The sequence below is a fragment of the Calypte anna genome, chromosome 1 (assembly GCF_003957555.1).
Source record: "Calypte anna isolate BGI_N300 chromosome 1, bCalAnn1_v1.p, whole genome shotgun sequence".
NCBI lineage: Eukaryota > Metazoa > Chordata > Aves > Apodiformes > Trochilidae > Calypte > Calypte anna.
The window spans coordinates 49,269,762-49,558,119 of NC_044244.1; the positions used below are offsets into that span (position 1 = coordinate 49,269,762).

The window sequence follows — 288,358 nt, forward strand, 5'->3', positions numbered from 1 at the left end:
CACAGGACAAATTGACTAGATCTCTCCAAAAAGACCTACTGGTCAGTGCATGATTGTCTTCCTACTCTGCCTACCAGTTAAAACCAAAATAGGTAATGAGTGTTGCACATTGGCTGGAAAATATGACACAGTGGATTCAGCAAAGAAGTAAATGAGTGCGTGGAATGGGTTTCTGGTGAGGTATTCAAACCATCTCCAGGATAAGTCTTTGTCCCAGCCTTGTCACTGCTTCAGAGCTGGTTCCCCAGAGTCCAAATAAAGTCACAATGCCAGGGCCTACCGAGGTAAGCAAGAGCAACACCAGGGTTGCCAAGGTACCCAGGGGCACTCATCACCTGGCTTTAGCAGAGTACAACTTCAAACACTTTTCTCTCAGCTCAAACACATGCATACAAACACCTAAGCACACATACAGACTGTGGCAGCACACATACAAACATGTGCAGGCTGCATAAATACACATACCAACATCAACCCACACCTGCCCCCTACAAGTAGACACGTGCAAGAAATACAGACAAGTAGCAACAAGCATGCAACATACACATGGTGATCCCAAGCAGAGGGAACCCTTCTAAGCTATGTTCAAGCATGGTGAGTTCCTGGGAGATGAATCCTGGCAAAATGCATGGCAGGAAGAGGCCCGCACAAGGAAGAGAATCCACAAAAGGCATTCTAGGCATCTCAATCCCTAGGTATATGTTCCAAAAGCTCCTTGAATTTCACAGAAGTTTAGATGCCCATGTTTATGGATCTAGTTCCAAGGCCTGGAAAGAAAACAAAAGGAGAAAAGCGCAAAACTTTCATCTTATTCCCTTGACTGATTCTGGTCTGTTCAGGGCAAGTGTAATCTTTCTCCAGCTGCCATGGGACTCAGCAGACAGTGCCCATGGGCCTTGATGGAAGGCTCATGTGACAGATGAGTTCCCTCTGGACAAGCTGCAAATGTTGCAGATGTGCCAGGTTTATGGCACATTGAATGAGCAAAGGAAACACAGCAAGGAGCCCAGTGACACACAGGGAGGTAACTCACTACTTTTGCCAAAATGGGATGTATAACTGAGCAATGCCTTCCACACAGATGCATTTCTTTGGTGTAGCACCAAATGGGCCAGTGGTTTACAGCTTCACTTATATTTAGTTCTGCCAGGAGTCACTCAAAAGCACATACATACACCTCCTCACAGACTGACAGTACTTGCAGCCATGTATTCACAAGTACACAGGACACTGAGGGACAGCCGTGCCAAGGCCATAGCAAGGGTACATGAGAGGGATGTCCATCCTCATGCCTTTAAGCAGAGCTCTATTCCTATCTGACTGTAGTGCTTTTTACCACTCAGAAACCAGAGATGCAGTCCTGTAATGGCAGGTTGAATAAGAGTTAGTAGCAGAAGGGAGAAGACTGATGCTCTGGATAACCTCTGGTCATTCTGACCCTTCCTATTTCTCCCTCCATTGTCTATATGGTTTCATTCAGTACAATTCAAACTCCCTGAGACCCATGGCACATTGAAACACACAGGCATACATAGAGAGGCTGACTGGCCCTTTTTTAGACTGTGATCAGCAGACCCAGGTGTCTTTGGGGATGAGCAGGCAGTACCAGTGCTGTGGAGGATGGTAGGTTAATGGACATTCATTAAGGAGCAATGTGAGTTGTCCAGAAGGGAAGGAGGGAAAGTGTCTTGACATCTGCCCAGAGCCCCTACCATTTTCACATTGGTTTTGTCTCTACTTACTCACCAAACCACACCTTGTCCCTTTCCTTCCTTACTAAGATGACAGTAGACCACAAACCCTAGGCAGCTAGTGACAAACACTCAGTTACATTGACTTGTCAGACAGAAAGGGACCAAATACTTCCAGACATTCACTCTCAGCTTTTTTTGAAACACAGGAGAATATCATGTAGGTGTTTACAAGCCAATGGTCCCTTGGCAATAAAGGAAGGTAACCCTATGTTTTTAAAAGATAGCATACTTCTCTCCAGCAGCCTTGCATCATTCAGATAGAGTAAAAGTGAAGAAACTCTACTGACCATGATGTGTGGGTCAACTTGGAGTGGATAAAAACTATATTTATCCCTGCTCTAATTCACTAGTTAGCCATCAAGAGCAGAAATTACATTCTTTCTCTTGGGTTTCTCAGAAAAGACAATTTCACTGCTCCTTGTAGTGTCTAATTTGCCAGGACGAGCATTTCTTGTTCTTTGAGTGGGCAAGTGCAGAACACCAGCTCAGTGAAACTGACTGAGAAGTCAAAATTAGCTACCAAGTATAATGTTCTAAAAATCTGGTCAGGGCTAGAATTTTCCAGGAGAGGAGAAGTAAAGGCCTGCCCTTCACTCATCTTCTTCACAGCATTACACAGTCTGATGAAGAGCAACAAGACAGTAATAAGAGGAACAGAGTGGGCAAACAGCCAGTGTAGGTCATTCTGAGGGAAGAGGCATAGAAATGAAATTGAAGAATCAGTGTGAGTAAGATAAGAAATAAGTAGATAAGAGGGCAGAAAGAGATGAGGAAGTCAATTTCTGGAAAGATCAAAACACCTGAAAACAAGGTTCTGCTTAGAGGAAGGCAAGAGAGTTTAAAGGAGAGGAAGCAAAGTGGACAAGAATGGCACAGAGGGTCCAAGACCACACTGCCTCCCCTCCCATTGGTACTGGGAAGGGCACAAAAAGAGGGAGATGGAGGAGTTGGTCAGAAGATGTAGGGCCAGAGAGAGATCACTATAACCCACAGTAACAAATGTACTCTACTGATGTCCCAGGGATAAGACAATGGGGACCAGGGAAGAGAAAGTAATCAAAGAGCAAAGCACATAGAAAAGGAAACAGCCCTGTGCCTCACACAAACAGTCCCTAGCAATCAACACAGCTTTTATTACAGGAAATTATTAACACCCTCTGCTACCCACCACCCCTCGCTAATCCCAAACCTCCCCTCTTTGGGGACCCTTTCTTAGCACACACATATAACATCCAGATAAACTTTCCAAACCAGCAAAAGCAACCACTGAAACAACTTCAAACACCACAGACCAATAAAACCACAATTTAGAAGTTAACTTTCCCAACCCCCCATGCCATTATTTAATAAGGAAATACTGTACAGATATAAAACCCACCCTTTTCCCAACCTGAATATAATTGCTTGAGTTAGTTTCTGTACATATATATATATACACGTATTTACACAGTAATGCTGCAATCAAGAAAGCAGATGATGTAAAAGTCACAAAGTGAATACGTAAATCAAATAGCTACCATTAGAACATTAGGAAAGGTCACGTTGTTCCTACTTGGCAAAAATGCACTGTGGGACAGTGGTTAAGCATACTGCAATGTACAATGAGTGTGTCTGTGTGTCCGTGTGTGAGCGTGCGGGCACGTGAGCCTCTCAGCTTCCTGCTGTGCTGGAATCGTTCACGTGTGTTTCACTACCCCCATACGCCCCATATGTGCACACGTGTGCCCAGAGGAACCCCTGTCCCACAGCATGGGATTTTTTTTCTGATCTGTTGGAATGTTTACCAGTGCTTGATGTGAACCTTTAATGGATGGAGGCCAGCAGGTTAAGAGATCTGTAGCTACTAACACATCACAGAGATCCTCCTTTACCTCAGCTCCCAGGGGACTGTACCCTTGGCATCGACAGACAAGAGTCCTGCTCTCTGCGATAGTTTCACTGCCTTTTTCTATACACAAGATTCATGCTGTGTCAGCTTTGTTGTCAGCGATGACAGAAAGGTGCCAGAATTCACTCAAATGGCATAACTAGGAAAAGAATTTGGGAATGCTCAAGAGATGAAGAAAAAACTCAAAGCCAATCGCAAAGTGGTTTTTGTTGTTGCTGCTGTTGCTGTTCTAATAGCAGACACCCAGGTCTGTCTGCAGTCAGCCCCAGAGAGGTCCAGAGAGCCCATGATGAAGATGAAGCAATAGTATTCGTATTGCCAGTGAGACAGTCAGCGCCCCAGCTTGCCTGTGAAGGGGGGAGGAGGGAAGGAGCTACAGGGAAGTGTAGGTGGGTGAATGCAGCGAGGGTCTATGGCTTGGAAATCTATTTGGCTGCAAATTGAATATAAGCCCTTGTGGGGACAACAGTTGGGTCCCACTAGTTACTATCTCAATGTGCCCTGCAGCATCCAGCAGCATGGTAGGTGTGTTCCAGGTGGACACGCCAGGTGTGTTCAGCAGCAGGGAAGCACTTATGGGAAAGAAGGGGTGCAGACAAGGATCGTTTGGAGTCTGTCCCCATTTGTTGCCAGCAATCCAGTTCCTTTCTCTCACACATCTCCCAGGAGCTCCTGTGGTGAGCTAGGCCTATGCCATGGAGAGGCAGCATAATTGGACCCTACCATTTGCCAGCTAGGATTGAGCAAGAAGGGTGAAGTGCAATTCCTTAGAGCGACAGTGCAGAGAGTGACCACAAAGTCCCTTCATCAACACCCCTCACTTTTATCCTCCCATTTTCTTTTCTTTTTGGCAACCAAAAATATGTGGGAAAGAGTAACCTCCCACCCTTCTCCATGGGAAGGGCTCATCAAAGGTTGCTTGACTGGAGTGGAGGATGTGTGAAAGGCCTAAGTCTGATCATTGGCTGTGTTCCTAGGCTTGCTTCCATCTGTTGATAAGCAATGGAGGTGGGAGGATATGCCACATTTGATAGAAAGCTCTAAAGCAAAGACTTGCCTATAAAGATCCCTGAGGTATCTCTGATCACTCTAACCTGTCACCATCATCAGGCTCATTCTCTGGCTCCCCCTCTCTCTTTTGCTGGCAACATTGCTGTGAAGAATAACCCTGATTTGAATGTACAAAGGGGTTTTATTCAAGAGGGATGCTAGTGTCTTCTTGGAGTGAGGAGCTCAACATCAGCATGCATTGCTGAGGAAGTCAGAAGCAAAGAGGCCCATCCTGTCAACTATTAACTGCTCCACCAAATCCTTCAGAATATCACAAAAGAACCTTCCTCCCCCTACATACTGGAAATGGAAATATCAATTCCCTATGGGCAAAGTTCATACTTGAATATTGCTGAGCATTTTGAACCCACTGGGGTTCTCACCTCAGAGTTCTGACGATGCATGCTGGATTTCAGAGAGAACAGGATGGAGTTTTTGCTGAGGAGGTGGGGCTAGTGTGCTTCATTGTCTCAACTGACAGCAAGTCCTGACTGCAGATTTTCTTTCCTACTTATGATGTGATGTGGCAAGTTTTGATATTGCCTTCACTGGGAGACATGATGGGAGACTGAGAACTACTACACCAGCCTGTGTTGTGTTGCACTACAGTAAAAGCTGGTGTGAATACTCCAAGAAGGTTTATGATGCGGATATCCATGGCTGCAAGTTCTACCTGCCAGCTGCTTTCCACTGTGCATGGCACATTTCTAGTATTTTTTTAATATTTCCTCTGTCTCTTTCATACACATCCTACTTCAGCTGAGTACGCTCCAGTACCACTTCAGCAGAACATGGCTCATGAAAACACCACTCAGAGAGCCATGCCTGAGGCTAGAGTGAGGAGGTGAATGTCAGAAACATTGTCAAAGGAGCCTAATCTTTCCCAGGAGGGTAGCTGCAAATATACAGTAGAGGTCATCAAACTGTAGAGGACGCAATGGTTTTTTCCCAGTATTCATGTGTGCAGAAACCTTCAGAGAGGGGAAATGTTCCAGATGCTGCCCTAAAAAACACTGGTGTTTCTACAGAAGAGGGAGAGAAATGGCAAGGGAGGGGATGTGGAGTTTTGACAGGCTCTGGTATGAAACCCCGTTCTTTTTCTGGACAGGTAATAAACAGCACATGGGTGGTTTTCTAGTATAGACAATACCTGCTGCTAATATTACCTGATTGATTCACTTGAATACTTAGAATGAAAATACACCAAATCTAAAATTCTAAATATATAATCAGAGTTTAATAACATCATTGATTTATTTTCTGGATTATGAATTATACCCTCCCCCCTCCCACACCAACCCTTCATCTCTGTCCCAAAACTTGTTCACCTGTCAGAACTAAAATAAACAAAGCAACCAGAAAAGATTGTTTATAGGAGAAAGGATTAACCTGATGGACACGTGGCCTAATCTGTTATGGGAGAAGGCAAAAATACCAGACTCCTGTGGTTAGACCAGTGGTTCAGTCCAGAATTTCCAGGTCTTCTTTTCTGGTTGCCCTAGAGCATTCATTTGAGTGGTTTGTGGCACAGTTAATATTTGCAGAGCACTCAGAGTGTTAACAGTGCTACAACAGTATCAACACTAGATAATGATTTTGGCAAACTATCATTTGCCAATCAGTGGAACAAGGGACAGACCAGTTCGGAGAAAATACGAATCAATTTTCACCCCGGAACACAAAAATCAGAACCTTTAAGAAGAGATTTGAAAAAAGTTCCATTAACTTCTTTTTGGTTTGTTTTCAGCTTAATTTCCCTGCAGACCCACCCTCCAGGTTTCCTCGTTCCAGGTGGGGAGGGACAGAAAAGTAGCGAGATAACCGCCAGAGATTAGCTGCCCTCGCCAGCTGTCAAGCTCCCCCCCAAGCCCTTAGGAAATACCAGAAATTATCATGAGCTTTCCCAGGTCCAAGATTTCTAAACCAAAGTAGCCATTGGAGAAGTCTCTTAATGTCAAAGTGATGGTCCAACCTGAGCGGCCAACTTGATGGTTCACCCCACAACTATCAAGACAGTGTAGTGCCTTGAGGCCCAAACTCCACAGAGAGATGCTGGTACAGAGAGTTTATTATGCAAAAAGGAATTGGGGGTGTTCCCATCGAAACATGAAACCCTGCTGGCAAGGCTTGAAGTGACGTTCCGGCGTCTTCCATTCATGAAGATAAAGGTGACAGGGCAATATGGGGGGGCCTCAGGGAAACACAACACACATGGGTTTCTCTCTCTCTCTCTCTCTCTCTCTTTTTTTTTCCTCATTCATACGGCCTCGACCCGCGTAAACCGCTTCCAAAAACGCAGCCTGAAAAGTCTTAGAAAACAAACAGAACGGAAACAAACTTCCCCTCCCTCCCACCCCACGACCTGAATATTCACGAGAAGAGAAACACCAATTTATACAAAAACTCAATAAAAAAGAAATATTTACAAATTAAAGGAACGCCTTCTTGGTGGCCACTGTCAGAGGCATCTGACAAGCTGCCGTGTGTTCTGGATTGCAGATCGCTCTGTTAATTTGTTTGGTTTCTTTTTTCTTTTTCCTTTTTTTTCTCTTTTCCTTTTTGTCCTTATAGTAAGAGAAGAGGGAAAGAGGGAAAGAACAAGAAGTTCCCTTACCTCGAAGACTAAGGGGTGGCATGACAAAGATTCTCCCCCTCTTCCCTCCTTAATTTCCTCAGTGAAATATATGAAAATATTCCCCTCACCAACCCTGCCCACCCTCTCCTCACACTATTTGACTTTACAGACAAATCCCACCCTCCCCCCACCCCAGCTTTACAAAATAAAAAAAATAAATAGGCAAATAAATAAATAAATAAAAGGCCTTCTGTTGGCTTAAAAAGAGAAAGATAAAATCAACTAGGGTGCAGTGAGGAATGTGAGAGAGGTGGCTTTCAGGTCCAAGAAATGTGGCTGCCTTCCAGAGTCAGTCCACGGCAGTGGCCCCATGTCCTCAGCACAGGGCTCTCTCAACCCTTCCCCTGCTTGAGCCATGGTCATCGAGACACCGGAACAGACACAGGATAAGCAGGAGAGACTTTGCCACATCTCTCAGAATAGGAGAGATCAGCACAAACCCCCATCCCAGGAGAAAGAAGACATATGGAAGGGGAGTTCAGCTTCTCAGTTCTTCTACCATTGCTCCCTTTCCTTTAGTTTAACTTGCATCTAAAATGATACAATGGAAAGAAAAAAACACTCTTATCGATACTAGGTGCACCAGGAAAGCTGTCACTACAACTGCAGGGATGGGAAACCCTAGGCTATTCCAGCTTTGCACCTGTGCTAGTATCTCTCTCACACACAGAGGCACAAAAACATGTACACATGCATCTCAGCCTTGTACGTCTCATCTTCAGCCCTCAGCACAAGCTTCTGTGCTCTCTGGCATTTATTCAAGCATTTGTCTTCCCAGGAAGACAAGCCATGTACTTCCCCTATACATTCAATAATAAATACACATATGTGTTTCCCATGGGTGTGCACACCCTTCTCCCATTTCCACATGTGAAAGGAGGCATTGAAACAGTCCACCAGCACCACTGCCACCACATGCACCCTTCCATGGCTTTTTTTTTTTTTTTTCTCCAGCACCATGCCAGCATTGGCAGAGGGCACCCTATTCCTTTTGTTCTAACCTGCTGTGTATGGAGGGCAGAAGGATGAAAAACTTCTTTCCTGCCCTACTCACTGAAAGGACATGCCAAAACAGGCTTGGTGTCCCCTGATGTGACAGTGAAAAACTCCCCACCTTTCCCTACTCTTCAGCTCTGTTCCACTGCATTTGTTATCCAGACACCTTAAAGGATTTTGCTTTCTCCACAGACATTTCAAGTATAAAGTTATCGTATATACTCGCGTATAGGCTAACCCATACTATGAGCTGCTCCCACCCTTACAGTATGTCACAACTAGGGAGCAATTCACAGCTACAAACCAAAACTGTGTCCCTTTTCCCAAACTCTTCTTGTTTCAGTGCAAACCAGAATCCACCATCAGATATTCCAGCAGCGCCCCTGATTCCAGGGTTGCTTTCCCAAACTCAGACCCTGATTCCTTTCCTAACACACCAGTCTGCAATAGATTCAATGGCTACAATAGCTGTAGTGAAACTATTAGCCAGACGTGCAGACAGGCCTTCTCTCCCTTCCCCAAGACTCCACAACAGACAATTCAAAATTTTAGAATAAAATTTCTCAGCATATACGCAAATATATATATATATATATTTCAGCCCTAAACCCCCATAGTCTTCACAAAATAACGTAACGAGAACCTCGGTATAGCTAACATATAAGTGCATCATCAAATTAGTTGTGTTATTCATCCTTCGCTTTCTCCATGTCATCAAACACTACTCTTTTCTAGGCAGTTTCAGGAAGAGTTGCCTAAGCAAGCATATTTTCCTGCATGTCCATTACACTGCTTCTGCTGTCTTCTCCTGCCACACACACTCATGTGTGTGCATATGCCTTTCTCTGCCAGGAGCCAGCAAGAATGAAATGCCGGAGTCACTGCCACTCCCCCTCAGCCCACCCCTTCTTGCCCTTTTTCTCCCCTTCCTGAAATCACGAACGAGGATATCCAACTCCAACGTCACTGTAAAGTGCAATGGCCAGGAATGGAGGAGAATGGGAGGAGCGAGAACATGGAAAAAGAGATAAAAGGTGGGATAGAGGAGGAGGAAGAGGGGAAACCAGAGAGGTGGCACTTGTCACCAGTGCTGCACTAATCAGAACTCCAGTATCCCACAAACTAAGGATGACTCAGGAGAGTAGCTGATGGGATTCATCCCACCCCACCCTCCCACACTTCACATACACCCCAAGTCCCTCCCCGCGCTCTTCCCCTCTCACTCAAACATCAGACTCAATACTGGAGAGTTTCTCATAAACATGCCCGTTGCTGGAGCCATTGAAAGCCCTGGGGTTTTTGTTGTTAGGCACACAGGGGTTGGACTGGTTCCCTATACAGATGTCCTTCTGGAAACGGGCTGGCACAGCCCCATGAAGGGCTGAGACCACCGGCTTGTTGGTGGTGACGATGGCTCGGAAGTCTGGCCTGGCTTTGGGCCCTCCTGCCACCACAGGCTGCCTGAAGAAATAAGATTTGCTGCCGTGGAGCAAGCATTGGTCATCCCCAAAAGTGGGGATGAAAGGGTTTTGGGTGACCCGGTCAGGGTAGAGCGACTTGCTGAGCATGTAACCCCCACTGGTGCCGGGGTTGTTGTGGTGGTGGTAGCTGGTGGCGGGCACTGAGGACTTGTTGTTGGCAAAGGTGGTCTCACTGGCTGGCATCTCAAACATGTGGGCGTAGGGGCTCCCCTCCAAAAAGCGGCCCTTGTCCTTGAGGCTGACGCTGCGGGGGGCCAGGACCGAGTCATCCTTCTGCAGGTCCACAAAGGTGTCATAGGAGTGCTGCCGGCGGAGCTTGTTGCGGTTCTTCTTCTGCACCTTGGAGGCAGAATTGGACGGGCTCTGAGGATATTTGGAGGAGGAAGTGGCGCTGGTAGTCACGGGCACAGGGGCAGGTGGCTGGTCCAGTTCTTGGAGCGAGTTGTCCTCACTTATGTCGTACAGATTGCCCGCTTTCTTGCAGGCCTCGCAGCGGATGCAGGCCTGGCGGGTGGAGTTCTGCCCCACCACCGATGGCGTGTAGTTGTGCAGCTTAGAAGGGCAACTGCGGCAGAAATTAGCCCCGGGCCGGTCCTCCCAGTCTAGGTTGGTCAGGTTCTTCTCCCATGGTGCCGGGACCCCACTCACAACACCATGCTTGTGCTCATTGCTTCCACCAAACTCGCCTGAGCCATGCTTGTGGTGGGCCCTGTTGGTGCAGGATCCACCCCCTCCTCCTCCTGTGTCACGCTTAAACTCATCTCCACGTTCTTTGTAGATATCAGTCAAGTCCACATGTTCCCAGTGTGGTGAGTTCTCCTTGGCCCGAAACTGGTCCAGGTAGAAGTCCCGTAGCCCTTCCTTGTCCCTGAAGTAACGCTTGTGGTCAGGCGAGCGGGGCGGGCGCCGGCGGTAGGACAGCTCTATCTCATCGAACTCCCGCCGGGACTTGGCGGAGGCTGGGCGCTTCTTCAGGCTGTCCTTGTACTGCTGCTTCCGCCGCTTGGCCGCGTTGCCCTCTATGTTGCCATAGGTGACCGTGTGAGTGGAAATGTCAGAGACGTCTGAGCGGATCAGGTCATCATGGGCCCCGCTGCCCCCATAGCGGTCGCTCTTGAAGGAGAACTTGCCATAAAGGTCGCCCAGCTGGCTGTGCTTGGCAGGAGGTAACCCCAGGTCCAGTGGCTTCTTCCCAATGGACCGCGACTGGGCGTTGAAGGGCGGGTTGTCACAGTCGTAGAGCCCGTCGATGGAGCTGGTGCTGCCAATGCTGTGGGGGCGGTGGTGGTGGTGGTAGTGGTCCTGATACACATTGCTGTCCTTCAGCTGCAGGTTGCCAAAGGTCCTTTCCACCTCACTAATATAGTCACTAAAGAGGTTCTCCTCGCAGGGGGGGTTGTTGTAGGACTTGCAGTCCGAGTGGGTGAAGCTGCGGCGATGCTCAGAGATATCATAGACAGATGACTCGCGGCGGATGAAGTCCAGGGCACTCTGCGGTGAGCCATTGACCCCTGACAGATTAGCCATGTTCTTGGCTGTCCGAAGCAGGCGGAGAATGTTGGAATGGGTGTTGTTCATAGTTGCTGTGGGGGAGTTCATTGCTGACTGGCGTTCCTCAATGGCCACACCATGGATGCAGCTGTAGATACCCTGAAATGAGAGAAAGCAGGAAGGTGAGTGATCCTGCAAGGAATATATAAAAGGGAGCCTGCAATGGGAAGCACCCTGTGCAGCAACAGCATATTTCCATAGGACAGCAAGACCTGTCAGACTTCCACCATGAAGCCAAATCAAATCAAATTAAATCAGACCTGCTCTACCAACCCTTGCTGTTCTGTCCCTCTTTCTTACCCCTCACATTTTCCTTTTCTCTCCATTCTTCTTCCTCTGCTTTGCTTTATGTCATATCTGTAGGGTGCATGAGCACCTGACTGCATCTGTAAGAGTTACACAGATCTAGTAGGTGTAACACAGAATTGTAAGTGAAGAAAATAACATCCTTGGGGAGAAAAGCATCTAGACAAATGATTCTGTGCAGATGAGAGGAAGAAAATCTGTTCTAGCCTTGGAAATTCATCTGGACATCTGTGAATCAACAAGATGGGAGCTATCTTAAAAAGGGAACAGCTTCATTTGTCATAAAATCAGCTACATTAATCACCACTATGGATTAGAAAAGGAAATGGAGAAAGAGCAGGACTGTCAAATAGGAATTAAGTCTTTTGCATCTTGTTGAGTAAGGTATACTAGAATTTTTAATTGTATTCTACTGATTTAACTGTGATAGGCTCAAAATTGACATCACTGAAAGCAAAAGTCCTCTATTCGACCTCAAATCAGGGAGCAGAAGTGCCTGATTCCTCCACATTCCCCACAGCCTGTATGCAAAGGATACCCCTAGAAGCAGAAAGAAATGGGCTCAGTTATTCCCTGGCCTGCCAAATGGTGCCTACTGATTAGTGCCAGTTGTGAAATGGACACCATCACATCATGTTATCATGGTTTCTCAGCAGCTAGCAGATGATTAACAGTTTTCAGACTTCACCAGCCTGGCCCATGTCTAAAAGATAATCCCAGAAAAAAGGAATCTGTACTTAGCTAAGCATCACCAAACATCTCATCTCCAGATTAAATCAAGTTAGAAACTAATAATACAGAAGAGAGGCTGTGCCCCTGCACTCAAACAGCTTTGTCATTTCCATTCAACAGTGCATTATGTGGCAATTATATACCCCTTGCACAATAAAAGTTAATTCTACTACATTGGACACGGAGGTCAAAAAATGAGAAGATTTGACCTCACTTCAGAATGGATCAGGGGACAGGACTAGTGGCTTAAAAGAAGGGAAAAAAGCTCCAAACAGGACAGTGCTAGCAACACTAATAGCAGAAAAATTACTCAGAAATTACTAGAAACTTCTTTTAAATGTAAATATTATACCATAAGGCAGATTTGCATAAAGCAATTGCTAAGGTCATTTGGTCATCCTTCCTGGAAGGATTTCTTCATGGTTTAGGGAATCGCTTTTGGCTAGAGATGCATGACTGTCCATGACAGCACACTTCTAGTTAACAAAAGGTCATCTGAACAGCTGTAATATGGAGGACAATGACAAGCTCCCGAAGCTCTAATCGTGTTCTCCTCTATTACGTGTTCTATTGCCCCTTAATTTGGCGACCTTAGAATTCACTTTGGAGGAGCAGACACCTACATCAGTTTCTCTTTATACTTCATTTTAATTTCCATGTGAAATTTCCATGACCATAATCCAGAAGAAATGTCACAGAAAAAGATTAAATACTCTTACAACATTAACAGTGAAAAGATGGCAGCCTTCATCCTGCAGGCCACCATTCTATGCCATCTGTGTGTTAGAGTCTCGGTGGATTCCCCTATTTTCAGTACCTAGGACTGTATGAATTAATCCTCTGTTCATCCCTGCTTCCTAATGACACTCACCCTGCTGATGGAGAAGACCACGCCAGGCTTGCCAGAGCAGACACCCATGAAGCAGTGGCGGAATTGCCAGTAGAAGAGATGCTCACAGATGAAAGTGATGAGACTGAGAGCCATGGCTGCTCCCAGCATGTAGAAGACACCTGCCATGTTATCTATATCCAGCTGGCTGCTCATGACCTCATTCTTTTCATTGTGACAAATTCCAGTGAGCCACAGTGCTTCTAGCTCCTCCATCTCCCCTAGAAAGAGAAGGAAACAAACCAGTTAGATAGCCCTCCAGTGGCTAAAGAGCTCAAGCTAGGACAGACTGAAAGCAAGAAGTTGATCTACGGTCACTTCTAGTGGCCACGCTCTTTTTCCACACCTGTTACATCCATGAAATATCCTGACTGCCCTTCTGGTGGAGGCAGGTGCAGTTTGTCACAGAGAAGGCAACAGGATTTTTCCACAGTCACGTATCAGCCACTAGAGCCCCACCACAGGACACAGCTATCACACCTGCTAAATGCCTACAGAGAGATCCTGAAAAAGTTGTCCAAAATGACTGAAGACCTGTCCTTACAAATTTCAACTGTCTTGTTAGGGCAATGAAGGGAAAAATCAGTATCTGGCACTGGTAGACAAAAATGAGTGATTTCTAAATGAGAACATTATACATTTCCAATCTCAAAATTCAAAATGTTGATCTTTTAAAATCAAAATGTCTGATTTTGAATTTGTTTCCACCATATCCACAGCTCATTAAAACTAGGCGCAATGTTCCCAAAAATATTTGTGCATTTATACCTGTTTTTATTCCCTTTCTTTTTGTCCAAATTCAACACCACCAAGCCCTTTGACCAATGAAAAATATTACTAATTTGTATCAGCTAGGAACAAATGTTCTGTAGTCTAATTTCATACCCCACTTACTTCCATTATGGTATTTTCATGAGGGAAGAGAAAGATAAACACTCTCTCTTGCACACACACATACTGAGACATTCAGAAGCAAACTAATTTTGCAGGCTGGCAATTCTTTTCATGCTGTTAGGAAAGTTAGTTTTTCACATTTTCAACCTTCAGTCCAGTGACAGGGGGGGAAAAATCCATTTATTTATGTGGCACCATGGCATTCTTTAAAGCTTTATGGAGAACTTATGTCTTTTTCTGAAATAATACATACTAGGCTGTTTAGGAGACAGAACACTCTATCCATCAGGTTGCAATTTTTCTGCTGAAATCTGTCAAAGCTATATTCTTTCCATATTTACTATAATGCATTTTATTTTCAGATTTCAGGAAAAAAAAGACTTACTAATAAATTCACCTGTGAATTTTACTTATAGAGCAATCTATATTATGGAACGGAAAGGGAAAACAAGGATATCTTCTAAGAAGGAATTCTTTATCCCACAGATATATATATTTTCATAATAGCAATTTCTCTGTAAAGGATGAAATTACCCAGGTAACTATAATATTCTAATTTAAAATTCCAAAATAGGCTTCTTAGTCTCAAGTCCTTTGCTGATTTTTTTAGGTACTGGAAAATTGGAGTTAACTCTTTCATCCAGAAATACTTATCCTTTAATTTTATCCAATCTGCTTGGCTTTATCCTGTCTAGAACTATAAAGCATGGGAATGACCACAGGAAGTCCAGTGTAATTACTCAAAGGTAGTGAAAATTTCACAACAGAAATCTTGATTTTTACAAGACATTCTTCACACAAGACATTTTTCAAACACACATCTGAGCTGGTTCTCTGAAACCTTCACTGTTATTCAGATTGTTTTTGATGATACCACTACCCTGCACCAACAACATAAAATGAGTGACGTCTTCACATTTTTTGGTGTAACACTTCTAACAAATCTTTTTTTTTTCATAAATTCTTGTTCTCAAGACAAATCTGGAGCACCAAAGCTAGGAATTTCTATTTCTTATACGCAAAACTTGGTATGTCATAGGAAAACTCCAGCTTCTCCCTTTAAGACTTACCATCTCCAAAAAGCTGTAGAATGGCAAGATCAACCTGGCGCTTCCATCCTGAGTCCTTTTGGATGGCGATACCATAACCAGTGGAGGCAAACACTTTCCCACTCCCAATTGTCACCAGCTTGCAGCCTTCATCTCTGCCAGCCATGTAGTTTAGCACTGCTGCATCATAAATGAAAGCATCCAACTTCCTGCACGGGTGCAAGAAACAAGAAGGGTATAGTACAGAAAAGACAGAATCTGTAGGACTTCAATGGGGATTTTGTGTAATTAAGGCAGAAATTAACCTCTTTCAGTTAGATTACAACAGTTTACATCCTCACTTTAATCAGAGCCAAATAAAGTCTGGGCCTAGAACCTGTTTACAGGTGAAGCTAGATTGTAAATTAGGACTGTTTATTTCTTTCTTACCCTTTGATACTCATAATTTCTGATCTGAAAGAAAATCTGGAATACAAACACCCTGCAACCTAACGATGAATGAAGAGGAAGCCAAGGGCATCCATAGTGCTAAGAACAGCTTATATTTCTGTACTGCCTTTCATCTCAAAGGAACTTAAGATGATTTATAAAATGTATCAATATTACATAGCAAAGAAGGGGTTGAAGTAAGTAAAATATTCTCTCTGATTCAAACTGCTGCTATGACTTAGCTGAGCAAAATGTGATTATTTTCAAATTAAATACAGTCAGGACACCATTTTTAACTCCTCGCTTACTGTAAAAAGCACTACTGGATATTTATGAATGTCAAGTGGTTATGATACCAACTTTATGTTTTGCATTGATAAGGTAGTTCTTTGATAAAGAGTGCTTAGCTGAAAACCACAAGAAAAATTCTGTTTCAACATAGAGAAATCTCCATTGTGTGCTGATATGTGTAGACAACAACACAGTCTGATAAGAACCTTCCTCTTACTCCAACAAATTTATGTGGGTGTAGGGGGCACTCTCAGGGTGTTGCATCTTCCACATAGCCAAAGACAGCCAATGAGTAAATCCTCTCACTAGGTCTGAAATGAAACACTGTTCAATAAAAGGCCAAAGACCTTCCACCTTGCACATTCTCACACCCATGCCATCTTTTCAGTCCACCTGCTGTACATGTATTTCCAGTGTGGTGAACGTGCATATCTGTAGGGAAGAGAGTCCAAAGGTGGATATGAAGCTAGGATGACATCTACTACAAGAGACGAGCTCTATTTCATCCCTATATTTCCAGGATAGAGCATATTTATTTCCTGGATGATGACTATCCTGGCAAATGTACCTTCCCAGGACGGCATCCAACAATGGTACAATCATTTATAATGGGCTGTGTGATGTCAAACAGGTTTAGGAATATTAAGTTAATCTAGCAATTAAATTGGCTGAACATCTTCATTCGCGCTTTGGAATGAACATTCTCATAAGAGTGCAAGACAAGTGTGAGCTAGAATAGTTTTTTTTTCACTGGGGCTGGGCTCTGACAACCAAAATGGTCACCTCTAGGAGAAGGTCTTTGAAGAAGAAGGCAAAAGCTTGCAGAATGTCATTTTAACTTTGCTCCTTTACAGACACAGTGCCACTAAAATAGAATGAGCTATTCAAACATATTCTTTGCTAACAATTTTCCCCACACCCAAATTACCCAAGGAAATTCTGCCATTCTATATACTTTTTTATTATTCAAACAACATTTTGTTAAGCTCTTGATACTAAAATATCCCAGAGAGAAGAGCTACTTCCAAATTATTTGCTTCAAGCACACCTTCCTTTACACTATATTAGCTAGTGATACACTGGGGTGGGATTAGTCTGACAAGGATTGTTTCAGCTTCCTAATTAACATAATCTTTTATACACAGAAGGAGGGAAAACAAAGGAATTTTCAGATTACAATACAAATGCTATGAAAAAATCTTTGTCCACAGAGGTCTTTTCATGTGAATGCATAAAGACCCACCATCATGAAACAACTTGGTGAAGCAAGGTCTTTGGGACTAACATACACAAGGATAACATATACAAGCATACAGAAGATCCTCTTTTTTATCTTTTGTTTGTTTGTTTTCCTTTTTTTCTTTTTCTTTTTTTTTTTTTCTTTTATAGCCTATAAACACAGAAAAAAACAGAAAATCTAGTGCAGATACTAATAGAAAAGCCTGGCTAAGAGAACCACAGAATTATTATCCTGTGCTGTATATGGTCTTAGTATACTTTGAACCATGGAACAATAATGGAGACTCATTTTTCACACATAATTTCCACAAAAAAATTTCCTAAACAAGCATGCAAAGTAGTCGGGTTTCTGTGTCAAGTAAGCACAGAAGAAAGCCTCACCCAGTCTTCAGTGAGAACAGTGCATCATCCACCCCTCTCTGATTGAACTTCACCATATAGCTGTGCATTTCAGGGTAGTTGTTGCGAATGTTCCTTTCTGTGCTGCCATTGGGAACCGTCCCAAAGCGGAAAGGGGGTGAGAAGTCATTGGGTTTCTGGAACTGGAGAGACAGAAACAGAACATTTCTCACAACCTTTCAGCAAGAAGTAGTCATCTGAATGGGAGAACACACTCTCCTCAGGTTTTATTTTGCTATAATGTAGAAAACATTGTTAAGAAGATAGTAAATTTCACTGTTTTCACAAACAAACATCTCTTCTTAGTGTCTGAGAATCAAGAAATGAATCCAAGCAATCCAGACTTTCTGTCTACTCTGGATTAAGTGCATAAAACATCCAGTGACCAAACACTAAAAGAAGGTTAAATAAAAGAAAAAAGGAAATGAAAAAATTCACAGAAGCTTTGGAACACAGTCAAGGAAAGATTTTTTAATAAAATCTATGTGCATTTTACCCAAAAATTGTGATTTAATTTTTAAGAAGTACCTTTTTCAGCTCTGTTGATGCCTTTGAAGTTCCCGACTCTGAGTAAAGTAGAAACGTAATGGAGATGCAGCTCAGAACACCTGACACCCACTTCACCACATGAATGATCAGCTTTCAGATTTTTGGGCAAATGTCCCAAATGAAATGCTATTAGTGCTACAAGTCACTAGTAACATTTGATGCTCAGAACAGAGTTGGCAGAATACTCCAAAGCTTTTGCTGCTCCCAAGAAATACATTCATCATAACATTCCCTTACGGCTCTATGGCTTTGAGATTTTATGTGCCACTTGCTTAAGTCAGGCCATAATCAATGCTCTCTGGGGATTTATGAGCAGTAAAATTTAGACTGTCAATTACCAAGACTGCTTAAAACCTCTAGAACCAGCAGACAGGAAGAAGTACAGAATTTTAAGCTGGGAAGTGAATAAACAGCAAAGAAAAAAGATGCAGAGGTAGGTTATATGGAGGGAAGCCCCCTCTTCTCTTGATGTATCAAGCTGCAGCTTGCCTGGTGCTAATTCCTGACTCCCAGATGTGACTGTATATTTGGATGTTCTTGAGAAGCATGCTAACAACATGCTAACTGTCAGACCAAATCCATTTGACAGCAACAGTTCACCTGGTACATGAATACATGCAATCATGTCCTACCATCTTCTATACTGGAAATGTGGCTGCAGTCTATAGCTAGAGCTCAAAAAAACATGCAGATGAGGCTTGTTCTTGAGTTCTGCTCAAAGTCATTTTGGAACCTGGTCAACTCAGCTGTGGAGACCAAAGCCACTAAACCAGGGTATCTCATTCACAACATCTCCAACATCTCAGTGATAAGGCCAACCAGGAGCCTTGCCTGTTGGTGGGTGGAAGCACCATTCACATCGCCTGTTTCTCTGTACCAGGCAACTCATCTGGCTCTGCAAGGAGTCACTTCTCCAGTTTGGATGGCAAGATGGGCTGGTTTGTATGGGCACACATCAATGTGTGAGAGAACAAACGCCCTACTGCTTTAAGCCAATAGAAAATAGCAGGACTGTTTTTTGAAACACAGCTTGGCACATCACCAAAAAAAAGAGGTTTTACATAGCATAAAACAGGCAGTAAGGTGGCTCTTAGAACCTTGTCACATCCCCTAGGGATGAAGACAAACTCATAGCTATCAAAACCTGTAATGAAAGCAAACTTTGATGGGAGAAAAATCACTGCAGCGTGCTAAAATTATTCTTCTTTTACCAAGGTGATTATAGCAGCAGCTTAGGGGACCCATCACAAAAAGGACATTGCCATAGCAGGCACAAAGGAACACAGTCTCTCCCCTGACACTCTGAAACAGGAGTTTGCAAAGTGTGAAACTTGCTTCTCCAGAGGCTGCAGAACTAAGACTTTAGAGCAGATGGAGCATCCCCCCATCCACACAGAGGCTTCCAACAGACTACCTGCCTGACTGTAATGAGGCAGGGCTGTGATAAAGGAACTGATTCCACCTCTAAACTATCCTTTGTCCCTTCTGTGTTTGAGTGCCTATCTTAGCAGCCAGAGGTGAAATTCTCCATATTTAATTTTTAACTTCCTGGGCAATCAAAACATAAATGAAAACATTCCCCTTTTCAACAACTGGAAAACCATTTTTCTAGAGCAGGAAGCCAGGATGATGGCTCCTACAAAACCACATACCACTCCTTCACTGATCATCCCGTGCCCTCTGCTCATTCCTCAGTCAGAACAGATCAGAAAAGACAAATTATTATCCACACAACCACATGCACAGACAATTCAACCATAGCCTGGTGGATAATGAGACAGGAAACAGTCTGAAAGGATCTGTTTGGGACCCACACCAGAGGTCTTTAGATTGAATGTCTAAGAGGAACACATCCCCCACTACTGCGACTGGTGTTTGCAAAGCTGAAAGCAGTTGCTGCCCAGCTGACTCCACAGCCTATGGAGCCAGAGATAAGCATCTAACTTCTCCACATTTGAGAAGAAGTAGTGCTACTTGCATGCAGCTTTCTGGTAGGAGATGGCAAGTGAAAAATCCCTGTGTTTGTTGCTCATAGGTAGGCACAAGGCATTCCAGAGATGAGAGGACAGATTTCCAATGAGCTCTCCAGAGTTAGAAATTGGTGCATCTTTCTGAGCTCACTTCTGCTCAAACACACAGCTCATATTGAAGGAGCAAGAAGACATACAATCCCAAAAATACGTGGGAAGGAATGTGTTCTCTCCTGGCAATATAGGGGGGAAACATGTGGAGGATCTGGAGAAGATTCAAAAGGAGGAAAGTCAATTGGCATGCTTTTGTCAATTAAGGAAAGCCACTTGTTTGTCTTCTCCCAAGGGCTGGGTAAGAGTTTCTGTATCAGAAGAGTCAGCCCCAGGGAAGCATGACACTTTGGCAAGCTGGTCTAGAAAGAGCTGGGGAGACATGAGACAGGAGCTGCAGCAAAACGCAGGGGCCATTACATGGAGGCAGCCTGTGCAGAGGTACTGTCAATACCTCAGTAAATATCGGCAAAGGAATCAACCACAAATATTGACGAAAAGTGTCAGAATTTAGATTAATGAGAGAACTTTCCTATCATTTCCTGTACATGTTTCTCCTGCCAGAGCCCTAGGTCACAACTATTCTACCCTAGGCATCAGCAATAAGGACCCTGTGAGGCTTTGGGAAAAAAAAAAAAAAAAAAAAGGTGATAACATGTAAAGTGAAAGACAACCAACTGCACCAGTTGCTGAGCAAACCCTGTTGTGGAGAGTCACAGTGAGAGGCAAACAGGGCTGCAGAAGTTCCCCACTTGTAGGAGCCCCAGCTCACATTTCCCTGCAGCCACAGCCCTGTCCTGCTGCCCCGCTCTCCCTACCACTAGAGGTGACTGCCTGGGGCTCAGCTTCAGCCCTGCACAGAGAAAGCCCTGGGTGGAGGTGTACTCCACCTTGCAGCCTCCCACTTACCCACCATGGGGCCTCATTCAGAAAGGAGATGCTCATACCCAAGGTGAGGTGATACACTGATCCATGAGAGAAAGCCCTTATGGAACTGGCTTCACATCAAATGTTGCAGGGGGAGATGGATGCTACGGATGGGAGTGGGAAGCAGACACCAAGCATTGCCTGAAGGGCTGGGGTAGCTTTAGGACATGAGTCTATGAGCCCAGCAGCTGCTCACTTCTTCATCCCCTTGCTCCACAGATTGAAATCAAGAAGCACTAAGCCCAAATCACACCACGGCTCTGGGAAAGTGACCTCTCAGAGCCAGAGAGCAGAAATCTTCCTGCTCTGGAGACCGATAAACACACAGGCTGGGGGCTATTAGCACATTCAGAGTGAAGAGCCCCTTTCCCACTTCCCCTCACAACTCGCTCTGAGAGCTGTCGGCAGCAGCAGCACGAGCAGTGTAAGTGACTTGTCTGGCAGAGCTGTTCCATTAGCAATTTGGAGCCGTGCCGTGCAGAAAGCGGCATTGTTCTCAGATGTTCGAGTATCAATCTGCATAATGAAACAGGTGGTAGGAGCTCTTCTCATTCAGGCAGCCACAATTGGAGAGGATTCAGGGATGAGGGGAAGGGGGTATGTCTAATTGGCCACAATTAATTTGATGGGAATTTTTTTTTTCAATGCATTGTCTATCACCAAATGGCTCCTACAGAAAAGCGCATCTGCACTTATTTATCTGCCTGATGTAGACCCTGTTTACACTGTAAAGTGCTTGCCAATAGCATTGAAAGCAGTTTCCCAAACTCAGCAAGCTCTTGCAACAAAAAACACTCTTTTTTATCAGTCAATTTACTTTTAGACTGCTTTAAAAAAAAATAAATCAAAAATACCCTGCTGGATAGCTTCTCTGAGAGGACGCCTTTCACTTTGTGAGGTCCAGACTCTCAGTTTAAATAGTCTACAACAGGAAGCTCCACATCTCCAACACACCAAAATAAGGTCCCAGATTCAACTCCTTTGTTAGCTGCATCCTAATGAGCTTGAGTCCATATCACATCACAGAATCATGAGATGGTTTGGGTTGGAAGGGATCTTAAAGACCATCTAGTTCCAAGGCCCCTGCATGGAAAGGGACACTTCCCACTGGAACAGGCTGCTCAAAGTCCCATCTAACTTGGCCTTGAACACTTCTAGGGATGAGGCATCAAAACTTTCACTGGGCAACCTGTTCCAGTGTCTCACCACCTTCATGGTAAAGAATTTCTTCCTAACGTCTAACTTAAATCTACTCTCATTTTAAAGTCATTACCCTTTTTCCTGTCAGCACATGACTTTGTAAAATGTCCTTCCCCAGCTTTCCTGTAGCCACTTCAGGTGTTGAAAGGCTACAATAAGGTCTTCCTGGAACCTTCTCTTCCCCAGGCTGAACAACCCTGATTCTCTCAGTCTGTCTTCATAGAAAAGGTGCTTAAGCCCTCTGATCATCATTGTGGCCTTCCTTTGGATTTACTCCAGGAGATCCATGTTCTTCCTGTACTGGAGGCTCCAGAACTGGGCACAGTAATCCACGAGAGGTCTCAGGAGAGAGTGGAGTGGGAGAATCACCTCCTTTGACCTGCTGACCACACTTCTTTTGACACAACCCAAGACAGAGTTGGCTTTCTCTGGATTCAGTTCATTTGCCCAAGTTGAGATGCCCCAGGGAATTTCACTTTGAGAGCCAGTCCTGCACATTCCCTGTGCCAGATTTGCCAGCCATCTGAGGGTATTTTGCATACTCCAGTGCACATGAATTGGCTCAAGACATCTGTGTGTGCACAGCTGAATCCAGCCACTGGACCATTTGGCCCTCAGGACGGTTTCTCCCACCAAAAGTACTATTCACTGCTATTCACCCCTGTGGAGAGCAGACATCTCAAAGTGCCCAATACTTTCTAGAACCTGATGACCAGGGCATCACTCTCAACCTTTTGAACTTGTCTACCTCAACTATTTGTGCAGGCACCTCTAAGCAGCACTCTGCTCACTCTTTTGGCAGCCATACAACAATTCTGTTGCAGCACAGGGAAAATATCTTTTAAAAAGATGGCATTTATTAGTGAGCTGCAACATAAGATTTAGTAACACCGGGCTAGAAAAGCAAAGCCATGCTCCAGTGCATAACTTCAGCATAACCTCTGCATTTCACAAACATTCCTGATTGTCCCCTCTCGCTGTGGTTCAGCTGCACGTCACTGCAGTCTGCTTGCACCTTTCTTCATTGCCTGAGAATCAAGCCAAGCACAAGCACTTCACACACAACTTGTTAAAAATTAGAGTATGTTAATGGTTCTCAGGGAAATCTGAGGTAGCTCCATGCCTATACTTAATTCTTGATAGACTACACATCTCCACAGCAGCATGTCTTGCCCTCACTGCCTTGCTTCTCTGTCCTCTGTTTCAGACAGGAAATTAATTCCTTCACAGCTAATGGAATTAGCTCTCAAAGCTAATGGCTGACTCTCCTCCTTTCCCACTCCCAAAAGATTTTTTGATCCCAAGCTACATCAGGACTTGCCTTTGGTTGGTGGACATGCTCTCCACCTCCACTGTACCAAGAACAATCTGACCAAGACACCAAGATGCTAAGAGAACATTACACAAAAAAAATCTTGTGGCAAGGAAACAAAAGCATTGCTAGTGAGAATTAAGGCTCATTATTAATCTCTCTAGTGCCTCTATATGTGGTATTCTTTTCCTTCTGTCCTTTAGTTTTGTCATCTGCAGCCTGCAAGATCTTCAAAGCTGTAACTCTGTCCTGATCTATATTCAGGTGGTGACTAGTTTGTTTCTGGAATATCAATCAACGCCACCAGTACCATCTTTTTTGTATTTTTACTGTGTTCTTTTCTTTATCCAGCTTGATCAGGCACACAGGCACATTCAGAGAAATGTGCCTCATGTGGAGCCTGCTCTATTGCTATGTTGGCACAGGGAACTTTTATATTGCTACAATGGCATTACAGCTAGGAATGTGCCACCCAACAACATAGGCAGAAGATCATACTGCAAACCTAAATCATAACACTGATACAGTAAACTGGAAGGAGAGCAGATTAAAGAGACTGTGCTGCATATTACTCATGAATCTCCTGTACAAGATACTTTGCAAGCTTTATTCCTAAAGCATTTGTCTCCCCTCTGCACAGTCACCTAGTTTTGACATTACAGACATCTTTTATTCTTAAGGTAGAAATCACAGACATTTCTAAGCAAGTACAAGTTTTCAGAACTTCCTTTTACCCCAGCTCTGATTTCTTCTCTTCTTCTGCATTCCCTCACAATATCACCATCAACCTCCTGAGCAGCAGCTGTGACTCCTCAAAGCTCAGAATCCAGTTGCCACATGAACTTTTACTGACTGTTCAGTCCAGTCACAGAAATTAGCCCTAAGGTTGCAGTGGCAAAAAAGGGAAGGGAAGGGAAGGGAAGGGAAGGGAAGGGAAGGGAAGGGAAGGGAAGGGAAGGGAAGGGAAGGGAAGGGAAGGAAGGGAAGGGAAGGGAAGGGAAGGGAAGGGAAGGGAAGGGAAGGGAAGGGAAGGAAGGGAAGGGAAGGGAAGGGAAGGGAAGGGAAGGGAAGGGAAGGGAAGGGAAGGGAAGGAAGGGAAGGGAAGGGAAGGGAAGGGAAGGGAAGGGAATGAACAGCATCAAATCCAGTATAAGTCAGTTTTGGGAGGGCATAAAAATACCCTGTGCTCCCTCAGACTTTGACTTTGTGGCTTATCTTATTATTCAATACCCAGTGATGTTTCAAATTCTTGGGTCTTGCTTTGCATAGTGCTTTCACCCATGAATTCCTCTAGATAAGTCTGAAAAAGGAGTTATCAGTCAGAGCAGCTGACTGCAGCAAAGTTGGAAAAGAATTAGATTAAAGTCACTTTTAAAGGAAGATGTAGGGAGGCTCAGACCCACAACCAAGAAGAAAACTACTATGAATGTCTGAAGGTGAAACAGGGACACATGTGGGTCAGGCATGGGAACAGAGCAAACAGAGCAACCTAGAGACAGTGGAGGGGAGAGGGGAGGGCGGGTGAAAGCAAAAGAAAGGTACTCAAATATAGCAACTTTAAAAATAGTTGCCCTTGTAAATAACTGAGATGAAAGCAGAGACCCAATTGGTGGAAGAAGCCACCATCACATGAAGTTATTGCCAGAGCAATGCACACACTAGGACTGTGCACCCTCTTGTTGAGCTGGATTGCTATATGCAGGTCTGAAAAGCGTGACTGAAAACCTTGGGCAGCATAGCATTGCCCCAAACAGATGGCATTCCAGGGGTCTCCCATCTTTCATAGCTAGACCTTGACCCCACATGCTGGGATCACACTGGCTTTCTGCTGACCCAGTCATTACAGATACACCAGGCTTGTGGGGTGACTTTAGGATCACAAGTGGACAGAGCCCACCCATCACCAACATCCAGTCATCTTCTTGGGCTGCCACGTGCATAAGAATTATGCAGAGTCTGTTAAGCTTCTCAACCCCAAAAGTAGCACTGAGGCTTTAAAAAATTCCTCAGGACCCAGGCAGGCTATAGGCTTCATGTCAGTCACACTCTTAGCTGTCCCCCAAGCTTGAACAGAGAACAACACCTGTAGTGGAATCACCAAGTTTCACAAGTCAGAAATGAGAGGTTCTAGCACAGCCATAGTATTAGTAGGTGTGGTATCAGATGAGCACAGTCGTATTTGTTGCGATTAAGTGGGCTATGGGATTTTAGCTACAGTTAACTTCTGCTTGCATGCATGGAGATGGAGATGGAGAATATCTCATTATCCCAGTGTAAAATCATGCCATGTATTCCACCCTTGGAAGACAGCATCCTAGAAGCTAAACACAGTGGGGCAAAAGGCATCTACTGAATAATCCCAGGCTAGAACAAAATAAATCAGTGCGGCAGAAAGACACTGGTTAGTACACTCATGTTACTATCATTAGAAATGTAGATCTTCATTCAGAAGGAGAAAATTAACTGATGAAAAAGACCTTGAGAGGTGAGGTAGCAGCGAAGCACAGAGGAGCTTAAAATCTGCTTTGTTTGTGCATGAGTCAACTGGTAAGCAAATTACGAAACACTGAGAAATTCAGAGGGTGTAGTTTGGTGGGGGGCGCAATTCTTTTTTCATCCATTTTAACTAATAAAGGCAGGTCAGAGCCTCCTATCTTCTGAGTACTAATAGTAGCCAGTAGTAGCTTCAGCACCTCGTATGTAGGTACCAACCACTGGGCAGAAGGGTGAAATCTTGGATAAGTCTGGCAACCTTCCCAAAGACTTCACTGAGGCCAGAATGTTTATTGAAATTATTATAATAGCCTATTCATCACCTCAGTGCAATTTCTTAAGCAACTCTGTAGGCAGGGAGGCAAAGCAATAAGCAGGGAACTTGAGGCAGGGCAGCTGAGGCATCTTAGCACCATGGGACAGGTGTGGGACAATGCCTTCCTTTAGTCTTCTGTGGAAAGCTGCCTCCCATCAGCAAGCTGATAACAGCAGAGGAATGAAAGACATATGGCCACCTTCTGAGTCCTGGGGCACTGAAACAGATACACCTGGTGGGCCACCAGGACTCACAGAATCATGGAATGGTTTGGATTGGAAGGAATTGTAAAGATCATCTAGTTCCAACCCCCTTGTATGGAAAGGAACACCTACCTCTAGAACAGGTCCCATCCAACCTGGCCTTGAACACTGCCAGGGATGAGGCATCAAAAGCTTTCCTGAGCAGCCTGTTCCAGCATCTCACCACCCTTAAGGTAAAGAATTTCTTCCTAACATCTCATCTGAATCTACCCTCTTACAGTTTAAAGCCATTCCCTTTTTCCTGTCTCTACATGTCTTTGTAAAAAGCACCTCCTCAGTTTTCCCATAGCTACTTCAGGATCTGGAAGGCCACTATCAGGTCTCCTCAGAACCTTCTCTTTCCAGACTGAACAATCCCAGTTCTCTCAGCCTGTCTTCATAGGAGAGGTGCTCCAGCCCTCCGATCACTTTTGTGGCCCTTCACAACTCAGGAGAAATTTGACTTGAAAAGACAAAGGCCTGGGAGAAGCAGGAATCCTTTCCACCTCATGAAGTGAAAAGTGCCTAAAAAGATACAACCTGCCAAATATTTATCATGTATATGTATGTACCTATAACTTCAAATGTAACAATTACTAGGCAGAAGCAATGAAATGGTGAGGGGGAATCTATTTTTTTTTTTAAATCTTGTAGAGCTCATCCTCCCATCCCCTTCCCCACCAGCAATTCAGCCATGATTATTAAGATGAAGGAGGCCAGCTCCCATCTTTCAGGCTGCCAAATTCTGGTGGCAGAGCCACTGTCTGTTATTTGACTGCAGAGTGCCAAGTACACTTATGGCATCGTATAAATAATAAATAAAAATATTCATTGCTTCTCTCTCCGTTGACTTATGCTGACATGAGAAGCAGGACAATCCTTTGCTCCCCCCTTCCCTTCCCCCATTATGTAACTCTCTGAAGACAGTGTTTTTCAGACTGCCAAACAATTAGCACAAAATTGACCAAATTTTCCCAGAGCCTCCAAGGGTTAGTTCCAAGAGACAGTTTAAAAGAAGAAAAAAAGGAATAGCCAGTGGTAGATTAAGCCTGGAAAAGGCCAGGAGAGCACGGCAGTGGCAATGCAAAAGCTGCAAGCTAAGGATGGTGCCAGTGCTCCGTAGCTGACATCCCTCACCCAGCAACTCCCATCCCTGCCACCAGCATAGCCGAAGTGGTTGCATTTCTCTCTTTCCAGCAAGGATGAATTAGGCCCACAGTCCAATTCTGAGTAACCCCTCCCCTGGTATCCTTCATGCTTAAGTTCCCTAAACTGCATTTTAACTGGTGCTAATGGTGAAGAGCCCCATTACAAATTTCTACTGCCATTAAATCCCTCCAGATCAACAGAAAAGGGAGAATCCTGAGAGACTGAGCCAAGGCTAAAGCATTGCACAGCCTCCTTACAGCTCTGTACTACACAGCTTAAAAAAAGAGGGAGAATGGCGAAAAAAGTAGGACTGAAGTGGGGGGAGAAAAAGCATGCTTGAAAACCCACTAACTTTAAACATTTATAGCCTTAAAACTACTGAATCGCTTTTAGCACACAGGCATAGAGGTTTGTTCCAATGACAGTCTGATTCTGAAGAGTGAAGAATGACTAAATCTTTGATAAATGTACCCCTCTACAACTGTAAGAATTATCTGAGGTCATACTTATGCACAAAATAAATGTAGGTCACTAGTTAGAAAGATCTATTGCTAACATATGATATTTTAATAGCTCTATATTAATATAAAGATGTTAGTGTAGTATGTGATTACACAGATATATATTGAACTATATATTGCATTTGTAAAGAGCTCATGCTATAGTAATTGATAATTACAAAGAGGTGCAGAGAAATCATCAGATTTTAAGGCATAAAATTTTAGACTATTAGAGTTTTGAGTTTGCTACACCTCATTATAAGCCAGTGTTTGTTACATTAAGCACTAGTTGATACCACTAGTGTTATATAGAAAGATCATATTTAAGCAAAAGATAGAACATAGTTCACCTCTTTTGCAGGAAGATGTCCCCCCAGAGAATCACTGTGGACAGAAATCCATCTCTACCCTATGATGTAAGCTTTGGGTTTGGGGACTTCCTGTTTTTTCTTTTTTTTGTTTTGTTTTTTGTTTGGTTTTGGTTTTGGTTTTGGTTTTGGTTTTTTGTCAAGATAAGTGCACCGGACTCTGCATTAAAAAAAAAAATAAATAAAAATTCTGATTTATCACAGAAGGACAGAGTTGGAAGTGGCATGGTCTTATTTCTGCCTAGCTAATTCATATCTCCACAAAGGTCTCCTGACAATAAAAATCATACTGCTGCGAAAGGACTGCATATTTTCTGCTTTTAGACACAGCCACATAAAACTTCCTTTGTATCATGCAGGAATGCATGAAAGTACCAAGTTTGTTGATAGTAAATTCACAGTCCTGTGGAAGATTTGCACTGCTTCCAAGCCATTCAGTTAGACAATCCACCCAAAAGATTGTACAGACCTTACAAGATACAAGACTGACCCTCACTCTTTGTACCCTTGGTATATTGCTGGTATCACCACTCTGCATCTTTCCCAGACTTCTCCAGGGCAGGTATTTGTTGTACAAAAGCTGCAAGCTCAAAATGGCATTAACTTCAATCATGTGTTTAATAGACCATTGACTTTAATGTCACCACTCATGCAGTCCGAAGTTAAGCACACGCTTAAGTGTTCTGCATATCTGGGATTCTTGTATAATTTAGATTTAATGTGCCACAAAACACAATGTGGGAAATAATTCATTTTTCAGTTTCATGGCCAAGCATCAATTGATGCAGAAATACAGCAGATCCTTTTTTGCATGATTTTCAGTGAGACTTTTGTTTTGCCTGAACTGTTTCATTCACCTCAGAATAATGTGTGTTGCTTTGTATTCCAATTACCTCCTTCCGTCTCTTTCCTTTATTACAGAAAAAAAAACTATTTTTTTTTAAATGTTGTTCAATTCTATGAGTAATGCCTTTAGAAAATGACAAGTCAAAAATACATGTCAGAAATATCAAACATAATTTTTTTTCAAGTATACTAAAGTGAGCTACTTTGGCAAAGATCAGAATTTCCCTCTTCTCTCTTCCACTCTCCCCAGATTTTTTTGTCATTAAAAATATTGGCTAGTTTTAACTCCAAAACTTATTTTTTTAGAAAAAGAAACATATCAGTTGAAAAAAATAGCTAACCTACGCTGCATACAAACAGGCCTTTTGTCTCAACATTTCATTAACATCTTAAAAAGTAAATAAGTCAAATACATGTGAAATTTTCAGCAACCTGTATAAATCTGCAGGCACACAGGAAACCGTTTCTCTCCTCTTCACGTCAATTAGGAAATTACCATTTTGATACTTTACTAACTTCTGTGGCATTTCCAGCTAATTTATATGCATGGATACTATTTTATTATTATTAACCTACCACATTCTACATTATTTTATTTAAATGCCCTGCTGGCTGTCCACATTTTCTTTTACTCTGCACTGCTGTATATGAATGAAAACTCCGTATAGCTACTAGATTACTTCACACATTAGTTTGGTTTGTATAATCCTTCCTGAATTTATTGCCTTCGTTAGACTGAAATACTGCAGGCACTTGTTTCTCTGATGTGTCTGAAGCTCCCCCGTTACTGGAAATTGGGTTATATCTCCTGATTGGAGTCAGATGAAATCCAGACCCAGGAGCTGACTGCAGTATTCTGCGACAGGCTGCCTTACTAGCAGGGATTTCACAGAAGGTCGGGGCCATAGCAGCCCCTACACAGACCCCAGATGGATGCAGCCTGACGGCGCGTGCAAGGATGCTCCAGCTGGGCTGGGGGGCATTTGCACCGAGGGGCAGAGCTCCAGCCAGCAAGTTGACCTGGACAGCATGACTCTACAGCATGACCCTGCTAGGACAGTATCCAGATATTCCACTGAACAAGTTGGGCCTGTGAAGGCAGTCGGTGCTGGTTTGGCATCTGTGCAGGAGGAGAGGTTTTTGGCACCCTGCAAGTGCAGGGAGCTGGAAGGGAGATGCTGTACGAGCAGCTCTTTGCCTGCAAAACTGATGGGGCCAGTGCTCCTCCCTCAAACTGCCCATGGCAGCACCAGTGTTTAGAACTGCAGCTTGGAATATGATTTAACAGCTGCCAAGGGTTAATGTGCAAGAAACAACAGCCACCTTGGGGTGGGTTCCGGGGTCATCTCTGGCACTGTTTTTGGGCCAGCTGAGCACAAAGGGATGGCTCTTTCCTGGGCTAGAGAGAGCATGGCAGAGGTCACTATACTCACTACAGGGTACCTTCCAGTCACCCTCAGTCCAACCTACTACCCTGGCATGGAAGTGTCTGCTCCAGCCCAACTCAGCAGGGCCTGCTCAAGCATACACACAGCACAGCAGGGATATGACATTAGTCACTGTCTTGCATGTCATTAGCAAGTAAATGCTGGGGCACAGCCAAGACACCATCCAAGTCCTCAGACAGTCCTTCAGCCCACTTTTCTGGGGAAGCAGTGGGTCAGCAGCTGTAGGCAACTCTTGGAGCAGCTTTTAAAGAAGAGGGTTCAAGGAGATCATCAGAGTTGCTGTCACAGGGTGTAGCCAGCTTGACCTTGACAAGCGTTCCCCAGCCAGGCACAATAATGGATTTTGTGAGTGCATCTGGCATATTGGCTGCTGTACAGTGCCAGTGGGACACCTTCCCCAGGTACTGTCATGCTACAAAGACATTTGCAAGCAGATCTGGGTCTAGGCAGGTACTAGGAACAATATTGCCTAAAATAACTAGTCCTTTGCTTGTCGGCTTGGATTACATCCTCTGCTGACTCCTTGGTGCTGGACACACATAGCCTTGCTAGCTTATAACAAGCCAGGAGGTTGATCTGCCTCCCTTCTGATATGGACATCAGATTACACACTGGAGATAAAAGAGATGGGAAGCTATAGCTGTTCCTCTGGGACATCTGGAATTGGTCAGTGACTGCCTCGTTTGAAAGTCTGAACTAGGTAATTTAAGGGGGCAAGAAGAGGGAGGAAGAGCACACTACACCTCCATCTCTCCTGGATGTGGCTGCACCCTGCATCCCAGCCAAGCAGTGTATTGAGGGGGTGAGTGAATTGCAAACAGTCTACAGACTTTGGAAGAGAGAAAAGAGGAGACTCAAGACATTGAATTCCTCCTAACCAGGTCATCTTGAAGCAGTGAGACAGATGCCTGGGTGGTTTCTCTCAAACTCTGCAAAGCCTTCTGCTCATTCAGAGTGTGGCAATCCATGAGCCCAGTAGATCAAGCTCATTTCACTTTTGGATGGAGATATTCCCACTGGTCTTTATTCTCAGGAGGCAGCAGTTGGCCTTCAGTTTTTACCAGCCAACTTTCATCTGTTTCTAGTTGCTCTGGTAGGTCGTAATTTTATCCAAATGTTGCAGTAGCACTAGCAGCTCTGTTTGAGGCATACTACAACCATTTGAGTATGTACTGTGCCCTTTCTCTTCCCCAAGAAACAGAGCACATGTGCTTTAGAACTGTAGAAGTAAACACAGATATGCTGGCAAAGAAAAGTAGAAGAAAATTACCTCAATCCAGTACACGCAGGTGGCCCTACAGTGAAATTGACAAAAATACATGAAAAGACCTGTGTCCAAAGGCTCTGTGAAGCTCCAGGAGTTATCACTTTCAATTGATATTTCATGCACATATCTCTGCAGGTATGAAGAATATCTTTAAAAACATTAAGAATGAAAGTGTGGCTCCCTCCATGAGTCTGAAACTGTAGATCACAGGTATGAACTACCCCATTTAGCTCAGATAGCTAAAAACCTAATGATGACAAACTAATGTTAACACTGATAGGGCTGGCTGGTTTTAAACAGTACCTTCCACTCTGAGAGTGTTCACAGATTCTAAGGAGTCTCCACAACAATCTCCACCTGGGAGAAAAGCATCCTCCCCCTCTACCTCAACACAGCACACTGCAAATGTGGAGACAGCAAGAACCAAATTGAGGTTGAAACTAAAACAAATAACAGGAGTCTGTGTCATATTTCATTCCAGGGGAAAAAAAAAAAAACCAACAAAAAAAACCCCAAACCAAACCAAAACAACAAAAAAACATCAAAAGAGAAAAAAAAACAAACCCTCTTAAAAATTAATCCACCTCAGAATTTCCAGCCTACTGCACAGGGCACTGTATACACAGGGGGCCTAGCCATGATTTATTTCTAGACTATCATGGGGGACACAAAAGACAGTAACTGTGACTAGTCTAGCAGTGGCAAACTGACACTTGCAGTCCCGTTCTTGCTATATGTGTGACCTATTGCTATTTGATTGCCCTACAACAGTATGACCCTTTAAGCAGCCCCAGTAATTGAGAAACAAATTCAGCATGGGCAATCAAGCCTCACAACACTCTATTCTGTGTGAGTAACCTCACCACAAACCAAAAATAAAGCAATGTGCAAAGCTTCAGACCTACATGAACCAAACAGTGCTGCCCTCCCTGCATGCATGAGCAATCTCCTCAAAATTCTCAGTGGCCAGAGCCCAGCCAAAAAAAAAAAATGCTCTGCAAGGACAAAACACAGTGCATGTAAACAAGACAGAAAAATACACTCTGAATAGGAAACAATTTCTTGTGCTAAGCTTCCAAAGGCCTTGAACAAATTACAATATAACTTCAAACGCAAGCATTAGTAAATCATCAAAGCCATATCATTTGCCCCGATGGGCAGAACTTGTCCCCATAATAAACTAACAGATCATATTTGCTAGCCTAAAGGACAGCATTCTCACACAGATCAATTATTTCACCCAGAAGAAAACAGGTTACAGCCATTATACACTTTGTCTTCAAAGCTCCATCAATTTATTTCTTGCTGACAATCAAGGTATGGTTTGGGATCATGCAAGCAAGCACAGTTCAGTTTTGCTTCTAATTCATTCTTAAAGTGCTTAAAACATGTAAAAATTGAACCAAATACTAACAAAGAGCAATCGTGCTATTTAAACTGGGAAAAAAACCTGTATACTTTCCCAGTAAATGCAAAAAAGAGAGAGGGAAGCAGCCTCTTCTGTGGAGAAGGCTGTTTTGGGGGGTTGAGTGGATCCATTACCTTTTTGTCGCTCAAGCCAGACACCTGGTCCACGTATTCCTCTTGGATCATGAAGGCAGCCAGGTTGGCAGTGTAGCTGGCCAGAAAGATGACAGCGAAGAAGGCCCACACCGACACCATGATCTTGCTAGTGGTACCCTTGGGATTCTGCACTGGCACAGAGTTGTTGAACACCAGCCCCCACAGCAACCAGATAGCTTTGCCAATGGTGAAAGAGGGACCTCCAGGCTCTGGAGTGATTGAGAGACATAATCCCAGAGTAAGTGGTCTGCATTTCTATCGTATGTGCATCTTCACGTCAGAGTTTAGAGCAGTATCTCCTCACACATGTGAGATAAATGTCTGCAGCTGTGCTCCTCTATGTTCACGGCACCATACCTTGACAAAGTGTGACCCTAAAAAATTATTGCTTTAAAAATGTCCTCAGGCATCCATACTTATTCTTTCTCAAAGATTTCCACTGAAACCTTTTCTGTATCTGATTGGAGTATCTAAAAGCCCAGACATTCCATTTTTGTTCAAGTGTTGTCACCAAATATACAGTTTGATCAGAAAAATTCTGTCTTCATTTGTAGCTATTCAACAGTGACATTGTCCTTGAAGTTTCAGCATACACCTGTGCAAAACACAGCCTTTTACATGTACAGGTGCAAGGAAGAGCACCATCTGAAATACCAGGGCTCCACAAATGCCTTTTCAAGAGGGTTTTATTATCTGTTGAAGACACACAAGCTAGAGAAGAATGTAGCTCCTTCTCTTCATGTTCTGTGTCTAAGGTATGCACCAGATATATATACTCTGGTCTATCTCAGGAAATTCTGCAGCTCTGTCCAGACAGTCCAGGAGCAGATCTAGTGTTTTAAAAGCTATTTTTCTCCTATTCACTTTTCAGTGAGGAAGCTCACTCAAATTCTAAAAGCTGTGTGTGCTCATGAAACACTAGGCCTGAAAACTTGTGAAATCCTGCCTGTATCCCAGGAGTGTCATACACCTGGCATATGCTGGCTACATTAGTGGGAATGCAAATCAAAATTTACTCAACTTTAGCACATGAGGAGCTGTCAGGGAGACAGCAGATGTAATTACTCTGTGGATTCTGCTTCCTACACCAAGATGAACCTCTTAGGACAACAGCCCTCTGGCACAGTTCAAGAGTCTGTCACTTATCCAATGGTGCCAGCCTGGCTCTGCAACCTTTTGGGTTGGCATCTCATGTTTTATCTCCTCCCTTGGGTAGGCTCACTGGTGCCTAGAGCTGCTGCCTGTGGTTAAGGCTGGCTCCAGGAAAGAAAGAAATGGGAAGAAACTTTTGACACTCCTCCAACCCCCTGAGCAGGGAACAGCACACAACATCTGACAGCACTGAGTTACTCTAAATACAACTGCAAGGTGCAAAGGGCTCATTTTGCACCCTGGGAACTGCACACCAAGTTCAAAGCAGAATCATCACCTGGCAAAACTGAGGCCCTGAGATGCCAGGGAGAAACAGTTGCTGTAAGAAACATGGTTCAGCAGTCCTTGTCTTTTTACATGCTGAAGTGGTAGCTTTATATCCTTGGCCACCTAATGAGCCCCAAAACACTTGAGCCTGCAAGTCATCAGTGTAAGGTAAACTTCAGGAGTTCTGTCCTAAACTATTCCTCTCTCCACTGATCACCTCATATGTTTTCACACTTACTCTGTCAGCCACAAATCAAGAAAGCAATAGGAGCCTCCAATCCACACCAAGCTTAGAAACCTTCTGAGCTCTCCAACTTTGAGTTGTCCAACAATAACATAACATCATTTAGGGGCTAGATCAGGGAATGCCTGCCTGACCCTGGAGAGAATATTTTGGTGCCATAAGGAGAAAATGCAGGTACAGAAGGCAGGAGTATGATGTCACAGACTAGTTCAAATGCAGCCAAAGTAATATTATCCATTACCAATATGAACATTAGTTCATTACCAAATAAACACCACAGTCTCTGCAGCAGATTTCTGCATCTTCATGTTACATCTGTCAGGGATAATATCTGCCTGATCATGCAGTACTGTTCAAAATTACTCAGAAATATTGATACTTGCAGCTGCAGTTCCCCTAACTTAATAACTGCACAACTGTCCACCTGCACAAAGAACTGCTTCCAGTTCCATATCTGTTTTAATATTTTTCAGGAGATTCACAGGTTCAACAGTATTTACTTGTGCATGCAGATCCATGTGGTTATGCACAATTGCCATAAAGACCCCACGTAGCTCCATATTAAGAGAGAAATTCTCCACTTCCCCAGTATGTGGTTCTGCTTGCATTCTCATCAACACTTTTTTTTAATACTCTTCTCTGGTGTGATAAGCACTAGATTAGGGAGAAAATGAGTGCATTTTCCAATAGCTGTCTCCTTTCCACTATTCTGAACAAACTATTAAACTCAGAAAAGGTTTGAAAGGCTGATTCATCTGGGGTTGAAGGTATGAAGGTGACAGAAGGCTCAACTTGCTAATTGTCTTCATGTCAATAAGCCAAAAAAGGCTGTCTCTTAGCCTCTCTGTCCATCTTCTTGTCAACACATTGGGCTGTCTCTTGAAGATCAGAACCCCAGAGATGGGTCACTCACTTGTTCCCATCTTTTTCCCATCTCCCTCCCATCACCTACTCCCAGGAAAACAAGCTTCCCACTTTCTCAGATGGAGTCAGCAATCCCGAGAGCCAAGTTGGGGAGGGAGACACTCAGGTGACAGATGTTTAGTCTGGAGGTCATCACGCTATGCTGGCCTGCAAAGTAGCTCACTCTCTGGGGAGATGTACCACTGAAGAATGGATTGACAGCCCTGAGCCCGCTGATTGACTCAGAGAGTGCAGCACAGTAGGGATTGCCAGCAGCAGCTACCAGGATCCACTTTCCCTCAATGCGAAACAAGTTGGAGCTTGTGCATACTTTAGAGATGAAAGGCAACAAAGCTGCATCTCCTGAGCCAAGCAAATTATCCATCTGCTCTCTTCAGAGCCTTTTTTCTGCCTCAATCCCCGCCCTCTTTAGTCTGAATGAAGAACTCGTGTGGGCTAGATCCATATCGTGGTCAGGGAGAGAGAAACAACCTGACTAAGGCACCAGGACTGGAAGTGAGAGAGGATCACAGTAAGGAGGGACTCCTCTTACCTCTGCCATCAGCAAGGCACCGATTATAGCCCACAGGGCTGAAGTACTCAAAGACAAAGACAGCAACCGCAGAGATGATAAGCAGCATCACAAACATCATCACCCATACATCAGCACTGAAAGGCTCTGGAAAGAAAGAGAAAGCCATGGTGAAAGAGCTGATACACCTCTTACTCCTCCCTCTCTACCTTTGCTCTCCAGAGTACCCCAGTGAGAGTGTGGGACAAACTAGGGTGGGGTAAAACAGGAGTTACAACAGCTTCAAGTTCAGCCAATGTTCAAAGAACTTATTGAATTGGGAGAAGCGTAGTTTCTGTCTCTGTAATGACCACATTCCTTCTTGCTTTTACATTTGTGACACATGGCTCCATTTGGAACTACATGCAGCCCATTGTGGCACGCATCGATAAAACATTGTTCCCAGGATGTCCTCCAGCACCATCTGGAGAGAGTGGGGAAAATCAAGCAGAACTGGCAGTGTTTCAGACAAACATCCAACTTTCAAGATGAAACTGAGCCAAAGAACATCTCCAAATTTCTGAGGTTCAGCCATAGTGATAGTAGTTTTTCAGCTATTCCATTCTTGTAGCAATGGGAACACTAGCTCACACCAGAAATGTTAGCATTCACATTCTGCCAGGTTTTCTCCCTCTCCAAGACTGAACAGATTAAGATGGGACTTGAACAAACTTAGAACTTCGCTCCAGACTATAGTCAATATTACAACCTCGGTCAAATTGCAATTTTAAATTTTGGAGTTGACTTTAACATTGTTTTTACACACCCCAGCAATACTGGTGGACTTGGCAAAAGCTAAAACTTCTGAAGAGTAAGCAGTCATGAAACTCCTTCTTAAAAAGATACAGCAAAATTTCTTTACCCATATAAAGATATTGTTTGTAAATGTTCTCAAGATGCTGGCAGAGAGCAGACAGTAATTACACAACTCATATACTGCATTTGCTGCATCATAAAATATTTTATAAAGCCAAATAGTAGATACTAGGAAGACATGGACGTCCTGGGATAATGCAGTCTCATTTCTGACTTCTCTGATCACTCTCCACCACCAAAGGACATTAGAAATCTCTCAGTTGGAAGATACAGTTTCAGCAAAGAAATGATTGCTCAACTCTTCTTCAAAAGCTCTATTAGATCTCTAACTTCTATGAGTTGCTCTGACAAAGGAAGGTCAAGCTAATATCTTCTTTACAAATAATGCCTCTAAACGAATGATTTACTGCTAATTATCATGAAGTACAATGGCATAACAGCTATAAGTCTTGAATCAGTTTTCTGGTCTACACTCCTTGAACATGCTATTAGTGGTGTCACTGGGAAACCATGTGATACCAAGCAGGGGACATCTCTTAGTGAGCCCATTCTTTGCTAGGATTAGGTAATCAATTGCTGAGAAATGCCTTGGAACTCCTAGACAATGTCTATTCGTGTTTGCCCAGATTTTGCTTGTTCGGGATTTAGAACTAAAACATCACAGTTTATTTTTAAATACCTGTCCCACAGGTACTCCCAGAAAGGGATTTTCAGTCTAAGAATCACAAGCAACCTTCACCTAATTTTTGATGAGCATTAGGTGAAGTTTTAATTTTAGATTAAAATGATACCTAAGAAGGCAGAAGGTGAGACAGTTCCATTGCTACGTGACACCATGACACTGATCCCTGTTTCGATGAAGGGCACAGAGAAATCCACCACTTCAGAACGCTCCTCATTAATGGTGAGGGATCCCACAGCCATGTAGGCCCGTTTAGTGACAACCTGGAAGAAGGAAAGAGATCACACACAGGCCTGAGACACCTCTCAAGCAACACAGTCAAGCCCTTTCTTACCTTCCTGCCTTCCCATACAGTCATTTTACTCCTGTAATCCCATTGGCTATATTGTTTCTATCATTTCTTCTTTCTAATCTTTCATCAGGACACCTTCTTTCAGGAAATCTATTGACATTTATCTTCCCCTCAAAGCTGGTATGTGTATAAAAAAATCCATGGAGGTCTTAGGATAAACACATCATCCACCAAGAAGACGTCTTATCTCATTTTTCTGTCCTTGCTTTCTCCTACCTCTAGCACTGCGGAGTTTTATTTATTCTTTATGCACCTTATATGCAATCTAAGCTTAATCTAGGTTGCAGCCTCTCTGGTGCATGGATATTACCCTCTTTCTTCAACTGTGAAGGCCAAATTTGTGACATTATAGAGAATAATAATTAATCATTGAAAAGGAAAGTTGGTCATGGTTAAAGTATCAGAGCAGATTAATTCATTCAGTGTCCAGCAAAGATCCAGGTCAGTCATTTCTATAGTGTCACCACTGTTTCTTCCCTGGAAGAGGACCCAATAATGATGTCAGACCAGACCTGACCCATGTTACCCAGATCAGTGGTGAAGCCCACCCTGCCCTCCCTTTGTTGCTGACCTCTCCAATCATTCCATTCCAAGTCCCATTGATCTTTTTCCCATGCTTGCCATTAGTCACCAAGTAGAGGTCATAGGTGAACTTCACAGACTTAGAGATTTTCTTGAGGATGTCAATGCAGAACCCCTTGCAACATTTCTTCATGTAATCTGGCTCCTCATCGGTTTTGTTCCTGAACCATCACAACAATAATGGGTTAAAAGACTGGGGAAAACTCCCTCAATTCCCTTCTGTTGTCAGTATGTAATCCCCCTCCCACAATATAACGCTGAGAACTTCACTTGTACAATTTGTGCTGGAGGGTGAAGGGAAACACTATGGTGAGTTGACCAATGGGGCTAGTCATGGCCAGGGTGGGCAAAGAGAGGTGACTTTTCTGAAAAGGATTATCAGATTGTAATGGCATTGGCCCAAGAGACTATGCTCTCCTGAGAAAGGTAAGCCCAATAGGAGGAGGAAAAACTCAAGAGTGCATACTCAGTCACTATGCGTTTTTGGCAAGGGACGGTGTTCCTCATGCACGTGCCACTTAGAGGGTCCACATTCTCCACAATGACGAACGGTGCCTCTTCCAAAGTCACAATACTCAGGTGATCATCCTCACGTTCCTCGGAATCAGGATACAGCTCAAAGCGGGGCCACACATAATACTTCATCTGCAACTTTTTTTCCTTCCATTTCCCCACCTGTGGAAACACAAATCACAGAATATAGACTTCTAGGTGCCTCATGCCTCTGCATCAGCTGCAGCTCCAGCAGGCCTGGGCAGGAGGACCACTCTGGAGTACCCATCCCCACAGATCATGTAAGATGGGGACATTTTGTGGAAGAATCACAGAATCATAGAATGATTTGGTTTGGAAGGGACCTTAAAGATCATCTAGTTCCAACTCCCCTGCATAGCAATGGACACCTCCCACTAGATCAGGTTGCTCAAAGTCCCATCAACACTTCCAGGGAGGGGGGAGCCACAATCTCCTTGGCCAACCTGTTCCAGCAAAGGCTATAAGTAAGTGGGTTCAAACCAGGGTGGAGAACAAGAAAGACATCTGGGCTGTCTCAGCTCCATGACGGTCCCACCCTCTGGGAGAGTGAGTGGATGACTAAAGGGATACAACCCCCGTGGTCAAACAGATATGATTTCTTTCAATTTTCTCAGCCAAACAACAGGAATGAAGCTTGTTGGCTTCAGCCTACTGGCCATAATATAAATGGGTTCTCTGCTGCTAAAAAAGAGGAAAAATATATACAAATCCTGAAACAAATGTCATTTTGAAATTGAGAAATTTAAATACTTCACTGGAAAAAATAAAAACAGAACTCCTTTATTTTTTTCAGTATTTTGTCTTCATTTGTTGTCAGTGAAATTTGTCAGACTCATTTTATCCAAACTTGATTTTACTCATCATTAGCTCCTTCTAGTCTGCCCATTTCTAGTTTCATTGCTTTCAAGGAACAAGTAACTGAAGAGGGAGATGTTCTGCACTTTCAGGAGTGTCTTCACAGGAGAAGAACATAGACAGAGATACTTGCTAACAGGAAGTGTTGCTAGCCCCTGCTAAGGCCTTACTGAAATACTTGTTCTTGTCCTTTCCAATTACTTGGTTGCATACCTTAGATGGAAACAAGGAATTGCTCTGTATTTCTGAAGCATAAAAAATAAAATCAGAGTATCTCTGACTTTTTTAATCTTGCTATTTTTCCTTAAGGATATATAGCAGATCTTTTAATTTTCCATTTCCTAATTAATAAGAAAGACCATGAGATCATATCTTCATCAGTCAGAAATGGAAGGTGGGACTCAATTGCCTTACACCTACTGCCACAAAGCAGAAAGCCCCTCCAGACCCTGAAGAAAGGATACATATAGCACACCCACTACCCATGGTAGAACATTCTTTGCAAAAAATTCCAGGAAAAGAAAAAACCCAAGCATCAACTACACTTTCAACTACCAAAGTCTTGCCTCTGTTCTCAATTCCCCCCATCAGAGTTGACACTAATTAGCACCTCGGCTGGCAGCTGAAGCTGAGAGGGCAAGAAACTAACTGGGCTTCAGAAGGAACTTTCCTGCACCATCCTCAAAGCAAGCCCTCCAGGACAGGGCTGAGACACACTGGCTTGATGGCAGAGGCAGTGTGGGTGTGTGGGAAGCTTGCATGCCTGCTCTTAGCGGTGTACCTGCTTAGTGAGTAAACAGAAAAGCTTCTTTCCACTGCAGTCCTACACCACCACCCACCACTCCCAAATTTCAGTCATTTGTTTATTTAAATGACAGGACGGGAGGGAGAAGCACTTATTAGAGGCTCATTAGGTGTCAGCGGTTATTTTGTGAAACTCAAAGCCCAGCTGGGGTCTGGCATTTGAGAGCAGCTAGAATTCACGAAAAAATACTTGTCACCTAAAAAACAAACAAGGAACCATTTCATGTGGCCATAAAAGAAAAAGGCTCTGGGGGCTTGTGGAGGGAGAAGAAATGCAGGAGAAATCACCCAGAGACTGCAGCTTCCCCCTCCATCCCTGCAGCCTGAACATAACACCCCAGAGAGGGCAAGGTTTTGTAAGGAGGGGGGAGGTGGCCAGACAGATGCTCTTATCTTTCCAGGGGCCCTTATGGCCAGCAGTTGGCAAAAAATACCAAAGTGAGCTTGCCCCTAATTTTTCCTCTGCTCCCAGAGTCGTGCTGCTTGGACCAGCAAGCAAAGTACACAGCTATTTTTCCTCTTTTCCTCTCTCTTTTTTTTTTTTTTTAATTTCTTTTTTTCTATTTGTTACTTGAGTGGATGAAGGAGAGCTGTTTTAATTTTTAGATACACTTCAAGAAGCAGGTGAAAGCTGGCAGACTGTAAGCCCCAGGAACTTTTGTCCACAAAAGACGGGTAGTATTGTCTAGGGCAGCAGATGGTCCGTACTCATGCTAATAGCTAAGCCTGGATGCAGAGAGTTCATTTCTGAGGGAATAAAGAGAACACAGCCACATGCTCACCCAGTCTGCTTAGCCCTGGACTTCACAATCACTGACCAAGCAGGTCAGTTCGTCATCACCTGAGTCAGAGATTTGTGCAATGCAACTTTGGCTCTCAAAATCCCAAAAACCAGTGCACCAGACAAGCAGAGTAACTGAACACATGGGGCTCAGTGGGACCAGTGATTAAGATGCTGCACAGAGCAGCTCAGACTTCTGCTCAGTAACATTAACTTATCATAGAAATAAGTGGTTGATGAAAGTGACATCTTGCAGTATCTCAGAAACACTTAGATATCACAGTAATGGGCATGATATAACCCCCTAAGTGATAAATTAGATCAGATAGACAAACTCAAGTCATAATTACTCAGAAGTTCTCTGGGACAGAAAGGGAAGTTCGTCAGGCTGTGTGCCAGGCACGTTTCACAGCATTGTACTACATGGATAACATTATGAAATTAGGATAACAACTACAGTCTTGCCACAACCTTCTGCATGCTGGAGCACCTAACCTGAAAATACAGTAGTAAACATCCTTTCCTTATTATCCCAACAACATAATTCTAAATTGTCCAAAAAGGAGGAAAAATGGAGGATGTAAGGGAATGCTCTGATCTAAATTTTTAAATCAACTGTGGAGTGTTTCAAGAGTACCTGTAAATATTTCATTTTATCGTTCATTAACCTGAATGATCAGGCATGCCATATACTTTCACAAATTCATGGATATGAATAAGGAAGGTCAGAAGAGCTTTGTGATTTAAGAGGGAGCAGACTTATTTTTACACTCGTGCATGCAAGGGTGAAATGTGTATGCATGTAGTTAAAGAAAAGAGAGCTCAAGCAACATGTGGGCAAGGACAGTAAGGATAATAAGAACCACCACATGCGCAGAGGATGGAGATAATGCAAGAGAAAGCAAATAAGTGCCATGAGAGGGAAGGAGCAATTCACTGTGGGGACAAGGTTAGCCACAATAGAATTAAATGTCACAGATTTGTCCAGGTAATGATGCCTACTCTTAAAGAATACAACTTGTCAAGCTGTGCAGAGCAAAGCAAGGCACTTCTGAAATCTCAGGATATTTGGTATTAACAGCTTGTGAACTGTTATTACTTGGGTTTTGCTCAGCGCTTGCCTCAGCAAAAAGAGGAAGAATAAATCATCCCAGGATCGTACAAATTTGTTACCCTGCCGTTTCAAGACCCACTGGGTGTTCTCTGACCAGAGTCTAGTCATCCAGATTTCCACCAGGAGCCCTGGAAAGGTCATAGAATTAGCAAAAGTAAGGATAGTAGGGATCTTTAAAGCTCACAATCTAATCATATTCTCCAGTCCCTGGTATGTTCCTGTATGGCAGGGCACTTAGGAAATTCCCCTTGCTCTGTCTGTACCACATTTGAACTTACAAAGAAGGGAAAGTAAATTTGATTTAAGGATGAATTTTGAGGTGTTGAGGGAACTAACAGCAGCTAACTTTAACCTTAAATAAAAGATCTTGCTTTGGATAACAATGTGCTGGAACTAGAAAGGCAATACATTTGCAAACCAAGATCTATTATAGAATAAAAAGTCAATCACATATGCTATTGTTTTGCCTATTCCATGCAGACATAAGGTAAGAATTGCCTATGCAAGGGGAAAATAAGTAAGAGCCTTCTGAAAGCCTTCCAGCAGGCTGGCAAATTGCCTTAACCGCGGTATAATGCAGCCAGAATAAGTGTTCTGCAGTATGTTAGTGCACATCTTTAATGAAAGTTGTATCATATTAGTTCTCTGGAGCTAATTCTTAACAGAGGCTTTTCTCTCCTCCCAAGGGAAGCTAAGGCTTGTAATAGCTATTTGTGGCAGGTGTTTGTCTGACCTGTCCTGACACTGAAGAGAGCCCACGTTCTCTGTGGGCAGTTTATTCCAGTGCTTAACTATACTTGCCATTAAAAAGGTTTGATTTTTTTCTTTTTTAAGTCGAATCTAAACCTTCCTGTTGCATTATATAGCAGGAGAATTTATTTCCTTATTCTTCTACATGTGTTCTTTTTGGTGTTATCAGGTCAGTCAGATATTTATAACACAGAGGAGTTGGCAGTCTCACTCAATGGACATCTGTGCTATGCTGGCAAAAGCAGCCACCTGTTCAAGTGACCAGCACCCAGTCTCACCATTTACAAAAGCCTTACCCAGATGGGTAGTACAGCCAAGAACAAGCTACTCCCATGAAGTTTCAAAGCTGTCTGTTCCAGCCAGGGCAGAAGCCAACCTCTGGGCTCCTCTTAGTATGTCAAGGTAGGACTTTGGAACACAAGAACAATAACATCTGAAGAACCCTCTAGCTAATGTCAACAGATGGAAAACCAAAACATCCTAGAAATTTGGCTTTCAAGGACTGCCTAGACCTTGCCAGTTCTGCTGCCTAGCTGAATACAATTCTGGATAATAAAAGAAATGTTCAAATACATTTCTTAGGCAAGATTCTCAGAGGAATTGGGTCCATATTTTGGGGTGAAGGTTCAGGAGAAAGCCTAAACCTCCAGACATTTGTTTTTCAACAGGCAGCAGCAGAACCATGCCTGGGCAAAGTCTTTTGATAGTTGTTATTTCATACAGGCTCCCATTTGTACCATGGCTTGCGTCAATCTCTTTCCATTTAAAATCTTCTCTTACTCTCTGCTATTCATGGTATAGGAGAAATACAAAAGGAACAAAAGGGATTTGGTTTCATTTACAGAATAAAATAGAAATCTTTCCAAAGTCATTTAGGACTTGAATCGTTTTTTGCATTTCCCCAAAAGTTCAGTCATTCCTCCCTTATTTTGTTTTTGGGATTTTTGTGGGGGTTTTGTTATTTTGTTTTGGTTTTTTTCCTGGGAGAGCTGAAGGGCTTGAGGGCTTCCCCATTCCAGTGAGGAAGAGCTAAAGCAACAACACAGACCATGAATTAGAAGGCAGAAATTCCCTGTTTCACCAGGGTTCACTGGAACCTGCTCTGCACCCTTGTGCCTCCACTCCACGTTGTATAAAATGGAGATAAAAGTATGTTTTAACCTCTAGGGTGCAATGCAGAGATAAATACAGAAGAGGTTACAAGGCTCACAAACAGTATGGATGAGGGAGGCCACACACATGTCTAAAGCTAAATGAGGGAACATACACATCATGCATCTGTGAGCAGTATAAATATGAAAACTTCCTGTCTTTTATCTTTGCTCTCAGATAGTTAACTGGAAAAAGCTTATGTAACTTTTACACTGGATTTTAATAAAAAGGTAAGATCAAATATAGAAAAGGTAAAGTTAGGATGTTGGGCAGTGAGCAGAAAATAGCAGTGTTATTGGTAATATAGCTGATGGGAAAGCATACCTAACCCTTCTGGGAAGCAGGGAGAGTCCAGGGAGAAACAAAGTGTCCTGTCAGTACAATTCAGAGGAATGAGGACATAGGAAAACCAGAACAACCAGGCAGGACCTGAAAAGGGCTACTGTAGGAATAAGAAAGACACCATAGAAATAGCAAGTATAACTGGGACACTGCCAATGGAAGTATGCACTGCTCAAGGTACATAAAAAGAAAGGTAAACCTGGGGGATGCAGTTTTAACCTTAATGCTGCAGTAGGCTGTGAAGAAACAAATCATGCATAAATAAAGTGGAATCATTTGAGACTGAGATAGTTTTTTGGAAGGCTTCAGGAGATATTCCACCAGGACTGAACTACAGAGATCTACTGTAGCTCCACAGGCTTGGCCTTCAGCCTGAATAGAGATGTCATTACTGTTATTAAGGAGAAATTATATCAGGAAGAAGTCACTATGGGAGACACCGGCTTCATAGAGATAAGGTGGAGAACAAATGCAGATTTTAACAGCAGCACCCTGGTGTCTTTTTCTGGATCTGATAGTTGGCACATTTCTTCACCCCAAAATTACTCAACAGGCAATAGGTCGTGCTGTTTTACATTCAGCTTGGGCAAAGCAGCAAGGAACCTTACAGAAAAGCTAGTTATCAGAAATAACCTTGGATTGAGTGATTAGGGGAATAGAGAGCCTGCCTTTAAGGAGATTAAAAAGCTTGTTTAACCTAGATAAATGAAAGCCATGAGGGGATATGACTGTCCTGCATAAATAAGGGGGGGGACACAGATACACAAGGGAGAAAGAAAAGGGGTTTTAAGCAGAAAATAACAATGCTGGCACAAGAACAACTGGTTGTGAGGAAATTTGCCTTGAAAATCAGATGGATTTTGACCATCAGAGGAGGGAAGTTCTGGAACAGCTGCCCAAAAAGTGCTGTGAAAACAACTAAAAGAGGATCAAAAATAAGTACAGTTCGTAAAGGGCTATATGATGTTGCAGCCTTGAGCAGCAGGAATAAAACCAGATGAGCCTTTCCAGCCCAGTGGCCTTAAGTAAGTAGAATCAAGATGAGGGTTTCCTCTGTGGAAAACCTTTTCTCCTTAACTTTCCAGTCTACAGACATCAAAACTCAGTCTTAATCATTATATGTTGGTTGCCAAGCTAACTCACGTGAACACAAGGACTCTTGTTGTTGATATCTCCACCTTCTATGCTCTACTTTCCCTCCTTCAGCCACAAAACTTTTTTCAGTGCCCTGAGAACATTACACTCAGCCTTCACCCAAGCTGGTTAAATCATGACTCTCACATTTCCAATGCTGACATCATAGCCATTACTAAATGTATAATTCCTGTGATGCTGCAGGTCTGTGTCATCACATAGGCTGGTCTACAGCAGGTGGAGAAGAGATGCCACTGAGAGCAAAAATCTTATGTTTACAGACACTTAAGGTGATTAATTAGCCACATCAGCCAAAGTAGACAAGAAATGGTTGTGAATGCTCCACATGCAAAATTAATTAACACAGAAACAACATTTCTTCCTGTACCTCAAGTTCACCTTCCACAGCCACCTGGGGAAGGTTGCTTTCTTCACTGCACCTGCAAAAGCAGGAATTGCTTCTAATAGCCTTTCAATTAAACATGTAGGCTGCAGGAGATTTTCTTCCCTCTATATTTATACAGCACCTAGCATATGCCAGAGAGAGCTTAGAATACAAACAGGGTGAAGTACTTGCTCTTGCTTTACAATTCACTCTGGGAATAAAAGCTCTTTGCAGAAACACAGCCCCCCAGTTCACCGAGGTCTGGCATTTACACAGCTCTTGCCATTTTTGCTGAAGCATTTCTTTCCTGATGCATTTATGAGCTTTTTGCAGTTGCCGAGTTCCTGTCCCCTGCCATGATTAGCCTGAGAAGGTTAATGAGATATACTTTGAGCACTTCTGACTTCTGCAAAGTCACTGAACTATGGAGCTCCACTGGTGTCACAGAAGGATCAGAGCTGTAAGAATGCCAAAGTGTCTGCTTTGGTAAATCAGTCCTCCCAACCAGGAGGCACCAGGAGATCACTACAGGTGGAACCCATCAAGAATCATCTCATAGCTCCCTCTGGCTCGTGGTGTTGTTCTTGGTGGTAGTGTTAATTTGGCATTACAGGAAAAGCATTAATTCGGGCCAGGCTGCTTCATGGAGCAGCATGGTTTACAGGGATATATACTTGTTCAAGATCCTTAAAGCTACCTGATGTACATATAACCATGATTTATGGGAATGCAGACTGTGATCAGAACAAGCGCAGTTAGGAGACACAAGGGGAGAGGTTAGATGAGGCTGTTTATAGTAGTGTGGGCTGCGATTTGAGCAGGCTATAGGATGTAATTCAGCAAAGCCATACCTTCTAAGGAGAACAAATCAGATGTTAGGATTTTGGAAGAAGAATCAGGAACAAAAAAGCTTTATCTTAACAAACACTGCAGACCAACTGTACCATCTCACATAACCCAACTTCCAGTTAACAGGGAGTGACAGTACCTGACTCAGGCTCTTACTTCAATAATGTTGCATCCTTAGAGCCATCATGTCCTTTTGAAATTACTCTGTGTGAGGAAAGAGGAGCTTAATACAATGTCCTAAACTAAAGCAACATCAGTCTATTCTCATTTTAACCTGGGAAAATAACATCTAAAGTCAGAGAGCTTATATTGCCCCTATCCTTGTTCATCTAAGGTGAAAGAAGGTTTCACCTTGAGCATCTGTACTGCTCTCATCTGCAGAACTATGGGGCAGGAAAAAATGTAGCAGGGATACTGGTAAAGATTTCATGGTTTGTTTCACAGGGGGCTTGGGAATCACAAAAGTTTAAAGGAACATGCAATATTATATGCATGCATAGGCATTTAAATGCTTTATGAAAGCATTTCACAGTCTATAGGAGTGCATCCGCATTGTGCAGGTGTGTATCTGCATCCAGTACGTGTCCATGCATGTAATGCCCTATCTAATGATTTTTCCTCTTGGCTTTCCCTGATGAATGCTGGGCTTGGGTCTGCATTTTGCTGAGCTTTCATTTATTTCACTCAGACTTTTTTTTTACCCCCTAAAACATGTTACACAGAGGGAGGGATCAGCTTGCCAATTCACACTGCAGTCTGGGAGATGGCTTAGAGCTTTGGCTGGTAAGCAAGTCTTGTACAGTGGTGTATAAAACCCCAGCATGTGTACAAAATCCCTTGTTCAAAGACACCTACTCTTCACAGAGAGAGCATCTCTCCCAGCATCTCCTGGGACCTGAGGTTGAAGGAATGTTTAAAAATGCAGATCCAGAGGAAGGCAAAAAATGTTTCCTTGTGCTGAGAAAAGCTAAATGGTGAAGCAGGCCCTGCCTGAAGCAGGCAGTGTTAGGGGAGGTGTCAACATGAAGAGAGGGATGGGTTGCCTAAACCTCACTGGTTCCTAAGATGTGCAAGCATGGCCCAGGGCACTGCTTTGAACAGCATCTCTGAGAAAATCAGATTGATCCTTAACATTCACTGGTGGCGTCACAGTGGGTAACACACCTCTCTATCCTGAATACACCAGCCAGAGCCTCTCCCCTTCTCATGCCAGCCCCGCATTGCCCCCGTGCCGAGATGCATTCCTGCACGGGCAGGCACAGCCACACAAGCAGCCCTCTGCTGCCTGAGTCAGAGTGTTCAGCTGTCCTGGAGCTGGTGAAAAAGGGGCAGAACATGCCTCACGCTGAAGGAATTACTGCACATGTTGGGAGGAAGGTGTCAGGGAAGGCAATTACAGAGCTGCATGCCTCTGTTGCTTTCCTCTCAGCTTTGGGCAGGTAACTGCAAATGCTATTCCCTCCCAACCCCGGCAAACCCCTTGTCCAGATCCTGGTCCTGTGTTTACCCCAGCATAGCCACAGCCACCCCCACACAGCCTACACACCTTCAGGGTGCATCTCTACATGCTACACCTCCCCCTTGTAACTTGGAACAGGGCGGGGGGGGGGGGAGTTGTGCAATGATCCAGGGCTATCCCAAGGGGTAGTGAAACCCAGCCCCTGCTCCAAGTTGTCACTGTTTCAGCAGAAACACCAGTTCTGATCTGGACTCTGGTTGTCTGCCAGGTCTTTGCAAAGTGGCCAGCTGGGAAGCAAAGCTGTGGGATGGGGATGGGAGCAACTAGGGACACCCTTGCTGCTTTCCCTTTATCTCACAGGTGGTTAAAGAGAATAGTCTAAGCCATCTCCCTGGGCTGCCTATTCCAATGCCTAATTACTCTCTTAGTAAAGAATTTCTTCCTCACACCTAGTCTAAATCTCCCCTGATTCAACTTCAGGACATTTCCTCTCGTTCTGTCATTGCATAATGAGAGAAGAGGCCAGCACCCACTTCCCTACCACCTCCTTTCAGGTAGTTGTAGAGAGCAACTAACCTCATGCCTGACTCAGTGTCTCCCTCCTTTGTTTTATATTTACTCAGGTGATTGTCATCTTACAGAGGGACAGTGGATGGGAGAGAATGGAAGCAGATAGCCCCCACCTCACCTGTCTGAGCAGAAAGGTACAGGTGCTTCCATAGTTTCTAACACATCAATAACCCTTGCATCTTTGCTGCCACATGGATCTCCATTCCCTGCCTTCACTGAGGCAGCACACTAAAGTACCTTCCTAGCAAACTGATGTACCCTAAAACATTGGCATGCTTCCCCAAGGCTTATGTCTAGTGAGCCTGGTTTGATTACCCCAAATTAGAGCTCGACTGAATAGTTTGTCCCCACCCCAACAGTGCCCAGACAATAGCCTCACCTTTGTCCTGTAATGACAGGCTGGCCCAAGCCACAGCCATGTCAGTGTCCTCAAGCATTGAGGAATTTTGTCCCATGCTGCTGCAGACCAACCCAGCATATGGGAGAGGCTGCCAGGTCAACCAAAGGTTTCCAGGAGCTGGTGCGGACTGTACTCCCCAGCTGAAGACTCTGACTTATGAGCTCATGCTTCAGCTTCTCTAGTGGGTGATGGCTCCAGAAAGAGAGGCCACAAGGTGCAGGACCCCCATTTGACCCACTGCTACAGCCAAGCACTGTGCTTTGCTTGAAAACCATGGTGCCCTGCCACATTAGAGCCTCCAGCTCTACCAGCACCCTACAAAGAAGACCCCACTCTTGGATGGATCTCACCAGTGGGTCAGCTGGTTCACTGCACACATATTCATTGCTGCCACACTGGCTGGAGCCAGCAAGCACTTTGTGAGCATCAGGGAGTGGCTGTGAAAGCGATTTTGATCCTTTCCCATCCCATACACAGGTGCACACACAAACACACAGAGGTACCCCCAGCAGCAGTTTTTCTAAGCTGATCTGGGCTTGGAGTCCAGGCAGAACTGCCAAGGGCCCAGCTGAGGCCATCTGGGCTGCAAGTCATCTCTGTGCAGCAAGGAGTACAATCAGACCTGAGTATGGATGGAAAGAGAGGTAACCTTGAAATCAGCACTTTGGGGAGGAGAGGCTGCTATGTATTTGCCAATCCTTAAGCCAAGGACTGCTTTTTTGGGAGATGTGGCCTTAGGGAGATAAAATCCTCCCCTTCTCTCATCCCTGATGGACCTCAGGTGCTCCTATTTTTCAAAAGTATTTCTGCCATTTTGTGCCAATACATGTCAACACAAAGCAGATCTTGTGCCATTCCCTTCTACAGCCTGGAAGTAGAACAACAGGCATCACAGAGGCAGTCTTGGAAACATAAGATGAAGCAAAGGCTCTCAGCAGGTCGCAAAATGTCTTTTGTGGCACATGTAAGTCCACATACAGAATGACTTCTTGCAGACTGGAATTAGTTGGATGACTTCGTATGTGCATTTAAATGTGTGCGTATAACTCTGTTATAAGGGGAGTTAGTAGAAGGCCTGTACTTAGGTCCTCTGACACTTTCCATTACAAGAGTCTTTGGGCCAGTTCCCTGAGAAAAGCTCACATCTCCATGTTTTGCAACAGGCATTTGAAAGTCAACAGGGAAAAAACCTTGAGGTTAAGGACATGATTTTTATTTTGGCCCAGCAAATTTCATTCACTCTTAACTGCATTATAAACTGTTAAATAATAATTTATTTTCTGTCACTTTCTTGCAGAAATCCTGATAAACAGCCTAAATGGCATCTGAGCATAAATGTTTTAAAAGCTAAGCTTGGTAAATCAGTGGGGACCACTATGCCCACCAGTGCCACAGTCACCACATTGAACACCTCAGCTTTGGCAGAGCAGGGGAAAGACAAAAGCCCAATTAGGCTGCCCACAAAATGTGGACAAACTATGCAGGTTCTCCTCCACCTTTTAAATGAGGTCCACAGGGAAAAGGTCACTTGCACTCCATCATTTAGGAGAAGAAAGGCAAACTAGTATGAACTGTCATAATTGTGGAAAAATTACAGGTTAGGCATTGAGTTGAAGAGTCTGACTCAATGCTGAAGGCTCAGCATGTATGAGAATGAACAATACATTTCTACAGAAAAGATTTTATGCTTTCCCCTTTAGAATAGAATAAAATAAACCAAAACAAAGCACACACACAAAAAAACCCCAATGATAGTGCAAACTACACTAAAGGAACCTTATTTGGGTTGAAATATTATGAAATGGCAGCTTTATGGTTTCGTTTTCAGCTTTTCTTCCATCCCACTTGTGTGTAGACATTTTGATTCAAGTCCTAATTAGTGAGTGCATACAGCTTTCTCCATGGGGTCCCTGCCTCAATCCCAATACTGCAAAGAAGCTTGAAGAAGCAGAATAAAGGTGGCCCGGGAAACAAGACTGGCATTTCCTAGCTTGACTTCACAAGCTAAAAATTAACTCACTGTTCTTTAACTTCCTGTGTAATTTTTATACAGCTCTGTAAATGTGCATGTGCTCTTACAAAACCAATAAATGGGCCAAGAAAGTATCAGTGAAGATGGAGAAAGAGCTGTCCATGAATCAAACAGCACTGGCAGAGCAAAGGAATAAAGAAATGGCAATGGACAGCAAACCAATCAACCAATGTAAAGATTATGCAATCCCATTTAATGACAGAAGAAGCAGCACCGACTTTGCCAAAGGGTTTAAAGGGGCAAAGAAAGTAGAAGCCAAATTGGAAGGGATCATTGGAGAAATATGGAAGCGGGTCAAGCTGGCAGGTCCCTTACGGTCACGGCGCCCAGAAGGTGAGAGGAAAAGAAGGCACTAAATCAGGCAGATTATGCAGCAGGCAGGTTTCTCAAATTGCAGCAATATGCTTGTAACAGGCTGAGGGAGAGAAAGGGATGGTCTGCACAGCAGGTATGGGCAGAACCAAGATGATCTGTTCTGTGTAACCTTAAGAGTAGAAGCACGAGGGGGCTGGAGAGGGGGTGTAGATGGCATGAGGACACCAAGCCAGTCATGATCCAGATGCTGTCCAGCCACATTAGCCCAGCAGGGCTAAGCTGAGAGCTGAGGCAGCTCGCCAGGTTCACGCAGCTGCCTTGCACCATGCCATGCTGCTGCATCCCTGCGGTGCTGCTCTGTACAGCATGGATTTACCACTGCAAGCCTATGACAGCACATGCAATGCACAACTGGGTTTCACAGGGCAAACTTGCCCTAAGCAGCTGCAGCAGCTGTGCAGAACACTGATGCTTTCTCCCTGAATGCTCAGGAGTGAAGAGACCCAAGTGCTGGCTGTGATCTTGTCCTGTGCTTACTCCATGACCTGAAGCAAGCCACTGAATCTTCCTGAAGCTCAGTTTTCCCTTCTATAAAAGGCTTTTAATAATTCTTCCCCCATTGCAAGGGGGATGAGCATGGACCTAACAGCTGAGAGAAATGACAGAAGTCAGTATCGTCAGGAGATGCCACAGCTCATCCATGCCGAAGGAAATAAAGTAGCTCAGGGCTGCCCCTAAAACACCCTCATGCCCCACACCAAAGGAAGGAGCTTTGCCTTGGAAGGAAGGGTGCTGGTTACTGCAGAGTGTCTGTGTGTGCTGGCAGGCAGCAGTGGAAATCACACTGATTAATGACAGAGCAGCAGTGCAGCAGGTCAGGCGTGTGGATCGGCAGCTGTAAAAGGAACAGTGGGATTTTATATGGTACTCACTAAGAACTAGTTTGGAACCAGGAGATTAGCTAAATCTCAAGAGCCTATTTTTGAGTCTCCTCCAGCTGCTCTGGAAGCTGAAGTGGCACAAGTGACCAGGCAGCTGTTTTTCCTGGCTCTCTGGAGATACCTGTCCTATAAGAGAGAGCAGAGTGATGCTCGAGCTGGAGCCCTCCTGCAAGGATGTTCCCCAGATGCAGCTGAGAGCTGTGGCTCACCAACACGGTGCAGTCTTGCACAAGTAAACAGAGGGAGCCTACAAGACCTGGGCAGCTGAAACAGCCTTGGAGAAAGACCAGCTGATCAGCAGTCCTCAGTGATGAGATAGTCACTGTGGTGGGGTGACCTGCCAGGTGTAGAGCAGCCCCATGGCAAGCCCTAGGCACATACAAGTGCAAATTTACCTCTGTGTCAACTTAAGGCCTGCCTGCGTTTCTGCCGTGCCAAGAATATCCAGTAAGCCAGGCCTTACCCCACCTACAGCAGAAAAGATCATGCTTATGACTGAACATTTATCCCTTCCAGTCTGCTGATTATTTCACCAGGCAACCTTAATGTTCCACTAATATCAGTCTTTGTGGTGCTAAATATATACACTAAGCACATATACAAATACATATAAATACATCTCTATCTAGCAGAGAATCCAATTAAGTGAATATGTCACGCCTTAGCAATTAATGAATTCAACAAGCTGAGCTGCTTCTTGCATATGATTAAAGTTCAAGCAATACCAACCACAACAGCAAAAAGATTCCTGGTTTTCTTACGTTCTATCTACAAAGAGACTGTTAACACTTGAATCAATGGGCAAAATGCAAGTGTGCTTCAAACCTCAGGAAACTCATCTTTCCCACTGACATCAAGCCTGTCCTTCAACTCATTGTAGCCTGTTCTTGCATGCAACATTTCAGACCATTCCTGCCCTCTTATCTTTGTGCAGCATTTTCTGGATGGCAGGTCTGTAAAAATACTGGCATCCTATGGGTCAAAAGAAAGCAAATTCCATGACGGGATGGAGCTGGCTCTCTAATCACTTGACTGGTGCACTTTCTTTCACTTTGTGTTCAGTTGCCAGTTTTTTGTTTGCATTTGTATGTGTGTGTGTTTGTGTGCACGCGTGTGCTTGCATTCTTTTGTACATTAATCCTTTTCAAGGACAAGGCTTTTTAATGCAGTTTCTGCCTCTCAGCAGTAGACAATACGGAGCCCTCTAGGGACAGCTCATTCCCTCCTTCTCTCACAATACCCCGCCTCTGCATTCATAGGACATTCCCCAGGGGCAAGTTCTACATAAATAAATATTTAAGTAGCCACTAACCTCAGAAGATGCCAAAAAAAGTACACAAGGGACTTGGCTGCAGTATTCAGGGCACAGAGGGGAAAGATCAGAGGCATGGCTTGGAGGGCTGGGAGAAGACAAATGTTGATGAGAGTTTGAACTGGAAACACAACTGTCCTCCTCTCTTCCTTCACCCAGACAGCACCAGGCTGGTTTTCACCCTCAGAACAGAGCTGATATAATACAGGTTTTTGGTAGTATAGCTACACAAGCCAGAAATCAAGAGTGTGCCTTACTGGGAGACTCGCAGAAGTGTGTTTTAACTGATACACAAAAGACACACCTAAATAACTCTTCCTCTAATGCTGAGTCTTTTTCACTTTAGTTGTTCTCCAAGTTTGTTTTCATGCTTCATGAAGAGGCCTTGAATGCCGAAGAGCAGGTTGGAGGCTTTTTCTGAGGACCGGTTGGGTCATTTGCAGACAGCGGCCGGGCCTGAGCCCCACTCCTGGTTGTTCCTTTGCCCTCTGAAGCTGAGTACCAGGGGGGACAGCTGGCCATCCTCCAAAGCCCTGCAGCCACTCGCTCATGCTCATCCCTGTTACATGGCTCAGCAGAGGCTGTTATCAGATCAACAGCTCCTTCTAGGCTCACCAGCTCGTGGATCCTACACCCATACAGAATTACTTGTGTCAGCCCACAGCATTGCAGATTACAGAAGTCTCTATGAGATATCAAAGAACAAAGTTTGCATCTTTTTTAGGCTATTTGAGAAACACTGGTTTAAAGGTATATATAATAGGGAGTAGGATATAAAATTAGTTACTTATGTCACCCACAAAAGATGGTAGTTTGAGGGTTAGTGGCCCTAAAAAATATGCCACACTCCAGGAAACACACACTATTTATATGTTTTCCAACATATCTAGAAGAGCTAATAAACTCTCAGAAAATTTAGTCAAGAGCCAGCTTTTTACAGAGCTGTGGGAACACACTCTGGCACTGGCACACAGAGCTCACAGTGGGTACAAGCAGATTTGAAGGACCATTTGTATGGTCAGAATAGTATTTTTTTTTTTTTTGCACTGGCATGGAGCTGTTAGAGTGTGACACTTCAGAGAGATGTGGAGATCTTTCCTTCAGGAGTATGTCCCAGATTTTTTATTTCCCCAGAGCTGAAAAGGTCAAGGAAGCCCCACTTCCAGGTTCACTAGTTTTATATCTTCCTCCAGGTACAAAGATGCTTGCTTTCTGGTAGAAAGCAAGCCATCAATGAAAGCTTTGGGCTGAAAGCAAATGCAAGCAGCCAAAGTCACTTCTTCCATCTGTTTCAGCAATTTCTGCAGGCCGTCTTCTGCCTCAGCAGGGTGATTTTATCACCATTTTACTCTGCTCCACAGCTATGTCCTTGGAGGATGGGAGACACTTTGGGGGAAAAGATCCTTATTGATAACAAGAAAATAACGTTCCCTTCTCTGAATATAGACATCAGAAACCCTGCAGTCTTTGCAGGGAGATGTGCAGTCTTTGCACATAAGCTCAACTGGAATGAGAAAGGAGATGGTTTCTTAACCTGAACTCTGTGCAGTCAGTATAAGAAAGTATACATCCTCCCTAGACAATCTTCTTGCATTACAGGGAGAAGCTCCCTGCCACTCAAAAATTTGAAGAGTGAGAAGAGCCAGAAGTATCCACCAGAACAGTAGATGGAGATGCTTTGTCAGTGTAGCATGTACCACTGAACAGGAAAGACCAGCCCATTCCTTCCATCCATTCCCACTTCTCTGGAAGCAGAATGGAGAATGAAAACATCCTTCCAACAAATATTCATCCAGATGTCAAAGCATAATTGCATTTGCGCAGTTGGGATCCCTTGGGATTTTTCACCCGACACAGATGCCATGGCCGATGATTCCCCAAAGTGGCTGCTGTGTTGTCAGGCTCTTTGCAGTCTGCTTTCTCTGTGGCATCAAGCCCTTTCCACCCAACACCTTCTCTCTGTCTGTAATGACAATTGCCAGCCAGCACTGCAATAAATATATGTATATTTCCAGTTATCTAATTTCTCACTTTACAGAAGTCTCTCTTCTAAAACATGTAGAGTTTCTAATCAGAGCAGAAACTAATATAGAGAACAAACAGGAATTTTTTACAGGTTCATCCATTCTACTCACTATATATCAGGTTACCTGCATTTACAAACTTTTTTCTGCTTCCTGCAGGAGGTTACTGCACTTCTGCAACTCTGACATTGCAAGGCTGTTGTCAAAGGTGCCATGATCTTGTAAGTTAAGAAAAATTCAGGTCTCATATAAGAGCTGGACAAGATATCTGAAATCTACACAAGTCTGATGATGTATAGCAAGCAGCACAACAGTACTGAGAACTCTGTGCTCCCACTCCTGGGTGCAGGAAAGCAAACCCTGCAGCTGGACAGACTGGCTTTTTGGAGGGTAGCACAACCAGGTTCCTGGCTCCACCTTGTCATTAACCGTGAAGGTCTGAGGTATGGGATTAAGACCCAGCTCAGCTGACCTTCACAGACTATCATGGTCCTGCTCTCCCCCTTACTCTATCATCTTTCCACATTATCTGTGATAAATGCCTTGCAGCACCCTCCCCCCTCAACCTCAATCCCCTCCCTACTCAAACTTCCCCCCCCCTCCCCGTACATCTATTCAAAAAGCTTTTTAATAGACCATTTCCCTGATAGCGTTTTTCTCCTGTCTTTTCATTCTTCCTTTGTCTCCCTTCTCAGCTGCACCAAGTGCCTCTTTTCCAAGCCACTTGATGCCTCTAATTCCTCCGTCAGTAACAGAACGTGAATGCTGACCTGCTCCACTTTCTTCAGTAGCCTTCAGTTTTTGCCTTCCCAAATGTCCCATGAATATCAGTGAAGTTTAATCATTGCTTGTCTTCACACCCTACTCTTAAAGCCCCTCTTTTGCTGAGATAGTGGCAGATTATTTGCAACTGTTAAAATGATAAACTTTATCCTCCACAGAACTTTCAAATCCTCACCCATTTTCTTCTTGTATTCCCATAGCAGATCAATGCAAAAATGTTCACTGCTTTTAGTGGATAAAATATGCCATCTCTTTATAGACTTTCCCTAAAGTATGCACAGCAAGAAAATCCTGGATGTTTACTACTGTTCTTAACTTGCCTTGTTCCCTGTCCATTGATCCTTTCATCTGTCTAGGTGACCACATTTTCCCTGCTGACACTTACACAGTCAGCATTTAGTGGCTACAGGCATTATCTTGGTCTCTCAGTGCAGCTCCCAGCACCACGGGGCAGTGGTTAATGGGAGGTCTTTACAGAGACCAGAGTAATGCAAGTCATCAAAATAACCATAAGCTTGTTCTGCACAGCTGATGAGTCAAACTGGCCCAAGTGCTATTCATTACAGTCTTAGTCTCTCTATTTACCCCTCCATTTTCACCCGTTTCCTAAGCAACTGGTTAGCATGGTTTTGCTCTGCTGGAGAGCTGCCACATCTCACCCCAAAGAGGTCTGGCTGCATCTCTGCAGAGGTCAGTGATCTCAGGGACCCCTAAGCTAAGGGGAAATAGGTCTGCAGTGTCAGATTTGTGTCTGCCTGACCCCCTCGAAACTATAGAGACACAGAAAGTCTGTCTTGAATTTATATGAGTCATTTATATATATTAAATCGCAAATGAAAAAATGGCAGAAACTCAAGAAATTTATTTCTATTTTCTTTCATTCATACCTCAAAAACCTCTGTCCCTCCTTCTTCCTGTCCCAGTACAAAACACACCCTTTAAGACACCAGCTGCCCACTGCACGCATTTGACAGACTCAGATTAAACTTCCAGCTAATAACCTTGCAAGGCAAAGCCAAACTTGCAGCAGTACAGGATGTTCTCATCATTGGCTCACAAAAACAGTTCCTTGCCAATAAGAGTCAATCAGTTCTGGCTTTGCCAACCTGCACTTCTACCATTCTCCCCATCCTAGGGTCTGCTGACACAACTTCTTCCCCTGAGAAGGGTTGTGAGGCTCTGAATACAGACAAGAGTTCTGTATTGATTGCTGAATATACCTCAGGTTTGTAAATTAAAATAACTTGTAAAACTTGTAAACCAAGTTTTCAGGGGCCTTCTTTGTTTCCAATGTAAGGGAGGTAAGGGAGTACTAGACTGCAATAGCTGTGAGACAGCATCTGTGGGCTTCGGTCTTCATCTTCCACAGTCTAAGACCTAGGGGCAATAACCATCCTGCCATCCTAACCATCCTGTCAATAACCATCGAGACAATTCAGCTTTGTCTCGACAATGTCTGCTGCAAGGACTCAACACAAATGGCTGCAAAGATGAAGCATAGGGTGTGGAACATGCAGGTTAAGGGAGTGTGTGATTACAAACAGACCTAAAGGGATTTGGAAGGAAGAAAAGGAGAAAAGAAAGTCCCAGGTCACAAGCAAACAGAAAAAGGGGCTTTTAATATGCAGTGATGGAGTGCAGCACTGTCAATAAGACAGACCAAGACAAAGAATGGGTCATTTTGGGGACAGAAACTATTCCATTATGCCTTAGTACCATTCATTTTGATATCTACATTGCAAAAATATACCCCTGACATCAAGCAGTAAACCTACTCTGAAGTCAAAGGAATTGCAGCCATTTATGCCAGAGGTAAGTTTAGCTCCCAAAGGACTTTTCTATGCAATGATTTAGAAAATGACCCTTCAAAGCTTATGCTGCAGTGATAGCATGAGAGAGAGAGGGCCAAAACCCCCGCATCAGAATAACCATCTATCATACTCAAGTCAGAGCTCAGCTAGCCCAGAATGCTGTGAGAAATACTGGAAGTGAATGAGTACCCCTGGAGGAAATCTTACCCTAGGTCTAGCACTACGAAACAGTACAGGTGTGTTAATATAAATGCCTTCACCCAACAGCATCCCAGAATATTTTGCACGGTTAAATACAAGACAGCAAATGGCATGCGGCATAAAAAATAGTAGCTGGTGCACTGAGCAATCATGAGGTAGTGCAAATGGCCATATAATTTTGCCTTTTGAAAGCAACTGCATAAAAGCCCATTCATCCATAAAAATGCTGTGTTTCTGTTTTCTGCCTTTCTAGGAGCTTTCTTTTCTTCCCCCTTTATTGCCAACTGTAGACTTCAGATCTTCTCAAAAGAGTAAGAACAAGCACCTGTCCTTCTCTGCCTCCACATATCAAGGCTGTTTTATATAGCTGCTAAGTATTAGCAGTCAGGGCTAGTCAAAGAGTTCACAGAGCCTCAGACTAATAATATATTTTAAAAGTACTGCATATGACAATGGGCTATGAATACACCCAATAAAAAAAACAGATGTCAAGGCTTTATGTGGTGAATACATTTGGAATTTTGAAGTTAGGAATGAACGCAATATGTTTTCAGGTATCAAGGAAAAAATTGTTTCCTGGTTCCTTTGAGAAGGCAGAATCTGGCACTCTGGCATACAATGAAATCTAGACACCATTTTAAATACCAGGAGACTCTTCAAACTCTATTCAATCATGACGTTTTCCTGAATTGTCAGTCCATCTTAAAAGAGACAGTCAGGCAGCAAGTTACAAGCACCATTCCTTATACTGTAATACACTATAATATACTATACTCATTGCCTCCAAGATCTTCTGCTCCCTCCATATGCATGTTTAGTTTACCTACTCATAGCGTGCAACAGCTTCTTTAAACACTTTGAGAGACTGACCTCTGGAAGGTTCTTTTGCAGTTCCTGATACAAGACGCTGTAACACTAACATGAAAGATATGAGAGGTCAGAGCTGGAAGTCCAAAGTAATTAGTGTAGACCAGATGGAAGAGAACAGAACATGTACAAGAGCAGGACAATGGAAGTTAGGGCAGTCTAACAAACAGACAAGCTAAATCACTGTGGATACACACTATTAATAGACAAATAGGTAGATAGATACACAGATACACATATACAGAAAATGCAGATGATAGAAAAAGGCAAGATCAATACAAAGGCCAAGTAAGGCAAAAAAGATCAAAGCTTAAAGAAAGAAACAGAAGAGAGAATATGAAGCTTTTGTTCCTCCTCCAGGGTTACAGATGCTATGAAGAAGATGGCCTACAAACATTTCAACCTCACTTTGATGACCTCGCCTGGCATGCATCACACATTGTGAGTGTTTCTAAGAACTCTTGGGCCCAAGCAGCCCCATAGCCTAGGTGGAAAAGCTTCTTCATAAAGCCCCGCTCACTTTCCCCTTTCTTTCTCATTAAATCTTTCAGTGCCGTTGGTATTGGACCATGGTCCAAAGAAACTGTTCAAACAGACAAGAACCACATAAACATCCAACCACAGAAGCCCCCATCATACAAATGCTTCTTCCATAAAGGAACTATGTAAGAGCACTGACAGTCACTGTTGCTGTCACTTAGTGCTGTCAAAGGGATTGCTGCAAATGGGAAAGCTCTGAGATTTGGAGTTCATTGCCTGTTGTCCGATCTCTCTTTCTTTTTCCTCAGTCCTTTCACTTTACAATGAAATAATCCCAACTCATTAAATCACTGCTTGTTATGTTTATTTTCTACACCCCTAATTATTCTCTGCTTCCCCCAGACATATTCCAGTTTCTCCCAGATCTTTCTTGAAGATGCTATCCACAGAACCACACGTTTTCAGCCCTTACCATCACCCAGCAGAGCACAGAGATTACATCATGCGCCCTTGCAGGCTAAACTCCTATTATACATCCAAGTACAGCATTTGCCTCTTATCAACAAACACACCAATCGTGTTCAGCTTGTGATCCTCTTTTATCCCCCTCCCTAATCCTTTTCTGCAGAACTGTGATCTAGTTGATCTTTCTCTGCACTTTATTTATGTAGTCCATTATTCCTGCCAAGGTACAATAGTTTGTGCTTGTCTCTATTGAATTACATCCCACTTTTCCAGAGTGTATCTCCAATTTGCCAAGATATTATGAATTCTAATCTTGTTCTCCAACAAATTCACAGTCCCCCCTGATTGCTGTCATCTTCAAATTTGATATGCAAATTCTCCACCCATCATCAAGGCTGTTAAAGAAAACATTGAACTGAACTGAGCACAGGACAGACCATCATGGAACCCCGGTCCATGCTCCTTCCATTTTGACACTCTTGTTCATTTGTATGCATTAGTTACTATCTCTCCTTCAAGACCTTGTTCTTCTAGCTTGCTAACAATGTGTGAGGAGAGAGATGGAAAAAACCTTACTGTAGTCAAAACAGATGACTTTGAAACCTTCAGTTTCATGTTTGTCCACAATGTCTGCTACCCTGTCACAGGAAGGTAACAGATTGATCTGACATGACTTGTTTTCAGCCAGTCCTGGTGGATGTTTACATGCTTCCTCATTATTTTTCAGATGCTGACAAGAACTCAGTTGATCATTCATTTAGGATTTTTTCTGGATACCAGGATTAAACAACAGTGATTCTATAAACCTGAAATTCCCAAGCTCCTTTCCTTTCTGCCCCTCTCCCTGCTCTTTTTTTTAAGGGACAGGTATTCATGTTTCTCCAGTATCTGGCAGATGCTACTTGGGACAGCTTTAAAGGTTCAGATTCAATGCAGTGTGTTCACAGAACACCCTTTCTGTAAATTTTTCTTGGAAAAAGGCTGGGTGTGTAGAGTGTTGTTGCAACAGAAGAAAGGAGGTTGTTACCTTTCCTTGGGAAAAGCGCACCCTTGCCCTTGTGCAAGCCTCCCCTGTCATGCTGACAGCAGGATAGAGACTTGGTATTAATATGCACCAGACCTACTGTCCTACAGCCCTGGCCTGCAGCACATCCAGCTATTTTAGCCCTTAACAGCAATAAGCAGTTCAGCCAATGCACCTTAGACCCCACCTGTAGCATCTCAACTATTTCAGTCCTTCCTCGCACTCCAAATTTTTGGTTTTGTTAATATGACTTTGTCCTGCTCCCCAGCATCTCTGGATACTCAGTTCTGCTTACCCTCTCCCACCCATGTGCTTAGCAGGGACTGATGTTAAGCTGATGGCCTGAATTTTCCCTGAGGTGACAGTTCTCACCCACTCTTCCTCTTTCTCCTTCTCCACATCCTCTGAGACATTTCAACCTGACTTCCCCTCTCCCTCCTGGCAACTGCAGCTGTGTCAGGGCATCTCTCTCTCAATAAAGAACAGCTAATCCCAAGCAGGCAATGAGTTGTACAATATTTTGGGGATGATAAACTGGGCCACGTAAAGCCAAGATTATAACCTGAGGCCTTCTGAACTTGTTTCACTCGTAGCAGAGGACAGGCTAGACAATAGTGGTCAGAAAGCAACCCACTGGAGGAAGGAGTCTGAATTATGCTCTTGTGTGCCAAGTACAAGTCTACAGCCATGTGCTGGGAGCAGACACAAGTCTAGGATGGAAAAGTCAAGCAGCTGAGACCATTGGAGAAAGGAAGTTCTCTATAACTACTGAGAGAACAGTTAACTGGTATCCTGGGGAAACAGGGCTCTTCCAGGGATGCACTCTAATAGGCAAAATAGCATTTTTGTGTACTAAATACCATGTGCACTCTTCAGTGCAGACAAAGACCCAGGTGCTCATCAATTATTGAGCTTGCTTTGAAAAGACATTTAGGAGAGTGTACAAGAGGCCAGTCTGCAGCTCTACCTCAGTCCCAACTGGGCTGCTTTTAGAAATTAAGCCAGTGAGAAGGGAAGAAATGAGAAAGAAAAAAAAATGAAGTAAGGAAGAGAGGAGAGAGAGAAAGGGAAGAATCCAGTAGAGCCTACCCCTTCCAAAGGATATCATGCATGGTACAGAAAAGGCCTTCTTGCTGCATGTAGCATTTTCCTTGTACTATCACCCTCTTTCATTCCTGCCTCATGGAATAAAAACCAGTATTTTTTCCTGTGCGCATCCCACCAATTCCTGAGGCCAACTCTGAGACTGGAAAGAAAACTTTGGATTGAAGTCATGTTGAGGCAAGAGGTACATTGTTGCCTTGTTACCACTGAGAACTGTTACCACATTCCTGACCACTCTACTGTGCTAGACCTCCAATGGACCTTACAGCTTTACTAAGAGCTGTCATTGTCATCCAGCCTCTTCTTAGTCTGCTCCTATTTAAGGGAAAAGAGAGCTCTTACCCCCAAATCAGCTGCCAACATTCAAACTCCCACTTATCAGCTCAACATCTTCACAGCTTCTGCACAGAATCTGTTTCCTGAGCAGAACAAGCCCATGCATTCCTGCAATTTGCCATGCATTGCTGGCCATAGCCAGCATTTAATCTTCTTATTGCTTTGGAGACAAAGCACAACTCTTCAGAAAGTCACATGTGTAGGTGCAGCTCTCTCAGGAGATCCACAGCTGATGTGCCTTCAAAATGAGCAAATGAGAAGAGATCTCAAGGAACAGCTGCAGTCTCAAGGAACATTCACTCACAATCACTCAGAATTTTTCTATTTGTGAACTAGATTTCCTTGGATATAAAAAGTCACTTATGCCATTGAAGTGTGAAGCTAAAATTTGACCAACCACAGAATTATCCCTAGCAATAAATAGTGTGTCTTTGTATTAAAAAAAGACATAGGCTTTTTTCTTTCACAAGAGTAGAACTTGAAAAAATATTTTGTAAGGACAAATTCTAATGCTTTTTTATTTAAGATCTTTGTCATATTTTAGCTTTGAAGAAACTACTTTTGAACGTATATACCAAAATAAAACTATTCTGGATCATCTGATCCCCCAAAGGAAGAGTTTCTAAACTATGAGCTTGTGGAAGACTAGATACACTACAGAAGAAAATGCAAGACAAATGGAAGAATCAAATTGCTTACAAACCAGAAACAAAGTATTATTTTTGAATATGGAGCTTTAAAAATATACACAACTTTATTTTTCTTTTTCATTAATGCTTTTCATTTAGGATCAAATGTACATGCTTTTGGGACTAGGCGAATACCTAGGCTCCACGCACTGGACCACCAGGTTATGGAGCTTGTTGTCATACAGCAACAGTGGGGGGACATGGCTTGATGCCAGTGAGGAAAGGACTGGTTATTCCCAGGATCAGGAACCATTCACAAAATTGCAATGGCAATGATTAGAAAGAAGCAGAGACAAAGAAACTTGGGAGCTATAGGACTGGTAAAAACTCTTGTGATACAGGTTATAAATTGAGACTGAAAGAAGTGAAGGTGGTGATAGGCAGTGCACACATATGCATAGAGAAAGAGGCAGAATAACAGGTGCAAAGTTTTGTCTGCCATCTCACTGAAGTGTGCATCTCTTGGAAACACTGGGGAAACAGGTTTAGAATCCCACCCAGCACCTTCCACTGCCTTTTCACAGTTATGCTGAGGTTTGTTTCTGGGCCTACAATTGGTGGCTTGGGTGTAGCGGCAGGCAAAAGCCAAAGGCTACCCTAGGCAGAGAGAAGTGTCAAGTAGGACACAAGATTCCTGCATCAGACTTTCAAACCTGGCATTCTGAATGCCTGAGATCTTTGGCCATTGAACAGAAGTTCCAGACAGTGACCAAAACAAGAGGGTAAAGAAGATGGGAAAAAAACATTCCCCCAAAGTAAAAACTTGGCTAGTGTTCCCTGAAGTCTAATAATACTGATGGGGAGGGTAGCCCATATTATTATGTTTAAGCCATTCCACAAGTAAATCTGCCCCTGGTGACTTTCTAGGCCTAAGGAAAGCTCTGAAAGAACAGAACTTTCAACGCAAAATTCTTCCAGAAAAGCGCTTGTCTCTAGCACAAAGTTTTCTATCTTTCTCCTGAGCCCCAGGGGATCACACACATAAAATATCCAAGGGACAAGGCCTTGTCCTCTGAGTCCAAATCACTGGACACTTAAATAATTCCACTAGCATTTTTAACTACTCTCAGCATCTGCAGAGGAGCCTGGTATGACAGCCTGGAGATCATACTCACTTTGCTCTCCAGAGAGCATAAGCAAAAGGAGTCCTTGTTACTGAGAAAGTGGGACATTATGTCTTGAACCACTCTGAAGTCTCCCACATCATTTACTGACAATATTAAAACACAATGAACTCAAAAACTCCTGCGGAGATACTACACTTCTAGCCATGGACAGAAAAAGCCTGTAGCACAGAGCAGAAGTTTCTTATCAGATGCAGAAAAAAACTTACTTGTGATTATCAGTGAAAGCCCCAGGAGCTGTGTTCATCATGAAGTGTCAGAGGTGTTGGGCTGAAGGAGATCTTTAGGATTTAACATAGTCTTTCAAACAGTACTTCTCTCAATCACCCCTTTCTCTTGCCACAGTTTAATTTCAGCTGCCATTTCTTCAAGTACCTCTTTCTCAGCAGCTGGGAAAGATGGTTTCTGAGCCCTGTGTGAACAGGAGGGAACTGAAATTGTCACACTAGGACAGCTCCATCTCTCCTCCCTCAGCTTCTCCTAGGGAATTTGAGCACAAATAAAATATAAAGGAGGAGTGAATTGGTATGTACCATATACCACCCATCATAGGCTGCAGGGGTACTACCAGAAGAACCTGGAGCAATCAAGCATTGCCTTTACATAGGTAGCTGCACCTTATCATGTTGCATATAAAATCCACTGCTGCAAAACACATAATAAGCAAAGGACACTTGCCTGAGGCCACAGGTCAGATGATCATTGAGATTCAGAATAGCTGTAGGACAGAGAATTACAAGATGTCAAGACTTTCCTTTTCTCAAGTAAAAAAACTTGCTGGGAATGGGGATACAAAGGAAATTTTTACTCTTGAATGATAAACCTTAATCTGATTTACCCCAGAAATATGCCTTCTTGTAAAATATAATGTCAAAAGACTGAGGATGAAAATCAAATTAAATAAAATTTTGCCTCCTCCAGGTAGATTTAAGAAGTGATCCTCAAAGAAAGATTTGCATCAAAACAGGTTAGGGATTTCCTTTGGATGTGGCAAACTGCAAGAGGTAAGGGATATTGTTGCAAGCTTTGATGTATACTCCTCTTCTACAACCAGGGCTACATACCTGCAAATATTTCCAGATGACCAGTATATAAACAGAAAGGGTTGTCTACACAATACGAAGCACTTCTTTCAACAAGTGCTGATAAAAGCAGTCTGTAGATCAGTCCATCCACAAGCCAGAATGTTCCTTTTTCTGCATCTAACCTCATATACTGCTGCAGCACAAAGGCTTGAGGAGGCCTCCCAGTCTGCTGTCCCTTATTGATCAGGTCCCATTTCCTGGAACTTCTCCTGGAGCAAGCTGTCCACAGTCCAGCAGTCAGCTTGCTAAAAAAACTTAGAGGCCACTTTTTCTGACTGATCTCCCTCTTTTGAATTCTTGATTAACAAATGAGTCAACAAATCCCTCCACTTTGATCTGCCACTTCAAACATTCCACATTTCACTGTTCTTTACCTCCCTTCATCCCCTCTTGTTAAAGTGTGTCTCCCTTGCTCATTGCTCTCTCTGCCATTCCTTAGCACTTCTGGTGCTCACTGTGTGTAAGAGAGAGATCCTGTGACAACTCCTACTCCAGAAGAGGAGCCAGAGGAAAAAGGACTAATAGTTTATTAGCCAACAAGGAGGCTCCAGGAACCACAGATAGAAGATTTCCCAAACCTCATAAGGTTTTATTTGTTTCCCATTCTTCCATTCTGTATACTATTTCGTTCTCTCTAAGTGCAATAGCAATAAAATAGAAAAACATCTGTGAAAACACTCCAATTACCACAAGGTCAGAAAATGACATTAGAGACCTTCACAGCTCATAAAGAAGACACACACCCAACACTTCTCTATACTACCAGACTCTGCAAAAACAGCCTCAGCAAACAGGCAGGCAGTGCAACTTGTCTTAAAGGTCAGCAACATTCATCTACATTTTACCAAAGGCATGGAAGAAAGCATCAGTATCTATCTCCCTGTGCCAAGATCGCATAATTGGTAAGCTACGTGTACAAATCCACAGATTTTTAGCTCAATTAACCTAGCTAATTTCAATCCAGGCTGAAGAAAAAAGCTACAAAATACTCAGGATGCAAAGCCACAAGGGGCTCTGGAGGACAAATTCAGTACCTTCAGCTGCACTAGAAACACAAAAGAAGGTGGGCCCACCACTGAAAAAGAGATGTACTGTAGGGTCACTGCATGAGCTTTATTGAGTGAAATGGCTAAATCTCACTACGACCTTGGCACAGGCTTCTGTACAGTGCTCTGTGGCACCAGATAGCTAGAGAGAGATAATGACTGCAGCAAGAAGGGCACAAAACATAAGCAAAATCAAAAAAAGATATTTTTAAACATCTAGAGTGCTATTTCTTGTCCACGTGTCCAAAACAAAATAGATGGGATACCCTGACACCTAGAGATCAGCCATCCAGGTTCCTGTCATAGGAAAACTGGAACATTGTTTAGTGCTTTTCTAAGCCCTTGTGACTGCTTCCAGCAAGACTCAGCCTTCAAAACTAACACAAAGATACCCCTCACACTCACACAGAGGTCTCCTACCCTGAGCCCAGTGCTCTTATGTAGATAAGCAATTAGCTCAAAGTGAGTGAAGCAGAATGGAGGTGTTAACAGAAGGTCCGTGTCTGACTCAGCAACTGAATCCTGGTTATTATAACATTCATAGCTTCCCTGTTCCCAAACCTAGGCTAAAATAAGTAAAAAAATTAGAGGTCTTCACATCTGTTCCTGCACATTCAACTCAACTCACCTCTCCTTGCAAGGAAGTTCTCTGCCAGGTAGGCAGATGGAGGAAGAGATCATCCGCTTTGAAAGATAGCAGTTTGCAGTATCTCTAAGAATTGCTCACATAAATCTGGTAACGTGTCTCCTCCTCTTTCCACAGAGGTCAGAGGGATGTCAGAAAACCCTTGAAGCCAGTTACAGTTTCCAGTACTGTTGGTTTTATGTTGCATATAGTTGACTGGGCATGTGGCAGTATTTGGTTCAACACTCTGCAAAGTGCAGTAAAAACGGACGACCAACAGAAAAATTCTAATCAGAAATAACCTTGGTTTAGTCTCTTTCCCAAAAGGCAAGTTAGTAGTCAAGGATGCAGTCAAATCTGCTTTCACAGTACTCATTTGTTGATTGTTTTAACCCTTTTGCTACCTTTTGTTACACATCACTTGTTTTTTACTTTTATTTTTCAGAAGCCACCTTGCAAAGATGTAGTGCTGTCTAAATATTTATCATTAATTCTTATACCCCATTCCAATAATTTCTGTGCTCATAAGCCCTCAATAGGGAAAGAGATCACAGCTTCAGATTTGTCCAGGACCTCAACCTTGAACTGGTATCCATCCCTAGCTGTTTTCTCAGAGATAAAGGTTCAGTTGTTCCCTCAGCATCTGCACAACTTTCATTTATCACTGCAGAATCTTCTGAAGCAGAGATGGTAATTTCCTCTGAAGGAGGTACACTGGCTAAGAATATGTTCTTTTTTTAATACCAGAATCATCTGGTATTGTGTTTCTGGCTTCCTGAAACACACAGAAATATTTTAATATAAATGAGAGGAGGTTCCTTAAATTGCAACTTTTGCAACTTCAAAAAATAGCGTTCAAAAATTTGAAACAAAAAAACCAAAATCAATTTCTACCCATTTGTAGCAATAAAAGACTGGAGTTTCTCTTTTCAAACTTCTCAGCCTTCTCACAAGAAGTTGGAGTCTCAAGGAAAACAAGCACCTCATTTAAAAAAAAATATTTTCACTGAAATATTGATTTTCCAGCAAAAAAATTTTCAGAGCATTTTCTGCAAGTTAACTCAATACAAGTTTCTTTGGAGCAGAGTCACTCAAATAGGTATGATGTATATGAAAAACTCTTTCCCAAAGCCTACACATAAGTACTGAAACATGTCAATATCAACAGCTCTTCAGATTATATATCACTGAGGCAAACCCCAATGAGTATAATAGACAAATAAGTCTTAACCAGCACTTCTTCAAGGATAACTGTCACACTTTCATAATATTAATAACCTACACAATATCCCTTTTGGTGCATTTCTCTAAATGAAATGATACTAAGAGTTTGCCTTCAGGGGACAATTTAGCAGCAAAATTGACAAGTCCTCATCTTGAACCCTCTTGCTGATCTTCCATCATCTCTTTAGAAAACCTTCACTACCTTTCACTTCACCTCTGCACAACTATAATTGTTTCAGAAATGGCACCTGAGGTGGGACACAGCACCCAACTTAAGGGCAAAATGGCTGCACACAACATCTCAGGGTCTTGAGACATGGGTTTCATCTTCACTCTGCATCCTTGCGTATCGGCTGTGACCCCAGATCCATTGCAGGCCAAAGCAAACAGAAACCCAACAGCTTCTGGCTCTACAGAGAATTACCAAGACTCCCTTCCCTGGGTGCCTCACCCTGATGCTAGACTAACATTTAATGTCCCCGATTCTATTTTTGCCCACTGCTCCCATTTCTGTCCTCTGTGTTTCTCACTGTGTCCCTTCATATGTGTCACTTAGTGTTGAGGGCTTCTCCTAATCATGTTCTCACCTCCACAGGGGTCGTCCTACTTGGCCTTTGAGCCTCTTCTAAAGCAGCAGCCCCCTGAGGACAACCCCCTGCAGCAGCCCCCAGGGAACGTGTTCACTTCTTGGGGGACAAGTCATCAGTGCAGCTGGTTCTGTGCTGCCAGTCTTTGGCTGCAGTGTTGGCTATGGACATACATAGTCTACGCAGGACCTCTGAAATGCAATGCCAACAAAGGGACAATGCTTCTGAAACAGTGAGGAGATCTTAACAAGGTTTGTCCTCACTATAGCCTGCTGAGGTTGGTCTTTGCAGGCTTCCAAATATCAGAGGAAGCAAAGGTACTTTTGAGCAGGGGGGCTGACAGAAGCCACTCTGAACTGCCTTCTGGAGCAGTCTGTCTCACCACTGGCCACAGATTCAACCATGTAAATTTTGTCTCACTTTCCCCTGTTGTCCTAAGCTCTGAGACTGCTCAGTAGAAGGAGGGCAAGCAGCAGCCCAGCTGCCAGTGAGGCTTTGTGCCAAGATTCCTCTGTCTTGTGAGTATGTGCTCAGAGGTCCTGCCTGTCTTCCTCCATGTCCCTCATCATCATCCACATCCTCTTCCTCCCATAGCAAAAATGCACAAAAAAGGGCCTGTATGGAGCAGGACTTGAAAACATCTAATCCTCCACTCACATTTCATCCATTTCAGATCCTAACTAAATCTTAGGGGACTTTTTGGCTCCCTTATCTACTCCTCTGTCAGAATTATTCAGCTCTCTGAAGCATTACCACATACACTCTGTAGGAAAAGACATGGCAGAAGAAATTAAATAGTATTGTTAGGTATCTATAATTACCCCAAGTCATTTTTCCACAGTGCAGCAATTTCAAATCTCTCACAGCACTCTCTTTGGAAACCAGATGTTGACCATGTCAGCAGTGTGCTAAGAATGCATTTTCATGAGTTACGAATCTTAGAGTTTGAAGAGCGATGGCGGTGGTGAAGGAGGGTGTTCCTGGAAAATTCCACCCACAGAGGCACAGGGTGGGCCCTGTCCCTCTGTAATGGCACAGACTGAGCCCCCTCCCCTCAAGCAGTAGATAAGGAAAATTCTTTCCATGATGTTGTTCACAGAAGTCTAGATCAGATGGTTGGGGCTAGAGCATATCTGGAAGAGTGAGGATTTCTCCCCAGGGTGCTGTGGTGCTTACCCACCAGAACAACACACAGATCAACACAGAACAATGAAAATAAAAAATTTCACGGATTTCTCTCTGGTCAGTTCCTCTCCACCCCCTCCTATTTGGTCTGTCCTATCCAATGAGTTGCAGCATGTTCATCAGGCAACAGTTTTGCCTCTTCTAAAATAATCCACTGATCCCTGCTATTCAATCTAAATGTACTTTTGCTCTACCTCCTGCCTCCTTGTTACTTTTTCATTATACCTGTATTGCCCTAAAGAATTATTCCTTTCTATATTGATTATTCCCTTCAAACACTTGCTGAAAATTATTTTGCTCCCCATCTGGCAAAAATACATACTTGGGAAAAATCTATCCTCAGCAACCCGGCAAGGGTCCAGTATAACACAGGCTACCCAGAGAAAACAGCTTTTAACTAAAGTTCAAGTATCATTGCACAGTAAACCCAGGGAATACTTCAGCATGTTTATTTGAGACAGGGGACTTCTTAATGGAGAAAGTCCTTACTGCAGATTTCACTAGACTGTACTCTTTTAATCTTTTTATTTGTAAGACAGTGTCTCCATTAGTCCCAGACTGGACCAAGGTGTCTGGCCAATGAGCAGGAAAATATATACACACACAGGACTTATTCTGGGACCAAACACAGGAGACAGAGCACGAATGAGAGCAACTGTTCAAATACAGACACACACAGCTCTCTATGGGTCTGTCTGTTCCTCAGACATCCTGAAAGTCAAGACCTCAAATAGCAGCTATCTGTAAGAAAAAGGGACAAGGCATAGAGCTGGTAGAAACCACAAATACAGGCTGACCAATACACAGGAGAAGCTCAACGAAAGCATATGATCACAGGTGGCCCCTGTCAGAGGCAGAAAATCTACCAAAATGAGATGCTACCATAATCCCAGCAGTCTTACAAAGCAAACATAATTAAATGCATCAATACAAAGAACTCTGGCCTCGGTGAAAATGAGCACACATCTAAGAAGGAAAGCAAATAGCTCCCACTTCTAAAAAAGAACAAAAGTAAAGCACTGGCCTGAAAGAAGTGACCTGAGCAACCCACAATTTTTAAAGCACCCCAGTGATGCTTGGAGCAAACAGTTAAACTCACAAGTGCAGGAGCTGATCTCAAGCAGCTAACTGCAGAGAGGGACTCTTTCTGTTATTCCCAGATCACCCAGCTTGGACAGTGAGGCTTGCCAGCACACTGCTTAGAGTGGAAAACATGCAGAACACCTCTACTGTCCGGTGATGCACCCAAAATAAGTTGATATATTGGGAAGCACTATTGCTTCTCAAAAGCCAGAGGATTACCTCATACCATAGTGTGGATCTGCTGGGAGAACAAAAGAATCTTCAGCATCTAATGTCATTGCTTGCTGCAGCATGCACCTCACATTACGTGGTGGGTGGCAAGACACCTTGCTGCAGCTAACCTAGGCTCACAAGGGCAGCCCTTGGATGCCCAAACACTGACCAAGATGGTGTTCTGATTAAGCTCTGAAAAAATTGGGTTTTCAAGGCAAGATCTGGTACAAGAAAACAAATAAATTGAAGGTATTGCTTCAATCTAAACCCAGGTTTGTTCTCTGTTTTCAATTTTCCACTCAGCAAACTTGTCCATTCAATATACACATAAAAATCATGTTGTTTATCAGACATTATTAATAAAAGTGTCTGAAATTTGGATCCAAATAAGCATCTGCAAAGACACTTTGAGTACGCAATGGCAAAAGAGTATCATTTAAGAATAAAAAATAAATTTTAAAAATCCCAATTCCAGAGGCTACAAACCTCTGTCCTGACAGACAGGTGATCGAAGCCACAGTTTAAATCTCTGTTCTGCGTCAGGCAGAAGGAATTCAATGCAGTTTTCCAATTGCCTAGAAATCTGTCCTCACTGTCTGGCTAAGGAGGCTCTGGGAACTGGGGGAAGATGCTGCCATTTCCTCTTCCACATCACCTCTGTGAATGGTATCAAAAGGCAATTGTGAGTCTACATGAAAACACCAAAATATATTTTCATTTAGAGCTATAAAACTTCCAAAATAAATCCACCATATCTGACCAAGATAAATGAATATTTTAATGATCCTGAACTACATTTTCCACATACTCATTTTTTCTTCCCACTTTATTTTTTTAGCCTCGAGAACTATCACCTGGAAAAAGAAGGACAAAGGTCTTCTCACTTCTGGTCTTAAATAGTCCTTGTCATCTTCCCCCAGAAACAGACCTCAGAGACAAAACTGGTTAGAGTCCAACTCAAAATGCTTCACCTCCTTCTGCCTGAGATGCCTCTTTCTTACCCTACATGGCTGTGCAGCACCGTTTTGCATCATTAAACAGCCTAACCCCATTCCACCACATGAGTGGCTTGAACATTACTCAGAATGAAATGTTGCCTGTATGTTAATTCTGCAAAGTGCTTAGGCTCCTTCTCAAAGGAAGGAACAATAGAAATGTAGTCATTATCATGTACAGGAACTGAGGAAATAAACCTAAGGCAAATAAGTACCAGAAAGTATCACACAAAATGCAGGCCAAGTCAAAAGCTTAAACAGGAACAAGAAAAAAGCTGTCAAACAATCTTCCAGGCTTGGCATGGTGGGAGATGTTACAGAAGGCAGCTAGCCCAGCAGAAGGAAATTAAATAAGACTGGAAAGCTGCTGACTCAGCAGAAGACAGCACAACCCCCAGCACATTGTAGAAAGGATCCCAGGTCAGTAAACACCAGAGCCTTTCACAAGGAAGAACCACCAAAGGATAGTGACAGAAACTTAGACACCACTATGAGGCAATGGAAGAGTGAGTGCTGGGATCTAATGTTACCAAAGGCAGTCTGAAAAAACTACAGAGTCGGGGAAAACACAGTTCAGGCAAAGGGAACAAACGATGCTGAAATATTGTATGCTCAAATCGATGACACTAAATGCATGCCAGAGTTCAGTGAGAGTAACTCAAGCACACAGTAGCTTCAGTAACCACAGTTTTAACACTGAGATACCTTTGAAAGCAGCAGAGATGTTAACACGTAACAGTGTGGAGAAAAACACAGGGGAAAGACTGTCCTGGTGTAGTAAAATACTGCCAAGATGCAGGTCAGCATCAAGCCAAGTCAACCGCACAATTAGGATCCAAACTCAAAGCAAGGAGCTTGTGAGAATTGAGCACTGAAGCTCTGGCCAGAATCAGCACCAGTGCACAGAAACTAAGCCAAGGACACCAACAAGCTATTGCTTACTGAATACAAGTCTGAGCAATTTCATATTAAGCATATATTAAAATGCATTCAGAAAAAATTGGCCAGACTTCTATTCCAGGAATCAGACTGCCAAACGAAAAAAAAAAAAAAAAAAAAAGAAGAAAGAGAAAGGAAAAAGGCAAGAGAAGTAGAACAAAGGACACAGCTCTACCTTCTCTCAAGCCCCATGGAAGGAAAACAGAGCCTCCAGTTAAGAATATTCAAGAAATGTAAAAATAGAAAAAGCCAAGGATTCACAGGCATAAAGACATCGCCAACATGAGACAGAGTTCAAACAAATGCAACTGAACAGATGAAAACGAACCCTCAGGCACTGGGGCACATTCACTCACTGTGAGCCTCCTTCAGCAGAATGAGGATGTTAGTGCTCTCTCCAGAGTCAGTTTGGTTCGATGCTTCTTCTCAGCCCTCATCTCTTCTCAAATGTCAAATCTTAAAGGCACTAAAATTCCCATGCTTTCCTCAGTGGTCCTTTCCTGCATGTTCTGGCCACCAAAATCACTTCCAATGGCACTGGGGCAACCTGCATGGTTTCTGGCTGCTACAGACTCCCTGTTGGGCTGATAAATACTCAGTTCATTTACAAATGGAGTTTGGGGAAAAGGTCATTCTTGTGCTTAGACTGAAATTAGGGAAGAGTTTTGGCCTAAGGAAGTACAAGGGGAAGGGATTCTTGGAATGTCAGCATATATCACTTAGGCTTTTCACGATGACATGCTTTGCTTAAAAATGGCAATACACAAAACAAAAGCATTGGAAAATTTCATCTTCACCTTGACATTTTTTATATCAAAACTCGTCTATGTTACAAAATATTTTTACTACATTTAAATGAACTCAATTCCTTTTTTTCATGTGAGAAATATGTTTTGTATAACTTGAAATGTGAATTCGTTTTCATTCACAAAAAAAAAAATTAAAAAACCCAGCTATGTTTCTTTCTTTCATTTCTAACCAAATCAAATCTCCCTTGCTAGTTTTTTAAGGATGTTGTGGACTAGTCAGGGTTGATAGGATGGATCCTTGATATGGAATTGTGACAGGAATATTTAATTACTATACTCAAGCTTGAAAGCCCATCTTCCTGCAGCACCTCAGCTATCACCTGAATTAAGATATAAATATTATTGTCAATATACTGGGATAACATACTCCCACAGTCAAAGAAATGCTCACAATAAAAGGAACACAGATACACAGCAGCATGTGACATGACACAGAAACCTCCACATTGATGGCAAACCATTGATGGGTTTTCAGCCAGAGACAAAGTGTGGCTCTGGCATTAGCACACCACTCCTGCACTGAGATTTGGTGCCACATCACAAGACATAGCCTTACCATTAATATTTTTTATTATTATTCTATTATTATTATCTGTTCTCTGTAAAGTAAGGGTTATTCTCTCGGATGTTGAGAAGACTTTAAATTTTCCAGAAGCATTGGTTATTTTTGACTTATTGCACTCTCTCAGCCTCAGCTTCCCAATTCACAAAAGCACCATTACTGTTTTTTTCCCTTCTGCCCCTCAGATTCTCAATGAGGCCCCCAAAAGCCTGCACAAAGATAGTTATAAATCTCTCCTGCCTATCAAAGCTTTCTCAAGAGTTAGGCAGTTGGTGTGTAAAGCCCGCTGCCTACTATGCTGACTAATGTTGTCTGATTGTTCCCTTGTACTCCCCCGTTGGTCCATCTGTACCCATCTGCTTCCTTTTGTCTTCTAATTACAGAGTAACCACTTTGGGGTGGGAGCCACCTTTCTGGTTAGCGTTCACACAGCTCCCTGCTGAGCAGAGTCCCAAGTCCATAACTGGGTGCTGGGGACAGCAAGGGTGATGTGCAAAGAGGTGGCTGCACCTACAAGCAGCAGGGGAGAACACTGACACCCTTGCTGTGTGGCGTGGGTGAGTGGAAGAAAGCCCTAAAGTAGAGCTCTCATCCAGAGCACCACCAAAGCAGAAGCAGTCTTGTCCTGTGGCTGGGTGATGTTACCACATTAGTACACAGGGCACTGTTCTCGGGGCTGCCCTGTCCAAAGAATCAGGTTGGCAGCCCCAGTAAAGGTCAAATGGCTACAATCACCCTCATCAGCAACACTAGCACAGAAATGGTAGGAGGCATTCTAACTACAGGCCGAGTTTAATAAAGATCTCTAGATTTTCCAATATCTGATTTGCATTAGAGGACAAGGTCTCTCCAAGAAGCTGTCACTGCTTCAATGTAAGAATTCCCTCTGGTAGCCCAGGAGTAGGGCCTGGTGGAGAAGAGCCAGAATATTTTTCTGCAGGCTCATGAATCATACAAACACACTCCAAAATTCAAGCAAGCAAAGTCAGGAACTGCTTCAGCGAGAGGCAAATGGAGCACACAGCTTATATTGACATAATGTACAGTGGTTAGGAGGAGACACCCAACTAGTGTCCTCTTTGGTCAAAGAGATGGACTATCTCATTATCACAGGATGCAGTAATCTAATCTAATGGTCTGATATGATCAATCAGCAAAGATACCATTTGATCAGCATGTCCACAAGATTTATGTAGGAGGCTTTTCAGAAAGATTGTTCCATTTATCGTCTGATAAGGAAAGCTTTGTTTGGCTCTTGCATCTGCCCTTCTTCGAAGTCAGTGTAAGATTTATGTGGCCATAATTAGCCACAAATACACACAGTTACATCCTGGGCAACTGTGAGAAGCCAGGCCAAATCCTGGCAGTGGGTACAGCATAGGTGCACAAATAAAGCCATCTGGCTGTCTGATTGAATCAGGGTCATCAGCAGACCCATCAGATGTGACCTAGATCAGGTATCTAAGGGACACTCACTTGGGACTGGGGTATCCATAAAATATGTATTCTTTGATGCAAGTCTGCTATATAATGAGAAGCAAGGGATTCAGCAAATTACTGTCTCTTAGAGAAATGTCCAGAAAGAATTCTTTACAAATAATGGGGAAAATGCATGTATTGAGTCCCATTCTAATTTCAGCCATATGTGCTTCAATCCAGAAACAGTCCATCTGCCCTAAGTGAAGCTATATCCTTCTAAAAACTGGTTCTATGGGAACAGAATCAGTCACTAACTCTGAGTAGGTTTAAACAAACTCCTATGCCATTTCTCTTCAGGGACAATGAGTCATAAATCCCCATGTACACAAGGAAATTAGCAAAACAAGACTGATTGGCAAAAACAATGCAATCTTGTCTCACCATAAAAGGAATTGGTGGGATAAAAAACAATTCCTCTCTCAAGTCCCTGGACATGCTGTCAAGATGCCAGAACTCCACACACAGAGCAGAACCTGGCCAAAGACAGTGACTTCCACCTCAGGGAGGCAAGTCTACCTGTGCATGCATGTGTAAGTGATCAGAAAGCCTTGCTCAGGTAGGTACCAGACAACAAAAGGAGAAGACTGTCTCAAACAATCTGGTCATCTTTCCAAAGTCAGGGGAGGGCCTTCAGAGAAGATGCTTGGATTTCTACAGCTGCAGTTTTCACCTTACAACCCTACATTCTTCTTTCTCTCTTATTTTTGAAAAGGCTGCCTCAGAAAATGAAATTAAAAAATCTAAATCCTTCCTTCTGCTAGGCAATATCACCAGTACATGATTTATATTGGTTCTTCATGGAATGATCAGTACCATGCTTACTAAAGACCAAGAATACCAATCAGATTTTCCATTTCTTCCCCACTCCTCTGTTATTTCTGCCACTGGGACGTTGAAACACACAAAGAATTTCTTTCAGTGCATGGAAAGACTTGAAATCAGGCCTGAAGTCCATGTCATCATCAAAAGCTACAGCTTTTTCAATGTCTCTGTAGTGTTCATCAGCCCTCCAAAGCTGCAGACTGCAGGAGGTGATAAATGCCTCCAAAAGAGCTTTTGTTTGCAGTCATCCACAATAGCACTCATATGCCAACCACCTGCTCATACAAAAGTTACCTGGTAGAAGCTCACAGAAATTATGTCCTCACTGGACCAGGCTTGAAGCTTTTGCTGATCAGTTTGTCCATAACCCAGTTTTTCTTCCCCATCAAATAAGCAGTCCCCTGTGAGATACTCTCCAGCTTCATCTTGTTCGTCTAATCAAAGAAATATTGGCTAGCAGAGAACCACAAGAGAACACTTACTGCATCCACAGGCTCTGAGTCAAGACAAGTTAGATTTAAGACCTCAGAGTGTTGCATATTTTTCTGTATGTCCTTCAGCAAATGAGCCTCACCGAGCAAATGAGCCTTTACCATGTCCCACCATGGCTAACAATTAGACCAGCTCCCTAAATATCAGGACTGAAATCTTTATGCTTGAAAATTTAGCAAGATGTCTTCTTCTTTCTGCTTACTGTCAACATGAAAAGCAAACTGACCGAAATGTCCTTTTTTCACCAATGATTTGATGCCCAGAGACTTATAGAATCATAGAATAGCTAGGGTTGGAAGGGACCTGGAAAATCACCTAATTCCAACCTCATTACCATACCTTTTTTTAGATAAAACAAACATTATTTTTCCATTTTTCTTCTAAATCCTTGTTTCCTTTCTGTAGATCCCTCACAGATCCTAAGAGAACCCATCCCAAGCACAGTCGTGTATAACACTGTCCTGTCCCAAGCAGGGGACTGGGTCACACATGTTTGAGAACTCATCTTATATGAACTATGATCCAAGCTGAAACACATCTCTGGGAAAGCCCATGTGGCAGAGAGCAGTGGGGCCATTTTTCACCCTGCTGCAGCATTAGAATGTACTAGAAGTCTGCAGTCACTGAGGCAGCTCAAAGCACGTCACAGAAAATGGCCCCATTTCCAGGGAGCAGTAATGTGTGCAGTGGTGGAGGAGAACATGCTAAGAGCAGCCTGTCCTCAAATTTATAATCATGGCCCACAGCGATGGCTTAGAGGAAGCAGAACAGATGCTGTTAATTGATTTTTCAGGAGTTCAAAAGTCAAACACTGTTAATTTTAGGAGCAGCAGCAGGCAAACATTTTATCTGCTGCGGGGGTGAGGGTTGATAGGGGCAGTAGATTAGCACATGCAGCAGGGAGACTGAATCTTTCAGGATATTTGTCCCATCCATTCTCTTCTAAGATGACCAAACTGATCACCTGGGGCTTTGCTGGTCCAGGCAAGAGCAGGAGTTACTGTACTGCACGTGGCAGTGAATAGTGATAGAAGAAATGCAAAACTCACTAGAAATCAAGTTAGAGAAAGAATTCTGAGGAAGGCCTCAGAGACAGTAACATCTGTGTCATCCCTGGGTTTGCTGGGTGAAAGTAAAGCAGCAGACAGGAGGAGCTGAGAGATAACGGGACAGGACTGCTGTGTCCCACCTCAGCAGAGAAGATGGATGTGAGCAAGAGGTGGAAGAAGCACTTGCCAACTTTCATGAAGGGATAATGAACCCAGAAATAAGTTCTCATCATGTGTGGGATTATAGGAGAGCAGAAGAGAAAGGCAATCTGTAAAGCAAAGAAAAAACACTCTTCCCACACAAAACATCAGAACCCACAGACACAAAAATCTAGTGCAGTACCAAGCCTCTGCTTCACCCTGCAAGACCTCTGGCCCTAGCCCATCACCTCTTTAAGGCAGGGCCCCTCATGGAGCATAAGGGTGGACTTTCTTCAAACTCTACATCTGCATACCTGCCCCTCTATTAAATACAACAGGGGTATCTGGGCACCTAAAACACACCTAGGCTGTCTGGACAGAAAAGCAAAGGGCTCTACTAACTAGCTAATTAAAAGGTAGTAAGGAAAGGCATGCAGCCTTGTGTCCCTAAGGAGCAGAGAACAGAGAAGTGAATGAAATGCAGTACATCTGCTTATCACAAGAGTTACTCATGGTGACAGCAGCAGAAGAGCTCAGGTTACTGCCCCTTTCCAGAAAGTGGTTGCTCTATGTGTTCTTTCATGATTGTCAGCCCCACGAGGCTTCAGTCTGTCTAAAAGACACAGGAGAAGATTTATCATCATCTGAGTCTGTGACCAGCTGTAACTCTTCCGGAAAATGAATTCTTGTTCTAAAATAACTGGTGAGTTTTTAAGATAATTCTTCCCAAACTGGAATGAAAAATAAAAATCTCAAAAAATTTCCAGATCTGAAATCCTGGAACAGTTCAGGCACTATCTGTATCCTTGCTGCTCAGAAATTGGAAGCCTTCAATCATGTTTTAAAACATTTCTTTACATATACACATATCCCATGAGATGAACTCCTCACAATCAATTTGCCATCTTTCAAGAATCAACTGCACCAAGCAAACTGTGTCACTAAATCCAGAGAAGACTAATAAAAAATGATCAGAAGACTAGAAAACATGACCTACCAGGAGAGACTGAACAAATTCTTGTTTAATCTACAGCAAAGACGACTGGGAGACAACATGATAGAAGTGTTCAAACATGCATAGGGAAGATAAAAAAAAAGGAAGAGAATAAACAGTTATCTATATCCACTAGGGAGATGCCAAGTCGTAATGGGCTTAAACTGCAGTCAGGGAAATCTAGGTTAGAAATTTGAAAGTCTTTCCAGGGTACCGAGAAAGAAGCCATAGAAGACATTGCCTCAGGATTTCATGGAGTTTCTAGCACTGAAGGACTCTCAGAACAGGTGAGACAAACATCTGCCAGGAATATTTTCAGCCTAGTTGATCCCTCCCTTGGGCATAGGGAGGGACTAAATGACCTCTTGATGTTCCTTCCAGGTACAGTGTCTGATTATGGATAAAAGAGTGCAGTGATGTAATTAAAGACTGAGCTATAGTGAACACACACAAGTGGACTGAATCCCTGGTTCCCACGCAGCCTTTCGTCTCTCATCTCCTACCACCCGACAGTTTGACTTGGAAACTCTCCTGCTCTTTGCGTGGTTTCTTCTGCATATTGCCTTGAAGTTGCCAGGACAAAGCACCCTGCTAAGTTAGCAAAAAATAGTGAGAGTTTGGATGATTCTACGCTGCAAAATGATGCATTTACAAAGGTATTGCATTGTGTGCTAATAATAGATGAATAATTTATGTCTTGTACTGTGGCATTGCCTGGGAGCTGCTGTTAAGGGCTAGCACTCTGCTTTGCCTGAGACTCTGCAAACATGGAACAAAAATATTATCTTTGCCACAAAGAGCTGTTTCACCTTTATATTTCAATATTTGCATTTCAGAGGAATGAAGAAAATTAAGAAAAAGAGTATGAATTTCCAGGTATGAAAGGTATCTGTGATCAGGGAATGTTGGAGATGATTTCTGTATTTTCCAGTTAGAACGTGCCAGTGTCAAATTCAAACGGCTCAGAGTTTGATTATAAAAATCTGATCTTCCCACTGAGATACCCACTTCAAGATAAAATATTTGTTTTCAGGAAGCACTAAGAGCTTTTCATACCACTAATGCCACAGTTTATCATGTCATTTCAATCCAGCTTCTATGAAATGAAGAACTGTTCTGGTTTAACAGATGCCAAGTAGTCCTCACAAACAACAAGGCTCAGGCAGGTGCCAGGTTTAACCCAAACACTCCAGTTCACCAGCATCCCCTCCACTAATTGTCATCTGAGAGACCACAGATACGCTCTCAGACACTGAACAACCTCTCATACTTCTCTTGGAAGTCCCAGAGCCCTCACTGAGTGTTTGATACAGTAATGCATGTGACAAGCAGGACAAAAACAGGATTGCATTTATCTGTGTTTTCCCAAGGTCTGCAAAGTGTTACAGCAACAGATTTCTCACAACCAAGAGAAATAATCCCTAGCAAGATTCACACTGCTGCTGCCTCATTTTCCTGCTCTGATATTGGAGATTTCCTCCATGTGAACAAATTTGGTGCCAGCTAGTAAAAAATCCTGCCAGACTTTGCCTGGTTGGCTTTGGTGAAGTTGTGTGAGGGACAGAGCCTGACGTGAGGTCTCAGAATAGGTCTTTCTGGAAACCAGGCACAAGCTGGGGCCTTTCGCCCTCTCTCTAAACTTCAGCCACTACTGGGAGACCTTAGTGCCTCTCAGGCACTAATGCAATGGTTCTTATGACTTCTCAAAAGTTGTTTCTCCATCCCTTTCCTGAATGAACTTCTCCTGACAGCTCCTTACTTCGTTCTAATTTCCTCATTAATTTCTTCCTGACTCTGGGCATGCAGTCCACTTACACATCCATGCAGAGAAAAAGCAGCCAAGGAAAGAAGGTTTTCTGTGCTTGGTGGGGCATAGGGGCACTTTTCTAAGCCCCTTTCCTACCGTTGACTATAGCCAGGCTAAGCTCTGCTTCATATCCACTGATTGCTCTACTAAATTCTCCTGGCTTTTGCTCTGACTTCTCACCTTCATCACTTTTTTACATCATGTTTTCTTAGCTCTCAGGCTACCCCCCTAGTTCTATTCAAACCTGGGAGTTCATGTTCTGAGCCTCAACCACCAGCATTTATATGGGAGGTGAAATGAACCAAAGCTTTGCACCAACACAGAAATCCACATCATATTCTAAAACACTGTATTGGGTTACATGCAAATTCTTCACAGATATATAAATTTGAATCTTTGAACAACTCAATATGATCTCACATACACATCCTACTTAATGGACCATCCCATTTCAACTTAGAGTGGCCAAATGTATCAAGCACAGTTAACACTGGAATATAGTACCGAAAGTGGCTGTAGCTCATCACATTCATTTATCACATAGAACTTCACTGCCTGCAAGCTATGCAGAGAACTATTTTCTGTCGCTGCCACTGAAACCCATGGCACAGAGGAGACCTCTCCTTTGAAAGGCAGGGAAACTTATGTTCAGCTGCTACAGAAGGGAAGCTGATTAATTTTTTATGCACGCTAATGGAACAATGTAATGCCATCCTGAATGGAGAAGACAGCAACCTGAGTATTGGAGATACCAGTGGTCCAGGATACAAAAAGGAGATTTCCAGCCCTTAATAAGATGTATAGAAAGGTGTGGGGGGGTATTTGCCTGAATCTTTCCTCCATCCTCCTCCCTGAAGCAGTTTGAGAATTACCAAACATGTCCTACCCTCTCCCACTTCCTCTCCTTGGTCAGAAGGATGATCACCAGCTTGGGATGCATCTGGTATCCGTCCTCACTGAACGACAAATTCCTGCCTTCAAAGGTGACATTGATCAGGTACCTGCAGGAGAGAGAAAACAGTAAAGAGAGTGTTAACACTTGGGAACCAAATCTGAAACGAGAGTCTAGTCCCCGCCCTGCAGCTTACACCAGGACAGTAGGAGCAGAATGCAAATGGTATTATGATGCTGGGAACAGCAAAGGAAAATTTAAGAGGGAGGGGGTGGGAGAAGCAGAACAATTATTCCAGGAACTGGGACAATCGGCTAGGCAAGGTAATTGCCCTCATTTTGTGACTGGGATAGGGAAGCGATGTCCCATGTTGGCTCTCAACGAATTCCTGAAAGTACAACTGAGACTCACATGCACACACATGTACCCGTGGTCCTTGATCTCCCCTTACCTCAAAGGGCAGAGGCATCCATAGCAATTACCTGTGTAAACACATATTACAACCTACCCTTTTCTCACTTTCCAAAGGGGATTTCACATGTCATTTCAGGACAGTGATGAGCTACAGGTGAAGCAGTTGGAGACAGCCTCCCCCAGCCCAAACACTGAAGCAATGATAAAGGAGCTGCAGAGAGCAGAGAAAGGAGCAACACATCTCTGGGAAGATCCATCCCTATCAGAACCAGCAAGCCTAGTGAGGCCCAGAGCAATTCTCTGAAGCAGCTTAGGAGTAGGGATAGTGGGTGTTTAGAAAAGTCCTTTTCCCTCAGGACAGAATCATGCCTTATACCCAACAAGATCAAACTAAAGGGTGACCAATCCTGCAAATCCCTGCAGCCAACATTAATGATGCTCTTTGTCTGGAAAGGCCCTGTCACTTCTGCACAAGGCACCCCCCTTTGGGGCATCTCATGTCAGCTGTACAAATGGACTATTAAACAGTCCAGGCATCAATCTTTTTTATCCTAAGGCCTCTTCACTCAGCTCTGGCAGTGGAGAAGACCTTTAAGTGGACCATGATTACAGCTACATTCATTTCAAGGCCTTGCTGCATTGTGAGAGCATGTTAAAAAGGTTTTGCTATAAATGAGAATCAAGTCTATTGTCTTCTTAACTGTCAGAATGTCCAGAATGACACTGTGGGGAAGAGGAGGAGGCAAATACACATTTCACAGTTCAGTGGCTTATATGCCATCTCTGTGGTACTCTGATGGTTTCCCCTGTTAGTATATTTCACTTCAATTTATAATCCTGTTGTATGAAGTAGATTTTACCTTTATACACTTGCTCTGGCACCAATAGCATCACATCACCATGAGAGGTAGAGGTGACCAAGCTGCCTGCAGGGCAGCCACAGGACTCTGCCCTCCATGCTTTGCCCAGTTCTCCTGTAACTTACACAACCAGTATATATTAGAGACATTCTTCTGCTCTATTACACCATAACATCAAGAAACATTTCCTGATATTCAGCTTAAGTTTGTCCCTTCCGAACTTGATTTGAATCAATTTCAAGAAAAAAAGGGTGAAATAAATCTGTTCTTTCAGTGGGTTCACACTTTTGCACTCTGTGCACATAGAAAACTCCCTTGATAATTTAATGGAGGCACTCATCGCAGGGAAACTTTCTCAAAATAATAAAAAAGCAGGTCATGATTTTAGTGTCTCTCTTTCCCCAGTTTTTTTTTTTTTTTTTTTTTTTTTTTGTCCTAATGCCATTAATCAACTAAATCAATCTACTAATTCCCCATTACCAAGTGCAATCAGCAACTAAGTTTACTTCTACCGGGAAGTCCATACTTTCCCATGTTGTGACCTTCAAGGGATGTGCACAGTGTAGCACCCACAGCCATAAGGGATCCCAGTGTGAAACATTTGCAACAGGATGATTTTCAAAGGCGGAGCGCTGTGGTTTTTTGCAGAAGCCAGGCCCATTCAGCACCCAAACACTGAGAGAACCCCACTCACATGGAAAAACTTCACTACATGATTGCTTGTAAAGGTGTAAATCATTCCATATCAGGATGACATAATGCTCTTTTTCTGGCCTTTCCTTCCAAGGCGTTTGCATTGGTCTAGTACTGAGGAATGCCAGGCACAGACCATACCCAGGTATGTGCAGCCTACCAAACCTATGTAAGAGTCTGGTGGTGGGAAAGCACTGCCAGTGGACCAAGATTACCACTACATCTGTTTCATGACTACTCTGCACCAGAAACTAGAGTAAAGACAAAGCAAGGCTACAAGAGGATGAGGATGCAGTTAGCCTGAATGGAGTTGCAGCTTTTTATGTCAGTAGTTAGAAAGCAGTGCCAATATCTAATTAAACAAATAGCAACATTAAACAGTTCTCAGCCCTCTTTCCCCTCCCACCCCAGAATGATGCCACTGTGGGAATCTCCTTTGCACAGCCTGACAAGAAGAGTTCAGAGAAATCAGCAACAGATATGACACAAGAGGGTGTCATTTCTTTTCGTTTTCCAACAGAAAGATTAGAACCACTAATAATAATCAAGGAGGGATCATCAGTGACTCCAATCCTTGGAGCCGCCTTGAGATTTACACTTAAATCGGCACTAAAATCCCTCGCTTCGCACCTTAATGACAGAAATTAGCCTCCAAATTTGGCACAATAACTCTTCAGAGGGTTTTCTCTCAAACCCATTAGCAACATGTTTACCAAAGTTCGCAGAGGGAGTGCAGAAGCAGCAGCTGCCCCCATCTTTCCCAGCACTTCCATGGCTTGCTGGATCCTCTTGTCTACACAGGGATGAAGGATGAGAGCAGCACCCTGCAAGCTGCAGGGCTTGCTCAGGTGTGCTGGGCAAGGGGACACTTGTGTGACAAAATGTAAGGGCTTGGAAGGCTCTCTGGCAGGCCAAGCCTGTGTGTGCTGCAAGGCAGTAACACTCAAAGTGGCTCTGCCCTCCATCACCAGCACAGGGAGTCACCTTCGGCAGCAGCGCTGCCCTGGTACACCAGCTCCACTGCTGCTTGCTCTGGTTAGTGGATTTTTTTTTTCCTCCCTACAGCCTGTACACACTCCAGTCCTCAAAAAGTAACCAGGGATCTGAGATACTCCCTGGGCTGTCTGCACTGAGCCATCAACTGCAACAGGAGCACAGCGTGAGGGCAACAGGCTCCGAATGAAGGTGAGGTAACCCAAGGTGAAGCCGTGCCTGTAAAGGGCTTAATCCATGATTTCCTGGATGTTTTGGACTCCAAGATGGAGAAAGAGAAAGGGGATGTCACGTGGCAGATACAGCAAATTTAATTTAATTTGCTAGAAACACCTTTCAGTAAAGAATTCTGCTCATGCAGAAGCTTCTGGAGCTGTTCAGTGCAAGGGGAGAAGGGCCAAGCCCTTCCTCAGATCCTTGGAGAAGCAGCGGCCACAATACCCAAACTCAGCTGGGTGGGAGCAAAATCCTCATGACACTGTGGAAGTAGGATGACACGGTGAGCCCCGTGGTATGGACGAGCAGTCAGGCATAAAGAAGGAAGGGACCTGGCCCTGGGACACAAAGCAAATCAGACTCAGGAGGACCCGACTCTCCATCCTATCCCCTGACCATTAGGTAACATCACCCACCCTGGATGTGAGGCTGTCAGCCCTGCAAGCTAATGGAGAGTATTTCAAAGGTTGGTTGGCATAGGAAATAGAGCATTAAAACCACATCAGATGGCCAATTTAGGACCAGCAGAGAGATGATGACATTTTAAATGCTTTCAGCTAATTCTGAAGAAAGCCCAGAGAGGCAAATGTGGCAGGCAGAGGGGACTTGAGGGAAGACAAGGGAGGGTGTTAGCTGAATTTTTCTCTTCCCCAGAGACAGATCTGAAGGAGATACATTTGAAATCAGCACTAACTGCTCCTACTTCTGCCTCCAGTGCCTTGCTGGGAATCGGCTCCCTCTGAACCTGCTGACTGGGTGGGCAAATTTAGACATTGCCTTTGCTCATTCCATCACACTCCCTGCCTCACACGTGTGCACACACACGCACACACTCCCCTGTGCCCTGTCAGTGCTTGTTACAATCCAAAGAGACAAGCAGTCTCTCTGAAATGGCAAGATTATCCTAACATCGACTGCTTTCCTAAATAAGACAGGCCATATAAATAAAACAGTCTCTTCCACCATCAGCAATGGGGGGTTATCTCAGCTGTCCAGCAACACGAGGGAAAAGCACAGTGCAGCTGGAGGGTGAGGAAAGAATGGCTATGGAATACCTCTGCCAGGAGGATTTGCATGATAAAAGGCAGGTGGAATGTGATGCAGGATAAGGGGATGGGTATGTAGGCAATCATCAGCCTCTTTAGAATCTCATGGTAATGTGAAACACTGAGGCAGAAAGTAAGAGCTGTGAGATGAAGGCAATCAAAGGCCTTTACCTCACCGAACCTGCAGGGTGAAATAGCCTTTTTCTTTCCCCCAGAGACAGCATTAACTGGGACCAGAGTCCCAGTCAAAGACCATCAGTCAAAGGGACCAGAGACAGGCATAGCTGCCTGCCCAGACCCACTTCATGAACAGGAGAGAGCAAAGACAAATGTGTTGCTGCATTTCAGCAGAAGTGCATAAAGCTCCAAACCGTGTTCCCTCACTCAACACCAACAAGACTTATCCAGACTGGGCAGAGTACATTAGCCCTGCCCTACAGCATGTCCTGCCTGCCCTGCACACCTGATTCTGGACAAGGATGGACAGAGAGAGGAAGGTGGGTGGACTCAAAGGACAGGGAAAGGGAGTTGAGGAGCAGTGTATTTACCTACAAATGGTAATTCTGACCTTCAAGTGGCAAGTGATTGACAAATAAGGTTTAACCAGCACTACCTATGCTGCTAATAGCTTCTGCTCTTGTCTGAGAGACTGAAATAGTGTAAATATTTTTTTAATGAGGAAACTGCAACTGATCCATTCGACTTTCGGTTTAAACCTTCACTCTCCAAAGCTATGGAAAGCTTAAAATAATACAGATATTTTTTCTCCATAATATTGCTTGACATTTCCATGGCTGCCTGTGCCTCAGAGGACAGCCAACACATGCACAACAGTCATCCTGACCCAGCTGTGAGCGCATGAAGTCCCTTGGGATAAGGCATTCTCCACAGGATATCAAACCCAGTTGCTCATCCCCACAAAGGTGATAACAGGCCCTACCCTGGCTTTGGATCAGACCTCTCCATGGCTGGTACTGACCCTGACTGAGCCTTTCAGAGGCTCTCCCATCACTCACTGCCCTGCACCTCCTCCTGCTGCTGCGGTGCCGGTGGCTTCTGGAGTCATGAGAGGCGGGCACATCTGTCTGTGTCTGTGTAACATCTGCCCGGTGTCAGGTACGATTTAGAGCAAAAGGATTCCACACAAAGGGCACAAGTGCAGATGATTTTACATAACAAGGGGCATCGACTTTGTTCTTTCTGCTATCATGAAGACAAAAACAACACGATAGGAAAAAATAGAAGCAACCACTGACCAGGAAAATTAAAACCTAAAGGAACTGTGTCTAACCCTTCATTTGCTCCTTTTCCTCTTACTGTCAATATTACCACTGAAGCTGGGGAGATGCACTGCAAGAAAGAAAGTAAATGTAGAAAAAAGACTGAATTCCGAGTTGTGAAGGGATTCTGCACCAGAAAACCTGTCCAAGTTACAGCCATTTTATACTACTGGGAACCAACCTGACCAGCAGGCTTAGAGAAATGCCCAGAGCTCAGGACTGTTTTCATTAAGCAAAGAGGTTAGGAGAGCATCTAGATTAGAAAACATCCCTCAGGGTACAAGATAACAGAGATATAAGAGATTAATTTGGTTCCTCCCTGCTGTCCACAACCTTTTAAAAGACAACAAGGCAGATATGGGGTTGGAATAAATCACTGATATTCAGTTAGCATCTATGGAGTGATACTGCTTGATCTGCTGAGATTCTGGCCCCTCACATCTAAGAAGATGAATTTTCTTGTTGTTTGATCCTGATCTGTGAAATACCCATTTCTGGTGGAAGACAAATTTCTACTGATCTGTCCTTGCTGTTTCTCTATCACATTCAGCAAAGCTATTTTGAAAACAATGTATATGTGTGCTGAGACCTAAGAGTGACAGCTCCTATATACAGTGGAAGGATGAATCTTTTCCATCACTCCCCCTCTTAGTCACAAAAAAATGGTACTTCCACTTTATTCCCCATTTCTTCTATTTATCTACCATGAATCTGTCATTTCAAAAAGACTCTGAGCTGACAGTTCCTGTGGACTGAGGATATATCTATCCTTAGAGAGTACGTGGGGAGCTAGAACAATGGCAGGGTTGCTTTCCTACACGCATTGCTTGATCCTAATGAGACGGGACCATTGCTCAGAATGAGAAGCGAAGCTCACTTTCCCCAGTCTGTGCAGTCCCCAGCTTCCCTCCTGAAAATGTAAGGGGGAACTCAAGCACCACATCACAGGGTTTTGCAGCATCAACAAATGTCCACTGGGAAGCAGACAGAAGGGGGCCTCTTTGTGTAGGGTCACCAAATGACATTCCCCTCAATGGGGAACATGGGGTCAGATCCAACCTGGGGCAGAAATGACAGTAACAACACCTAGGTGAAAGGCTGTTTGTCCAGCTGCTTCAGGGAGCTTCAGGGTTCCCAAAACACCCTTTTTTTCCATGTACCCAATACCATCTAGGACCTGATGTCGCATTTGCTTTTCATCCTATGCAGTCATTGACTTTGAAAGAAAGGGGGGAAGAGGTGCTGCCACTCAGATCTAGTGGCATTTTATGCTCCCTTTGCTAAGGTTGTGCTAACAGGACCAAGGCAAGATTGTGAAGCTAGGTCACTTGTAGGAAACGTAGGTCTACATTAGGATGAGGTGACCTGTTTATGGAATAGAGGGATGCATAAATCTTCATTTTGCCCCATCTGCTATGTCAGTCACACAGCATCTCGAAAACCCAACCAAAGCCAAATTTTTCTCAAACACAACTTGACTGACCTATTTTCAAAAATGCCAGAGACAGGAAAAATTACCTATCAAAACCACTTTTTAAATGGGAAAGGGGGATAAGAACTTAGCAACAAGATTTTCTCACGAGGAGGTAAACATTTTGTCAGAAATAAAGAGAACCATAAGATCTGAAAACTGTAATGGCATTGGAAAGAAAATGAAGCTTCTGGCTTGGCCATGCTCCCCCACAGTCTGGTCTGTTGTAGGATCCCTTTTGCCCTTTGTTTTATGGACAGTTAAAATACATGTGCAATTTGCCACCTTGAAACAAGTCCTACAAGGAATAGCATCACCTCAAGAGGGGAAGAGATTTCACTAGAGATTTAGTCTGCCCAAGTTTCATGGAGGAGAAACAGGAATATAAACCTCTCATTTTCCTAATGACAAGAGACAGCAAATAGGATTTCCATGTCAGTATGTTCCATTTTAAATCCAAAGCATTTGATTTACAACTTTTCTTACAAAATTACCTTTTTTTTTTTTTTTTTTTTGTTCCCTGGGAAAAATGACAAAGTCCTAAGTAGCTTGAGAATATTCCCCTGCACTTTCTGCCCTCACTGGAAATAAAACAGAGAGAAGGAAAACTGTTTCAAGCATATACTCTGGTTAAAACTGAAAAGATCTATAAATCTCATTGGGAATCGTCTTTTCTCAGAAAGGTTTTTAATCCAAAAAAAGCTTTGATAAAAACAAATATTCTTCTGTATTGACTCACCAAACCTTTAAGTAATAGAAAATAGCTAATAGAAACATAGCTTTAAGGTCAAAATTGTTACAGTGAGTGGATAAAATCAAAACTAAATGTTCAGTCCAAAATTGGATCAAGCTGCAAAGCTTTACTGAGTTAATAAATTCCTACCAGTTACTTTTTTAAAGTTTGGGGATTTTTATTATTGTTACATTTTCCATCCTTCCTTATTCATTAGGAACAGATAATTTATCACTTTCTCCAAAGTAAAACCAGCCTTCAAGGTAATTCTATCTGAAAGAACTAAAAGTCTCCTTACACAGGGCAGTAAAAGCACGGGAAATTGCATTTGTCAGACCAGCTGACAATGGGTCATTATTGTGTCTTGGCATCCACCTAACAGGTCACTGATGGAAGCCATACCAGTAGGAACAGGCAAATACTGAAAAACAAACGATGTCCTTCAGATCTGTTTATCTGTCTTAGGATGCAGTCATCAACTGCAACATTGATAGGACAAGCAGTCACAGAATAGAAGTTAAACAAGGCTCTTCACAGTGATTTTCACCCAGTATAATGCTTTTCAAGCTCTCTCAATTTGCAGAGCCTTAAAAAATATTCCAATTGAACTACGGGCCCCATACAGTGAATTTAACCTCACTGAAAATAGCCTTCCTTTTCTCAATAATTTTTGCACATCCCTTTGAAAACTCCCATGGGCTCAAATGGCTGCGGACCCCAGCAACTGGGGGTCAAGTAAAACAACTGGGCAAGTAAATGTACATGCCAATAGCCCCTTATGTCTTCTGAAGGTGACTCATTTTCTGGTGCACATCGGGACATCTTAGCATTTACCCAGAGCTCATTCCAATTTCTGTCCTGGGAATCAAGACCAGCAACCAGGTCAGCACATCAATTTTTCTCCAGAGCTTTCTTGCTGGTGGAATACCACTCCAATCTGCTAGAAAAGTCCATCTCACTGCTGCCAGAAGACAAGGATAAACTAGCTGGAGCGATTGAAATAAATCCCTTTATTGAATTCTCTGAAAGAGCAGACTAACTTAACTTTTTCGACCCACCAAGAAACCACAAGTGATTTGGGTTTTTTTCAACATTTATAAAGTGTTGAAAGCATTCACGCATTTGCAAGGGCAGCAAATTCACAGTGCTCATGGGAGCAGAGTCCTTGCCTGCAAGGAGACTTGGTCCAAAAAGTGTGACTGGATTTTCCTGGGTCTCTAGCAGTTCAGCCAAGATGGCACCCTCTCACTTCTTTCCCTATCACATCTCCAATCAATTAAACTAAACAAATAGATAATCACTCCTGTCAGTATCAGAGCAGGGGTCTGGAGGCTGCTCTTCCTTTGCCAGAGGAGCCGCTCTCTCTCCACTGCTGCTCACTCTCTTCTCCCTGCTGCTCACTCTCTTCTCCCTTTTTCTCTTCCTCCGTGGGTTGATGTTTCCATGGAAACATGTTCTTTAGTGCCGCTGAAATTACACTGCATTTAAAGCATTAACCCTTCCTTGGGCTGAGGAAGGTCTCAGAACTATTAGGGATCTCTTTTTGTTTTGTTAGTTGGTTGGTTTGTTTGTTCCCCCACTTGAGATTTTTTCCTTTGTAGCACTAGGAAGACCTCATTCTTCCCCAGAAGCCCACTCAGCCATCATTTGTCTGATAAGGGGCACAGGATGCATCACCAGTGAGGTAGTGTCTCATTTAATATTTCTTTTTTACTTTTTTTTCCTACACACAACCATCGATGCATTTCTCTTCACACTACATGCAAACAGAAAAAATGCTGCAGTAGCAAAGTAAGTAAGGAGTGAGACAGAGAAGCAAGCAAGTCATGAGCTGGCACATGTGGAGAATACAGCTTCAGATAATACTGGAGCTGAATGCCTCATAACCCCTCACTGAGCAGCAGCCTTCTCATTGCAAAATGCCATTATCACAGACCTCACTACTCCTCCTTGAGCTTGCCTCCTCTTCCTCTTCACAGTCTTATCACAGACCTCACTACTCCTCCTTGAGCTTGCCTCCTCTTCCTCTTCACAGTCATGTCTGTAATTAGCTACCCTCATCTGCACTTAGCGTTAGCACTCCAAATGCTGCTGTAACACTTACTGCAATCAGTACCCTCCTCACCACCAGCACCCTTCTCTGTGCTGCTGCTTCTCCACCTGAGCCACCACCCCTGCCATCCTTCCTACTGCCTTCCTGTTGCCAACCATCACCTTCACCAGCACTTCCAATGTAGCCATTGCTGGGGCACTTCTGCCTTCACCACAGCCAGCTCAACCACTCTGTTTACCTACAGTGGGCCAACAGAGCTCTGAATGGCAAGATGTCCCCACCCGTGTGCTCGCTAGATGCCAGGTCCCAACTAAAAAAATTATTCTGTGAATCCTTAGCCCTCAGTCTTTGCTTACCCCACTCCAGTCACAGCCATATCCCCTCTGTGCTCTTCTTCCACTGACATAATTCCTTTTTCAAACACTGGGCAACTAAAAAGGGAGATAAATACCAAGAATCTCCTTCCAGTCTTTCACCTGGCTTCCTACACTCAGGCATGCATCCTTTTGTCCCTGAAGTCCCATAACTTCACAGCTTGCAACCCCCTTTTATTACCTCTACCTGCAGAGCTACAAGGTCCATATTCCTTTGCATCACCTATTTTGGGTTTCCCAACACATACTTCATGTTTCAAGGATATCTCACCATTCTTAACTCTTGCCCCAAAAGCCAGAGTGTGAAGCCTCCTGCTTTGAGCAGGGTGCATATGTAGTGCCGTGAGGATGGATCAGTGTGGGAGGAAGATGCTATTCTGAAATGAATTATAAATATGGATAATAAACTCAAGCTAAGTCTTTTCTGCCTGTCTCTAGTGGGTTCCCAGTATGGGAGACAGAAATATCATGGGTACATTTTGAACACGGCTGGGAACACTGCCAAAGTCCTACTCAGAGTTCACACATTTACATCATTTATATCACATCCGACTTATGCCTTGTATTATTAACTTTGTAGAGTGTTTTGTGATGTAGTTTGTAGTCCAGACTCTGTTAAATAAAGTTACATGCCCTCTCTCTCTTCCTTTTGGTATAAGAGGGAGTGATGTCTGAGGCTACTCTTGCTAAGTACCAGGAGGGCAACTGTGTCTGCTGATATGGTCAGTGCACTCCTACGCTCTCATACAACACTCTGGAAAATCTTTTGGGATCCATCCCTGGACCCTGGAAGATGTAAAAAGAAAGGAAATATCTGCCTTCTGGTCAATGGCTCAACTCCAAAACCAGACTGATAGTAACTGAAGATTTTTTTCTCTGCTTCTGGATGTTAAGGAGCCTCTGTGAAACATACAATGGGGTCTACCTGACAGGTGCCCAACATGGCACCGCAACTACTCAGGCTTCTCCCTCAGCAGTCTCAGAAAAGTGATCGAAGACAGCAGAAGACAGACAACCCAGGGCATGGGAATGAAGAGATGTTTGTCTAGAATAGAGTAAGAGCATCCTGGCAAGGGAAAGGGTAGAGCACTGCTGACAAATCAGGCTTTTTGCTTTCTGCGGGACAGATCACAGCCTGCAGAGGCTGAAAATGCATCACCTTCCAGGAATTCGCACAAGAGAAGAGAAGCTACAATGACCCAGCACTGTGACATTATGGTTTTGTAAATCGATAATTTTTCCAGCAGCCAGGAAAAGCTCCAGGTTGTACTCCATCACCTACTCCACATACCCAATTTAGACTCTGGTGAGTCTATGGTGGCACATAAGGCCAGGTGAGCAGTAGGTGACTGAGATGCCTGTTACACACAGAGGTACCTGGGGGGAGATGACTGCAATATGCAGGCTAGGTGACTGCAGCAGGCCTCCTGAATGTAGTTGTCCATATAAAAAAGAAAAAAACCTGCATCCTCAGTGTTTCCTGCACAAGAAACGAGAGAGAAAGAGTAACTTCAGCTCATATTGCTGAAGTAAATGTGAAGTAAATTACTTCTCCAGTGAAGTAAATGTGCCATTTTACTATAGAGCTGCATTTGATCTTGAATTACTCCTTTGCTTCTTCTCCAGGAAAAGGTCAGTTTAAAGAAGCCTCAGGCATGATGCTAATGTTGCATCCAATAGAAGACTCTGGAGGTCTGAAGTAAGTAAAAGGTCCAAATTTGGGATATATTCCCCTTTCCCACCTCCAAACCTCCTTGCTCAAGAGACTTCCAGGACTCCTTGGACCTAGAACTAGTGTGAATTAGGCTTTGAAACACACATCTGAGCAGTGCCTGCTGCAGGAAGCCTGAACACGGTGTAAATGGAAATAGCAAGAGTGCTGGAAGTGAGACAGAACACTGACATGGGGAGTGCAGGAGAGGGTCAATTCCCACATCTATTACTATACCACAGCTGCCTCCAGTTCAGCCAGCTCAGCTGTCCAGCACAGCAAAGCTGTCAGTACATTCCAGTGCTTTTCAGAGATATTGAAGCAATATCATAGAGATATTGAGCAGAAACTTAACTGATTTCACCTTTAATTAATGCTTAAGCTAATAAACTAAAACATAACCCACATACTTTGTCCTGATGGTGTGTGGACATACCCTGAAAGCTTGGGAATTAGCATGAGCACCAGGTGGGATAATGTGGGCTCTAGTTCTGGTCTCACTGGCTACCTTTGGCTACATCATTTCTGCAGCTCTTGCTGTGCACATATTGTGGCAGTGTATGAATTGTCTGCACTATTTTCTGTTGGCAGCACTCACTATGCTCACTTGAGAAAAAGCAGCCTCCAGAGGAGGCACCTTTTAGAAATCTCTCACTCCTCCTTTTTTCTTCAACATGTCTTGGGCACTTAATTGATTCAGAGTTCAGACTCCAGACTACCAATGACAGGGTCCCCTCAAAAAATTGGTCATAACCTCCACTGTCATGTAAGCACTTCTCAAAGCCAAAACCCCGCTGGGGTGCTCATCAGCTGGAGCTTCTCTTTATATCTTCCCACCATCCTCTCTCCTGGAGAACCTCTGAGTCCAAGTCAGACTTCCCTCTTGCCCAGGGATAAGGTTTTGAAGAGGCAGATGGAGCCTCTTCTACCCACACATTAACTGAAAAGCACACTTTTAACACCAAAGGAAAAATAAAACACCCAATGGGTAGAGAGGAATCTGAAATTCTTTGTGGATTATGACTTTTCCATGGCAACAGGCTTGAGAAACAGGAGGGCTGGGGAGGGGGGCGAGGAGAGAGAGAGAGAGAAGGAAAGGAAGGCAGAGCACTGAGGAGGGAGTGAGCAGCACTGGTACATTGCCATGGAAACCCTCTTGCATCAGCAGTCAACTGCCAAAGTCAGTCAGGATCCCAGAAATGGGCTTGGAGGGGAGCCCAGGAGGGGCTGGAGGGTGGGAACCATCACCTAGTGAGCCCCAAGGGCATCGCATCCCTGAAAGCTGTGGCCCTGCTCCTCTCTCCCTTGCCCCCAGCCATGACACTCCTGGTGTCCTCACCTTGGCCAGAGAGAGCCAAATCTGGCTCAGCTGAAGAGCAAGAGAAAATACAGATCAGCAAATGAAACAACTGGGGTGGACAGAAAGGACCAAGGCAAAGAGTGGTAATTTTTGTGATAGCCATTGGTTTGCTTTCCACCTTTCTGGATTAATTTGGACAACACAGACGTGCATGTTTTCACACCCCAGGTGGCTTTAGAAACTGAATGTCACTCCTAATCACTGAAATTGAGGTGGAAATGTTAATTTCCTGCAAACTTAGCTACTGAGGCAAGAAGAAGGGGTACGTCTGACTTAAAAGTTTCCAGATCCACACTTGCATAGGGCCATGTCCCTTTCAACACTGTCTGTCCCACTCAGTACAGCAAATGTCCCAACCTATCTCTAAGATATGACAGATGCCACCATGTTGTGGCCAAGTGAAAAATTAGAGGAGATTCTGCTAATGGAAATGAAGCACACTGTGAAAATGAACTCAAACTGCTTTCTAACCCTCTTCTGCAACACTTGGAGGGCAGACTGCTCAGTCAAATGAGCCATCAGCCATTCACACCTCTTTGCACACTGTATTCCATCAGAAGCCTTTTGCTGCCATAAGAAGCCATCAAAGACAGGCTTTGGAGAAAGAATTTTAAAAGGGCTGGCAACTTCTGTAAACCCTTACTAGTATTTATAGTTGTACCCCTAGGATGGTAAGGGATGGATGAGTCGTTTCAGGCTGCAGACGGCTGCAGACGGCAGGAAGGAACTGACTCCTACTCCAACCACACAACTGGCTAAGCAAATTGTGGAGGAAGATCCCCTTCTCCTGAAGCATCTGTTATCACCCTTCTGATAGCACAATGAATCAGTAGTATGAGGACAGGCTGCTGTGAGGGTGGGGGAAAAGGCAGAGAGAGAGTGCAAATCAGACAATTACAAAGGAAGGAGATGTCAGTTTTCACTTTGTCACAGGAAAGGACATGGACCAAACAGAAAGGGCCTGGTTTGTACACTTCTTAGCTATGTGTTTGGATTAGTACTAACAGTATAGCACCAATGAAGTAGATTAACCATGTTAACAGTAGCTTGGTTTTCCATGCATCTTTGAGAGCAGGGGATCCCAAAGTACTGTCCACTCTAAGCACTTATCTCTCTAAATGATTTGCATTGACAAAATAAAGCAGCTAATGCTGACAATGCTACAGCAGAAGCAAAATCCTTACCCCTGTGCTCCACGCACAGAGCCCAGCCACACCGTGTTGGACCACCAAGTGATTTATCTCCACTGCTTTGCTTACTACTGAGACAGGAGCTAAAGACCAGACCACCAGACCACTTCTGTAACAGTCTCACTGCTCATCATGTTTGATGAGATAAAGGGAATGAGCATGGATAGTGGCAGATTTTTTTCCCAGTCTCCTGATGAGGGGAGAACAGCTGTCTGCCTCTTCCAAGATCCATACCTTCCTAGGTGTCTGATACAAAGATACCACAATGATGCCTCCATGAGCTCAGCATCAGGGTGAAAATTGTCAATATTGGCTGAGGCTCCTTCCTGAACTGTTGATAGAACCTGAAACCAGTTTGCATTTGGGAGGAAGAAAAAGGAATTTATTAAAATAAGCTGCTATGCACTTGAGTAGTAAACTATTCAATGTGGAAAAGAGCCAGCACAGTGATTAGTTTTTTCACATGGACCTTACTTGGGCAGTAACCAACAAATCAATTTCACCTCAGTACTGATTTCCAGATCTATATTGAGAAGATCCTGGTAAACCGATTCAGTTGGGACCAGCTTCAAGCAGGTGAGCTTCCAAGAGATGTTTCTATTCTGGCTGGGCACATTTAAATGCTTGAATTAAGGTAATGGGTGTCATTCTGTTTGCTCATATGAGGGATGATATTTGGGCAGTGTATTAGGTCCATATTAGGCTCATATCTAGCCGTAAGATGTACCATGGGCAGGAGAAAACCGTGAGGGCTCTCTCTCTGCCCTCATTCTGACCCACAAGTTGAGACAACACTGTGACTCCAACCCAGATGACACAAGTTCCCTTCTCTAGCAAAACTGCATGTTCAGCTTCATCAAACTCGATGATGTCTTGAGGTCCCTGCCAACCTCTAACATTCTGGGATTCTGTGATTCCATGGAAGGTGAGGGCAGTACTCAAAGGACACTCCTCCTCTTGGGAGGACAGTTCTCAGCCCAGAGTTCTTCACTGCATACAAAAACAATACTCCAGTAAAGGAGCCAATCCCAAATATTTTATTCCTGACTTCACCATCACACTTACTCTTCAGGAGTACTCTGTAACACAGAATGCGCAAGTTAAAAGGGGAGAAAGTTATTTATTGTGGCTCCAAGTCTTGTTCCAAAGGTGAACTTCTGAGTTCAGCAAGGGCTCAGACCACCCCCAGTTATTTACTGATTTACTGTACCAGGCAGGAGCCTGCCCCTGGAAGCATAACTCCTATGTAATACTTTGTGCCTGGCACTGAACTTTCCTTATCCCTGTATGCCTTCACAGAAATGGACAGGCTATTAAATATGGACTTGTATCACTTACAAGAGCTTTGCTGGCCCATCTGTGAAATTACTCTCTGTCTCTTGAAGGCGTGCACAAGAGACGTTCTCTCCCCCCACTACTCATTCTCCATTGATGGATCGGGTCTGTCAGCTTGTCAGCTCTCATTGGGCACTGTTTGACATCAGTCCACATCGGGGCACTGAAAATCTGTTTGCAGTCAGCTCCTCCAATAGCTCCTGCAGAAGAGGGAAGGCTGATCCACTCCAAAATATGCTGCCTCAGCTGGCTACAAAATGGCCATGGATAATAGCGGTGTTAGAAAACAGCTTGAGCTAGGGTGGCAAAGCTATGGGTTTCTTTAGGGAAAGTTGGGCAGGGCAGGGGGAAGGGTGAAATCTGGGATGGGGACCCCATGGCTCCTGGATCCTATGTGCAAACGTTGGCAGTGACTGAAGAAGTGAAGGTTTGCATGAGGAAAGTTACGCAGGGATGCAGCTCAGTGGCAGGGGCCCTGGAATAATGTTCAGAGTTTTCCTGGCCTCAGAGGTTGCAAATGTCATCTGTCAGTCCCAGGCTCAGTCCTTCTGGAGCAGATCTGACAGGGGTAGTTGAGACAGGACATAAGAGGCTAGGTAAGCCCGCAGTGCCTCCAGAGGGTCGATTGCCGTGGTGCATCAAGTAGCCAGTCATTCAAAATGGGATTTATAGACCCTTCTTTCTCAATGTCTAAAAAAATTACACTGTTTGATATCCTTGAAAATCCTTCTCAGAGTCGTTACAGAAAGCCAGAATCAAGGTGACTGTGGTTACCACAGTGTCTCAGAAGGAAAATATTAACTAGGAATATTGCCCTCATGACCCCCTGGTCTCTGATTCTTTTTATTCCGACATAGGTGGAGTGAGAATTGTGTGAGAATAGCTGGATTTCTAGGAAGGAGCTGAGATGCTATGATGGGCAGTTTAGAGACCAAAAAGACTGAGTGTAGCGCACAGAGATTTTCAAAGGGAACCATTTTGACAGGGAAAGATGGAACTATGCTGAAAAATTCATATCTAGGTCCAGTTTCAGCCTTGCAGTTCCAATTCCAGCTGCAAACCCTCATTTAGCAAACATTGCCTCTGAAAATGTAAAGATTTCGACCCCATTTGGCATTGCAGCCCTTGATTGGCAAAACACTTCTACAGATGAGCTCTTCAAACTGTAATTTTGTGCTCTCCTGCAAAGATTTGTTTAGGCCCTGAAAGCACAAACATTGATTGGATTTTTGTGCCTAGACAACAGGAATCCAGATACTGTCTGATCCCACCACACCATTCACTGTGAGACAAACAAGTAAAAACACACCTCAGGACAAAAATATCACTACAGCAAATGAGATTTTTTAGAGCTATAGAGAAATGCAGGTGAGAAAGCACCTCTGGAAGTAAGTTGGTACAGCCCTCCACTCAGAGGAGGGATAGCTTAGGTCATTTCTTCACAGCCATTTTCCAAATAAACATTGAACTATGATCTTGAGCATCAGGTATTGTTTCATGTCACAGTCACCCACTCTTACACACCTGCATAGTACACACACAGAGTTCTTTAGCACCACATTCAAGAAAATGTGAATAGAAACAATAGTTCTTCCCAGTTACTGTAAAAAAAAATATAATAAAAACCAACTACACAAACAAAAACACTACATCACCCTGAAGTCAGGTATGCTGAGTGAAGAGCTAGAAGGAGTCCAGACTGAAAAAAGGGATGAGTGAACAGCAAAAAGAGCAACTGTAGAAAGAGGTGGATAGAAAGACAGTGTTGTGGTGAAGGAAACCTTTGGATCTCTTTTAGCAGTAGTGAGAAACATGAAAAACCTTTCAGGCAAGACTTAGTTTTTCTGAGTTTCTTAGCCCAGCACTTCAGAGCCAATGTGTATGGACAGTTTTAAGGTAAACAGACATGTTTTAGATCCTGAAGGGAGTTTTCTTGCTTTCAATATCCTTTCTATAGAGCCTCAGAGGTTGCCAGGTGGCTGTTGAGGTCCCTGAGCTCTGCTCTCTGTCCACCTCAGTCAGGAGCTACTCAAAATGTAGGCAGAGGGACCCATGACAGAAACAGCTCAGGTTCACAGCTGTAACGGTGAAAAAAAGATGACTATGAGATTGGAGAAGAAGCTGCAGTTATCTTCATTGTACCCACAGCAGAAAACAAAAAAGGGATGAAAGTCCCAGAATGAATAGTAAGCACATGGCCAGGCTGAGTTACTTAAAGGTGAGCTTGTTTCTCTACCTCACAGCCCTGCCCTGTGTATCAATTTTATCATTATCCATGACAACGGTGACAGAGGATTCCCACCTTCTAACAGAGCTACAAGAGCATCTGCAGCTCCCTCCAGTCACTCCCCAGATAAACTTTCTTGTCTCTGCAGAATGGATGCATGAGCCTTTACTGCTTCAATCATGCTCTGTGTAATAGCTGGGGCTAGTCCTATTCAGAAAGTTGGTTAATCCACTCTGGTATCTTTTTAAGCTATTTGCCATAATATTCCCTTAAAGCAGCTATTTCCATACTTTAATTAGACACTATTTTTAAGTCTTCTTCTTTTAGCCTTTTGCCTTTCACTCATTTTATATTTGCTGTATCTTAAACCTGGGAAATACTATTTGCTCTTGGAATACTGAAGAAGCTGTGGGAGGGTCAAGCAAGGAAGTCACAAGAAATTCATACTGGGATGGAAGTACTATAGCAAATTCTCTCAAAGATAAAGATGGAGCCAATTAAAGGATTGGGAAATACATGTGAAAGAAACAATGTCTTGAGAGCAATCTGCAAAAGGCATCGCCATGGGGTGAGGGGGAAATAGGTGAGAGAAAGGATGCATCTTGTGGTACACACTCTGGTCAATGACCCTTGACAGGGAGATGTTTTTCCAGTGCACCCATGGCAGTCCTGGGCCAGGCTTGGCACTGTCCTTGCCAATTCCCTTTAATAACAGGGCCCTCTTACCCATAAATTTTTGTGAGGTTCTTCTAAAGTCATCAGTATTTCAGCTGACTACCTGAAGAAATTTACTATAAACCATACACCTGGAAAGTTTGCTTGTAAAAAGCAAACCTACCTCCCGGTAATTTCTGATGATGCTTAATAAAAGGAGCTGGGGTGGGGTGGGCTGGGAGAGGGCTGTGAGCCCCCATGCACAAGGCAGGGCACCCCAGCTCTGACTGGCTCTGCAGAGGTGCACAGAGTGCCTGAAGAGCCAGCTTGCTGTTTCAGAGAGCTTCAGGCAACAGTAAGCCCTGCAGCGAAGGGCTCAGCACTCATTTGGGACTGAAAACAGAGCAGTTCTTATTAAGGAGGCTGATGTAAAGCCCAGAGCAGGGGGGCGGGGAGGATGATACGTGAAGAGATGTGATATTCATTCAATAAAAGAAAACCAACAGGTAAAAAAAGGTTTTCCTGCCCTTGAGCATGGAAGCCTAATTGTCCGGGGTGTTTTCTCACGCACACCACATGTCCCATCAGTCTCAGCCTCCCACAGGTGGAAAGAGGTGCAGATCTCCAAACCATAGACTAAGGAGAGGAGCTCTACTGTAAGGAGTGCTTAACTCAAAGCAGGCCTGGTCCTAACCCAGAAATCATCCCCCAGCTCCAGAGCTAGGGGCAGCTTTCCTGATGCCAGCCCCCAAGCAAGCATGCAGCCATTCACTGCAAACTGGAGAGGAGCCACAGTCCCCGTGGGAAGCACATGCAAGGTAGGAACACCCACATCTTCCCTGTATGTCTCTCTTTGTTACTCCTTCTCTTAACCTTCCAGCTTTCCCACTCTCTCTCAAAGCTAAAAGCTCACCCACTACAACTGCCTCTGCCATTCAAGAGACTTAAATGCAGGATGGCTCCCATGGTCCAGCAACCTCTCCCATGGCAAGGGCCCAAAGGAGAATCCTCTCCAGGTCAGGACAGCTGCTAATCCCCAGCCTTCACTCTGTGTAGCTCTGGGCTTGGTCACTGCTGATTCTTTGGCTTCAGCATGTATACTTGGAGCTATCCTCACTGCTTTCTGCCTGTTTATACCTGTTTCCAGATGCTTCTCATCACAAATTGGTCCTGCTCTACCTACTTCTCTCCCCAAGGCACAGTGGAGCCTCTTTGCATGGTGGTACATAGCCCAGAACCCATTATCGCTGTTAACCACATTTGAAAGGGAGAATCAATGGGGAAAGCAAGAAAGTCCATTTTAGTGGCTTCAAGTGACAGCCAGGGAGAGCTAACAAAGACAAAGCAGCAAGGGTGGCAAAGTAAGACAGATGGACAGACAAAGAAGATGGCACAAAATTTATATTTTCTATTACCCAGATGTAAATGGATTTGTTGCCCTGAAGCAATTTACAATAGCTGGAAATTGGTCCACAAAGTCCTGGAAGGAATTAGGATGCTGTAGGGTCCCAAGAGAGCTGAAAAGGTGGATTTAGTGCTGAGCTATTGCTCACTTGCAGTCCTTCTAGATTCACAGACCTGACCAGAAGGACAGAAGAAATCTGCTCCACTGACCATCTTGCTCCTCACACCTGACTCAGCCACGTGAATAACAAACTATTAATTCAGTCATGTTCACCACACTCTCACTGAAGCCCACATGCTCACCCACCTGCTGCCAGAATAGGCACCCCCCCAACACTGGCAGAGTTGGTCAGGCATGTTTCTTCTCCCACTCATGCAGTCCCACTCAGCTCCATGCACACCCTGACTCTGTCTGCCTTTAACAATTATCTCCAGCTCTGGAAAGGAGCAAAGCAGATTTGCATCCCAGATTTCCCTCTAACTGCTCATTTGTTGCATCACAGAAGATGCCCTGAGCTGGAATGAAATTTCACCCTTTGCATATTCTTGCTTATTTAAACTTGCTGCCCATGCTGGTTGCCTAAGGGATAAGAAGAAGGCAGGTTATTAACAAGCTCTTTAACATGATACTTCTTAGAGTATCTGCCATTATCTGCATCCCTGTCTTTTGCTTGAGTGAAAATCAAGCAGTGGACCCACTCAGGACTCCAGTCCTGGCTAGTTTTCTATGCTCACATGGTACTATATGACACATCAGGAATCTGGGCTCAGCTGTTGTCCCGTCGTCTCTAAAAACTAGTGCTCACACACTAGGCTCAAGTTTTACAATGTATGAGACAGGAATCGGTTTCAGACACTCTTCAGAGCTCAAGAGAAGGTGGTTGTTGTGGTTTGAGCCTGGCCGATAACAAAAGACCACGCGGCCGCTCACTCCCCATCCCCCATTTCGAGACTGTGAGGACGAAATCCTCCTAAAAACTCATGGTTCAAGACAAGGACTATGAGGGTTCCATTCACCGATTACGGTAATGTGCAAAAATGACTCAACTTTGGGAAAAAATCAATTTAATTTATCATTAATCAAATCAAAACGGCAAAATTAAAAAAAAAAAAACAAAAAAACAAAACCAACAACCAAACAAAAAACCCCAAGCAACACAGAGCTTAAATACTTTTCTCTCCACCTCTCTCTTCTTCCTGGGTCCAAATAACTTTGTTGCATTATCTCCTTCCTCCTCAGGGAGAAGGATTCCTCACAGTCTTCCCCTGCTCCAGCGTGGGGTCCCTCCCACGGGAGGAAGTCCTTCATGAACCCCTCCAACGTGAGTCCAAGGCACAATCCCTCAGGAGCAAACTGCTCCAGTGCGGGCGGCCCACAAAGCCACGGACCACTTCGGGAGCAGTAACCTCCACGGCTGCAGGCCCACAACATCTGCTATGTGATCATCCAAAGGCTGCAGATCCACAGCTGCTCCAGTGGGATCCTTCAAGGGAAGCAGGTCCACACCCTCTGCTCCATCGTGCTCCTCCACGGGTCGGAGGGGACAGGATGCCGTCTCCCCATGGGATGTAGAGAAAAATCTCTGCTCAGGGTACCTTCTCCCTCTCCTTCCTCATTGACCTTGGTTCTCTCTGCTCTGGCATTGCTCTCTCCTCCCGTGTTGCTCTCTCTGCGTGTTGCTCTTTCTTTCGGTGTTATTCTCTCTCCCACCTGTCTCCTCTGCCCTGAAATGTTACCGCCGAGTATTTCCCCTTCTTGAATATGTTAATCGCACGTCCTTTGTCCTTGATTGCCTCCGGCGGTGCTGGACATTTTGGAGCCGGGGGAGCTTTCAGAAGCTACTTACCCTGGGGCTCCGTTCCCCACTACCAAAAACTGCGCCGCATCAACCCTGAATGGTGATGCTCTTGTGGAGACGGAGCCTTCTACACTTCGCATCCATTCTTCCACATCATTATTCACAGGCCTTCCGATGCACATGTCCTCAGCTCTAGGACAACTGTCTGCCAACAACTGTCTGCTGGACACTTCTACACCACCGAATCTTCACCGGGACAGCTGTATTCAGATCTGCAGATGGCACACGGTGCTGCACCAGCCCTGTGCCCACTGCGGTGCTCCTCCCTGCAGCAGGGCAGCTGCCTACTCCCTGACTCGCTGAGCAAAACCATCCTCTAATTCTCCTCATGCACCTTCCATCCTGGCTGCTTACTAGCTGGCCAAAATTTTATTTTTTTTATTTCAAAACGGCAAGGCGTGTATGACAAAACAGCAGCCTCTCCTGCTAGACAGTGCTCAAGTGTTTGGCTTTCCCCCCCACCTCTTAGCATCTCCTCCTTCTTCCCTTAATCCCATGTCTACTGCAGACAGAGAAGGAACAAGCTCACTGGCAGTCCCCCATCCACTTTCCCCAAGAGACTACTCACTGCCAGGCACACAGGGCTCCCTGCAGGGTGATGCCACCCACTGATGTTCAAGGACTTGGCAGAGCTCACGCAGGGAGGACGGGTGGTTGGTTCAGTGCTATGACTAGTTGGTTCAGAGAGGACCAGCACACCACCATGGACCATCTGTGGTTCTGTGTGCCGTTTTCCTGTAGGAGAGTTGGTGGTGTAGGAGCATCTTGCAGAGAGCGGGCAGGGCTGGGGGAGTTGGCTATGGCAGAGGGCTGGCAGCAGACAGTTGCTCCTTTCTGCTTGTTCTCTGCTCTCTCCACTCCCTTCCTCAAGTCAGTCACCAAGATCTTCCTTTCCCCTCCAAAGAGCCCACTAATTAAAACTCAGCAGCTATTGCACAAGGATCTCAAGTCCTAAATGCCTGACATTTCAGAAAGGATGTCAACAAAGATCTCCCTGGGAAAACCCCCTTAAATTTGAAATTAATCACATATGCTGATGTACAAGAATCTCTCTCCATTCATCTGAATTTTATAGCACAGAAAATACTTATATCTTTGAAGCCTGAGTATGTGGTATCCAAATAGAGAACCTTAGAGTGGGGTACAGTGCCAGGCCCAGCCTGGCTAGGTCTAGATGTAACTCTACAGATAATTAAATATGTGTGTCACCCCTACAGTGGTTGCTCCTTGAGATCACAGAACTAACAAGTTGGATTTTTTCCCTAAAGCAAGCATGTTGTCAGTGGGACCAAACTGATCTTTTCTCCCCCAAGCTCTTCCATCCTTCTCCACTGGAATGTAGCCCAGGCTACTCAGGAACATGAGAGGGAAAAAAAAATGCTCCAACTTTTTTTCCCTGGATGCTGGTTCATGATTGTCATGCTGAGGAATCAGAACAACATACTTTCACTTCTGCCAGCTCACTGAGTTCCCCTTTCCACTGCTAAAGCCACAGAGTAGGATTTTATCTCACCTATGCAGGTAAATCACAGTGACTCCACTTGGTTTTCCAATGCTGCCCAGGTCTTGCTCAGTCTTCCTCATTTTAGACCCTCTGGTATTACAGACTTATGCTGTGACAATTAAGGGTACAGCTTGAGTCTGTCTTCACTGAGATGTGTTTGCTGTAAAAGTGTACAGGGAATTGTACTTTAACGGGCAAATAAACTTTGTGTCCCTAAAGGATCCCAACTGAGACAAAAACTGTACTTCCAATTCATCTTACTGCTATAGTTAAATGTTCATACCTCTCCATTATACACATCTTAATTAATCTGCTGATTGTTTCCATATTCTCCCAGATTAGCATACCTTCTCCTAGAAAACATTAGCTTGTTAACCCCAGCCGCTCCTTCTAAAGTAGTCCCAGAACAGAACATCGCCTACCCAGTAAATACCAAGGTATTCATAATATTCTGATTTACCAAGAGGCATTGCAAAATCTCTCAGAAGTATCTGGGTGTAGGAATAACACACAGGCTCTTTCAGAAGTATCATTAAAACCAGACAAACCCTTCAATTCATTTAGTGAAGTGCCTGGAGGTTGCCTTTCAGAGAGAGGAAACTGAAGTAAATACAGCACACTGAAATTGAATACATGCAGTGCCACAGGCACCAACAGTCTTGCACATCATTTGAGATGCTGATTTTTTTCCTCTTTCCTCTTTTTCTTCAGTCTATACTGAGTACATTTCAGCCTCATATAAGACATCATAGTAGCCCTGGAGCTTTTTTATTTATCCCTGAGAACGGTATAAAGTGGGCAGCAGCCAGGGAAGTTCCCTCTGCTATTTGCTGAATGTCAGCCAGGAAGGATCACTTATCTGTCAGAAGAAGACATTTCCCAGACTCAGCTCCACTCAAGCCCCTGTCCTTTCTGCTATGGAAAACTCATGGGAACTATCTGAGAAAGGGGACTGGCTCAGGAGAGAGAGAATATCAGCTCTGAACCAGACCCAGATACCTTGTTCATCTCACAAGTCCCACCACATTGCCAGTAGCAGGCATGAGTGTTTAGTCAATGCTAGTAGTAAAGTTCAAGGCTGTTCCACCAGTTTCAAAATCCCCTTCCAGAGCAAAGAACTGCCTGTCCTGGAGTCTACAGAAGTGATACTTTCTACTCTCCAAGGCGAGGCCAAGGGAGGGTGCCTGAAGTGTCAAAGGATGCTTGACAAATTTATTTTGTCTCATTCTGACCCCACATTTGTCCCCTGTTCCAATCTGCCACACTCCGTAGCACACAGCCAGAGCTCTCAGCTGGAGTCTGCAGCCTCACCATGCCACTGAGGTCCTTTGTACAAAAAGTGAGGAAAACCAGGAACTCTAGTGTTCAGTTCTCATCAAGGCTTCCTCTGTTTGGGTACAATTCATGAGCTACATGGGTTAACGGGCTTTGGTGCAGGCAGGATTTAGAAATACGGTCCTGTAGCTGAACACCCATAGCTGAAGCAACTATGGAGGGAGAAAAGGAAAAGAGAAAGAAAAAGACGTGGATGACTGGATTTTTTCCACTCTCTCACTGTTTTGTTCTAACTGCTTGGCTGGTTGGTTTTAACTTCCATGCTAGGGACTGGCAGTGATTTTCTTTCACTGTGTGACAGGCATTTCTAAATGAGTATTAAAGGTGCTGAAAGCCTGGGGTAGGCACTTTTTTTTTTTTTTTTTTTTTTTTTTAATAAGAAACCTAGTCTTAAATTCAAAATGAAATAAACCAAACAATTTCTCTGCTTGCTGGCTGAGCCCCAGGTTTAAGCCCCTACAAGGACAAGTTCCGCCACCGAGCTGACCTTCCTTGACCTCCAGCAAGCCCACAGAGGGAGGTGAAAAACTGCATTGCTGGGACTGCTACCACTGTCTCTTCAGGTTGCTCTCTGCTTCTTCTCATAAAGCCTTCCCTACACATTCCTCTAGCTATGCCAAATTTTATCTTTCAGACTGACATTTGCCATATCAGATGCTTATGCCAGGTTTGATATTTGAGGAAAATGGTAGCAAAAGTGGTTCATTCATTTCCAAAAGCAGGCTTGAAGAAGCTATTTTATTATTTATTATTATAGAAGCTATTTTTATTATTGTTCTTTTCATGTCATGTGCTGATTTTTGCCGTACTTGTGAAAACCTAGACAGGTCATAAGCCTTTGGAAAAACTGCAATTTACACCTGTTCAACAGAGACCTAATAGAACTCTTTTTTTCTTTTAAAAAAAACCCAAAACACCAGCTTTCTAAAATTCTCTCCTCACTGGATCTTTCACAGTCTAGGGAATTTTTTCTACATATGAGCTCAAGAAATGCCTACATCTGCACTGGGGAAGCAAGAGAAGGAGGACTGTAGTTCTTGGGATTGCATCTCTGCTGATCCTGCCATTCACACAGGTATCTCTGTAAAAGGAGGCTGGCTAATTCCAAAGCAGTAGGAAAGAGTCAGGAAGGTGGTCAGGATACACTGACTTGAGACTTTGGGAGAAGTGTGGGGCTGAAATGCTACATGAGAAAAGAAAACCGGGAAACAACACTTGGACCATTTGAGCAAAGCAAGTGGGACTTGTTGGGGCTGAGGGTTGGGGAAGACAGGTGGCACAAAGAGACAGAATATAAAATAAGTGGAAATGGATGAAAGCAAGGGACAAGAGTCCAGAAGTGTAAGCAAGTTTTTTCTAGATACAGGTTTAGATGAGACATCTGTGAGGAAGACCCCAGCTTTTCTAGGTAAGAATTAGAATGGGACAAGGAGCCAGAAAGGCAGAAGAGGGAAGCTGGAGGAGACAAGACAAAAGATGTCGGTGGTGGGAAAGAAATCTGAAAAGTTCACTACTACTAAACCATGCACTTCGGCAATGTCTGGGCTTGTTCATTACAGAGCCAAGAACTGCAAAGTGGGGAAATGTCAGCATTATGGTTGTTCAAGCAACCTGAATGTAGTCCAGTTTGCATAACCACTATGAATCAGTCCTGAATGACATAATCAATGACAATTTTTCTTGCAGGACACCTATCTTTTTCAATGCACCAGATAGACTGAACTGGAAATCAAACTTAGCTGTTTGGAAAGTGGGCAGTAATCAAGGGAGAGGTAGAAAATTGCTGGGATAAGCAAGACAATCGCATGGGTAGAGCCAACTGAAAGCTGTACTGCAACACTGGATTTGTCTCTACTTCTGTACAAGGGTCATGGTGATTCCAGTGGAATGGGATGAGATAGAATAGGATAGGATAGATCATTTCCTTGGAAGGGACTTAAAACGATCATCTAGTCCAACAACTGCATGACTGCATCAAGAGCTGACCAAAATCTAAAGCCTGTTAGTAAGGGCATTGTTCAAGTAGCTGTCTAAACACTGACATGCCTGGGCCATCAAGCACCTCTCTAGAAAGCCTGTTTCAGTGCTGGACCACCCTCTCAGTGAAAAAATGCTTCCTAATGTCTAGATTAAATCTCCCCTGGTGCTGCTTTGAACCTTTCCCACACATCCCATCAGTGGATACAAGGGAGAGAGATCAGTAAAATCTCTTAAACCAGATTCTTTGGAAGCAGACACTAAATCTGTGTGCTTCATTTTCTGAATGCGTGACAAAAGCTGGATAAACCCTCTGGCTACTTTTTTTGACTGGTGGCAATTCCAAACAAAAATAAGTACTGTTTTGAGAGCCCAGTTTTGACAAATCAGTAAATATAAAGTTCTTGCTTTGTTGAAACAAAACGTACAGTTCAGCCTGCCTTCTTTTAAATCTGAACATTTAAAAAAAAATTTTTCAAATTAAAGGAAGATACATATTAAAATTATAAACTAATTTGAATAGGAAATTAAATGTTTAATCTAAAACATATTGAAAGAAATAATTCAAGTTAAAATTAAAAAAGGGAAACAGTTTGGAGACTGTTTTCTTTTTCTCCAGGGTTCAAGATGATTTCTGCAAAACAAACAATTAAACAGGGTACAAACAAACAGACCGTATAACTTGCATGCCACCAAATTTCCATTCCTACATTAATAAAAAACTTAATGAAAAATGGTGCTGAGACCTAGTTAGGCTTTGGAAATGGGCAATTCAAGGAACTGCTGATTTGAAGTCAAAGAAGAATTTGCTTTGAACACAGAAAACATCCTGTAACGATCAGTACTTTGAACAATGAGATTCTAGGTGTCTCAGATAAGCCATGAAAAATAAATATACATTTTTGACCTTAATCTTGTTGCACCTCAGTTCTCTGCCTATACAATGGATTTGCATGCAGTAGCCTGCGTCCTCTCATCTCACAGGAATAGGGTAAAAATCCATTAACTTCATGAACTACTGAGATACCACCCTAATGTGTCCCACAAATAACACCTTGAGATGAAGAATCTTTTCTTTGCAGCAGCCTGTGAAAGCAGGCACAAAACAAAGCTTAAGGCTACACATTAAACAAGGTGAAGAAAACAAAATACTGAATCACTGCTGAGTCAGGAAATGTCACCCATCCTGCGTACAGAAGCAGCCAGGGGTTCGGTCTTGAAACTACTGCTTTATAATGCATAGGCACAAGAGTGCCAAATTAAGATTGCAGACATAATCCTGGCATTTTCTTCCGTTTGAAGTGCTTGCCTTTGCAGCCTAAATAATATTCATCTGACACAGTTGTGCGTACGTAATAAATGAAAGGCTTTTGGCTGGCGGGCCTTGGACTTCACAGAACATTGCAGCAGTCCCCCTGAGTTTTCCTCACTGTTTATTTTATTTCCAGCTCATACCGGTTTTGCAGCACCGGATCAGAGTCTCTTTTTTCTGTCCCCTCTGCTTTACCACACTCTGGTCTTCAGACCTGTTTTCTCACCACCAGCCATCCACCCAGCCAGCTGGCCTGAGCTGATTTTCATTGCTGTGTTGTTATTTGCTTGGGCAATCACGATCTTAGGACTCCAAGTACAGACAGAGGTCTCGCTATTTTAGATATAAAGCAGGAAAGGCAACATATAATAGAGGTTTCCCAATTTAAGGGCAGAATTTTAATAGCGTTTAGTTTCTGCATCCTTCCCAGGTCAGGTTCATGATGCAGAGGTGCCTCCAACCATCTCTTGGTCCTCTGTAACCTTACACTCAGTAACTATACCTTGGCTCATCACTCTTGTCTCTAATCACAGTTCTCATGTTCATTCTAGCCCCAGACTCCCAAACATTTTCACTGCTATGTCTCTACCTGAATAGAAGCTGAGCCAACCTCTGCTTCTCACCTGAAGAAGATAAAAAACTCTGGAAACTTCTGTTGGGATAAAACTGCCCTTAACAGAACTTTTGGTATGGTTTCATTCATCCCACAAATTGTGCCCAAAGCATTATGTGAAGACTGTGCAGGTAACACATTTGCATCCCGTGAAACAAAGGAACCATATCAAGGTGAGAATAGGGGCTGATGTTTAAAAAAATTCTATGCAGAAAAATAATTTGGAAACTGCCAAAGAGGAACTACTCAAAATTATATATATATATAAAAAAAACATGGATAATCCTCTTCTCCCTGGCATCATGACACCAGTCAGTGCAAGATTCCTCCTTCACTGACATCCCTTGTCCTGTCCTGTTGTAGATTCCTGTCCTCCACCTTTTTCTTATTCCCTCTCTCCCTTACTTCTCTGTCTTCCGTCTCTCTCCTCTGACTCTCCCTGCTGAACAGTGAGCCTCAAGAAGCATTCCTGGGCTAGAAATTAACATATTAATGAAGAAAGAGCTTGAAGAAGGTTTGAGAGATGGGGAGAAAACAGAGAGATGAGGCAGGCAGAACAAAATAACAAAGGGAAGATATAATGAAGAAGGGACACAGAGCCAAAACACAAAGGGAGTAAAAAAACGCCTTTCTCAGGAACTTCTGCTACTTCAAACACTTCCATGGGAAGAAAAGATGAAAGAGAGGAAAGAAAGGGGGTGGGGAAAATGGGGTGGTTATCTTTTATACCAAGATTTAGTATTTTTGTAGAAAAGAATCCCTAATAAGGGAAGGATGAGAAAGATGGAGAATGGGAGCAATGGAAGGACACAGAGAAGCACAAATGGGACATGACTGGCAACAAGATCAACGGGTTCATTCCTGTCTGTTTGCAAATCAACATAAGCATGGAGGCATGGGTATGTCAGTGCAATCTTAGGGCTTTGCCTATGGGTTATTGCCTCCCCTGCAACCCTCCTATTCTTCCCTTCCATAATGTACTCCTGCAAGCCTGCCCCAACATTATTTTGAAAAGCAGAAAATGTCAATTAGCAAAGACTACTGTTGATCTGGCATGCTCACGAGTCCCACTCCCAACCCCTCTCACATCTCTCTCAGGCAAACAGTGGGAAACTCATTAGGATCAGCAGGTTGAGGAGGAAGTAAAAAAACATATTAGTTCAAACATCTAAGTACTTGTTCAATCATCTGTTCTTCTACTTGACCACCCACCATTTACAACCTTGGTTATATGTGCTGCAGAAGAATATATTCTGAATACTGCAGAAGAATACATTCTAAGTTTGCACTTACCCCAATGGCCAAAACAACCCCATTACTCCGACGCCTGCTAACAAGACAAGAGGGAAAAAAATATATTTCTGCCCTGAAGAAGGAACATAAAGAAATAGCATTTTTAGTGGTGAAATACACAGCAGACATTGCAAAATGAAGAAACATAATGACTTGACTAGGAAAACAAGCTTTTTAGCCTAGGTCTACATCAGTAGAGGTGTGAGCTGTTACCAGAGAGCCATTCCTGTAAAACAGACAGCCCTGTTTATCACCATCTTTCACAGTCCTACCAGCCTGTGCTACCACTGAAGAACTTGTTCCACAGCTTCCTGGTGGTACCAAACTGGCTTCTTGGCACCTCACCAGGGCACTGCTTCACTGAGAGCACCATCAACACCCTGAGTGCTGTGGGCTCACGGTCTTCTGCAGCACCCTCCTGGAAGTGTAACAATTAAGTAAATAGCCATAGGCCCAACAAAATCTCCTACAGCTCTTTTCTTCTGTAATGGTGAGAGGAGTGGACCAACGACCATTTCTCACTCAGCCATCTCCAAAAAAGACCTTAAAGTGCTCAGATTTCTTTTCTGAGGCTGAAAATAAACCTCCAGCATGAGCCTCTGTCACAAATATGACAAATGTTCATGGCTGCTTTCCCTGGACTTCTCAGGAGATACCAGAAGGCTGTGGGAATTCACTGGCATAGGAGCCACTGCTGCATGGCTTTTCAGCAAAATGGCCACAGCCAAGGTCACAGCATCTGTGCAGCTCTCCAGCTTTGGTGCTGCTGCTCTGACCTGTGGCAACTGAAAAGATAAGCTTTATTCCACAGAGAGGAATAAAGGTCATAAAGGTCAGTGCCACCCACAGCTCTCCCTCTTGGGAACCAGCTGTGTGCCATGCTTGCAGTAGTAGCCTGCATGCCCTTCACAGTGAGTGCTGTAAAACTGAGCCCAGTGATGCTTTTTATTTCCCCAAGTGCTCCTCCCTCTGCACTGCATCCCCATATGCTCCTTTGCTGCCTTTCTGTCAGGGACCTTTTCTGGGTGACCTTCTCCCGTGCTGCTGAGTGATGTTTGTGATAAAGGTTTCAAAGTTGCCACAGATGAGCACCAAGAGCCAGGATCCCTTCTCCAGGCTTTGTGAGGATTGAGAAGTGTGTGGGAAAAAGGGAGGAAACCAGCAACAGTGCAAACTAGTCTGAGCCCCAATGGGAGGTGGTGGATGCCTCTTACCTGAGCAGCTCTCCACTCTCCTGTGGCTAGTCCTAGGCCAGAATGATTGTCTTCCCTCTGCACTGGTTTAGATGGTACTTCCACTGTCATCCACTGTTGGGAGTGCCACACTTCTCTCATTTGGCTCCCTTGCTCTGCCAAACTTTCTTGTTAAGCAATTTCATGGAACTATAATGCACTATCCCAAATCAATTTCACAGCATTGCTAAGCCTGGGCCTTCATCAATTCAAACTTGAGCTTTCCATGAAAAATTGCTTGAGAAAAAAATACAAACCAGCAAATAAAGTAAACTTCTCACTCTAGCTGCAGTCAAACTGGGGCCTTTTCCAGAACCAGCATCTTTCCACAGCTACCAGAGAAAATATGACTTGGCACCATCTCCAGGGCACTTGCTTCTGCTGAACAGTAGTCTCACATTGGTAAAAATCAAGACCTCCTCCTCCTCACAGCTACATTCAAACCAAAATAGATCTACAAGCAGAGCTCTCCCAGTATCTCAGCTACCTGCCTAAAAGGATAGTGAAGGAAAAGGAAACTGAGATTAGGGCAGCAGAACATGCAGAACCCTGAAAGATCAGTACCGTTTCAACTCCAGGATCTGAGCAAGTCAAGTTCTAGAAAGCCTAAAACCCCACATGCACCCCTCACTCCCTCATCCACCCCTCAGAACAGCTATTTGACATGAATACATACTGGGCATATTGAAGAACAGTTGCTGTATGATCAAATTTATTCAGAGGCTGTAAGCATCTGTACTTTGCACCTCAAAGCCTTCACAAGTCCCTTGGTGATGGGGGAGAGCATTTTGTCATGGCTTAAGTACTAGCTCTTTTAAGCTCACACCATGCCACACGTCACCACTCAGATGCAGAAAGGCATCGTCAGCATCTTTGAGAGGAGGGTGGAAAGCATTTAATGCAGCAGTCTGTGTTTGAGGTACTTCATGTCACTCACAGGGTTTAATCTGCCAGTGACGCATTGTTTTAAAGGGGAAGAAAGTGATGAAAAACATCCTTTTGGGGGGACCACCTATTATTTATGGCATCTATTACCCATGTGTCTATATCCTCCCAGAGCTTCATTGCAGCAGGCCCTTTTGCTCCCTATCTAGTCCTGGTTATGATTTGCCTGTACCCAGAGGCAGGTACACAGCAGCCTTGTTGCATGTCACCCTCTGCCCAGAGCTGAGTTTCCAGAGAATTTCCTAATTTTGGAGAGTACCAGTGTAGAATATAGGTACATCTGCCCAAAACATGTCATTGCTCTGTGATGAAGGAGGCCTCTGAAAGCAGATATCATCTGCTGGTGATGGCTGTATGCTGGAAAAGCTGCCAACCTCCTTACTGAAACCACTTCTGGAACTGGTGGCTGCCTGCTTTGCATGGGCACATGAGAGGCATGTGTGGCACTGCTGCTAATCTCTTGGGCTTATTAAACAGCCCCAATGTCTTGGCAAAAATACACCTCTAGCAATTTCATTCTGCCAGCTGAAATTCCTCATGCAGCTCCAGTGAGGTGCAGTGTTCATCTCTGCTTCGTACTATGTGCTGTTAAACAGTTGCTCTATTTCACCCCAGAGATGACTGAATTTTAGCAGTGAATTAAGCCATCTCTTTCTACTTTGTAAAGTGCTTTGGAATTGCAGATAAAAGATACTACAGCCTGTCATAAATAAATGTAAGATGCTGACACTGCTACTGGAGGTAGCCATCTTGCTGAAAAGTGATTTCATTTGTGACACTAATAATACAGGGAAGAACGCCTGGCAAGACATTGAAAACTCATTTCCATCTCGTTTTAATGGAGCTTCAAAACCCAGAAAAATGTCAGTGTCGAGTCAGCACTTGTGTGTTTTTAACCACTACCAGGCTACAAAGATACATCGATTTTCAGTCCAGTGTGGCAGCTCTCTTCCACCCTGGCTGCCCCATCAGTGGGTGAACTTTTCATCTGACTACCTGTAGTCTTGACAGATCCGTAGCAAAGACCAACCCTAAGTTCACAAAATCTGTTTTTCAGGCATTTGTCATGGTGCATTACTGCATAAGGGAGCTCTAATCACCCTACAATCTTTACTCAATCAAGACAGGTGTGGAGACCTGTTCAGGGTAATACAGTGTGCTCAGAAATCTCTCCGCAGGGTTGGGAAAGAGCTTTCTTTGTAGGAATTTATCTGTATTGAGTCTGATTGATCATTTCAAGGGCACTGTGGTTAGATTTTAGTATTCATTTTATATGAAGGTGCTTGCAGGCTTCAGTAGGGACATTTTTATTACTTAAATAAGGAGAGAATACATGATGGGAATGACAGAGCAGGCAGTGGACTGGGCACGCTGATAGCTCTCTGCCATTTCCATTTGCTTTGTTACTATTTCACTCACATTTAAGAATTTTTTAAAAATCCATTTCTAGATTATCTTTCATTCAAATACTTCAAGAAACATAGCACCCAGTGAATGTACAATAAAGGAAAAAAAATTACACTAAGGTAGCATATACTATCTTCAAACATTCATATTCAATTCAAAATCATTTCTAACCTTAACAAAGCAAGAATCCCTTGTCTAACACCGCAAACTAATTGTTGAAGTTTGACGTGAAGCTGTCTGTGAGGTATTTGCCCACAACAACGAAAACCCCTTTGCTGAATAATTATTTGAAAGCAGAACAAATACATTAATTTCACATTCTTATAACTCAAAATTGGATGAACAGGATTTTTCTGCTCAGGTTTTTCCGAAGTTTTCACCTTTGGACTGAGAATGAAAATAAAATTTGCAACATATAACAAAATATACTTTAAATACTATAGCTGCTTGAAAATAGGCCAGTGGAGGAGTCTGTCAGCTGCAGAGGTAGGTCTGGATTCTGCACGAATAACAGGTGTTCAAAGCCACAGTTTGGTTTGATGCCATTGAGGTAAGTATTCTAGTGCTCCAAAGATACACAGATCCACATTTTCCCAAAATTTGGATGCAAGATGCAAGTACACCTTTAAAGCAATGAATATGACTGGAATTTCAGCAGCAGCACTCCTAGTCAGAGTGCTCTAAGGCTCGATTCAGCAAAGCACTTAACTGTGAGCTTCGCTTGAAACGTGTACAGCAACTTCTTAGCCGAAGCATACATGGCAAAGATAACTGAACAGCAGGTACCTCTGGAGGAGAGCAGACCAACTCCTTGGCAGGGCTCAGCTCCATCACACAAAGGCGTAGGACAGAAAGGAGAAAATAATATCCCATCAAAATTAAACCTCAGGAATGGCACTAAAACTGCAGAACATGACCCAAAGAAAAAAAAAAAATCTCATTCCAGACACACCAGGGTTAATGCCTCGACTTTCAGCCAAGAAAGGCCACCTGGGTCTTTTGTTTGCTTGCTTGTTTTTTCCTTTTACTTATGAATTCCTGATATTGGTGAAGGCTGTTGTGCCCCTCTTCACCCCACCACCCTCCCCACGTCCCCTTGGGAAGGAGCCACTAGGCGGCGAGCTGGGCTGGTGCCTTGTCAAACTGCATCGTGGACCCAAATTCCATCAAAGAGCAGAGAAGAAGAGAAAGCGGCTCCACAGTTGCACAGGGAGCCATAGCAACGCAGCAGTTCCTATTTTTAAAAACTTGAAAGATAGTAAGAACATTAAGTCTGAGGGGAAAAAAAAAAAAAAAAGCCCACATTTCTATCAGAAAGGAAAAAAAATGCACGTGTTCCTCACAGGCTCTAGTGATGAAACCACATAAGGCTAACATCGATCTGCAGGTGTGCAAATCAGAAAATATCCACAGCCTCAACAAGCCAGTCCCTCAAGGAAAGAGGCTATTTCTCACCTTCCCTCCTCTGATCTACTGAAGCAGGTTTTCAAATTCCCTTGTGTGCTTTAAAACCCACAGGATCCCAACTGTGTTTTGTGATCGGGAGAAGATACTGATGCTAAACCATTATCAGAGCTGGGTTTGCGGTTTCACACTGCTTCCTTCAGCTCCACCGATGAAAGATTTTTATTCACTTTTCATGAAAAGTGGAGAGAGCCTGAATGCACAAGCTAAAGCATATTGTCACCAGCAAGTGAAGTTGCCACGGTATTAGCACTAATTGGACTTGGCTGCGGAGCAGGAGATGTCTCAGAGGGCTGGAAGCAGAACGTGGACATTTTCCCATCTGGAAACTGATGGCGCATACCAAAATTCATTCCCAGCTGGTGGCTTTTGGAGGCCTTTCTGAAAGGGTCTGTCTTCTAATCAAAAGACAACCCTTGCCAAAACCACATCACTTCACTTGAATCCTTCTATCCTATTTTAATTGCAAAGAGGATGAAAAATCCAGCTGTCCACACAGAATAAGTGCTTCCTCTTCCCCTCTGACAAAGCCCTATCCTGAAGGACCATGGCATCCTGTGGCATCTGCTGAAAAACAACCATTTTTGCCATCCCCTATCATACACTCCCTTTGAGAAGTCAGGAGTCTATAGTGTCCTACCAACAGGCTGGACTGGTTTGATGTTAGACCTTCCCCTGCAGGACAGCCATGCCTTCCAGTGACCAAGGGCACTGGTTAAGGGCTGAGCAAAGCAAGCAGGACAGCCAGGCACACACCTCATCCATTGGGCATCTTTAGTAGCCCACCCATACTGGGCTGGGGAGGAGGTGGGTCAAGAGCATGTTATGAAGCTGATTTCACCAGCCTCCTTTAGGGAACAGGCAAAAAGGCGTGAGAAAGCCAACAGTGCCCCTGACATGTGGTGGCACATGTATAAATGCTCCCCCACACACACTGCTCAGCTCCTGACAGCATGACCAACCAGTAGCCCCAGGGTTACAAACCCAGCACCTTCCACCAAGCACTGAACAACCACAGCAGGGAGCAACATGCACACAACAAATGAAATGCATCAAGAGATGCAAGACGGCGAGGTTAAAAAAAAAAAGTGACGGTGGTATGTAAGCAGCAGAGATGCAGAGATGTACAGCAGGGGGGTGTGGGGAAGCAGAGAAACCCCAGCGGAGGCAGGAAGCATGAGCCAGCCCCGACCTCCAGTTGCTGCTGGAGTGGTGACAGGAACAAGCAGCTTTCAGCAGCAGGGATCTCTAATCTGTCAGCAGCACTCACGCCACGTGCTGCCAGCCAGCACCAGCCTGACGGCAGCCGGACACACCAACCAGTGGGGACCTAACAAGCTGCTAACAAGACATTGGCTTAAAGGCCCCAAAAGATCAAAAGTTATATACACTTCCCTCACCCTCCAAGTTTCTGAAAAGGGCAATTTCTGCATCTGTGAGAACATGCCATTTATACCTTCTCTGACCTCCTCCCAGAGTAAAGAAGCAAGCCCAGCAATGTGCCTCCCACTCCTGGATCAGCACTGAGTTTAAGAGCTGGAGAAGGGCTTCCCACCCAGCTGCCAAGCAGGGAGATACAGCTCCACTGAAGCCAGTGAGAACTCAGTGCTGACCAGTGCTCCTCTCTACCCTTAGCATGAAGTTAACCCCCCAATCCTGCGAAGGGAGGAAGGTTAACAAAAATGTTTTTTTCTCCATTCCTACTCTTGGTTCCCTTGCTATGCTGTGTGAAGGTTGGTGGCTCACACCACTAGAAGGTAACACAGAGCAGCTGCATGGTACTACATGCAAATGACATACCCATGGCTGACATGGCAGCTGATAGCTGCCAAGACTGGAGAGAAGAGGAAAGGAGGGTGGGTTGGGAGTGCCCCAGGAAACAAGGAAGGGTACAGCCTGGGCTCTGTCATTGGCACTAACCTAGGGAAAGCAAGTCCAGGATGCTATGGACATGTTGCTGTTCCCAGGTATCAAGGTGACACAACACCTTGAAGGGGCACTGCACCTTTCCAGGGATATGTATAACCCCTATGGTCTTGAGTCTCCAGGGAAGCAATGTATTTGTACAACCCTATTGCATGCAATTCCTCTGCTCACTGACTCACTGCTCAGCTGTCTAAGCCCCAGTAATTCCTAGTTTCCTCTAGGGGAATAAGACCATGTGAGAACAGAACTTGCCTTGGGTGTACCTGGGAAAATAATTTCCAGCCATTCTTCAAAGGCTCTTTTGCATTTTTTAACTGGTTGGTATGGAAAGCTCCAGATGAAAGTTAGTATTTCCCCCAAAGTGGAAGTATCATGTCCAAACCACACACTGAGATAGCTTGCCAGCTGTTTTCATATTTGAGGAATCTGAGGTGCAGAATTGAACCTACCTTTGTTTTCCTCTTAATGTATTTCTTTGCAAAGGCAGTATAATTCCACATTTGTATTTTCATTCCAGAGCAAATGCTTCACTGCACTTTATATTAAGATGAAATCTGGTGTGTGCAGCCTGGTGTTAAATGAGAGACTATTAAAGTCAATGAGTGGAGAACTCATTAGTAACCCTACAACAACAAACTAGTAGTTATGGCCCAGCATTCACAAGCAGCTGTGACAGCCAGTAGGAAGAACCCAGGTCTCATTGAAGGCTATAATAAAACCTCAGCTTATGTAGCCCAACAACTGTGAATATCCATACAAAACAGCTAAGTTTCTATTCCTCAAATATGTGCCAGAAATCATATTCTTTTCTCATGACTCATCCCTGAATTCCACTCCCAAGAATGCTCTTGTCATTTAGTTATTTATTACCATTTCTAAAATGTAATGAGAAGCAACAATCCCAAGCTCAAGGAAATATGTCCCACCAGTTAAAATACCAAAATAAGCAGAAAATTGCCTGTAAACACATCCACCTCTGCCTACTCACTCCTCAGCAGCCATGATGAAGGCAGAATAGATGAGCTTTGCAGAATGCCTAGAAGGTTAGCAACTCTCCTTGGAAGGGCCAATAAGGAAGAGCTTCACATATGAGCATCTCTCCAGAGGAAAACCCTGTTAGAAGCTCCTTTTCAACATTTCTAATCTTCTCATCTGGTAGAATAGAGCACAGAACATAATGGTTTGCTGGGTGCCCATGATAAGACTGGCCATTTAGGTAACTATAAACTTGGTAGGCTTGAATATTCAAGCAAAATTTCTTCCTGGGACAATGAAGGAAGAAATGAACAGGTTTAAATTATTACAAACAAAGCAAAGAATTAAAGAACGTAATTGAATTGGAAAAAACCATTTGAGTATTTGGAATCGAAATGGAATCCATATAATGACTTAAACTCATTGTCTGCATAAATTGAGATAAATCCCTCACTAGAGGAAAACTTCTTCAAGAATTATTCAAAAAGAAAACTGAAGATACTTGTAGATCAAGCCTTTCTCAAAGTATAATTTTCCTACTAGTTAGTGGAGTTATTTCACCAGTGTGTTAATTTCTAGGACAAAATCTTCAAGGTTCAATAGTCATGATCATAATTCTGCAGTTCTTATTTAACACAAAGGAGAGAACTGGTTCCAAGATAGACAAGAAACAGTTGCTATGAGACCATTATTAATACCAGAAGATGCAGACAAAACACCTATATTTACAGGAAACAGCATTTAGATAACAGTCCCCATTGTTTCTTTTTGTGCTTACAGCCACACTTCAAACAAAACTTTGCTTGCACAAGCTTTTTGCAAAAACAAACAAGTGCCAGTGTAAGAAGGGGGGAAGATGTGGGGAAACTGAGCTTTCTTTATAAATCTGTGCAACATTCACTTCACTTCCTTACTCCATTATACATCCAAATAAACCACCAACTGAGTCCACATTGAGCAAGACAATTTGATTTTATCTGCATTTCAGAAAGAGAAAAAAAAGAAGTGGTCAGAGTTCAAAGGCAGATCTTGAGAAATGACTAATTCACAGTCTTAGTGCATAATGTGCCCCAGCTGAACTAAATTACACATTTTTTTAGTTGCATGTGTCACTCTCTGAAGAATAAAAATGTGACAATTCCTTTATCGCACTGCCTCCCAGCTATGAATTTGAAGCACATTGGACCACTTCGGATTAGCTTCAAGAATTTCTGAAACACCAGCTACGTGGTGATGTATTATCTGAGGTCACATACACTTGCCTGTCTCCCCAGACATCAGGCCCCCATAAATAGATTTCTCTATTTTGTGTAGGCATGTGGAGGGGGGAACTGTAAGTTGCAGATGGCTGAAGCTAATATTGCTGGGTCCAGGGCAAGAATAACATTAGTTTTCCAGAACCTTCCATCCAAAGCATGCCAGACCTTGCCCCAGACACGCAGACACCACTGCTCCCTGGTGTGCACAATGCACAAGTGCTGTGGAGTCTTAGTAGCTGGAAAGGGTCCGGGGAGGCATGAAGCAGCCAGGTGTGCACAACTTATGATACTCAAGGATAGACAAAGCATTTCAGGAGATATTTAAAGAACTTAGATAGACAAGGTATATCAGGAGAGGTTTAAAGCTTAGCACATAGTAAATTCCAGAGAGTTCAACAGGACTTGAAGGTATGAACACAGATTACAGCTATTAATCTCTGTTGGTTTTGGCTCAGTCAGGTGAACTCATATCTTCATGTCTGCTGCTTTCCACATCTTGTCCCTCTCCTCTACCTTGCCTCCTGCCCAGACTCCAGGCTGTGAGACTGAGCTTGAAGCTGTCACATTCCTATTGAATCTTTGGATTTGTAAAAGCAACGGCTTATTTCGGACACCACGAGCTTTTATACATCAAAAGATGCTTGAAAGCAATTTCACTGAAACAGAAAACTAAGCACCCAGCTCACAAAGTCAAGTTTTTTAACTACCTGTCTCAGAAGTACAGAGAAGGTGAAAGTATTCTGGGGGTCAGAACCCCTAGACTGGCCGAGTACAGGCCAGCTGTGGGTAAAGCAAATATTTGGATAGTGGTTACAAAAGTAACTGCAACACAGTGTAATTGTGAGCCAGCTCAGGTGCCTGCAGCAATCTAGGCAGTGGCAGAACAGAGACTGGCATGGACTAATTGGCTCTGCTTCTCAGCAAGACTGAAGTCAGTACCCAAACGAATCTGGGTATATTTATATGTATCTGCAGGCATTCCTGTGAATGCTGTGCCCAAAGCAGACAAGGGAGAAGCAACAGCATGAATTGGGCCAGGAAGGTGAGAAGAAAGTATCTTCAAAAGTGACATGAATTGCTTTCATGTGGGGTGCCCAGGCTTCAGGGCACAACTACACTGCACAACAATACTGTCATGTGTAGAGACCCAGCCGTCTCAGAGCTGGACACCTCAATAAAATGCAAAGAAGTGATGTGCAGAGAGATTGCATCAGGTCCTTGAAGCAGTGTAGCTATATGGGTTATATGGCTAATATGGTGTCAACAGAACTAATCAGCAGATCCCTGCAGAACATTGCATCGTATAGCAGTGGACGACAATTTGTTTTCTAGGTAACTGCTGGAAAGACACAATAGAGCTCCCCCCCCCAAAAAAAAGGTCCCTGTTTATTTGGAGTAGAACAACAGCCTGCTGTAATGGTTTCTGATAATTTTGTGTATATTAAATATATTTTACCTGCTTAATCATTCCAGGGATGACTCAAAAGAGCATCAGAAAACATCTCTTACCCTAAGCCTAGCTGGGAAGGAAACTGATAAGTTTTAGGCACCTTTGGTGGTCCCAATGCTTGCAAACAGCCAAAAGCCAATATAGGGAAGAAGTAATAAAACCTGGTAATATGCACATGTATCACAGAGACAAAAAACAAATAGCATATAGCATTATGGATAATATAATGAGTCAAAGAATAGACTTTTCTTTCAGGCTTCAACTTTCAGGCAAAGCAAAATATGCTTTCTTGTCTTCCAGTCCCCCTAACTGCCTTGTATAGTTGACAGTGAGGGGTCACAGCATGCAAACCAATCCATCACCTCTACACTGTTCCATTATTCATCATGACAAATGAAGACACTGAACTCTCTGTAGCCACCTATCCTGATGGCTACTGCCTGGATTCAACCACAAAGGGACCAACCTGCCCAAGGACTTTACATGTAAAACATTGGAGAATCACAGCTGAACAGGTCAGGGGGCATCTGGCTAATTGCAGATCCCATGTCTAATTACCTGGGCTGCTTAGTTAAGAGACTCAGTTGGGACAAAAAGGAAGATTTAGTAATCAGAGCACTGTTCTTGAGGTTGTTCCACCACAGGCATCCTCTATGACCTTAAACAAGTGTCTAAGTACTGTTTTTGAAGAAAATCTGAATTTGGATCAAAAGATCATGTTTATTTTAGTAGGTTTTCCTTAATTTTAAATGTCCTTTTCCATCTAAACCCACTTGCCATTCTGATGGGAGTTGTCTCAGCTCTCTGCATAATGGGCACATGAGTTACTGAGACCCAAACCACTCAAAAGACAGTGGCCAACAAGGTGCCAGTGAGTAGAATGGTAGCACAAGTCCTTCTCTTGGAGGCAAAATGGATCCTTAAGACACCCAAGGGCTTTAAAGGTTTCTGGCATAAAGCAGGGTCTGAGATGAGTTGTTAACTCTTTTTGCAGTTCTAGTTCTCCACAATTCTCTGCACTTCTTTCTCTCCCATAATCATGACAGCAGATGGGCACTTGGTCCTCAGACAACTGGTGTCATGAAACTATTCCCTGTGTGTTACGAACCATCACCTATAAAGGACACTATTAACACAGTGCTGGTGCCTGAAACAGAACCTGGTGCCTCCTGAATTTCAATACAAGCATCTCCAGTGCTTGCAGCAAGGGCCACCCTAGAGTCACAGACCCACTCATGCAAAGACACTCCAAGTTCAGCTCTGTTATAAAAGCAAAATTTTGTGCATTGAGAGGCACACTCAGACTTTTGCACTGTGTCTCCATTGTTCCTTTTCTTCATGCTGGCTTGCCCCCTGTGTTATACAGAGGCTAAGAGAGTGACAGTACTGGCACTCCTGCTGCACAACAACAGGGGTCCCACCATCAGCATGCCTCCTGGTGCACAAGTTCTGGCCAACACCACCTGCTTCCTCAAAGCCCTAGCAGAATTAGTTTGGTTTCAGAGGTCCCCTCCAACCCCTCTTTTGTAAGGCCGGCCCAGCCCCCTCCCTTACCTGTTGAGCATGTTGGACTGGTAGATCCTTTTCTCCTGGGTGTTGTAACAGCTGCTCTTGGGCTCAGGGATGAAGCTGTGTTCAGACAGCATGTCAGAAGCAGCCGTGGTGATTATGGCTATTCCATCCCTCACTCTGGCAGGAAGACCGTAGTCCCATTCATCGTATGAGACAGAAATGAGCCCAGTGGGGAACTCGGATGGCACTGTGTCTGTATCCCCTGCCACCAGGCTGGGCACGATCCACGTGTAACCATAGCCTGTCAGACCCACAGAGTTGGCCACCTCAAAAATGTAGGTGGCCTCTTCCTTTGTGCAGTAGAGGAGGATAACAGGGCTTTGGAGCTTCTTGAGCTGATTCTGGATCTTTGAGTCCCCATCATCCAGGGACATGTCCAACAGGAGAACCTCCTCCAGTTCCCAACCCACGAAGCTGTGCTCAATGGTACTGCGGATCTTGTTCACAAAGTCCTGGTAACCAGGGAAATAAGTAGTGACAATGGAGAAGATGTACCAGTCATATTCTTCCATGATGTTGAGCATGACAGAGGCTTGCTGTTCTATTGATGGGCCAAACTGGAAGAACATGGATGACTCATCCTAGAATAGGAAGTCAAAGAGAGGAAGAGAGAAAACAAGAATAGGTCAAAGGAAATAAACAGCATTCCTAGTCAACCCATTGAGCATGGGAGGGGTAGGCACGCAGTCAGAATCTCACACTTCATGTTTTCGCCAGAGCTTAAGGATTTTTAACTTTTAAAAATTTAAAATTTAAGTGAAGCAAGTGGGAAGGAAGTAAAAGCCTTTTTATGACCAGCTGTCCTTACTTTATTTTTAAGGGCAGGGTGCCAAAATTACTTAAAGGTTTCAAATGTTAGGCATGATTCTAACAGACAGAGAACAAGTGGTACTCAAGTGAGGGCAGAAAAAAAATATTATACAATCATAGAATAAAATTGTAGAATTATTTTAGTTGGAAAATACCTCAAGATCACCAAGTCTATCTGTCAACCTAGCACTGCCAAGTCCACCACTAAGCCATGCCACTAAGCACCAGATCTACACATCTTTTAAATATCTCCAGCGATGGTGATTCAACCGCTTCCCTGGGCAGCTTGTGTCAGTGTTTGACACAATTTCAGTGACGAAATTTTTCCCAATACCCAATTTAAACCTCTTCTGGTGCGACTTAAGGCCATTTCCTCTTGTCCTATCATTTGCTCCCTGGGAGAAAGGACCAGCATCCACCTCACTACAACCTCCTGTCAAGCAGCTGTAGAGAGCTATAAGTTCTCCCCTCACCTTCCTTTTCTCCAGGCTAAACAACCCCAGTTCCCTCAGGTTCTCCTTACAAGACCTGTTCACTAGATCCTTCACCAGCTTTGTTGCCTGTCTTTGGACATGCTCCAGCAAGTCAATGCCTTTCTTGTAGTGAGGAGCCAAAAAACTGAACACAGTAATTGAAGCAGCCTCACCTGTGCTGAGTACAGGGAACAATCACTTCTCTAGTCCTGATGGCCACATTATTCCTAACACAAGCCAGGATGCTGTTGTCCTTGGCCACCTGGTCACATGGGGTTGTTTTTACTCCAGTGCAGGACCCAGCACTTGGCCTTGCTAAACCTCATACAAGTGGCCTCAGCCTATTGATCCAGTCTGTACAGATCCCTCCTTAGAGCCCTTCTGCCCTCAAGCAGATCAACACTCCTGCCCAACATGATGTCACCTGCAAACTTACTAAGGGTTGTACAAATAGTCCACAGCTGCAGAAACTAAAGGCTATGATAATACAGGGCTCACCATCATCTTATATGTAGTATAAATGGGATATCCAGCAGCTCTGATTTTCATTTATTTTTGGGATCTAGTTTGAGTATCCAGACTGAAGCACAACTAGAATAGACAAAACCATTGGACACAATAGCTCTGAAATCCTCCAATGCAAGCTCCTTCCAAAGCAAGTAGTAGCACAAAGTGCTACAACTTTAAAAGCCCAATCTCAGAATATCATAAAATATACTAAAATGAACAAATAGATTTCTAAACTACCATGGGTTTTGCTTATCCTGTGTTTTAGAGAAATGTTAGCGCAATATTTCTCTTGATATTGCTTTTATATCCTTCTACCATACTAAGTTCATATTTGCAAAAATCAGAACTTCCACCATTTTATAATCTTCAAAACTCCAAGGGAGTTCTGTACAGATCTCAGCTCTCCAGTGGCATAATGCATGCGTTTTCCATCTTGGGATTTCACAAGATATCGCATTTTCAATTTGTGACAGATCCAGTTGAATGCTAATCCTTGCTTTTACCCAATTCACAATGGAAAGGAATAGAAAAAGCATTTCCCAATATGTGTCTTATGAATCAACCCTCTATCTTTTAACATCAACTGCAAACTCCCACTGACTTCTGTACAGTATGGTTAGATCACAGACAAATAAACAACAAAAAAAAGACAGAAGTAAATTATATCTCTCTGCAGAGATTCCCATTACAATAAGAAATTTCTCCAAATCTGATCTTCACTTTCAGGAATAAGATAGCAACCTTGCCTTTTCCTAGTGAGCTAGAAGACCTGAAACAGAGATCTAAAAGGAGGTAGTCAGGAGTTTCTGACAGGGAAACTCATTGTGCAGATGCCTTGAGACATCATCTCAAGATAGTCACATTTAGAACAGCTCTCTATCAAATCCACACTCCCACAGCCCAGCAGGTAAAGCTGTTTTTCAGCAGGGATGCCAGTTAATTGTTCATCCTTCCATCCATCCACCCATCCTTTCTTTACTCATGGCTTTGATTACCAATAGCCATTTTGTCTATTGGCAATATATGCCATAGCTCAGCAACTCCAGAATAAAAGCTCTGATCCTGCACCCAGCCTTAGGTTGTTTGTTTCTCCTTCCTAAACTCCCAGTGGGTCTCATCCCAGATCTCCATGCTTCTCCTATGTGGTCTGGTTATTAAACATTGTTCACTTCCTCCATGGAACTCATCAACCAAGTGTAAAAGTACTGATCATTGCTCACTGGAAAAATAAATACACATACATATACACACATACACATAAAAGAAGTGACAACAAATTAGAGGCAAGTCAAAAAGAGAGGAGCAGTACAGGAGCATCTCAATATGTGGCAAACAGCTCATGCTTTCTATCACTGGAATTCAATCCCTTTTCCCAGAATAGTACTCAAGAAAAGAACTTGTTCTTCCAATAAAAAAAATAATTAAAAAAACAACCACAACTTTATATCTTTGAAACTTACTGAGAAAATCAGGAAAGCCAGAGGAAAGATTACAATATTATCAGGGCATCCTCCATAGTTTAAAGGAAGCCTGAACAAGCATCTCCAATACTCTTCATAGCACAGTGTCTTTGAAAGCCACTTGTGACAAACTGAATGCTAGAATGGGAAGATTCAGTCTCACCCTAACATGAAAAGGCAAGGCAGCTACACTGGTGGCTATAATTTATTTTTATATTAAATTTAACAAAATATTTTATACACTTATATATAAGAACCTCTGAACTGACTGCAATTTTCCACAGTTTCAGCAGGAAATTTAAGATTGGAAGGATCTGTCTATTGAATTGCAGGAATATTTGACCCACACCATCTTGAAGTCTTGTCTGAAAAAACAGTGGGTGCTTTCCTCAATGACAAATAGGACTGGGAGATGGTAAATCCACAAGTATTTCAAGGCTGTATGCACACACAGAGGAGTGAGTAGGTGTGATTGTAAAGTACAGGGAGTACTGCCCTCCCCATGATTTTAAATAGGGTCAGGTGCTCCAGTTTAAGTGCCCATTGACAGTTTGTTCCATATCAGTGGAACAGCCTAAATGTTAAAGGAAATTCAGCCCCAAAGACTCGAGGAGAAAATTCAGAGCTCCTCACTAACGAGAGTATATCAGAACATCAAAAATCAATACACCAAATAGACAGCTTTATCACAGTCCAGCTAAACCATTCTCCACTGAAAAATGTCAGCATCCTTCCTTGAACAGCACAGACCACTTGGCTGTGCATGTAATAATTGCTCTTGAGCAACTACTTGTATTTTTATTACAGAATCTTCAAGTAGAGGCAACTTCTATTCAAAATGAGAGCATTAGAGAAGTGCAAGACAATTCATCTTTTTGCTTGCCAAGGTGCCTCTTGGCTCCTGATCACCCCAATACTTTGTCTAGCTGAATGTTCTTCATTCCCTCAGCACTTAGAAAAGAGACGGGCAAGGAAGGATGGACAATGGTATAGGGGAAAGTGTTCTTCTCAAAATAAATGGTAATTGCTGATAGAGCTGAATGGGAATCTCAGTGAGTGCCTTTTGGGGGAAAAAACCTGAGAAAAATACCCGAGAACAAGAATTTCTTCCCTCTCCTTATTTTTGATCACACCTGGTGGAAAGTCAGAAAGAAAGAGAAGGAGCTGAAAGAGAGCCACAGGGCTACCCGACAAAGTAGGAATTTGACCTCACTGTGGTGTCACTAGAAGTAGATCCAAGGCGGGGGGCTGGGTTTACCATTTATACACATATGTACCCCACAGAATCATTACTGCTTTATTACAGTCTAACACCAAAAAAGGAAAATTTCACCCCTCTGGATATTAGAGGCTTTTATAGAACATCACAAGCTCCTATTTTTCTCCTGCAGAAATTTCACACTCTCCACCTCCTTTTTTCACCTTGGAACAGCCAAAACATGGTTCAGCATTTCCATTGGGAGACAGATTTAAGTTTGAGATACAGGAGGGTTTGAGTTCAAAGCAGAATAAGTCCTGTGCATTGCATCTCATCCATGTGGCACACAATTCCCTGACTACAGAATAAGTTTGTCATAATCCTGTAGCCCTTTCACCTGCAAGCCCAGGCTCCTCATAGCTAACTACTGCAAGTGACATCAAGATGCTGCAAGGTGTCCCTCACCCAGTCTGAAAGAGTAGAGGCTCCATTACAGAATCTCAATGCCTTCATAGATCCTAGTACTCCCCCACTGTCACCCTGCAAGGTCAGGGATCTGTAGTTTGCAGAGCTGAACTGGAGGTGGAGCTGATCAATAGACACAGCACCACTCCCCAGCTGACAGATGGCTTCCCACAGAAAATCTGCTCCGAGTTTACCAATGCTGGGACAAGTATTGCCTCCCCCTCCTGCACGTTTAAAGCCCTCGGATAAGGAGGGTGGATTGCATATGGTGTAGGTGCAAAAACACTCACTGTGAAGCCTCCCCTTGGAGACTGGTAGCTGGCAAGTACCTAGGTGGATGGAAGAGAGTTCACAGAGGTGGCACAAGGTTTAGAGAGTAACCAAATACTGTTGTCACCACTTCAAAGTTGCCCAGTGCCTTCTGTCCCTCAAGGGCAGGCTTATACAGGTATCACACAAAGGCCAGGTCTGATTCACACCTTACCCCAGATGCAGCCCCTTGGTGAGGCTACAAGGTGACTATCAGAGCCCTTCTGCAGCTGCACTTCTTAAAACCAGTCACTGCTATTTAACAAACTATTTACCTCAGATGTGGCATAAGAGGTCCCCAGGATGCTTTTCTCACAAGTTAGCAGTCTCTCTGGATGCCCCAGGCAAGCAAAAGTAGTTACTGCCTTACAAACAACATCCTAGTACCCAGAGCAAAACTGATTCTTGGCATGGGGCTGGCAGACTAGAGAACATCCCTAAAGCAGAGGAATGCAAGATCCTCCAAAATGGTTACAGAGAACCAGTCATCTTGAGGGACTAGAGAGCCTTTCACTGAGCCACAGTGCAACTGCTGACTTGGGGAGTGAGGAGATCAGCACTTCCATGCAGCTTGTCTGAATGTAATCTGGTTTTGTGCACTGTGTTCTTGATTACTGGGCCGTGAACAGATTTTTGCTACTGGTGGCAAATTCCTTTAGCTCCAGCCCAAGTGCCAGGCCCCACAAGAGCCAAGTGTGCCAACTTATGCAACAAGGAATTTTTGAGTGAGGAGTAAGTCAATGTGTTTGCTTCTCGGATTTGGAGAAATAAACCATGTCTTTGCAAAATACCTTCGGCTGCTGCCTTTGCAGTGGTGGAGGAGAAATACAATTTGTGCTTATCTGGGAGCAGCCCCTTTTTATTAGGCTTTTGGGAACACCAGTATACCTAAGCCCATTTGCTGCTGCATTAAGCTTCTCACACAGCCATGATTTAACAACTAGGGTCTGCCCTTTCCTTCCTTTCTAATTAGTGAAGACGATCCCACAAGATCCTAACAACTTAAGCCACTATCACTTTCCAAAGCTCTCCTCTTCTCATTTTGCTGACTTAGAAGTAAAGCATATGTGTCCCTAGTTGTCTCAATTTGCAAAGTTCCTCTATGACCTGTAGACAAATCACACAGGCCTCTTGTTTAGACTTTAGCCCTGCCTACCACCCATTCTGTGAGGGCAAAAAGGAGTGAGCAAGCACCAATATCTTCTGGGAAAACATAGACCTTAATTTCCCTACCTATGTATTTCTTCAAAATTGACACACCACTGTGTACCTATTTGTCACAGTCCTGGTGGAATACCTGATTCACTGGGAGTTTTATTGTTTGTGATGGAAAATGCCACAACAGTTCAAAGTCTTATAATTAAATTTTCTATATTTCTGAGTCCCATTTGTTATAACGGATCTGACAGGAAATCAAGATCTTCGTTGCTTAAGTGTTCATTTACTCCTATTTATTCTTACCACAAATGCATCACTGCCTCAGGCTAGCCTGCAGTCAGAATCTTCTGCCTGGTTTTTCTGTCCAGATTTAAATTTTTTTTAAACAGTCATTTTCAATGACTCAATACAACATAACTCTTTTTAATATAATGTGCTGCATCATCCTATGCAAGTCCTTATCTTGAGAGTTTTCAGTAGGGTCTATAAGAACCCACTAACAGTACAGCCCTAGCATAATGTTCCTGTGGTGCAATTGGCACCTTGAACATCTCTGCATCTCTTTTTCACATACATGCTCACATTTCCACAAATACACATACAACAAAACCTACTCAAAATAAGGTTGCAGCACATTGGACTATGTAATTTTTATATGACTCTGCCTATATGACTCTGCCTATATGACTCTGCCTACTAAACTACTGTTTAGTAGGATTTCAAAAGTTTCCTGTCTTACTAGAACAGTTTCCCTGGGTTATTTTACTGATTTTGGCTTGCACTGCAGATGGAGCAGATGACCTGCAATCCTTTCCCAGTGCTCTGATTCACTGATGAGTGAATCGTTTTTGTGAAAATCCTCAGAGCTGCCCTGGGAATGTGCCATCAGTGGGAAGTTCAAATTTTTTAGCTGCAGAAACATGGTTTACATAACTGTATCATTTGTCAGCTCCCTTCCTTATTTTCATAGTAACTACTGAATGCACCTGTTTTATTTGACAGAATGATATATAGTTCAGAGGTGACAGTTACAGAGAACTGATTACAGAAATTGGTGAATGTGTGAAAGGGAGAGACCCAATTCACTGTCCCCACTGGTGGAAAGGCAGGCAGGATATACTGTGATAAATTAGTGGAGAGCTGTAGGTGCCCTGTTTTACAGGACAGTGTGTTGCTGTCCTTCTGGTCCCTGCCAGACAGTGCATACAAGTGGACAAGAATGAAGATCTGAGGCAACTAGGAGAATGGTTGTTGACTCTCTAGGTCATCTCTGAAAGACACAAGCCCTGTAACTGAGTAATTGAGATAAGGAATCTAGAGTTGCTAGTGTAGGTTAATTTTGTTACCCTGGTAAACAGTAACAAATATACCAGCTTCATATGTATAATGATATTAACCATACTCATACAGGACATACACAGATCCCAGTCATGGCTTGGACAGTCATCTCTGTGTAGCAGTGGAAAAAGAACTGCTGCAGAACCCCAGCCCAGGGGCAACCATGTAAATGCTCCAGCACCAAAGATTCCCAAGAGCTGCAATAAAAAGTTCTCTGATTAAAGATCGTTCAAGGACTAAAAACAGCTAATTGATTTCCACTTTCCACTTAAGGGTTCACAGAAATAATTCATTCAAAGCATTCTGCAATGCAAGGAGGCACAAGATACTTTAGATTCTATAATCTTGATTTTAGGATTGTTGCACTCCATTCCACATGCAGTTAATAAAAACGATACAAGAATCAAACACACCAGAGTCATTATCTGACATGTATAATTCAGGGGGAAAAAAAACCCAAAAGTTGCTTGAATAAGGAGAAAGTGCATAATTTATGAATTTTACACACAATTACTGGCCAAAGAGGGCTACTGTATGATGGTATGCCATGCCAGCTTCTCAGAGCATCACATAAGGATGCCAGCACTTTTCCACAGCAGTGAAATGGCAGTTAGCAAGCTGCTAGAGTTTTCACACCAGGCTAATTGCATTTCCATTTTCACCTCTGTATGTGTCTGCTCCTTTGTTTGATGAGCTCACATGGATAGATTAAACTACTGGTCCTTCTGCGTAAATTCTTTCCATCAGGTGTCCTGTTATACCACACTAGCAATCTAGACAGACCAGGCCTAGACCCCCTGTCCCAGCTCTGAGAAGCCCACTAGGCTGGCTTAATATCCTAATTACATTGCCAGCTAATATTAGCTACAGAAAAGTCAGATTGCCCCATTACTCATCCATACAATTACATCATGGTGCTGGCCTGGGGCTTCTTTTCTGGATGTCTTACCCTCCAGACTAAGGACTGAATTTTGACTGTAAGCTGAATGGGATCTCATTGGTATAGTCATGCTAATCAATAACAGCCATAAAACTATCCAGCACTCTTTTAAAAAAAAGTCCAATCACAGTATTTGGCAAGATGTCATTGAATATATTTCTCAAATCAACTATGCAAAGTGGAATACAATTTCTTTTTATCATTCCTAATTTAACTGCTCTTCTATTTCATCAAGTATGCCTTTGGTCTCTTATTATGAGCAAACCTTATTATAAACTGAACCTCCAAAGGTTTACAGAGCCTATTTAGATAAGCCCTGGAAGTTCAGCATAGCATCCAATGCCCTCTGAGCCCCTCAGGAGCTGAATATCTCCTCTGACTGTGGCCCAGATGTAGGACAGGTCAGAGTTTGTCTCTGAGGGCTTCCGTTCCCTCTCTTTCTCATGAAGTACAAACACCCTCTTTTACTCAAATTCTGAATTGTTTACTTAAGCGTTAACCTTTTGCAGGCAATGCTGTTTGTTGTTCAGCATCCTAACATGTGGCACCTGCAGATCTGGTGGTGCCAAGGTCTACTCAGCCTTTATGGACAAAGTGAAGTTGGCTGTGCCCAGGTTCTGAGGTGGCCAAAGCACAGATGAGGCAAAGGGACACACTACACCCATTTTTAAAAAGGGTAGTAAGAAAGACCCTGGAAACTAGCAACCTGTCAACCTCACTTCTGTGCCAGGGAAGTTCATGGAGCAAATTCTCTTATAAGGTCTGATAATAGACAGGAAGGTGATCCTAGACAGCCAGCATGGATTCACTAAGAGCAAACCATGCCTGAAAAACATAGTCACTTTCTATGACAGGGTAACTGCACCAGTGGACAAGGGATGATCTATCGATATGGTCTATCTGGACTTCTGCAAGGCCTTTGGCATGGTCCCTCACAATATCCTACTCATCGAGTTGTAGAGATATAGATTTGATGCGTGAACTGTTCAGTGCATAAGGAATTGGCTGAATGGTCAGATCCAGAGGGTAGTGGTCAATAGCTCAAAGTCCAGATGGACACTAATTACAAGTGGTGTCCCTCAGGGATCCATACTGGGACTTGTATTGTTTAATATTTGTATTAACTACATAGACAGTGGAGTTGAGTGCATAATCAGCAAGGTTGCAGATGACTCCAGGTTGAGTGGTGCTGTTGATAAGCCAGAGGTACAGAATGTCATCCAGATGGACCTGGACAAACTTGAGAGGTGGGCCCAGGTAAATGTCAAGAGGTTCAAAAAGACCAAGCACAGGGTCCTGCACCTGGGTCGGTTGCCCAGGGAGGTACATGGGGCCTCATCTCTGGAAATATTCAGGGTGAGGCTTGATGAGCAATCTGATCTAGTTGAGGATGTCCCTGCTTACTGCAGGGGGGTTGGACTAGATGACTTCTGGGGGTCCCTTCCAACCAAAATTATTCTGTGACTCTTTGATTCTATAAAGTAGTCAATTCAAAGTAATATTGTGTTAGGACTTACCTTTGAATAGAGGCTGGCCTTTTTAACCAGTTTAGACCATTTTCAACACTGATACAGCCCACATACCCTTTGGATCAAAGCTCCTATTCCTCAGAGTGCAAGTGGGCCAGCAGCTGAAGGAAAAGGCTGTGCAGATGTGCCTTCTGCTTTCCTTAGGGCAAGGAGCAATGAAAGAAAAGCCCAGTCAACTAACCAAAAAAACCTTTAGACTGGGAGAGCTCTCTGGCAAGGAGAAAAAACAGGAGCCAAGTTCCAGGTCACAGACTCTACCCACTTCTGCTTCCCACTACCCTGTACCTGCCTCTTCTCTAAGAAGGACATAACTGATGCTCTGAATATTACCCTTGTTTGGTTTTGATTTAAATGAGAAAAAACAATAAAAAGGAAAGCAAAGGTCAGCCCACCACCGCTCCCGTCCCAGTTCAGCAGCGGAGTTTCCCTAGCAACTACACACACGTAGCACATGTGTGCTGTATGCTCCCCGGTGCCAGCCGGCTGCCTGAGGGAGGCCTGGCACCGTTTATGGCAGCTTGGGGCACTGAGTGTTGCTACCATTGCCCCGAAGAGGAACTTGGCCCAGGTCAGCAGGCTGGGGCTGAGGAGGAGGAGGGAGGCTGATGGGCCACCTGCCCGGATCTCTTGTGTTAGGTGATGAGGGGCAGCCAGGAGTCAGGTCATATCACAGAACCATAGAATGGTTTGGGTTGGCAGGGGCCTTAAAGATCATCTGGTTCCAAACACTCTGCTATGGGCAGGGACACCTCCCACTAGACCAGGTTGCTCAAAGCCCCATCCAACCTGGCCTTGAACACTTCCAGGGATGGGGCACCCACAGCCTCCCAGGGCAACCTGTGCCAGTGTCTCACCCGCCTCACAGTGAAGAATTTCTTCCTAATACCTGACCTAAATCTACCTTCTTCCAGTTCAAAGCCTTTACATCTCATCCTATTACTACATGTCCTTGTAAAAAGTCCCTCCACAGCTTTCTTGTAGGTCTCCTTCAGCTACTGGAAGGCTGCTCTCCAGAGCCTTTTCTTCTCCATACAGAGCCCTTCATCTTGCCCACCCAGGCTTCCTTCTCCAAAGCTGGTTCCTTACTGTCTCAGTGTTCCTTGGTGCTGTTTTCCTTGAGAGGAAGGTGTGGAGCGTATGTGCTACTGTCTTTGTTTCCCTTCATTCATGCACTGCTCTTTCCTGGGTATTCAGTCCCACAGCTACAGCCAGGTTTATTCAGTTAGCCCAGGTCACTGGCTCTCTGCCATGAGGCTGCCACAGAACTCAGAGAGCAGCCCACTTTAGCCTGGGAGGAAGCATTCAGTCATTTCATACAGCTTTCTGATCCATGCTAACCTTCACTGCACCCTCCCAGTCAGATACTATCACTTTGGAAAGGAGGTGCTGCTTGCTCAGAATACACCTTCTCCCTCTCTGGAGCTCTCCCAAACCTGACTCACCCCAGCTCACTCCAACCTGTATTTTACAGCACGGGCTGGGACAGGAGCAATGTCGAACCCTTGCTCTGTAGCAGACAAGAAGTCAAGTCTGTGTGGTGCATTTAAGACTGATTTTACCACCTTCCTAATGCTGCTAGGATATTATAAAAGAGCCTGGACATAAAATGCCTAAACATTACCCTGGTATATTTTTGTTTGGACATGCTGCTGGCAAGCAGCTGCCACATTAGCACATAGCATGTATGCACCAGGGAGCAGGAGACACAGAAACCATGAGCTGGCCCTAAAGGATCCTTGCATTAGCACTGTTTGGAAAATCCAGCTCATGTCCCACAGCACTGCTATATCAGGAGACCTAAATAGTACACATATCAGCCTGGATCACCCTGGTGACACTCCCAGTTTCAGATCTAGCAGGGGATTCCCTGAGGAGAAGAACCAGAGATGGAGCCCTGAACCAATGGACCTAGACTCTGGATTGCTTTGGAAAGTGATCGTATCACTGAAGTGTGTTACAAGATTCTTTCACTGGAACAAGCAACACAGATATCAAAATGCAGCCTCATTCATCATGCTTGAAGACCTCATCCCCATCATAGCTGGCTTTGGCCATAGCAAGTTACCTCTTGTGCTCCAGAATGAATGAGAGCATGGTAGCACCTACATTCTCTCTACCCAGCTCTTTCCTAACAACCAGTGAGCAGTGACTCTGTTGGGAAGCTGCTGTCATGCCTGTCTTGCTTATCTAATTGATTCACAAAGTTTTAAACGATTATCGATTCTCCGCTTCCCCACTGTGGAGACTTTGAGACCAATAAAGCACATGGAGTTATTTACACAGATATTAGAAAGGAAAGAAGCTCCCTCCTCAAATGTTCTTTTTGAGCTCCCATCTCTTAAGTCTGAGAAACTCAATAGGGGGTTTCCTACAGCTTTACAGACAGAAGCACTCACAAATACACAAAGTACTCTGCACATAAACATGCCACCCAAACATTTGCAGGATGTTCTGCCACATCCACACTTGGTGAATTATTGCTTTCTATTACCTAGTATTGGGATCATATCTTTTTATTTCCTTTTCTTTGCCCTGATGATTAACATCCATTTGCCATATCCCTTGCTGCAATGAGACTGAGCCAGAAACTGTGGCAAACTTCCTGTTCAAGGAAAAGCCAATGCTGAACTTCAATGAAATGGATGTTGTTCTTGGTAAAAGACTGAACCATAGACTTGCTGAGCTAGAGTTCACAGTTTTCCCCACAGCTCCTGAAACACTTCACAGTCATGGTTGCTGTCATGATTGGTGTTGTAAGGCCCATTACATCTGTCTCCATGATATAAACACATGAACATTTACAGTCCTCAGGGTCTGATGAAGAGGATTTGGGAGAGAGAATCAGTCCATCTGACTTTGCAATAAGGGTGCTATGAGTTCAGTTCTGTAATTCTTTTTGCTTAGGTGGTGAAAGTCAAAAGCCCATTTCTAGTCAGCTTAACTCTGTGCTGGAGCACACATAATTGCATTCATTTTTTTTTTCCCTATACTTACCTGCACATTAGAAAAGTGTCATCTATATATTCAATATGCCCTTGACATGACTTAAAAGCAGCAGCATAATAAATAAGATGATGCTCTTTTTGTACTTGATTTAAAATTTTTCTATCCATATTAGGCTTTGTACTTTTTTTTAACAAAACCCCAGGCTGGTGCTGAACTGCCATATCTTTTTCAAGATCACACACGCACTGAGATTTCTGTCAAGGATCAGCACAGCAGAGAAAGGGATTGATGGAGCAGCAAAAGACTTTGCCACTGCTGGCCAATAATAATAAGAGTAATAAAAGCATCTAAAAGAATAGAAGCCAGGGTAAAGCATGTAAGGTATAGAAATAGCTCTTTGACTGACTCAAAGGCAAAGCTGATGCATCTTGTTTTCCTGCATCTCCCGTTGTCTGTCCTCTTTCTTAATCACACACTCTAGCACAACGGGGGAGTGGGAGTAGATGGAAGCATCAGCAGGAGCTACAGAAAACCGGGGAGAATGAGCTATTCAGCCTGAACATTGCCTGGCCAGGGCCCGTGACAAAAGATGAACCAATAATGATATGAGAAGGGAAAGAAAAAGCCATGACCAGCACTGCACCTTGTGCAAGAGCTGTTGGCTGCAATGCTTTGTTTTTTCCCTCCACTTTGTATCATTCTGTCTCATTATTTTCTGTCTTCTTGCCTACAGCTGCCTCCAGGTTCTTCATTGTGTGCAGGTGTGTGCGTATATATACACATGGAACACATATACATAAGGAATTCTAAATGCAGGATGGCTCAAGATAGGCAAATTGCCTCATCTCCAGTATGGTAGCTCCACTCTAATTCAGGCTGGCAGTACCTGTAGTGAATTAGCTTCTGACCATGATCCCTATGAAATGAGGTGATGGTGCAGTCCAGCTTCACTGAAGATTGGTATCTACATCACCACACATGCGTTCAGAGCTAATTAAGCTGCAGGTTACTGCTCTTAGAAAAGCCAAGGATTACACAGGCTGCCTCACTACACAGACCTGGCCACAGCCCAGAGGATGAGAACTTTCATGCCTACAAATTTTGGATGAAAGCATTGAAGATGTGGTTTTAACATACTTCATTCTTTCTGGCATCAGGACTCATCTTTCATGGAGGCAAGTAGTCAACTAATCAACTAATTAGTGAACAATAAGGGGATCTGGGTTAAAAAAAAATCCTGTCTTTCCTTCAGGCAGGTCAGAAGAAGCATTACGTATAAGAATGAAATAGCCACAGAAAGGTTCGTTTGAGGGTGCAGCTCAGTTGTTTTTTTTTTTGCTAGTAGAAGCAGTGCCTTTTGTTCTGTTCATTCAAAACCTCTGAGTATGAGTATCTGTCTTCTGAGACATACTGAGCTGAAAAATCTTTCCTTCACATCTGATGGCCAGTGCAAGGAGCTCAACCTTTTCATTATCTCAGTGGATGCAGGATGTGTATATTCCTACACTATGCATCCATCAGCACTGCATAGAAGCCTGCAGCAGTAGCAGTGCACCCTTCATCTCAGAGGTTGTTTTCTTCTGTGTGAAGAGTGGAAAAAACAGAGTTTAAGAACTGTGGATGTTCATCATCTTGACATCAGGACTCTTCAGGGTGTGCAGCCTTGCAGAATGGGCATACTTGGTGAATGAAGCACACTGTATAGGAAATATCTCCTTAGTTCTCTACAGCTCATTTGGTGTCCAGCTGCTCTTGTTGCATTACCCAGTAATTTCTAAAGGGCTGACAGTTGATCTCTTTTTTTCCTTTCACCCATCAGGTTAATTCCACTAACTTCAAAACCACACCATACTCTCCTGGTGGAAGTGAGGATGTGTTCAGGCTCCTCATGCATTCAGCAGTAAGCTGTGGACAGAACCTCTCTATTCATCAGTGGGAAAAGATGGCCTTTACAGGTATCACTCGCTGGCCTTCCTTCCCATGGAATTTCTCTTTATGACACAGCTCTAGGATATCCCAGAGAGGAAAAGTATGCAACATTTTTACATATTTACATACTTAAAATGTACATTCCCCATGTATACATAAAGGCCTGAGGATCTTGCATCTCCTTTTTCACAGGGAGCTTTCTGAGAACCATTAGGTCCCCCGCAGTTGTATGTTGTGAAGGACGTCGCACAGCCCACTGATCATTTCTGCTTTTCATTGCTATACAGCAGCAAATGGTTGGTGCCACTTGCCACCAATCTTCCCCAGAAGATTTTCACTTCACTCAACAAGCACCATCATGTCTATTAGAGTGGAGATTAGTCACATGAGCCCTGCCAGCCTTGGACTCCGCTCTTCTCAGGGCTGTCCTAAATAGGGCAATTTACTTCCTTACACAAGTTCAATTGTGTGTTTTGGACTTGAAGGAAGGAAGTCCTCAGTCCTCTGGGGGCACTGACAGCAACATTTTAACAGCACACAGTGAGGGTGCCCTACTGTTTATACTCTAAACTAAAGATGAACAGCATTTCAGGTGGAAGCAGGAGTACTCTAAGCAGGCAAGCCATAATCCCTCCTGCTGGGATGTGGAAAGTAGATATAAGCTGGTCCCATTCTTGGTAGGAGATTTTTCAGGACTGTAAGCAGGCAACAGCTTCCATCCTACAGCTTGCACTTAAACCACCTCCACAGAGTTTAACAGCATATTACAGTCTTTATGGACTCAGAAGAGAAACTACTGCTTCTTGAAGCACCAAGAGCTTTTGCTTCAGCTTCTAAATGTTTTCACTTAAGTGCTCCCCACCAGGTACTGAATGAACTAGGTATTACAACTGAAAAAAATTTCATTTAGCAATTTTTTCTTCTCAGCTGGTGTACTCAATGCAGAGGGAATACAACAGACAAGATCTCTTTGCTCACCCATATCTACATAAGCTTGTTTTAAGCACATGGTATGATTGCTTCAATGTCCCAAAAACAGCCTCCTCACATCACCACAATTTTCAAAACCTTGCCTGGACTGTGTAATGCCACAGCCTCATGTCAGAGATGCTAGAGCATAGACAACAGAGTAAGCCCAGAAGGCACAGCAACACATTGCAGAAGTATTATCTTGGATCCCTGAAGGTGAAGAGTAGTTTGAGCCCAGTCACTGAGCTAAAATTGTGATGATGTGATTGTACCACTCCTAGAACTACCCTGCTGGATGCTACCTAAGGAGCTATGACCTCCTCAAGACTCACTCCCTTCCTGCTATGCCTGTGCACTCCAACATCTCAGGGTGCTTCCCACCATGGCTGCCCTGGGTGACTTACCCTTGCTCTCTGCTCCCTGGACTCCCATTGCCTCCACAACCTCAGCAGAGGTTGTTCACTGCTGTCCATGACCCAGGGAACATCTTACACCTCTGTATCTCAGGCACACCTTGGACCCTTCTCCTGTACCCTCCAGTCCCACAGGATCCTTCGGCACTGGCTCCCATCCTGCCCACCAACCACAGCAAGATGTGACTGACCAGGCCCGGGGCAGCAGGAGATGAGGCCAAAAGGACAGCAGACAGGGGGTTCGTGTCCGCATACATGCGCATCCCGATTAAGGATCCAGTTTTGTTTCCATGGCAACATGCAGAGCCGCAGCAACACGGTCCCTTCCTGCGTGTCGGCGCCTGTGGTGACCGCGCTCTGCACTGCTAAATCCTCCAGCTGCTGCCAGGCTCTGCCAGCAGTGACCTCCTATGTGCTTGCCAAACCCTAGCAGATTAGGGCTTGCAGATTTCCTGGTCGTGATGTGCTGTCCAGAAACAGGCAAATAAGGATGCGCTGACTACTAGCAGTGACAGAAATAACACCACCACCCAGCACAGTCGAGCTGTAAACCCCTTAGAACAGCATTACAGGGAAATGTATTTTCTTTCCTGAAAGCTGGCTCTGATAATCAGCAGAGTGAGGTTTCAGGGAACTAAAAAATTTATTTTTTTCCTACACACAGGTAGCCCCTTAGCACACGACCAAGCAACTACTACTCTCCTAGCTTCAGTGCCAAAGAGCATTTGCAACTAAAGCCAACTCCACCTTTTCAAACAGGTTGTTCCATGCAGCCTACCCTCCCACAGGCCCATACTAATACTCCAAATAAAGATGAGCCTGGGCTGTTCCTCCATTCCATTCAGCCTCTGAAGTAGGGAGGGAAACAAAAGAGAACAGCCTGAAAACTGGGTCTTGGTTGCTTGCACCCTTGACACCATCTCCCCAAGGAGCAGGTAGAAGCATTTTAGGCCTGGACAGATGTTTCTTCAGGCCACCTGCAGTCAGGAAAGCTAGTTGCTGGCTTAGAGCTGAATCACAGGCAGGACTGAAGTACTCATTATTTCTTGGCCATTTCTACTACATGTCTTAAGGGTTGTCTGCTGAGGAGCGATTGGAAAAATTAATCCAAATTAACTTAAGTTGTGAGTTTAGCATGAATTCATTAAATCACATTAGCCTTGAATGGACACAATTCTTCCAAATTAAAGCAACCCTTAGAAGAAAATTGAACTAAACTGAATTAAGGTCCTTTTAATTCTGAAGAACAGAGTGCCTACATGTGGTTTGATGTAATTAAGGAACAGCAGTCTGGAAAGGATGTCCCACCCTCTCTCTCCCACACAGCCTCTCCAGAGCAGTCTTTTTAGGAACCAACTACATTCTTACTGAAGAAGGTTTAGGTTTCTTGCTTTCTCCGTGTGATTTGGAAGCTGAGGAAGAACCTTGCTATATTAACGATTTCTGCTGAAGTCTGTTCCTAGCCAGTTCATTCCTAGTTGCACTTCACCTTGAAGAGCTCTCCTACTGCCAGAGTATTTTCCCTTCACTCTTATTTTAATGGAGGGCAGCCTTTCCTATTCTCTCAGACTGCATTTTGCCAGGTTAGATAAGCAAAACTGTCTAAATCTTCTCTTATAAGGTGTGTTCTCCTTTCTATTAACCAGATAGTTTTCTGACTCCTTTTTGCTTTAATTGGAATAACTGAAATTTTATGCAGAATTGTACACAGAGGAAATTACAGTCAAGCCTTTTACAATGGTACTGGCACTTCCCTGCCTTGGTGGGGAATATCCTGCCTGGCACCTAGGAACATAATTGCCTTTTATGCTGATGTCTCATATCGAAGGCTCAGTCATCACATCAGTAAATAATACTCCCACTTTTTTTTCTTTTTTCATTTGCTCCCAACTGATAATTCCATTGATCTTAGGATCAGTTAGTAGGAATAACAAAGAATCTTCCCGTACAGGCCAGCAGACTGTTCAAAGGCACCTAGACCATCTAGAAGAAATAGAAATATGTTAATGCTGCACCCGCCAAGTGATTTTCATTGCTCAAGTCCTTCAGACCTAGTGTGGGTTCCAACATGTGGCTCCAAACTGGGCACTGCAGAGCTGTATATCTTCATGTGTCTGGACTTAACACTGGTGCACGTCACTCTGTTTGCACACAATAGTCCTAAAGACTGTCCAGTTCTTCCTGCTTGCTCCTTCTTCCACTCTGCACTGAGCAAGCTACTCCTAAGTGTGCACAAGTATCCTCATGAACATGATCCCTCACACTCCTACACCATAAACCAGAGCCAGACATTTGGAAACATTTAAAATTCTGTGTAGAAAGTTTTGGATTAGCCATTTCACCTAGTTTCTGATGTGGGAGGCAGGTGCAGTGAAGACAGGTTAGAAGCAATCCCGTCTCCCATCAGACAAGCACTGCCCACTAAAGGACATGAGCACATTGACAGCACATGAATACAACCAGATTAAAAACCAAACTAAAACAGCAACAACAAAAAAAAAAAGAAAAAACAAACAAAAACCCTTCCTGAGGACTATATATGACTACATAAAATAATTGTACTGAGCAGTAGAAAGAGGCAAAGAGGTAAATTATTAGGTTCTGATTCAACACTCTATTATTGTCATTTAAGATGCTGTTTATGGAGGACCAGGTTTCTTTGCTGTAAAAGTAGACTTTTGTCCCAGTAATTTAGACCCTTTAAAAACATTAATTCACATTTTTTATGCAAAATTGTTTACACCTTGCTTATCTGTGTTTGGTTGCTGTCAATACTTCAGGAGTTTTACCTTCATATTCATGTATGGAAATGTACAAAAACTTGCAGAAGTGTACATCCTCCATGTTCATATGCAAGTATTTAAGCCAGAAGTGCTTGTGTGCTCATTCAACAAGGGAACAGAAACAATACCAAATAGATCTCTCTGACCAACCATAATTAAGCAGTGCAGTCTGTATCAATCCATAGAGTAAATATTTTCCAAGAAGTTCACTGAATAAATTCAAATAAATTTGTGGAAATTATGGTCCACACAATTGATATTCCATGAGCAGAAAAAGAAGCTAAATTCACTGAATAAGTTATGTGTTGTGAATTAGTCCCCCAGCTCTAGCAATTACTATGCCTGGATTATTAAAATAGATTGACAATTTAATAGATAGATAGTCAATAAAATAGATTGACAATAGTACTATTTTTTTGTTCTGGGTACTCACATAATAAAGCTTAGGTGTTCTATAGCACTGCTCAAAATAAATTAAATGGCAGTGTCCCCTTTTTATTGCTTTGTTTTGTTCTTGCTTTTTTTTACAGAGAAAGAAACCAGAGAAACAGTCTTCCTGGCATCAGTTTCTACAGCTCGGCACACCGAAAGAAATAAAATGCAGGTTCCTGAACAGCCAGTTCAATGGCTTCCCTCTAACAAACTGCAGCACAAGAATTAGCTAGGACGTGATCCCTCATGTACCTCTCTCACACCTCTCTACAAGAAAATAACTACATTCAGGATGCAGGAAGAGTAGGGATTCTATTAGCCTAAAGCAACATGCAACAGTTATTGTTTGAAAGTGTCTCACTGCATTTAATGGGCTACTGAGCACTAGATTTGCCCTTTTAGAACAAGTCCTTTGGGAGAATCCATTATTAATTGTGATCTCTTCTGTAGTGTCACCAAACTATGATGTTCAGCAAACTATACTACAGTCTGAAGGGTAAATTAGTTATTGGGAGAGCAAGAAATGAGGCTGGAACCAGCCTGTTACCACAAAATAATTGGGAAGTAATCTGCAGGAGCCTAACTCCCCATTGATCTCTCCGAAACACTTCTCCTTTGACATATCACACACAACTGCTACCCTGTCACAAGAAGTCAAAGGGTGGAGGAGGTCTGAGATGTCCACTGTCTCCTAGAGGGGCTTTCCTAGAGCAGGGGTAGGATGCTGGCCCAAACCATGGGAAATGGGATGGCTGCTGCAGGGCAGCCTTCCCTCAAGTCTGTACCTGAGATGGCAAAGAAAAGAATTTTATTCTGCAAAAAATCAACCGTTTGACACCTTGCACCAGCCTCAAAGCTATTCGGGTTAAAAGAAACACGGCAAGTTCCTGATAATTTCAGTACAAAGAAAATTCTGAGCCCTCCTGACCCTCCCATGAAGCCATGGGTTAGTGCTTGTCCATTCCTTCTTTCCCCAGGTGCTGTGCTGCTGCCACATGCGAGATTAACAAGGAGGTTATATTTAAACTTCCAAGAGGAGCTGCTGTGCGATTATGGGTCTATTTAAAATCCTCCGGGCAGCTGCAGTACATAATAACAAGTCAGCGGGAGAGAGAGAGGGGGGGGGGAAGGAGAAGGAAAGGAGGGGGGTTGGGAACGTCACGGATGGTGTCCAAAAAATTGATTGCCAGAAGATTGCAAGGGGTACAGTCGAGATAAAGGTGCCCCCCCCAGGGACAGAAAGGGAGAGGGGGACATACAAGAGAGGTGCCAGCACCAGGGGAGCACAATGACAGCAGGGGGGATTGTTGAGGCCCACAAGGAAAGCTTCCGGACCTGAAACCTCACTGCCTTGGGCAAGGACATCATTCCCTTAAACCCACTCCAGTGGCTCCGGAGGGCTCTGTCACACGCCACTGGGTGCCTGTCCAGGCTTTCTCAGATCACAGGCGTTCAAATGAGTAAATAGTTATTATTAGACTGTGCTCTCCAGCATGCCCACACACACACACCTCACCTTTAGGCCGACCCAAAACTGCCTCTGAGAAAACACTCCCCCAGAGCTTTACTCAGTCCCACGCTTCCCTATATACCTCAGGAACCTGTTCCCCTGTCTAAATATTAACTAAAGAAGAAGGGCTTCCTCACAAGACCAAAGCAGGGACCCAGTTCTTCTTACCTCACCATAAATTAAATTTTCTGGGTTTTTCCCAATGCTCTCACCAGCTGCCTCCACCATCACCATCCTCTGACACTACAGAAGAGGCATGATGGGCTAAGGCTCCCTAGATGCTCACTGACAAATGTTCTCAGCTACATCACAGCTTAGTGGCATCACATCTGACAAGGTCCTGGGGGCAGCTGTGGAGCAGGTGAGGCACCAGCAGCAGTGGCTGGGCAGGTGGAGGAGGCTGTGCTGGAGGTTCCACCACTGGCTCAACTATGGAAAGGGGCCCTCAGTGCTCCACATCACTGAGAGATGAAGACTAATTCATTCTTAATTGCAGAAATGAGATCTTGCAGCCACAGGTGTGTTTCAGATAAGTCCCACCCCATCACACAGGCTCTCATCTAATGATTTCCCTTTGGTGGCATCGTAGGCTTCTGCCTGCCTGTCCTCTCCTAGTCAAATTTCCATGTCCTTTCAAAGACTTGCTGCAATCCAGCCAAGATGACTGCATTTCAATGCTGACTGGAGTCTTTGCAATGCAGTCTATAAAATACTTTGGGAGCTTTCCAGAGGAAAGATGCTCAGAAAACATCAACATCAGTCACAGCAGTCCACACACCTTCTCCGATACTGTCCTATGTGACCCTTTCCTACTCCTATCTTCTTTCTTCCCAGTCTTCCAGTCCCTACACAGCCATTTTTAGTACTGGAGAGCAGTGCTGCCAGGCAGGGAAGGAGTGTCTTTCCAGAATGAGATTTGCCTTGATTTCCATCAGCAACAGAGAGAAGAGGGGGAAAATGTCCAAATTAAGCTACTTGATTACTGAAATTAATCTTGTCACTTAGCATCCCTGTTCCACAGAACGGGGCCTTTGATTAGCCTCCTTTTTTTCAGAATATTACAAGCAGACATTTATTAAGCAGAAGGCACTTCTTCCACAGGGGGAGAGGGGCAGCTGATTCCCAAGGGAAGACTGCTCTCCAGATAAGAGATGGCCTCAGCTTCACCCCTATCTCTGGCAAGAAAGGGGTGTTGCTCTGACAACACAGCCAGGGCCCCCCCAAGGATTCTCCTCCCAATGTATGACTAAGGCCAATCCTGTTGTTACTGTCATTGGCTTGGTATTTTTAAAACTCACAGCTCTTGCAGCAAGTTATCGCTTATTATTACCATCATCCTGACAGCCCTCAAAGGTTGTGAGGTGCTACATCCCCCTGCCTGGCTCTCTCTGAGTGCTAAGGAAAAACAGTTGGATGGGGAGCACTCCACAGGGCATCTGTCAAACCAGTGGACCTGCACATGGGACCTTCAGAACCTTCTCTTCCCTTCCCGCTTCCTCTCCAGCTCAATGCAGCATCACAAACTGCATAGCTGTGACTTTGCACATCCATGACATCACAAGCATCTACATGCTTTTCCACTCCACAGGACACACCATAGGTGTGGACTGCACTCACTGACCCAATGCAATGTGCCATACTTGCTGGGATGGCTGAAGGGAGAGCTCAGGGCAGCAGGATGCCTCAGGGATGATCTCACAGTACCTAAGTAATTTCAGAGCCCACCTCCCCCTAGGAGGTACCATCTAGGAGCTCTGGAACAAAAACTTGGCATGGCTGGTACAGAAATGAGACAAGAAAGGGTAGAAGGTTTCCTCCTTGGCCTCCTGTGACTCTGGTATTCTCCAGCCAAAGGGTGCTTAGACATAGTTACTGGCATAGGGACATATTCACCAGCATCCCAGCCAGATCACTGACAAATTTTAAGTAAGTTAAACTGATTATTGGGTTCAAGCTGCACTGGTGAAAGTCAGCCAGCAATGAAAGTCTCTAATATCAAAGATTGACATTTACATTATCTTCCTTTTCCTTCCTATGCAAGGGATGTTTTTGGTACTACAAACCTAATGCTCCAAGTATTGCAACTAAAATGTCTGTATTCTTGTCTCTGTGTGCTACCACATCTCAGCCTCAGTCCTCTGTCCTGCAGGAGAAATACAGATCAGAGGGAACACAAGAGTAAGGCCAGTTTAAGCTTAAAGTACAACTTTTCGCCTGCTGCTGACCTGGATGCTGGCAAAATTTGATAGTTTTCTAATCACTTTCACCAGTGGACCACAAACTACTTTCCAAACACTAAGTTTGACAACAGCCCAGACCTTCCAAGTGCTTGCTTGCACTCACCACTGAAGTCAAACTTCCATAGGTCTATGTAGAGTCGTTGCCATCATCATCCCTGTTCTACAGATGGGGAAACTGAGGCACGGGGAACCCAAGTGATTTAGAGAACATCATAAGGATGAGCCAAGAGCAGAAGAGAGCTTTTCTATCTTTGGGTCTTCCTTAGCCCTCTGCATACCCACTCTTTCCAATACAACTACTCAGCTTTAGGCTGCATTTGGCAGCCTATGTATAACAGCAGAACAAAGATCCTGGAACTGATTAAACTTATTTGAACCTCCAAAACTATTCTGAAGGGGCCAGATAAAAGTGAGGACACAGGTGTGCAACCAGCTCTAAATTTAGCTGATTTAAGCATGCTCATCCGTTCCTCCCCTTGGGTGGCAGGCAGGGTGTACAGGCTGAAAGAGAAACTCTGCTCTGATGAGGCATCTACAGGTTTGGTGTGGTTTTGTATGTGGGTTTGCTCTTTCTTGGGTACCAGGGCTGCGTGAGGCATTGAAATTCCACCCTGAACAGCAGTAAGCAGCAGAACCTGGTTTCCATAGCACTGCCATGGAAACCACACTCTGCGAATCTGTGCCTCTGGGCCCCTCTGCGGCTGAAACATCTCTCTGCTCCTCCCCAGCACCCACCTCCACACTACAAGCCCCCAGACCTTCTCATATGTCTTGAAGGATTAAAGGGTGCAGTACATAGGAAAAGCAGGACCCTTCCTGGATCATAATGTGTAAAAGCGACCTTTGAAGAAAAACACTAATAGCATACTTCTTTCCCCATTCTCTCCTCACTTCTACACATAAAAGTAGAAAAACTATGTTAAAATTCCTGAAATGGAAGTTGCACAAGTAAAAATTTGCCTTGTAATATGTTAAGGTGCAAACCAAATAATCTCATGCAATGCATTCTTTAATCTTCCTTTGTCTGGAATACCAGCTTCTAAAAGTGAAGGATTTAATTAGCTGTTAGAATGTAGAACAGGCTCCCCTTAAACTTCTCTTCTGATTTTGGTTGGGTTTTGTATTTTGGCTTTTTGATTGTTTGGGGTTTTTTGTTTTGTTTAGGTTTTTTCTCCCCATCTCATGGCTCACACTGAAAAACTCATGGTAAGGGCTCCATAAAATGGAGGAAGATACCGAGTGTATGCAAGATCCTTATTATTTCCTCCCTGTATCCATTGACTGCTTGGGGAAGTGCACACTACAATGCACATGGAGCTGGCATTTTAGCTTCTCAAAAAGATACAGCCTGTGAGCATTATCGAGCCATCTCCACTGACTGGGAGGCCACAAGGCCACCCAGGAGCTCAAGAGATCAGTCCATAACAGCCTTCGTCATCATAAGGAGCTGATGATGAAGGAGTTTGAATTGTAGTGCTTAGATCCTCTATCCTAGGAATGGGACAGGAAAGTGAACGTCTAAAATTCAGACAACAATACCAGAGAAGCAAGTGACCTAACTGACGGAGCAAAACACAAAAGCTTCTTTTTATGACCCTACACCACATCCAGAGTGAAAGAGAAATCTAGCCTGTCTGCTTTACTCACACTGGGCTCTGGTAACATTATGGAAAAGGATACTTTCATATGGGTAGGCCAGAAAATTTTGTTCCAAGTTGGCTGGAAATCACCCATAACCAATGAACCATAGAATCATGGAATGGTTTGGGTTGGAAGGGACCTTAACGATCATCTAGTTCCAACCACCCTTCCATGGGCCTGGACACCTTCCACTAGATCAGGTTGCTCAAAGCCCCATCCAAACTAGCCTTGAACACTTCCAGGGATGGGGCATCCTGGTAGCAACCTGTATCAGCATCTCACCAATGATACAGACCTGGCTTATGTACCGCCAAAAATGGCAGCTCTCATCTGACATGCATGGAGCAATGAGCCCCTGGATGGAAGAGGTACCAGTTCTAACTGGCTTAGGTCAGGGTCCATCAGGGGCACAGACCCTCACATCTTTACTTTCCAAGCAAGTGTCAGAATAATGGCAGTCAACAAATATCAACCTAATACCAAATTTTGCATATTTATAACTTGTCCAGTGCCTACTCAAACAAGCGCATTGCATTACTCTCTGAGGTGACCTGTGCTGTCACATGGACCAGAATTTCTCTGTGTGCACAACCGAGTTGAGTCTATCAGTCATGTCATGACCAGGCCACATCTCTCTTACCTGCAATGGCTGTAACTCTCAGCTGAAACTTTGCTGAGCAAAATGACTGATCCATTGCATTCTCTTACAGAGCATGGAGAAGATTATGTCTTCCATCATGTCCACCTGACACAACAGTCTACTACAGCAACAGAGCACTTCCTGTGTTGCCAGCTTTTCTTCCCAACATGTATGTGCATAAAAAAATTTCCTGAAGAAAGGAAGCTTCTCAGACCCTTTGAGTGTTTTGGTTTGCCTTAATTGTTCTTTCATATAACTAACTACAAATTTCAATTGACTTTGTCCCCAGTTCTGTACTCCACTTTTCTGTTGAACAAAAAGGCCACAGGAAGCAACTCATTCCATTGATGCCATGCTGAGATTTAAAATAGCTTAATACAGATCTAACTATAACCACCATTCTTTTTTACTCCATTTTTTATTATTTTAATGAGGTTTTCAACCCATCTGTTAAATCATGGATGAAGAAAACTAGCAGCTACATGTCAAAATCCATGCAAATTACCTAAAATTCATGCTTACTAAACTGGCCTACAGTCAGATATTACTAAGTCAGGTGTACTGTTACTGGAAAAACAAATTTGGTATGCATGATCACCTACATATCTGGAGTGTTTTCTAATAAGGTTAACTTGAGGAAGTGAGAATAATAGCTTAGGACAAGTATATACTGAATTGTTTTATTTTTGTGTTATTTAGATTTTGTTTGTTTATTTGTTTCCAGGCAGCAAGAAAAGACCAGTGGCTACTTTGCTGTAAGGGTCCAGCTTTCCTTGTACCACTAAATCTTTCACTTGACATGGCCTACATTTTTGGTATGTGTGGGAAAAGCTTTGACAGCCTCTTCAACACTACTGCTCTTCTGAGCTCAGGATAAAACCTCTTTGGCCCCTCTCAAGTTCCTTTAAAATCCCTAAATTACCTTTGTATAATCTTTAGTCTCTCATCTTGTATTCACTAGGCATCTTTGCTCAGAAGTGCTGTCAAGACCAGGGCTGCTGAAACAAAGTGAGGCACTGATTTTTCTTACAAAAATTGTGGTACATTTTCATTGTCTGTGAGGCAGTATTGGCAATACTGTGATGTACCTACATTAACAAATCTTCACAGTATGTAATTTACATTACACTGGTGCTGGTTCCTCATAAAGCTTCTCAGATCATCAGATAATAGCTTTATGGAGTTTTAATGCAGCTCAAAATCGCCACAGTCTAAGTGTTCATGCCCTCGATATCAGAATTCCTACCCTCACAGTAGCAGGAACTGATCTTTTTAAACATTCATTTACTCTTTCAGATTCTGTGTGTCCAGCTTTACACAGTTCATCACTTGATGATTTCCAGAGGAATAAACTCTTTGATTTACTCTAATCTCCACTTACTACCAAAAGGAAATTTTCTAGAGTCATGAATCATGAGCTGACTTGGCTTTTACCACTCTACCCTGCAGACAGACAGCTTCAATCACCCCAAGAAAATATCCTCAAATGGCACCTTGAGGACACCTTGACTTAGCTGATTTTGGACCTTCCCATGATAGTATTACAGATCATTCCTCCTCAAGTTTGTTGGGCTTTTAGCCATACTTTTAATACAGCCACTTCCTTGCAAAAGACCAACTCGCCTCCATACATCCTGAGTTTTCCTATTCTGTCATTTCCTTCCATTTGTTGTTCTTTCAAGACTAATATAATTTTTTTCTGACATCAGACTAGCATAATCCTTCAAGAAGTATCCCATTTGCTTTAACGTTGACAACAAAATCATCTAGTACTGCAAAACTGTCCTTTGCAGCTAAAAAAGCTGCCCAGTTTTAATGATGATGTAGGCATCTTCTTTAACTATATTGGGAATGCATTTGCAAAGTAAAGCACAGCACTGCAGTTCTAACACCCTTTTCTCAAATGTCGGCATCGGGTTGGTTATTGCTATTTGCTGCAACATCAGTAGTTCCCTGTGTCATTCCTGGTGAACACTGACTTTGAAGGTGGCCAGAGCATGTTTTGCCAATTTCTCCTCTTGCAGCATATCAGATTCCTCACCAAATCCAGGCCTTTTCTGGATTCAGTGAGTCCTCCCCTTGGGAAATTCAGAGTACTCTTCCAACTCTCTCTGACCACCCTCACTGTTTTTCTTTCCCTCCTACCACCATCCATTTTTTTTACCAGGGACTGATTCAACTTCCCAAAAGTGCCAGAGAAGGCCTTCATCCTTTCCACTTTCACAAGCCCTTTCAATTTTTTGTTGTGTTGGTTTTTCTGGGGGGGGTTTGTTTCTGTTTGGTTGGTTGGCTTTTGTTAGCTTGTTTTTTTTTTTATTATTAATACCCTGGTTCAAAACCACAGGTTGAATTTGGAATGGTGTCAGAAGCACTCCATTTATATCCTCCCACTCCAAATGAAATGTCATATGGCTGAAATCCCCTAAGAACAGCCCATGCTCTCAGCTAACCATAGTTTTCATTTTGCTTGCAGGTTTAGGGTTTCTTACCATGCAAGTGTTCCCTTTCATCACCTGCTTCTCCAGAGAGACTCAGTTCTGGCAAGGTTTTTGCCTGCTCTACTCTTCTACTCAGCATGTTTTCTTAGCTCATTTTACTCCTGATACCACGTGCTTTCCAGCAGTCACTCAGAGCCAAGGAGCCAGCTTTGGCTCCTTTCACATTCACAGGCTGCTCCACAGGAGTACGGAGAGCATTCCTGAAACACAACAGCTGGCTACAGCTGGCTCCTGCCAAAGCATCAGAGTTGCATGTCCCCATAAGCCCTGGAGAATGTACCTCTGTGCAAGGGCTTCTTCAGGCAGCTCCTAAATGACGAGTCAAAAGCTGCTCATAATGTAGCACACCTAACAAACCAACATCGCCCTTATGCGCAGGATTTGCCCATGCACGGTCTGTCTTAGAATACATTTCTGCTGAGGGCCAAGCCTTTCTTGGAAAGGCCTGGTGATTGCTCTATTTTCCAAGGGCTTCTGGTCATGCAGAAACACGTGGAGGTACTGTTGATGAGTGATTTGCTACCGTCATTAGAAACTTCGGAAGCAGATTCAGTCATCCGTGCGCAGCTGCAGAACGCACTCCCTTCAGCAGACGAGTCTGGGTCAGTTATTTTATTAACCATGTCCCTCACAGAGCTGTCATTTCTGCACCCTCAGATTCCTTGGATATTATCCATGGCAATGCAGTTTGGACTGACATTGCTTTGCAGGATGACCAAGAAGATCCACAAGGGTCACCCTGCTCAGTCACGTGATGCATCAAGTTACAGATAGGCCCAACTGCAGAATTTAAAATTTTAAGCACCCTGAATAATCACCATACAAAGTCCAAGCAATCTATCTCTGTTACTAACCATGCTACTCATTGGGACTTGGACAGAAGATCACAGACCTACATGGGAAAAGGCTATAACTCTTGCACAGAAGTGGTTTAGATACAGTAGGCTCAGACAGCAGCATATCATAGCAAAAAGCATCATTTTTTTATCTGGACTTTCCTAAAGACATACTTGCAGATATGACATCTTGGATGCACACAAGCTCCCACTGAGAACAGCAGAAGATGCTGTGCAGGACATGTACTGAGCATAGTCCCTCTCTGACCTGCCATGCATGTCTCCTCAGAATAGAAATCTTTGGCTTCTCTGCCCATCCTACCTCCCTATCCCATCTGTCTTGATGTCCCCACACTGCTCCTAACAAACACAGCCCAGTACTGCTGTCACAGATTGCATTATCCCTCATTTACAAGGTTCCACTCCCACATCTCATCCCCCCTCTGTCCCTACAAGCCCCACAGGCCAACACTGTCCCTCAGAATAAGAGATGGCTCCTCAGCAAAGGGAACACTTCAATGAAGGTAGAAAAGTATTAGACAAGGCCTAAACCAAATGAAGGACTCCCAGCAGAAAAAGAAGCACCAAAAGAACCATACAAAATATTTTTTGCCACTCTTCTACACTCCCCATGCTTTCCACAGGTAGCTAACTCTTCCCCTTTGCCCAATTCTACCCAGTACCTAAATATGTCCTCAGGATGGGAAAGCATCCATGCAATGGGTGGTGATGGTAGACCAAGGCTGAGGAGTCTGCAGACCACCAGAATTGAGTGAAAACTTCACTAGCAATAGGCCCTGTGTCTTTTAGGCTTCTGCTGATGAGAAAGGAAACTAAGAGCAGCTTAAGAGGTACAGTGGATTTTGTCTGAAAAGGCACATGTGAGTAATTGTTCTGTATTTCTTGGGCTGGCAAGAAAACAGAACTACTGGGGTTTTTTTGTAGCTGCAGGGTAAAACGTTCTCCCATTAACATATAAGAAAAGTCAAATATTTGACAATTTACAAAAAAAGAAATACCTGAAAATCTCAATTTCCAGGCAAGAAAAAGATTGAATTTTTTCAGCCTGTCATCTACTCAGCTGGCAGGTGAGGGATCTAGAAAAGCCACATCACTTTTCTGCAGAACGACCAACTTGCCTCATTTCCATCCACAATTCTGACAGACATGATACATTCCCAGGGGACTTTTCAAAACTGTACAATCATACTTTTCCAGCCAAGAATTGTTCCACTGGAAAACCTTCAGCCAGCTCTACTATGCATTTAGAAATATTTCATATATCCCAGTGTGCTGAGTGTATAATTCATGCATTAGTGACATTCTGTGTTCTCCAGATAATCTTACTGCTAGTCCCCAGTGAAAGAAAAAAGTAAAACAGGTCCCTTAAAATGCTGATTGCAGTTAAAATGACAAATGATCAGCATGAGCCTTCACAAGAAGAACTCATAGATGGACTCTAATTTTCATTCTTTCCCTTTATCTCCATCCAAAGGCGCTGGTTCCCTCCTCATTTTTGGTTTGCAGAATCTAGCTGATCCTACTGTTGACTGCATAGCAGCTTCTACCATGTCTGTGAAGATCCCCACCGAAGTCAATAAGGACCTGCCAAGGAGTTGGAGGTAGCTGCATTTTACCAGCATGCATTTGAAGCCCAAAAGGCTGACCCTGTATGTTTTCTCCTTCACATGAGCATGTGGATATTGCACCTACATACTGGACTGCAGTCTCTACTTTTTTGAAAAGCTTTCCTTCTTGAAAGCTTTCCTTATCCCCATGAGCTCTTTCCTGTGGGACTCCATGGCTCAAAAAAATAAACTTTTGTTTCTTTCAAATGCTACGTCTCTGCTTTTCCTAGAGGCAGCTACAATTCTGTGATTTGAAACTGCAGCAACAATTATATTTCCTATTTTGTTCACTGTAGTTGACTGTTTTGGCAGGCATTCTGTAGCAGTAATCCACACATAAAGAGTCATATTGCATTTTTCAATCCACTTTAAAAGGAATTTTTTTCTCAAGGAAAGCAAGGGGTGAAAAGGTTCCCCTCTGGCAAAAACTTCAAGTACTTGGGTATTACATGCAAAAATTTTGCCTACTTGCCTTAGTCATCATTGCATTTTACAAGCATTAATTTAAATTCGTTGTACTTCTAGCGAGTCTTGAGAGTTTCTTCACATTACTTTTCCCTTTGTCCTCCCTCGAATCTCCCAGACACTCAGGAAGAGAACTTCCATTCCCTCTTCCAGATGATGGCTCTGAGCACTGAGTGTTCCTGTTTTATTCCAGGGCTATTTGTTTGTTCTAGACCATGGGAAAGGATGCAGTAAAAATTAAGCAGGAATGAAGTAGAGGGCAAGGAAATAATTATTCATTATTGCCATCAGCTCTTTCTCTTGGTTTCATTTACACAAGTTGCCCCAAAGTTTTCCTTCTAATTATTTTCCCTGAAATACCCAAAAGCCTTTAATAACGGCATTTACACATATAATGTAACATTATTAATACTAAACAAAGTCTTTGAAATCCCCTCCATTCTGCAAGTCCCATTCCCTTTCACAACAAACTATTTTCACAGTAACCTTTCTCAAACACACACACTACCGCTATTTTGTTGAGTCACAGAATCACAGACCAAGTACTTTTTCCAATTCCCTGTTCATTTTCAATTTCAATATTCCCCAAGTCACGAAGACAGAAGAGCAGCACAACAATGAAGATGCTTGGTCCAGAAATAGTTAGGATGAGGGCAGATATAAAATAAGGTAACTAGAATTTTAGCCTTGAAATCTCATATGTTGCAACTCTTGAAGCTACCTCTGAATTCCAGATAGGACAAGCAAAGGATAATGGCATTAAAAGACAGACAAGTTTCAGGATCTCTCAGGAAAAACTAGAAGAAGGAAGTATTGAAAGTTTATGAAGCAGAACTCCTGTTTAGGAAACATCCTGCCTCCACATCCCAGCACATCTAAGTTTTCAGCTATCTTTCCAGCTTGTGCCACCAAAAGCTGCTCATCACCTGAAGAAGCTTCAGATCCATCTGTTGCAGTTACAGGAAGTCTTAGGAGCTTTGCACTGTTCGTTTTAATTGTTGATTGAATTGGCTTTCCCCTCTCACAGACATGCAATCATTCAGAAAGCAACTGTTTCTGCAAGATCTCTGCTGCATCCCCACCCTGTGACCAAGCTGCTGCTCTGCTCAGCAAACCAATCTCACTCCAAGATACACCCCATGCTTTACTCTCTGCTAGCATCCCCATGCAGCAGGGCAGGCAGCGTTGGCAGGCCACAGATGGGAGGCTGATGGTAACATCAAGACACTTGCTCAGCAGAGATACAGCACATCACAGCCTCCCAGGGATAAAGGATCCTCACAGAGCACAAAGCATCTTCCTGCTCAGCATCACAGCCCAAATGCTTTCTGCGTGCTCGCTAAAGGGAAGCAGCAAAGGGACAAAACCTTAATAGATCAATGCAAATATAAACTGAAATCACAGGGAAGAAAATAGAGTCACAGAGAGGTTTTTTTGTACAATAAGGGAAATGATTAAAAGTTTCTGCACCTCAGACTTCTGGGGCATCTTAATGCCATTTCATATCATCACAGAAATCCTGGCAAGACAGAGCCTTGAAGGATCCCCTTGCAACAAGATCAAGACCATCACCAACACTAGAGCCAGTCAGCTGACCTTGGAGCACTCGCTCCAGCACCGTACCACCCTGTTACTCAGATTTTTTCCCTGATGCCCAAGAAGCATGGTTTCTCATTATGCTGTCTGGCACTACCAAGGACAGTTTTACTCCACTATTTTTGTAACTGCCGTTCAGACAGTGATGGGCACTGACACTTCTTACCCACATCTCAGAGGACAGAGACAAAAACAATCTCTCTGGACAGCACAGTGCATGTTGTATCTGTGTCAGGGTCAGCTCAGACACCTCAAGTAATACCCATGGTCTACAGATCTGGAGTACTGTGTCCAGTTCTGGGGCCTCCAACATAATAAGGACATAGAGGTACTGGAGAGAGTCCAGAGGAGGGCCACAAAGATGATCAGAGGGCTGGAGCACTTCTCTTATAAAGACAAAGAGAATGGGGGTTGTTCAACCTGCAGAAGAGAAAGCTCTGGGGAGACCTCATAGCAGCTTTCCAGTACATGAAGGGGCCTACAGGAAAGCTGGGGAGGGTGTTTTAAACAAAAGATGTATAAGCATCGTTACAAAAAGATATCTAAATTAACATCTACCAGACAACCTAAAAACTAGTGGGACAGTATAGAAAAATTCCTACCACTACAGGGTAAACAATTTACAAGTCTACCCACCACTTTTTATTTAAACACCACATCACTAAACAGAATCAGGACTTTTTGCTTCCTGGAGAACAGGAGTGTTCCTGATCACCCTGTTAGTCCAGCAAGACATTGCTGTCATCCCAAGGCAGTCAAAGTTTCAGAGCAGCTGGGATGAAGCCCAAGGACTTCAACCATGGCTCATCACTCTGCTACACTCTTCACTTCACAGCCAGCTGCCCTCAGGTTCAGAGCATCTTTTCTGAAAAAGAGCAACACCATACCATGGCCAGGACAGAACAGGCTTTGAGGCCAGTCATCTTCTCAACTAAATTTTACACCTTTGTCTCCACACCAAACATTCACAATCCATTATTTTTGCCCTGCCCTGATTTTCTGCCCTCTGCTATCTGTAAAAGTCCCAAAACACACCACAAGGTTTAAAAACTGGCCTTGGGGTAGTAGCCCATTTGGCCAAGGGAAGAATGAGCAAGGGAGCCTCTTCCCATCACTTCTTCATTCCTGTCCTGATGGGTAGGAAGTGATGGACCATATTGATCTACCATGCACTGTCGTGTTGGTATTCCACTGGGACAGTCAGAGGCACCAAGCTTCTGACAACTCTCAGCCACCCAGACCTGCCCACCATAAACAGACCTCTGTTTCTGCAAATTTCTAGCACTGCTTTTGCCAACTCCTTTCTCTTCCTACTCCTTTGGGTCAGAGGTGTAGGCCAGGGAAGACAGTTTGTCTGAGGGCATCTCTGACCAGTCCCAGCTGCCACAGGGGCCCTGGGAGTCCATCAGCCATCAGAACAAACCAAAGTGGGTCTGACCCACACCAAATCCCAAGCCAGCAATGCAAATATACAGGTGCTGAAGTGGTGTAAAGCCACCTGTCTGCTTCAATGTGTTGATGTGCACCAGGCATATCTCAGCATATCCATGGGACAAAGCCCAGCAGCACAACACCCCAAAGAAACAGATGACTCCTGTGATGCCACTGCAGGTACCTGTTCCATAAAAGGTGGGACCTCGAGGGTGCATGCCAGCACATTTATGTTCACCCCACACTTATTCCACTCACTTTTCTAGTCCTAAAATGTATTTTAGGTTAAGCAGCTTTCACCCCAGCACCCAGCTCCAGAGAGCCCCAGCAGCACCCAGGCAGAGAGGCAGTGGTGTACCAAGCAGGGAATAAGCACACCATGGTCACACACTGCTGTCCCCCACTAACTTCACCATCTTTACTCCCCTCCTACCCCTTCTATCCTGATCCTGCAGTGAATTCGTTGAGGAGCAGAAAGTTGGTCCTCACAGAGCACGGGCTTCAGAGGAATTAATTCAGACGGGCAAAGTCTGATCTCTTTCAGGAAGCGTGCGAGAGAGGAGGCAGCGCTCAGCACTTCAGACATCAAGGGAGAGTAAGAGAAAAAGAGATGAGAGAAAGCCTCACATAGGAAAGGCAGCAGGAAAAATGTCCTAATTTGGAAAGACAGGCCTCATTGCCATGGCAACCCAGAATCGCCCCAGAGCGTCCAGATCCGACTTTGTATGTGGTGTTAAACGATTCAACCATTAAGGGAAAATACTAAGGGAAAAAAATAATGCAACTGTGGAAAGGAAAGTATTTGGAAACTAAGAGTGTTCCTCTGGGGACACTTGGGCAATTGCAGTGAACCTTTTTTGTCTTAAGTTGTATTTTTTCCACCATCTTTAGGTGCAGACACGTTTTTCCTTTGTTTCTGTAGAGTGAGTCACTCCTTCCTTGCAGCACTGCCTTCCCTTCCCAGCCTGGTGCTCACCAGTCATGGGGTCAGATCCTGCCTCCTGGGCATCAAGAGGAGAAATGGAAACAGAACCCCCCTGTCCTTTCTCTAAAGCCCCCTGTAAAGACCTCCTGGGACATGGCAAAAACTGGGAATTCATGACAAATCACACAGAGATAGTGCAGGGTGGCAGCACATGTCATCAAGGAGATTACAATATGATGCAGGTTGGCAGTAGTCACCAGCAGCTCCAGCCTCTCATTCCTGGTTTTGAGAAGACACAGGATGTTTGCAAGAGAGCTGAAGGTTGCTGAGCACATCTGCCAAGGGGTAAATGAGAGAAGCAGCAGGAAAGATACAGTCCCTAAAAGTCACACAATGCATGTATTGCTGGCTGAGAGAGAAAGATGCATCCCTGCAGTCATTAATTAAATATCTGATCTCATCCTGAGACCTTTCTGCCTGCTTCAGTCTATGAATTACTCTGAACATCACATCAAACCCTCTCTTTCTACACCCTTGCCTTCTTCCACCCTCACTCTTGGGGTGCCCTAAGCCCTCATCACTGCTGCCTCTTTTGTCAGTCACCCCCATTCAGCAGATCTCATTCTTTTCTTATTCCTGAGAATAAGAAATGAGAAGTCCCACACATTCTGCAGGGGCTAGACCTCAAAGTGTGCTAGCTCTAGGAGGTGGACCAGTTTGGAGAATAACATGGCCAGGTGAGTAGCAAGGAACGAATATCAGTATATGACTTTATCCTCTGGAAGCTCCTTCCTTGTAACTGAAGGAACAAATCCCAGGAGATGAGTTCCCAGGGGGCCATCCCTCACAGATTCCTAAGTTCAAAGAGGTAAATTGTTGCAACAAGATCCTTTTCACCTTGTGTCTAACATACTTGTGTAGCTCATTTCCCTATCCAGTTTATTCACCAAACAGAAAAAAAACATTTGGCCAAAAGGATTCCTTGATAGCAGGGACACATGCAGCATAGAGGAGAGAACATGCTTCTGCACATGTATGGTTACAGCAGCAAAGCCACAAATCCACCTCATGCTGTTACCCATTCGCATACAAAACCACTTCTCCCCTGCCACAGAAACCCAAAAACACCTTCTCCTATTATTGCAGTCTAGACTAGAGCAGGAGAGGGGGAAATGGAAAAAATAAACTCACTCCTCTACTACCAAACAAAAAAGCCATCAATGTATGATTCAGGAGATTTGTGTATTTTATAGCAGTGGCACGGTAGGAGCTGCTTGCTGCTTACTGGCACTCTGGAAACATGAAATGCTTCCCCATGGTTTGTATTGTATATTACTGAATATTAGTACAGGCATGTCTCAAGACACAGAGCAACACACTGCTGGACCAGTACCATGACTAGTGAGCAACACTGTCAAATGGAAATGTGGCCCCAAGCACAGCAGGAAACAAATACCACTCAACCTCCATTTCTCCTCCCAGTGGTCAGTATCACAGCATGCTTTTGTCAGCCCATTTTGCCTCTGGTGAGGAAGCTGCCAGGCACAGCTTCAGTTTATAACAATTAAGCAGTTGAAACTTTAAATCCACATCTGCAGTTAAGTCTTCCAAGGGAACTCAGGCAAGGACAGAAGAATCACACAGAGAGAATGGCTGTAACAAGCCACAGTAAGCTGAGCCCCGTAGCCTCACACCTGGAGGACATGGAGACAGTGAAGGTAAACAGCACCGTGGCTCATTTGGGGAGAATGGACACTGGGTGCAAGAAAAGGCACAGCCCAATGAGTTCTCCAGACATTCCCTAAATGAATCAGTTCCACCATCTGCAGGCGAACGCACTTTTGTATTAAACATTTTGCATGAAGTCCTAATTAATGGAGCTCAAAGTGACTTGTTAAATATAAATTAAGGAACCAACTAACTAGCAAAAAAAAAAAAAAAAAAATTACATCTCTAGCCAAGTAATGGCTGCGTTGAACATTTGGATGTGCCCAGAGCCAAGCAAAATTCACCAGGCAGATTCTAAATGAACACAAGTTTTCCAAAAGATAACCAGAGACTTTTAAAACAAAAGAGAAGAAAGGCACATGAGTTTGGGCAGTCTGTTAGACAAGCAAAACTAGCAGAATGAGAGGGCTGCTTCATCTTTTTCTAGTTACTCCTTATCTCCTTCAGCCTCAGATGTTTTGTCTCCAGCAGGTATGCACATACACCAAAACTCTCTCTGTCTATAATTATTTTAGTGTTCAGACTGTAACTGCAGATTTTCAGCCCATAGAGCCAGGGAGAACTCCCTACTCAGATACATGCCTAAAGTTTTCTGTTCACTTTGTCACCCAACATTTCATCTCATTAGGCCTTTCAGATTTTCCTATCTTTCCCCCTCCCAGGGGTTCAGCCCTTTCAGCACACACACTCCCCTAAATGAAGGAATACGTATTCCCTTATTTTCACCTTCAGGTTGATTCCTCCTCAGCCCACCCAAGGCACCTGCTGGTTAGAGCATGCACAGGTCTCCTTCAGTGCCACTTGAGGAACCCAAACCACCACAGTTTGCTGTAGCCTGGCCACAAAGCTAATAATACATTTAGACAGAAAGCTCAGCCAGCCCAAAGACAGGAAAAAAGCGAGGCAGAAAACAAAGAAAACTGAGGTGCACTTCACATTTTAAAGTGCACTTTTTAAGTCTCCCCATCAAACATATAAAGGTACGCGCCCCTCCTCTTCCACAAAGGATACAAACGGAATAATCCAATTACTGCTGCTGTCATCAGGCTAATTTCTTCCCTCGAGAGGCCTGCTTTTGGATAGAAACATCCAAACCTCCAAGCTGTGTTCTCCTTGAAAATCTAACCGATAGGAGCACACGACACCGAGCCCGCTCATGACTTTCTGTCTCATTTGCCACAGGGGCGCGGCAGCCCCAGTCACAGGGCACACGCACGTGTGCACCCAGCACAAGCATGAACCAGGGAGCGGGGCCGTGCTGGGGTGGGTGACTCAGAGCAAGTCACCGTGGATGGGGCCACACGGCGGGGAGGGCGTGGGCGCTGCAAGCGAGTTTGGGACACGGCACGCATGGGTCACTCGTGCAGGAATAGCAGCTCCAGAGACGCAGGGCTTCGCCTGCCTTCTGTGTGCATTTTAATCTTGTTTTCCCAAGGAAACGAGGCTCTGGCAAACCTGGCGTGTGTTTGTGCGTATGCCAGTCAGGCTTCCCAGTAACTCTCAAACCTGCTGGCCAGTTTCCACCTGACTTGACAAAGGGGCAGAGGCCTCAAGGAGAATTAAATTCTTACAGTGCTGTACCAAATGCAGCCCGCAACTGCATACAGTTGCAAAACCTCTTTCTGGCCTTACAGCAGCGTGTGTGATTCACCGACTCGCAGTCAAAGTCTCACCAGTCAGTCAAACTTCAACATGACCTGGCAGCAAGCCTGTAGTGGACAACACCTATCCTCTCTCTTTTGCCCAGCCAGCAGGTATAAAAGACAGAGGAAACTGGAAGAAAAGCAATGGGAGACCTGGGGACTGTTGCAGAGAGAAGGTGTAGCAAGCTCCTGAAAATCTGAAGCTGCTGTGGGCACACCCCCTTATTTGGGACTGGACATCTAGTTCAAACAGGGCAGTGGGTGAAGAAATTAAATTCTTTTAATCCCCCCAGTACCCAACACTGGGGGAGGGATGGGTTCAGCTTTTCTCAAATCTCTCACCCAGCTCAGGTTCTCTCCTCTGTGGACTCTCTGGTGTCTACTATGGGATGAGCTCACATTAGAGTCTTAGTATATAATTCAGTTAAAGAGTCAATTAACCATGAGATGTGAATCCACTGAAAACAGGATTCATTCATTTGAGAGCTGACAAAATTACTTGTTCCATCACCCTTCTACTCACTCTGTCTTCTCAACAAGCTGTTCCAATGTCAGATCATAAAATTCACTTTCAAGTGTGCCAGATATGGGGTGGGAAAGGAAAAAAGAAAAGAAAAGAAAAGCCTCCAGCATGGATTGCAAAAGCAATGAGGGACTCCGGGAGTCCATTCAGAGATACAACATGAAAGGCCCAATTTCCAGAAGAAGTCGGACAGTGTTTTTTCAAATTTGTGCTGCCTTATCCTGTCTCATGTTGGAGGTCAGGGAAAAAAAAAAAAGGTACCTATAATTACTATTCACACTCAGAAGACTTTAGCCTACTTCTTCAATTGCCATTGCTTCCTGGGAGGTGGGCAGAGCCCATCCAGATAGCAGGTGTCCTGCTCCTGGCAGCTTGGCAGGCAGTGCTGGGTAGAAAAGACGCTCCACTCCACCAGCCCCGATGCCACCTGTTACCAACCCTCCCACCGCCCACCCAGCCCTGCCTTGGAACAGGCTGAGCCTGGCCCACAGCCCAGGCCACAGAGGAGCCCAACTGGAGCCAGGCAACTTTGAGATGTGAAAAGCAGGCAGTTCTGATGGCCTCTCCAGTATTATCTGAAAAATGCACCATCATCCAACAAGAGCCATTCTCTCCTCTTCCTGAGTGACTGTATACTTTGTTAAGAATCCATTGATCTTTCTTTTTTATCTGCAGCACCTTCAGAAGAGGATCATCTTCCTTAAGTTTCTCATGAGCTCACTGGGAGGTCTGCGAGGAATTTTAACTCCCTCTAGTAGATAAACAAACTTATTTGTAACTATTAGCTTAGTTCTTGTCATGAAGGAAAGCACATACTCTCCTCTTTCAACCTCCTTCCACACTGCACCAGCAACAGGAGATTCTCTGCTCCCCACAAGACTTAGTGAACTAGAAGCAATCAAAACACTTTATTTCCAGTGGGCCAAGTCTCAGCAAAAGGAGGGCATCCCCTTAGGATGAAAATTTCAGTTATTTCAAGAGGGTCAGAGCTACATGTGGCCACTTACAACGAAGAACATTTCTGGCAATAGTGATTTTACCTTGTGGTCAGCCTCTTGCAGGGTGTTTGAAGCCTATGATTTGATAGGCTTAAATAGAAGTTAAGACTATAAATCCCTCCCAGATCGATCAATGTGAAGAGCTAACACTGAAACTTCAGCTCAAGTAGGCTTGTACTGGAAGGAGCCCTGTCAGCCGGGAGCCACAAACACTCACCACATACCACATCCTCCAGGGCAGCTCTGCCCCAGCTGAGATGGCACCACATGTTGCCCCTGGACAGGTCCCCATGGGCTCAGCAGCCTTGTCCATTAGCCTGAGGGGAATAACCAGCAATGTGCAAGGCTGTCACAAGCCTTTCCTCAAGCTTCACCTCCCCTTACCTAGTCATCCATGATGTGGCACAGAGAACACTAGATCGTGTTCGGCTGAGGTGAGAGGATCACCAGCTTGACAAGCTGGTGATGTGGAGAACAGTATTAACTGAGTAATTAAATCATTTCTGTAATTACTCTCACACAGCTATAAATAATGTAAGCCCTCACATTCTTTCTGGAAGCCACAATAGCGAGAGAAGAAAGGGTAAGGATGCAAATGAAAAAAGGGAAATAATAATAATAACAACAACACCTAACATTTATACAGCACACTACATTTTCAAAATGCAGTGCAAACAATAATTAAGAAATGTGTTGAGTGACAGACAGGAGAGGCTGAGATGAAGGAAGCAGGAGAAGAAAAACGAGGGGAATGGAAGCAGAGGTGGAGCAGGATTTGAGACCCAGCAAGGGTTAGCAGCCGGGTGGACCACACCATGTGGCTCTTCAGCCCACACCTCTGCATTGCTGCAGCAAAACAGGCCACAAGGACACAGCTCTGTCTCCACAGAAAGTGAGCGGCAAAGCAAGGGCCCAAACAGGAACCAGGACCAAGCACACACGGAGGGGGCTGCATCTCTGTCACAGAGCATCCTCATAACAGCTTCTGTCCAGCCGCTTTGATGGAAAGGCTTGCGTGTGACCATGCTGGCAGCCAGAGAAGGCTGTGAGCAGCTCATCCCCTGCTCTCAGGAGTTTTTCCCTCTCCCCACCAGTCCTGAGGCCCCAGCACAGGGCATGCTGGCTAATGCAGGGCACAGGCATGCTTTGAGGGACCTGCTGGATTTTCGTCAGGTGAAAGCAGGGATGCCAGTGTCCCTGTTGTTACCACAGGAGCCATTTCTGACTCAGTGTAGAGCAAGGAGGGAATATTTCTGCCTGACTAGTGAGGAAGGCAAGGAAAGCATCACTGCTCAATCCCAACCGCTCTCTGCCCTGCCTCAGCCCAGGCCTACTCTCCTCACCCAGTCACCACCCAACAGCTTCCCAGACCCCTTTTACAACCCACATCCTGTTTGCTCAGTGGTTCGTTCTACCACCCCTGCTCCCCAGCTCTTCCTCACATGGAAAGCCAGGCAGCATCACCTAGGCAGGCACATATCATCTTCCCTCTCTATCTCTGCTTTTTCCTATTCCTCATCTCCTGCTTCCCACCTTTGTCCAACCCCCCTCCTCCTCTCTTTTCAGGATCTCTTCCAAATTCTCCTCCTCCACACTGGCTCATCACACCCTCCAATCCCCACCGCCTCACCCATGATCCAGCCCAGATTATCCTGCTGTATAGTGCATTTCTCTCAGTCCACTGGTCCCCCTGGGGCCCCTCAGAAGAGCCCCCAGCTCCAGCATGGCCAGTGCAGCCCAAGATCCAGTGCAGTTTTGAGTCACAGCTTGCAAGGACAAGATTGCTTTTAGAGATGCATGGCAAACATCTAAAAAGACTACTGCGTATATGCATTTTTCACATTTATAACAAGGCTAAACTTGGGACAACATATGCACTGACAGCAAAAGAACACTTCTGGTTAAAAGTCCTCCCCTACAAGGTACCATCCCCAAACCTGGGCTCTCTCTCCCAGGGCCACTAGTGGTCAGGCAGAACCTTCAGAGGAAAACATGCCAGCACTTGCAACATGGGTAAATCACATCTCTCCCTCAGCCACATTTTCAGAAAGAGCTGTTTCATTTTCCAAATAAATAGTGAAATAAATCAATCAGCTTGAGGCATACACCTGGCATAGGAAACTTTGCTCAAACACTCATAGTCTGGCAAAGGTACAGGAAACCCCCAAGAGGACTTTATAATAGGGAATGCTGGGCAAGCTTACAATAGACAGTGCTATCAGCCCTGCATACAATAAGCTCTCCTGCATGCTGTAGCTATTAAGCCACCTCTAATGGGGGTTACAGCTTCCCCTCCTGGAGGTCAGATTTTCATATCAAGCATTGTATTTACTTCAGCTAGAAAAATCCATTAATTGCTCCCTAGCAATTAGGTAGCCTTTGCCTTTTGTAAAGCTCAAAGTACTTTACAAAAACATTGTCACAGTCTTCTTGCAAAGGGCAAATTGCTGTAGTTAGAAGTTGAACAATTGTCTTAAAAGACATGTTTTATAGCAGAGCTGCAGCAAGGACTCAGGTCCACAAGTCCTGCTTGATTCTGCTGGCACCCTTCGGGCCAGTCCTCCTCATTGTGTTTGACCACCTTGAGACTCTTCATGTCTTTCATTCCTTCTGCCCCCTACCTCTGAAATATATGTTTATTGTTATTATCAGGAACCTCAGGCACACAGCTAAAAGCTATTGCCAAAGCACAGGAAAAAGCTGCCTCAATAGTCTTTGTGTATTTTTTGTTTCAGTCACTCCCAGAACTTTCTTCAATCAAGCCCTCTCTTTTTCCCCACTCCCCTGAAGTCCTAGATTCAGGAAAAGCTTTCTTGTCTGTCTCATCTTGTTCATCCTCTTTCTCCTCCACTCAAGCTAAAGATCATTCTCCACTGTTTAATCTAGTCCTGCTTGAAAACATCTGAAGCAACGTGGTTTTCACACTCTTCCCCAAGCAGACTAAAGCATATCCTAATAAAACACAGTGCTTGAACTTTTTTCTTGATACACAGAAATATAATTCAATATTATCATTTAGCATATCATAATATGTCATTTAGTATCTCTGCTCAACTTTATCCTGTCTCTCCTACTTCTACTTCTGGCAGCCACAGCAAGCATTATTTTCTCTAATCTTAGCCTACCTCTATCCACTGCACATATAAATCATACCCTGACTCATTGTTCAGCCAGCCTACAAATACAAACCTATAGCTGTTTCAGTCTTCCTTCATATATCACTTCCTCCAGACCCTTAACAGAGTCACAGACTACAATCAAATCTTTTTCTGTACCCTCCTTTTTTTTTTCCAGCCTGTCTCTATGCAATTCTGTCAACTTCCTTCATAATCCAAACCCTCCAAAATTATTTAATGAGGCAAAAATAAAGGCAAAGAGAATAAAAGATTCCCTGGAAAGAACTGTTCCTCTCTGTCCCGCGGTTACTGGGCAATGACATACGGATCTAAAGCAGCAGCATCAGGCAATTTCACACTCTGTGTTTTCAATTTCATTTTGAGGACAGTTTAGGGTAGGGACAAATTTGAGTGTAATTAATTTAGATTTTGTGAGACAAGTAACCGCTTGGGGTTGTAATAAAGGAGTGCCTGCTCCAGAATGGAGAAACTAATCTCCTTGTCCGGCTGGGGATGGCACAAATTGATTTAATACTTTTGTGTTAAGTTCTTTGTTTGAAGACAGTGGTTATAATAATGATTATAAATAACTGTGGGTCAGCTCTCATCAGGTTCTCAGATTTTCTTCAAGTAAGTGCTCAGAGATTTGGAGATCCACTTAAACATCATCAGTGCAAAAGTCAGGATTAGAAATCTAGGGAAAAAAAACTTTTTCAAAAAAAGCCAGATTACTTGCCAGGTCCAAGCTGTGTGGAAAACAACCTTTTCCTCACAGATATTTTTAATACTTCTATTTCCAGGTAGGCAATGGCAACACCACCTTTAAACATTATTAGGGAAAAGGTTAATTCAAATTCTCTTTCCCTCAGATAGGTTGCAGTGGTTGTGTTCAGAGATAGGCAAGGAAAGGTCTTCTGTCACTCAAAGGAAAACATCTCTACAACAGAAGAAAACTAACACTCAGTACTCCTAGAAGAAAAATTCTATGACCTAAAATAAAGCAGCTTATAAATAGCTACAAAAAACTGATTTAAAGGAATCAGACTTCAGTTTTGCTTGACGTTTGTTGTCTGGAACAACTCCTGCCAAGGGAAGGCACCCACACTTCTTCTTCAGTATCCCATCCCTGCCCCACCACTGCCTCTGCTCACAAGCACCCCGGGCACCTCAGCAGGGTGTGGGCCTCACCAGGGTTCCTCCAGGTTTGTGACACTCAAGTCAAGATGGTACCTTCAGGCTTCAGCTGTCCAAGGCTCTGCATTTCCAAGGCAGATATGAAATGAAATCCCATAGAAATTATCTGGGGAGATGGGGGAGGGAAGCAGTGGGAATACTTCAGGGAAAGTGATGTTTCTGTAAAATGACTGTTTTTTAAAGAGGGATTTTTGGTTTTGTTTTGTTTTTTTTTTAACCGTCTCCATTCTTTTTCTTGTGACTCTTCAGAATCATTCACTGAAAAAAAGTGAGGCCTTGAAATGGGGTTCCTCCCAAGCATATCAGAGATAAAATAAGGGAAAATTAAAATTTTTTGAAGCAGACTATTTTAATAGGGTATTTAATATAAGCAGCAATATATTTCTTTGACAAAAAAAAATTTCATTGAAATAATATTGACGAGACCACTTGACCTTTTGTTTGGAAAATTACAGTTAATATTGCAGGATTTAATGGCCCTGGGGAGAGGTTAAAGCTCTTAAAAGTTCATTTCCAGGTTTCCTAATATCTGAGGGATTTTAAGTGCTGTAATTTATTTGTAAAGTAATAAAAGTTGTTCCAGGGATATTCTCAGATGTTAATTAAACTCCACAGAAATATGCTAGTTATATTCACTTTCTTTATATGAAAAAAATGTAATTCTGTATGGACAGAATTAGGTACAGATGTAAAAATAAATTACAGCTCCACCTGGCCTGTGTGTACATGTGTACACTCAAGGGAAAAACAGCATCAGCATACAAAGCTGTCTGTTATTCTCTGTATCTCTGTGACCTACCTTTCTTTTCCCTCTCCAACTTTTGCAGCAAACTCGTAATTTGAGAACACATGATATTTAGTTCATTATTTGTGAGCTACACAGAGCTTTCATCTGGCTGCAGAAGGAAACAAATACCAAAAAGCAGAATAAGTCTATCAATCATATACCCAAGAAAGTTATTAAAAGCTTGATGGGAAACTGCTTGGGTTTTAATTTTATTTTTTAAGATCACTAGATAAGTCTAAGTAAGATTTATTCTAACAAGGGGTAATGGGTGTAAATTGGAGCATAGGAGGTTCAAGTTGAATATTCGAAAAAAAATTTTTACTGTAAGGGTGACAGAGCCCTGGAACAGGCTGCCCAGGGGGGTCGTGGAGTCTCCTTCACTGGAGACATTCAAAACCCGTCTGGACACGTTCCTATGTGATGTACTCTAGGTGGCCCTGCTCTGGCAGGGGGGGTTGGACTAGATGATCTTTCGAGGTCCCTTCCAACCCCTAGGATTCTGTGATTCTGTGATTCTGTGATACTATCATCAAATGCAGTTTCAGAGAAATGAAAATACTTTGTGAAAATTACATTAGCTGCATACATTTTGCTTTGGAGAAAAGGATGGGGGGAAAAAAAAAAAATAAATATGGAAATCTCCTAACATTGAATTATTTCTATTTCAATGTTTGCAGATCAAAATAAATTTTTTTTCCTAAGTAGTATTTTGTTCTTAGAGAATTTATTTCTCTTCACTTCATATAATCTATTCAAAGGGAACTTTTCTTTCAAGGGCTCTCGAAATTTCAGCCATCATCCCTAATGGAAACGAAACAAATTTACATCGAAAAAATGAGGTTTGCATTCCCCATGCATTTCTATTATTTAACCTTTTGAAACCTAGGAGTGAAAGTGCTTTCCTTTTAATTACAGATGTTCTGCTTTTAGCAGCACTGTCCCCGTGTCTTTGACTTTGTCCTGGTTTCAGTGTGTATCTAGGTGCTCAGCCTATCCAACTAGTTTTGGTTTCTCTCGACCTGCAGCATCATTCAACTCTCCTCTGACCAGCAGCTGATGCTCTACTTCCTAATAATGCTCTACACCTATTCTCTGAGTCTGAACTTGCTCCTCACCAAAATACCACAGAAAACTCTTGCTGGTGCTGCAGCAGCATAGCCCTGGCATGGAGCAGTCACAACAGCCTTCAATACTGAAGGAGAAAAAGACAATATGTCGTAGAAAAATTAAGAAGAAAAATGTTGCGGTTTTGGGGGGGGTTTTTTTGTTTGTTTGGTTGGTTTTTTTTTGACAGAAAACCAAAAAAAACCAGGACATGGATTTTGGAAGGGAAAGGTGAAAGAGAAATTTCAGCTTTGGTGTGAATAGGGAGTGGAGAGAAGAGCAGAAAATTCAGTTCTGTGTGCTGTATGAGAAAAGGAAAGAGAATCTGGCCTAGAAAGGATCACAGATTTTAGTTTTCAGGTTAGTTTCATGCAGCTTTTATACAGATTTTACTACGGTCACAGTCCAGTTTAATAGAGCATTCTGACTATTTTATTTCCATCATTATGGCTACCCTGCAAGGGCAAATCCTGGAGAAAATAGCAAGGGATGCAGAGACAGAGGGAAATGATTTTCAGATGGGAAAACAATCATTCTCTTTTTCCAATATTTTTTCTGAATACTGACACCACTGTGTTACTATAAAACTGCACAGGACAAGAAGCCTTGGCAAAATAACATGACTGTTCATGCAAGGGACAGTTCCAGAATTGATGGTAACTATATGTGCTATAAGAGAACCTAAGGCATTTTCTCCTCTTACCTTTTCTGCTTTCTGTATCTCCAAGTTGATCTTCTCTGTTATTTTAAAAAATGAACAGTCTGTCATTACAGAACAGACCAGTCAGCCAATTGGCATGGTCATTTTTTAGGCAAGAAGCTAAATGTTTTCCAGCAGAGTAAGTGCCCTAAATATGAACAATTCCCTCTTCTCCAAAGATACCTATAGATGTACATTAGGGTGGTTTGGTTTGGGTTTTTTTTTTTGTTTTGTTTTGTTTTTTTTCTGTTTCTGGAGCTGCTCCTCTACCTCCTAGTTCTAGAGGTAATAATGAAAACATAATGAAGAAAATGGTGCAGATTTCCAGTCTCAGGTCTGCAAACACAAGATACTGGTATGCATGCTTATCTGAACCAAAGCTTGGTTTGCAGCCTTGTTTCCTTTCACCATCAGTCTCCTAACACAGAGCAAGCTCATCTGTCAGCTATTTCCACACTGTGGTAGGCTTGAATTTCTGCTTTCAAAACAACTGAGGAGAAAGGAGAAATAATTTTAAATACTGGAATGGGAGCAGATGTACTCACCAGTCACGAGTGCATTGCAGTCCTCTGGACAAAGCAAACTAATTCTTAAGTTCAGTCAACACAAAACTATAAAAAGAAAGGTCAGTCCAGCAACTTCAGGCAAACTGAAGAGACCAGGGAGCTTTAACAAGCAAAGTTTTTGGATCACATGATTTGGGCATTGGTGGTGGTGCATATTTCTCTCCTTTCCATTTCATGAATTCCACACTGAACACCGATCACCTGTGATCAGTGTTATTCCCTTTCTCATCAGGGGTCCAATTGAAACGATGCTGTTTTCTTAGTCCCTTTTCAATGGGTCAGCCCCAAAACAAGGACCAGGCATTGCTTTGCTGGGGCTGTAAGAATGCAGCATCTTTTCTACCTTGCCTCACAACTTCAGAGCTTCCTTCTCTTGGAGGAGCTACAGTAGAAGCTATTGGACCTCCACAGCACTCCCAGGCTACCCAACCCTGACAAAATTACTGCTGCAGTTCCCACTGTTTGGCATCACTGCCAACACACTTGTCAGAAACTAAAGGGAGCAAACCAGCTATGACAAGGCTCCCTCAGCAAAGTGGTGTCTTCAGAGATCAAGTGAGGCACATCGTGTGTCTCTGCTTCACTGTTTTCCTGGAATTCAAACCTAGACCATGGTGTGCATACAGATCAACTGGTGGTTTTCTTCTGATGCCAAATTAGACAGAAATTTCATGTAGCACTTTGTAACAGCTAAGCAGGTGAGATTAGAGACCTAAACACCAAGAAGCACAGCAGCAAAAATATGTGCAAATGAGTCCATTCTTCTTCAGAAGAAGAAAATGGCAAAACAGTGGGAAAACATTATGATAGAAGAAACGTCTACAAAATCTAATCAAATGCAATACTAAAGAGCATAAGTTTGAATAAAACAAGAAGGAAAGCCAGATGTTATACTTTCAGCTACATACCTCTACTTTCTACGCTACACCAAGAGCAGGATTCATAGCATTTATGATAAGGCATTACAAGCAATTCAAAGTACATCCTTTATCAGTAAGCACTGGGGAAATACAGTGACATTCCCAGAAGTATTTCTCTGCACCTTAGGATGGGTGGGGTGGATTGTCTTCAGAGAGTGCCTCCTTCCCCACTGATTGTAATGATGCTTAGACCTCCAGCTGGCAGGTAGCAAACATCCAGCTGCAAGTTAATTGAGATGAAGCCAACCTATGGTGCACATTATATGGTGTATATATATATAAAGGAGAAAAGAAAATTCAGGAAAAAAAAATTTTTTTTACCCCTTTTTTTTCCTTTTTTTTTTTTTTTTTAAACCTGTCCTGTCATGTTTCAGTTTACCAGTATACTACAAAGCCCTTTTTACACATGAACCCAGATTTCCTCTCAGACCCACTGATTTAACCCTCATTGAAGGTGAAACAAAATTTCACCTGCTACTCCAGGGAAGGTGGTTGAACTGAGGACATTTTTTGCATTAACCTCCAGTGAAGAGAGTCTTATCTGTCACACCAAGGCATAAGTGGTTTTATAGTGTTCTTTAGGTTTGCATTGGTGCTACTGATCACAAACACACAGGGAGCATAACGAAGCTGTAAGTGGAGGTCTGAAGCTGTGAAATGCTGAGCAAGTTCAATCACAGCTGACTGCTGTGGGTGTCGAGGGGATGCTGAAAGCAGCAATCCACCCTGGCAGGATCAAACCCCAGCCACACAACTCATCTGCAAATAACATGACAAAGAGTCACTAAAAGCAAAACCTCTGTCAAAGACGTCCCTGGAAAATAGATTGTTTAAGGGCTTACCAGGCTGACTTCAGTATATTTAGTAGAATGTCTGTGTATTTACTCTCTACCATATTTTAATTCAATTCTTCAAATAAATATTACCCAATAAAGATTATGCACCTGTGAATCAGAAGCTGTAAAGGTCAGCCTTTTTCTATTTAAGCTTAAAAGAAATCTTGGCCTTTCCTAAAACTGCATATCTTTGTATGTAACCTGCTGCTTCTGATTGCAAAACTAAAAAAAAAAAAAAAAAAAGGGTATGTTTGATGAAGCAGAGGTCTCCATTCATAACGCTTCCACCTTTGAGCTCCCCATGGGCTGCCTGCCTGCCAGAACGCTCTTTAGAAGTGAGCCAGTGGGGTATACAGGGCAGACACAGGAGATGCTGCCTTCCCAAGGACAGACTAGAGATAGGTAGACAGGAAAATCTTTGCAGAGTTCAATAGGTCAAATTCCTCTTTGAATTACAGCAGCGTAAATCTGATCTAATTCTGCCAAAGGCAACAGGGCTATAGCTGGATTTACGCTGTGGGAATCTGAAATCAGAATTTGGCCTGCCACATTCAAAGTCACAAGGACCTTTTCCAAATGCTTAGGAGGTCTGGCATCAGTAACACTCACACTTGCTCAAAAAAAATGTAAAACGCCGTCAAAAGTGTGAAATGCAGCACTCAAGTAATGCTTCAGACCTGTTTCCCACAGCCAACAGAGATCATGCCACGCAACAAGCAGGAGAGCATCAAGATGCAGCATTGTTTCCTGACTGTCCTCTAAGACCAAAAATTCATTGTGAGTGGAATGGGGCAGAATGAGTTTATCATGTATGCAGCTACTCAAGTACAGAGAGAAAAAACTGCCCATGATTATTTTATTCAGTGACTAATGTAGTTCAAAGGCTGATAAGAGAACATAACACTGCATCGCTGGTCAGAGTGAGAAAATAATTTCTGATTAATTTATTTCCATCTACTCCCTTATGGTAACCTGCACTGGACTAATCATTCACAAGATAAATAAAGCAGGAAGTATCAGGATTTCTCAGCCCACTAGATCTCTTGCTGAGGAAAAGCTGCCACAGAGGCTAGCTTAATTCTCCCCCCTCATTCAATTAGACCCAATTCTGCCTAGTTAAATGTCTCAGATTCACTTAAGAATGACCTGTAAAAGAAAAAGGCTGTCAGCTTGCATCGCTGTTTACTTCTTTGTGATGCACAAAGTGTTGTAAAGAGGGTCTTCTCAGTAAAGGGTTTGGCACCAACTCTGTCTGGCACTGAGCCTGCAGGGAAAGGAGCAGCCCACTTCTCTGGGATATTCCCACTGGCTCACAGCAGCCCAGAGGCCACTGTTAGCCACACCAGCTGGCCAGATGCACACTCAGGCATGAATTTCTGGGTCCCCTGTTCCTCCCAGGGTGAAGGTTTTTATCAGGTTCAGCTGCACACCACAGAGGCTCCTCTAAGCTGAGAGTTAGACGGCCAAAGATGCTGCTCTCTCTGCACCCTGCCCTTTTTATATGAAGTACATTAATTACCCAGAAGACTGCATGGGACCTGATAAACAGTGAAATGTCAGCAATATGAAGGAATAAAGTAGTGCAGTAGAAACAAAGGCTTAACTGAACTGGTTCAGACTGGTCAGTTGCTTTAGCTAACATCTATTTAGCTTCAGGAGCTAATGAACACTTCTGAGAGAGGTTGGCTTTATTAAAGATTCAATTATTTTCCAATTAAGATGTCAGAGCTGTATTAAACATTACTGAAAATACCACAGTGTCCTCCAGCTGCCTGCAGGAAAACCCAAGCTAACAGCCTTGGCTCTCCTAAGGTAAAACACAAGCAAAAATAAAATTTTTTAAAAAAAATTAAAATAAATAAATCACAGTTGTCAGGGGTTCTTTACCCTCTCTAAGGAAGAAGAAAAGGGCAGATTCTTTTGCAGCTCTCTTCTACCTACTCCTCTCCCTCCTCAATTTTTCTCTGTTGCAGATAATTCCACATGATTAATAGACTCTTCTCAGTGGTGCTTCACACAGTTAGCCCTTTTAATCTCTTTTTGAATCTGAGACTCTCTAATCCCCCAACCCTTTGGCCCCATGAGACTACACCTGAGGATCACAGAATAAGATATTTCTTTCTATTTTAAGTTTTCTATCTGTAGGTCTGTATTAGAAAAAAGCTGAAATGTACCTTATCTGCCATGATCATAGAGGAGCCTCCATGGATGCCCAGGATGGGAGTGAGGGTCTGGGCAGAGATGAAGTCCAGGATCTGGGCAATGGCTTCCTGGTCTGTGTCATCAGCAAATACCACCCCTTGAATCTTCCGATCTGACATGAGGTCACAGATGCGGGTGATGATGCTCTTGGGATCTGTCTCATTCATGGCCACCAGCTCCACCCGAGGCACCACTGACAGGTGGTGGAAGTCATCTTTCTCGTGGGCATCTTTGATGGCCACTTCGTCTGAGGTCCCCACCAGGATGACCGCAATGCCAATGCTCGGGTGGTTTTTCTGGGCATGGGCCCCGCTCCCTGTTGTTGCGAGGATTGCCAGCACCAGCCAAAACCTTGGAGAGTAGCACTCTGCCCTGGGCCTCATCTTCAGCTCTTACACTCCCTGAGTGATGAATAAAAAAAGGAAAGGGAAAAAGTAAGAGAAAGGGAAAGCGATTAATTGACAAGTCAATCATTCACTCAGCCTTCAAGGCAGATCCACTGTTATTCCTCAGCCAGTAGCCCTCCTTCCACCAGTCCTTCTTGCCTGACCCCCAGCCCTTTGGCTACATTCAAGGCTCTGTTCAAGTCACGGGGGTCAGAGCAATCCAGCCTCTACTTCAGAGTTTGGAGTCACTTCAGAGAACAGCTGTCAGTGGAAGATGGGATCATGTCATGTCTCAGGTCCCACATCACTCTGAGACCCAAGTCAAAAATATTGTCCTTTGATGGCTCATCAGCTGTCTTTGTGAAACTAATTGCTTATGTCAAGCCCATGTCTGAGTGCTACCCCTCAACACAAAGGGATTACTGGTGCTTGTAATCAGTTTGGCCTTCTGCTGGAGGTATAAGCAGGGAGGCTGAAGGTACCAGGCAGATAAGGACTCCCTTTATTTACTCAGCACTCCAGAATAAAGTGAGGACAAATGGGCAAGGCCACTGGATGTATATGTACTTGTCTATCCCTTGTGTACAACATTCCTATCACCAGGACATACACACAGCTTCAGTCTGTAGTACAGGCAGCCATATGCCCTTGATCCATACAAGGTTAATTTATTTTTAAAAAGACAGGAATACAAAATTTCCCTGTGGTTGTGGCCAAAACTGGATCAGTGTAGTGTGGGGAAGACATTCCCTCCAAGCCCATATGACAGATATTTTTCCCAGGAGCAAAAATACCCACAGAGTTTACAAAGGTTCACCCCCAGCTACTACAGCCAGGAGTGTCACACCAATCTTTTCCCTGAACATGTCCAATTTATTTTCTAATCATAACAGTAAAAATGGAAAAACCCAATGAGGTCATATTTCTAGCCCCTGCCTGAGTGGGCTGCCAATCCCTGTGGGATTGGTCCTGGCTCTTTCTTTATTCAGTCTTGTTTTAAGAATAGTTCACATTTCCAAAGCACTTTTCATCCTCAAGGCACTTTAAAAACATGAACGAATTAATCCTTGCAGCACCTATGCAGCATAAATATCAAAACCTTATCAGGTCTGGAGGCAAAAAAAAGGCAAAAAGTGTCCCCCCAGATGCCCACTATCCCTGTGGGAGGCAGCACAGCTCAGTGCCCAGTCAGTGCCATGATGCTGTCCCAAGGAGATTTCAGGTATTTCGAATTAAAGATGACTTTCCCTTTGCACAAAAGGTCCTCCTCAGCTATCCATGCCTATAAATCTGTTCTTCAGCAGCCAGGCTTACTTCAAACAAAGACACCAGCCCTGCATTTCTTTGCACCACACCTCTGGTCTTGGGGGTCCAGCAATGGGACCCTTCCATACTGTTTGCTGTATGTGCCTTTATCAAATGGACTAAAAGCCACAGCAGCAGGGACAAGTCTGGCAAGACCTTGGGAAAGCTGGAAGTCCATGAAACAGCCCTACCTGGCACCAGCCATGCAAAGGGAGAGGGTGCAAGGGGCCCCATCTTGCCCTGCCCAGGAGAACACAGGCTCAGTACCTGCTCAGTTGCCATGCAGAGAGAATGTAGCCTACACTGATATTAGCAGATAAATAAGCAGATAATAAAATAGATAATAAATATGCATCAGAGGAACCAAATCCACTTAGGAGGATAAAAGGGACCACGGATGTGAAGTGCCAATCGATTCTAAACTCTGACGGATCCACTTTCTGAGAGATGCCCACAAGGAGAACCAAGAGACTTTGAGAGTTTGGCAAAATGAACAACTAACTTCATTCTGGCAGGACACTTATCCTCCAATTACGAATCACTAAATTAGATTCCTTCACAGTGAAATGCAGTCCCCATTCCTGCAATGCTTTGTTAACTTTAATGCACTCTATACGCTCTCCGTCTCTCACTCTCTTCCTCACTCACTTTAATGCCATACTTGTTCTCTTTAAAATATGTCTCCTGTGATCCCGCTGCATAGTTTCACACAGCATATTACGCTTGGTTAAGCAATGGCTAGCTGTGATGCCCAGGGAGCAGAATGTAGGTTTTTTCCAGCCCCTCTCCCACTGGCAATATTTTACAGGCCTTCCAGCCCAGGACTCAGTCAGCAGCAATGCAGGAACTGCGACTGTGGCAGCTGTTTGTCTTCACACCCAAGCACAGACTTCTCCCATTGGGAAAAATGCTGGCCAAGAAACCCTTTCCCTTTCTCTTCACCTGTATCAAAGCCAATAAATCTTTATCAACTACCTACCAGCCCAGACCCTGAAGAGCACTTTGGTGTTAGATACCGGCTTGGTATCTAACTCATGGGATGCACATCCAAAGGAGATTTTTCCATTCAGCACCAGATGATGGGAATTCTTGTACAATGCCACATCTTCAGGGTTTGGCTAGATATGCAGGGAGCAGCCAGGGCTAGGAAGAGGCTGAAGAGGAGGTCATCATTGCCTCCAAAGGCAACCTGACACCCCCACTTTGTTTCCTCAGCTGCAAGCCCTCTCCCTGAAAACAGCAATGCTCAGATAGCCTGTGCTGTACACTACCCAAGACACCTCTCCCTCAACCTCTTGTTCACACATAACACTTTGGTCACTCTCACAATGTGTCTCAGGCACTTAGTGGCAGTCTGCATGCCAAGGACCAGTGTCCTTCTGAAAGAATGGCAGGTGCCATATCCAGGCTGCGCTCCTTCCTAGGATGCAGCCCAGGAATGTGATAAGGCTGAAGAACCCCAATAAATAACACCTGACCCGGGGTTCCCAACACCCCGTTAGCTGAGGGGTGGCCTTCACCCTTCAGCCCCAGCACACTGCCACAAGACAGCAGCAGGTTCATAGTAGAGACAAGATACTCAAACAGGGGAGTTCACAGTACTTACATCCCTTACACTCCTTGGGTGACTTCTGTTCACAAGTGGTAGCTACTATCCACACTCCCGCTCACATACAAATGCTAGCTGCTGGAGGAAAAGACATGTCCCAGCACCTCTTTCCTCCTCTGTTCTGGCTCACTACAAGCCCCTTTTGAAGGTGTGGTAGTAGAGGAGAGGCAGGGGTGAATACGTACAGTGAATATGCGTGGAGAAATTCATAAGCACCTGATAAGCCTGTAGTTCTAAAACATTTGCCCTTAGTTGTTTCAAGTAACTTTTGTATCACTAGAGTTTAATTTCACCAGTTGAGTATGATTTTGTAAACCTGCCAGCATATTTTATTAAAAAGTATTTTATATGAGTAGGTTTTTCCTTTGGTGATGGTGGAGGTAACCCAGTGCTTAGGAGTCTTTTCTATGATTTTGCCACTCAAAAACAATTTAGCAAATCCCAAACTCCAGTCTGGCAAATAAAATCCTTTACACATTACTCCACACTATTATATTGTCCTTTACTCCCTGGAACATAATATACGACAGAGCCATTAGACAAGGTGGTTTTACAAACATAACTATATTTAGGTATAAGTATGCCTGTAAAACCATTATACCTCTAGAATATCATTTTACTTACCAATAAAACATATCCACCATTGTAGAGAAATGAAGCATCTACTTAGTGCTGCAGAGCACTGTTACACAATCACAGTTAGAATGGGAAGGCAAAGCTAACTTCTCCAATTGAAAATGCAGGAGGAATGTAGGTAGTCAGACAGTCATTATTCAGATTGGAATTTGGCCAGGACCAAAGGTTAGATTGCTTAAAAATATCATGAGAACCTTATTTGCCACTGTATTTTTATGTGGATCAGATCTAAGGTAAGTATTAATAGAAAATTATTAGGCTGCACAGGCAAAATACAGCTCAGCACTTAGAGATATTCCTGGACGATATTTCAGAATACAGAAAGTACACAAATAGGTCACTGTGCATTCAACCAGGCTAACTGTAAATAAAGTACTACTCAGGCAGTGTTCAGCAAAGCTAAACAATCTTCAGGTCAGATAAAGAAACTGAGGCAGAACATGGGCTGGTCCCAGGAGTTTGGGCGCAGTTTGATTATGTGCCAGTAGTGTTACCTCCTTCTGCTTCAGCTGTGCCAGCTGGGCAGCCTTGCACAATTGGCCCCTGGGAGAGTATTTCCAGGCCCTCAAAACCCCATCTCCAAGCTCAAGACAGCAAGGAGTGGAAGACCTGTAGTACTGCACTCTCAGACATAAAGCTGTCTTGAAGGTAGCTTCTAATAATTAGAAGGAAAAAGTTTTTTGGGACAGGAGGCTGAGCATCACACACTAGCCACCACCAAAGGGAATTTCACAGGGACACTGGTATCATCTACCTTCAGCTTTCCCTGTCTGTACTTCCCTGGAGGGCCATGGGGAAGTTCATATCCCAGTGTTCTCTGAACTCTGCTGATTGGGAGTTATGATGAGGTCCCAGCACTAGTTAGAAGACTTCAAGCCACAGAATCTGACTTCTACAAGCTAATTTTGCATCTGCAACAACTGTGCTACTAATTCCCAGTCCATTTCAGATCCCTAACCCACTTCAAGGCCCCACAACCTCCCACAGCCCTGCTATTACCTACAGACAGATGTTACCTGCTAGCCCCAGCATTAGCCATCAGTGTTACCATGCCCTTCACATTTGCTCATCTTTGACATCACCTTAATTCACACTTAATTTCTCAGATAGTTTGAGCAGTATGAGGTAATGAATCAAAAAGCAATCCTTGTGTTTCAGTTCCTAGTTGAGGGTAGGAAAAAATCCATCTCACCTGTGAGATACTCTACAAAGCTGAAAGGTGCTTTGTGCCTAGTATCCAATACACTACCAGGGGATAATGGCAAGTGCACTAAAAGAAGCAGCAGTTAACGTTAACATTACCGTAGCCATGCTGCTGGGCTGTCTGGCAAGGAAACGCCTGTATGTCCAAGCCAAAGAAGAACAGTATTTCTGCGTTTACCAACGCAGAAGACTGATGCCTATTTAATCTTTGTCTGCTACCTGCCTTATGGGTAAACTGCAGGAGCTAGGATAACCAGCATGGGGAAATAGACAGGACTGATTGCAGCTCCATAAACTATTAATCCTAGGGGCTGGGGTTAAGCCTGTAAATCATACCATGTATTACACCTAAGTTTCTCTAATTCACTGACTTTTGGCTACCCAATTTCAGCGGACAGCTTCCTGTTCTCAGGGTCAGTACCATTTCCACAGTCCCTTTGCATACAGTGTACCTCTGAAAAGGCATTCCTCATGGTCCCACTGCTTCAACCTTGCCCTACCACACCTTCATCCCAGGCTCTTTGTACACTGACACCACTTGCACTGCTGTTCCCCATATTACTGCTTACCAGGAAGGTGACGTAAGTGCCCATAAATCTTCTGGCTCACAGCCCTGTTGTTCCAGGAATTTTGTAAACAGAAATTAAAAGAGAGGTGGATCTGGGGTACTATGGATGTGTCTTGGAAGCACCTGCATACTTCAGGTGCTGATAAACAGAATGAATGATGCTGCAGGAAAGTCCCCATACACTCAGAGATCGAAGATGGCAGAGACTAGAGACACTGGAAAGTGCTGTGCACAGTGATGAATGCAAGAGCAATCCAGCACCTGGGTCAAAATTGTTCATCACAGTGACTCTGAGTAAACATCCTCCCCAAGGACATTTAAGTAGTTTTAAATTAAAACTGTTACAATTTAGTTTATTTTAAGTAGCTCTGAACATCACTTATATTCTCATTCTGATACATAAACACTCCAATAACAGTGGTAGAAACATTTCTCCAAAGCATTTTGGGCAGGTCTTTTTTGCTGCTCTTCACAGCCTTTGTCCTTGCCTGTAATGCCCCACAGATTCATTCCATCTAACTTATAAAATGCTGATTCTTTTATCTTACTTCTTTCAAGTCAGCCTTTTTCTTTTAGGGAATGCATCACACACCCCCAGCCAAAGCCTTCCAAGATCTTGGAGCTCTCTCATTATCTCACTATTAGTTTTCCTTCCATGGACATGGGAAAGAAAGTAGCACATAAGCTTAATTCTATTCTCTATTTATTTTCTTCCAGATAGTTCTTTCTTTATTAAATGAGGCACAATCTCATCCCTGACTAGGCTAGTGCCATGCTGATTACATATTCATACCTTCCCACCTCTGACAGCTAGTTTTCCTCTGTATATTCAACAGGTCTAAGAACAAGGTGAAAAAGGCTTCCCCTTTTTCTGCCCCATGCAAAGAAGAAGAGCATTTCTCTCCCTGCACTTAAGGCAGTACAAAGAATGCTTTGATCATCAATTAGACCCGTATCATTCCCAACAGATGAAGAACTATGTCTCATTATTGTAAGCTTGCCCTAGGGTAAGTTCCCAGTGTCCTTCCCACTTGCACCCACCCACATATTTTACATATTATGGCTGATAGCTGATACAGCCACAGCCTGTGAGCTTCTGGAGCGACCAATACCCAGTGATTCATAGAAATTACAAATGAAGATCCTCTTCTTAATAGTCTTGCCCTTCCCCCCGTCACTTCAGGATTGCTGTCTATGGCATCTGCTTTAGCACACTACCTGTTCTGAAATGACTCAAACAATAGGATTACCAGTGCTAAGAGACAACTCCAAGGCTCACATTTAGAAGCATTTCCCTAAACTCAGCCCAATTTTTCCTTTTGCTCAGCTATCCATTTACATTCACAATATCTCCTTCATTCAATCTAAACAATTTCTTCTTCTTGACTCACCGTTTCTACCCTGAAAATGCTTGTAGATGGTTATCTGATCACCCCTTGGGACTTCCCTCTGCTGCATCAGAAGTTCAGCTGTGTTCATCCCTCCTCACAAGTTGAGTCCCCTTGGGTCCTCAGCAGGATAAGCAAAGGATGATGAAGATAAGGGAGAGCAAGAGTGAGTCTGACCTGCTTACCCAGGCTGGCACACACGTACAGATCTGCAGGAGTCAGTGTCACACACAAAAGCCATTAAGTGAGACAGCAGGTCAGTCTGGCATTGCCCAGTGCCAGCTTCTAAATGCCAGGGCATAAAGTCTTGGCACAGCCATCACTCTCTGCAAGCCTGGCGTGCGGAGCCGGGCTGGAGCCACTGTTCCCCTGCCAGGAGCTCACCCTCCCCCAGCATCCCGCTTGGACAAGTTTGGAGGGATGAGACAGGCCCTCTCTGCCAGAGACTGAAATATCCTCACCACCTGGAGGGTTCAGTTGCCACAGCTGTCGCTCTGTGTATGCTCCATTTGAAGCAAGGGTTTCAAAGCTTATGAGATGAGCACCGTTTCCCACTTCCGACTGTTGCCTGCCCTACCTCAGGACTTAATCCAGGTTCAGAGCAAGATCCTCCAAAGCAAGGGACATGCCACTGGGTGCCTGTGGTCCCTCCAAAGGGATTTCAGCCTGGCTGAAAGCAGCTTTTCCTCCTGAAGACCAGGGTTACTCAGACAGCAGAACACTGTACCCAGAACACTCATTTTGCCAATTAAATCAAACTGGAACAATTCCATAATCCATGCTGCAATCCCTTCCTTCCTTTCTTAATTCTCCACGTAGTTTTCCTTTCCAAGCAGGAATCAACAGCACATTAATAATGTAAGGACATTAAAGATCATGATTTCCAAGAGCAAAGGATTTAAATATCTCAAGTCCATTAATATCCATGAGAAATACAAGTTTAACTTCACTTGGATGGTCTGGAGAAGCACATCCTCAGCATTTCTCACTATTTTCTGTATTCATTTGACGTTTTCTAATTAATCTTAATCAGCTCTGCATTTTGTGCGTTAGCAAATTTACATTGAACTTCAAAAGTTAAAAAATTAGAATTTTTGCTTCCAAGTGTGGAAGGACTTCCCCATTCCCCAGATGTTCTCAGGCACCTCACTTGGTACCTGTTCACTCCCTGTATCATTTCCTTAGAGGGAAAACACAGAGCAGGCAGACAGAGACTGCACTGTCTCCTGAAGGCAGCTGCCAAACACCACACCAGTGCTGAAATCCCATGGGTTATTCAAAGTCTCACATGAAGAGACAGTCTTAAGTTCTTTTGATGCCAGATGTAAACACTGTGAAAGCCAAATCACAAAGGTTTCTTAAAACACACTGTAAGAGGGAAGGAATATTTTTCTATTTTCTTAGGCAAAAATTGAGTGATTCCTTCTTCAACAATACTGAGAATTCCAAAAAGGGCATCTTATGATGCCTAGACAGAAACAGCCTTAAACTACACCTACACTTTGGATACAGCCAGCCAGTTTGCTGCCCACCTTCTCAAATACAATGTATGACATGGTACAAAGCTTTAAAACAAAAACCTGTTCAGCCCCTAGGAAAGATCTTCCTGCGTGTGCAAAGAGCCAGCTTTGTTTGTGAAATGAGACAGGGAATTATACTGGAAGTGAGAGGGACCTAGAGCTGGTTTTAGCATGCCACAGCCATTGGAGCCATGAGATATCAAAAGCTGGCTCTGGTCAGTCCACTAGAAAGGATGGATGAGTACCCAAACCTTATTGCCAGTCTCCTTCCTTTTATTTTTTTGCCCCCTGTCCCTTCCCTATTCTTCACTCTGATCCTTGGTAAAGGAATTTGATGTCTATTTTATGTATAGTTATCACAATAAGAGAACACAACCATGAAATAAATAAATAAATAAATATACAAACAAGCAAACAAAAAATTATAGAGTAGAAGTAACAAGAGAAATTCAATGTGTGACACCAGAAAGAGAGCCATTCGAGATGTTTGGAGTTGTACACTCCCAACCTAGAAGCAACCCATAATACACTCATCCCTTCAGAAAAACTTTGTCCTTATAATAAATACCAAAGCCAGGATGATGGGAGAATTGGTAACTGCAAATCAGGAATTTTTTTGGGTGATCTCATTTTTGTTCTCCTTTTGTTTCTTCCTTTCCCTCTTTAGTGTCCTCACCCAACACATTCCCTTTTCCTTATCTTTCTTCCCTGAATTCAGTGGCCAGTAAGGCACCAGCCATCAAGCTGCTGGATACAATATGCTTTCACAGTACATTAGTGCTGTGCACCAGACCATGCTGTGCCTGCGATTGTATGACAGGTCAGAGCCGATTCCTCTTACTGAGACCTTCAATCAGTAGTCCCCAGAAAGCTTTCCCAGCTGGAGGGACTGAGCCGAGCAGCCACTGACCTCTCATGCTGCTCAGTACTCAATCATATTTATAGAGCTGGAATGACAGAAACATACACAGGTCCACATCTGGACCACAGCTAGTCACTGGCTGTGGGTGCTTCAGGGACAGGGCCCCATCCAGTCCAAGCATTTTTTTCCTCTACTCTATTTTCTCCGGCCTATCAAACTCATTTTGACTTGAGGTTACTGATTGGTGAGAAGCTCAACATGAGCCAGTAATGTGAGCTTGCAGCCCAGAAAGACAGCTATATCCTGGGCTCCATCAAAAGAAGTGTGGCCAGCAGGGTGAGGGACAGCTTCAACCCGTCTCCCCTTATAATCCACTCTCATGACACCCCACCTGGAGTACTATGTCCACTTCTGGAGTCCCTAACACAGGAAGACATGGAATGTGGAAGTCTAGAGCAAGCCTAAAGGAGGGCCACAAAGATGATCAGAGGGCTGAAGCACCTCTCCTGTGAAGACAGGCTGAAAGTGTTGGGGTTGCTCAGCCTGGAGAAGAGAAGGTTCCAGGGAGACCTTGTAGCAGCCTTCCAGTACCTGAAAGGGAGCTACAGGAAAACTGGGGAGGGACTTGCTATGGACCATGTAGTGGCAGGATGAGAGGTAATGGTTTCAAGCTGATAGAGGGTAGATTTAGATTAGATATTAGGAAGAAATGTTTCACTATGAGGGTGGTGAGACACTGGCACAGGTTGTCCAGGGAGGCTGTGGGTGCCCCATCCCTGGAAGTGTTCAAGGCCAAGTTGAATGGGGCCTTGAGCAACCTAGTCTGGTGGGAGGTGTCCCTGCCTATGCAAGGGGGTTGGACCAGATGATCTTTAAGGTCCATGCCAATCCCAAACCATTCTATGATTCATTCATGTTGGTTGCTTCAGTCACTTTTCCTGGCTGTCCACGTAGACTTTCTATGCCTTCCTGCCAATGCATACAAAGGAGATAACCCACCCCTGCCTTCTCCTAGCCCACCACCATCACAGGCTTCCTCATGGTGCAGCTCAGTCTCCTTGGCCACAACTCTTACACAAAACTCACTCTAGCTTGTATTTGCAGCAGGGAAAAAAAATTAGCAGGGAGAGAAAAAACAAAACAAAACCAGACAACTGTTACAGTAAAGAATACCCTAAAAGTAAATAAAAAATACTATGGATGAAGTGCAGCCATGAGTTATTGTTGTGGTTCAGGCCCAGTTGGCAACAAAGAACCACACAGCCCCTCCCTCACTCTCCCCTCACTGTGGGATGGTGAGGAGAAAATATAACAAAAAGCTGATGGGCTAAGACAAGGACAGGGAGGGTTCACTCACCAGTTATGGTGATGTGCAAACCAGGCTGGACTTAGGGAAAAGAAATCTATTTATCACCAATCAAATCAGAGTAGCACAACGAAAACCAAAACCAGATCTTAAAAATAGTTACATTCCTCTCACCCTCTCCCTAGGCCCAAATTACTTCTTTCTCGATTTCTCTGCCTCCTCCCCACCACTAGTGCAGGGGGACAGGGAGCAGAGGTTGTGGTCAATTTATCACGTGTTGTTTTCTGTCACTCCTTCCTCGTCAGGGGGAGGACTCCTCACAGCTTTCCCCTGCTCCAATGTAGGGTCCTTCACAAACCCCTCTGACATGAGTCCCTCCCACAGGTGCAGTCCCTCAGGCACAGACTGCTCCAGCCTGGGCTGCACACAGAGTCACGGCTGCTTTGGGAACAGTCACCTCCCCTGGTGTGGGGTCCTACACAGCTGCAGGTCCATATCTGCTCCACTGTGCTCCTTGATGAGACAGCCTGCCCTCTGAGCACAGGCTGCAGAGGAACCTCAGCTCAGGCACCTCTCCCCCTACCCTGCTTCCTTGCTGACACCAGAATCTCTGCTCAAACATTGCTCTCATTCCCCCCTCTCCTCTCCCATACAGGTACTTTCACAGCCTCCTTTTCCCCTTCCTAAATAGGCCAGTCAGAGAGGCATCCTCACTGTCGCTGGTGGGCTTGGCCTTGACCAGAGGTAGGTCTGGCTTTGGAGCTGGGGGAGCTTCCAGCAGCTTCCCACTTGAAGCGGGGAGATATATGTTATACATTAGAACAAAATTCTTTCCTGTGAGGGTGTCCTGTGAGACACTGGAACAGGTTTCCCAAGGAAGTTGTGTCTGTCTCCTCATTGGAAGTGTTCAAGGACAGGCTGAATGGGGCCTTGAGCAATCTGGTCTAATGGAAGGCGTTGCTGCCCATGCTAGGGGGTTGGAACTAGATGATTTTTAAGGTCTCTTCCAATGCTAGCCACTCTATGATTCTAGGATAGAAGTCCAGAATTTCAATATTCTCAATGAGCTTCCTTCAGACTACAATGTATGCCCCAATCTATTGCCCTGCTCAGTTTTTTCACCCATCATTTCAATACATTTTTTGCTCTCCATGGCTCCCACAATCATTACATTCCTCACTTTAAGCACCATTTTATTTTTGGTTCATCCTTGCTACCTCTTAAGTCCCTTGTATTCATACAGTTCGCTATCTGGTTTCAAATACTAAAAGCACTGAGGGAATGAGCCACAACAAGCAAAGCTTTGTTCTAATCACTCATACCACCATGTAAAATCAATAAGCATTTTTTGAAAGCGTAAACAACATTGCTTTCTTCCTTACCCTTTGCCTTATTCTCCTCATCAGAAAGATGGAGATGCATCTTCTCTGCTTCATGGAGTTAGAAGGTTTAATTATTTATAGTATTTAAAGTACTGTTGGCTCTCAAGTGATAGAAACTACAGGAGCCGAGATTATTATTATTGCTTTCCCTTGCGCTTCCCTGAAGGCAGCAATGTCTTCTTGCGAGATCATACCCAACATTACTCACAGGATCCCAAGAGAGTGTATTAAAACCTGCATGTCCAAGATCTTCAGGACAGTAAATCCTAGTTTAGCTGGGAGCAGAGAGAAAGGAATTGCTGTAATACCATAAACAGTTGTAAGTTTCCAAGCAAAATCTCTGATATTCAATATCGACTTTGCCATATTGACTCAAACTGCAAAATACTGCTGATCAACAGGTTGTCAGCAAAAGATGGTTTGTTACTCCTATTCTCACATTTCAACTCATGACACATTTTCACCTACTCCAAAGCAATTTCCTGATGGCAAGGAAGAGCAAGAGCTATGTAGAACTTTGGAGAGCAAAGTGGATCTAGCCTCCAGGGCCTGAGTTGGAGGTGCAGCTGTTCTGAGCACCAGACTCCACCCATCTGGAAATTTTAATCCAGACCTAAAAATCTCCTGTTCCATCAAGAAATCTGCCCTGTGGTTCTGCCAGAAATTCAGAGAGTCTCATTCCAACAGCTCTTGGACAGTGGAAGAGTAAAGTCCATCTCTATCTTAATTCACTTGGAGAATCTCAAAATACAAGAGCATGTAGATTTTGTAAGTGAAGACCCTCATACTCTCGATTTAAACACATCAGGAAGAGTTTGCCAGACTGGAGTTGCCAAGCTTTTTATAGAGTCCCAAGCCCTGGGAGCTCTGGTTCCCTCTAAACAAGAATCATTGTCTTATACCAGAGAGCCCAGAGGACCCTGACAGTCCTGGCTGGGGATATGGAGATTGAGATGCTAGAAATCTGGGATTCATAGAGAAGTCCTCAGATATAATTCTGAGGGCCTACTACCTTTAGCTAAGCCATTAGTGAAAGTGCCCTACAGCCGCAAACCCTACAAGCTACGGGAGCCAGGAGAGGAAATAAATGGTCTTATGAGTTTCGATGGAGTTTTAAGTCCCTTTTATTGGTTCCTCTGAACTTGCAGTTCCCCAATATTTCCAGCTTGCAAGGAGGGAACTTTGTCATTAAGTTGAGACTTGAACTAAATTTCTTGTTCTTAAGGTCCCCCTGATTAAAAATACTGTTCAGAGGCAGCTATCTTGTGATATTGTTGGACTTAGCCTTGTGGACTTACTGTTGGAGATAGTCATTTAAGATTAGAGTAGTTCTGGAGAGAAGAAATATAGTTTAGCCAAATGCAAATTCTTCTTCCTGTTCCCATCACTTCCTAGGGTTCACTCCCATAGGGCAATGTTGAAAGACTGGTGCATTCCTAGTTCAGAATTAAGTACAAAGTAAAATGAGGGTGTGTATGTGAATTTTAATATATTTTAACATACACACTATAGATATTTATTTTTACAAAAATATAAATATATTTTTGTTTATTTTTATATATATATAATGAGCATATATGCAGTATGTATATAAAAAGAGTATATATCCATCTCATCTTGGACCTGCAGTCAGGGTTGTACTTCCTTGAAGTAGAAAAGCAGGTAGAAGAAAGAGCTCTTTGTGGGATGGTCAGTAACCTGTTTCCCACTGGATCTGAAATGCCACCAGTTCCTAAAGGCATTAAACCAGGAAAACTCAAAAATGACCCTGGGAAGGAGACACAAGAGAAAGAGAGGGGGGGAAAAGAAAAAAAACTGGAGACAACAAGACAACATTCAGCATCGCCATCCTTTTACTGGTCCTTGTGGGAACTCACCTCCCTGACAGAAACCCAAGCCATGCTGCTGTGCCAGATATACCCCTGGCACACAGCAGCTACTCTGCCTCCTGGGAGTTGTTTCCTGGGTGGAGGCAGGGGTGCTGCCCAGCCAAGAGGTGGGGGCTTAATGGATATGGTGCCAATGCTGCTTTCACACTGCCTGTGCTGAAGTGTTTGGAGTAACACTGAGACACCAGTCCTGTTTTGTGGAGGGCTTATGTGCAATCCTGAGCTTATAGCACCCTATAACCATCCAGTTAAAGCATCCAGTCAGCAACAGGCTACAATCTGTATGTAGGTCTCAGCCTTGTTTGTATATGACAGAACCAGTATTAACATCCTGAAAAGCCAAAGATTGTATGCTTCAAGCTTCACCCAGCCCCAAAAGTGAAGCAGAGAAAGCAAAAGTAAATCAGAGAAAGCAAACCAGATTGCCTGTGTGAATTCTCTTCAAACTTGGCCTTGAGCACACCACTCATTTCCCTGTAGCTCTCTGGGGATACTCTCACTTTAGGGTTGCTTTGTTTCTCCTTCACTCCACAGTTCATGGAATCATAGAACGGTTTGGGTTGGAAGGGACCTTAAACATCATCTTGTTCCAAACCTGCTGCATGGGCAAGGGACACCTCCCATCAGACCAGGTTGTTCAAAGCCCCATCCAACCTGGCCTTGAGCAGTTTCAGGGAGGGGGCAGCCACAACTTCCTTGGGCAACCCGTTCTAGTGTCTCACCACCCTCACAAGAAAGAATTTCTTTCTAATGTCTAACCTAAATCTTCCTTCTTCAAGTTTGAAACCTTGTTTTCTCACTACACACAAGTGTAAAAAGCCCTACCCCAGTTTTCTTGTAGTCTCCCTTCAGATATTGGAAGGTTGCTTTAAGGTCACCTCGGAGCAGAGCCTCCTTTTCTCCAGGCTGAACAACCGCAACTTCCTCAGCCCTCATAGGGAGATGCTCCAGCCCTCTGATAATTTTAGTGGCTCTCCTCTGGACATACTCAAGGAGCTCCATGTCCTTCTTATGCTGAGGACTCCAGAACTGGACACAGTCCTCCAGGTGGGATCTCACAAGAGCAGAGTAGAGAGGGAGAATCACCTCCCTCAACCTACTGTCTGTGATCCTTTTGATGCAGCCCAGGACCCAGTGTGCTTTCTGAGCTGCAAGCACACACTGATGGCTCATGTTGAGCTTCTGGTCCACCACCACCCCCAAGTCCTCCTCCTCCTCAGGGCTGCACACAATCCTTTCTCCTCCCAACCTGTATTCATGTATAAGATTGCCTCTACCCAGGTGCAGAACCTTGCACTTAGATTTGTTCAACTACATGCAGTTTGCATTAGTCCACTTCTAAAGCCTGTCAAGGTCCCTCTGGATGGTATCCCTTCCCTCTAGAGTGTTGCCCAGTTCTCACACTTCTCTGGGCTAAGTCAAGGTCACAGGGCTGAACTGCAACCCCCCGTGGTCACGAGTTTCAATTAAAAAAACAAACAATTTTTTAAAAACAAATCAGCCCTTAGATGCCATGCTGGCTTTCTTCCACATCTTTTTGACACTGCTCCTGCTTTGGTGTGCTGTCAGGATGACACTGAGACAGGACTTCATTTCCAAATCAGGAGGCATTTTTGCATGCATCTGCATCCATCATTATATATATGAAGATACCCAAGTACAGTAAAGCTTCCAGCAGCCACTGAACTATGCATTACCACTACCCTTCTGCCAAAGAGATGCAAAGCCCCTTGGATCTGATGTGGCAGCATTTTAAACCCACTTTGCACAGGTGTTAACACCTTTGTGAGGCACTGGATGCCACAGGAGGGGGCTCATGATCTGTAAACACAGCACACATCCAGAGAGCAGCCTCTTGCCATGCTCCTCATCATATTTGTCTCAGGAGAGAGAGGGAAAAGCTGGAACAAACAAGCCATGTATGCATTATCACCTGACTACATTGCCCCACTGTTGCTCTGGGATCCCTTACCTCTTGTTTGTACTTTATCTTCTGAGCCTACAAAGCTTCAGGGACCCTGAACCACCTCCCTGACCATATTCCTATCACAGCCTTGTCACTGCCCCATCCAGAGGCCAGAGATACTTCAGTAAGACTAAAAGTAATACCCATTTATCACTCCTCCTTTCCTAATTAAAGAGATCAGAGGACACATCAGATCGCAGCTGAGCTCCTGGCCCTGGAGCTGAGAGGAGTTGGTGGGCAAGCTGTGCAGCCCCTCTGGCTGATTCATTTACTCAGGCTGGCCTGGCATGTGGCTGAGGGATTGTCCTCTCCAGATCCATCTGCTTTACAGTTTCACCCACTGCTAAAATTTGAATTTATTTATAAAGAGCAATTGTCTAAAAGTATACATTTAAAATAAAATTAAAATAAAGAAAAAAAAATGTCCTGATATTAGGGACAGAAAACGCATTCAGGCAGTGCACAAATTTCCCAAGGGAGGTGCTCAGGCGTGAGTTACTGTCAAGATGACATCTGTAGGGCAACAAGCCATAAGATGCAGGAAAGTGGACTAAAGGGGCCCAGAGCACAGGAAAAGGGATTTAAAAAAAAAAAAAACAAAACAAAAAACAAACCAAAACCAAACCAACCAGACAAGCAAACAAACCCAAGAGAGCAATAAAACAAGAAATTAATCAGGCTGGTTTACCCATCACTAGCTATTAGGCTTTACAGAATTTACAGGTGTCCTTCACTCCTTATCATTGTTGAAGCATCTTCCCAAATATCCTAATACCTTCTTCAAACTACTTGGTCTGCCACACCCCATCCCAGCAGACTCCCAGCCAAAAAGTCTTCAATGCCTGTTGTGGCAGAGCAAAAAAACCCAGCCATCTTCTCCAGTCCCTGTGACCTGATTCTCCTCACCACCTAACAGGTCTTCACTTCTCTCATAAGCAAAAACCATCTCATGCACAAAGATGCACATCCCAGCTTCCAAAGCAATGCACCTCTTTGATCATCCCCTTGGCAGCTGCCATGAAGACACAGTCCCATCTCCCTCATGTCCTCAAGTCTACACTGGTGGTGTGAACAGAGGATACATCCCATGCCAGTAGGAATGTGAAATGAAGAAGATGATGTTTCACCAGATGGCTTCAGATTTGTCTCAGCAGGGAGAGAAACCCATTTTAAAAATCTGGCCCTGGCACTAATCAGGATCTTCTGGACTGGTAGCAGAGGACCACTGGAGCAGTTGGGGCTGAGTACAAGATGTGAGACAAAAGGAATGTGGAACAGCAAACACACAGGGAGAACATGGAGGCAGAAGCAGTAGCTTCCTCTGGGACTGAAATGCTGTGTTCAGGCAGGCAGCGTGCTTGAAGCAAGAGCAGAAGAAAAGATGCACGTCCTAAGCAGTCAAGGGAGCAGGGTAATGAAGAGTCAAACCATCTGACCATATCTTATAATGAATAGCATAAAATCATTGCAAGCAAAGGATGAAAAGAGAAGAGCAAGCTCCAGAAGGCTCCGCAGCACAAGACATGCGGTACACCAGGCTGCCTGTGGAGCTCAGCTAGCTCAGGACACTTTATCCTCTCCAACCCAGTATCAGTCCAGAGTCACCCATGGGGATGGATGTGACCTTGCTTTCAGCTGGGTGACTGAGCCCATTCACTTTTCTCCTAGAAAGGCTTTGACCAGAAAGGGACTAAAAGGGAAAAAAAGGTTGCCCCATAGTCACAGTCCCAGAGCAGCTGCCGCATGTGCAAAAAGCAAGACAGATAGTGCTTGCAGACAGATGAGCTGTCACGAAGAGGGATGTTAGAACTGTGTTCCCTTTTGTTGTCCTCAGAGCTCTTCCCTGCATCAATCAGTACCCATTCCCCAGAGAGACCATCAACCTGCACCCTCCTCTTGGTGTGCATGCTTTTCCAAGGAGGTAGTAATGCTCAGATAGATACAGCCAGTACCTCCTTTTCTCCATCCCAGGCCGACATCCATTCCAGGCGCAGTGTACACAACCACACACCAGTGAACAATGATCAGAGAGAGAGGTGAAAAGCTAAGGGGGAGGAAAGGGCAGAGGAAGCGGGGACAAGAACAGAAGTGAAAAGTGAGACGGACAGTGGAAAGAGGAGATAAGGATGGGAGACAGAGTGGAGAGAGAGTTACTTTGCAAGTGGTAGCTAAAAAACTCCCAGTGTTTATGGCAAATGATGCATGAAATACACTGTCAGGAATGTGATGCCCAGAACCTATTACTGCTAAATATTTAATCCGATTGGCAAGGAGCTGTTAAAACATCAGTGTCTGGATTGCAGGCTTCTACAGAGCAACAGGTAAAGTAAATAACATCAACATGCAGCAATTCACCTTGGGTGCCATCAGCCTTTCCAACCTGCAGCATTGTGCAGGAAAAGAGTTGTCAGTGGACACAAGCAGCAGCAGAACAGGGCTACATACAGGAAAGACACAGCTTATGTACCTTGGCTCCCGCTGCAAACTAAAGTCAAGTGGAAAGTGGACATGCTGCATGTCTCATTCAGTACTAACAAGACGCTGCTGCAAGGATCTCACATGGTGTAGTTCATGCCTCTCAAGCCCTATAAAGTCCTGTAGAACTGTGGCACATCGAGGCTGCAGCTTTAACGTCCCACACTTCCCTGCATGTAATCCCCGAAGCCAATTTGCAAGCAGACCAAAGGCTGCCTCCAGCAATCAGCTTCTACTGTCTGTCAAGCATGAAACAGGTCAGAATGTCCTATATATGTACCTCCTAGGAGAGCACAGCAGGGCTGGCTGGGTGCATACAGGTATGCATGCATACCTACTCCTCTGGGGTAGGAGACCTCATGAGCCAACCCTGCAAGCAGGGTGAGAGGACAACAGGACATCCAGCTGCTAGCAGGGGCATACACATGTGTACATTTGCACATCCAGTGCAGACTCCCACTTTGCTGACTCTACACATGCACCGTTTAGGGCTGCCCGCATCAGATCTGGTGTCCCTAAGCTGGCACCTGAGCTGAGTTTGTGCTCCCAAACAGCCACTTTTTGGAGCTCTGCAGAGGAGAAGGGTTGTGTTTAGGCAAAGCTTTTTTTGCAGTTTCAAACGACAACTGTGTTTGGACTCGGAGACAAACCTGGGCACTCAGAGATAGTCTGGGGAAAGAAATAGACTTTCTTCTTAACCATTTTCAAATGTTCAAAACAAAATGTTCATTTCTAGACTGAGGATGCTGGGGGGTTATTTATTTAGGTATTTGATTTTTCCAAAGCTAATTTAAAGGTAGAAATATTCTGCTCTGCTGTGGAGAGCTCAAGACCAAGCTCCTCACCATTATCCAGTGCACAAGCAAAAGGAGTGCAGCTCTCCCTAGGGGCTCTACAGGTCCAGGGCATGTGGCTGACCTACTGCACTGTCACTGACAAGTCATAAATTGCATGAGCCCATTGTCTGCCTTCCAAAAATTAATAAATAGAAAGACAAATACATATGAAGTGGAAAGTAATGACAGAAATGCCTGGAAAAGCCACGTTCTCCATACTTTTTTCACAGACAATATAGAATTTGACTGTATCCAAAATCCCATATCACACTGGACACCTGCAAACCCAACACTGACTGCAGAGCCTGGGAAGCCTGGGATGAAGGCTTGACAGGTGACACAGCACTGAAGAGCAAGTTTTTCTGTAGGCATAAATCCTGCAGGACTAGTCCAATCATAGACTGATATTCACCAGCACAAATCTCCCATCATCTTCCCCTTTGTCTATTTCTGGTTGCTTCCTTGTCCCTGTCACAGCTGTTCAAGGAGCTGACTTCATCAGAATATGCTTTGTGAAGTGGATTTCTGCTCTGGATGATGCTTTTGCTTTATTTCTTTTCTAAGTGCCAAACGGCTGAAGGATGCCAAGGGTAGAGCTCTGAAAGTCATGACCAAGAAAAGAGTATTTTTCTGTGGCATTATAAGCTGAAAAGTCTCAGGGCGTTTAACAGACACAAAAGAAATTGGGGCTTTTAAATACAGCTGTCCAGTGTTTGTGCCCATCATCCTAGCTTACAGATGAACAGGTATGCTGAGCAACAGTGTTCAACCGTAATACTTTTTAAAACTTGGCCTACCCCAGCTGGCCACAGTCATCAGAAGATACTGCCTGTAAGCTGCAAAACTGGAGACATATGCCTGCATTTCAGCCACTCCACACACACTCCACAGCCTGACACACTATCCTCAACCAGCAATGAAGGTGGGTTTGCCAGAACTGCTGCAGGAAAAACCTGCTGGAGCAGGGAAGGGAAACGACTTTATTGACTACAGAACTTTGTTAACTGAATAAGAGCCAATGCATAGAAAAGTCAGATATGGCACTCTGTTAACCTGGCTCCTATCTTCACCACAAGACTAGTCTTTCCTCTAGGCCAGGACAGCACAGCCTCACTTGCCTGCAGTGTTTCAGACTCTGCCTTAAAAGCTCCTCTTCTGAGCTTATAGCAAGAACCTGTTTCCCTGATCACTCCTTGAACTCCCTCATAAAACTGCCCAAAAACTTGCTGTGTGACTGGGACATAGAAACCATCATGCAGGGAGCTAAGCTGAAGCATTTATCTTACAAACAGTCCTCTAAACAGGTACCACAAAAGAATACATTTAGGATGCTCTTCACATCAGATTTGACAGAGCCAATTCACCCTGAGAAACTGGGGCTACCAGCTGCACAGGTGCATAGTTCTATTTCTTATTCTCACCTCTTCATTTCATCTGGGAATATTCTCAGTCTTAAAAGCAGATCAGGAAATGAATATTTGCAAGTACAGAAGAGCCTCCTAACATCTGAAAATGGCCTTTCTATGAAAAATGTGCAGGATTTTTAAGTGCAACTGGATGAGAAACACATGAGGTCTTGGTTTGTGATATTTTCCCATGCCTGTCAAAATAAGGAGTTATGGTACTGCACAGAGACTCTTTTTTATTCTTTTTTTTTTTTTTTTTTTTTGAAAGCTAATTAAAGTCATTTGATACCTCAGAAAATGTTCATATCAAAGGGGCCAAAAATCCCCAGCTAATCCACACTCTGCTGGAACTAGCTCCTCAGTGCATTTTATATGAGAAGTGTGCATGTCACCATAGTCCCTCCATTGCAAAACAGCAGTATTCAAACAGATCCATAATCACAGAAGAAAACAATTTAAAAGAAACATTAACAGACACATCCCAAACAAATAACCTACAAGGGAAGAGCACCACAGCACTAGGGTCATTTACAAACTCAATAGCCTTTTAAAGACTATGAAATTATGCAAAATTTTTCTGAAATGAGATCAGTTTCCTGATCCCCTGATAAGTGTCTAATGTCAGCCCCTGGTATCTATACTCACAGCAATTCCCCTGCCCCCTCCTTGCCTCCTTGTCACCCCAACACTTAGGCTTCTCCTTCTAACAGATCCACATTTTCCCAGCTTCAGCTAAAGGCTCAGTTTCGTACAAATCTGCCCTTAGTGAATGAAGAAAATAATTTGCCCCTGCTCTCTCTTTATAACATTCCTTTAAGGATCTGCAGACAGGTAGGTTTCCGCCCACAGTTATCTTTCCTCTAGAATGAACATACCTGTCTCTCATAGCATTGCTTATAGGACTTAGTGTATACTGTCACCTACCCATCCAGCCTGCAAACACAGCACACCCCAACATGGATGCAACACAACAAGAGGATAGGGGAGAAAGTATCTACAGACCCAGCAAATCAGAGGGAGAGGGCTCCTGCAGGACCACGACATCCTTTCCCTGGAGGATTTTGGATGCTCTTTGTAGCAAAGCTCTCAGGGCTACTTTCCTTCTCTTTCCATCACTTTCCTGGGAATGGTACTTCATGCTCTGCCAGGTTTCACAGTGGGAATTGTGCTGTCTGCTCATTGCTTCCTTTTGTACCGTTTGCTGCTATTGTTTGGTTACAGCTACTTCTCCTTCTGTTCTAGTTAGACTCCTACACAACTCCCCTAGCAGTTGCAGGCTGGGCATCTAACCAACCGCTGCTCCAGCAGCACTAAACAATTCCTTGCTCTCTTTCTATGTCCTCAGTGTTTATATTCTTAAGCACACACTTTAAGGCAGTCATCACATCTCTCTTTTAATTGTCACTTGGCCAAGCTAAATGTAATTAGTTACTTTAATCTTCCTGCTCAGATCAATCCCTCCAGCATCTTAATCATTTTGGTTGCTCCACTGAATTTGTTCTAATTTGCTGCCATCTTTGGGACAGCAAGCTCTCCAGAAATGAACTCAATAGCCTAAGTACACTCAGACCAGGCACAAGAGAACAGAGCTAGAAACACATAGAAAGCATTTCCTTTTTCCCAGATGCAGTAGTTCTGTTTATGCAATCCAGAAATCACATCATCTTCTTTGCTGCCACATTGTATTGTAAGCCCATATCTCATTTGCTAACCAGTGTAACCCCAGTGTCATTTCTGGAATTACGGCTTTCCAGGGGTGTACCTCTCATCTCTGCTTTCTTTCCCAGTGCAGTCTGATTTTAACTCCTACTATTCAATTTATTATCCACTCTGCTAATCCTCAAATCCTATTCTGAGGTATGACTGCTTAGCCAGCTATATATCTCAAATCTCTTTGATTTCCAATGGAAATACTCTCAAAAAGAAAAAAAGTATGGGGTTTGTCAGAGTCAAATCAAAACACATCCCTAAATTCAAAAAAAACCCCAAAACAAAACGGATTTTTAACACACCTGTCTCATTCATCTGTCCCTCACCACAAATTCCCAAATGATTTTCAAATGCTGCAGTTCAGTTTCAGTGGTATAAAAACATTGTGCCTCTGTGCAACAGCTTTGTATCAAACCCTGATGCTCTTAGAAAAAACAGTGGCCCCTGAAGACCCAGACATGGCCCTGCGAGAACAACTGGGAGCACTGAGCAAGTGCCAGTTAATTGTCACCCACCAAATGTACCACTGCTGTACACTGCCTTTCCCTCTCCACACCCTCAAGTTTGGGCATGGCATCTTCTTAGCAGCCCACACACCAGCTTCCTCCAAGTGGTGATGTCAAAGACTCCTCTCCGTTTTCATCCCAAAGCTTCCTTTGGTCCTTTCTGCAAGACACCACATGGCTGCAAAGCTCCCTAGCCACTGCCTCAGCAATGGGCAGTCACAAGTGCAGGACCTTAGTGCAAAGAAGTTTTAGGATGCTGAAGAACACACTTTTCCCCCTCCTGCAGACCTTTTCACTCGGAAATCTCCTCCAAAACTCTGCCGCTGCCCCGCAACTCCCTTGCAGACACCAGGACTCCAACAGCTCCCAGAATAGTTCAAAGGCACTGAGACAGGGTGGCTTTGCCCCCCAGTCACACCCATCACCTGCAGGGCTGCTCTGACCTCAAGCTGGGAGTGATGGCACAAAGTTCAGTGGGCTTGTCAAGCCTGCTGAAGGAGGGAAGACAATGGAAAAGCAAGGAGAAGGTGGGGTGCTGCATGGATGGGAGTGCATGGAGAGCTAGCCCTGGGCTGTGTTGATGCATCATCTCTGTGATGTTCAGCTCTGTGAGGAAGATGCTACTCAGACCAGTTCTGCTCCCACTAGCCACAAGGCAGCTAAATGAAAGCATCTTAACGAAGTGGGGCTGGGGGTCCTCGCCACTATGCCTCTGGCTGTGCTGCCAGGGGGGCTGCTCTCCTCTGCTCTGGGCCCCAGATGAAGGAGGGGAACACCTACCCACACCCAAGAGGCTGTAGCATCAATTTCTCTCTTCCCAGCAAACAGCAAAATAAAGCACTGACTACTCCCTCCCACCCTCTTCCATGCATATGTACTGCTAGTGCAGGTAAATTTATGAGTCAGCTCTCTCAGTTTCTCATGACCTAGCTTTCTCAGGACCAGAATGCAATTACTGACAGTGAAATTCTGATGAAGTGTACAAACCTGCCCTCCTGTCACCAACTATTCTCATGACCCATGTCAGCCCACTTCCACCCCACCAGCAGGAAGAAAGTTCTTCTGTTTGACTTTCCAGTCTCATGGGCCAACAGAAAGAACAGGAAAGAGGCACAGCACAACTCAAGTCACTTAAAAAGCCACAACATGTGTGAATTGTTTGAATTCGTGACTTTATTCCCAGTATTTAGTGCCACCACAAAGATCCTCACTAAAAGTGACAGGATCAGCTTGAGCAGAGGAAAAACAAAGCAGGTTGAATAAGAGTACAGAACTGCAGTCCCCCCCCTTTGGATGTTGAGAAAATGAGACATGCACACATACACCTCTCACACCTCTATACTTTGCACTTACTTGAAGCCCATGGGTCTGCCTTGCAGGAAACTATTCCACAAGACCTTGGGATGCTTTTAGCCTGAAAAGACCAGACTTACGCATACATCTAGAAGAGAACTCCAGCCAAACTGCCTGACCGTATCTCCTGGCACAGGCAGTGAGCATTTTCTGCCAAATGCTGGTCAGCATATACTAGACCAGTTTGGCCAGGATGAAGAAGGTCAGCTTGGCTTCAGCCAACTGGGAACTGACTATGGCCAAGAAAAAACTTAGCATGGTTTTTACCATCCTGCTCTAGCAAGCAATGAGACAGTTCTCACATATTCTTCAAGCCCTCCAAGCCATTTGCAAGAAGCAAAACCACCTATTCAGTGATCTGCAAGGGGTGCTTAAGGTTGTATGCTTGTTCTGCAGCATGGTTTCTTAGCTACTCATATGAATGCATTATGGGGTTTTTTTCCAGTTATATTAAGTGGCACAGCTTAGCTGCTGCTTCTAAGGGAAATTTGCCTTCTCATTGCTGTTCTGATCTTCCATTGAATGGACTACCTCAGAATGCTTTTATACAAGTTTTGTATCTCTTCAGCTGGTATGATAAATGCAGCATTTCAGTAAAGTCAATGTTTGAGGGAAATCTTTTGCATAAGAACCTCTCTAAACCCCAGGTTTCACCCAAAGAATGTAGTTTTGTCATATCCAGGAGGAATACCAGAACAAACTCTTTCTGCCATCTCCTTTAAGTTCACTAAATATTTAGACAACCTCCAATATAGGAAATGAGGGGTTTTAAAGGGCATTTCAGCCTTTAACTCTTTATTGTCCCTCTGGATCTCTGGCAGTAAAATCAATTTCTGTGATTTTTTTCCATTAGGTTTTGTTCTGCAACTTTTAAACCATTGTTTTATATCGCTCTTCCAAAGTCATTCACATTATGAGAAAATGTCGTCAATTTAAAAGTCTCAAATTCTGTTCAAATGGAAATTTCAGCTATGCCAAATACAGCCATTTTAAGCAGTTCTTATGAGAGAGTCATTGATTTTTTTCCTCCAGGCACAGTCCACAAGGATTTGAGGAAGGAAACTTGATACAACTTAATTTGATCCCAAAACTAGATGTCAACCATTTTCTATACTTATTGATACTTTATACCAAAGGAAAAGCAGCATGTGAGGTGATCAAGAAGGTACCTGAAAACTTATAATGCAAAAGAAACATTTTTGAATCTGTTGGTATCCTTAAAATCACATAACTTAATGCTTGAAAAACAAGGGAATCATTGAGTATGAAGACAAAAAATGACACCCATTGTATGCAGCTAACATCAAGGATTTATACAGCATTCATTGCAGGCATCAAAATAGAAATCTAGACAGTACCTCAATAGCTCTTCAAAATGTTCCCCAGTTGCCAAAAGTAAACAAGTTTATAAACAATAATATTTTGAAATTAGGATGATTCAAAGAAATATTTCAAACCCTTGAGATTTTTACCACAGAGCAGTCATCCAAAGTCAATCCAATCCTCACCACAGCCAATGCTAAGATTCTGCCCATCTTCAAAGGGACAGCAGATCCAGCCTTTGGGCTGCAGCTGAACCCCTGTGTAGGTTCACATTGCAATTCGTCCTGCCACACTTGCTGAACTACAGCACCACAGAACACTGTCATGTCAGAGAAGATACATGGATTTCTGTGTTACCGTGTCCACTTAGAAGGACACAGTTAGGCTGCTAGGGCAAACCCTCTAATTTTCTGTTTTGTTCAGTATTTATGCTTCATCGTGCAAGCAATATTTTTTTATGAAACATCTTTCTTATACACTACTTCTAAATACATGGAGGCAAAGATGTACAAAGACGTATAACTAAGTGTCATTCTTACACCAGCTCCCTCCTGGCACACGGTGGTTATAGAAAAAGCAAACCCTGGACATCTCTCTTTAGCCTTCCTGTAGCATCCTGAAGAACAGGTCTCTGGGGGGTGGCAAGGACCAGACCTATGATACCCAGTCATGTCAAGGGGCCTTTTATGGCAACTTACTACTTTTTGGCTTGAAACTAAGGTCTGAAATGTTCAGAAATCATGGCTAGGCTATATAGACATTGCCATTTCTTGCAAATTCAAATTACGCTTAAGAGTCATCTGTATTGAAGCCAGACTACGGGATCTCCAGGCCTTCATGTACAAAAAGAGATGGACTATCAGGTAGCCACTTCTCTTACAGTAGGAAAATACAAGGCCAATTAGGAGATTCTGGACTTGTCCTTGATAGTGACTGTTTTCATAGAATCATAGAAAGTTAGGGGTTGGAGGGGACCTCAAAAGATCATCTGGTCTAAGCACCTGCCAGAGCAGGGTCACCTACAGCAGATCACACAGGAGTACATCCAGTTGGGCTTTGAATGTCTTCAGGGAAAGAAACTCCACAACCTTCCTGGGCAGCCTGTGCCAATGTTCTGTCACTCTCCAAGTGAAAAAATTCTTCCTTATATTTATATGGAACCACCTGTGCTCTGATGTCCCATCTCCTGTTGTTAGTCAGCCCTGAGAAAACTTGACTCCATCCTCCTTGTGCTCACCCCTTACATATTTATAAACATTGATGAGGTCCCCCCTCATTCTCCTCTTCTCCAAGCTGAAGAGACCCAGCTCCCTCAGCCTTTCCTCATAAGGGAGATGTTCCACTCCCTTCATCATCTTGGTTGCTCTGTGCTGGACTCTTTCAAGCTGTTCCCAGTCCTTCTGGAACTCAGGGGCCCAGGACTGGACACAATATTCCAGCTGCAGCCTCACCAGGGCAGAGCAGCAGGGGAGGAGAACCTCTCTCGATCTACTAACCACCCCTTCTAATGCACCCCAGGATGCCATTGGGCTTCTTGGCCACAAGGGCACATTTTTGGCTCGTGGTCATCCTTCCATCCACCAGTACCCCCAGACCCCTTTCACCTATGCTGTTCTCCCTCAACCTATACTGGTACCTGGAGTTGTTCTTTCCCATATGCAGGACTTTGCCCTTGCCCTTGTTGTAATACATTAAATTTCCCCATGCCCAACTCTCCAGCCTGTCCAGGTCCCTCTGAATGGCAGCACAGCGTTCTGAGGTGTCCACCACTCCACCCAATTTTGTGTCATCAGCAAATTTGCTGATACTACACTCTATTCCCTCATCCAGGTCATCAGTAAATATATTGAATAGCACTGGTCCCAGTACTGACCCTTGAGGGACTCCATTAGAAAAAGACTTCCAACTAGACTCCATCCCATTCACTACAACTCTGGCCTCTATCTTTCAACCACTACCTGATCATGCAGGCCACACTTCTTAAGTTTAGCTCCAAGGATTCTGATGGTGTCAAATGCCTTACTGAAATAAAGATACACTGTCCACTGCTCTGCCATCACCCATCCACCTAGGCTATCAGGCTGGTCAGACATGACTTCCCCTTAGTAAAGCCATGTTGACTGCTCCTGATAAGCCTCCTGTCCTTGATATGCCTGAGAACAGCACCACAAATGAGTTGTTCAATCACTTTCCCAGGGATGAAGGTGAGGCTGAACAGCCTGTAGTTACCCAGGTCCTCTTTCTTGCCTTTCTTAAAGGCTGGAGTGACATTTGCTTTCCTTCAGTCCTCATACACCTCTCCAGTTCCCAAAGATGATGGAGAGCAGCCTAGCAATGACATCTGCCAGTTCCCTCAGAACCCATGGGTACATCCCGTCAGGAACCAGATGGGATGCAAATTTGCAAAAGTTTCCAAACTGGGTAGTGAAAGAGGGGTATATTAGTACAAGTCCTGTCTCTTCCAGCCCCCAACATCCTTAACAAGCACACACACAGAAAAAAGAGACAGACTTAAAAGCCTTCAGGTACCTCACCTAAATAGGCTGCCTTTGTAGTCAATAGGGATTAGCTTCTCCAGAGGGTAAGCTGGAGCACTTCTATTGGGCTCCTATTCTGCACTACCCCTCAAAGAATCCCTTTTCTCCACTGACCCCTGGAGATCCTCTGGAAACGAGTCTCCCACAGCTAGTGTTCACTTCTGGAACACTCCACTTTCCATACAACTATCAAACATCTCACCGAGCCTATAAAAGCAAACGTAAAATGAACAATAGGAGAGAACATACCAAGGGATACAAACTGCAGCAATGAAAATCTCAAGTGATTTTAAAGATCCAGAGACAATTTTAAAGAGCTACCTGCACATTATAAGACATGATAAAAATTTTCATTGAAGCCATAATTCCATTTTCCTATCACGGAGCCTCTGAAGTTCTCATCCCTCATCCTTTGTTGGAGAGCATTTGCTTGAGGATCAAGTCTTTGTTCCCTGGGAATTCACCTCCTCCTGCCACTTTTTCACCTACCTGGAGTCTGAACTGGAGCTGGATACTGGATGAAATATTTTTTTGCTATTGGGAAAAAGAAATGTATCCAAAGCAAAACAAGAACAAACTTGTGCTGCCTAATTTGGAGGGAGAATTAGCTCCCGTGTCTCCCAAATCTCAGAGGACTCCACAGCCTCTGGGCTATGGAGCCTGCTTCTCCATTTCTTTCATGCTGAAGTCATTTCCCTCTTATAGAAGTAATTACTTTATATCAGGCCAAAGAAACAAACTATGTCCACAGCCCAGTCATTAGAACACTCCCTCTCCAGCACCATGAATAGGCATTTATATAAAGAGAAACAGCTCCAACTGGAAAAGCTCCAATTGAGAAAGCATTACTGCAGAGGACCCAGTAGTCTGGGCCATCGTGTTGGCCAGGACAGCCTCGGGGCCAAGTCCCCTCTCCAAAGCATGCAGAATAAGAATGCATCACCCAAACCCCAGTTCCTTTTCTGCTTACCAGGCTACCTGCTATTCTGGGCTTATCTCTTCTTTCTCACGAAAACACCATCAAAAGCTGTCACTAATTGCAACACACAACTACCAAAATCTATGAAACTGATGGGGAGGGAGAGCAGTAAACCTATTTCCTGCCACATTCACTCTGTTACAAATCTCTCCTGTCAAAAACCTTAATCACCACGTCTAGCCTCAAAACCTGAAGTCAGGGATCTCTCTGACAAGCTGTGAATAAGAAACATGATTTCACCTCAATCTCCTAACAAAACAAAACAAAACGAAAAAAAAAGGTAAGAGTATTAAGGCAAGGTAAGTCGTTAATCAGTAGTCATCTCCTTTGTGTCTCTCCTGGTTTCTGGAAGTTATTCCTCCCTCCAGTAAGAATAACCTCACCCAGAAAGGGTTGTGCTCATGTCAGATACCCACTCTGAGCATCCAGCTTCTGCTTCAGAGAGCACAGAGGCACAGGCACTCAGCTCCCATGAGTTCTATGAGCCCTGAAGTTCAGAAGCCTTCTAGCTGCTTTATTCCCCATGGAAATGTCACAAATTAAAAGTGGGTAAAGCATGAACCTTACAGCTCCTCTCTGAATCCCTGGATTGGAAGTTTGCAAACTTTCAAACCAGGGATTCAAAGACAGTTTTCTGTAAAAGTTACTGTATCTTTCAAGGCAGGCATCCCTCAGCGATCCTATTTTTCTAAGCTACTTAGTTTTTATCTTTTCCTGCTTAAGAGTGCAGTCTCCCCATCACATAATGAAACGATTGAAATGTCTTTTTCTGAGATTTCATTTATGCTTTTGTGCCATTTACCACTTTGTTACTTCCAGATGGAGTCTTAAAAGCTTCCTCACAGAGTAATCAAATACATGGTACTTTATGCCATATCCAAGCTGCTTTTGTACTTCAGCTTTCAACATTTCAGGACACTATCTTTGCAATTTTAATTACATATAATATTCACCTTTTCAGTAATAAATTAGAGGGTAATTTCAAGTTGCACCGAGAATGTGGAGAGCTGAAGAGGAGAGACTGTGAGAACAGATTATGTCATTCTGTCGCTTTCATTAGTCTCTCCCTTGGGAATTGTCAGCCTCTGATGTTTCAGCTTGCCTCTGCTAAAACACGTCTGACACGAGGGAATCTCCCCCGAGATGCTTAGGCCACTGACTACAGCAGCCAGCAGTAACAGAATTACAGAGGAGGAGAGAGAGAGAGGGGTGCAGGGATATGCAGATCCCTCCCTCGTGCTTTCCACGCAAGCGTAAGCCTACATGCGAGTAGCTGTGAGCCAGTGCATTTTTGTGCATTTCCTCTGCCACAGTGCACTTCAAATGCATTTCTCAACAGAGTCCTGTGACAGAAATTCCCCAGCAATCCATCCATCCATGTGTAAATTAATTAAAATCCCACTTTACCTGGCACAAAGAGATTCACAGCAATGACCCTTTCTCCATCTTCCTCTTGGAGTGGCTGGTGGGCACCTCTACACCTCTCCACGCAGTGGTGGAGACACTCTTCTCACTGCATGGGCTTCAAATGCACCTGCCTCCAGGTGCTGTGAAGATTTAGGATCCCTTGGAACCAGAGCCAGATATAGGTTGCTAGCAGATCTTCTGCATTTCACTTCCAGGCAGTATTCACTTAAGGCCTCTGTCTCTCACATTCCAAGCACCCACTGTGTATCCCCAGGACCTCATTCCCAGCTGGGGTTGCTGCAGTAGCAGAGGTTCCATGTAACAGAGGGAGACCTCAATCCCCTGCTATGACAGACTACAACCCCTCAGCTACCCATATCCCCTTGTGTCTTGTTCACTGCCCACAGCTGGGGGCAAAGCAGGGCCACTGCTCTCTTCAGCTATCATGAGGCTATTATGCCTATCACCTGAAAACAATTTTCTATTCATTAGGCAATCAGCTGTGATGTAGGACATGGCATTTGTGCTGGTAAATTATCAGCAAATTCATGACACCAAATCTTATCTGTCTCAGCTGGCTCCTAGTAACCATCTCACCTTCCTATTTTGTTCTGAAATGGAGAATTTAATAAGTTTTACATTTGTTTCCTTTTGCAAAATCCTCCAAATTCTTCAGCTGTCATACAAGCAGGAAACCACATCCATGTGAAAGAGTTGTGCATATTAGTTCCTCAACAGTGCATGCCAGCCCTAACTAAGAGATTAAGAGAGGAGGTCAAACAAAAATGCTAAATCCAAGTATAATAAAAAAGAGAGATTATGGTGTCATTTCCTTAATTTGAGTTTCAGTTTGTCCTGGACACTTGTATAGAAAAGTCCTGATTCTTACAAAAAACACCAGAGGTCAGGATTACACAGATGTTGCTCTGCCAAAAAATGGTGTAAGCCACCAGAAAGGTTGTCCCACAGTCCCCAGTTCTGCAGATGCACAGGTGGATATACAGTGGCGTAGGCTCAAGGCCACACAGCATGTTTCCACTGCTGGACAAACTCGCAGTCCCAAAATGGCACTTCCAGCCCTCTCAGCTACTGGCAGGGGAATCTCTACTCACTTAAAACAGGGACACCCCTCTCTGAATCCATTAACAGAGCTGCCCATTCAAACTTCAGCCATGCACAGGAAGCTCTTCCAAACTCAAAGCACTGAGAGGTGCAACTGTGAAGCCAGGGATTCTCAGAAACCATGATGCTCATGGCTCCCTAAATCCCATTTTATCTTCTGGAAGAAGCAGACATGAGTAAACAGGAGGCACCTTTAAACTGCAGTTCATCTTGTGAGACAAAAGAATGACATCATGAAATAGCAAGGTGTGTATTTTCACATTGTGTGTGATGATAAACGTCACCTCCCCTTGCAGTATCAGGTTTTGGCACAGGATCTATTCAGATGCTGTGATAGTGTAAAACCTTGAAAGTGATAGCTACAGATGGTGAAGATTCTTAATGAAAGGATCATGATCTCAATCTAGAACAGCCCAACTTATCCCAGGATCTGGGAACTGTGTCTGCAAAAGCTAAAGCATCATTCACGTGGGACAGGTTTGTTAAGTTTCTTACATACTGATTTCTATACTGAAGAGCTAGCCGTCCCCCAGGACAGGACACAACATCACAACATACAAGAGGTTTTGCAAACTGGACATCTTTGGGGAGCTCCTGATATACTGAAGGTTTGTGACAAGTCAGCACCATCATGTTAGCTCCCACGGGTACCATATGTGATTTGGAGCACAGGACAAAACCCAGTCAGGTGGGGAGGGATTCGCCAATGGGACAGTCAGTCCCTCCCTCCTGCACACAGAACAGATCAACCTCATTATCTGTCTTCCAAAGTTGTTTGGTGAGGCCTGCAAATATCATGATCTATGGTTTATTTGAGACAGACTTTATTAGGTACAAAATCTTGATAATTCAGCACCTACGTCTAGCTTTAAATATCTCAAATCACAGCAGTTCTGCCATATTTATCAGCACCTTCCTGTCAATAGAACACTATTTCGGTAAACATTTAATTTGATATTTAATCTGCATTCTCTCTGCTTCATCTTAAACTCATTTATTTCCTGATCTGTCCTCAGTGACTAATGATAATAATTGGCCCCTGTCCTCTTTCTGTAATGGTCTTTAATGTATTTTCAGACAGTTAGGTATCCACCCACAACTGTTTTCTCTCCAGACTGAGCTTGCCCAGATCTCCCAACCTTTCTTCACAGGCCTTGTTTCTCTGTGATCGTTGTCTTTGTTCGCTCCCCCGCACTCTCCTCAGTCCTTCCCTCTCAGAATTGCATCCCCCAAACAGAATGCAGTTATCTAAGCAAGGCTTAACACATTCGTAAATAAGTGTTAGAGACATCATTTTGCCATTTTGAACAAAAGAGAATTGCATACAGAGATTGCACATGGGCTGGACAGCAAGTCTAGTAGAGAATCTTGAAAGGTAAAGTGATTAAGTTCTTAATTGGTGGTTCAAATCCAAACTAGGAGTGTAGAAAAAAATGAGAACTGTTCCTATTTCACAACTAGATAGCTACACCCAGACAAAGCACTCTAGGCTGACTGCTACCTTAAAAAATAACTTAGGAGTTTGTTACATGAAGAGTTAACTGGATGTGAGCTCCTACTGTGTCTAGCATGCCAGGGGAGAGATGGAGTGACAGAATAATGTCTCACGGATTATTCAGGTCAGCTAAACTGGTGGCTCCACACCCATTTTGGTGGATGAGAAATCAGCAGAAACAAGCCACCAAGCAGACCATGAAGGCAAAATTCCTATTTTCCTCTTACAAGTGTTTCTTCCCTATAAATGTTTCAGCGCAGCCATGCACACCAATATTAATGACACTGTATGTGCACTGGGAATGCAGAAACATCTTCAATATTCAGAGCTGGCAACCTAGCATGTTACCTGAGCCACTTACAGTGACTCTCTTCAGTTTTGAATCTTCCTCATGGATGGGGTTAGAGGGTTTAGAGAGTGAATGTTGCAGAGGTCTCCACTTAGTATCCCTTTCACTTTAAGCCAGTAACCATGCTCTCATTCAAAATATCTCTTTTTTTTCCAGATGCCTAATTAATCCATCTATATTGGTCTGAAATATGATCTTGGATTCCTTGTATTAGAAAGGGAAGGGAGCCACCCAGCATACTTTACAGTGCACAAATACCCTCTGTATTAGGAAGTATCAGCTGACGGTGAGCATTGGAACATGTTCCCTTTCTCTCTCCCCTTTTTAGTGGCTCTGAGTACAGAAAAAGAAGTATTTTATTTCCCTCACATTAAGCATATTAATGTATGCCTAAAAGCTAAAGAAAGAGAAGTCAGTACTTCCTCCTTCCTAGACCCAGCATTCTCTCCTGCTTCTATGAAACACTAAGCAAAAAGCAGCCTTGCCTCGAGAGGCCAAAATTAGCCATAGTTTGAATTTACTTGATCACAGCATAGTTTGTACACTGCCTAGCACCATGCATTTGTTTCTGAGAGCATGGAGAGGTTTTTATCTCTGCAGCTGACCTCCAACAGCTGTAGGTTCTTTGCCTGGTTTGCACAGCTCACCACCGAGCACTTGGTCGACTTTGTCTACAAACACCAGTTCACACCCTGATCCATGATTCTAGCTGGGAGCTGGTGGTTTGCAGCTGAAGGAAGCCATGAGCTCTTCAGCTACATAGGGTGGGTATATCTGGATTTTTTTTTCCTCCCAATATGAAAGGTAGCTTTGATATTTAACCCAGCTGGGACAGTGTACTTGTTCCCAGGCCGTTAGCACCATGCCACTCATCTTGCCAGAGCAAGCTCCAGTCCATACCTGCCAGGAACCTCCTCAGCTGTCTTCCCATGAGCAGACGAGCAGGACGGGTAAGTCAGAGGGATGGTGGATCCCCCTTCATAGCTGGAGAAATGGTCTTTTTAGTTCCCATTATGACGCACTTAGCTGAAGCAGAAACACAAGGCGCAGAGGAAGGGAGAAGGCAATGGTAGCAGGAGGGCCATGTTTGGCTTTAAATATCTTATTTTCCTCTGATCTCCCTTCCACATATTTCAGTGGTGCAATCTTCAAACTGCCATTTCATCTCATGCAGGGAGACACCCAGGGCAGTAGCTACTCTGCCTGACTGCGGCGAAGCAACAAAATGAAAAGAGTTGATTCACTGTGGTCTAAGGTATTTTTGTGGATGGGTGGGTGGAGGATAGATCAGGGTAACAGCAGATAACTTAGCAGCCATGTTTCTCCCAACCACTCCCTGCTTTTCTATCAAGTGTAAATATATCACACAGAAGGCTAATTACAGAACTGCCAAAGATTCAGGCAGTCCTAGAGCTCCGATGTCAGGCAGAGCAGGTACTATCACCATCCCATTGTAGATTAGGCAGTCGCAGTACATCCCTCTCAAAAAGATCATCTTGTCAGTCTCTCGCAGTAACTAATCCATTTCTTTGTGAAAAATTTCAGCTTGTACAAAGAACAAGAAAATAAATTAATAAATAAAACCCGCATATTCTCCATCTGCAAGATAGTTCTCTCTCCCCACTGCTCACCAAGCCATGCTGAGAACCAGAGTACAGCCAGAGTAGATCTGTGGCTTCCGTGAAGGCCAAGAAGATTGAAGGTCTAGGGACCAGCTCTCAGCCTGGACTATCTCACAGGCAGATTTTGTGCATCCTAAGGAGTGAAAGACAGGAGCAGGGACTGGAGCCCATTGCAGAGGCAAGCAGTGCTGTCTGTACAGCACTCCCATCCTTTGCCAGCTTGGGGGGAATGAGAAAACAGCACTGGGAATCAAATCCAGACCTCCTACATGGTACTGCAGAGACACTGATTCCCAGTGCCAGCTCAGGAAATATAAGTCCAGTGTGGGAATCCAAGCTCAGCTCTGCACTCTAGCACCAGAGCTGGGATACACCTGCACTCTTCCAAACCAGGCACAAGAAACAGCTCCAACAGCAAAAGAAACACAGAAATTAATGCTGCCACCTCTTCTCCCTGCAGGCAAATGCTTGGAGATAGGATGCCGGTTCATAAATTTATAGAATGTTTATACAGGAGCAGTTGATAATCCAAAATAAGAATAAAATAAATCAAAGCCTAAATTGTTGAATAGGGATGAAGGTTTGGGATTTTCACCCCTGCTCTGTATTTTCCATCTCCCCACAATCTCCTTCTGCTCTTGCTCACACAGGTAACAATGTAAAAATCTGCTATCAGTGCAGATATCTTGAGAACCTGCCCAGGACAAGATTGCTTTGCCCATAGCTATGGTCTGACTGGCAAAGGAATCATAAGAGGCACCAGGACTGGTGCAGACTGAGCTGGACTGGTGTGGCAGGAATGTGTCACCAGATCAGAGCCGGGGGTCTCTGGGAAGATGACTAGTGGCTTTGACCATTCTTCTTTCGTTTTGCCTGCTGAGATCTTCCCCACTCTGTCCTCAACCTGCTCCATCCTGTCCCAGCCCTCTGAGACACCCACCCAGGAGTGGGAGACAGGCTGGCATGGTGGGAGAACAGAGAAAACCAGGATGTGTGGAGGTCACATGAGCTGCTGCTTTGGGGTGGCGTGGGTGAGATCTTCAAAAATGCCCATGCCCACATCTCTTAAAGAGCACCCTGCTGCACCCACACACACACACTGCTGCTCTCCCCAGAGCTGCAGTCAGGGCACACCAGGTCACCCTACACCCCCAGATAGCACACACTTGCTCAGCTCCCCAAAGTCTTGGGTAGTGAGGCATTACTGAACCCCATGGGCTGGGAGTACTGCATACCCAGGACTCCCTGCATTCCTCAGGAAGGACCAGCTTCCCCCCACCCCCTTGCACTGGTTACAAGACCTGAGGTGGCTTTGCTTGATGGTAGGGGCAACATTTTTTTGCCCAAGCTGGAATTGTCAGGGAAGGAGAAGAAAAGTCCCAGATAAAGGTAGCAGCAAAAGACGCTGGGAGTTAAAGGTTGGATGTGGGCCTGTGCTCCCTGTCCCCACAGATGCGCATCAGATCTGCAAGACACCCTCCCCAGTTCTCATCTGCCCTGCTCTACCTCTGCTCCAACCTGTCCCAGGTCACAGCTGGGAAGGGCGGTGGCCAAGGATGTGGCACCTGCCTGGGCACGATGCCCTGCAGGCAGGGCTGGTGGCTGGGGCGGGCACAGGGTGGGCAGCACTCTGCAAAGGAGCACATAGCCTGACAAGGCTACCCACCTTGCTGGTACCCCCCCAAGGCAAGTTCCCCTTCTTCCCTCTGACAAGGCAGGGTGAGGAGTCAGAGGAGCAGGGGCTGATCCGGGGTCACCTACCATCTACTTTCCCTTTGCCCCGCTCCTTGAGGGAGTGGGGATACATCTCCCCCTCGCCCCTCTCACCCTCCCACCCCTACCCCACCATCCCCCCCAAGCCCTGCTGGCATCCCTCCGGGAGCTTTGCTTTTAGGAGCTCTCACTGGGAAATGAGACCCAAAAGAGGGGACTACATCCCCCTGTCCCCCGGTCTCGGGTGGATCTGGCAGAAACCGGGAGCTGTGAGGCCTGAGAAATTCCTCCTGAAAAAGGGAGAAAGACTGCCATACGCCCTCCTCTCCGCACAGGTAAACTTTTTACTCCCACTTGCGGAGGGAGCGGGAGGGAGGGAGCGCTCTGACAGGGAGGATCCAGGCGTGGATAAACCCTGGGAAGCCTTCGATATTTATAGAAGCATAGGCAGAATATGGCAGGAAAGGTGGCTCTCAACCCCTCGACAGGGAGCCGCTCGTGGTTTTTAACAAAAGCTAGACAAAAAAAACTCGGAAATGTGGGAAAGAGCCACCGGAGGGATCGAGGAGAGGGAGGGGGTGGGAGAGGCGCGCCTCCGCCGCAGGATGCTCCAGATGCTTCAAGGGCTGGGGGCCACCGCCCCAGCCCCCCGGGCTCTCCCGACGGCAGGGCTTGGGGGGCCGCCCTTCTTCCTCCTTCTCGTGCTGTGGGGTGAGCCCACTGCTCTCTATTGTCTCCCCCCACCCACTCTCAGATCCCCGGTCTGCTGTAGAGAAGAGAGGCAGAGGAAGGCGGGCCGGTGGGAAACCAGGCAGGGGATGATGGTGAGGGAGAGGGTGGCGGGGGTTCGCCCCCGGGGAAGGAGGGTTTGCAGCAGCTCGTCCCTATCCACACCCCCCGTACCTCCCCCGCATCTCTCGGCGGGGGATTACGCAGCCCCACGCGTACCGGGCGAAGCCGCGCGGCGGCCACGGGCTGAGGCTTAAAATAACCCCGAGACGTTCAACACCTTGTGCCCGGCGGGGCGCGGCGACCGCGGGTTCCCGCACCCCCCGGCGCTCCGGTCCCTTTGTCTTGCCACCATCTTACGGAAAGACTCACATGTCACATTACGGTCGGGATGCACCGATGTCTCTCTCTCGCGTATCTACAGCCGAGCGGCACGATAGCCATTTTGCATCCCTCCCAGGTGGGCTGGGGAAGGGGCTGCCTGCTTGAGGGGTGGATGCGGGGTGCAAGGGAGAGGTGGGGGGAGGGGGAGAGGGGGCGGGGCGGAGAGGGTCCACGGTGCCCGCTGACAGCACCAGGGGAACGGGGATAAATGAAAGCCCGTGAAGTTTCCTGAATAAGAGCGCCTCGTAGGTTCAGGTTAAGTGTCTTGACGTGCTTGGACTTAAAATAGCCCTTCACCTCCACGCAAGCAGCCGCGCTCGCCCCGGCGATGGGCGGGCTCCTGCCGCGGTGCCAGGGGCGGCCCCGGTCCCCCCGGCCCCCGCGTTAGGCCGCTCACGACCGAGAGGCCGGCGTGGGTTTTAAGTAATGCACCACCCTCCTCGGCAACAAGCAGGTCCCTACGTCCGGTTGCTCCTAATGAGCTCTATTTCCACATCAAAGCGTGACACGGAGCCGCTGGACCAGTGAAAAGAAAGAGGCAATTTGTGGATGGATGGGTGGATGGATGGGTGGATAGAGAAAGGGATGGATGGATGGATGGATGGATGGGAATTACCTTCTTTTTCACCCTTTTTCAAAACCATGTTTTTCCTCCCGTGTCTCCCCCAACCCCACCTGCCCATCCCCAAAAAATATTCATGACACTTTCCCCCTGTTCACGACGAGGTATGTAACTCAAAGCACCTCTCTAGACCTCTCTAGCCTTCCCTTTATGTCCTATTTGATGAGCCAAGAGGGAATCAACATGTCTGGTGAATGTTTCCTTTTTTTTTTTTTTTTTTTTTTTTTTCTTTTTTTTCCCTTTTCCTTTATCTGCTTCTAAGAACAGCATCCATAAACCTTTTGTTCTACCGTGAGTGGTCTTCCCTCGGCAAACCCGTGTACCAAAATGAGCTGCCACCTAAACCACAGAAACAGGAATTTCCCTACCTTGGTTTGTAGAAGCAGAACCTCTAGACGGACAGATCAAGGGAGAGAGCATGTTGGGAATGTCCAGTCTCCTCTTCTTGCTTGCATATCCACATAAGAAGAATAAGGGTCGGGGGGCAAAGGTGGGAGAATGATTTTAAAAAATCCTATTTGGCTGTAAAAAAAATAGAGGATTCTTTGTGGCAATCTTGCGTCTTGAAGTGGTGCAAATTCAAAAGCCGGAGAGAATCACTTGAGAGGATATTCAGTGTGAGCGGTGAGGATCGTCAAATGCAGGTTCCAGAGTAAGCATTCCTTTCGCCTTTTTAATGATTATTCTTGAAATTATTCTCTTTTTTTTTCTTTTTTCTTTTTTTTTTTCCCCTGGAGCCCTAGTGGAGAAGGTTTTGTTTAAAGCAACTGGATGTCGGTGCCGTTCTTCTGTGAAGCATGATTATCCTCAAAGCGTCCCCTTCCTGAAGGGAAAAATAAGCATCAATTTTGTATTAGAGGGGTCTGAAGGGGATAAAACCCTCTCCCCAACAAAGACATTAATATATTGAGAAGAAAGGGACGCAAAACGCATTTCCCAACAGTGCACACAAGGGTAATAAAAATTAAAAAAAAAAAATCTTAAGGAAAAAAAAAACAGCTGGCACGGGTCTATAAATAATTCAGATACGGGCTGACTACACCATTCCCGGGATAGGCATGCATACGAGACGGCAAAGCGGGCGCGATGTGAATCGCTGAGAGAAAGCGAGCTCCCCCCCCCTCCCCGCGGCCCCCTCCCCACGCACGCACAGCATTTCGCCCACCCCCGGGCCCAGCCCCCGGGAGGGCTGGCGAGGGCCGTGCCCACCCCTCTGCAGTGCTCCCGGCACCGCTGCCCGCCCCGCTCGGCTCAATGGGCAGCGCGGGGCGCGCTCGGCACACACACAGGCACAGCCACGGGGGGTCTGGGGGGGACTATTTCATAGACACCCCCTCCCCATCGCTCCCGGGAACACAACCCTTGGCTCCCTGGGGTTTGGGTTGGGTTGGGCCTTTTTTAATATATGTATATATATATATTTTATTTTTTTTTTTAAATCCTAAGGGTGGGTTGATGGCTGGGGGACTCTCCCCCCACCATAACCTCCACCACACGCGGACAGGGGTTTACAGCGATGCAGACATTTATTTAATGAACTCGCAGGTTTGGGGTTTGGGTTCCTTTCCCCCTCCCATATCGCACGGAAAACAATTCACACTTACAGCTGTCATAAAATACAGACCCACATACATACCAGCAAATCCTGCTTCAAGCACACGGGGCTGCTCTGAGCAGCTACTGCCCCCCTCTCTCCCCGCAAGGCTGATCCATCTCAGACATGCTCAACTTCTTCAGTGTCTTCTCTTGACACTGCCAGGGTAGGAGATATGGGGCGGGGAGGGGGAAGTGTTCAGAGCATCACCCTAAAATACATTTTAAAAAAAAATAAAATCATCCGCAATATAAAAGCTCCGAGCGCTCTTCCCGAAGGTGGAGAAAGCATAGGAAGGTGAACTAATAAAACAGCTTAATGCTTGATAATAAAAAAAGATACAGGAGAAAAATGGTGGGGAGGGGGGGAATCAAAGCTCGAGGGCGGAGGGGGGGAGGGGGGCTTTGCGAGAAAGCAGCGGGGAAAATGGGGGGAAAGGGGGAGGAGGAGAGACCGTGCAGGGAACAGGAGATCAACCCCTCCCCACCGCCGAAGGGGGCAGGTCTCAGCCTCCGACACCCGGCAGGGGTGAAGGGGGACGAGAAGCGGGCGGCACCGGTGCCTTCTGCCGGGCCGGGACTGAGGCTGAGCCGCAGCAGCTGGGGCCGAGAAGCTCCGCGCAGCACCGCGGGAGAGGCCAGGGCTCCGCGGGTCCAGACCCCGCCCGCCCCCAGGGACCCCCGCGGGGAGGGGCTGCGGGCGACCCGAGCAGTCGGAAGAGACGGAGAGAAGGAATTATTTCAATATATACATATATACATATTTATATATATAATAAATAACCATGAAATAGTAATAATAAGAAGAAAGGAACGGGCGCCCAGGCAGCAGGCAGGCAGCAGAACTGGATTTGAACAAAAAGAAAGCAGTGCAGAGATAACGTTAATACCCTAATTGGATACTACACAATTAAACTCGGTGCTTTAATTGTTACTCTCAGAGCCCCCTGGAACCTAAACAACGAGAAATCACATCGAGCAGACCGTCAAGGTGCGTTTGCATGCTCCTCCCTGCCCGCACTCCCCTGCCCGCGGGTGCCTGCGCCCTTTCTGCCCTGGGTGCTCTCAGCCTCGCCCCTGCAGTGCGATCTGCTCTGTGGTCACGGATCCGTCTTTTTCCCCTCCCATGCCTGGGTTTAGCTCTGGGTGGCCTGAGCAGAACACAGCAGAACGCGCCCACCCGCCCTCCACAGCACTGCAAAGCGGCCCTGAGGGAATCCTGCCCCAAACCAGGGCAAGCTGGATCAGAGAAACGAGGCAGGACCCTTCCCGAGTGGATGTGTCAAGTGCACCCTTCAGGATGTGTAGTCACTCTAGGGTCAGAAACGTCCTCCCTATCACACTGGCTGGATCTTGGTAAAAGGCTTGGAAAGGGCTCGTCCAGGACTTAGTGACCCATAAAAACAAAAGCAATGAGGAAAGCCGCCACCTGCTACCCCCCCACCCCAATGCAGCCCTGCCTGCCACACTTATCCTGCAGGAAATTCAGTCCTCAGGCCAAACACCCTGGGCTCTGCTGATCTGGGCTGCATTGCCCAGCCTTTGCATCCCTCTCACTGAAAGCACCCTCCAAGGAAAGCACAGCAGCCCGTACCTATCTAGGGATGCCCTTTGTCCAGGGGTGTTGAGGAAGATATCCCTCAAACAACAGGCAAGGAAGTATGAATCCCTCATGCCAAAGAGCTGTAGTCCAGCAAGCAGCCAAGCACGCCCCAGCTCAGTGCTAGCCCTTGGTTGCAGGCATGTATGTATGTATGTATGTATGTGCAAAAAGACAAAGGTCTACACTTGCATGGCTGAAGTTCTTGCGGGAGAACAGTCTCCTGAAAGCACCACAGTAGCTCTGAACTCTCTCAGCTCCTGGGCCCTGCCAGTTTGTACCTCAGAATAGATCCACATGGTTCAAAAAGGGTTTGTTGGTCTGTAGGAGAGGTTATGGATGTCAGTGTGGCTGTAGCATCATGTGCACCTATCAATATGCCACCTGGAGCTTGAATGAATTGCTGTGTACATGTGCAGTGGGTGTACAACGATGTTCTTCATGTAGCTGGGGTGACCACAAGCAATACCAATCTGTGCTTGAGCTCCTTGCCAAAAGTAGACACCAAGATTTTCATTTCCACAGCCAGGATCTTCCTGAAGATGCTGGTAAGGTCTGTTCTGTTAGAAAGATTTTCCTGACATTTTTAGGCATGCTTAAAAAAGTGACTATGATATTTTTCATTCCAATTTCAGTAAAAAGGGAAGACACACTAGCCAAAGCCTGAAGTAATCTGAAATTATCTCAGAACAGTTGGAGGGAAGCAATGTAGAGCCATACTTACATATAGAAGTTGCTAATAGCTGAAGATATTAGTCATTTGACTTTCCCATTCCTTTCACTGAATGATACAAGAATAGCAGGCAGGATTTGGCCAAGGGTTGTTTTTCTTTTCTGGATGCCAAGAAGGGTCCTTCTTCATTGTTCTGTATAAAACAAGTGCAGAAGGAGCTTGACAAAAAAGAGAGGGAATGGTTTTTAGCCAGCATTTTACTTAGAAACATAAAATGGAGGGTTAAGAAGTATCTTTTTTTAAAAATTTCTTAAAATCAGCCTATTAATCAGAAGAGAACAGCTGCAATTATTTTAAGCAAGTCAGCAATATTTTAGATTACCATTCTCTGTGACCTTAAGATGAAGGAATTAATCAACTGCAAGTTTTCTTTCTGAAAAAACACAACTCCTCAGTTACATCATTCATGGCAGTTTGTGTTGTTGCTTTCTTACAAGGATAAGGCTAATTGCCTTTCTACTCAATACATGTACATCCTATATAAATATTATACATATGTATATTTATCATTATCCCCTAAGCAAATCATAAGGGCCAACTTCCTTTTAGTGATTAGGGTCCTGAGTGTCTAATCTGTTACCTTCTTCAAAGGAAGATGATCCCTTCCTCCTGACCAAAGAAATTGGGCTCAAAAGTGTTTGAAGTTGGTCACACAAAAATGGCTGTTGCTTCAGAATTATCTTCTGCTCAAGATTCTGCATAACATCTAACTCTCAAATTACATTTACATTGAGTGCAACATTTATTGTAAATAACAGTGAGGATGTAGGCTCCTAATAAAAACTGTTACAAAATCTCCAGCAGCATAGTGTTGTGACAGGGCTTACTCCCACTCACTGGGGTTGGCTTTATTTTTTCTCCAATCAACAAAGATGAATGAACTGCATAAAATGAAATTAATAGCATCTCTGACAGGTAATTGTTTTTTTTCAAACATCTCTTCAATTCAAAACCACTTAAATGTTATTTGTAACACGAAGTGGGGGATTTATTTTAAATGTGTCTGCGCTTACTATAAATTAAGGCCCATATTATACTTGTCCTGCCTAAGATAAAAGAACATGGATGAAAGTTCTCATATGAAAAGCAGCCAGGGCTGGATGTGGCAGTGACAGTGTTGAGGAAAATGCAGAGCCTTTCTGCCACCACTCAACAGCATCTGCCAGCCCAAACCAGGATCAAAGACTCCACAGTATCTTCAACCTTTAATAAATGCCCCGATGGCTTCATAAAATCAGAGTTCACTTCCAGTGCAGTACGTCCCCAGATAAATGAGGTCTGCAGCTAAGGGAAAGAACTGGTCATTCATATGTCATCTGCACAAACACAGATATGGCTGCATCAGTATCAGTGTTAAGAAGAGCCATGCCTATGAAGAGTAATTCCTTGTAATCAATGAAATAGATCAATTGCTCTGGATAATTTGCAGCATAGAAAGGTTTTTCATAGTAGCGTTCATCTGGGTGTTTGCATCTGGGCTGCAGAGCATTGGAACAGATCAGTTTCCAGCTGCTTTTATACAGTGCTCTGTGCCCTCCTCCACTCACCTAACTTGACTGTGAAGTGGCCATATACCTCGTATACCTCTATGGCCATGTCCCACGTCTTCCCATTGTCTCTGACACAGTGGGAATCCTGGTGTTCAGGAGCTAGAGCTATGAATTTTTTGGAAGATGACCATAACATTGGCCACACAGGTCCACAAGCAAGGGTGCTACATCTTGCTGCATGAAGAACAGAATTTTGTTAGATAATTAAAAAGAAAGAGAACAGAGAAACAAGCACAAAAACCTGATAGCATCACAGCTACCTGGCTGAGGAACTCAAGTGGATTTTGGTATGAAACCTTTTGTCCTTTCTTCTGCACATGGCTCAGGACCAAGATATGCTTGAGCAGGGCTAAGCCAGAAGCCACTGGTGGGGAGTTCTAGGCAGTCTCTTGCAAAGACACCCAGGCACAAGGAGATGGCTCTCTTTGTTTGCTATCTAAGAGGACACTCATCCTGCCAGTATCTGTTCAGAAGAGGATCCTGAGCACTGTAGTATTTGCTTTGAAGTGATATACACATTCTCTCAGCTGTCAAACCAGGACACTTAGCTGAGCTCTTATCATTTTACATCGCAATAATTGCGGCATCCCTTACTATCTCTGCCATGGTCAGTCTGTCCCCAGAAATGCTAAACAACTAATGGGCTGGTTTTCTGTCACACAGAATCAAAAAAAGTGCAAAATAGATTAAAGGAGAAATAGCTTTCTCTGTGTCTTTATAGACTTGGTTTATGCTTTTGAGTACAGAACGTCAGGCTCACTGAAATTGGTTTCCCTGAATGGTCATTTATATATGAAATACATACACATTAAACTAAGGAACTGTGGAGTTCTTTCTTTCAAATGGAAATGTGTTGGTTTTTAACTGCAGAAGCACAGACAGCATTTCAGACCAACGCTGTCACTTTTTTAAGATGATATCTGGCTCCTCTACCTGTAGCATATCCAAACTGAAGAACCTATTTTCAGTCAAAAGCCACCACGTCTAATAAGTAATCATCATCAGGTGCCGTGTTGTATGCCATTAAAGCGTGCTACAAGCACTAGCCATGTTTGCCATCCCTTTTGACATACCTCCCAGAAGCATAAAGGAAAGGTCAAAGCACTGTTTTCCACCACTCTGAGAATGAAGACTTTCTCCTCATCTCTAAGGTGCAAAAATTATTCCAGTGGCTAGAGATTTTGCCCCACTTCACTGGTCTTAAACAGGCACAGTTTCCTGACACACATGAATGAATGGAAAACCATAGCCCAGCTTCTGGCAGTCATCTTCATCCTGTTCCAACCCTAACAAACAGATTATCTGTTGGTTCGGGTTTTTTTTCTGAAATCAACTTTCCGCTTGATGGAAACCTTACTGGTTCTTTCCAGATTTAAGTGATGACACTCTTTCTTCTCTTTACTGGAGGAGCTGCAAAATGGATTAGGCAGATTGCCTTCATGGTTTAAAGGAAACCAGAAAACTGCTTTCAGTAAGAGATAAGGTGTAGCTTTTGCCAGCTTATCATGATGAAAAGCTAAAAAAAAAAAGAGACTCTTCAAGATAGTGCCTGCATTCACCTACTCTCCGTACAGGGAATACAGCAGCCAGAAAAATCGCCCTTATGTCTGAAACCCATCTTCAGTGTTCTAGTAGAAGATCCATCAGAGCTTTCAAAACTAAATTAAAATCCCAAGGAGGAATAGGGGATTTAATTCTAGGATTAAGCTTTGAAGCTTCTCCCAGGAAATAAATTATTATTGGATGAGAACCAACACACCAATTATCTAGTTTACTGCTCATGCTACTAAGAGCTGCTGCACACACCCTCAGGGATTGAATGCTGCAGCTCTACCTAGCCAGTCTCATCTTTGATGCAATACTCACATGAAGACAAAAGCTCAGCTAGTTGCATTCCAAGAAACTTACCTTCCCTGCTCCCAGTATTAACAGGGAACTTGTCTGCTACAAAAATTTAGAGCAGTACGATTCAGTCAAACTCCCTGCCTTCTTACCTTTTATCTTGCTTTGTTGTAGATAGTGGAATATTTAATAACATGCCACTTCTTTTCTCTCTCTGTTATAGCTGGGTCAAAGTGTGCTACCATAAATAAGCACATTTCTTTTTCTTACACAGAAGGCCTACATGCTAGTCAAGTAGTGGGCAGGCCCTGCTCCATCAAATGGTGTCAAGACAAAGTAGTGGGACATATCCAGCTTTTTCACTTGCTGTTTCACTTGCTTTAATTTTTTCATGATACCCAAATACCTCATCATCACTTACACAGCCTCAATGGTTGTTCAATGGGACAACATGAACTACCTCCTGTGGAAGGACTAAGGAAAATTAAAGAGCTCCAAGACTGATAAAAGTGTCTGGAGCAAAGAGGAGTACAGACATCAGCGCTGATATTTCACTCAAACTAAATGTTACCAGTTAATCAGTACTATTATAAACTCATCCAGAACATTAAGTTACTGTGAGTAAAAAATAAATCCTTCTCACTGAAATATTTAAGTGTCACCACTGAGGCAAAAGTTGGCAGCATCGGTGTACACAAATATTTGGTTTTCTCCCAAAGAATGTATTTTTTGTTTAAATACCTCGTGACCTAAAAATACTGCCACCAAAGCATCATTATGCTCTTTCCTCCCATGGATTCCTTTCAGTCCTTAACACAGAGAAACAATGTAAGCAAAGCAAAGATGAAATCCCACCCACCTCCTGTGTTCTCCTTTACCTGCAAGCTCTGTCAGAACATTTGATGCCACAAACACATGTAGATACAGAGTGGGACATATCCAGAGAGAGGAGTCACTTAAATGGGAATGTGGCAGAGTGGAGACACTGGTTAACATCACCATCCAAGCTCCCTAAAGGCACAGCACTCCTGACAAGTCCCATCGCTCAAGACCTTCTAACAGACCCAGCTTTTTTCAGAAGAATTCAGGGTGAATAACAGAATTGATTCTCTCTCTGTTCTTCTCATTCCTCCTTCAGGTGAAGCAGATGGTATTGCAAATAACTCACCAAGACAGTGCGCAGGGAGAAATGATAGTGAAGGCAAATACTATGTGTGCAGGCAAAGATGCTAAACAAAGAGCTGCGTGATGTTAGAAAAGCAGATCACTTTTCAGACATAGATATGGGTCTGAAAGCATTCCGTGAAACAGAAGAAAGAATGATTTCACCAGTGAGCCAAGAGCCTGTGAGCAGGGGATGTTCCCACAGGGTTTGGGCTAGGTGCTCACTCCAGCATTTACTGTGCATTTGTATTGACCATCTAATTTAAGACAAATGTTTTCTGTAGACACATTTTAAAGTGAAAAATTATCTCAGTTAGCATGCATCTGTGGTCCCTGAGATATCTCCATGCCCAGGGGCAAAGAGAAGAGAGATGTTAATGAGCTTAAAAGCAGCTCTAAAAACCACCATGTGCATGGTCAGTTGGAGCCAGCAAGATCAGTCACTCACTCTGATGCCTATCTATTTAGTTGCAAAGGTCAAAAAGCATGAGTTAAACCTGAATATTTACAGAGCAGGGTGAAAATATCTACCCCCAATGTTATAACATTGCCCCATCACCACCACACCTTCCTGAAGAAAAGATGCCTACCCTTGGCAAAATACTTTATGCAGATGGAGCCAGATTCCCTTTGCCTGAGCTGTTTCCAAGTGAGCCAACTGACTCAATAGTTCAGCCCTCTAGCTGGAAGAAGTATTAAGATTTCAGTCAGATTGCTCTATATCCTAAAGATAACTGCCACCTTCTTCCCTCCTTCCTTCAGGAAGAGGCAGTAAGCAAACTACTTCTGGTACATCTCAGCTACCTTTTAATCTACCATCGAATTGACATGGAGGACATTTATATCAACTACTCTGAGGCCCTGCAGCCCATTTTTGCTCTCCTGTTAAGTCTGACTCAAACTCAAACCTCAATGTCTTGATTGCATTCACTAACCCCTGACTGGTTCATATTCTAGTTAATTTTTATTTTTTTTTGCCCAGAAAAGGGACCTTACTCAAATACAAAATTTCTTTTTTCTCTACAGTGCTTATGAACTCAAGAGAGTGAGGTCTCTCCAGATGACCAGCCTCCAGCCATCCTGCTAATTTACCCTCTCTCCCACATGTTACTGCCAGGACACAAGTGCTGACTGTGTGTCCATGGCCTGGCAGTGGGGAAAATGAAGAGCATGAACCCTTCCCATGCACAGTGTGTGCCTCTTCCTCATCCCGTACCAAGCACTGAATTCAGAAATGCACATGCCGTTCTGTCCCTCTCCCCTCATCATCTTTAGAAAATGTCCACCTAGAACTTTGGCCACACTCTGGCAACTTTCCCAGCCCAAGGACAGAGGATGGGCATTAGAGCAAGGCGACATTTATTTGGAAGGACAGCTCAAAGCAGCTCACAGTGAAATTTTTTGCTTCCTCTGGTCCTCCTAAATAGATTTTTTGAGAAAGGGGAAATCTGTGATTATATTCTATGCTCTTTTTACGCTGTACCCCTTTATTTATGCTGTTGAATTGTTTGCTTTTACAACAAGGCCATTTGTCCTTTTTGTGCCCTTTTGATTCATGTACTGAAAGCTCCCGTGGAGCTGTGGCTTGTTCCCCAAGCAAAAGAGCAGCTGGGCATCTCTGCTCCAGCCTCGGTGTTGGTCAAGAGTCAGTACTCTGGGCTTACCTTGATATCAAGGCTTTCTCATGCTGACAAAGAGCAAGCCTTCAGGCTGTTGTGTCCTTGCTGGTCATGTCCTTATTCTAGGTCAAGGATGGCCATGTGTTCTCATACTACTTGAAGGAATTGTACATTCTTGTGAACTTATCTGTGTCTCACATAACTTTACTTCCACAGGCCTCCATCTTCTTGCCTTTGCCAGCTCACAGCTTTGTAAGATTGGAGCACAGCCTCTGCAGAAGACACTGTTTCAGTCACATAGGTGGCACAAGGGATATTCCATGATCCCATGAAGGAAAAGCATAGGGAAAAGGGGACATAGTTAAAGCCACTTTTCAGACATATTTTTATCTTTGGAATCATCAGAGGAGGTCTGTGTCTAACTTATAATGTTCCCTGGTGGCACGCCACAAGATGCAGAAAGAAGATGTTAGGAATGGATAATGAGAATGGTAGGAAGGAACAGCCATTAATTATCAATTATGTTATAATTGTGAATTGTTACTCTACTCCTTTTTGCCATGGACACTTATATTATCAAGAGGAGCCTTTCCCTACCAAGAGTCACCTAATGCTGGTGGCTCTGTTGGGTTAAGCGAAATAAAAATAAAAAATAATAATAAAAAAAATCCAGTATGGATGGAATGGCTCCTTGTTGGCCTTGCCATCTTATGATATCCAGAACAGGATACAGAAATGTCAGCAAATCTGAGGATGCTGTTAGAGGTAACTGGAAGAACATGCACGTTATGGCATCAACAGAAGCTGAAGTTCTAGTGTAACATCTGAAATGTCCAGGGATGTTCAGGAAGAGATGGCTTGGGTTGGAAAGGCCCTTAAAGATCATCTAGTTCCAGCCCCCCTGATATGGGCAGGGACACCTCCCACTAGATCAGGTTGCTCAAGGCCCCATCCAACCTGTCCTTAAACACTTCCAGGGAAGAGCATCCACCATACCTGCTGATGACTTTCCCAAAGGCAGAGAACAACACGGTCCTATGGAATGTTGGTCCAGAAATTATGACCTACAGCAGAGGCAGATATCAGCTGGTCAAGTGAAACTAAAAGTAGATCCCAAAAACAGATGGAGCCAGAACTGCTTTTTCTCTATTTCCAGACATACTGGATCCTAGAGTTGAGGATAGATATAACTCCAGAAAAGGTCTTGCTCCTGACCCAGATCCTCACCAGAAGAACAACCAGAAGCCCACACACATAGGATTCCTGAAAAAAAAAAAAAAAAAATAAAAAAAATTAGCATCATATAAGGCCTGGGTGCAGGAATCCAGGGACTGTAAAATAAGCAGTTGAGTCCAAGCTTTTCTCTATTCCTCAGATTATTCCCACTGTTTCCCTCAATCTTTATGCCCCAAAATGCAAATCCAGTGTTTTTCCTCTCTGAGCATACTCAGGAAAGACTAAGGGACCATAAGTGCCACAAAGAAAGTTGAACTTCAGCTGCCACTGTTCCAAACACATAAATCTCCAAAGGAGAAGTGAGCAGGACTGTCCAAGTGACTACAGGAATCCCCATCTAAAATGGTCATAGATGCCAAAGGGCACAAGACACAAGTGAACCATTCTGGTTGCCAGGAGCTGGAGTCAGGCTGCTGTTTAATAGATCACCAGGCACCAGACAGTGCCACTGCTTTGCAACCTGGTGCTCAGCTTTTCTGAGAAGCACTGGGCTACCAGAACACAATGCTTACACGGAGCACAGGTAGGTATCTCCTGTAAAGCAGTGTCCTGGTTTGGGCCAGGATAAAGGTGATTTTCTGCCTTGTACTTTTGCTTTCAGCTAAGTCTCTTGTAAGTAGTTGCACTTGCTGAAATTAACAGCAAGTTTCTCAGACAGTGTGTGCTTCTAGGACTGCTAACACTCAATGTTTATAGTTACGGCTGGAGACTGGTGTGCAGAACCAAGGATACTGCTCAGCTCTGAGGAATGCTTTACCCTCCAGAAGGAATAAAGAAGTCCCGCACCTGCAGCCCTCCTCTGGGGAGGAACAGACAAGATAGATGCCAGAATTGACCAAACAGAGTATTCCATCCCATACACGTCATACTCAGTATAAATTTGAGGGATCACAAGGGTCAAGCCAGTTTCCAGTTTCCTGCTTCCCTTTCTTCACCCGTTCCCTGTTTCCTTCGGCATCCTGAGAGGATTCCATCCCTTCATCTGCCTGTGTTCCTGATCTGTCCCAGCCCATATCTGTGTGTTCCTGCCTCCAGTTCCCAACTGCTGCTGACTCCAGGAGTCCAGCCTGGACTTCCCCAGGGCTGCCCTGCAGCCTCAGTGGTGACGTGAGAATTATTGAGGGAAAAAGGGGAAGGAACATGATATCAATTTTCCTGTATATTTGTATATATTTAGTAATTTTTCCTATTTATCATTACTGTTTCATTAAAGTTGTGTAGTTTATTTTCCAACCCATAAGTCTTTCTCCCTTGTTCTCTCTCCTTTCTATATCAGGGAGGAGAGGGAGATTAATAGAGAGCATCTGTCACTTGGTTTAATTGCCAGGCCAGTGTTAAAATGTGACAAGCAGCCACAAAAACTGTGAGCAGGTAAGCTGGCTGTTATCGTCTACTTCTACAATATCTGGGGAAACAAGTCCTCAGGTACATCAGCTATAAACAAATGGGCTCACACAAAAGATAGAGTGAGATGTACAGGTGGTTTCTTTGCTTAGTGGAAAGAGCATGGCTACACCACTGAGATTGGCCAGCCTCCTGGGCCACAAAACAGCAATGCCAGGCTGGTGACAGCCCCATCACCCCAAAACTGTAACCAGGATTTGCATTACTCTTCTGTAAAGCTAGCAGCAGATGAATAGAATAGAAATAACTAATCACACAATTTCAGGTAATAATGGTAGGCCTCAAGTTCTATGATTGCAAGCATCAAATATATCTACAGATTATAAATGTCCCCTGGAGTTCCTGCTCAAAAGACCAATTTCAGAGTTTTCATCAGAAAGGACTCCTTAAAAACCTGTTCTTTCTTTTGAAGTCTGACAGAGGTCAGAACTGCCTGCTGTCTTGATGTGTTGCAATGAAAGGAGAGCAATCTCCTTTAAAGAGGTAAGGAACAATTGGTTTCATTATCATTTCATATCTGACTCTCATTGCATATGTGACGTTTTTGGTTTAAAATTTCTCTTGATGGCCACATGGGTTAGAAACTGCAAAGGTGTTACAGTGACCTGAGGTACTTGGCTCTATGGGCATCTTGCAGAGCAGTGACATAAGAACAGCAGTCCATCATCATGTTTCATCATCATGAAAACATGGGATCATACAGTAATTCATGTTGGGAGGCTCCTCAGAAGACTCCAGTCTCAGAAGACTCCAGTCCAACCTTATGCTCAAAACAGTGTCAGCTGTGGGATCAGATCAGGTTGCTCAGGACTTAAACTAGTTGGGTCTTGAAAATATCCCAGGATGGAGACTGCACAGACAACCTGTCCCATTACTTTCCTATTGTCAGTCAGTTTCTGCAGAAGTATAGAAGTACGATCTGCACGGTCTTTGAGACTGAACTTCTAAGAGAGCCCATATTTAGCAGTGTGCCTTCTCAAGGTCAGAGGAAGGCATGCTCCATGGTCCCCACACCCTCATGCTCCGTATATTTCTTAAAAAACCCAGGCTGCTAACAAGACAGGATGCCCAGCCTCCTCATCAACTGTCTGCCCACATCCCTGAACAGCCGCAAGATGCTCACCAGCTTCCTATCCCCACTACACCCATGAGGGACTACACAGCCAGCCATAATCAGACCCAGTGCTTTCTCTACCACACAGCCTTAGCAAAGCACTAGTGTGGACCACTTCAGTTATTGTACTTAACCTCCTCCACTAACTCCCAGTTCCCCTCCCAGGAGCAGTGTCCTCCAAAGTGCCCTCTCCTCAGATATCACTGGCTGAACCATGACAACAGGGTTGCCAAGCAACATACATCCTCCAAGCAACTAACTAAGGTAGATCACAGCAACTCATCATAGATCAACTCAAGAGCTGATAGGGCTGTCACCATTTTAGCTCTCGGCAGCTCTTCCTCCCAGCCATAGCCAGCATATACTCAGGTCCATTCTCTTCTCTTCCTTCATCCGCCAAGGGGAGTGGCCCAGGCATTCATGCCATTGCCCAGTAGCCAGTATGCCCACAACAAATGAACTCATACTCCCACCACACACAGACTCAGAGGCCAAGGGAGTCCAGCCAGGAATGGCCTTCATAAAAGCATCAAGCACTTCCCTGTCTTGCATGGATCACCATCCTTCTGTCTTCCCTCTTGTGTCTTTCCCCTAAACTTGATGGTCACACACTGAAGGTGGTCAGAACACTGCTGCACATCATCCACAAAAAGGTGTCTCATCTCCCAATTGCCTGCACTGCAAGTTCTCCACTACAAGGGTGGTGAGACAGTGGCACAGGTTGACCAGAGAGGTGGTGGAAGCCCCATCCCTGGGAGTTTCTAAGGCCAGGCTGGATGAGGCTCTGAGCAACCTGATCCAGTGGGAGGTGTCCCTGCCCCTGGCAGGGGGGAGTTGGAACTAAATAATCTTTAAGGTCCCTGCCAACCCTGAAAAGTCTATGATTTGCAGAATACCAATGAGGGCAACTTGGGATAGCAGCCATGTTTGCAACACAGGTCTTCCCCAATCTTTCCAAAAGAACCAAAATGCTTTTATCTGCCTTTGGAAACACACCTGGTCATTGCAGACCCTCAGGAGGTATAAGGGTATGATCAGCCTGAAGGGTGGGTCAACCAGGCACCCAAGCCATGGGATAGGCAGACCCCAGTTTCTCCTAGACACTTTTGTACTCAGCTCCCCAGGGCATTTAAGCCGCAATGGCAGAACACACACAGCAGCAAGATCCACAAATGACTATTGCCGCAGCCCCTCCCTGCTCTTTCTTTCATCTTTCCCTTCTGCTTAAGAGAGTGGTAGCCACAGCATCTCCAAGGACAAGCACTAGTGTGTCCCAAACACCAGATCTCACCTCACCATCACGCAGCTTACTTGTACAAGAGAGCTGGAGACAGAAGATCCTGTCTGTATCTGTACTTCACTGTCCTAGAGATTTTAAGCAAATAGCTTGAGCAAGTGGGAGGCAGCAAACTCTTGGAAGGTTTTCATAGAACTCAGAAAAAATTGAAAGTTTGGCTCTGCTGCCTGCCATCAGCTGAGTTCAGAGAAAGTGAAGATCTTGGAGTGGGTCGTGTGCTGTGTGTACTCAGCACAGCCTGAGAAAGAGGCTTTCCAGTCTAACTTGGGCTTAGAAGATTCATAGAATAGTTGGAGTTGGAAGGGACCCCTAAAGATCATCTAGTTTCAATTGCCCTGCCATGGCCAGGGACACATTCTACTAGCCCAGGCTGCTCCAAGTCCCATCCAGCCTGGCCTTGAACATTTCCAGGCAGGGGGCACCGACAACTTCCCTGGACAACCTGTTCCAATGTCTCATCACCCTCATAGTGAAGTTTCTTCCTAATTTCTAAGCTTAATCGACCCTTTTACAGTTTAAAGCCTTGTGCCCCTTGTCCTATCTCTACACACTCTTGTTCAAGGCCACAAGCTCTGATCAACAGGCAGTGCCAAAAGGAGACTTTCAGGAGAGGCATGACAGAACCTCTTCTCTTGGTGTTATTTGTGGTTTACTTCATGTCATATCATGCATGTCCCAAGGAAGACAAAGATCTCCCTGTCACAAGCATTGAGAAGAACCTGTGCAACAAGAGAGGGCAATGAGGCTGCAGAAAGACTCATTCATCATCCACAGACATGAGTAATGAAAGCAAAGTTTTTTCAGCCTATTAGTAAACCTAAGGGTTTACTTCTTTCCAATGCATGTTGCCTTGTGTCAGACTGAGAGACCTGAGGAAGGATTTTTGTCCCCAGATTACATGCTAGGTTTGATGAGGCTACACTGCTCCATGGTACTGTACACTGATACCTAAAAATCTTAAGTGTGACACATCATGATGATTGTGTGGTATTGCCCCATCATTAGTCAGCTCAGGTACTGATATGAACTCTGAACTTTGTCTATCCAGACCAAGCGTAGGTATCCCTACCCCCAATGACTGTGCAGACATCATCTTGCAGAGATTCCTCTTAACCAAAGCAGACAGAAAGGATTCAGATTAAGTAAATCAAATCTCCCAAATAAAGGGGATGCATAGACTTAATTAAACTGATAACTGGGCCAAAAGTAGACAAAGCTTTCTTTTTCTTTTAAAATCATTAACTAATCCACATTCTGAGCAGCACAAACTGCATGGTAACAAATGTGAAGCCTCAGTCCAGTCTTCTAGTGTCTTCACCTGGCCTCAAATGGAAGAGTTGAGCACAGTCCTGATCCTGCCCTCAGAATTCATATTTAGTGAGTTCTTACCAGAGCTCCAAAAGACCCCATAAGATTGCTGATTTTTTCCATAAAAACAGCTTTATGGAAGTATCTATATAACCATTCCTCACAGAGGAATCTGAGCAAGGCTCAGTCTTACAGAGAAGCTATCATTTCTGAAGGAGCAGCAATTAACCATATCATTCTGTTCCAGCATCTCATCTATGGGACCTGTATAGGGATGATGGTATTATCCTATTTTTCCTTCTCAGCTAGTTAATAAGAAATCCCCTTTCAAAGGTAATTTCCATTTTAAATCACCCACATTAAGAGAGACATGTTTAATACCAATAAATCCGCTTTCTTAAAAGAGAGAGAAGCCAGGCTCATCAGCTGACTAAATCCTTTCCCCCACCCTCATTCCTGCCATGAAATCTGTAGATCTTGCAGAAGGGCCATCTAAGACAGCTGTAGTTAGCTAGCTACACTTCTGAGCACTAAGCTGCTCCTCGTTTTGTATTCAGTCCATGCCAAATCAAGGTCATAAGGACACAAGGAGCTAAACCACTTTTCTCATTGTAAGAGAATGGGACTCTCAGGCAGATATGCTCAGAGGCCAGGTTTCCACACACCTCCCATAGGAGCCTCTCCTTACACCATTCTCCCACTACAAGTAAGCATGGAGCGGGTGATATCTAAAAGTTCTGCAGGCAAAATTACTGTCTCTCCTCAAAGCTTCTTATAGCAGAGCTAGAAGAACAAGCCACCAATTCTCAGAGGGATCTCTGTGCCCAAAACACATGCCCTGAGAGCTCCTCCTCTGCTATGGGGACCCTACTCCATCCCCACTATCATCGCTTCTCCTCTCCAGAAGGATTTTGAGCCTCATCAATCTTGCAGACAGTTTTACCACAGCTTTGGCAGAGAAGCATGTGGCATCCTTTCCAAGACTCTTGCATGCTTAAAGCAGCAGCCAGCAGTGTGGGTAATGCTAAAGTAATGCTACATCAGCACCCAGATGAGGGTAACCTCAAAGGATCCCTCTCCAAGGTCAGGACTGCACCAGCACCAGGGTGGTGGCACCTACACCTCTCTCACCTGACAGGAAGAGACACAGCTAACTAAGCAGGGGGGGTGGATGCAGAGCTCTGAAACCTGAAAAAATTCTGTCCTCCCTCCCACTGCTGTGACAAGTATCAAGAGAAAAAGCTACAAAGTAAGATGAGGCTTGAGGGAAACACAAAAAACAAGGTACAGCAGCAAACCTTGGTCTGGATGCCCTTGGTGATGCCAAGAAAAGAACTGAAGCCACCCTTGTGTTATTCTCCTGCCTCTTCATGGAGCTCCAATAACCAGACCTTCCACTGGCAGGTACAATCCTGTGTTGCTGCAATGGTCTTACTGTGGACAGACCAGCCAGCTCCACCCCTGAGCAGAGGTCATGACACAGTCATAGGAATCCTGAAAATTACTTTGAAATCTTCTGAGGCATATGTTGGAGACAGAGTAGCATTCATCATATATTTTTTCCCGTTGAAAGACTGAACACCTTATCCAGCAAAACAGTTTTTGTTGCTTTGACAGCAAACGGGTCCATTTGCTCCAGACACATCCATGTTTCTACAGTATGCAGGCTCCAGCTCTGCAAGCACCCCTGTAGGTTCCTATAGCTATGCACGTGCAAGCCAGAAACAGTGTACCCATCACCCGTAAAAAACAGGGTCTCCTAGGTTAGGGACTGAGCCCAGTGACCTAGGAGGTCCCTGCAGTGGCGTTCCAATCCTACAAAAAAACCCTTACAGCCAGGTCCTTCCCTTCCAAGAACACTGCTTGGGCAAAGCCTGTTGACAGAGGAACATTTCAAAAAACAGCACAGTGAGGCTGGGGAAGGGATTAAGGGGAAAGTTTTATAAAGAGAGGTTGAGGGAGCTGGGGTTGTTTAGCCTGGAGGAGACTCAGCGGGGACTTCATCACTCTCCACAGCTACCTGAAGGGAGGGTGTAGCCAGGTGGAGGTCAGGCTCTTCTCCCAGGCAACTTGTGACAGGACAAGAGGGCACGGCCTGAAGCTGCACCAGGAGAGGTTTAGGTTGGATATCAGGAAGCACTTCCTCATGGGGAGGGTGATCAGGCACTAGAATGAACTGCCCAGGGAAGTGGTGGAGTCACCATCCCTGGAGGTGCTTAAGAAAAGGCTGGATGTAGCACTTAGTGCCATGGTCTACCCAGTGTGGTAGTGTTAGGTCATGAGGTCTTTTCCAGCCTCAAAGCAGCTCTGCAACACATAACATCCTGATTTACAGAGACTGCAGATCTTTTTGGACTGGAAGTCAACTTGAAGAAGACAGAAGTTCTCTACCAGCCTGCACCACAGGAAGACTTCCATCATCCCCACATCACCATAGGTGAATCAGAGCTTAAGACAGTCCCAGCTACCTGGGATACATTATTTCCTCAGATGCAACGACTGACAAAAAGAGAAACAACAGATTAGCAAAGGCTTACAGAGCATTCAGAAGACTTCATAGAAGAGTTTGGAGCAATAAACACGTGAAGAAAAGTACAAAGATCAGTGTTTACAGAGCCATTATACTGTCTACTCTTTTACATGGGTCTGAATCACAAGTCATCTACCACCACCTTGAACGCTTCCATCAGTGCTGCCTCCGTACAATCCTAAACATCCACGGGACTGACTGCCTGATCAATGTCACTGTCCTTGAACACAGAGGGGTCACCAGTACTGAGGCCATGATACCGAGGACACAGCTGCTCTGGGCTGGGCACATCTCCCGGATGCAGGATCACCACCTCCCTAAGATTGTGCTCTATGGTGAACTTGCCACCGGGTGCCACAACAGAAGAGCCCCAGAGAGGAGATACAGGGACTCCCTGAAACAACCCCTCAGCTCTGGCCATACTGACTGCCAGCAGTGGTCTCCCAATCAGGAGACATGGAGACACCATCCATAACGCTGCTGCCTCCTTTGAGAACACAGCAGAATCAGCCTGGAGGAGAAAAGACAGCTCAGAAAGCACCGTGCCTTGGCTGACCCCTCACAGGACACTTTCTGCTCTGCCTTTTGCAGCCCAACTGCCTGTCCCTCATTGGCCTCATCAGCCATCAACATGCTTGCAGCAAGCATGAGGACAGAGAGCCCTTCTGAAATCTCTGAAGCCAAGACATGATGATGATGATGATGATGATGATGAATTCTGTGAAAAGAAGCTTGTATCTCTCAATAGCATAAAGGTAAAAGCACAGGGTTTTATTTTGCAATATATTGTTTAAAGAACCTCGGCCTCATTTTGCTCCATGAGCCTGTGGCTGGCTGGGAGCTGCTCAGCAGCAAGGACAGCTCTTCCACTGTGGAAAACTGCCCTGCCTTTACTGAAGGAAGAAGCCATCCTCCACCTCCCTCGCAGCACTCTTTCCAGTCTAGATAGCATGGATAATTATATCTGTTTCCATGCTCTGCTTAGCCAAAGTGGTATTTCTTAAACAATTCCATAAACAGACAAGCATTTTGCTTTCAGTCTTGTGCTTATTTTCATACTATTTCTCACAGTAAGATCCATTTCTTGATCTGAGTGTGAATAAACAGTACAAAAATAATTTAATCCTGTAGTCAGTGGGGAGAAAGAGGGTGGTTAGAAACATGAGTTGGGGGATCTCCATGGCTTATTTTTCTGAAACTCATCATAATAGCTCATAACAGTCAGGTTACCCTGGTCTACATGTCACAGGTCTTGTGTTGTAATGATGTGAAGCACATGAAGGTTCATACAAAGTCTGTACAAAACCTTGGTCTAAATACTGCCTCTAGGAGAAAAAAAAAAAAGTTTAGAGAAATAACTGAAAATAAGGATTGTGCTCTACCTGTTTTTCTGAGATAATTTTAATCTGTTCAGTGGGCAAAACTTCACTTGACCAGGATTTTTTGCCTTAAAAAGAGACAAATTTCTACCCTAAGTAACTTCTGCCGTGCCCTAGGGTGGAGTTAGGTGCATGCTAGAATGTTCCTATCTGTCTGTATCTGCACTGAACTGTTAAGCAGATGCTCACTGAGGAGAAAATAGACTGCAATAAACTGGCACTGACACAGATCTGAATCTGTGGAACTGCCATGGAGATAAAATTCATTTAAGAAATGTGGTTTCCATTTCCATTTTCTTTTAATAAAAGAAAAGCCATTGAAACATTAAAAATATCTACTATTTCAAACAGCACACTATACACATAAGAGAAGGAACAGAGACTTCATTTTATTGATGTAAAATATGAATACATCACAATACTGGCCCTTGTGAAAGATCCAAATTAAAATCCCTTTTCATAGCAAGGAACACTTCCTGTCCTTATCTACACGGCTTGCAAACATCCAAGGTTTGGTCCATTTTAGAAGCCACAGTCAATGTATGGGACCCCCATGGACCCCAAGAGAAAGACTTCATATGGCAGTCATAGAATCTGAACCATCTGGGTTGGAGGCGATCTCCAAAGGTCATCTAGTCCAACCTCCTTGCAATGAGCAGGGACATCCTCAACTAGATCAGGTTGAGTCTCACCCTGAGTATCTCCAGGGATGAGGCTTCAACGACCTCTCTGGGCAATCTGTTCCATTTTTCCACTACCCTTATGGTAAAGAACTTTTTCCTAACATCCAGTCTAAATCTACTCTAATTTAAAGCCACTGCCCCTCATCCGTCAATATAGGTTCTTGCAAGCCATCCACCTCCAGCCTTCCTGTAGGCTTGGTCTCCTTGGAGCCTTCTTTTCTCCATGCTGAACAACCCCAGCTCCCTCAACCCATCTTTGTAGAAGAGGTGCTCCTGCCCCCTCATCACTTTTGTGGAAAGAAGAGAGCATACACTGCAGCACACCTAAGCAGAGATTTCTGCTGTAGGCTGACAGTGAAATGCCCTTCCCTCCCCTCAGTGAATGTGCCCTTTGGTCTTGGCCTCAGCACTATCCCAACCACTACTCAGAGCGAGCCAACCTTGCCTACCTCTGCCCAGAAAGGGGCAAGAGCCTAAAGCAATCTAGGCTTTGATCTTGGTGCAAATCCCTCCAAGTTCTCTCCAGGCTGCTTTAACAGCATGTAATGAGCTCCTGTCCTGTGCAATGAGTAGTCATGACAAAGCTCCAAAATTACATCTATAAATTAGTTTCTCCTCTCATGATCCCGAGAAGAGCAATTATTCTGCCAAATTAGCCTGCCTCCAAATCAAGCCTTTGGTTCTGCACTCTAGGAAGATTTAAGACTATGAATTTGAAGTACTCTTAGTACTTGAATGAGATCAGAAGCCAGAGTGGGAAGCTATATGCCCCTGCATCCTTTCGAATAACCTCTGTAAGCCACAGTGACAGCTCCAGAGCTGGTGGGTAGGTGACACAGCAGCCTTCTAGAGGTATGTAAAACCTGCACAGATTCAGCACCCTTCCTGCCTGCTGCTATGTACTGAGGAGAAAAATTGCCATGCCAGCTTAATTGGTGATCAGCTCTTCTTTAACAATGTGAATGAAGATCACCATGGATACTATAAGTTGCTGCATACCTTCAACTCTAAGACAAGAAACATCGGAAAAAAGCTTTAAATTCCATTTTTATCAGTTAAAATACCCCCCATGCTCTGCCTTGTGCATTTCTTTTGAAAATACTCAGCATCACAGTGTCCAAAGTCCCATCCCTTCATGCTCCCCTGTACTCCTTGTCACAAGGTGTGTCGCCTTGTATCACCCTGTTGTGGGAGAAACATGAGCCAATGTGGAATATCATCCATGTTGCTGCAGAAAGTTTTCAAGCCATTAATATAAAAGAAGAGTAATCCAGAACTAGCAAGAACATGTAGATTACCAGAAGGTTAAAGGAGGCTCAAAGCTATACTGAGTTTTTGGTCTCCAGAAAGACACTAAGAAGCCATTTCCTTATAGTCATATTTTGGTATACAGTCATTCTTACACCAGCTTAAGGAAAGCCAAAGAAGAACCAGTCCTTCTTCCAGTAACACCTCAAAAATTACCTGTGATGAAGGAAAGTCAGGCGTAGCATTTTGGAGAGGGTCCTGAAACAAGACCCAAGCAAATCTGATTTCATTGAAGCTCTGGGGAAGAAGAAGGCTGGCTTCTCTCCACAAGGAAAAGCAAGAAAAGATGGAGACAACAGGACCACGCTGCCACCAGCACAGTCACAACTCCACAGTACCTGAGCAAGACCAGCACAGCAGCCATCTAACAACAACAACAACAACAACAACAACAACAACAACAACAAATCAAAGGCAAGGTCAGCCCAGGCAGATGCATGAAAGCTAAGAAGAGCCCTGCTCTCCCCACAGCTCAGGCACAGAGCAAGGCTGAGCCTATATTGGGCTCCCAAGGCTAGGATCAGAGTGGGTGGGTGGGTGAGTGGGTGAGGGCCCCAGGTGAGGCTGTTAAGGGCAATCAGAACCCACCAAGCCCTGACTTGACAGGAGCTCACTTTGGACACCAGGCAGTATTTAGTGTCTCCCTTTCCCATGTTCAGGCCGTGAGTCAGCTTCTGTGCCTGCTGCTCTGAGATTTTTACTTAGCAACAAGGGAGATGGATGGATGGGGGGTGCTGGGAGAGATGCTGAAGCATAATGTGATGAGAAAGACAGAAACTAAATTGTCAGGCTGATTAAATAATGGGTGTGGTTCTTGAAGCTACTTGAGTTTCTAAAGGAAAAAGTTAGCAGTTATCTAAGTCCCTTCTGCATTTTAGCTCTCCTGTATGACCAGCTCCTGTGAGGCAAGGGACACGTCCAGCTCTCCTTGGAGCCATGCTGCAGGTTGGTGGGACCCTGTGCTTTGACCCACATATCAGAAGCTCTGCATCCGCTCAGCTGTGAACAAAGGGCTTTGCCATTTGTTGTGCACCAGCTCACCCCAAACCTGCCTCTCACCAGACAGCACATAGTGCCCCACCAAAGGCTAGACATGAGGCACTTCTCACCGTGCCCACTGAGACACAGCAAATGAGCACCACCACCACAGCTGATTTTCAGCTGGCTGAGCTGGGAGGACTGGAAGGTGTGGCAGCAAATGTCAGGGGACAACCCTTGCCAGGAATCAGAGCCCTGCATCCTCTCACAGGACACACCGTGCTGCAGCCATCACCTCTGGGGCAGGCTTAGACTCAGGGGGAGCATCCAGGCTGCCCCACCACCTTTTCCTAGAGGAGAGGATACTCTCAGAGGCTCAGGGGTCAGCACTAGGAAAGGCTGTGCCTCCTTGAGCTCTAAAAAAAGGACTGTTCCTGCTCAGCATTTTTTTTTATCCCATCTGGGCTAAATCCACTCTTAGAAAAGATAACTCTATCTCCAGGGAAACAGGCTCTGCACTCACAGGGACTCAGCCAGCTCCCCCTCCCCTTTTGCTACGGGGTCCCTCAGCAGCGAGGATCAGGCACGCAGGCACCACAGGGTGTTGGGATCACAGGGTCACCCCAGGCCAGAAGCCTGCAAGAGCAGGATGCTCTGAGGAAACATGCTGGTCTGCATGCTGGAGCCACCGCAAGACCTTCCTGAGCCTGCTCAGCACTGGAGAGCTCATATAGGAGTGATTTCAAAAATCAGTCATGCTCGTAAGTCTCTGGTTACTGAGACTGACTGGTGTAGTTTGCTTTGACTCTTCTTCTTTTCTGCCCAAAATAGCTTCATGTTCTCAGCACCAGTTCTCTTTCCAAACTCACTTGCTGCCCTTCATCCCATCACAGAAATCCAAGAATGTTCTTTTCAAAGAAGTTCTCCTCAACTCTTCTACAACTCCTCAACTGTCCTTCACACAATCCCCCACCATCCTCTCCCCAGCTGAACACCGCAAGTCCATGGGATGCTTTGGAAAAACTGGGGAGCCAAAAGAGTTCAGAGGGATAGGGGTGACATGACAGCAGGCTAAGATCTTTTCAGATCCCTCAGGCTCCTTTTCCAGCTTGCTCAGTCCGGTCATCACCTCCTCTCTCACCTGCTTGACCTCTGGGGAAGCTAATCATGTCATGGTGAAGGCAGGATACACCCAGTAGTTTCTATATTTCCCATCTGAGTCCCAAGGAAAGCAGCTACATTTTTGGGGTGCTCTTTATTCCCACAAGCCAAACACCATTTGAGAGAGCTGCTCTGCATTAGCCTGTGAGCTGGAAAGGAAACAAGCCCACTAGTGTCTTCTGGGCTACAGTCATCCACTCATGGCTGGCCATGAGACCTCCTGTACATCCCAGATAACCCAGCCCTTCCCTGCTCTGGGGACCAAGTCCCTAATCCGTGACCAGTTCTCCCAGATGCCTCCTCCTTGCTCCGAGACTGAAATCTCCAACAGACCCCACACCACACTGCTCTGCCAGCAGCTCTGCCCTGCTGGGATCCCACTCAAAGAAGAGCAGACATGAGGAGCAGACACTTTGCCTTCCTGTGCCCCAAACTTTCAGGCAGGGCAGGGTGCAGAAGCTCAGCCCTGACACGATGCCTGCACAGAGTTCGTTGCAGGATCCGTGCCTTATCTCGCCTCAGCATCTGAAAGCAGACTTTGGCTAAGTCCTACACACTGCTATTTAAAGTAAGGCAATTTGTATTCATTCTGCTCGCTACATTCACCAGTTGTTCTGAATTGTGTTTGAAGCTGAAGGGAAGAGGAAATGTACAACAAGAAAAAATTATACACTGGTAAATTTTGTTCTAATCCCTTCTCCTCCCATTATTGCTTCCCCTTTTTTGGATTTCTTTTTTGTTTCTGTGTTTTATGTATTATTAGCTTTAGCATAATTTTGACTGAGGAAAATATGTAGCTGATAGGATGGACTAATTACACTACCTAGAAGAATTAATTACACCATCTGTGACTGACAGTGGAGCCCGACTGGTTGCTTCCTGGTAGATGGAGCTACAACACCAGCTGCCTTGAGTCTTTCCCTGTTCATGGCAAAAGAGGAATTGCATTGTTTAAAAGCCATTAGTTCTCTTTTTGAGCAATTTAGCATCATCGAGTGACCTAGCCTGACTGGCCAAGTCAGAGATGAGGGTCATCTGCCTTCCTTTGTGATCTTGAAAGGAAATATTTCTACACCTATCTTTGCCCTCTGCTGCCTGCTCAGTCAATCCTTTAGGAGCTGAAGAATGGGCCAGGGCCCATTTGCAAGGCAAGCAGCACTGTGGTGTGGCTCATGTCCCTGCACCTCCCTTTCTCTTTACCCCTTCCCACCACCTGGGACTGGTCCCTGAACAAAGCCATTCCTGAGCTGGAACCAAGCTTTGTCTGCAAGTTGGCACAGGTTAAACCTGTGCTGGGGACTGCACTAACAACCTGATGGTTGGGATGGTCTAAGGACAGCCAGTGTCCTGGCCTGGCCCAGCCTGCTCACAGGGACTCTCAACATCAGGGTTTGCTATTGTTCCCGTAGTCCTGGCAGCAGTGGGAAGGCAGGATGCTCTCTCAGCACCCACTATGGATGGAGAAGAAGCCACAATACATTGGGGGAAGCAGGGGGGGTTGGAGGCAGTGAGGTCTTTCCTCTCTGGAAAGACTGCATCTCTAATGGGTTTACCCACCAAGTCCCATCAGCCTGCTGCCAGCATCGTGTCATCAATGGCCCTGGCTGCAGCCCTGAAGGGATGGTAGCACCTTTGGTTTTGGTTTTGGATGCAGACAGCTAAAAATCTGTTCTGGCTTCTGTCCTGATTTGCAATGCGCTTGCTGAAGATTGTCATGGCTGAATGTGGGTGATAGAAGATCTGTTCAGATGCACAGTCTTGAATGTGTGTTTTCAGCTAAAGGAGGAGAGTGGTGCCCACATGGGTCAGGAAACTTTAAATAGTCATGCTTTAAGGTAGCTGTTCCTGCCCTTTTTGCCTCCAGTTATGTTGCAGTTCCTTTCCTCCCACTCCTCTTTTAAGCCCACTCAACTTACACAGGATAAGCTGTTGTAGTTATGATGTTAGAGCAAACCTCTTGACTGCAAAAACACATCCCGGACTAAAATTCTAGCCCCTTGCTATACAGGTGCATATTACATGAATAAAAACTACCTGGACTTCCCAGCTCTTGATCCCTAGTTTTGACTAGGGAACTTGTTTCTTCTCTATGCTGAACAACTCTGTGCAGTGATCCTTAACCTAAAAAACCTGAATTCTTCTCTAACTGACCAAGGAAGAACTCACAACATCCACTGAGACCTAATGTTTGCCTTGCCCAATTTTTGCCTGAGGTCTTGAACAGGATCCAAACAAATGTTTTGTTTAAGCCTCTATGAAACCCACAAGAGTAGGACATGGAAAGATCTTGAGGAATTCCCAGGCACTCATAGGGAAGATGAGCTTTAAATTGGATATGATATTGATTGGAAAAGGTCCAGCATTATGATAAGGGACTATCAATGCACAAAGATGCTCTGGCCTCATCCTGGAGGCCACTCCGCCTCCAGGCACTCCAAAACTGCCCACAGCACTCTATAGGGATTTCTTTGCATTATGAAATTCCTTGCTAGGGGCTGAAATACCACAGTACTTGTCCGGCACTGCCAGAACAAGGGCTCATGTCTGTCTCGTAGCAAATATTTGCACAGATGCGTTTCACATGGGATAAAATTTCTGAAATTCTCCTCTTCTGGAGAGGGGCTACGGAGAGCAACAAAAGTTGGTGATTTTTCTTTCCTCCTGCCATGGTAATCCTTTTGTTTCTCATTTTCATCAAAAGGAATTCTCCACCTCCAGCTTGGGAAGTGCTTTTCCCTGAAACTTTTAGTCATTCCCAGCTCCAAGGACACGCCACCAGTTTCTCTTGGAACAATCATTTACTGCAGCTTGCTGAGTTCTGTATACATAGGCGAAGGGTAGAAGAAGAGCAGCCCGGAGGAGAGGTGAAAGGAGAGATGGCAGTGAAAGGAGAGGAACAATATGCCAGAGAGAGTTTAAGGAAAGTGTCCATATGAAGTAAAAGGACATCTGATGAAGGGGAACAGAACTGCTGGGTAGCAAGAGGAAAAATCTGGGGAACAACAGAGATTCAATGAGTGAGCAAAATGAGACAGGAAAAGATGAGAAAGGAGAAAAGGAGGAGGAGAAAAGGAGAAAAGATGAGGAGATGCCCATCTGCTGTTTGCAATACTGGAAATAGTTACGGTGTGAAGGATTTGGATCTGGTACAGGATATTCATGCACGCATTTTTCAAGAAGCTGTTCCTGCATTTTCAACTGGGTATTTCTGTGACCTTGAAATGTCAGTTCACTTCTTTCTACCATAGCTTACTTACCCGTCACTTGGAGGTGGTGATAATATTTCTATCACAAGAGCATGGGCATACTCGAACAAAAAGCTTCAAGATCACAGACAGAAGTGCAAACTATCATCACATTAAGTCAGATTTCAGATATGCACACGTATGGACATGCTCAGATGACCATATACATCAGTAGCTACACATATGCAGATATAAATATATGGCGAAGACACGTATCCCTCTTTTATTTATTTAGGCCGAGCTGACATTTCACGGTTGCTTGGTTACCAGAGAACAATAATGAGAATCTGTTTAGTATATATTGCATGGAGAAGGAAAGGAAGAGGGCAGGTGGGTATTCATGTCAGACACAACCACTTGTCGGGCAGATTAGCCCATTTAGGGGGAAACAGGGAGAAAGGCAAAAGAGATAAAAGCTGTAAGGAGTTCAGGCAGGGAGGTGACGAGCTGGGGTATGTGGTGCCTATAGTTCTTGGTGTTCCTGTGGCACCTCCACAAGTGTGAAACAAAGCTCAGGTCACCAGGAGTCATGAAGTGTTCATTACTTGCATGACACACGTCAGCTCTCCAGTTAAACAGGCATTAGGAACATCATGAGGGTTTACAAAATCTTTTTATACTGGATGCCTGGTCTCCCGCTATCCATTCACACCAACACTGGCACCTTTGCTTCAAAACAAATGCCCTTGTGAGGAAGAAGGAGGTTTTGCTGCTCAGAGCAGAAAGCAGTGCAATAATCACAAGCACCCAAAAAAGCAAATGGCACCCTCTGAACTGCTTTCATTTTCTCAAAGATTCCCTCCACTGCAACTCCCTATCTTTAAAAAATTTGCTTGGCCTGATTTTGTAAACTCATGGAAGAGCCTTAAAGTTCAGGAATTCATCTCATTGTTTCACTTCATTTTAAAGACAGTCTATCAAAATTGTTGATAGAAAACAGCTTTTCCTGATTGGCTCATGTTGCCTGCTCTCATAAAGTCACAGAAAGCTTAATGAGGGAGATAGAATTTGTCCCAGGACACCATGAGAGTGGTTTATGGTTCAACATTCCCTGATTGGAGCTTCTGCAGTTCAGCCTTCCCTGAAGGCACTTCTAACAGCAGACAAGGAGGTTAAGATAAAATTAAAGAGATGGTGTGTTTGCTGCAATTCATATATTAAAAATAGAACTACTAAGCTTAGAGACAGGCATACAGCAAATAAAGAAAACCAGATTTTGGCTATATAATTTTGCTGCCAGAAGTTCACTCTCTGCTTTACCCAGTTAAAGAGATACAAGACCACAGTCCTAGTATCAGGAGTCCAGATTTCATCAGAACCCGTGCCTTGGGTATTGCTCAGACACAGACTGGGTATGTTATTTATCTTAAATATATAGTTACCTCACAAGGTTTGACTGAGAGTTAAGCCTTCTTCCCATTCTCCTCGGTCTCTGAGAACTCCCTATGACTCATAACATTAAAATTTAATCAAGGTATGTTAACATTTCTTTCAAATGAATATTGACTGTCCTAACTTTAGAGATGCTGTTGTTGTCCCTTGATCATATCTAGAAACAACTTCCAACAAGATAGTTAAAAAAACCTCTTTGCGGATCAAGTTAAACACCAGTGTTTAACTTGACTCCTAAAAAGCTATTTGCATATTCTTGAAGAAATATTGTTAAGACTGTCAAAGCATTTGTCTGGTACCAGACAGAAAGGACCACCAAGCCCAGTGCTCTGACTGCAACAGGAAGCAGGAGAGGCTTAGGCAAAGACAGAGCAAACACACAATGATCCTTCTCCAACTGTATTCTCCCAGCAGCCAGCTACCCACAGCTGAGAGATTTCCTTAGCCAAAGATCACATCTACGTCAATGTGATTAGTAGATCTTAATGGGCCTTTTTTTTTTTTCCATAAATGTGTCAAGATGCTTTCAGAACTATTTATAATTTTACCCTCTGTACCATCCAGTGAATTCCACAGTCTAAGCATGCACCAGATGAAAAAACTGCCTCTTTTTGGTTTTGACTGATAAATTTGATGGGGAATCCTACTTTTCATATTAAGAGAAAACAGCCATTTCCTAATCCCCCCCTTTGATCCTCCTAGACCTCTGTCATATCCTACTTATACATCTCGTTTCCAAGCTGAAAAGTCCTAACACCCTACCAAATAAAGGGTGTTCACATCTTGCCGCCTTATAAACTGAAGCATTGAAAAGCACACAGAAGTGTAGAAAACAATATAGTTGTTAGTCTGAAGTAGATATACATTATAATAACAGTTTCAAACTAGAAGAGAGTAGATTTAGATTAGACAACTAGAAAGAAATTGTTTGCTGTGAGCATGTGAGATGTGGGAACAGGAAGCCCAGGGAAGCCTCATCCCTGGAAGTGTTCAAGGCCAGGTTGGATGGGGCTTTGAGCAACCTGGTCCAGTGGAATGTGTCCCCATCCATGGCAGAGGAGCTGGAACCAGATGATCTTTAAGGTCCAACCCAAACCATTCTATGATTCTATGTACATTCTAATGAAAATAACCTGTGCTGTCCATGACTTGATGAATAATGTACCAGTTAACAACCACCCAAAGCTGGAACAGCATGCTTGGGACAAACCATGTCTGCCCACCCACTGAAGGATGATGCTACATCAGAGAAGTAAAAAAAAACATTTGCTTATAATTCAAACTAGTTTCAGCTCAGCTAAACTGATCCCAGAATTTGCTTTTTTGTGTGTTTGTGATTACTGCACTGCTTTTTGCTCTGATCTCTGTGGCAGAGATCAGATATCTGCTGTATTGCTATCAATCACAGTACAAAGCCTGATCCACATGAGGCTGAAACCCCATTCAGCAAAACCAGCTCCAACTGCATGAAATTTGACCTAAGTTAAAACTCCAGCAAGTCTTAGATCAAACTTAATTGAGCAGGTTTCAGGTTTTTTAAACTATCTTGAATTTTGGAGGCATATTCTCCACTACTGGAGTTTGTTCTTTTCTGTACTCCTGCCCCCAGATAAGTACAAAATATTGCTTTTTAATCCCCTCTGTGGAACACACGTCTCCTTACTGCCTCACTAACCTACCTTCTGGGCTGTGCCATAAATCATGTTGGCAGCAAAGTGTATGACATACAGAAACTAAAAAAGAAAAACAAAACCTGAAAACAGGCACCTGCAAATTACAACCCAAGTGTATTCTGCAGCCTATATCCACTCAAAGATTGTGACACCTACAGCCAGATGCTTGTGAGAGATATTGAAGTGACCCTTGACTATTAGACTGCTTACCTACTTAGCAAGACTTATTTATTTCATGTTCATCATGCAATCTGAAATCATCTAATAATAACTATTCTAAAAAAGCCAACCACGTTTTCATATTTAATGTACATACTGTAACTAAATAAAACTATTTTGAGGGGTAAATAATTGCAGAGGAAGAGAAAAATTCAAGAGCGTAGGCTATGAAGATGCACTTTCAGCTGAAATGTTTTAAAAAGTGGTTAGATGAGGCAGAAAAGCAGGAAAACTGTTCTTCCATGGCTAAATCAACACTAGAGGAGGGTTTCACATTAACTCTGGTAGATAAGTAGAAGAAAGCAAGGTGATACACATGAAGGAAAAGATAAGAAGCAGGTTATGGTCTAGCAGGTGTAACAGACAAGAGCAAAGAACTTGAATCAGAAATTCACCCTGGGTCTAGGGGCAAGTCCCTTAAGCTCTTCAGTCTGACAGCTTCTCCATTTTTACTGAGGGAGTGAATCTTAAAAATGGGGTACTGTGAAGATTAATCGTGCAACGAGGTTTAGGAATATAAGTGCAGTGTAGCCAGTTGCAAGGAGTGAAAAGACAAACAAACGAACAACCAGAACAGAACAGAAAAGTCATGAGAAGGTTTTTAGCATTTTTTTCTTCCAGAAATGCTGCTGTGTTTGAACTGCCTTTGGATCACCCCATTCCCAGCTCCCCAGCATGTAACAATCACAGAGTCACTACCATTCCCAAAACCAGATGGTGACTTTGGATCATCTCTGCAGTGACTCTGCCTGGACACTCGGTGATGCAGAAAATCCAGCTCCTCCCCACAAGCACCCGTGACTTTCCCCCTCCACACACGTCTCCACCCGCAAGTGAATTATTCATTTCTCAGCCCCACCTCTCCTACTGTTATCCAAGCTTACAGGAGTTACTTTCCACTTCTCCCTTTTACTCCTTGGCACACCTCTGCTGAGATTCTTCTGTGCTCTCCTACCCCTTCTACAACCTACCACATGGGCTAAGGAGAAACACTGTGGTATAGAGTCAGGTAAAACAGCACAACCACAGCAGTGTTTGAGCATTTCTGCTTCTTTCTTGCCCAGGGGAGAAAAGAGTTTGCAATTTCCCTTTTTCTCTTTTCCAGGAGTGGTACTACAATGCTAAAAATGAGTGGAGAAAAATGAAGTCAACCTATTTTCCCCTAAGGTGACAAGAGAGGAGCACTGTGCAGAACATCTGCTCCCTCCACTGTCTCCTGACAGGAGGTCTGCTGTCCTCTCCCCCAGGTTAAAACCTACAGTTTTCCAGTCTTTTTCAGGAGAAACAGTAGCCATCTGCTCAGTGAAACAAGGGTCACAGCTGGGGACCACGACCTGGCCAGAGATGTAAGGGAGCTCAGGCCCAGACCACAGAGAAGTAGCATGAGGTGATGCTGAGGCCTTTTCCAAACAGACCTGCCAGGTGGGCAGGGTAGGCAAGGCCAGGAAAAGGTGTGAAATAAAGGGAGCATGAAAAAATCAGCTCCTGAATCACATGGAAATGGCCCAGTTGTAGAGAGAGGAGAGCAAACCTGGAGAAAGGTGTTGCAATGTACAGAGGATGTGAACTAAAAAATAAGGGGGGTTCTGGAGATAGAACTGAGCCAATTGGTATATGCAGGTCATACACATTACCCTTACCTGTAATGACACCACCTCAAGGTGGTGTCCACAGACACAGCCTGGCCTAGATTTTGCCAACAGCACAAAGAGACAAAGCAGGAGCTGTGTTGGTGGCTCCACAGACAGTGCTCTGCCACCAGAGACAGCGCTGGATGAGCACCTCCCTGAAAGGCTGGAGCTGAAGATGCTGTCTGCCAGATGGCCCTGAATTCTTCCCAAAGCTTTGGAGTTTGTCATGATATTCTTGTTATTTTTAAGACTATGATGTCCTGCCTCATGCAAAATGAGGCTTCATCTGCTTTAAGCAATAGTGAGGCAGATAGTTTGGAGAGGTCTCAGCATGGGAGACTGCTGTTTCTTTCCAGCATTCACAGGTAGCAGTAACACTACTCACACCAAAAGCATCTACCACACACTGTTGTTTCCAGTGGGGATGAAGCATGTGTCCCTAGGCAGTAAGAAATTTGCTGGATATCCTGTAGGGAGCAAGCTGGGTCAAGAAAACATCCTGTTCAGGGAAAGAAACTGGACAGCAAGGAGAAGTGGTTTGTAAAGCCAGAGGACTAGGACTATATCTGATAGCAGGGGGAGGTGTCATCACCAAATAAATTTTTTTCCAGACTATCTCTTCTTAAACTGCAGGACTGTCTTCCTCAGGGAATAACATTCTACTTTAAGGTTGTAAAAAACCCTTAAAATACCAAACATGTAATCTGGAAAGCAAGGACGTGTGGTTTGTAAGGGCAAAGCAGACTAGGAACATGTTTGATCTCAGGTGATGGAGCCATCACCAAAGCAACATGATGTGCAAAGGACCAGAAGAGGTAAAAAGGAAGAAGAAAGAGGAGGAGATCAAGTGGAAAAAGGAGGATGCTGCGGGGCAGAAAAAACAGCAGATGAAATGATGAGAATGCAAGCTGCATAAACACTTTTCTATTCCGCCTCCTTACTGAGCAAAAGCACTTTGAAAATAAGTCATTATTATTATGAACAAGAAGAAATAATCCCAGGTTTTCTCTATCATCTGTCCATTTGGTTGAGAAATGTCAGATGCTTGGGGAGGGGAGGAGGAAATGTTGACATCAGACAACATCCATTTGTAAAATTGTATCTGCCAGTTTCCCAGCTGCTGTGATCTCCAGTTAATATCAGGAGTGAATGCAAGAGGCTAGACAGAGGGGAGCTGGGGGCGGAGGGATTATGATTTTCAGTTCTTCCAAGCAATACTTGGCACTAGAGACAGCACTTGCTAACGAATTGACTCAGTCACTAACTCGCAAAGGCTCCCTCTCTAGTAATGGACTCCTCTCTCATTAGCAAATACAATTGGCAGTAAAAACAAACACACTTACACCCTCCCCCCTCTTGTGCTGCTGACACAACCCTGATTGACGGATCTCAGGAGTACATCAATGAAAGGAGAGGACAGTTGCTGTTACCAGCTGACTCGAACACGGGATGAAGCTAATAATAATACCTTACATTTACACAGTGTCTTTCTGTCACAATCCAAAGCACTGTAGAGCACAGAGAGCACTCTAGCAGGCTCTGAATGGTTTGCAGAAAATAAATTTGAGAAAGGGCTCTGACTCTAAACTTCCCTGTTCAGTTGCTCAAAGAAGCCATATTTCAAGTTTATTCATTTTCTGTTAGCACTGATAGTGAACAAAACCCAGAGTTAACAGTCTAGAAAAAAGAACAGTAGAAATCGGCCAGGTTTTGTTTTGTTTGCAAAGTGAACAAAGTTTCAGACAGTTCCTTTAGTTCTGAAGCACGACCACAGATACCTGTGTCTTGTCCCAGTGATGAAATACTCTGGCAAGCCTCAGGAAAAAACCTGCAAAGATGTTACACCTGTGTTATCTGAGAAAGACAGAAGGGGAGAGAGAGAATAAAGTGTATTTTCTGCCTTTAAACAATTAATAAAATATTTTTTCACTGGAGTGTAAGTAGCTGAAATTAACATTTTGGTGAGGAATTGTCATTACACCATTTAATACTGAAGGAAAAATTTTAATAATTTCAGAAGTTTATCTAGGCATTAGCAAGGTACACGTGCAGTTAACACCAGAACATTATGCACACAACATGCCCAGCAGCCTGCAATGGCAGATGCTGTTTTGTGCAGAAGCAAAGCCTCTACCTCCCATCACAGATTATACATTACAAAAAACTTCAGCAAAGAGCCATTATGCACATACTCCACAGTCTATGTCTGAAGACACTATTTTGAGCAAGAGCTGTATCTAAGTCTTCCAGCACACAGTGTTCTGCATGCATTATCCCACTTCACGTTACTCATTGCACATCTCCTCCTGCCTCAACTGTCAGCTGCAATCTCACCAAAAAGGGCAACAGAGTTGAACCCATTCCCTAGTGTTTAATAGCATGGATTCCATCCACTTGTCTGGGATTCAGTTTCTCTCCTGGGTGGGAGGGTTTCTGGCAAGGCCCCATGTTTTCCACAGCAGCAGAATTTCCTATGGAATATATTCAATGCCAGAGTATTTCAAAACACTTAAACTGCAGGACTGCATTCTTCAGGGAATAATTTTATACTTTAGGTATGTAAAGAAACCTTAAAATACCAAACATATGTAATCTGATGCTGTGCTGTCCTCCTGAATCCATGGCCAGCACACAAGCACCATTTTCCATTCTGTTCCAGGGCATTTAATGGCTGAGCCAGCTCTGTAGCACTTCAGCACTTGTGAGAAAGGCATACTTTCCCTTTTCCTTACTGGCATCAAACCCTAATTAAATGAAAAAAAAAAATTAAATTAAAGTATTAAATTAATAAATCTATTATCTTTGTCTTACTGGAGAAAACAGATGAATAAATGTGGGATTTCTTAGCTCCAGTACAGACAGTGGTTGATTTACCAAATACCACTTCTCTCAATGCCTTCCCCTTCTCTCAATGCACTGGTTTCAACAGTGAACTGCAACCAGTGCAAAAACTTATTCCTTGTTGAAAACAGAGATGCTATGCAAAACATATGCAATGCAGTCTCAGTATTGTTAATGAAAAGAACCAGACCATTAAATACATTATTTAGTTATTTATTTATTTATAGTATAAACTGCCTGTGCTGTGAAAGGTAGGGAGTTTTCCAGCAGCATTAAAACCCAGTCAATGGAAAAACACGTTTTATTCCTAGCAGCTGAGTAATAAGGCCATTGCAGAGCTTGTTCCCACAAAGAATCCAGTCTGGTCAGTCCTTTCTTAGCCAATTCTCTCTTCCACTTACCCAACACACTCCATCTACAAACATATGTTCTTCACCAATGCTTCTAGAGAGGAGCTTATGGACATCAGCTGCTGGATTTGAAGAAAAGGGCAGTATACTCATACCAGCTAAGTAGTGAGTAGCATTAGGAGCTGTAGGCAGCCAAAATCTCAGCCTCTTGGAGGCTGGAGATATGATTTTCTGCATGGAAAAAGGTCCTAGTGGAAGCAGGAAAAAAGTGAAAAGATTTCTTTAGGAAAGGGGAGAAGGGGAAGGTGACACAGACTAATGCCTATCTTTCAGTTCAAACCATCAAGAATACATTTATTTCTCCTGAATGCTCTGAGGCTGAGATGGAAAGCCATCATTTTTCCTTCCCAGTCTAACTGTGGCACCATGTTTTGCACAAAAACCCATCTGTTGTTGATGCTCAATGTGCTCGACAGTTCTCTGTTCCCCTCTACCACAAGCTGTTGCTATAGGGTTCAGTTCTTCTCATCCCAAGTCTCACTTGCTTTCTGCAGCCAACAAGCTGCAGCTCTGAATGAGTCCTAAAGAGAACAGAAGACACACAGATTCTGATCTTGATGATGGAAGTATTTGCTTTATAACCTTTATCTTTTTCTGCTAGCATACAGGAATTCCTCTGTGTACAAAGACCCCTTTATTTTTGTACCCACCTGCCCCAGATTTTTGCTCCTCCAACCTCCTGCATTTCATTCAGCACATCCTGCCTCCTGGGCCAGACTCTTCTGATAACATCAGGTGAATAGAATAGGAGCAGCTCTATAATAGCAAATTACGTTTGTTTAAAATCTATATTTGTCATGCCAGTGTGCAACAGAGAAGATTTAATTAGTCAGTGAAGCTCGCCTTTGGTATGTTTTCATGAATACAGTAAGAGTTTTGATGCATGACTTCAGGCTACTACAACAAACAAAGAAAACACACCATGAAATTAAGAAACACAATCATATACAAGAAAAGACACTTGGCAAATGTAATACATTTCACCAAGAAATGGGCCACCACCAAACCTGCCTAAATCTGGGAACATATTTTAACTTCTGCAAATTTTACACTCCAGTTTCAGTTAAATTCTGCAGAAGTTAATCACACATGAGATGACTACGCAGGACCCTCTGCAGAAATGTGAAGAGAGAAGAAAACATGGGTGACTAAACAAATGGCCCTGATGTGACACATTATCAAAACCCCAAGGTTGGTTTACATCATTTTGATGGCAAGAGCTGAAAAAAGACTGCTGTGCCAACCAGGATGACAACATAACACAGCATGACCCTGCCTGTACTTCTGCTGTGCTCCCTGTTAGGGGTCTGTACAACTCTCAAATAGACACACACAGCTACACAAGGGCTTATACCTCTTCAGAGCAGAGATATGTCCTGCTGGTGGCAGTGATGGAGTACAGATGAGTAATGTTAAGAGTCAACACCAGGAGCCAAAGCTGGATTTTCAACTGACTTCATCTAAGCAGCTGCAAAGTGACATCCTTAGGATAGCCAGACCACTTACCAGTGAAGTAAGTCTTCAAGGCTGCCCAGGTGTACCTTTGATCCAGTCCTAATTCTGTCACACAGGTCTTGTCTGACCTTCTCTGATGAGCAGAAGCTAAATGATACATTTGACTTTGCAAGTATGTTATGAGGATTCATTATTTAACATTTACACTTCTCTACATGCACTGCTGTGTGACGCCATTTATTATCTTCCAGGCCTCCATTCGTGTTAAGAGGAGAAATCAAACACAAGGCTCCAGTTTAGACCACCAAAAGGAAAACCATCCAGCTTTTCACAGCTTTACAGTGCTGGCAGCACCCATGAATGCAGAGCTGTCTTTGCTGCTGCTATTTCCACATAGCACAGCATGAGAAAGAAAACAGCACCTGTAAGAAGACACCTGGGGCTTGCATCCAGGTGTGAGCAGCTGGGGCTTTTCCACACAACTCAGGTGATAGCAAAGCCATGCTTGGAGCACACAGATAAGGAGCAGTGTGGGCAGGTCTCACCAAAACTGGCTCTGTCACTCCAAAGCTGAAAAGAAGATTTCATTCTCCAAAGAGCTGCCAATCTAGTACTTTTTTGCTAGTGATGATATTTTCTAAGTTTAAAAATAAACTTAGTTTTAGTGAAGTATGTGCTACCTAATACTGAATACCTCTTCAGTCTCAGGGAAGGAAAAAAAGAGAAAAATCCAGACTGAATATCAAGGACTGCAAACCAGTAACAGGTATAACCAAATTATAGCTTAATATGTTTCAGGTATCCCATTTAGAGCTTCAGATCTTTCAAGGAAATAGGTTTTCCCCACTGAGAAATGTATATGCAGTGAAATTAAAGCAACTTGAGCCCCATGTGGACCAAAAGTAGGTTGGATACCTATTTTAAATAATCACCCAAATGTTAATTTTTCATGATAGAAGGAAAACCTGAGAAGAGAAGAACGTTCCCCTCTTCTAACCCTTGTGTTCACATCTAAACTACTGTCTGACCACTCTGGCCTGGAGTGTAACACAGCACGTGGTTAAATAGGCAAAACCTTGCTTTTGTTGCTATTTGCCATTTTCAGAGACAGGGCAGAGCACCAATGGCCTGGAAAGCCCTCTTTGAATATTTGGGGCACCCTACAAGTGACAACTAGCATGAGATGAAAATGAGATGCCAGGCTGAGAGAGAGACTCCCAGCAGTCATGCCCAAGTGCTTCTATCTGATACCCATCCTCCTTCTCCCTTTCCTCACTTGGGAGGCAGATCTGGAGGCAGTGCTGGCATCCCGGGTGGCCTTGAGACAAACACAGGGTCTCAGATGCACGTGGGGCTCCTCCAGCTCCCCACTCCCACTCCCCTCAGCCCCTTCACAAGAGGGGAAAAAATCGGCAGGCAAAGGAGGAAGGCAAGTGCTGCTAAGTGGCTCTTTGGTTTCTATGGCAACTGGCTCCGCTCTACTCCAGCTGCTTACCCCACAGTCCCTCTGTCACCCTATTTTTAGCTGAAAAATCAAAGAAAGAGGAAAAGTGGTGGGGGGTTGGGGAAAGAGAGAATTGGGAGACTTTCTTGCTTTTAGCAGAGAGGATGTAAATATGGATGCAGCCTTGTCTTGCTTTTAATCACAAGTGAAAACCCCACTGCAGCAGCTTCCTATGGGATTCCTCGGACTTGATGCACAATCAGGTCCCTTATTTGCCGAGGCCATGAAGCAGTGTGTGAGTGGGGTAGCCCAGAAATCCCCCCATGAGTGTGAAAAGCAGCTGGACTGAGTTCAGCCTTGGAAACAAAACTGGAAAAACCAAGAAGGCTCTTTCCCTACTTGGAGGAAAAACTTCTCCTTTGCCACAACCCAACACAATGAAGTAATGGATGTCAGCACACCAAAGTTAGGAGTTTTATGTTCTTTGGTCTGAAAAGTTATTTCCTTTTTTTTTTTTTTTAATAATTATGATAATTGAAGATTGTCCCACATGGTGCAAGAAAATCCTTATGCTGAATGCAACATGATTTACTCAAATATCTCAGTAATGGAAGACCCAGAACCTCATTTATCTGGGCTGCCCCAAGGCTACACTTCAGTTAACAACTGATGACTTTGGCCATTGAGCTGCAATAAATGTGCTGGTAAATCTAGAGCAAAGACATGTAACCTGCAGTTTTACCATGCATAGGAATGGGTCCATCATAGTCTCTTCTGACTTCCTGCCTTTCTGAAATGAATATACCCAGACACTGTGAGATACAGCTATTTTGGCAGATATTTCTAGCTCATTCCCCTCTCTCTGCAGAAATTCTAGAAACTTTATAACAAAATATTGCAATTATCCTCAGACCCATAATCCTTAACCTCCAAACCAGAGCAGACTGATGCCATAAACACCTATATTCTCTCACCTCATTTCAACTGCCATGACATTTGATGTCTGCGTCCAAGCTGCTCCTGCTAACAAGGTTGTGGATGTCTACCGTTGTACCACTCCATTTCATTTTCTGCCATGAGAAGGAATATTGATCTGTGTATCTCAGCTCACACAGCAAGGCTTCCCATTTTGGACCTGTGATATTGTTGAACTAAAAGGACAAGGAAAAGATCAATGATTTCTAGCAATGATCACTTTTAAGAGGAAAGTGCATTGGTAAAATGACTTACTAGCCCAAGTATCACATTTGCAGTGCCTGCAACCAACTCTATATCCTGGCAGGCATTAGAACTCTTGCTGTAGATAAAACGAGTCTATAGGGAAGGAACTGTACACTTTAAAAACATTATTGTCTATCGTATGTGATGGTATAGACCATACAGGGCTTAAGAGAGACCACAGAAATTGAGCAGGACACAGCTGACAGAGTCTAGCAGTGCCCACATGAAATAGTGTAAGAACTGTCAGGGCCCTGGGGAGGGCTGGGGGCTCCCTAGGGACACCCCAAAACCCCGGGCAGGAGCAAGGCATTTGGGGGGCACCCCCAAACCCTGGGGGACCAGCCCCAACCCTGGGCATTGGTACCTCCCTGGTACACCAGGGCCCATGGCCAGGCAGGGCAGGCATGTGGGGAACTGGAGACTGTCACTGCTGCAGCATCCCTGGGGAAGGGGCTGACAGTCCTGGAGGGCTAGAATAGGAGTCCTGGGAACTGGGCAGGGTGGACGCAGCCAAGGGGCTCCAGGCAGGGAGAGTCAAAGCTGATGGAGCCCTTAGAGCCCTGAAAAGAAGCTGTAGTAGGAGGCTCAAAAATTTCTAGAAATTTGGAAACTGGCTCATTCCATATGTACTGGGATTTTTTTATTTTAGTTTTTGGCCTCCAGAACACCAGTGGCAATAAGTATTGTGATTCAATTACAAAGTACTTGAGTACTGTATTTGCCAGTCCCTCCCTGAATGGCCCTTTGTTAGTTTCTGGAGAGACACAAAGAAAAGGTGTTCCAACCAGACTTCTTCTGCTACAGGTTACTTTAGACAATTTGGCCAAGTTCCTTCCAATCAAATTTCATTTTTAAAGCCACTACCAAGCCCATCCTCCCAGGGAACCTTGTCACAGAATCACAGAATCATGGAATAATAGAACGGTTTGAGTTGGAAGGGACCTTAAAGATCATCAAGGTCCAAACCCCCTGCATGGGCAGGGACACCTACCACTGGACCAGGTTGCACAAGTCCCCATCTAATCTGGCCTTGAACACCTCCTGGGAGGGGGCATCAACAACCCCCCTAGGCAACCTATTCCAGTATCTTACTACCTTCATGGTGGAATTTCTCCCTAATATTTAACCTTAATCTACCGTTTTTTAGTTAAAACTACTACTCCTCAGTTTAAAACCATTACCCTTGTCCTGTCACCAGCCTCTCTGGTGAAAAGCCCCTCCTCAGCTGCCCTGCAGGCCCCTTCATGTACTGGAAGGCTGCTATAAGGTCTCCTCTGAGCCTTCTCTTCTCCAGGCTGAATAGCCCAAACTTTCTCAGCCTCTCTTCACAGGAGAGGTGCTCCAGCTCTGATCACCTCCATGGCCCTTCTCTGAACCCTCTCCAGCAGGTCTGTACCTTTCCTGTGCTGTGGGCTCCACAGCTGCATGCAGTACTCCAGGTGTGGTCTCACAAGAGCAGAGGGGCAGAATCCCCTCCCTTGTCCTGCCGGCCAGGCTTCTGTGGATGTGGTTGGGCCTCTGGGCTGTGAGCACACACTGGCAGCTCATGTCAAGCTTCTTATCTACTACCACCCCCAAGTCCTTTTCCTTGGGGCTGCTCTCTATCCGTTCTCCCCTCCAGCCTTGTGAAACTTGTTATCACAATCTTCCCTTGCATTGTAACCCTGTGGCATCTCTGCACACTTTGTAGGGGATGCCAGTATGAAAACCCACATGAGAAAGCAGAGGGAGGATCCAGAACTACAGTTCTTCCTCTGGCAGCCCTGGTAGATGAGACACCCCTGAGGAAAGGACAAGGACAGTAAGAAAGGTACAGAATACCCAAGCACAGTCAGTCCTGTGCTGCAAGGCAACAGGAAGCCTCTGTTCAGCCCAGAAGAGATGCAGAGGAGAAGAGACCCTTTACAGTAAGGGACATGGAAGGCAGAAGCAGAGGTGGCCCGAAGGGAAGCAGCAAGCCATGCCTTCAAGCCAAGAAGGAAGAGAAAATGCATGCCACAGCCACAATGGATGGCAGCCTGCACTGGGTGATGATGGATAACCCCAGGCACTGAGTAGTAAATGAAAATGTGAGTGACTCCTTTCAAAAGGGGCAGTCAAGGATGGGAGAGAAATAATCAAATGTGCATTCCCACTCGCCCCTGATGGTTAGGTAGAGAGGTGGAAACTCTGTGACCACCAGACAAGTGACTTTACCAAGAAACTGTGTCCCATTTGCAAAATTGGAAGCTATGATCCCAACCTTCCTTTAAAGCATTTTCATATCTACAAATGGAAATACCAGCTTTAGGTGGTGATTCTGATAGTTGTTTATTCTGCTTTCTGACAGGAGGAGTGTACGAGCACTTCCAGATGAAGTGTGTGTGCATATTTAATATTAATTTATGGCAAGTAGTCATGTGCAGCTTTGACATTTGTTTTCTGTGCGCACTAGAAACAGGAAACTTGAGCCTTTGAATGTTTATCAGAAATGAGCACACATGCAAACAATCCTGACAGAAGATAATCTTTAAATCTGACTATTTTCACTTCTTTTGCATTTCTAACTTGTCCTTTTCCAGCACATTTTAACCTGCATAAGTTATCCTCAAAAGGCCACAGGAAACTTAGGTCGTCAAATAAAGCTGAGGTGCTGCAAAGATGGTATTGTAACACATACAGGCTGAGACTGACGGAGATACAGGGAGACATCCTATAGTGGTCTGACCATAGTGTTAAGGTCTGATAGAAGAACCCTCTAATCATTAATGCAGACCCTCAGCTCTATCCCCACCATAAACTAGAAGACCAAGTTAACAGAAATCCATAACAATTCCCAAATGCAAACCAGCTCCATGGAGCAGTCTCTTTTATCTGGACCTCCAGAGAGCCCATTGTAGCAGGGTGATTCAAAACTCTGCAGTCTGGGTGACAAAGCCTAAACCAGGGCTGACTCCTTCATCAGAGTACCAGGGCTGTCAACAAACGTGTAGATCAGCTACAAAGCATCAAAGTCTATTTGTTCTGCAGATCTCTTGGGTAAATCCTTCCTGAGAGTGGTCCTCAGGATGACCAAGCCACAAAGCTGGTGGGTACCAGTCACTCCAGTCGCTCTCTAACAATTTCAAATCCCTCAGCCTCAGGAGGAAGCCAGGTAAAAACACAGAAAGAAAGAAGGAGACTCTCTCCTGGAGAGTGAAATAAGGAATTTGAAGTGTCCCAGCTGACAGTTTTTGTTTATGGGAGACACTCAAGGGGAGAAAGGAGAAAGTCAGATGCATACCTTTTGCTCCTTCTTTATAAAGACTGCTAAGCTATTTTGCATTAGAGGTGTATGTTCCTTTGTCACAGATAACTCCATGGCCATCAAATCTCTTTTAGCAATATCATGCATGGATGTTTATCACTTGCTGTGCTAAACCTTGTCAGAGCTTGATCCCCTTAATATCAAGGAAGAGTGACTTGTAGCATTTAGTCCAGGAGTGTAAGCATTTAGTCCAGGAGTTACCAAACAACTTTCAACAAGACAAGAGGGCATGGACTTAAGTTGTGCCAGGGGAAGTTTAGGTTAGATATTAGAAAGAATTTCTTTACGGAAAGAGTGATCCGGCATTGGAATGGGCTGCCCAGGGAAGTGGTGGATTCTCCGTCCCTGGAGATATTTAAAAAAAGACTGGATGTGGTACTCAGTGCCATGGTCTAGCAACCGCAACGGTGGTTCAAGGGTTGGACTCGATGATCTCTGAGGTCCCTTCCAACCCAGCCAATTCTATGATTCTATGATTCTATGATTCTATGAAGCCATTTGTGTACTCTGGCTTCTGGGCACAGAAAGAGAAAACACTGAGGCTGCTTGTTTCCTCATCAGTTGCTTTAATGAAGCAGAATAATTCCATTACTGTATATAGAGGGGATAGGCAGTCTGTCTTGTCCATCTGAGGTCTGTTTGTTTGTTCATAATTTGAAGTGGTGATCTTGAAAAAGCAGGTATAGTTTACAATGAGGCACTCTTCAGAAAGGAGATACTTCACTGAGAATTACTTGCTGAAACAGGCAATTCTCCACATCAATCAGTGCAAAAGGCATACAAGCTAATTTCCACTCTACCTGGTGACCTAAGGCTGTGTCAGTCCAATGTTTGCAGTAAGGAAGTGCATTCAGTTTATTCATGTCCTTAAAATTCCAGATACACCTTGGTACCCAATGACCTTGGTTGCCTTGGCTGCAAAGAGATGGCAGGGGCATTTCAGGATCTCCTGCCAGCAAAAGAAGCAGCATTAGAATGAAACAGGGAGGAGGATGTTGTGTTATACAAGACATCCAGGAAAGAAATTATGCAGGACACTTGCAACATCTTGCAAGACAAGCAGACTTCTAAGTATTGTTTCAGATACTGGCAGTGTCTGAAACATCATAGAATGATGATGCTGTGACCACTCTTGTGCTTCAGCATCTCCGTCAGTAGACAGTTCACAAAGTGCTTGTGCTGAAAAGCAGGAAACAGCTGGCTGGAAGTTAGGATTTCACAGCAGCAGTGGTCCATAGGAGTGATCCAATGTGTTAAGGTCTGATAGAAGAACCCTCTACTCAGTTTGATACACAAGTCTTAAAAGCAACTGTGATTCATCCTTCAAAATAGCCTTTCAGTCAGATCAATGAAGACTCCTTTCAGTAAAGTGATGGCAGGATACATCTTGTCAAATTTGTCAGATGCTAAATTTATTTGAGGATATTGCAGCTCCCTTCTCTGTCTCTCCTGCCCTGTCCTGCACAGGCACATCTTTTTCTCCCTAAAGCTTATGTTGATGGATCCTCAAGGAATCCTCTCTGTGGTGTACTACCTCAAGAGACATTTACAGCAAATTACATGGCATCATTCAGCAAGAGACAAAGGTCAGTCAACCATCTTGCTAGTGAGCTAGTAACATCATACTGCAGAATTCCTAAAAAAAGGGCTTTAATAATGGGCGTAATATGAGGGACTGCCATAAAAGCTATCCGACAATTTAGTGTTGCTATGCAACTAGAGTTTTGAACAGACTTTTACAGCTGCTTTGTGTTTGTCCATGGAATGTTTAGTGATGGTGTCTGGCAACCTTCCCTTCTCATCACTTTACCTAAAGCAGCAAAAATTCACATGCAGGTTTTGTGCCAAGATGCCCTCTTCCAGCTACTAGTATGAGCAAACTGAGATGCGAACACACACAATGCTTTTTCCACTCTGAATGAGATTCCTATTGGGAGACACACACACAAACAGCTACATATATTCACATGTATTTCTCTTTTCCTCTGATTCATTATCTTCCTCCTTTCCTATCCTAAGGTTACCATGTTGTCAAAGAATAACAAGGGAAAGCTCTTCCCTTGCCATGTCCCAGCTCTTGTCATGCCAGTTCACACTCTTCTCTAAGTTGGAGGTTTCTTTGGATCTTGCTATCTTTCTCCCAGTTGTCTTCTCAGACTCACACAAAGTGGGGATAGATATGGCTATTTGCTCCATCTTGTTTCATTCACCTGTCCTGATACTGCCTTGTCCTGTGCTGAAACTTTGACTAATTTTAAAACTCTCAGGCAATGATGTCTGCAGTCCCTTCCTTGGGACCCTGATGGTCTGATAAAATTCAGTGGTCAAGGAAGCTGATCTGCTCAACTCCCTGTCTGAAACCTGACTAGTCCTAGAGGCATTCTTTGTACCACTCTCAAAAGCTCTCCCTTCCATGCTGGTATCACCTAAATATCGAGGTTATTCTGCTATAACCACTATTAACTGTAGTGAAATGAGGCAACCAGGTGCCAATAATTGCCAGGGAGTGAGCATGAGCTTGTGTCAAGCCCACCTGTGCCTAATTAGGGTGGGCCCCCACTGTGCATGAGCAGGACCAGGGGGCCAATAAAAGGCCCTACAATTTACCACTACGTATTCCATATAATCTTTATATATATATATATATATATATATAAATTTCCAGACAGCCCTTTCAGTCCTCACTTAATTTGTTGCTTTTCTCTTTCTTCCTTTCTTTCCACAATATGTTTTGTGGTGTTGCTTGTGTGATGCTTAATAGCCACAGCTCAGAGTTGGCTGCATTTCAGTGGTAGGTGGAGGAACACAGTGAACTGTGAACTGAAACTCCATATACTTCTGCAAGAGATGAGAACAAGTAAAGGAGGGCTTTACTACGCACACTATCTCCAGAGAAACATATTTCCAAGTGGGTATCTGACATTGTGGAGATAGGGATTTTGCTATGCAGAGAGGAAGAGAAGCTGACTGACAGCAGAGATTTGGAGTCCATATTTATGTTTCACAATTGTGCATCTGTCTGCAGAACAGCCATGGAGCTCTCCAAGTCAAAGTCATTGCACAAAAAAAAAAAGGAAAGATAAATCAATAACTTCACTCACCCTTACATCACAGCTCACAGAGTATGGAGGAGGAAAGCGTCATAGCAGCTGACACTAGTGTGAAAATTTTAATTGAAACAGCCTTTAACCAGAAAATATTATTTTGATAAAATCAACGTTTTTCACAAAATCATAAGTACAACTGAAAAAAACCTGTGGAAAAGGAGGCTCAAAATTTTCTGTGCTGGAAAGCTTGCCTTAGGGGGAAAAATCCACTTGTTCTTTCAAATTAAAATACTAATTTTAAAAGCAGCTTTCTATTTTTCTTATTAGATTCTACTGCTTGCATTGTTTTTACATTCTTCAGTTAATAATGAGAGACACCAATGTGTTCAATATCCTGCCATTAGCCTGGAATCTGGTTCCTAGGATATTAAAAACAATTGGTCCCTAACTAGTACCCAGCACATTTCTTCTTTGTAGTGTAAAAATTTAAATTGTTTCATTCAGCACAGACTAATAAAGTTGGTACTGCTTTTGATATAAAACTCATTACTTGGTAGAAAAAAAAAACTTGTTTCGAAAATAAACTAAAACCTATGCTAAATTATATGACATAATATTTAATTCTGACCTCCAAGGTATGCTAAGGTACCTGTAGGGATGAATAATGTGCCCTCATATGAGACTTGACTTGGCATAACAGAACTCTGCATTTCAGCTGACACATGAAATGGTACCAAAATTTACCTAATTTCCAAAACAAGACATCAATTATTTTTCTAAAAGTATCTAATTTAAATGGCCATAATTGTCAGTTCTTAGGAACACAGTGAAAACAGTATGTTTATCACTAGGCATAACAAGAGGCTTTGAGTCCATAGACTTTGAAATTTCTCTCAGAATTAACATTTCAGGTCTCATCTGGCTCTCACTTAACCTGATTCATTCTTTGTACTAACTTTAAATCTCCCTGTTTGGAACAGTTTTAAGATTGGAGGCTTGTTGAAAGCAATCATCATAAATACAGCCTGCACTTCATCTTACCTGGTTCTACCAGCATTTTTTGCTATATAAATAAGCTCATCAGCATTCAATTTTCCCTGAATATTAATCTTTTTTATTTGCATTCATGGGGATCTCAAAATTATGCCCATCAGGATATATAAATCAGGATAAATTAAATCAATCTTCCAACCAAACCACACCCAAGAACCAGGAAGGCTTCAGTGCTCCCACTGAAACCCTGCTCACAAAAGGGAGGACCTGGGGTAGGACAGACACTTCTCCTCCATTCCTACACTCATCCCATTCCGCACCTGGAGAGCTTGGACTTTCCTTTCTGGTATCTGAGGGCAGCAAGAATAGATGATCTCCTTTCTGGAAGCCCAAGTCCTCTGCACCTTCTGCCTTCAGCGCCTGATGGGGAACCGCAGCCCAAGGCCTCCACCTAGTGTCTGCTGCCAGCTCGGCACAACACCCCGGCTGAAGATGTGGGATGCTACTGGGGGCCCCGAGGCTTACAAATAGAGAGTCTCGGCTTATTTTCCTGATCGGAATCTTTGCCTTACAATACAAAACCGTGTCTTGGCTCATTAGGAACTACTCAAGCCTCGTAGGCCATCATCTAGAACTCAAAAAGTAGATTCTGCTTTACGTTGCCTTCTTTTTTTTTTCCCCCCCTTCCCCATCAAAAAGACCTTGCTAAAATCCAAGGCTTTAGGAGGCTGCAACACAAAAGAGGAGAAAAGAAGCTTGCTGGATTTGGTAGGTCTGCTCTCCCAAGCCCAAGGATATCTCCCTAACCTTTCTCCATAGTGCTGCCTTCACTCCATGGTCAGCTCCCAAAAAAACTAAAGGCCTTTCTAACACTTTAGTGTGCATCTCGATCTCTTTGCTTCAGCTGCCTTGGAGCAAGACTCCTTGCACACCCCCATGCTTTGGTTTATGGATGCTAGAGGCCATGTTCACCTTCTGACCCTTGGTTTTAGTCATTTTGGCAAGTGGGTACCTATATGTAGATCCATTCACATGAAAACTCTGTCAAGCAGACCTCAGAGTTCACATGACCCCTGTGAGGGTCATTTTTTCAGAAAATGGAGTCACACTTGGAAACTGAAGACACTGAAAGCCATAAAAACTCTCCAAGTCACAAAACCTAGTCCAGCTGCCCCAGTGTTCGACTGCCTCAGTCCTCTCACCTACAACAGCCCATCTTCCTTCAGCTTCCCAGCTGCCCAATGTTTTGATATGCACACGGAATTCAGTTTATGTTCTGTGGGCTTTAAATCCCATCCCAGCTGAATCTGTCTGTGTGCAATGCAAAGATAAAAGGGAAAGGAGAAGCCACAGCTGGAAGACACAGTTGCAGCAGATGCACACACACTGGGGATGATGAAGGCACCGTACAATACAGACACTGCAGCATCCTGCTAGCATAACACTACCAGACTCCCCTGTGAAAGATTCACCACTGGACTAGTAGAAACTATAGGGTAAAAACAGAGAGTATGTATTATTGACGTCACTAGCCAGCATTACTTAGAAGAGGGCTAAGCACAACTGCAAAAAGAACTGCCTCCAAGCTATTCTATTTATATTCTTACCAGAGCTACCATTGGTACAGTCATCTTGCTGCTGAAATCCTGACCCTGTCGCTGCCAGTGTAGCCACAGACCCGAGAAGATCTTTTTTGGGTCGTTTCAGAATCTGGCATGTTTTAATACCAGCAAAAGCAGCATTGGTAGGGGGTGGAGTGTGCTATTTGCACAGGGCCTGCGTCAGGATTGGCATTCAATGAATAGCAAGACATATGAAGGCATTTTATCCCAATATAGAGAATAACGCATCTTCCTCTGCGTTGCTGGTGGTAACTTTGGCAGTCCAAGGAACAATGGTAATTGCTTGTTACTGTGGAAACAAGACCTCCAGAAATAACACTAATGAGCCAGCAGGGTCGTGGGAGAAACACAAGCCTACTGTCTCCTGCAAACACACATGATTTGGCTGCACACAAGAGACGGGCTCTAGGGAGATGATCAATTTATTTGGACACAACAGGCACCCAGCACAATCTCCGTTCATCCCCCATGCCAGTCTGAGCTTGCAAACAATTTAAGTGATTTAAAAAAAAGGTCAGATAACTTTGGAAAATGATTGCTTCTCACCTCACTGCTTGCTTTGAATTTTGGCAGAGGTGACTGGGATATGCTCCCTTTGGAAGGAGCCATTTTGTGGTTTGTGAAATACACCTGATAGGAAGGTGTCTCCAAAAATCTCAAGGAGGGAAATTGCAATCTTACATATTTCTCTACCCAGTTCTTTAGAGGCAAGGGATATTGGTAATATGGGAGATGTGTCTATGAGCATCTGAATAGCAAGGTCTATTGGCGATCCACCACTCTATTCAAAAAAATGGTGTAAGGCAGCAAGCGTACAGCAGAAGAGGGAAAAAGAGGTAGGAGACACCAGAGAGCTTACTTCAGGCTCAGCACACCATGTCTTTTTCACAGAATCATAGAATGGCTTGGGTTGGAAGTTTCTTTAAAGATCATTTAGTTCCAACTGCCTGGCATGGGCAAGGACACCTCCCACCAGACCAGGTTGCTCAAAGCCCCACCCATTCTTTCCTTGAACACTCACAAGGATGCAGCAGCCAGAACTTCCCTGGGCAACCTGTTCCAGTGCCTCACCACCCTCACAGTAAAGAATTTCTTCCTAATATCTAATCTAAATCTACCCTCTTTCACTTTGAAACCATTCTCCCTTGTCCTATCACTTTGTGCCCTTGTAAGAAGTCCCTCCCCATCTTTCCTGTAGACACCTTAGGTACTGCAAGGCCACTATGAGGTCTCCCCAGAACCTTCTCTTCTTCAGGCTGAACAACCCCAATTCTCTCAGCCTCTCTGCATAGGAGAGGTGCTCCAAGCTTCTGATCATCTTGGTGGCCCTTCTCTGGGCTTGCTCCAAATAGCTCTATGTCCTTCCTCTATAGGGGGCTGCAGAACTGGACACACTGCTAAAAGTGGATCTCACGAGAGCAGAGGGGAAGTATCACCTCTTGTGCCCTGACAGCCACATTTGTTTTGATGCAGCCCAAGACACTGTTGGCATTATGGGTGCCAGCACACATTGCTGGCTCACATTAAGATTTTTTCCCCATTCATGCTGTGTTGCTCTTGACAAAGAGAAGGCGAGGTGGTGTAAAGGAAGCAAGATGGTGGATGGCAGCCTGTGAATGCAGCTTTTTCGTGATCCACATTCTTCTGCCTTGTAAAGTCCCCACAACTTGATTTTCTGCCTCCAGGCCCTACTGACACAGCAGTGTGGTAGATGGATGCATATTTATAGCAAGCTCAGACTCCTATGGTAGGTGCCAAGAAGTAGACCCAGCACTGAAAATGACCTAAAGGAGACATCCCTCTGCCTGCCAATGGCTTTGAGACCTTTAATTCATTTTTGCAAAACTCTAGAAGAGAAACATTTAACCCTTGAGAAGAGTAAGTAGGAGCTAGCAGCAAAAAGCACTACACATGCCACCTAATATTACAGCCTTGCTGATGCATTTGGAGTGGTCTTGCAGCAGCCCCCTTGCTTACTGAACATTCCTTACCAGCTCAGAAGGAGCTAAATTATGTTCATCAACAGCTCTCTTCAACAGCTAACATGTTTCATCCATTTTAGGCAGGTCATCGGGCAAAACACAAGCTAAGAACTATCTGAGAAAGCCCTGGTGTGTGCAAGTCCACCCTCAGGGCCTATTAGGAAGCCACATCCAGATGTACTTCCAGTGTACCCAAATATAAACACTAATCAAGAGCTGATGGCGCCTGTCATGCCCCATGACATGACCCAGATGACAGCAAAGCGAGATTTGGACTGGATCCCCTTGATTTCCAGTCTCCTCAGAGAGAAACCTAAGTGTGGCTGGATCCAATCCTCCTGCCAGGCCTTGCTTTCTCTTGGCAAGTAACCAAAGGATGACAGCCCTCTGGACCATCTGATACACCTTGATCTTATTAAAGTAAAATGACACCTAATGTCTGTATTTGAACGTAGGATTTAATCAGATCTATGGAAGTACTAAAAGCATAAAAGCTGATACTTTATTATACATATTCAGGCTGTGCAATCTTGAAGGCTGATTATATAGATCACAAAAGTCACAATACATAGATGTTAAAGCTGTGTAACCTGGAAAAAAATGTGGTTACTGAATGATTTTTGGAAAGAGAGAGTAAGAAAAGTTGAGAGACAGATAACAGAAAATCACTGGTCCTGTCTCCAGAGTTGGACCAGCACAAGTAGGAGGGTTGGTGTCAAAGAAAGTCCCAAAGCCCCCTTATTTTATAGGCCTGTTTTGCTTAGTAAGGTGGTTGAGACATCAGACTGAACAACTGGAGCTGACCTTTATTCACTGTAACTCCCCAATCCTTATCTCTATTGTATGCAGGCCCTAGGCCATATGCAGACCCTTATCACCATCTCCATCTTCTCTGTCAATCTCTTTGGAAATGCTAATGAGGGTTTGAAGAGGAGTAGGGGAGGGATGGGGTTTACAAAGGTGATCTGGCACCCTGTAGACCAGTTCTGTTGGAGTGCTAGGAGAGTTCAATGGAGGCATTACCATGGCTCCTCCATCCAGTCCCTTACAGTAGCCTTAGAAGTATAAACCATCTGCTTGGTTGTTTTCTTACAAAAATCTTCTTACAGGTGAGATTGTAGCACTCTGCTCCTTGAAGTATCTACTAATGCACAAGCTCTTTCCTCAGGATGAATCCCTGTCAGTTTTGCTCTCCGTAGTAAAAAGGTGAAATACTTCAGATTCGCAGACAACTACCAAGGAGCAAAGATAGGCACAGAAGCCAGAGCTGGCCCAGGCCAGACAACACTTGAAATCACACCCTGTCTTGACATGAAGGAACATTATTGATTGCCCCCCACCCCACAGAGTAAAGAAATGAAGGTGTAAATAGCAGTGACAGAGAGAATCGTTTACTGATAGTTCCTGTGGCACTCCTTGAACCTTGAATTGCCTCTTCTCTTTTTTTTTTTAAATCTAATTATTTATTAGCTACACCAAGAAGCTTCAGATAAAATCAAGGCACTACCACACAGATTCAGAACATCTCTGACTCCAGCTCTTGCCACACTGTGGGCCCACAAGAAGCAAAAGGGCAAGAAGGAAAAACTGTGTATTGTCTTCAGACTAGGACCTCACGCAGAAAGACATGCAATGATTCAACTGTAGTTATCATCTTAGGAGTTAGTGGCAGTAGTTCACTAACAGCATCTTCAGTCTACACAGCCTTTATCCAAAGCTTTAATCATAAACTCCTTCTTCCTGCAACACAAAAGCCAGAAAGAGTACATGGGCAAGCAGCAGGAAGCAGTTTGACATATAAAATGGGAAATAAAAACCAGAAGTTAAATGACCAAGATGGTGACATGTCCTTCAAATAATATTGCCCTCACAAAATAATGTGGGGGAGGGTTCCTTAAGGCTTCAATACCTTTATTTTCAGGAACCTGAATGCACATTTGTGTCAATTTTTTTCCCTTCAAAAATACAAAAAAAAAAAAACTAAAACCAAGCCACAAGCAACCTCTTTAAGGCCCTATGTCAGTCAGACATGCATCAAACAACACAAAATTATAGAATCATAGAATGGTTTGGGTTGGAAGGAACCTTAAAGATCACCTAGTTCCAACCACCCTGTGTGGGCAAGGACACCTCCCACCAGACCAGGTTGCTCAAGGCCCCATCCAAGCTGGCCTTGAACACTTCCAGGGAGGGGGCAGCCACAACCTCCCTGGACGACCTGTGCCAGTGTCTCACCACCCAGATAGAACTGTGTATATTGAAGCCAGCACATGAACAGAATGCTCTCCAGTACTGAGCTGCTAGGACCCCATTTCAGGATTTCTGTGCTTCCCTAGCAACAGTGGGTGATGCTGCAGGTACCAGAGCAGAGCGTGGTCCAGCAACTCCAGGAGAGCCAAGCGGGCTTCTAGCTTCAGCCAGGGAAGAATGGAGCCCGTTGAATAAGGGAGGATATTGCCCCAAACACTGCTCATTTAAAAGAAAGAAAACAAGAGTTTAAATCCACATGACCTCCCTCTGATCTGGTTATCTGAGTAGCTGCTCAGTGTGTAAGATCCTCATAGACATTAAAGACAGGAGAAATGAAATCAAATCTGGATAAAAATTTCTGAGATTGCAGCCACATACTTGCCTAGAGCACCCCACCCTTGCAAATCCAGAAGGTTACCATGGTGACAAATTTCAGCTGTAGGTAAAAAGAAAATGTTTCTGTATGAAAGCCATTTTGTAGAAACATAAAAAACAAAGATTAAGCCCCATTGCACCATTCATAATATTTGCTGCCATATACTCACAACTAGATGAGCTTCCTCATCTCAGGTATGGTTAATCACAACGCAAAGAAGCTGCTTTTGTTTTAATTTATGTGTTTTGCTAATGGAGTTCATCTCCATACAGTAAAGTAATACTCTCAAAATTTACCAAAAAATAGGGGCATTCATCTGCTTCCTAACTGTGTCTTAGGGAGTTATTAATAATTTTTATTCTCAGAAGATAGATCTATTCCATTGCCTGACGGTGAATTAGAAGAAAATTAACTTAATTCATGTTTGGATCCAATTCATGGTACCTTAAGCATGGAGAACACCCAGAGCAGCTCACATCATGAGGCACAGTGGGGAAGAGCATGGCTCCTATTACAGATTTCTTCTCAATAACCCTGGGGAAGGTTACAGCACAATGCTCACACACCGTGCCTAAATCATACATCAGCTCATGAAAGCCACCACAGGAAACTCCCTCTTCTCCCATCCTGGGATCCCCAGGTAACTGTCATGTATGGAGCTGCCATTTCCTCAGTTGTCCCAAGCTGAGTAGCTCAGCTACTTCCCTTCTCAGGAGAGGAAGGGAAATAGAGGAGTAAGGGAAGGAGAAGGGGAAAGAGAAGGAGAAGGGAAGGAAATGAGGAAGGGAAGGGTAAATAAAAGGGAAGGAAAGGAGAAAAGGGAATAGGAAAGGGGAACAGGAAAAGAAAAGGCAACAGGAAGGCAAGAGGTGGGCAATGGGAATGGGAATGGGAAAGGGGACAAAGAAAGAGGAAAGGGAACAGAAGGAATCGGGAACAAAGGAGGAAGAAAAGGGGAAAGGAAATAAGAGGAAAGCAGAAAATATGGGGAGGGGAAGAAGAAGGGGAAGTCATTGGGTTGGCTAGGGGAATGGGAAAGGGGGAAGGGGAATGGGGAAGAGAAAAGAGGAAGAGGAAAGGGAGTGGGAAAAAGGAAAGGGGGAAGGAGAAGGGGAAGGAGAAGAGGAATGGGAAACGCAAGGCAGAAGGCAAGTAGAAGGCAAAGGGATAGGGGAAGGGAAAGAGAAAGGGAAAGGGAAAGAAAAAGGGAAAAGGAGAGGGCAAAGCAAGTGCAGTGCAAGGCAAGGCAAAGGTGAAAGAAAGGAGGAAGGAAAGGGGGTAGGAAAGGGGAATGGGAAAGTCAAAGGAAAGGACAAGAAAAGGGGATGGAAAGGGGAAAAGAAAGGGGAATGGGAAAGGCAAATGGGAAAGGGAATGGGAAATTGCACTGAATGGGCAAATACATCAGATGAACCACAATGGTAACAGATGCTCCTCAGTTGATTTTCTAAAGTGTCTGTATACCAAAGCAAGATGCATGGGGAACATGGTGAATCAGGGTGAACCAGAAATCTGGGTGTGTTTGCAGGGCTACGATCTCATCACAATCAGATAAACGTGGTGGGGCAGCTCACATGGCTGGAATTTGGTGATGGCTGACTATGTACTTTTTAGGAAGGACAGACAAACAGGACAAGGTAGTGGAGGTGCTCTTTATGTGAGTAAGCAACTAAAATGCACTGAGCTTAATGCAGGGGGAGAGGGTGACAACGTTGAAAGCTTATGGGTCAGAGTTAAGGGACATGAAAAGATGGGATACATTGTTGTGGGTGTCTAATACTGACCACCAAAAAAAGAAGAAGTTGTCGACAAGGCCTTCTACAGGTAGATGGAAGTAGCCTCAAGGTCATGTGCCCTAGTGCTCATGGGTGATTTCAGTCACCCTGGTATCAGCTGGGAAGATCAAACAGCCAGGGATAACCAGTCCAGATGGTTTCTGCAGTGCATTGAGGACAAATTTCTGCTGCAGGTGGTTGAAGAACCAATAAAGAAAGTGTGATGCTGAACCTTGAATTAACAAACAAAGAAGGTGGATGTTAAGACTGGAGGGAGATTTGGCTGTAGTGACCACAACATGTTAAAATTTTGTATTGTTAGGGAAAGAAGCAGAGTAATAAGTAAAATTTTTTCCCCAGACTTTATGAGGGATAACTTTGTCCTCTTTAAAGATCTACTTAGAAGTATTCCATGGGCTAGGGCCCAGAAGGTAGAGGGGCACAAGTAAGCTGGTCAATATTCAAACACTACCTCCTCCAAGCCCAAAACAAATGTATTCTCTTGGGAAAAAAAGATCAAGCAGAGGAGGCAGGAGATCTGCAGGGATAAGTGAGAAGCTCCTGGAAAAACACAGGTGGAACAGGGAAATTTACAATATGTGGAAAAAGGGTTTGGTTAATTTGGAAGATAATAGAAATCCTACCAGACTATCTAGAGACTCAAGGGTTGCTTTCTGGACTGGGTTGGACTTGATGATCTCTGAGGTCCCTTCCAACCCATTCAATTCTATGATTCTATGAAAGCTCAAGAAGGAAGATCCAGGCAAGTACAGACCAGTCAGCCTCACCTCCATCCCTGGAAAGGTGATGGAGCAGCTCATTCTGGAGGCCATCTCTAACCACATGAAAGAAAAGAAGGTTATCAGGAGTAGCCAACATGGATTTTCTAAGGGGAAATCTTGACTAATCTGATATCCTTCTATGAAAGTGTGACCAAACGGGTAGATGAAGAGAAAGCAGTAGATGTCATATACTTTGATTTAAATAAAGCTTTTGACACTGTCTCCGATGACTTCCATGTAGGAAAACTCAAGAAACAGGACAGATGACTGGACTATGAGGTTGTGATCAGTGGCATAGAGTCAAGTTGAAGGTCTGTGTCCAGTGGTGTTCCCCAGAGCTCAGTACAGAGTTCAGTTTTGTTCAGGATCTTCATTAACAACCTTGATGGGGGGACAGAGTGTATCCTTAGCAAGTTCACTGAGGATACAAGACTGGGAAGGATGGCTGACACACCAGAAGGCTGTGCTGCTCTCCAATGAGATTTAGAAAGGCTGGAGAGCTGAGCAAAGGTGAACCTCATTAAGTTCAATAAGGACAAGTGTAGTGTCCTGCAACTGGGGAGGAATAACATCAGGCAACAGTTCAGATAAGAGGTTGTCTTGATGGAAAGCAGCTCCATGGAGAAAAACCTTGGAGTCCTAGTAGACAGTAAGTTCTCCATGGGACAGCAGTGTGTCCTTGTGTACAAGAGGGACAATGGTATTGTAGTGTGCATTATGAAAAGTCTGCCCAGCAGGTCTAGGGAGGTTCTTCTCCCCCTCTACTATGCCCTGGTGAGACCACACCTGGAATGCCATATCCAGTTTTGGGGTCCCAATTTCAAAAGAGGTAGGGATCTTCTGGAGAGAGTCCAACAGAGCTCTACAAGGATGATTAAGGGATATGAACAACCCTCCTATGAAGAAGGACTGAGAGAAGGCTGTTTGGCCTTGAGAAAGGAAGGCTGAGAGGGGATCTTATTAATGTCTATAAACACCTGAGTGTGGGTTTCAAGAGGAAGGGGTCAGCTTCTTTTCAGTGGTGCCCACTGATAGGAAAAGGAATAATGGGTATAAGCTAGAACAAAGGAAGTTCCACCTCAACATGAGGAGAAACTTCTTTACCATGAGGGTGATGGAGCACTGGAACAGGCTTCCCAGAAAGGTTGTGGAGTCTCCTTCTCTGGAGACTTTCAAAACCTGCCTGGATGGGTTCCTGTGGGTCTTGCCCTAGGTGATCATGCTTTGTACAGGGGTTGGACTAGATGATCTCTAGAGGTCCTTTACAACCCCTAATATTCTGTGATTCTATGATTCTATGAGGGACTTTTCCTGGTGCTGGCAATTGTCTTCTTTCTGGAGGAAATAGAAAAGCCAAGATTCTTCCTGCTAATAGTAACTAAATAACTTTTTTTCCCCCAGCACCATTTCAGTATTTTGATCAAGATCCAGCTTGGTTTAATTATATACTTTCTATCTGAATTCCTGCCCAAGCTTCATTTAGAGAAATTATTCATTTCCTATCTTCAACATTATTATTATTGTGCTTATTTGCATGATGTGCTTAGCATTCATTGTAAGCATCTTCAGAGCTCTGAGATGGGCTCATCAGAGTGGTGCTGGTGGGATGGAACAGAAGAACACTCCTCATCTGCCACCCCAAAAAATCAGCCTTCCTTCCCATCACATATGGGCAATTTTACACTGCTGCATATTAGGGAACACTCAGAGTCATCTCTGATGCATCACAAAAATATTACTGATTCCTCCTCGGAACATGCCTAAATACTGAAAAGTAATGTTATTTAGAAACAAAATCTTTATCTGAGTGTAAACAACATGGCAAAGGGGAAAATGTTCATTTCAGACTATGGTGTTTTCCATGACACACCTTCCCAACAGTTGAAGAAGACAAGGAAAAGTAGAATGGACTGAGAAACACATGATCTGGGAACACATTTCATGTTTTCTCACAAGGATAAAAGATTTGAGCAGTCTTCATCTGACAAGGCTATCACGTGTAAACCTCACATAGCACATGGTTTTCTATCACATGGTAGGGGATGTGTACAGAGAATTTAATTTCATGAAATTTAGTCACATTGCAACTTACGTTTTCCTTGCCCTAGTGATTCATTTTCTACCCAGCCATTTTCACCAGCTTTTCGACATAATTTCTCGATCTGTCCGTAGCAGCCAGTTTTACTATCTAGGATCAGAGAAAGGCACTTTTGGCTTCTTCCCATCTCATCCAGGGACTCAGGTTGAAAACCCCAGGAGACTGGCAGAGATCCACGACATGAAAGCCATTTTGCTGGCTCATTGACAGAAGAGCAGGAGAAGGACAGCCAGAATGGAGGAGCACACAAGCCCATGCATGCACACACAGAGCTGTGATCATCCCCATCATATGAGATCAGGAAAGCATTGTTTAAAACTATAATGAATAACAAATGGATGATCTAACACCAACTGCATTATGTACTTGTGTTGGGTAATGCTAACCCCAGGACAAGAGGGAGCCTTGCACAGATGTCAGAAATTAGGAAAATTTCTGCCAACCCAGACAACCTATCTTTACACATCAACTGCACTCCAGCTCTTGGGGTTTTTGCTGTGGATTATAATCTGATTCCAAACACAGGGCATCAAAAGCAGAAGCAGCATCCAGTTAGGAAGCTCTGTTTGAGACAGCTCCATCTGTATCTAATCATGGACAGACACACACAGCAGTGATGGAGCAGAAGTTGATGCATCACTGATTTTCCAGTTGGAAATCAGCCTCCTTCCCAATGCTGAAATAAAACCAACAAAAGTTTCAGTGGCTCAGCTTTAGTCTGAAGGGCAACCAAAGTTCAGTGAGGTGACACCTGCTCCTCTGCTTCTCATGCACACTCCTTCCTGCACAACAGGTTACTGCAGTGTCTCCTGAGAAACCCCCTTAGAGGCAGCAGCTTCCAGTGTCTCTAATATACACCCATGTTAGCAGCACCTTTCCAACCTTGTCTTGGGTTAGACATACATTTATTCTACAAAGAGCTGGAAGTGATTAAAGACAATAGTGTTCCTCAGGTGCATGTCACCCCCAGTCTCCTCACTCCTATCAGTAGAATCCTCACTCCCACTGCAAGGACAGAAGGTGCAAGTGTCATTCAGAGCCCATTATCTGAGCTTATACTGCTGGGGAAGGTGATCTGACATTGTACTGCAGCATCTGTACACCAGCTCAGCTGGGGAGGAAGAATTCTCCAGGACAGGGGGGAAGCTTAACAACTAGAGATAGGAATACCTTAAACCACCAGACCCAGACTCAGAAAAGAAAGCATGGCCCCATCCTTAAACACCTTGCACATCTTCCAAACACACTCAAGACTGATCTACTCAACATAGGTGAACAGGAACATGCCCCAACACTGACATTCAAATCATGTTCCCCACAGCACACAGGGGTGAATCTCTCCACTAACACAGTCCTGAGTATTCACAGCCAGCACAGCTCTTGTGATACCTGATGGTTTTGTGAGCATTGCAGAGGCTATAATCAGGTAACTACCCCAGAGTCTGAAATTTAGGTTTTTTTAAGCACATTGCCAGCTTTCATGACAATGTGGCAGACTTGCAAGCAGACAATGAATGTCTCAGCACCAGACAGCAGATAAAAAGAATTGAATGTGTATTGCTTTAGGTTGCTGGTGGTGATGGTCTTAATCTTGTAATTTTAAAGGCAATCTCATTTTGGAGGGGAGATCTGGCATATGATTTCTGTATGTTTGTGTGGGCAGCATTGTTTCCAATAAGCAAACACTCTGCATAATAAATACATGTTCAGGGACTGGCGTGCTAGGGGTATGTTCATGCAACATGTCTGATAGTCACAAGCTCCTGCTGGCCCCAATATACCATGTAGACATACCCTGTGATTCCCTGAGGAAAGAGATCTTTGCTTCACTCTCTTTGCTTGCTACTGCAGAGACATTCCCAGCTCTCAGTATAGTTTGAGAAATTACTACTCCGTGGTTTGCTCCAAACATACTTGGTACTGCACTGTTACACTTCCAGCAATTTGCTACTAGGGCCATCCTCTTTTCTGCCCTCATGCAGAAGTCAATACTAAGTCAATGACATCTTAAATCAAAAATACCACTTTCTCTTTCCAGTAGATTCTTTCCTCTGTCTAGGTTGTTAAGACAGAAGAATCTACCTCTTAACTCTCAGTGTAGTTACCTGTACCTTGACAGAGCCATGCTGCTGTCCCTATCCTGCTTAACTTTCTAGATCCCTAAATAAGGATCATTATGGATCTGATTGTATTAGGCACCCTATGTACAAGTAGTGAACACTCCTGGCACTGATGGCAGTTTCTTCCCCTTTGTCTAGCTTTGTCTTTGACATCATGGAGGCTTCACACATCAAAATGAGGGATGTTTTGCATAAACTGATATAGCACAGCTATGTCAGTGGGACTTCACAGCGCAGACATAGCATCACTTGATACTCTTGTGTAGAAATTCCAACATGCCTAGGGATGTTTAGACTATGTACCTTTATTTTAATGTTACATATTTGCTTTATTTAATTCAAAGTCTTAATTAATACTACTACTATTTCTTTATCAAGCATTTCCTTTTTTGTTTTGGGTTTTTTTGGTTGGTAGGTTGGTTGGTTTCATTTTGTTATGTTTGGTTTTGGGTCTGGGTTTAAGCCCAAAACTTAAAAGCTCATTTGTGTCCATTGCAAAAGTCAATTGTGATCTGCTGAGGCTATGGTAACATGTTGGTCAGAACTAAGGAGACTACAAGTCATCAAAATTTCCATTAAAACAAACTATATGACTGAAATAAAGTCCTCACTAAGAAGATCCAGATTTTCTCCAGACTGAAAAGTTAAGAAAATACATTAAAGATGACTGTACAGATACTTTAAGTTTTAAAATTAATCAACCACTACTGCAACCATAACCTCAGACACAGGAAAAAACCCTCCCCCTTTATAGGAAGCTGAAGCTCAGTTTCTGGAGGGTTCCAAGAAGAATTTCTCATAATTCCTGGGGTGTGTGCCCAGATCAAAAGTCAGGTCTGAATGCTAGAGCAGATATTACACTTCAATCTTCAAATGGGACCAGGTACTTTCCAAAATGGGAAAAGGACAAAGCACCCAGAAAAAAGAATAGCAGGAGAAATGGGTGTTTAAAAAGTAAGTAAGTGGATTTATATGAGAAATTTGATTGCTAAAAATCTCGGTGAAGAAGAGACAGGATGCTTGTGGAGGGGAAGGAAGCACAGGGACTAGGACAGTTGAATCAAATCCTGCAGAGGGAGGGACGGGGTTTGGGAGTCGGCAAAGGTGAACTGGTACTTCTAGAGAAGGGGATAATACAATTAAAAGACACAGAGCTGAAACACAGTTGCGTTTTACAAAGAGAATAGCTAATGGGTAAGAGAAGGCAAATAAAATGCTGCTGCAGAGAGATCACTATCAGTTCACACAGATTGTTGCGAGCACCTTATGCCCTTTCTTGGTAAAAAAGCAGGAGAGAAATTGAAAGTCAATAACGCAATGAGGTGAAAAGAAAAACAAGTCTGCTTGGTAAATTCTGCAGAGATCTATGCGAAGATCAGCTGATGAACTGGGGGGGATCTTCAGGAAGAGCCAGTCTAAAGCAAAAGGAAATAAGGAAGAGCACTTGGGAGCATGTATCTGGAAGCAGGAGCATGCACAAAAGGATTAAAAAGCTACCAGGATTTCCTCCAGAGATCCCTAGAAAGCTCACCTATTTTATTACAAGAGCTCATAAAAAAAAAGCATCCCTGGCTCTACTTGCTGTTTCACAATCCTCTCCTTTTTTACTCCCCATGCTCTCTTCCAAACAAACCAGCCAAAGAAAAAGTGCTTCATTTCTAAAGAACCCTTAATCAATACCACCATTACCCTGTTCCCAAAATGGGATGGTTATATAAAAGCCAAGAGGCCACTGGAACCTGCTGGGTAAGAAGCACCAACAAGCACAGGGGCAGCAGCACAGAGCCAGGAATCACTGCATGATCACAGAAAGATGCAAGATCCAACTCTGCAGCAGATGTCAGGACCAGAGGACACCCAGGGCTACAGCATGTGCACTCAGAGAATCAGCAAAGGAGAAATTTTTTGACCACTACTTTAGCCTGAAATGTTAGCCATGGCCTCAGAAGTATAACCCTAATGCCCATTCCAGTCTTTGAAAACTTCCTCTTGTCCAAATGCAAGTGGCTCACTTTTCATTTCCCCGGCGAGACTTATCAAAAGGCTTATCAAAAGCTCTGTTTTTCAAGTGTCTTTATAAACACACACCCTCTCTCCTCCACTGCTGCTCCTTCCATTCCAAAACAAACGTATGAACCAGCAGGATTTCATTTGGGGAAGAACAGAAAAACAATTTCAAAGAAAACACATCTTTAAAACACTTCTCAGATCTGATTGCCAAGGCAACCAGGACAGTCATCTAAGGTTCTGACATTAGGCCATAAAGTACCTAGCCAAGAACAACACAAGCAGAAAGAGTAAAAGACAAATAGTAATAAATAAAAACAAAACAAAACATGGAATAAAAAACAGTTGTCTTTTTCCACCACTAAAATGCCAGAGTAGCAAAGTTACAGTATTACGTTACAGTGGGGTTTTCTACGGGTACAGATGTGAAATTCTGTTACCAGTCCAAATATTTTTGAGCTGTCACTTCTGTTCCAGTTCAGAACAGTATTCTATAACACATAAGTTCTAAGTAGTAGTGGAAATCTCAGACAAGTTCTCATTAAAACAGTGTCCTCATTGGAAATGTACCACTTCATGTTGCCAGGATAAAAGCAAAACCAGCAGAAGTCCACATGAAAACTTACGTTTTCTTATCACTAATTTTGATACCTTAAAAGCATTTTTAGAAGCATTTGTGGAAACAGCTAGACTGGCATAATTGTCTTTATTTACCAAATGCAATTGCCAAGACAGGGACTTGAATCACACCAGGTTGTTTCAGTCTGTCCAGAAGGGAGTATATTTAGAAACAAGGACAAAGTTCATTTTCATCTGGCTGCAGAGATTAGATCTGTTGAGAAATGTTACCTTCCATTCAAATTAATATCTAACTGTATTAATTTTCAAGATAGATCAAAACATAATAAAAACTAAGTTTTAGGGTTTTTTTTTAATTCAGAAAAAATTCAGTAGGGTTCTACAGCAATATTTTATCTCAATAATTTCAAAATTATACTTTCATATTTTCAGGTACACTAGCTTAGAAACTATTATCATCTCAACCCAAAATCTTAAAACTACCACATTTTAAAAATCTTTTTAAAAAAAAAAAAAAAAACTAAAAAAAAACCAACCACCCCAGTAAAATCTCCACATAGAATTATCATCTGGACTCAACATGCCCACCAGAAACTAAGCTAAGACTCTATTTTATGAAAATGCCAAACAATCATTGCTTAGAAAAATAAAGTTGGATTTTACCTCCCATGAACTCAGAGGGATTTTGTAGTCTCCCATCATGGCTTCCAGTCATAAAAGAGACCTCTTAGGAGTTCACAAAGCACATAGCACCTCTTGACAGATCTGTTGTTTTCATTCCTTGCATCTCGCTGTTTCCCAGTGTTAATTTTTAATTTGAATGACAGCAATTCATTACAACCTCAAAGTTTGTGTGACCTAATCAAGGAAGTTATTAAAAATATAAAAGCCTGAAAGTAGCCTTGCTTGGGGTAAGTGCTACTAAGTGTTTAAGGAGTTTATTAACATAAAAGCTGAGAAGCATTAGGAAAAATAAATTTTAATTTTTTTTTTTTTTTTTTTTTTTTTTTAACTCTGGGGGTTGAAGGAATCTTCGTCTTACTCTTAAGTATCCGGACCTTACCTCCCATGTATTTTTAAGTGTCGCAATAATAAACAAGATCAACAGATGGCAGCATTGGTAAAGCATCGCATCGCTCAGCCTCGCCCCCGTTGCTGCACTGAACCAGGCTTTTTCAACACGTTGTTTCATTGGGTACTAAAACCCAAACCTCCTAAAAATGTTCTAATTAAGCATCCCCTGAATTGCTCTCGGTTTGCAGTTCTTTTTCATGTGTGATACAAATGTGGACTGGCAAAAAAAAAAAAACAACAAAAAAAACCAACAAGTATTAGGAAAGAGGGTGTAACTATTCTTGCTGGAAGAGCAGCCAGCTCTCAAAGACTGGAACCAGCAGTCTACTGTAAGTATTTATTTCAATTCTATTATTTTTCTCAATGTACTGATACATTTCATAGTTTCTTACTCAATTATAAGTTTGTTATACACACATTAATTAAACCTTTGGGAAATACACAGCACAATTAGAGGACAAAGTGGCAGAGGTAGCAGTTGGCTGCAAGAATACCCCGCAGATTCTGCAGAGACAACTTTGATCTGTCCCTTTTGATTTGCCCAGTCCTCTACACCAGCATGAAAACCCCATACCAACCCCTAATAGATTAAGACACTTTTGCAGCATAGAGGCAAAGTCTGACTGGATTCCATTAGAACCTTAGAGGATTGACACAATTATATACCCAGAAGCTGTAAAAACTACCAAATTTACCCAACCTGAAATAGTGTGGCTCTGAGGCAACTTGTTTTTTGCTTGAAAACTTAAGAGGTGTATGAGTGCCAAAAGCAGACTTAATTCTGTTGAAATCAGTTTTCTATCAAGTTATCAATACTGTATTCAAAACAGCAGTACCTCTAATGCTAGCTCATAATAAGCTCTGTAATTCCTGTTCAGTTTAAACTGACTATTAAAATGACTATTGAAGGATAATCTTTTTCACCTCCTTGCCTGGCTCCAAACATTTATTCTGCTACTGCCCTTGGGCTGGAATTACTGCTTGTACTCTTCACAGTGAGGAAACCTAGGCTAGAGAAAGGAAAATCAGGTTTCAACCAGAGTGGTTCCCTGAAGCAACTCATCACACAGTCACAGACACATGAATGGCATGAGGGAAGTAGTGGGAAAAAGTGGCAGGAAACAGGGGGGAAAGAAAAACCAACCCAGTCCTTTTAATAGCAGCCCATACTTCTGCCAGATTAAATGTATAATATGTAATAGCAGTGTAATGAGAGCCTAAACCACAGTGAACAAAGGAGGGAGACTGCTTTTAGGCACTTTTTTTTTTCTTTAAAATTTTCCATTTTGTTTGCTCAAGGGAAAACATTAAATTATGACAAATTATGGAAAAACATGTTAAAAAAAATCTGTAGTTATGTCAGAGTAGATCTGAGTGAGTTTAATGAGCCAAAAAGTTTGAAGAGTTATCACAAGACAATCTAGGACAATACAAAAAGTATCTGAAAAACAACTAAAGGATTCTAACTAGTTCACCAATACACCTGAAGCTTCTGAGAATGTATATTCTGCACACAGAGTACGAGCTGGCATATTCTTCATAAAAATACAGCTGCTGAATGCTTATTTTGCTTGTTGAACTGAAACATAGAAACAGAACTGTTTGAACATTCATTATGTTTCTTCTATGCTCTACATTCTGTGAAGTGATTTTTTCAAAGGTTTTTTATGTTGACTCTCTTTTTTCTTTTGTCTTCTAAATAATGAAATAATACAAGTGGCTACTTTCTCAGAAGTCAGACCGTGGCATTCCTTACTCATCTACAGCTCTGTCTATTTCTCTCCTGAATGCACCAATATTGTTAAAATGTTTAAAATATTTTTAAAAAACAGATTTGCAGTTGAAGGACAGATTTCTCCTTAAAACTAGATTATTCTGAAACAAGCCTGTGTTTAGTTTCCATTGCTTTTCAGTGGGAAAAAGGAGATGGTGGAGGGGTGGCAGAAAGACAATATAAGCTGCTGCATGGGTGAATACAGCTTATTAACTCACTGAGAATTGTAATTACTTGGATATTTAACTACTTGGAATCTTTTGGGCTACATGATACTCATTTTTCTGCAGCTCAAAAATAAAATTAAATTGGAACACTTGTTTATCTTAGTCTAAATAGCACACGTTATCTACGAAAACAACCTAACTAGACAAAACTAACTGTCCTGTCCATGGGAAAGCTCTGATAATACTTTAAGGGTGCTGAGGGTGAAGCTTCCAGAGTCCAGAAAGAGGTCTGTGAAGCGTGGACTTAAATAGCCATTTCCATGGATAGTGGCTGGGTTGGATTTCAAAGGCAGAAAGGGAGGGGAATGAAGCAGTAGCTAAAGTCTCTAGTAAGAAGCTATAAGGATGCAGAAGAATCAGGCTTGAATCTTGTGTGGCAGGTCAGAATCACAACTGAGGTGAGTTACCAAGTGAACTGTGTAGCCCTGGTCTAGATCCTGCATTCGGGGCACAACAGGGACTGTCAAATCCAAAACAGGAGAATTCTGTACTGAGTACCCCTCAGTCTATTCCCAGGCTCTTCATTATACATAGAAATAAATTAATTTTCTATTTATTTATTTTTTTTACATTTTATTTATATGACTCATTAAAGCAAAAGGTAAACATTGGCAGCCTGCAGTGTATCATGTCAATACCAAGCCTTTAAAAGCCAGAAGGATTCAACTTCTTACACCAAAACTGTCAAATTCCCTTAAACTGACTGACTCCAACTCTTCTCCTTGTCACCACCTCTTCAGAAATGCAGCCACCTCTCCACTCCACTATTTCTGGCATCTTTCCAGCATGCCAAACTTGACTGAAAGTGAGCAACTCCCCTTAGCAGATTTCCCCTGGCTCATTTTCAGAGATATGGCAATATTTACATTTTCATTTCAAGACTGCAGAGGTGCATTTTAAATAGGTAAATATTTATTTAACCCTTCAGTGCACTGAAACAAGTATTTATACTTAAAATCTGTTTTGCTCATCCACCTATTCACTTTGACTTTTTTGTGAATGGACAAAAGCCAAAGATTTCCTTAACCAAAACCCCACAAAATCTGCAAAAAAATAACCACCATTGACCAGGAGAGGGAGACAAATGCGAACAGCCAAAATCAGGACTGTTGGTGTTACAAGGAATTTTTTCGAAGTCCTGCTGGAAAGCAGGTGGGTGGGACATGCCCATTTCAAAGTGATCTGTATCCAGTTGCCATGTAAAATTGTTTTCTGACTGCCTAGATTCCTGCAGGTTCTTATTTTCCTTTTTTTATTTATTTTCTTCTCATCCCTGAGAAGAAAAAGACAAAAATCCAAACTCTTCCATTCGAGTATTTCAAAGATGGCCTGTCCTGCCTTTTCTAAGGAAATCAGGAAAAGAGACCATGGGAGCAAGAGAGACAGGTAGAGCCGAGACTTACCCTTTGTCAGAGTGGCCTCCAGGAGCCAGTGCCAGGTCTGCCAAAATTTGAAAGGTATACATATAGTGTGACAATGAGATGGTACTTTTGACTACTGAAAAATGTAAGAATGCAAGTATTTTCTTTTGGCATAAGTGCCGGAGGCAATGGAGGGGATGGAGGAAGGGGAAGCTGCATTTTAAAGGGGCTATTACCTCTTAGCAGCAACAGTTACCCTCACAGCTTCCTGTGAGGTCAGATTGAGACATTTTTTTCTGTATTAGATCTTCTCCATTTTAATGCTAAGAGAAACTACGTCTTTTGAGAAGCAGAATTATTCTACTACTGGAGCAGAGGATACTTGAAATGGATACCTAGAATGCTGCATAACTGCAAACCCCACAGTGCAATGAATTCCTCTAAACCCACTTCGTTCAGACTTTTCTCAGTCATGTGCGTGTATGTGTATTTGTGCACAAACATAAATTCCCCCCAAGGTCATTGCTGCTCTTGTTTAAGGAGGAAAGCAGTGAGTAAATGTGTTTCGGCCCATAGGGAGTGAGGATGGTGTGTGAACAGCATTCTGTAAAACACTCTGCAGCTGGTGGAGTGTACACACTGTGAACAGAAGGCTGGAGGAGGAGAGGTCAACATGCTTGGTGGCTGGGCTGCTGCTTAGCAGCAGTCCCAACAAACTGGAAAAATAGGTCAACAAAGAACAGAAAATAAGAAGTGAAATTCTGTACCTGGAACAGTCCAACTTCACAACAGCAGCTTCCAAAAAAGGACCTGTGACTTCTGCTAGGCAAGAAGTTAAACATGGCTCAGCTGTGTACTTTTGAAGAAATCAAGGCCACCAAAATAGCAGCCAGCACCTCCAAGGGAATTCTTTCCCTCTCTTCAGCATATGCAAAATTGTACAACTCCAAATCCTGTGATCTGGTTTAGGCTCCTCAGTGATGAAAAGATATCTGCAAGCTAGACTAAGCCTAGCAGTGGTCCACCAAGGCAGTTTTGGGCCTCAATCAGGTAACGTGAGAGAAAGGATAGAAAACACAGGAAAAAACGTTGCAATACTGCAACAACCATGGAACACCCTGTAGAAGGAACAGGTGATTACATTTTATAGAAAAACTGGTTTGATTTACTTGCTCACACTCAGTACCCATGATCTTGTCAGGTTTCCTTGCATTTCAGATGCATGGTGCCCACTACCAAGTGCTCCTCAGCTTTCCTGGGTTCACAGCTTTTTATCAAGATGTTCTCACAGATGTGCTATTTGTATGTTGGGAATGGCTGGTGGAGCTTTTTTCATAGCTCGTAGGAATAAACAATAATTAGCCTCTCCACCTTAGAATCATAGAATCATAGAATCATAGAATCGGCTGGGTTGGAACGGACCTCAGAGATCATCAAGTCCAACCCTTGAACCACCGTTGCGGTTGCTAGACTATGGCACTGAGTGCCACATCCAGTCTCTTTTTAAAGAGACCTTCCCATCTCTGAGGGTCTTTAGGATATACTGGAAGTTATTTTGTGGTATTCTGGATATTCTGTGTCTGGAGAAGTCACCGGTAAATGTATCCAGGAGCTGCTATGTACTGACCACAATACCCTCCCTTGCCCCACTCCTTCCCTCTCCAAATGGGGCCAAGTGTGACCTGAAGCAGTAAGAAGTTGGGAAAAGAGACATCTGGAGACAAGTCAAGCAAGTCTATTTTCCATGGGTAATCTCTACACTATGCAAACATCTGTCACAATATCCCAACCAGATGACTTGTGCCTGTTGCCTGTGCCCCCCACAGAATCAACAGGAGCTGTATACATGTTTTTACAACCAAATGTGGACATAAAGTATGTTCTTGTAGAAGTCTTTGTTTATACTCCTAAGGATAATGAATCATTGACTTTCAGAGATTCTGGTGGAGACATCATCACATGTGGCTGCCTCTTCTCTATACAGAGAAACTGTTCAGGAACAGCTAGACAGTATCAGTGAGACAAAAGAACAGCTTGCTGATAGAGGAGGTTGTTTACTCCTTTAACACACCCCATTTGTGTCCTAGACCTACTTTAGAGTCAGCTGCAGCATTTGCTGGACTCTTTGGTGAGCCATCTCATCTCATGGATCTGTCAGAACATTTGGAGGATGGGAGTAGCACCTACCATGTTAGTGAGCTAACTCAGCTCAGTAAGGTGTCTGACAAATGCCAGAGCTGGCATAGGTGAAGGGGGTGAAGTCTTCAGCAGCAGCCAGCTGCTAGGTCTATTCAGCTGAATCAACAAACCAAAGCCATGGAAGAAAGTGGAGAACACAAACCTATCCCTCCACCTTGAAGTTGCAGGGGATGTCCACCTGAGGTGTTTAGGGTTGCTACCTCAGTGCCTTCAGAATCATGTAGGTCTGAAAACGAAGTTTTCTCTGAAACTACCAAAAATGCAGCAGAGCTAATACCCAGACACATGTACCACTCCAGTTTAGCACAAAAATGACTGCCACAAAGAAGTCATGCCAGCTGCTGGCTTAAAACTGCAGAGGCACCTACAGTGCCTGCAGGACAAGCCGTGCTGTCTCCTTTCTGCTCCAGATGCTGCTGAAGGAAATTGCTCCACAGAGGCAACTCAAACCTCTGGGCAATATCCTCTCCAAAATTGAGTCAGTTTCATTTACTTCAATCTGTAAGAATAAATTGCAGTGCCTTCTGTGATTATGGGGTGACAAAACCGGGTGGTATCCCTATCTTCCTGGTGACGTGAGTCAGAAGAGCGTAGCACCCGGACTTATCTCCTGTACTGACAAGAGGTGACTGGCCTGACCATCACTGGGAGATAAGCGGGCACATGGGGATCTTTGTCTGACACAATGGTGGCAAGCAACGGAGCTGGGTTTCTCCTTGTAGGGTTGCGCCAAGAGGGGACAGAGCAGATGGTGTCCCACGTCTTGAGGGAGACGTACGTGTTCAGGGACAGCAAGGGAGCAGTACCTCCGAGCTGCACACGATTGTGGGGCCAAGGAGGGAAGAGAGTGAGGAGGAAGAGGCATGGGGCTGTGAGGGGCCCAGGTGCAGCCTTGTCCACTGCAGAGAGGTTGCTCTGACCGAAAAGAACAAAGCTTGTGTTGTGCCCCTTTCTTCCCTAAATGGAAAGAGGAAGGGCCTGCAAAACACACAGTAATTCCCTGGTTATGGAGGAGCGGGAAATGCAGGTAGGATGCCCGGGGCACAGAGGCAATACACCGATTAGACTCAAGGCGGCACCAGCAGCGCCGTGCCGTGCCCTGCCCGTGGAAAGGGAGAGGGGCTCGGCAGGGTCCCTCCGCCCACCAGGGCTGAGTAGGCGCGGTGGGTGGAGAAGCACAGCTCACACAGCTCCCGGTAGGGAGCCCGGGGCTTGGCAGAGAGGAGAAGCAGGGGTAAGGGGTGGGGGAAGGAGGAGACGCTGCTCTGCAGGCAGCAGATCCGGCCTAGACCGGTTCGAGCCGGTTCGGGCCGGTTAGGGCGCTGGAAGGAGACGGCAGCTACTGAGGACACCGCCTGCATCCGGGTTGGCGGTACTCTCCGGACCGGATCGCGCAGAGCTCTCGGAGTGGGATTCTGCGCGACGTCTCCCCGCAGCCCCGCCGGCAGGCGGAGGACTGCCCAGCCTGGACCCGGAGCCGGAACCGTCATCGGGCGGGAATCCATTCCTGCCTTTCCGCCCCGCCCAGCGCGGCTCCGGGCAGGCGGCGGGGCAGGGAGGCTCCGGTGTCGGGTTTCAGCCTCAGTCGGCGGTTCTGCGCCCGTGGGGGAAGGGAACAGAGCGGCGGCGGCAAGGGGAGGAGGTGCCTCAGGGCAGTGCCGAGGCGGGACCCCCGCGGGTTTTGCTGGGCGCGGTCGCCCGGAGCAGTCGTTCCCATCTCAACGCTGCCCCCTGGGGTGCTGACCTAAATCCAGGCTGCGGGCTCCCGCCGCGCCAGGCAGGGAAAAAACGAGCTTGGCCCCCCCGGGATGTTCCCAGCCCAGTGTTGGGAGAGCAGGGGTGCGGGGCTGTGCCTCTGAGTCAGCTTGGGGCGGGAAGACCTTGGCTTACTGGCCACGCGTGAAGAAAGGAACTTGGTTTTCCCCAGTGATCAGTAAAGCACAGGGTGCTGGGTTTGCCTCGAATCTCCCTTGAAACGCCTGTCAAACCGTACCTGGGTTTGGTGTTCCTTTTGCACTGTGTTGGCGTTTTTATATGCATATAAATATATACACATAAATAAACGGCGTTTGCTCTTGTCATGGTAGCATTTGAAGTATGAAAGCCATATTTGAACCCTTTTGTAGGGGAAGTGACACTATTCCCCTGAAATACAATTTATGGTGGTTTTTTTTCTTCCCGTGGCTGATACAATCCCGTTATTAAAGTGTCCATCAAGGGAGCACAGAGCCACAGGCTCCTCACTTTGTTTGGGTAACGATTTCACACTTCAATACCTGACCTAGGAGAAGATTACTTCTTTATCCTTCCCCAGCCTAAATTACCGTTTTATTACATTGTACTTTCTTGATCCAATTTCCAGCGGCCACCTACAGCATAGTAAGTCAATCAGCTTTGAACGAACGATACACTTTTCATCTGTCCCTGTTATTTCAGTGGAGAGCTGCAGTTGCAACAGATGCAATTTCTGGCCACTGTGTTCTTTTGTTCTTTCTGTCATGCTGGGCTGGTAACAGCATTGTAAACTGGCCCGTGGTGTTCCAGCCGAAGGGCTAACTCAATCATCTTGTCATCATACTGAGCAGTGTTTTCCCCTTTCTTTGTGTTACATCAGATCTCTCCATGTCTATTTGATCTCCTCCT

The 288,358-nt window shown here is 44.1% G+C and overlaps 1 protein-coding gene across 1 annotated transcript; it reads right to left on the reverse strand.

Annotated features, from left to right (window-relative positions):
* Positions 1–9,546: 9,546 nt before the first annotated feature.
* Positions 9,547–216,844, reverse strand: GRIN2B (glutamate ionotropic receptor NMDA type subunit 2B). Its single transcript, XM_030454676.1, has 13 exons — positions 216,502–216,844; positions 177,518–177,946; positions 126,139–126,737; positions 84,014–84,128; positions 39,820–40,028; positions 39,343–39,514; positions 38,529–38,682; positions 36,904–37,029; positions 33,764–33,993; positions 17,566–17,726; positions 15,247–15,434; positions 13,265–13,503; positions 9,547–11,454 (listed from the first exon to the last, which is right to left on the reverse strand). Exons 2-13 carry the CDS (start codon positions 177,926–177,928, stop codon positions 9,547–9,549), a joined length of 4,512 nt encoding a protein of 1,503 aa, XP_030310536.1. The 5' UTR covers positions 177,929–177,946; positions 216,502–216,844.
* Positions 216,845–288,358: the final 71,514 nt, after the last annotated feature.

Coding starts and splice junctions, on each gene's coding strand:
- GRIN2B (XM_030454676.1), bottom strand. CDS start 177,928: ATGAGGCCCAGGGCAGAGTGCTACTCTCCAAGGTTTTGGCTGGTGCTG. Junction 40,029..84,013: donor AGGAGAGGAAGTGGGAGAGG/GTAGGACATGTT, acceptor GTGTTTCCACAG/GTGGGGAAATGGAAGGAAAA. Junction 37,030..38,528: donor CTCACCTTCTGCCTTCTTAG/GTATCATTTTAA, acceptor CTTTCTTTCCAG/AGCCTTTCAGTGCTGATGTA.